The sequence below is a fragment of the Podarcis cretensis genome (assembly GCF_951804945.1).
Source record: "Podarcis cretensis genome assembly, chromosome: 11".
Lineage (NCBI taxonomy): Eukaryota > Metazoa > Chordata > Lepidosauria > Squamata > Lacertidae > Podarcis > Podarcis cretensis.
In genome coordinates, this window is record NC_137180.1 from 11,975,980 (window position 1) to 12,247,868 (window position 271,889).

At 42.6% G+C, this 271,889-nt stretch overlaps 2 protein-coding genes and 2 long non-coding RNA genes across 7 annotated transcripts; 2 read left to right on the forward strand and 2 right to left on the reverse strand.

Annotated features, from left to right (window-relative positions):
* Window positions 1–72,300: 72,300 nt before the first annotated feature.
* On the reverse strand, window positions 72,301–78,049 carry LOC307226477. Its single transcript, XR_013843459.1, has 3 exons — window positions 77,968–78,049; window positions 77,015–77,436; window positions 72,301–72,410 (listed from the first exon to the last, which is right to left on the reverse strand). It is a non-coding gene; the product is annotated as an uncharacterized lncRNA (long non-coding RNA).
* Window positions 78,050–104,464: 26,415 nt separating this feature from the next.
* MFSD14B (major facilitator superfamily domain containing 14B) lies at window positions 104,465–142,238 on the reverse strand. Of its 2 annotated transcripts, XR_013843540.1 has the most exons (13): window positions 141,812–142,238; window positions 134,880–134,972; window positions 131,493–131,555; window positions 127,734–127,861; window positions 127,363–127,477; window positions 122,348–122,557; window positions 120,108–120,221; window positions 118,240–118,311; window positions 115,310–115,422; window positions 113,469–113,566; window positions 110,924–111,081; window positions 107,322–107,928; window positions 106,955–107,092 (listed from the first exon to the last, which is right to left on the reverse strand). XR_013843540.1 is itself a non-coding variant. In XM_079995619.1 (12 exons), exons 1-12 carry the CDS (start codon window positions 142,010–142,012, stop codon window positions 105,798–105,800), a joined length of 1,569 nt encoding a protein of 522 aa, XP_079851745.1. In that variant the 5' UTR covers window positions 142,013–142,234; the 3' UTR covers window positions 104,465–105,797. The 2 variants fall into 2 exon arrangements, 1 of the variants encoding a protein (XP_079851745.1); XM_079995619.1 differs by lacking the exons at window positions 106,955–107,092; window positions 107,322–107,928 and adding an exon at window positions 104,465–106,001 and having other exon boundaries at window positions 141,812–142,234.
* On the forward strand, window positions 106,008–106,645 carry LOC307226889. The gene is made up of 2 exons (XR_013843660.1): window positions 106,008–106,145; window positions 106,351–106,645. It is a non-coding gene; the product is annotated as an uncharacterized lncRNA (long non-coding RNA).
* Window positions 142,239–152,092: 9,854 nt separating the features above from the next.
* LOC307226702 (kelch domain-containing protein 3-like) lies at window positions 152,093–231,323 on the forward strand. 3 transcript variants are annotated; one of them, XM_079995626.1, is made up of 19 exons: window positions 152,093–152,273; window positions 154,210–154,281; window positions 155,780–155,852; window positions 156,228–156,270; window positions 158,469–158,547; window positions 169,395–169,483; window positions 174,413–174,559; window positions 175,572–175,623; window positions 184,700–184,800; window positions 186,957–187,042; window positions 189,220–189,301; window positions 196,163–196,248; window positions 201,571–201,655; window positions 206,942–206,990; window positions 211,404–211,494; window positions 219,079–219,179; window positions 223,887–223,971; window positions 226,647–226,751; window positions 230,676–231,323. In XM_079995626.1, the coding sequence occupies exons 2-19, from the start codon at window positions 154,220–154,222 to the stop codon at window positions 230,778–230,780; spliced, it is 1,521 nt and encodes a 506-aa protein (XP_079851752.1). In that variant the 5' UTR covers window positions 152,093–152,273; window positions 154,210–154,219; the 3' UTR covers window positions 230,781–231,323. The 3 variants fall into 3 exon arrangements, with proteins under 3 accessions (XP_079851752.1, XP_079851753.1, XP_079851754.1); XM_079995627.1 differs by having other exon boundaries at window positions 152,130–152,273; window positions 154,213–154,281; XM_079995628.1 differs by lacking the exon at window positions 226,647–226,751 and having other exon boundaries at window positions 152,130–152,273.
* The last annotated feature ends 40,566 nt before the right edge of the window (window positions 231,324–271,889 follow it).

Below are 271,889 nucleotides of genomic sequence, written 5' to 3' on the forward strand. Positions count from 1 at the left end.
TAGCGGTCGAAACAGAAGGCTTTTTATCACAGGACAAGAAATCTGCCCTCGAAAACTTAACCGGCGGAAAAAGATATTATTGAAAAAATCCCAAAGCCCCGGGGTCACAATTTCAGCAAAAATCTGACTTTTTCCAATTCATTCAAAAATGCTGCCAAACGGTTGCAAATGCTCCCCTGAGAGGTTTGGCGGTCGAAACAGAAGGCTTTTTATCATAGGACAAAAAATCAGCCCTCAACAACATAACCAGCGGAAAAAGATTTTTTTGGAAAAATCCCTAAGCCCCGTGGTCACAATTTCAGCAAAAATCTGACTTTTTCCCATTCATTCAAAAATGGTGCCAAAAGGTTGCAAATGCTCCCCTGAGAGGTTTGGCGGTCAAAACAGATTGCTTTTTATCACAGGACAAGAAATCTGCCCTCGAAAACTTAAGCGGCGGAAAAAGATTTTTTTGAAAAAATCCCTAAGCCCCTTGGTCACAATTTCAGCAAAAATCTGACTTTTTCCCATTCATTCAAAAATGGTGCCAAACGGTTGCACATGCTCCCCTGAGAAATTTAGCGGTCGAAACAGAAGGCTTTTTATCACAGGACAAGAAATCTGCCCTCGAAAACTTAACCGGCGGAAAAAGATATTATTGAAAAAATCCCTAAGCCCCGGGGTCACAATTTCAGCAAAAATCTGACTTTTCCCCATTCATTCAAAAATGGTGCCAAACGGTTGCAAATGCTCCCCTGAGAAGTTTAGCGGTCGAAACAGAAGGCTTTTTATCACAGGACAAGAAATATGCCCTCGAAAACTTAACCAGCGTAAAAAGATTTTTTTGAAAAAATCCCTAAGCCCCGGGGTCACAATTTCAGCAAAAATCTGACTTTTCCCCATTCATTCAAAAATGGTGCCAAACGGTTGCAAATGCTCCCCTGAGAGGTTTGGCGGTCGAAACAGAAGGCTTTTTATCACAGGACAAGAAATCAGCCCTCAACAACATAACAAGCGGAAAAAGATTTTTTTGAAAAAATCCCTAAGCCCCGGGGTCACAATTTCAGCAAAAATCTGACTTTTTCCAATTCATTCAAAAATGGTGCCAAACGGTTGCAAATGCTCCCCTGAGAGGTTCGGCGGTCGAAACAGATGGCTTTTTATCATAGGACAAAAAATCAGCCCTCAACAACATAACCAGCGGAAAAAGATTTTTTTGGAAAAATCCCTAAGCCCCGTGGACACAATTTCAGCAAAAATCTGACTTTTTCCCATTCATTCAAAAATGGTGCCAAAAGGTTGCAAATGCTCCCCTGAGAGGTTTGGCGGTCGAAACAGAAGGCTTTTTATCACAGGACAAGAAATCTGCCCTCGAAAACTTAAGCGGCGGAAAAAGATTTTATTGAAAAAATCCCTAAGCACCGGGGTCACAATTTCAGCAAAAATCTGACTTTTGGCAATACACTCCAAAATGGTGCCAAACGGTTGCAAATGCTCCCCTGAGAGGTTTGGCGGTCTAAACAGAAGGCTTTTTATCACAGGACAAGAAATCTGCCCTCGAAAACTTAACCGGCGGAAAAAGATTTTTTTGAAAAAATCCCTAAGCCCCGGGGTCACAATTGCAGCAAAAATCTGACTTTTGGCAATACTCTCCAAAATGGTGCTAAACGGTTGCAAATGCTCCCCTGAGAGGTTTGGCGGTCGAAACAGAAGGCTTTTTATCACAGGACAAAAAATCAGCCCTCAGCAATTTAACCGGCAGAAAAAGATTTTTTGAAAAAATCCCTTACTCCCGGGGTCTCAATTTCAGCAAAAATCTGACTTTTCCCCATTCATTCAAAAATGGTGCCAAACGGTTGCAAATGCTCCGCTGAGAGGTTTGACGGTAGAAAGAGAAGGCTTTTTATCACAGAACAAGAAATCAGCCCTCAACAACATAACCGGCAGAGAAAGATTTTTTTGAAAAAATCCCGAAGCCCCGGGGTCACAATTTCAGCAAAAATCTGACTTTTTCCAATTCATTCAAAAATGGTGCCAAACGGTTGCAAATGCTCCCCTGAGAGGTTCGGCGGTCGAAACAGAAGGCTTTTTATCATAGGACAAAAAATCAGCCCTCAACAACATAACCAGCGGAAAAAGATTTTTTTGGAAAAATCCCTAAGCCCCGGGGTCACAATTTCAGCAAAAATCTGACTTTTTCCCATTCATTCAAAAATGGTGCCAAAAGGTTGCAAATGCTCCCCTGAGAGGTTTGGCGGTCAAAACAGATTGCTTTTTATCACAGGACAAGAAATCTGCCCTCGAAAACTTAAGCGGCGGAAAAAGATTTTTTTGAAAAAATCCCTAAGCCCCGTGGTCACAATTTCAGCAAAAATCTGACTTTTTCCCATTCATTCAAAAATGGTGCCAAACGGTTGCACATGCTCCCCTGAGAAATTTAGCGGTCGAAACAGAAGGCTTTTTATCACAGGACAAGAAATCTGCCCTCGAAAACTTAACCGGCGGAAAAAGATTTTATTGAAAAAATCCCTAAGCCCCGGGGTCACAATTTCAGCAAAAATCTGACTTTTGGCAATACACTCCAAAATGGTGCCAAACGGTTGCAAATGCTCCCCTGAGAGGTTTGGCGGTCTAAACAGAAGGCTTTTTATCACAGGACAAGAAATCTGCCCTCGAAAACTTAACCAGCGGAAAAAGATTTTTTTGAAAAAATCCCTAAGACCCGTGGTCACAATTTCATCAAAAATCTGACTTTTCCCCATTCATTCAAAAATGGTGCCAAACGGTTGCAAATGCTCCCCTGAGAAGTTTAGCGGTCGAAACAGAAGGCTTTTTATCACAGGACAAGAAATATGCCCTCGAAAACTTAACCAGCGTAAAAAGATTTTTTTGAAAAAATCCCTAAGCCCCGGGGTCACAATTTCAGCAAAAATCTGACTTTTCCCCATTCATTCAAAAATGGTGCCAAACGGTTGCAAATGCTCCCCTGAGAGGTTTGGCGGTCGAAACAGAAGGCTTTTTATCACAGGACAAGAAATCTGCCCTCGAAAACTTAACCGGCGGAAAAAGATTTTTTTGAAAAAATCCCTAAGCCCCGGGGTCACAATTGCAGCAAAAATCTGACTTTTGGCAATACACTCCAAAATGGTGCCAAACGGTTGCAAATGCTCCCCTGAGAGGTTTGGCGGTCGAAACAGAAGGCTTTTTATCACAGGACAAAAAATCAGCCCTCAGCAATTTAACCGGCAGAAAAAGATTTTTTGAAAAAATCCCTTACCCCCGGGGTCTCAATTTCAGCAAAAATCTGACTTTTCCCCATTCATTCAAAAATGGTGCCAAACGGTTGCAAATGCTCCGCTGAGAGGTTTGACGGTCAAAAGAGAAGGCTTTTTATCACAGGACAAGAAATCAGCCCTCAACAACATAACCGGCAGAGAAAGATTTTTTTGAAAAAATCCCAAAGCCCCGGGGTCACAATTTCAGCAAAAATCTGACTTTTTCCAATTCATTCAAAAATGGTGCCAAACGGTTGCAAATGCTCCCCTGAGAGGTTTGGCGGTCGAAACAGAAGGCTTTTTATCATAGGACAAAAAATCAGCCCTCAACAACATAACCAGCGGAAAAAGATTTTTTTGGAAAAATCCCTAAGCCCCGTGGTCACAATTTCAGCAAAAATCTGACTTTTTCCCATTCATTCAAAAATGGTGCCAAAAGGTTGCAAATGCTCCCCTGAGAGGTTTGGCGGTCAAAACAGAAGGCTTTTTATCACAGGACAAGAAATCTGCCCTCGAAAACTTAACCGGCGGAAAAAGATTTTATTGAAAAAATCCCTAAGCCCCGGGGTCACAATTTCAGCAAAAATCTGACTTTTGGCAATACACTCCAAAATGGTGCCAAACGGTTGCAAATGCTCCCCTGAGAGGTTTGGCGGTCTAAACAGAAGGCTTTTTATCACAGGACAAGAAATCTGCCCTCGAAAACTTAACCGGCGGAAAAAGATTTTTTTGAAAAAATCCCTAAGACCCGTGGTCACAATTTCATCAAAAATCTGACTTTTCCCCATTCATTCAAAAATGGTGCCAAACGGTTGCAAATGCTCCCCTGAGAAGTTTAGCGGTCGAAACAGAAGGCTTTTTATCACAGGACAAGAAATATGCCCTCGAAAATTTAACCAGCGTAAAAAGATTTTTTTGAAAAAATCCCTAAGCCCCGGGGTCACAATTTCAGCAAAAATCTGACTTTTCCCCATTCATTCAAAAATGGTGCCAAACGGTTGCAAATGCTCCCCTGAGAGGTTTGGCGGTCGAAACAGAAGGCTTTTTATCACAGGACAAGAAATCTGCCCTTGAAAACTTAACCGGCGGAAAAAGATTTTTTTGAAAAAATCCCTAAGCCCCGGGGTCACAATTGCAGCAAAAATCTGACTTTTGGCAATACACTCCAAAATGGTGCCAAACGGTTGCAAATGCTCCCCTGAGAGGTTTGGCGGTCGAAACAGAAGGCTTTTTATCACAGGACAAAAAATCAGCCCTCAGCAATTTAACCGGCAGAAAAAGATTTTTTGAAAAAATCCCTTACCCCCGGGGTCTCAATTTCAGCAAAAATCTGACTTTTCCCCATTCATTCAAAAATGGTGCCAAACGGTTGCAAATGCTCCGCTGAGAGGTTTGACGGTCAAAAGAGAAGGCTTTTTATCACAGGACAAGAAATCAGCCCTCAACAACATAACCGGCAGAGAAAGATTTTTTTGAAAAAATCCCAAAGCCCCGGGGTCACAATTTCAGCAAAAATTTGACTTTTTCCAATTCATTCAAAAATGCTGCCAAACGGTTGCAAATGCTCCCCTGAGAGGTTTGGCGGTCGAAACAGAAGGCTTTTTATCATAGGACAAAAAATCAGCCCTCAACAACATAACCAGCGGAAAAAGATTTTTTTGGAAAAATCCCTAAGCCCCGTGGTCACAATTTCAGCAAAAATCTGACTTTTTCCCATTCATTCAAAAATGGTGCCAAAAGGTTGCAAATGCTCCCCTGAGAGGTTTGGCGGTCAAAACAGAAGGCTTTTTATCACAGGACAAGAAATCTGCCCTCGAAAACTTAACCGGCGGAAAAAGATTTTATTGAAAAAATCCCTAAGCCCCGGGGTCACAATTTCAGCAAAAATCTGACTTTTGGCAATACACTCCAAAATGGTGCCAAACGGTTGCAAATGCTCCCCTGAGAGGTTTGGCGGTCTAAACAGAAGGCTTTTTATCACAGGACAAGAAATCTGCCCTCGAAAACTTAACCGGCGGAAAAAGATTTTTTTGAAAAAATCCCTAAGACCCGTGGTCACAATTTCATCAAAAATCTGACTTTTCCCCATTCATTCAAAAATGGTGCCAAACGGTTGCAAATGCTCCCCTGAGAAGTTTAGCGGTCGAAACAGAAGGCTTTTTATCACAGGACAAGAAATATGCCCTCGAAAACTTAACCAGCGTAAAAAGATTTTTTTGAAAAAATCCCTAAGCCCCGGGGTCACAATTTCAGCAAAAATCTGACTTTTCCCCATTCATTCAAAAATGGTGCCAAACGGTTGCAAATGCTCCCCTGAGAGGTTTGGCGGTCGAAACAGAAGGCTTTTTATCACAGGACAAGAAATCTGCCCTTGAAAACTTAACCGGCGGAAAAAGATTTTTTTGAAAAAATCCCTAAGCCCCGGGGTCACAATTGCAGCAAAAATCTGACTTTTGGCAATACACTCCAAAATGGTGCCAAACGGTTGCAAATGCTCCCCTGAGAGGTTTGGCGGTCGAAACAGAAGGCTTTTTATCACAGGACAAAAAATCAGCCCTCAGCAATTTAACCGGCAGAAAAAGATTTTTTGAAAAAATCCCTTACCCCCGGGGTCTCAATTTCAGCAAAAATCTGACTTTTCCCCATTCATTCAAAAATGGTGCCAAACGGTTGCAAATGCTCCGCTGAGAGGTTTGACGGTCAAAAGAGAAGGCTTTTTATCACAGGACAAGAAATCAGCCCTCAACAACATAACCGGCAGAGAAAGATTTTTTTGAAAAAATCCCAAAGCCCCGGGGTCACAATTTCAGCAAAAATCTGACTTTTTCCAATTCATTCAAAAATGCTGCCAAACGGTTGCAAATGCTCCCCTGAGAGGTTTGGCGGTCGAAACAGAAGGCTTTTTATCATAGGACAAAAAATCAGCCCTCAACAACATAACCAGCGGAAAAAGATTTTTTTGGAAAAATCCCTAAGCCCCGTGGTCACAATTTCAGCAAAAATCTGACTTTTTCCCATTCATTCAAAAATGGTGCCAAAAGGTTGCAAATGCTCCCCTGAGAGGTTTGGCGGTCAAAACAGATTGCTTTTTATCACAGGACAAGAAATCTGCCCTCGAAAACTTAAGCGGCGGAAAAAGATTTTTTTGAAAAAATCCCTAAGCCCCTTGGTCACAATTTCAGCAAAAATCTGACTTTTTCCCATTCATTCAAAAATGGTGCCAAACGGTTGCACATGCTCCCCTGAGAAATTTAGCGGTCGAAACAGAAGGCTTTTTATCACAGGACAAGAAATCTGCCCTCGAAAACTTAACCGGCGGAAAAAGATATTATTGAAAAAATCCCTAAGCCCCGGGGTCACAATTTCAGCAAAAATCTGACTTTTCCCCATTCATTCAAAAATGGTGCCAAACGGTTGCAAATGCTCCCCTGAGAAGTTTAGCGGTCGAAACAGAAGGCTTTTTATCACAGGACAAGAAATATGCCCTCGAAAACTTAACCAGCGTAAAAAGATTTTTTTGAAAAAATCCCTAAGCCCCGGGGTCACAATTTCAGCAAAAATCTGACTTTTCCCCATTCATTCAAAAATGGTGCCAAACGGTTGCAAATGCTCCGCTGAGAGGTTTGACGGTCAAAAGAGAAGGCTTTTTATCACAGGACAAGAAATCAGCCCTCAACAACATAACCGGCAGAGAAAGATTTTTTTGAAAAAATCCCAAAGCCCCGGGGTCACAATTTCAGCAAAAATCTGACTTTTTCCAATTCATTCAAAAATGCTGCCAAACGGTTGCAAATGCTCCCCTGAGAGGTTTGGCGGTCGAAACAGAAGGCTTTTTATCATAGGACAAAAAATCAGCCCTCAACAACATAACCAGCGGAAAAAGATTTTTTTGGAAAAATCCCTAAGCCCCGTGGTCACAATTTCAGCAAAAATCTGACTTTTTCCAATTCATTCAAAAATGGTGCCAAAAGGTTGCAAATGCTCCCCTGAGAGGTTTGGCGGTCAAAACAGATTGCTTTTTATCACAGGACAAGAAATCTGCCCTCGAAAACTTAAGCGGCGGAAAAAGATTTTTTTGAAAAAATCCCTAAGCCCCTTGGTCACAATTTCAGCAAAAATCTGACTTTTTCCCATTCATTCAAAAATGGTGCCAAACGGTTGCACATGCTCCCCTGAGAAATTTAGCGGTCGAAACAGAAGGCTTTTTATCACAGGACAAGAAATCTGCCCTCGAAAACTTAACCGGCGGAAAAAGATATTATTGAAAAAATCCCTAAGCCCCGGGGTCACAATTTCAGCAAAAATCTGACTTTTCCCCATTCATTCAAAAATGGTGCCAAACGGTTGCAAATGCTCCCCTGAGAAGTTTAGCGGTCGAAACAGAAGGCTTTTTATCACAGGACAAGAAATATGCCCTCGAAAACTTAACCAGCGTAAAAAGATTTTTTTGAAAAAATCCCTAAGCCCCGGGGTCACAATTTCAGCAAAAATCTGACTTTTCCCCATTCATTCAAAAATGGTGCCAAACGGTTGCAAATGCTCCCCTGAGAGGTTTGGCGGTCGAAACAGAAGGCTTTTTATCACAGGACAAGAAATCAGCCCTCAACAACATAACAAGCGGAAAAAGATTTTTTTGAAAAAATCCCTAAGCCCCGGGGTCACAATTTCAGCAAAAATCTGACTTTTTCCAATTCATTCAAAAATGGTGCCAAACGGTTGCAAATGCTCCCCTGAGAGGTTCGGCGGTCGAAACAGATGGCTTTTTATCATAGGACAAAAAATCAGCCCTCAACAACATAACCAGCGGAAAAAGATTTTTTTGGAAAAATCCCTAAGCCCCGTGGACACAATTTCAGCAAAAATCTGACTTTTTCCCATTCATTCAAAAATGGTGCCAAAAGGTTGCAAATGCTCCCCTGAGAGGTTTGGCGGTCGAAACAGAAGGCTTTTTATCACAGGACAAGAAATCTGCCCTCGAAAACTTAAGCGGCGGAAAAAGATTTTATTGAAAAAATCCCTAAGCACCGGGGTCACAATTTCAGCAAAAATCTGACTTTTGGCAATACACTCCAAAATGGTGCCAAACGGTTGCAAATGCTCCCCTGAGAGGTTTGGCGGTCTAAACAGAAGGCTTTTTATCACAGGACAAGAAATCTGCCCTCGAAAACTTAACCGGCGGAAAAAGATTTTTTTGAAAAAATCCCTAAGCCCCGGGGTCACAATTTCAGCAAAAATCTGACTTTTCCCCATTCATTCAAAAATGGTGCCAAACGGTTGCAAATGCTCCCCTGAGAAGTTTAGCGGTCGAAACAGAAGGCTTTTTATCACAGGACAAGAAATCAGCCCTCAACAACATAACCAGCAGAAAAAGATTTTTTTGAAAAAATCCCTAAGCCCCGGGGTCACAATTTCAGCAAAAATCTGACTTTTGGCAATACTCTCCAAAATGGTGCCAAACGGTTACAAATGCTCCCCTGAGAGGCTTGGCGGTCAAAACAGATTGCTTTTTATCACAGGATAAGAAATCTGCCCTCGAAATCTTAACCGGCGGAAAAAGATTTTTTTGAAAAAATCCCTAAGCCCCGGGGTCACAATTTCAGCAAAAATCTGACTTTTTCCCATTCATTCAAAAATGGTGCCAAACGGTTGCACATGCTCCCCTGAGAAGTTTAGAGGTCGAAACAGTAGGCTTTTTATCACAGGACAAGAAATCAGCCCTCGAAAACTTAACCGGCGGAAAAAGATTTTTTTGAAAAAATCCCTAAGCCCCGGGGTCACAATTTCAGCAAAAATCTGACTTTTGGCAATACACTCCAAAATGGTGCCAAACGGTTGCAAATGCTCCCCTGAGAAATTTGGCGGTCGAAACAGAAGGCTTTTTATCACAGGACAAAAAATCAGCCCTCAGCAACTTAACCGGCAGAAAAAGATTTTTTGAAAAAATCCCTAAGCCCCGGGGTCACAATTTCAGCAAAAATCTGACTTTTCCCCATTCATTCAAAAATGGTGCCAAACGGTTGCAAATGCTCCCCTGAGAGGTTTGGCGGTCGAAACAGAAGGCTTTTTATCACAGGACAAGAAATCAGCCCTCAACAACATAACAAGCGGAAAAAGATTTTTTTGAAAAAATCCCTAAGCCCCGGGGTCACAATTTCATCAAAAATCTGACTTTTTCCCATTCATTCAAAAATGGTGCCAAACGGTTGCACATGCTCCCCTGAGAAATTTAGCGGTCGAAACAGAAGGCTTTTTATCACAGGACAAGAAATCAGCCATCGACAAGTTAACCGGCAGAAAAAGATTTTTTTGAAAAAATCCCTAAGCCCCGGGGTCACAATTTCAGCAAAAATCTGACTTTTGGCAATACACTCCGAAATGGTGCCAAACGGTTGCAAATGCTCCCCTGAGAGGTTTGGCGGTCTAAACAGAAGGCTTTTTATCACAGGACAAGAAATCAGCCCTCAACAACATAACAAGCGGAAAAAGATTTTTTTGAAAAAATCCCTAAGCCCCGGGGTCACAATTTCATCAAAAATCTGACTTTTGGCAATACTCTCCAAAATGGTGCCAAACGGTTGCAAATGCTCCCCTGAGAGGTTTGGCGGTCAAAACAGATTGCTTTTTATCACAGGATAAGAAATCTGCCCTCGAAATCTTAACCGGCGGAAAAAGATTTTTTTGAAAAAATCCCTAAGCCCCGGGGTCACAATTTCAGCAAAAATCTGACTTTTTCCCATTCATTCAAAAAGGGTGCCAAACGGTTGCACATGCTCCCCTGAGAAGTTTAGAGGTCGAAACAGTAGGCTTTTTATCACAGGACAAGAAATCAGCCCTCGAAAACTTAACCGGCGGAAAAAGATTTTTTTGAAAAAATCCCTAAGCCCCAGGGTCACAATTTCAGCAAAAATCTGACTTTTGGCAATACACTCCAAAATGGTGCCAAACGGTTGCAAATGCTCCCCTGAGAGGTTTGGCGGTCGAAACAGAAGGCTTTTTATCACAGGACAAAAAATCAGCCCTCAACAACATAACAAGCGGAAAAAGATTTTTTTGAAAAAATCCCTAAGCCCCGGGGTCACAATTTCATCAAAAATCTGACTTTTGGCAATACTCTCCAAAATGGTGCCAACGGTTGCAAATGCTCCCCTGAGAGGTTTGGCGGTCAAAACAGATTGCTTTTTATCACAGGACAAGAAATCTGCCCTCGAAAACTTAAGCGGTGGAAAAAGATTTTTTTGAAAAAATCCCTAAGCCCAGGGGTCACAATTTCAGCAAAAATCTGACTTTTTCCCATTCATTCAAAAATGGTGCCAAACGGTTGCAAATGCTCCCCTGAGAGGTTTGACGGTCAAAACAGACGGCTTTTTATCACAGGACAAGAAATCTGCCCTCGAAAACTTAACCGGCGGAAAAAGATTTTTTTGAAAAAATCCCTAAGCCCCGGGGTCACAATTTCAGCAAAAATCTGACTTTTGGCAATACACTCCAAAATGGTGCCAAACGGTTGCAAATGCTCCCCTGAGAGGTTTGGCGGTCTAAACAGAAGGCTTTTTATCACAGGACAAGAAATCAGCCCTCAACAACATAACAAGCAGAAAAAGATTTTTTTGAAAAAATCCCTAAGCCCCGGGGTCACAATTTCATCAAAAATCTGACTTTTCCCCATTCATTCAAAAATGATGCCAAACGGTTGCAAATGCTCCCCTGAGAAGTTTAGGTTCGAAACAGAAGGCTTTTTATCACAGGACAAGAAATCAGCCCTCAACAACATAACCAGCAGAAAAAGATTTTTTTGAAAAAATCCCTAAGCCCCGGGGTCACAATTTCAGCAAAAATCTGACTTTTTCCCATTCATTCAAAAATGGTGCCAAACGGTTGCAAATGCTCCCCTGAGAGGTTTGACGGTCAAAACAGAAGGCTTTTTATCACAGGACAAGAAATCTGCCCTCGAAAACTTAACCGGCGGAAAAAGATTTTTTTGAAAAAATCCCTAAGCCCCGGGGTGACAATTTCAGCAAAAATCTGACTTTTTCCCATTCATTCAAAAATGGTGCCAAACGGTTGCAAATGCTCCCCTGAGAGGTTTGACGGTCAAAACAGACGGCTTTTTATCACAGGACAAGAAATCTGCCCTCGAAAACTTAACCGGCGGAAAAAGATTTTTTTGAAAAAATCCCTAAGCCCCGGGGTCACAATTTCAGCAAAAATCTGACTTTTGGCAATACACTCCAAAATGGTGCCAAACGGTTGCAAATGCTCCCCTGAGAGGTTTGGCGGTCTAAACAGAAGGCTTTTTATCACAGGACAAGAAATCAGCCCTCAACAACATAACAAGCAGAAAAAGATTTTTTTGAAAAAATCCCTAAGCCCCGGGGTCACAATTTCATCAAAAATCTGACTTTTCCCCATTCATTCAAAAATGATGCCAAACGGTTGCAAATGCTCCCCTGAGAAGTTTAGGTTCGAAACAGAAGGCTTTTTATCACAGGACAAGAAATCAGCCCTCAACAACATAACCAGCAGAAAAAGATTTTTTTGAAAAAATCCCTAAGCCCCGGGGTGACAATTTCAGCAAAAATCTGACTTTTTCCCATTCATTCAAAAATGGTGCCAAACGGTTGCAAATGCTCCCCTGGGAAGTTTAGCGCTCAAAACAGAAGGCTTTTTATCACAGGACAAGAAATCAGCCCTCAACAACATAACCAGCGGAAAAGGATTTTATTGAAAAAACCCCTAAGCCCCGGGGTCACAATTTCAGCAAAATTCTAACTTTTTCCAATTCATTCAATAATGGTGCCAAACGGTTTCAAATGCTCCCCTGAGAGGTTTGGCGGTCGAAACAGAAGGCTTTTAATCACAGGACAAAAAATCAGCCCTCAACAACTTAACCGGCAGAAAAAGATTTTTTGAAAAAATCCCTAAGCCCCGGGGTCACAATTTCATCAAAAATCTGACTTTTCCCCATTCATTCAAAAATGGTGCCAAACGGTTGCAAATGCTCCCCTGATAAGTTTAGCGGTCGAAACAGAAGGCTTTTTATCACAGGACAAGAAATCAGCCCTCAACAACATAACCAGCAGAAAAAGATTTTTTTGAAAAAATCCCTAAGCCCCGGGGTCACAATTTCAGCAAAAATCTGACTTTTGGCAATACACTCCAAAATGGTGCCAAACGGTTGCAAATGCTCCCCTGAGAGGTTTGGCGGTCTAAACAGAAGGCTTTTTATCACAGGACAAGAAATCAGCCCTCAACAACATAACAAGCAGAAAAAGATTTTTTTGAAAAAATCCCTAAGCCCCGGGGTCACAATTTCATCAAAAATCTGACTTTTCCCCATTCATTCAAAAATGATGCCAAACGGTTGCAAATGCTCCCCTGAGAAGTTTAGGTTCGAAACAGAAGGCTTTTTATCACAGGACAAGAAATCAGCCTTCAACAACATAACCAGCAGAAAAAGATTTTTTTGAAAAAATCCCTAAGCCCCGGGGTCACAATTTCATCAAAAATCTGACTTTTCCCCATTCATTCAAAAATGGTGCCAAACGGTTGCAAATGCTCCCCTGAGAAGTTTAGCGGTCGAAACAGAAGGCTTTTTATCACAGGACAAGAAATCAGCCCTCAACAACATAACCAGCAGAAAAAGATTTTATTGCAAAAATCCCTAAGCCCCGGGGTCACAATTTCATCAAAAATCTGACTTTTTCCAATTCATTCAAAAATGGTGCCAAATGGTTGCAAATGCTCCCCTGAGAGGTTTGACGGTCAAAACAGAAGGCTTTTTATCACAGGACAAGATATCTGCCCTCGAAAACTTAACCGGCGGAAAAAGATTTTTTTGAAAAAATCCCTACGCCCCGGAGTCACAATCTCAGCAAAAGTCTGTCTTTTGGCAATTCATTCAAAAATGGTTCCAACCGGTTGCAAATGCTCCCCTGAGAGGTTTGGCGGTCTAAACAGGAGGCTTTTTATCACAGGACAAGAAATCAGCCATCGACAAGTTAACCAGCGGAAAAAGATTTTTTTGAAAAAATCCCTAAGCCCCGGGGTCACAATTTCAGCAAAAATCTGACTTTTGGCAATACACTCCAAAATGGTGCCAAACGGTTGCAAATGCTCCCGTGAGAGTTTTGGCGGTCTAAACAGAAGGCTTTTTATCACAGGACAAGAAATCAGCCCTCAACAACATAACAAGCGGAAAAAGATTTTTTTGAAAAAATCCCTAAGCCCCGGGGTCACAATTTCATCAAAAATCTGACTTTTCCCCATTCATTCAAAAATGGTGCCAAACGGTTGCAAATGCTCCCCTGAGAAGTTTAGTAGTCGAAACAGAAGGCTTTTTATCACAGGACAAGAAATCAGCCCTCAACAACATAACCAGCAGAAAAAGATTTTTTTGAAAAAATCCCTAAGCCCCGGGGTCACAATTTCAGCAAAAATCTGACTTTTTCCAATTCATTCAAAAATGGTGCCAAACGGTTGCAAATGCTCCCCTGAGAGGTTTGACGGTCAAAACAGAAGGCTTTTATCACAGGACAAGAAATCTGCCCTCGAAAACTTAACCGGCGGAAAAAGATTTTTTTGAAAAAATCCCTAAGCCCCGGGGTCACAATTTCAGCAAAAATCTGACTTTTCCCCATTCATTCAAAAATGGTGCCAAACGGTTGCAAATGCTCCCCTGAGAGGTTTGGCGGTCGAAACAGAAGGCTTTTTATCACAGGACAAGAAATCTGCCCTCGAAAACTTAACCGGCGGAAAAAGATTTTTTTGAAAAAATCCCTAAGCCCCGGGGTCACAATTTCAGCAAAAATCTGACTTTTGGCAATACTCTCCAAAATGGTGCCAAACGGTTGCAAATGCTCCCCTGAGAGGTTTGGCGGTCAAAACAGATTGCTTTTTATCACAGGATAAGAAATCTGCCCTCGAAATCTTAACCGGCGGAAAAAGATTTTTTTGAAAAAATCCCTAAGCCCCGGGGTCACAATTTCAGCAAAAATCTGACTTTTTCCCATTCATTCAAAAATGGTGCCAAACGGTTGCAAATGCTCCCCTGAGAGGTTTGGCGGTCGAAACAGAAGGCTTTTTATCACAGGACAAGAAATCTGCCCTCGAAAACTTAACCGGCGGAAAAAGATTTTTTTGAAAAAATCCCTAAGCCCCGGGGTCACAATTTCAGCAAAAATCTGAATTTTGGCAATACACTCCAAAATGGTGCCAAACGGTTGCAAATGCTCCCCTGAGAGGTTTGGCGGTCGAAACAGAAGGCTTTTTATCACAGGACAAAAAATCAGCCCTCAGCAACTTAACCGGCAGAAAAAGATTTTTTGAAAAAATCCCTAAGCCCCGGGGTCACAATTTCAGCAAAAATCTGACTTTTTGGCGGTCGAAACAGAAGGCTTTTTATCACAGGACAAGAAATCAGCCCTCAACAACAAAGATTTTTTTGAAAAAATCCCTAAGACCCGTGGTCACAATTTCAGCAAAAATCTGACTTTTGGCAATACTCTCCAAAATGGTGCCAAACGGTTGCAAATGCTCCCCTGAGAGATTTGGCGGTCAAAACAGATTGCTTTTTATCACAGGACAAGAAATCTGCCCTCGAAAACTTAACCAGCGTAAAAAGATTTTTTTGAAAAAATCCCTAAGCCCCGGGGTCACAATTTCAGCAAAAATCTGACTTTTCCCCATTCATTCAAAAATGGTGCCAAACGGTTGCAAATGCTCCCCTGAGAGGTTTGGCGGTCGAAACAGAAGGCTTTTTATCACAGGCCATGAAATCAGCCCTCAACAACATAACAAGCGGAAAAAGATTTTTTTGAAAAAATCCCTAAGCCCCGGGGTCACAATTTCATCAAAAATCTGACTTTTTCCCATTCATTCAAAAATGGTGCCAAACGGTTGCACATGCTCCCCTGAGAAATTTAGCGGTCGAAACAGAAGGCTTTTTATCACAGGACAAGAAATCAGCCATCGACAAGTTAACCGGCGGAAAAAGATTTTTTTGAAAAAATCCCTAAGCCCCGGGGTCACAATTTCAGCAAAAATCTGACTTTTCCCCATTCATTCAAAAATGGTGCCAAACGGTTGCAAATGCTCCCCTGAGAAGTTTGGCGGTCTAAACAGAAGGCTTTTTATCACAGGACAAGAAATCAGCCCTCAACAACATAACAAGCGGAAAAAGATTTTTTTGAAAAAATCCCTAAGCCCCGGGGTCACAATTTCATCAAAAATCTGACTTTTCCCCATTCATTCAAAAATGGTGCCAAACGGTTGCAAATGCTCCCCTGAGAAGTTTAGCGGTCGAAACAGAAGGCTTTTTATCACAGGACAAGAAATCAGCCCTCAACAACATAACCAGCAGAAAAAGATTTTTTTGAAAAAATCCCTAAGCCCCGGGGTCACAATTTCAGCAAAAATCTGACTTTTGGCAATACTCTCCAAAATGGTGCCAAACGGTTGCAAATGCTCCCCTGAGAGGTTTGACGGCAAAACAGAAGGCTTTTTATCACAGGACAAGAAATCTGCCCTCGAAAACTTAACCGGCGGAAGAAGATTTTTTTGAAAAAATCCCTAAGCCCCGGGGTCACAATTTCAGCAAAAATCTGACTTTTTCCCATTCATTCAAAAATGGTGCCAAACGGTTGCACATGCTCCCCTGAGAGGTTTGGCGGTCGAAACAGAAGGCTTTTTATCACAGGATAAAAAATCAGCCCTCAACAACAAAGATTTTTTTGAAAAAATCCCTAAGACCCGTGGTCACAATTTCAGCAAAAATCTGACTTAGGCAATACTCTCCAAAATGGTGCCAAACGGTTGCAAATGCTCCCCTGAGAGGTTTGGCGGTCTAAAAAGAAGGCTTTTTATCACAGGACAAGAAATCAGCCCTCAACAACTTAACCGGCGGAAAAAGATTTTATTGAAAAAATCGCTAAGCCCCGAAGTCACAATTTCAGAAAAATCTGACTTTTGGCAATTCATTCAAAAATGGTGCCAAACGGTTGCAAGTGATCCGCTGAGAAGTTTAGCGGTCGAAACAAAAGGCTTTTTATCACAGGACAAGAAATCAGCCCTCAACAACATAACAAGCGGAAAAAGATTTTTTTGAAAAAATCCCTAAGCCCCGGGGTCACAATTTCATCAAAAATCTGACTTTTCCCCATTCATTCAAAAATGGTGCCAAACGGTTGCAAATGCTCCCCTGAGAAGTTTAGTAGTCGAAACAGAAGGCTTTTTATCACAGGACAAGAAATCAGCCCTCAACAACATAACCAGCAGAAAAAGATTTTTTTGAAAAAATCCCTAAGCCCCGGGGTCACAATTTCAGCAAAAATCTGACTTTTTCCAATTCATTCAAAAATGGTGCCAAACGGTTGCAAATGCTCCCCTGAGAGGTTTGACGGTCAAAACAGAAGGCTTTTATCACAGGACAAGAAATCTGCCCTCGAAAACTTAACCGGCGGAAAAAGATTTTTTTGAAAAAATCCCTAAGCCCCGGGGTCACAATTTCAGCAAAAATCTGACTTTTCCCCATTCATTCAAAAATGGTGCCAAACGGTTGCAAATGCTCCCCTGAGAGGTTTGGCGGTCGAAACAGAAGGCTTTTTATCACAGGACAAGAAATCTGCCCTCGAAAACTTAACCGGCGGAAAAAGATTTTTTTGAAAAAATCCCTAAGCCCCGGGGTCACAATTTCAGCAAAAATCTGACTTTTGGCAATACTCTCCAAAATGGTGCCAAACGGTTGCAAATGCTCCCCTGAGAGGTTTGGCGGTCAAAACAGATTGCTTTTTATCACAGGATAAGAAATCTGCCCTCGAAATCTTAACCGGCGGAAAAAGATTTTATTGAAAAAATCCCTAAGCCCCGGGGTCACAATTTCAGCAAAAATCTGACTTTTTCCCATTCATTCAAAAATCGTGCCAAACGGTTGCACATGCTCCCCTGAGAAGTTTAGAGGTCGAAACAGTAGGCTTTTTATCACAGGACAAGAAATCAGCCCTCGAAAACTTAACCGGCGGAAAAAGATTTTTTTGAAAAAATCCCTAAGCCCCGGGGTCACAATTTCAGCAAAAATCTGAATTTTGGCAATACACTCCAAAATGGTGCCAAACGGTTGCAAATGCTCCCCTGAGAGGTTTGGCGGTCGAAACAGAAGGCTTTTTATCACAGGACAAAAAATCAGCCCTCAGCAACTTAACCGGCAGAAAAAGATTTTTTGAAAAAATCCCAAAGCCCCGGGGTCACAATTTCAGCAAAAATCTGACTTTTTGGCGGTCGAAACAGAAGGCTTTTTATCACAGGACAAGAAATCAGCCCTCAACAACAAAGATTTTTTTGAAAAAATCCCTAAGACCCGTGGTCACAATTTCAGCAAAAATCTGACTTTTGGCAATAATCTCCAAAATGGTGCCAAACGGTTGCAAATGCTCCCCTGAGAGATTTGGCGGTCAAAACAGATTGCTTTTTATCACAGGACAAGAAATCTGCCCTCGAAAACTTAACCAGCGTAAAAAGATTTTTTTGAAAAAATCCCTAAGCCCCGGGGTCACAATTTCAGCAAAAATCTGACTTTTCCCCATTCATTCAAAAATGGTGCCAAACGGTTGCAAATGCTCCCCTGAGAGGTTTGGCGGTCGAAACAGAAGGCTTTTTATCACAGGCCATGAAATCAGCCCTCAACAACATAACAAGCGGAAAAAGATTTTTTTGAAAAAATCCCTAAGCCCCGGGGTCACAATTTCATCAAAAATCTGACTTTTTCCCATTCATTCAAAAATGGTGCCAAACGGTTGCACATGCTCCCCTGAGAAATTTAGCGGTCGAAACAGAAGGCTTTTTATCACAGGACAAGAAATCAGCCATCGACAAGTTAACCGGCGGAAAAAGATTTTTTTGAAAAAATCCCTAAGCCCCGGGGTCACAATTTCAGCAAAAATCTGACTTTTGGCAATACACTCCAAAATGGTGCCAAACGGTTGCAAATGCTCCCCGGAGAGGTTTGGCGGTCTAAACAGAAGGCTTTTTATCACAGGACAAGAAATCAGCCCTCAACAACATAACAAGCGGAAAAAGATTTTTTTGAAAAAATCCCTAAGCCCCGGGGTCACAATTTCAGCAAAAATCTGACTTTTCCCCATTCATTCAAAAATGGTGCCAAACGGTTGCAAATGCTCCCCTGAGAAGTTTGGCGGTCTAAACAGAAGGCTTTTTATCACAGGACAAGAAATCAGCCCTCAACAACATAACAAGCGGAAAAAGATTTTTTTGAAAAAATCCCTAAGCCCCGGGGTCACAATTTCATCAAAAATCTGACTTTTCCCCATTCATTCAAAAATGGTGCCAAACGGTTGCAAATGCTCCCCTGAGAAGTTTAGCGGTCGAAACAGAAGGCTTTTTATCACAGGACAAGAAATCAGCCCTCAACAACATAACCAGCAGAAAAAGATTTTTTTGAAAAAATCCCTAAGCCCCGGGGTCACAATTTCAGCAAAAATCTGACTTTTGGCAATACTCTCCAAAATGGTGCCAAACGGTTGCAAATGCTCCCCTGAGAGGTTTGACGGCAAAACAGAAGGCTTTTTATCACAGGACAAGAAATCTGCCCTCGAAAACTTAACCGGCGGAATAAGATTTTTTTGAAAAAATCCCTAAGCCCCGGGGTCACAATTTCAGCAAAAATCTGACTTTTTCCCATTCATTCAAAAATGGTGCCAAACGGTTGCACATGCTCCCCTGAGAAGTTTAGAGGTCGAAACAGTAGGCTTTTTATCACAGGACAAGAAATCAGCCCTCGAAAACTTAACCGGCGGAAAAAGATTTTTTTGAAAAAATCCCTAAGCCCCGGGGTCACAATTTCAGCAAAAATCTGACTTTTGGCAATACACTCCAAAATGGTGCCAAACGGTTGCAAATGCTCCCCTGAGAGGTTTGGCGGTCGAAACAGAAGGCTTTTTATCACAGGATAAAAAATCAGCCCTCAACAACAAAGATTTTTTTGAAAAAATCCCTAAGACCCGTGGTCACAATTTCAGCAAAAATCTGACTTAGTCAATACTCTCCAAAATGGTGCCAAACGGTTGCAAATGCTCCCCTGAGAGGTTTGGCGGTCTAAACAGAAGGCTTTTTATCACAGGACAAGAAATCAGCCCTCAACAACTTAACCGGCGGAAAAAGATTTTATTGAAAAAATCCCAAAGGCCCGGGGTCACAATTTCAGAAAAATCTGACTTTTGGCAATTCATTCAAAAATGGTGCCAAACGGTTGCAAGTGATCCGCTGAGAAGTTTAGCGGTCGAAACAAAAGGCTTTTTATCACAGGACAAGAAATCAGCCCTCAACAACTTAACCGGCGGAAAAGGATTTTATTGAAAAAATCCCAAAGCCCCGGGGTCACAATTTCAGCAAAAATCTGACTTTTTGGCGGTCAAAACAGAAGGCTTTTTATCACAGGACAAGAAATCAGCCCTCAACAACAAAGATTTTTTTGAAAAAATCCCTAAGACCCGTGGTCACAATTTCAGCAAAAATCTGACTTTTGGCAATACTCTCCAAAATGGTGCCAAACGGTTGCCAATGCTCCCCTGAGAGATTTGGCGGTCAAAACAGATTGCTTTTTATCACAGGACAAGAAATCTGCCCTCGAAAACTTAACCAGCGTAAAAAGATTTTTTTGAAAAAATCCCTAAGCCCCGGGGTCACAATTTCAGCAAAAATCTGACTTTTCCCCATTCATTCAAAAATGGTGCCAAACGGTTGCAAATGCTCCCCTGAGAGGTTTGGCGGTCGAAACAGAAGGCTTTTTATCACAGGACAAGAAATCAGCCCTCAACAACATAACAAGCGGAAAAAGATTTTTTTGAAAAAAATCCCTAAGCCCCGGGGTCACAATTTCATCAAAAATCTGACTTTTTCCCATTCATTCAAAAATGGTGCCAAACGGTTGCACATGCTCCCCTGAGAAATTTAGCGGTCGAAACAGAAGGCTTTTTATCACAGGACAAGAAATCAGCCATCGACAAGTTAACCGGCGGAAAAAGATTTTTTTGAAAAAATCCCTAAGCCCCGGGGTCACAATTTCAGCAAAAATCTGACTTTTGGCAATACACTCCAAAATGGTGCCAAACGGTTGCAAATGCTCCCCGGAGAGGTTTGGCGGTCTAAACAGAAGGCTTTTTATCACAGGACAAGAAATCAGCCCTCAACAACATAACAAGCGGAAAAAGATTTTTTTGAAAAAATCCCTAAGCCCCGGGGTCACAATTTCAGCAAAAATCTGACTTTTCCCCATTCATTCAAAAATGGTGCCAAACGGTTGCAAATGCTCCCCTGAGAAGTTTGGCGGTCTAAACAGAAGGCTTTTTATCACAGGACAAGAAATCAGCCCTCAACAACATAACAAGCGGAAAAAGATTTTTTTGAAAAAATCCCTAAGCCCCGGGGTCACAATTTCATCAAAAATCTGACTTTTCCCCATTCATTCAAAAATGGTGCCAAACGGTTGCAAATGCTCCCCTGAGAAGTTTAGCGGTCGAAACAGAAGGCTTTTTATCACAGGACAAGAAATCAGCCCTCAACAACATAACCAGCAGAAAAAGATTTTTTTGAAAAAATCCCTAAGCCCCGGGGTCACAATTTCAGCAAAAATCTGACTTTTGGCAATACTCTCCAAAATGGTGCCAAACGGTTGCAAATGCTCCCCTGAGAGGTTTGACGGCAAAACAGAAGGCTTTTTATCACAGGACAAGAAATCTGCCCTCGAAAACTTAACCGGCGGAATAAGATTTTTTTGAAAAAATCCCTAAGCCCCGGGGTCACAATTTCAGCAAAAATCTGACTTTTTCCCATTCATTCAAAAATGGTGCCAAACGGTTGCACATGCTCCCCTGAGAAGTTTAGAGGTCGAAACAGTAGGCTTTTTATCACAGGACAAGAAATCAGCCCTCGAAAACTTAACCGGCGGAAAAAGATTTTTTTGAAAAAATCCCTAAGCCCCGGGGTCACAATTTCAGCAAAAATCTGACTTTTGGCAATACACTCCAAAATGGTGCCAAACGGTTGCAAATGCTCCCCTGAGAGGTTTGGCGGTCGAAACAGAAGGCTTTTTATCACAGGATAAAAAATCAGCCCTCAACAACAAAGATTTTTTTGAAAAAATCCCTAAGACCCGTGGTCACAATTTCAGCAAAAATCTGACTTAGTCAATACTCTCCAAAATGGTGCCAAACGGTTGCAAATGCTCCCCTGAGAGGTTTGGCGGTCTAAACAGAAGGCTTTTTATCACAGGACAAGAAATCAGCCCTCAACAACTTAACCGGCGGAAAAAGATTTTATTGAAAAAATCCCAAAGGCCCGGGGTCACAATTTCAGAAAAATCTGACTTTTGGCAATTCATTCAAAAATGGTGCCAAACGGTTGCAAGTGATCCGCTGAGAAGTTTAGCGGTCGAAACAAAAGGCTTTTTATCACAGGACAAGAAATCAGCCCTCAACAACTTAACCGGCGGAAAAGGATTTTATTGAAAAAATCCCAAAGCCCCGGGGTCACAATTTCAGCAAAAATCTGACTTTTTGGCGGTCAAAACAGAAGGCTTTTTATCACAGGACAAGAAATCAGCCCTCAACAACAAAGATTTTTTTGAAAAAATCCCTAAGACCCGTGGTCACAATTTCAGCAAAAATCTGACTTTTGGCAATACTCTCCAAAATGGTGCCAAACGGTTGCCAATGCTCCCCTGAGAGATTTGGCGGTCAAAACAGATTGCTTTTTATCACAGGACAAGAAATCTGCCCTCGAAAACTTAACCAGCGTAAAAAGATTTTTTTGAAAAAATCCCTAAGCCCCGGGGTCACAATTTCAGCAAAAATCTGACTTTCCCCCATTCATTCAAAAATGGTGCCAAACGGTTGCAAATGCTCCCCTGAGAGGTTTGGCGGTCGAAACAGAAGGCTTTTTATCACAGGACAAGAAATCAGCCCTCAACAACATAACAAGTGGAAAAAGATTTTTTTGAAAAAATCCCTAAGCCCCGGGGTCACAATTTCATCAAAAATCTGACTTTTTCCCATTCATTCAAAAATGGTGCCAAACGGTTGCACATGCTCCCCTGAGAAATTTAGCGGTCGAAACAGAAGGCTTTTTATCACAGGACAAGAAATCAGCCATCGACAAGTTAACCGGCGGAAAAAGATTTTTTTGAAAAAATCCCTAAGCCCCGGGGTCACAATTTCATCAAAAATCTGACTTTTCCCCATTCATTCAAAAATGGTGCCAAACGGTTGCAAATGCTCCCCTGAGAAGTTTAGGGTCGAAACAGAAGGCTTTTTATCACAGGACAAGAAATCAGCCCTCAACAACATAACCAGCAGAAAAAGATTTTTTTGAAAAAATCCCTAAGCCCCGGGGTCACAATTTCATCAAAAATCTGACTTTTCCCCATTCATTCAAAAATGGTGCCAAACGGTTGCAAATGCTCCCCTGAGAAGTTTAGCGGTGGAAACAGAAGGCTTTTTATCACAGGACAAGAAATAAGCCCTCAACAACATAACCAGCAGAAAAAGATTTTATTGCAAAAATCCCTAAGCCCCGGGGTCACAATTTCATCAAAAATCTGACTTTTTCCAATTCATTCAAAAATGGTGCCAAATGGTTGCAAATGCTCCCCTGAGAGGTTTGACGGTCAAAACAGAAGGCTTTTTATCACAGGACAAGATATCTGCCCTCGAAAACTTAACCGGCGGAAAAAGATTTTTTTGAAAAAATCCCTAAGCCCCGGAGTCACAATCTCAGCAAAAGTCTGTCTTTTGGCAATTCATTCAAAAATGGTTCCAACCGGTTGCAAATGCTCCCCTGAGAGGTTTGGCGGTCTAAACAGGAGGCTTTTTATCACAGGACAAGAAATCAGCCATCGACAAGTTAACCGGCGGAAAAAGATTTTATTGAAAAAATCCCTAAGCCCCGAAGTCACAATTTCAGAAAAATCTGACTTTTGGCAATTCATTCAAAAATGGTGCCAAACGGTTGCAAGTGATCCGCTGAGAAGTTTAGCAGTTGAAACAAAAGGCTTTTTATCACAGGACAAGAAATCAGCCCTCAACAACTTAACCGGCGGAAAAGGATTTTATTGAAAAAATCCCAAAGCCCCGGGGTCACAATTTCAGCAGAAATCTGACTTTTTGGCGGTCGAAACAGAACGATTTTTATCACAGGACAAGAAATCAGCCCTCAACAACAAAGATTTTTTTGAAAAAATCCCTAAGACCCGTGGTCACAATTTCAGCAAAAATCTGACTTTTGGCAATACTCTCCAAAATGGTGCCAAACGGTTGCAAATGCTCCCCTGAGAGATTTGGCGGTCAAAACAGATTGCTTTTTATCACAGGACAAGAAATCTGCCCTCGAAAACTTAACCAGCGTAAAAAGATTTTTTTGAAAAAATCCCTAAGTCCCGGGGTCACAATTTCAGCAAAAATCTGACTTTTCCCCATTCATTCAAAAATGGTGCCAAACGGTTGCAAATGCTCCCCTGAGAGGTTTGACGGTCAAAACAGAAGGCTTTTTATCACAGGACAAGAAATCAGCCCTCAACAACATAACAAGCGGAAAAAGATTTTTTTGAAAAAATCCCTAAGCCCCGGGGTCACAATTTCAGCAAAAATCTGACTTTTCCCCATTCATTCAAAAATGGTGCCAAACGGTTGCAAATGCTCCCCTGAGAAGTTTAGCGGTCGAAACAGAAGGCTTTTTATCACAGGACAAGAAATCAGCCCTCAACAACATAACTAGCAGAAAAAGATTTTTTTGAAAAAATCCCTAAGCCCCGGGGTCACAATTTCAGCAAACATCTGACTTTTTCCAATTCATTCAAAAATGGTGCCAAACGGTTGCAAATGCTCCCCTGAGAGGTTTGGCGGTCAAAACAGAAGGCTTTTTATCACAGGACAAGAAATCTGCCCTCGAAAACTTAACCGGTGGAAAAAGATTTTTTTGAAAAAATCCCTAAGCCCCGGGGTCACAATTTCAGCAAAAATCTGACTTTCCCCCATTCATTCAAAAATGGTGCCAAACTGTTGCAAATGCTCCCCTGAGAGGTTTGGCGGTCGAAACAGAAGGCTTTTTATCACAGGACAAGAAATTAGCCCTCGAAAACTTAACCGGCAGAAAATGATTTTTTTGAAAAAATCCCTAAGCCCCGGGATCACAATTTCAGCAAAAATCTGACTTTTTCCCATTCATTCAAAAATGGTGCCAAACGGTTCCAAATGCTCCCCTCAAAGGTTTGGCGGTCGAAACAGAAGGCTTTTAATCACATGACAAGAAATCAGCCCTCAACAACTTAACCAGCAGAAAAAGATTTTTTTGAAAAAATCCCTTACCCCCGGGGTCACAATTTCAGCAGAAATCTGACTTTTTCCAATTCATTCAAAAATGGTGCCAAATGGTTGCGAATGCTCCCCTGAGAGGTTTGACGGTCAAAACAGAAGGCTTTTTATCACAGGACAAGAAATCTGCCCTCGAAAACTTAACCGGCGGAAAAAGATTTTTTTAAAAAAATCCCTAAGCCCCGGAGTCACAATCTCAGCAAAAATCTGTCTTTTGGCAATTCATTCAAAAATGGTTCCAACCGGTTGCAAATGCTCCCCTGAGAGGTTTGGCGGTCTAAACAGAAGGCTTTTTATCACAGGACAAGAAAATAGCCATCGAAAACTTAACCAGCGTAAAAAGATTTTTTTGAAAAAATCCCTAAGCACCGGGGTCACAATTTCAGCAAAAATCTGACTTTTGGCAATACACTCCAAAATGGTGCCAAACGGTTGCAAATGCTCCCCTGAGAGGTTTGGCGGTCTAAACAGAAGGCTTTTTATCACAGGACAAGAAATCAGCCCTCAACAACTTAACCGGCGGAAAAAGATTTTATTGAAAAAATCCCTAAGCCCCGAAGTCACAATTTCAGAAAAATCTGACTTTTGGCAATTCATTCAAAAATGGTGCCAAACGGTTGCAAGTGATCCGCTGAGAAGTTTAGCAGTCGAAACAAAAGGCTTTTTATCACAGGACAAGAAATCAGCCCTCAACAACTTAACCGGCGGAAAAGGATTTTATTGAAAAAATCCCAAAGCCCCGGGGTCACAATTTCAGCAAAAATCTGACTTTTTGGCGGTCGAAACAGAACGATTTTTATCACAGGACAGGAAATCAGCTCTCAACAACAAAGATTTTTTTGAAAAAATCCCTAAGACCCGTGGTCACAATTTCAGCAAAAATCTGACTTTTGGCAATACTCTCCAAAATGGTGCCAAACGGTTGCAAATGCTCCCCTGAGAGATTTGGCGGTCAAAACAGATTGCTTTTTATCACAGGACAAGAAATCTGCCCTCGAAAACTTAACCGGCGGAAAAAGATTTTTTTGAAAAAATCCCTAAGCCCCGGGGTCACAATTTCAGCAAAAATCTGACTTTTCCCCATTCATTCAAAAATGGTGCCAACCGGTTGCAAATGCTCCCCTGAGAGGTTTGGCGGTCGAAACAGAACGATTTTTATCACAGGACAAGAAATCAGCCCTCAACAACAAAGATTTTTTTGAAAAAATCCCTAAGACCCGTGGTCACAATTTCAGCAAAAATCTGACTTTTGGCAATACTCTCCAAAATGGTGCCAAACGGTTGCAAATGCTCCCCTGAGAGATTTGGCGGTCAAAACAGATTGCTTTTTATCACAGGACAAGAAATCAGCCATCGACAAGTTAACCGGCGGAAAAAGATTTTTTTGAAAAAATCCCTAAGCCCCGGGGTCACAATTTCAGCAAAAATCTGACTTTTGGCAATACACTCCAAAATGGTGCCAAACGGTTGCAAATGCTCCCCTGAGAGGTTTGGCGGTCTAAACAGAAGGCTTTTTATCACAGGACAAGAAATCAGCCATCGACAAGTTAACCGGCGGAAAAAGATTTTTTTGAAAAAATCCCTAAGCCCCGGGGTCACAATTTCATCAAAAATCTGACTTTTCCCCATTCATTCAAAAATGGTGCCAAACGGTTGCAAATGCTCCCCTGAGAAGTTTAGGGTCGAAACAGAAGGCTTTTTATCACAGGACAAGAAATCAGCCCTCAACAACATAACCAGCAGAAAAAGATTTTTTTGAAAAAATCCCTAAGCCCCGGGGTCACAATTTCATCAAAAATCTGACTTTTCCCCATTCATTCAAAAATGGTGCCAAACGGTTGCAAATGCTCCCCTGAGAAGTTTAGCGGTGGAAACAGAAGGCTTTTTATCACAGGACAAGAAATAAGCCCTCAACAACATAACCAGCAGAAAAAGATTTTATTGCAAAAATCCCTAAGCCCCGGGGTCACAATTTCATCAAAAATCTGACTTTTTCCAATTCATTCAAAAATGGTGCCAAATGGTTGCAAATGCTCCCCTGAGAGGTTTGACGGTCAAAACAGAAGGCTTTTTATCACAGGACAAGATATCTGCCCTCGAAAACTTAACCGGCGGAAAAAGATTTTTTTGAAAAAATCCCTAAGCCCCGGAGTCACAATCTCAGCAAAAGTCTGTCTTTTGGCAATTCATTCAAAAATGGTTCCAACCGGTTGCAAATGCTCCCCTGAGAGGTTTGGCGGTCTAAACAGGAGGCTTTTTATCACAGGACAAGAAATCAGCCATCGACAAGTTAACCGGCGGAAAAAGATTTTATTGAAAAAATCCCTAAGCCCCGAAGTCACAATTTCAGAAAAATCTGACTTTTGGCAATTCATTCAAAAATGGTGCCAAACGGTTGCAAGTGATCCGCTGAGAAGTTTAGCAGTTGAAACAAAAGGCTTTTTATCACAGGACAAGAAATCAGCCCTCAACAACTTAACCGGCGGAAAAGGATTTTATTGAAAAAATCCCAAAGCCCCGGGGTCACAATTTCAGCAAAAATCTGACTTTTTGGCGGTCGAAACAGAACGATTTTTATCACAGGACAAGAAATCAGCCCTCAACAACAAAGATTTTTTTGAAAAAATCCCTAAGACCCGTGGTCACAATTTCAGCAAAAATCTGACTTTTGGCAATACTCTCCAAAATGGTGCCAAACGGTTGCAAATGCTCCCCTGAGAGATTTGGCGGTCAAAACAGATTGCTTTTTATCACAGGACAAGAAATCTGCCCTCGAAAACTTAACCAGCGTAAAAAGATTTTTTTGAAAAAATCCCTAAGTCCCGGGGTCACAATTTCAGCAAAAATCTGACTTTTCCCCATTCATTCAAAAATGGTGCCAAACGGTTGCAAATGCTCCCCTGAGAGGTTTGACGGTCAAAACAGAAGGCTTTTTATCACAGGACAAGAAATCAGCCCTCAACAACATAACAAGCGGAAAAAGATTTTTTTGAAAAAATCCCTAAGCCCCGGGGTCACAATTTCAGCAAACATCTGACTTTTTCCAATTCATTCAAAAATGGTGCCAAACGGTTGCAAATGCTCCCCTGAGAGGTTTGGCGGTCAAAACAGAAGGCTTTTTATCACAGGACAAGAAATCTGCCCTCGAAAACTTAACCGGTGGAAAAAGATTTTTTTGAAAAAATCCCTAAGCCCCGGGGTCACAATTTCAGCAAAAATCTGACTTTCCCCCATTCATTCAAAAATGGTGCCAAACTGTTGCAAATGCTCCCCTGAGAGGTTTGGCGGTCGAAACAGAAGGCTTTTTATCACAGGACAAGAAATTAGCCCTCGAAAACTTAACCGGCAGAAAATGATTTTTTTGAAAAAATCCCTAAGCCCCGGGATCACAATTTCAGCAAAAATCTGACTTTTTCCCATTCATTCAAAAATGGTGCCAAACGGTTCCAAATGCTCCCCTCAAAGGTTTGGCGGTCGAAACAGAAGGCTTTTAATCACATGACAAGAAATCAGCCCTCAACAACTTAACCAGCGTAAAAAGATTTTTTTGAAAAAATCCCTAAGCACCGGGGTCACAATTTCAGCAAAAATCTGACTTTTGGCAATACACTCCAAAATGGTGCCAAACGGTTGCAAATGCTCCCCTGAGAGGTTTGGTGGTCTAAACAGAAGGCTTTTTATCACAGGACAAGAAATCAGCCCTCAACAACTTAACCGGCGGAAAAAGATTTTATTGAAAAAATCCCTAAGCCCCGAAGTCACAATTTCAGAAAAATCTGACTTTTGGCAATTCATTCAAAAATGGTGCCAAACGGTTGCAAGTGATCCGCTGAGAAGTTTAGCAGTCGAAACAAAAGGCTTTTTATCACAGGACAAGAAATCAGCCCTCAACAACTTAACCGGCGGAAAAGGATTTTATTGAAAAAATCCCAAAGCCCCGGGGTCACAATTTCAGCAAAAATCTGACTTTTTGGCGGTCGAAACAGAACGATTTTTATCACAGGACAGGAAATCAGCTCTCAACAACAAAGATTTTTTTGAAAAAATCCCTAAGACCCGTGGTCACAATTTCAGCAAAAATCTGACTTTTGGCAATACTCTCCAAAATGGTGCCAAACGGTTGCAAATGCTCCCCTGAGAGATTTGGCGGTCAAAACAGATTGCTTTTTATCACAGGACAAGAAATCTGCCCTCGAAAACTTAACCGGCGGAAAAAGATTTTTTTGAAAAAATCCCTAAGCCCCGGGGTCACAATTTCAGCAAAAATCTGACTTTTGGCAATACACTCCAAAATGGTGCCAAACGGTTGCAAATGCTCCCCTGAGAGGTTTGGCGGTCTAAACAGAAGGCTTTTTATCACAGGACAAGAAATCAGCCATCGACAAGTTAACCGGCGGAAAAAGATTTTTTTGAAAAAATCCCTAAGCCCCGGGGTCACAATTTCATCAAAAATCTGACTTTTCCCCATTCATTCAAAAATGGTGCCAAACGGTTGCAAATGCTCCCCTGAGAAGTTTAGGGTCGAAACAGAAGGCTTTTTATCACAGGACAAGAAATCAGCCCTCAACAACATAACCAGCAGAAAAAGATTTTTTTGAAAAAATCCCTAAGCCCCGGGGTCACAATTTCATCAAAAATCTGACTTTTCCCCATTCATTCAAAAATGGTGCCAAACGGTTGCAAATGCTCCCCTGAGAAGTTTAGCGGTGGAAACAGAAGGCTTTTTATCACAGGACAAGAAATAAGCCCTCAACAACATAACCAGCAGAAAAAGATTTTATTGCAAAAATCCCTAAGCCCCGGGGTCACAATTTCATCAAAAATCTGACTTTTTCCAATTCATTCAAAAATGGTGCCAAATGGTTGCAAATGCTCCCCTGAGAGGTTTGACGGTCAAAACAGAAGGCTTTTTATCACAGGACAAGATATCTGCCCTCGAAAACTTAACCGGCGGAAAAAGATTTTTTTGAAAAAATCCCTAAGCCCCGGAGTCACAATCTCAGCAAAAGTCTGTCTTTTGGCAATTCATTCAAAAATGGTTCCAACCGGTTGCAAATGCTCCCCTGAGAGGTTTGGCGGTCTAAACAGGAGGCTTTTTATCACAGGACAAGAAATCAGCCATCGACAAGTTAACCGGCGGAAAAAGATTTTATTGAAAAAATCCCTAAGCCCCGAAGTCACAATTTCAGAAAAATCTGACTTTTGGCAATTCATTCAAAAATGGTGCCAAACGGTTGCAAGTGATCCGCTGAGAAGTTTAGCAGTTGAAACAAAAGGCTTTTTATCACAGGACAAGAAATCAGCCCTCAACAACTTAACCGGCGGAAAAGGATTTTATTGAAAAAATCCCAAAGCCCCGGGGTCACAATTTCAGCAAAAATCTGACTTTTTGGCGGTCGAAACAGAACGATTTTTATCACAGGACAAGAAATCAGCCCTCAACAACAAAGATTTTTTTGAAAAAATCCCTAAGACCCGTGGTCACAATTTCAGCAAAAATCTGACTTTTGGCAATACTCTCCAAAATGGTGCCAAACGGTTGCAAATGCTCCCCTGAGAGATTTGGCGGTCAAAACAGATTGCTTTTTATCACAGGACAAGAAATCTGCCCTCGAAAACTTAACCAGCGTAAAAAGATTTTTTTGAAAAAATCCCTAAGTCCCGGGGTCACAATTTCAGCAAAAATCTGACTTTTCCCCATTCATTCAAAAATGGTGCCAAACGGTTGCAAATGCTCCCCTGAGAGGTTTGACGGTCAAAACAGAAGGCTTTTTATCACAGGACAAGAAATCAGCCCTCAACAACATAACAAGCGGAAAAAGATTTTTTTGAAAAAATCCCTAAGCCCCGGGGTCACAATTTCAGCAAAAATCTGACTTTTCCCCATTCATTCAAAAATGGTGCCAAACGGTTGCAAATGCTCCCCTGAGAAGTTTAGCGGTCGAAACAGAAGGCTTTTTATCACAGGACAAGAAATCAGCCCTCAACAACATAACTAGCAGAAAAAGATTTTTTTGAAAAAATCCCTAAGCCCCGGGGTCACAATTTCAGCAAACATCTGACTTTTTCCAATTCATTCAAAAATGGTGCCAAACGGTTGCAAATGCTCCCCTGAGAGGTTTGGCGGTCAAAACAGAAGGCTTTTTATCACAGGACAAGAAATCTGCCCTCGAAAACTTAACCGGTGGAAAAAGATTTTTTTGAAAAAATCCCTAAGCCCCGGGGTCACAATTTCAGCAAAAATCTGACTTTCCCCCATTCATTCAAAAATGGTGCCAAACTGTTGCAAATGCTCCCCTGAGAGGTTTGGCGGTCGAAACAGAAGGCTTTTTATCACAGGACAAGAAATTAGCCCTCGAAAACTTAACCGGCAGAAAATGATTTTTTTGAAAAAATCCCTAAGCCCCGGGATCACAATTTCAGCAAAAATCTGACTTTTTCCCATTCATTCAAAAATGGTGCCAAACGGTTCCAAATGCTCCCCTCAAAGGTTTGGCGGTCGAAACAGAAGGCTTTTAATCACATGACAAGAAATCAGCCCTCAACAACTTAACCAGCAGAAAAAGATTTTTTTGAAAAAATCCCTTACCCCCGGGGTCACAATTTCAGCAGAAATCTGACTTTTTCCAATTCATTCAAAAATGGTGCCAAATGGTTGCGAATGCTCCCCTGAGAGGTTTGACGGTCAAAACAGAAGGCTTTTTATCACAGGACAAGAAATCTGCCCTCGAAAACTTAACCGGCGGAAAAAGATTTTTTTAAAAAAATCCCTAAGCCCCGGAGTCACAATCTCAGCAAAAATCTGTCTTTTGGCAATTCATTCAAAAATGGTTCCAACCGGTTGCAAATGCTCCCCTGAGAGGTTTGGCGGTCTAAACAGAAGGCTTTTTATCACAGGACAAGAAAATAGCCATCGAAAACTTAACCAGCGTAAAAAGATTTTTTTGAAAAAATCCCTAAGCACCGGGGTCACAATTTCAGCAAAAATCTGACTTTTGGCAATACACTCCAAAATGGTGCCAAACGGTTGCAAATGCTCCCCTGAGAGGTTTGGCGGTCTAAACAGAAGGCTTTTTATCACAGGACAAGAAATCAGCCCTCAACAACTTAACCGGCGGAAAAAGATTTTATTGAAAAAATCCCTAAGCCCCGAAGTCACAATTTCAGAAAAATCTGACTTTTGGCAATTCATTCAAAAATGGTGCCAAACGGTTGCAAGTGATCCGCTGAGAAGTTTAGCAGTCGAAACAAAAGGCTTTTTATCACAGGACAAGAAATCAGCCCTCAACAACTTAACCGGCGGAAAAGGATTTTATTGAAAAAATCCCAAAGCCCCGGGGTCACAATTTCAGCAAAAATCTGACTTTTTGGCGGTCGAAACAGAACGATTTTTATCACAGGACAGGAAATCAGCTCTCAACAACAAAGATTTTTTTGAAAAAATCCCTAAGACCCGTGGTCACAATTTCAGCAAAAATCTGACTTTTGGCAATACTCTCCAAAATGGTGCCAAACGGTTGCAAATGCTCCCCTGAGAGATTTGGCGGTCAAAACAGATTGCTTTTTATCACAGGACAAGAAATCTGCCCTCGAAAACTTAACCGGCGGAAAAAGATTTTTTTGAAAAAATCCCTAAGCCCCGGGGTCACAATTTCAGCAAAAATCTGACTTTTCCCCATTCATTCAAAAATGGTGCCAACCGGTTGCAAATGCTCCCCTGAGAGGTTTGGCGGTCGAAACAGAACGATTTTTATCACAGGACAAGAAATCAGCCCTCAACAACAAAGATTTTTTTGAAAAAATCCCTAAGACCCGTGGTCACAATTTCAGCAAAAATCTGACTTTTGGCAATACTCTCCAAAATGGTGCCAAACGGTTGCAAATGCTCCCCTGAGAGATTTGGCGGTCAAAACAGATTGCTTTTTATCACAGGACAAGAAATCAGCCATCGACAAGTTAACCGGCGGAAAAAGATTTTTTTGAAAAAATCCCTAAGCCCCGGGGTCACAATTTCAGCAAAAATCTGACTTTTGGCAATACACTCCAAAATGGTGCCAAACGGTTGCAAATGCTCCCCTGAGAGGTTTGGCGGTCTAAACAGAAGGCTTTTTATCACAGGACAAGAAATCAGCCCTCAACAACATAACAAGCGGAAAAAGATTTTTTTGAAAAAATCCCTAAGCCCCGGGGTCACAATTTCATCAAAAATCTGACTTTTCCCCATTCATTCAAAAATGGTGCCAAACGGTTGCAAATGCTCCCCTGAGAAGTTTAGGGTCGAAACAGAAGGCTTTTTATCACAGGACAAGAAATCAGCCCTCAACAACATAACCAGCAGAAAAAGATTTTTTTGAAAAAATCCCTAAGCCCCGGGGTCACAATTTCATCAAAAATCTGACTTTTCCCCATTCATTCAAAAATGGTGCCAAACGGTTGCAAATGCTCCCCTGAGAAGTTTAGCGGTCGAAACAGAAGGCTTTTTATCACAGGACAAGAAATCAGCCCTCAACAACATAACCAGCAGAAAAAGATTTTTTTGAAAAAATCCCTAAGCCCCGGGGTCACAATTTCATCAAAAATCTGACTTTTTCCAATTCATTCAAAAATGGTGCCAAATGGTTGCAAATGCTCCCCTGAGAGGTTTGACGGTCAAAACAGAAGGCTTTTTATCACAGGACAAGATATCTGCCCTCGAAAACTTAACCGGCGGAAAAAGATTTTTTTGAAAAAATCCCTAAGCCCCGGAGTCACAATCTCAGCAAAAATCTGTCTTTTGGCAATTCATTCAAAAATGGTTCCAACCGGTTGCAAATGCTCCCCTGAGAGGTTTGGCGGTCTAAACAGGAGGCTTTTTATCACAGGACAAGATATCTGCCCTCGAAAACTTAACCGGCGGAAAAAGATTTTATTGAAAAAATCCCTAAGCCCCGAAGTCACAATTTCAGAAAAATCTGACTTTTGGCAATTCATTCAAAAATGGTGCCAAACGGTTGCAAGTGATCCGCTGAGAAGTTTAGCAGTCGAAACAAAAGGCTTTTTATCACAGGACAAGAAATCAGCCCTCAACAACTTAACCGGCGGAAAAGGATTTTATTGAAAAAATCCCAAAGCCCCGGGGTCACAATTTCAGCAAAAATCTGACTTTTTGGCGGTCGAAACAGAACGATTTTTATCACAGGACAAGAAATCAGCCCTCAACAACAAAGATTTTTTTGAAAAAATCCCTAAGACCCGTGGTCACAATTTCAGCAAAAATCTGACTTTTGGCAATACTCTCCAAAATGGTGCCAAACGGTTGCAAATGCTCCCCTGAGAGATTTGGCGGTCAAAACAGATTGCTTTTTATCACAGGACAAGAAATCTGCCCTCGAAAACTTAACCAGCGTAAAAAGATTTTTTTGAAAAAATCCCTAAGCCCCGGGGTCACAATTTCAGCAAAAATCTAACTTTTCCCCATTTATTCAAAAATGGTGCCAAACGGTTGCAAATGCTCCCCTGAGAGGTTTGACGGTCAAAACAGAAGGCTTTTTATCACAGGACAAGAAATCAGCCCTCAACAACATAACAAGCGGAAAAAGATTTTTTTGAAAAAATCCCTAAGCCCCGGGGTCACAATTTCATCAAAAATCTGACTTTTCCCCATTCATTCAAAAATGGTTCCAAACGGTTGCAAATGCTCCCCTGAGAAGTTTAGCGGTCGAAACAGAAGGCTTTTTATCACAGGACAAGAAATCAGCCCTCAACAACATAACTAGCAGAAAAAGATTTTTTTGAAAACATCCCTAAGCCCCAGGGTCACAATTTCAGCAAACATCTGACTTTTTCCAATTCATTCAAAAATGGTGCCAAACGGTTGCAAATGCTCCCCTGAGAGGTTTGGCGGTCAAAACAGAAGGCTTTTTATCACAGGACAAGAAATCTGCCCTCGAAAACTTAACCGGTGGAAAAAGATTTTTTTTGAAAAAATCCCTAAGCCCCGGGGTCACAATTTCAGCAAAAATCTGACTTTTCCCCATTCATTCAAAAATGGTGCCAAACTGTTGCAAATGCTCCCCTGAGAGGTTTGGCGGTCGAAACAGAAGGCTTTTTATCACAGGACAAGAAATTAGCCCTCGAAAACTTAACCGGCAGAAAATGATTTTTTTGAAAAAATCCCTAAGCCCCGGGATCACAATTTCAGCAAAAATCTGACTTTTCCCCATTCATTCAAAAATGGTGCCAAACGGTTCCAAATGCTCCCCTCAAAGGTTTGGCGGTCGAAACAGAAGGCTTTTAATCACATGACAAGAAATCAGCCCTCAACAACTTAACCAGCAGAAAAAGATTTTATTGAAAAAACCCCTAAGCCCCGGGGTCACAATTTCAGCAAAAATCTGACTTTTTCCAATTCATTCAAAAATGGTGCCAAATGGTTGCGAATGCTCCCCTGAGAGGTTTGACGGTCAAAACAGAAGGCTTTTTATCACAGGACAAGAAATCTGCCCTCGAAAACTTAAACGGCGGAAAAAGATTTTTTTGAAAAAATCCCTAAGCCCCGGAGTCACAATCTCAGCAAAAATCTGTCTTTTGGCAATTCATTCAAAAATGGTTCCAACCGGTTGCAAATGCTCCCCTGAGAGGTTTGGCGGTCTAAACAGAAGGCTTTTTATCACAGGACAAGAAATCAGCCATCAAAAACTTAACCGGCGGAAAAAGACTTTATTGAAAAAATCCCTAAGCCCCGAAGTCACAATTTCATCAAAAATCTGACTTTTTCCAATTCATTCAAAAATGGTGCCAAATGGTTGCAAATGCTCCCCTGAGAGGTTTGACGGTCAAAACAGAAGGCTTTTTATCACAGGACAAGATATCTGCCCTCGAAAACTTAACCGGCGGAAAAAGATTTTTTTGAAAAAATCCCTAAGCCCCGGAGTCACAATCTCAGCAAAAGTCTGTCTTTTGGCAATTCATTCAAAAATGGTTCCAACCGGTTGCAAATGCTCCCCTGAGAGGTTTGGCGGTCTAAACAGGAGGCTTTTTATCACAGGACAAGAAATCAGCCATCGACAAGTTAACCGGCGGAAAAAGATTTTATTGAAAAAATCCCTAAGCCCCGAAGTCACAATTTCAGAAAAATCTGACTTTTGGCAATTCATTCAAAAATGGTGCCAAACGGTTGCAAGTGATCCGCTGAGAAGTTTAGCAGTCGAAACAAAAGGCTTTTTATCACAGGACAAGAAATCAGCCCTCAACAACTTAACCGGCGGAAAAGGATTTTATTGAAAAAATCCCAAAGCCCCGGGGTCACAATTTCAGCAAAAATCTGACTTTTTGGCGGTCGAAACAGAACGATTTTTATCACAGGACAAGAAATCAGCTCTCAACAACAAAGATTTTTTTGAAAAAATCCCTAAGACCCGTGGTCACAATTTCAGCAAAAATCTGACTTTTGGCAATACTCTCCAAAATGGTGCCAAACGGTTGCAAATGCTCCCCTGAGAGATTTGGCGGTCAAAACAGATTGCTTTTTATCACAGGACAAGAAATCTGCCCTCGAAAACTTAACCAGCGTAAAAAGATTTTTTTGAAAAAATCCCTAAGCCCCGGGGTCACAATTTCAGCAAACATCTGACTTTTTCCAATTCATTCAAAAATGGTGCCAAACGGTTGCAAATGCTCCCCTGAGAGGTTTGGCGGTCAAAACAGAAGGCTGTTTATCACAGGACAAGAAATCTGCCCTCGAAAACTTAACCGGTGGAAAAAGATTTTTTTGAAAAAATCCCTAAGCCCCGGGGTCACAATTTCATCAAAAATCTGACTTTTCCCCATTCATTCAAAAATGGTGCCAAACTGTTGCAAATGCTCCCCTGAGAGGTTTGGCGGTCGAAACAGAAGGCTTTTTATCACAGGACAAGAAATTAGCCCTCGAAAACTTAACCGGCAGAAAAAGATTTTATTGAAAAAATCCCTTACCCCCGGGGTCACAATTTCAGCAAAAATCTGACTTTTTCCAATTCATTCAAAAATGGTGCCAAATTTTGCGAATGCTCCCCTGAGAGGTTTGACGGTCAAAACAGAAGGCTTTTTATCACAGGACAAGAAATCTGCCCTCGAAAACTTAACCGGCGGAAAAAGATTTTTTTGAAAAAATCCCTAAGCCCCGGAGTCACAATCTCAGCAAAAATCTGTCTTTTGGCAATTCATTCAAAAATGGTTCCAATCGGTTGCAAATGCTCCCCTGAGAGGTTTGGCGGTCTAAACAGAAGGCTTTTTATCACAGGACAAGAAATCAGCCATCGAAAACTTAACCAGCGTAAAAAGATTTTTTTGAAAAAATCCCTAAGCCCCGAAGTCACAATTTCAGAAAAATCTGACTTTTGGCAATTCATTCAAAAATGGTGCCAAACGGTTGCAAGTGATCCGCTGAGAAGTTTAGCGGTCGAAACAAAAGGCTTTTTATCACAGGACAAGAAATCAGCCCTCAACAACTTAACCGGCGGAAAAGGATTTTATTGAAAAAATCTCAAAGCCCCGGGGTCACAATTTCAGCAAAAATCTGACTTTTTGGCGGTCGAAACAGAAGGCTTTTTATCACAGGACAAGAAATCAGCCCTCAACAACAAAGATTTTTGTGAAAAAATCCCTAAGCCCCGGGGTCACAATTTCATCAAAAATCTGACTTTTCCCCATTCATTCAAAAATGGTGCCAAACGGTTGCAAATGCTCCCCTGAGAAGTTTAGCGGTCGAAACAGAAGGCTTTTTATCACAGGACAAGAAATCAGCCCTCAACAACATAACCAGCAGAAAAAGATTTTTTTGAAAAAATCCCTAAGCCCCGGGCTCACAATTTCAGCAAAAATCTTACTTTTTCCAATTCATTCAAAAATGGTGCCAAACGGTTGCAAATGCTCCCCTGAGAGGTTTGACGGCAAAACAGAAGGCTTTTTATCACAGGACAAGAAATCTGCCCTCGAAAACTTAACCGGCGGAATAAGATTTTTTTGAAAAAATCCCTAAGCCACGGGGTCACAATTTCAGCAAAAATCTGACTTTTTCCCATTCATTCAAAAATGGTGCCAAACAGTTGCACATGCTCCCCTGAGAAGTTTAGAGGTCGAAACAGTAGGCTTTTTATCACAGGACAAGAAATCAGCCCTCGAAAACTTAACCGTCGGAAAAAGATTTTTTTGAAAAAATCCCTAAGCCCCGGGGTCACAATTTCAGCAAAAATCTGACTTTTTCCAATTCATTCAAAAATGGTGCCAAACGGTTGCAAATGCTCCCCTGAGAGGTTTGACGGTCAAAACAGAAGGCTTTTTATCACAGGACAAGAAATCTGCCCTCGAAAACTTAACCGGCGGAAAAAGATTTTTTTGAAAAAATCCCTAAGCCCCGGGGTCACAATTTCAGCAAAAATCTGACTTTTCCCCATTCATTCAAAAATGGTGCCAAACGGTTGCAAATGCTCCCCTGAGAGGTTTGGCGGTCGAAACAGAAGGGTTTTTATCACAGGACAAGAAATCAGCCCTCAACAGCATAACCGGCAGAGAAAGATTTTTTTGAAAAAATCCCTAAGCCCCAGGGTCACAATTTCAGCAAAAATCTGACTTTTTCCAATTCATTCAAAAATGGTGCCAAACGGTTGCAAATGCTCCCCTGAGAGGTTCGGCGGTCGAAACAGAAGGCTTTTTATCATAGGACAAAAAATTAGCCCTCAACAACATAACCAGCGGAAAAAGATTTTTTTGGAAAAATCCCTAAGCCCCGGGGTCACAATTTCAGCAAAAATCTGACTTTTTCCCATTCATTCAAAAATCGTGCCAAAAGGTTGCAAATGCTCCCCTGAGAAGTTTAGCGGTCGAAACAGAAGGCTTTTTATCACAGGACAAGAAATCTGCCCTCGAAAACTTAAGCGGCGGAAAAAGATTTTTTTGAAAAAATCCCTAAGCCCCGGGGTCACAATTTCAGCAAAAATCTGACTTTTTCCCATTCATTCAAAAATGGTGCCAAACGGTTGCACATGCTCCCCTGAGAAATTTAGCGGTCGAAACAGAAGGCTTTTTATCACAGGACAAGAAATCAGCCATCGACAAGTTAACCGGCGGAAAAAGATTTTATTGAAAAAATCCCTAAGCCCCGAAGTCACAATTTCAGAAAAATCTGACTTTTGGCAATTCATTCAAAAATGGTGCCAAACGGCTGCAAGTGATCCGCTGAGAAGTTTAGCGGTCGAAACAAAAGGCTTTTTATCACAGGACAAGAAATCAGCCCTCAACAACTTAACCGGCGGAAAAAGATTTTATTGAAAAAATCCCTAAGCCCCGGGGTCACAATTTCAGCAAAAAACTGACTTTTTCCCATTCATTCAAAAATGGTGCCAAACTGTTGCAAATACTCCCCTGAGAGGTTTGGCGGTCGAAACAGAAGGCTTTTTATCACAGGACAAGAAATCAGCCCTCAACAACTTAACCGGCGGAAAAAGATTTTATTGAAAAAATCCCTAAGCCCCGAAGTCACAATTTCAGAAAAATCTTACTTTTGGCAATTCATTCAAAAATGGTGCCAAACGGTTGCAAATGCTCCGCTGAGAGGTTTGGCGGTCGAAACAGAAGGCTTTTTATCACAGGACAAGAAATCAGACCTCGAGAAGATAACCGGTGGAAAAAGTATTTTTTCGAAACATCCATAATCCCCGGGGTCACAATTTCAGCTAAAATCTGACTTTTGGCAATCCACTCCAAAATGGTGCCAAACAGTTGCAAATGCTCCGCTGAGAGGTTTGGCGGTTGAAACAGAAGGCTTTTTATCACAGGACAAGAAATCAGCCCTGAACAACATAACCGGCGGGGAAATATTTTATTGAAAAAATCCCTAAGCCCCGGAGTCACAATTTCATCAAAAATCTGACTTTTCCCCATTCATTCAAAAATGGTGCCAAACGGTTGCAAATGCTCCCCTGAGAGGTTTGGCAGTTGAAACAGAAGGCTTTTTATCACAGGACAAAAAATCAGCCCTCAACAACTTAACCGGCGGGGAAATATTTTATTGAAAAAATCCCTAAGCCCCAGAGTCACAATTTCAGCAAAAATCTGTCTTTTGGCAATTCATTCAAAAATGGTTCCAAACGGTTGCAAATGCTCCCTTGAAAGGTTTGGCGGTCGAAGCAGAAGGCTTTTTATCACAGGACAAGAAATCAGCCATTGACAAGTTAACCGGCGGAAAAAGATTTTATTGAAAAAATCCCTAAGCCCCAGAGTCACAATTTCAGCAAAAATCTGACTTTTGGCAATACACTCCAAAATGGTGCCAAACGGTTGCAAATGCTCCCCTGAGAGGTTTGGCGGTCTAAACAGATTGCTTTTTATCACAGGACAAGAAATCTGCCCTCGAAAACTTAACCAGCGTAAAAAGATTTTTTTGAAAAAATCCCTAAGCCCCGGGGTCACAATTTCATCAAAAATCTGACTTTTCCCCATTCATTCAAAAATGGTGCCAAACGGTTGCAAATGCTCCCCTGAGAGGTTTGACGGTCAAAACAGAAGGCTTTTTATCACAGGACAAGAAATCAGCCCTCAACAACATAACAAGCGGAAAAAGATTTTTTTGAAAAAATCCCTAAGCCCCGGGGTCACAATTTCATCAAAAATCTGACTTTTCCCCATTCATTCAAAAATGGTGCCAAACGGTTGCAAATGCTCCCCTGAGAAGTTTAGCGGTCGAAACAGAAGGCTTTTTATCACAGGACAAGAAATCAGCCCTCAACAACATAACTAGCAGAAAAAGATTTTTTTGAAAAAATCCCTAAGCCCCGGGGTCACAATTTCAGCAAACATCTGACTTTTTCCAATTCATTCAAAAATGGTGCCAAACGGTTGCAAATGCTCCCCTGAGAGGTTTGGCGGTCAAAACAGAAGGCTTTTTATCACAGGACAAGAAATCTGCCCTCGAAAACTTAACCGGTGGAAAAAGATTTTTTTGAAAAAATCCCTAAGCCCCGGGGTCACAATTTCAGCAAAAATCTGACTTTTCCCCATTCATTCAAAAATGGTGCCAAACTGTTGCAAATGCTCCCCTGAGAGGTTTGGCGGTCGAAACAGAAGGCTTTTTATCACAGGACAAGAAATTAGCCCTCGAAAACTTAACCGGCAGAAAAAGATTTTATTGAAAAAATCCCTTACCCCCGGGGTCACAATTTCAGCAAAAATCTGACTTTTTCCAATTCATTCAAAAATGTTGCCAAATGGTTGCGAATGCTCCCCTGAGAGGTTTGACGGTCAAAACAGAAGGCTTTTTATCACAGGACAAGAAATCTGCCCTCGAAAACTTAACCGGCGGAAAAAGATTTTTTTGAAAAAATCCCTAAGCCCCGGAGTCACAATCTCAGCAAAAATCTGTCTTTTGGCAATTCATTCAAAAATGGTTCCAACCGGTTGCAAATGCTCCCCTGAGAGGTTTGGCGGTCTAAACAGAAGGCTTTTTATCACAGGACAAGAAATCAGCCATCGAAAACTTAACCAGCGTAAAAAGATTTTTTTGAAAAAATCCCTAAGCACCGGGGTCACAATTTCAGCAAAAATCTGACTTTTGGCAATACACTCCAAAATGGTGCCAAACGGTTGCAAATGCTCCCCTGAGAGGTTTGGCGGTCTAAACAGAAGGCTTTTTATCACAGGACAAGAAATCAGCCCTCAACAACTTAACCGGCGGAAAAAGATTTTATTGAAAAAATCCCTAAGCCCCGAAGTCACAATTTCAGAAAAATCTGACTTTTGGCAATTCATTCAAAAATGGTGCCAAACGGTTGCAAGTGATCCGCTGAGAAGTTTAGCGGTCGAAACAAAAGGCTTTTTATCACAGGACAAGAAATCAGCCCTCAACAACTTAACCGGCGGAAAAGGATTTTATTGAAAAAATCTCAAAGCCCCGGGGTCACAATTTCAGCAAAAATCTGACTTTTTGGCGGTCGAAACAGAAGGCTTTTTATCACAGGACAAGAAATCAGCCCTCAACAACAAAGATTTTTGTGAAAAAATCCCTAAGCCCCGGGGTCACAATTTCATCAAAAATCTGACTTTTCCCCATTCATTCAAAAATGGTGCCAAACGGTTGCAAATGCTCCCCTGAGAAGTTTAGCGGTCGAAACAGAAGGCTTTTTATCACAGGACAAGAAATCAGCCCTCAACAACATAACCAGCAGAAAAAGATTTTTTTGAAAAAATCCCTAAGCCCCGGGCTCACAATTTCAGCAAAAATCTTACTTTTTCCAATTCATTCAAAAATGGTGCCAAACGGTTGCAAATGCTCCCCTGAGAGGTTTGACGGCAAAACAGAAGGCTTTTTATCACAGGACAAGAAATCTGCCCTCGAAAACTTAACCGGCGGAATAAGATTTTTTTGAAAAAATCCCTAAGCCCCGGGGTCACAATTTCAGCAAAAATCTGACTTTTTCCCATTCATTCAAAAATGGTGCCAAACAGTTGCACATGCTCCCCTGAGAAGTTTAGAGGTCGAAACAGTAGGCTTTTTATCACAGGACAAGAAATCAGCCCTCGAAAACTTAACCGTCGGAAAAAGATTTTTTTGAAAAAATCCCTAAGCCCCGGGGTCACAATTTCAGCAAAAATCTGACTTTTTGCAATACACTCCAAAATGGTGCCAAACGGTTGCAAATGCTCCCCTGAGAGGTTTGGCGGTCGAAACAGAAGGCTTTTTATCACAGGACAAAAAATCAGCCCTCAACAACTTAACCGGCAGAAAAAGATTTTTTTAAAAAATCCCTAAGCCCCGGGGTCACAATTTCAGCAAAAATCTGACTTTTTCCAATTCATTCAAAAATGGTGCCAAACGGTTGCAAATGCTCCCCTGAGAGGTTTGACGGTCAAAACAGAAGGCTTTTTATCACAGGACAAGAAATCTGCCCTCGAAAACTTAACCGGCGGAAAAAGATTTTTTTGAAAAAATCCCTAAGCCCCGGGGTCACAATTTCAGCAAAAATCTGACTTTTCCCCATTCATTCAAAAATGGTGCCAAACGGTTGCAAATGCTCCCCTGAGAGGTTTGGCGGTCGAAACAGAAGGGTTTTTATCACAGGACAAGAAATCAGCCCTCAACAGCATAACCGGCAGAGAAAGATTTTTTTGAAAAAATCCCTAAGCCCCAGGGTCACAATTTCAGCAAAAATCTGACTTTTTCCAATTCATTCAAAAATGGTGCCAAACGGTTGCAAATGCTCCCCTGAGAGGTTCGGCGGTCGAAACAGAAGGCTTTTTATCATAGGACAAAAAATTAGCCCTCAACAACATAACCAGCGGAAAAAGATTTTTTTGGAAAAATCCCTAAGCCCCGGGGTCACAATTTCAGCAAAAATCTGACTTTTTCCCATTCATTCAAAAATCGTGCCAAAAGGTTGCAAATGCTCCCCTGAGAAGTTTAGCGGTCGAAACAGAAGGCTTTCTATCACAGGACAAGAAATCTGCCCTCGAAAACTTAAGCGGCGGAAAAAGATTTTTTTGAAAAAATCCCTAAGCCCCGGGGTCACAATTTCAGCAAAAATCTGACTTTTTCCCATTCATTCAAAAATGGTGCCAAACGGTTGCACATGCTCCCCTGAGAAATTTAGCGGTCGAAACAGAAGGCTTTTTATCACAGGACAAGAAATCAGCCATCGACAAGTTAACCGGCGGAAAAAGATTTTATTGAAAAAATCCCTAAGCCCCGAAGTCACAATTTCAGAAAAATCTGACTTTTGGCAATTCATTCAAAAATGGTGCCAAACGGCTGCAAGTGATCCGCTGAGAAGTTTAGCGGTCGAAACAAAAGGCTTTTTATCACAGGACAAGAAATCAGCCCTCAACAACTTAACCGGCGGAAAAAGATTTTATTGAAAAAATCCCTAAGCCCCGGGGTCACAATTTCAGCAAAAATCTGACTTTTTCCCATTCATTCAAAAATGGTGCCAAACTGTTGCAAATACTCCCCTGAGAGGTTTGGCGGTCGAAACAGAAGGCTTTTTATCACAGGACAAGAAATCAGCCCTCAACAACTTAACCGGCGGAAAAAGATTTTATTGAAAAAATCCCTAAGCCCCGAAGTCACAATTTCAGAAAAATCTTACTTTTGGCAATTCATTCAAAAATGGTGCCAAACGGTTGCAAATGCTCCGCTGAGAGGTTTGGCGGTCGAAACAGAAGGCTTTTTATCACAGGACAAGAAATCAGACCTCGAGAAGATAACCGGTGGAAAAAGTATTTTTTGGAAACATCCATAATCCCCGGGGTCACAATTTCAGCTAAAATCTGACTTTTGGCAATCCACTCCAAAATGGTGCCAAACAGTTGCAAATGCTCCGCTGAGAGGTTTGGCGGTTGAAACAGAAGGCTTTTTATCACAGGACAAGAAATCAGCCCTGAACAACATAACCGGCGGGGAAATATTTTATTGAAAAAATCCCTAAGCCCCGGAGTCATAATTTCATCAAAAATCTGACTTTTCCCCATTCATTCAAAAATGGTGCCAAACGGTTGCAAATGCTCCCCTGAGAGGTTTGGCAGTTGAAACAGAAGGCTTTTTATCACAGGACAAAAAATCAGCCCTCAACAACTTAACCGGCGGGGAAATATTTTATTGAAAAAATCCCTAAGCCCCAGAGTCACAATTTCAGCAAAAATCTGTCTTTTGGCAATTCATTCAAAAATGGTTCCAAACGGTTGCAAATGCTCCCTTGAAAGGTTTGGCGGTCGAAGCAGAAGGCTTTTTATCACAGGACAAGAAATCAGCCATTGACAAGTTAACCGGCGGAAAAAGATTTTATTGAAAAAATCCCTAAGCCCCAGAGTCACAATTTCAGCAAAAATCTGACTTTTGGCAATACACTCCAAAATGGTGCCAAACGGTTGCAAATGCTCCCCTGAGAGGTTTGGCGGTCTAAACAGAAGGCTTTTTATCACAGGACAAGAAATCAGCCCTCAACAACTTAACCGGCGGAAAAAGGTTTTATTGAAAAAATCCCTAAGCCCCGAAGTCACAATTTCAGAAAAATCTGACTTTTGGCAATTCATTCAAAAATGGTGCCAAATGGTTGTAAATGCTCCGCTGAGAGGTTTGGCGGTCGAAACAGAAGGCTTTTTATCACAGGACAAGAAATCAGACCTCGAGAAGATAACCGGTGGAAAAAGTATTTTTGGGGTCACAATTTCAGCAAAAATCTGACTTTTTCCAATTCATTCAAAAATGGTGCCAAACGGTTGCAAATGCTCCCCTGAGAGGTTTGGCGGTCTAAACAGGAGGCTTTTTATCACAGGACAAGAAATCAGCCATCGACAAGTTAACCGGCGGAAAAAGATTTTATTGAAAAAATCCCTAAGCCCCGAAGTCACAATTTCAGAAAAATCTGACTTTTGGCAATTCATTCAAAAATGGTGCCAAACGGTTGCAAGTGCTCCCCTGAGAAGTTTAGCAGTCGAAACAAAAGGCTTTTTATCACAGGACAAGAAATCAGCCCTCAACAACTTAACCGGCGGAAAAGGATTTTATTGAAAAAATCCCAAAGCCCCGGGGTCACAATTTCAGCAAAAATCTGACTTTTTGGCGGTCGAAACAGAACGAATTTTATCACAGGACAAGAAATCAGCTCTCAACAACAAAGATTTTTTTGAAAAAATCCCTAAGACCCGTGGTCACAATTTCAGCAAAAATCTGACTTTTGGCAATACTCTCCAAAATGGTGCCAAACGGTTGCAAATGCTCCCCTGAGAGATTTGGCGGTCAAAACAGATTGCTTTTTATCACAGGACAAGAAATCTGCCCTCGAAAACTTAACCGGCGGAATAAGATTTTTTTGAAAAAATCCCTAAGCCCCGGGGTCACAATTTCAGCAAAAATCTGACTTTTTCCCATTCATTCAAAAATGGTGCCAAACAGTTGCACATGCTCCCCTGAGAAGTTTAGAGGTCGAAACGGTAGGCTTTTTATCACAGGACAAGAAATCAGCCCTCGAAAACTTAACCGTCGGAAAAAGATTTTTTTGAAAAAATCCCTAAGCCCCGGGGTCACAATTTCAGCAAAAATCTGACTTTTTGCAATACACTCCAAAATGGTGCCAAACGGTTGCAAATGCTCCCCTGAGAGGTTTGGCGGTCGAAACAGAAGGCTTTTTATCACAGGACAAAAAATCAGCCCTCAACAACTTAACCGGCAGAAAAAGATTTTTTTAAAAAATCCCTAAGCCCCGGGGTCACAATTTCAGCAAAAATCTGACTTTTTCCAATTCATTCAAAAATGGTGCCAAACGGTTGCAAATGCTCCCCTGAGAGGTTTGACGGTCAAAACAGAAGGCTTTTTATCACAGGACAAGAAATCTGCCCTCGAAAACTTAACCGGCGGAAAAAGATTTTTTTGAAAAAATCCCTAAGCCCCGGGGTCACAATTTCAGCAAAAATCTGACTTTTCCCCATTCATTCAAAAATGGTGCCAAACGGTTGCAAATGCTCCCCTGAGAGGTTTGGCGGTCGAAACAGAAGGGTTTTTATCACAGGACAAGAAATCAGCCCTCAACAGCATAACCGGCAGAGAAAGATTTTTTTGAAAAAATCCCTAAGCCCCAGGGTCACAATTTCAGCAAAAATCTGACTTTTTCCAATTCATTCAAAAATGGTGCCAAACGGTTGCAAATGCTCCCCTGAGAGGTTCGGCGGTCGAAACAGAAGGCTTTTTATCATAGGACAAAAAATTAGCCCTCAACAACATAACCAGCGGAAAAAGATTTTTTTGGAAAAATCCCTAAGCCCCGGGGTCACAATTTCAGCAAAAATCTGACTTTTTCCCATTCATTCAAAAATCGTGCCAAAAGGTTGCAAATGCTCCCCTGAGAAGTTTAGCGGTCGAAACAGAAGGCTTTTTATCACAGGACAAGAAATCTGCCCTCGAAAACTTAAGCGGCGGAAAAAGATTTTTTTGAAAAAATCCCTAAGCCCCGGGGTCACAATTTCAGCAAAAATCTGACTTTTTCCCATTCATTCAAAAATGGTGCCAAACGGTTGCACATGCTCCCCTGAGAAATTTAGCGGTCGAAACAGAAGGCTTTTTATCACAGGACAAGAAATCAGCCATCGACAAGTTAACCGGCGGAAAAAGATTTTATTGAAAAAATCCCTAAGCCCCGAAGTCACAATTTCAGAAAAATCTGACTTTTGGCAATTCATTCAAAAATGGTGCCAAACGGCTGCAAGTGATCCGCTGAGAAGTTTAGCGGTCGAAACAAAAGGCTTTTTATCACAGGACAAGAAATCAGCCCTCAACAACTTAACCGGCGGAAAAAGATTTTATTGAAAAAATCCCTAAGCCCCGGGGTCACAATTTCAGCAAAAATCTGACTTTTTCCCATTCATTCAAAAATGGTGCCAAACTGTTGCAAATACTCCCCTGAGAGGTTTGGCGGTCGAAACAGAAGGCTTTTTATCACAGGACAAGAAATCTGCCCTCGAAAACTTAAGCGGCGGAAAAAGATTTTTTTGAAAAAATCCCTAAGCCCCGGGGTCACAATTTCAGCAAAAATCTGACTTTTTCCCATTCATTCAAAAATGGTGCCAAACGGTTGCACATGCTCCCCTGAGAAATTTAGCGGTCGAAACAGAAGGCTTTTTATCACAGGACAAGAAATCAGCCATCGACAAGTTAACCGGCGGAAAAAGATTTTATTGAAAAAATCCCTAAGCCCCGAAGTCACAATTTCAGAAAAATCTGACTTTTGGCAATTCATTCAAAAATGGTGCCAAACGGCTGCAAGTGATCCGCTGAGAAGTTTAGCGGTCGAAACAAAAGGCTTTTTATCACAGGACAAGAAATCAGCCCTCAACAACTTAACCGGCGGAAAAAGATTTTATTGAAAAAATCCCTAAGCCCCGGGGTCACAATTTCAGCAAAAATCTGACTTTTTCCCATTCATTCAAAAATGGTGCCAAACTGTTGCAAATACTCCCCTGAGAGGTTTGGCGGTCGAAACAGAAGGCTTTTTATCACAGGACAAGAAATCAGCCCTCAACAACTTAACCGGCGGAAAAAGATTTTATTGAAAAAATCCCTAAGCCCCGAAGTCACAATTTCAGAAAAATCTTACTTTTGGCAATTCATTCAAAAATGGTGCCAAACGGTTGCAAATGCTCCGCTGAGAGGTTTGGCGGTCGAAACAGAAGGCTTTTTATCACAGGACAAGAAATCAGACCTCGAGAAGATAACCGGTGGAAAAAGTATTTTTTGGAAACATCCATAATCCCCGGGGTCACAATTTCAGCTAAAATCTGACTTTTGGCAATCCACTCCAAAATGGTGCCAAACAGTTGCAAATGCTCCGCTGAGAGGTTTGGCGGTTGAAACAGAAGGCTTTTTATCACAGGACAAGAAATCAGCCCTGAACAACATAACCGGCGGGGAAATATTTTATTGAAAAAATCCCTAAGCCCCGGAGTCACAATTTCATCAAAAATCTGACTTTTCCCCATTCATTCAAAAATGGTGCCAAACGGTTGCAAATGCTCCCCTGAGAGGTTTGGCAGTTGAAACAGAAGGCTTTTTATCACAGGACAAAAAATCAGCCCTCAACAACTTAACCGGCGGGGAAATATTTTATTGAAAAAATCCCTAAGCCCCAGAGTCACAATTTCAGCAAAAATCTGTCTTTTGGCAATTCATTCAAAAATGGTTCCAAACGGTTGCAAATGCTCCCTTGAAAGGTTTGGCGGTCGAAGCAGAAGGCTTTTTATCACAGGACAAGAAATCAGCCATTGACAAGTTAACCGGCGGAAAAAGATTTTATTGAAAAAATCCCTAAGCCCCAGAGTCACAATTTCAGCAAAAATCTGACTTTTGGCAATACACTCCAAAATGGTGCCAAACGGTTGCAAATGCTCCCCTGAGAGGTTTGGCGGTCGAAACAGAAGGCTTTTTATCACAGGACAAGAAATCAGCCCTCAACAACTTAACCGGCGGAAAAAGGTTTTATTGAAAAAATCCCTAAGCCCCGAAGTCACAATTTCAGAAAAATCTGACTTTTGGCAATTCATTCAAAAATGGTGCCAAATGGTTGTAAATGCTCCGCTGAGAGGTTTGGCGGTCGAAACAGAAGGCTTTTTATCACAGGACAAGAAATCAGACCTCGAGAAGATAACCGGTGGAAAAAGTATTTTTGGGGTCACAATTTCAGCAAAAATCTGACTTTTTCCAATTCATTCAAAAATGGTGCCAAACGGTTGCAAATGCTCCCCTGAGAGGTTTGGCGGTCTAAACAGGAGGCTTTTTATCACAGGACAAGAAATCAGCCATCGACAAGTTAACCGGCGGAAAAAGATTTTATTGAAAAAATCCCTAAGCCCCGAAGTCACAATTTCAGAAAAATCTGACTTTTGGCAATTCATTCAAAAATGGTGCCAAACGGTTGCAAGTGCTCCGCTGAGAAGTTTAGCAGTCGAAACAAAAGGCTTTTTATCACAGGACAAGAAATCAGCCCTCAACAACTTAACCGGCGGAAAAGGATTTTATTGAAAAAATCCCAAAGCCCCGGGGTCACAATTTCAGCAAAAATCTGACTTTTTGGCGGTCGAAACAGAACGATTTTTATCACAGGACAAGAAATCAGCTCTCAACAACAAAGATTTTTTTGAAAAAATCCCTAAGACCCGTGGTCACAATTTCAGCAAAAATCTGACTTTTGGCAATACTCTCCAAAATGGTGCCAAACGGTTGCAAATGCTCCCCTGAGAGGTTTGGCGGTCTAAACAGAAGGCTTTTTATCACAGGACAAGAAATCAGCCCTCAACAACTTAACCGGCGGAAAAAGATTTTATTGAAAAAATCCCTAAGCCCCGAAGTCACAATTTCAGAAAAATCTGACTTTTGGCAATTCATTCAAAAATGGTGCCAAACGGTTGCAAGTGATCCGCTGAGAAGTTTAGCGGTCGAAACAAAAGGCTTTTTATCACAGGACAAGAAATCAGCCCTCAACAACTTAACCGGCGGAAAAGGATTTTATTGAAAAAATCTCAAAGCCCCGGGGTCACAATTTCAGCAAAAATCTGACTTTTTGGCGGTCGAAACAGAAGGCTTTTTATCACAGGACAAGAAATCAGCCCTCAACAACAAAGATTTTTGTGAAAAAATCCCAAAGCCCCGGGGTCACAATTTCATCAAAAATCTGACTTTTCCCCATTCATTCAAAAATGGTGCCAAACGGTTGCAAATGCTCCCCTGAGAAGTTTAGCGGTCGAAACAGAAGGCTTTTTATCACAGGACAAGAAATCAGCCCTCAACAACATAACCAGCAGAAAAAGATTTTTTTGAAAAAATCCCTAAGCCCCGGGCTCACAATTTCAGCAAAAATCTTACTTTTTCCAATTCATTCAAAAATGGTGCCAAACGGTTGCAAATGCTCCCCTGAGAGGTTTGACGGCAAAACAGAAGGCTTTTTATCACAGGACAAGAAATCTGCCCTCGAAAACTTAACCGGCGGAATAAGATTTTTTTGAAAAAATCCCTAAGCCCCGGGGTCACAATTTCAGCAAAAATCTGACTTTTTCCCATTCATTCAAAAATGGTGCCAAACAGTTGCACATGCTCCCCTGAGAAGTTTAGAGGTCGAAACAGTAGGCTTTTTATCACAGGACAAGAAATCAGCCCTCGAAAACTTAACCGGCGGAAAAAGATTTTTTTGAAAAAATCCCTAAGCCCCGGGGTCACAATTTCAGCAAAAATCTGACTTTTTGCAATACACTCCAAAATGGTGCCAAACGGTTGCAAATGCTCCCCTGAGAGGTTTGGCGGTCGAAACAGAAGGCTTTTTATCACAGGACAAAAAATCAGCCCTCAACAACTTAACCGGCAGAAAAAGATTTTTTTAAAAAATCCCTAAGCCCCGGGGTCACAATTTCAGCAAAAATCTGACTTTTTCCAATTCATTCAAAAATGGTGCCAAACGGTTGCAAATGCTCCCCTGAGAGGTTTGACGGTCAAAACAGAAGGCTTTTTATCACAGGACAAGAAATCTGCCCTCGAAAACTTAACCGGCGGAAAAAGATTTTTTTGAAAAAATCCCTAAGCCCCGGGGTCACAATTTCAGCAAAAATCTGACTTTCCCCCATTCATTCAAAAATGGTGCCAAACGGTTGCAAATGCTCCCCTGAGAGGTTTGGCGGTCGAAACAGAAGGCTTTTTATCACAGGACAAGAAATCAGCCCTCAACAACTTAACCGGCAGAGAAAGATTTTTTTGAAAAAATCCCTAAGCCCCAGGGTCACAATTTCAGCAAAAATCTGACTTTTTCCAATTCATTCAAAAATGGTGCCAAACGGTTGCAAATGCTCCCCTGAGAGGTTCGGCGGTCGAAACAGAAGGCTTTTTATCATAGGACAAAAAATCAGCCCTCAACAACATAACCAGCGGAAAAAGATTTTTTTGGAAAAATCCCTAAGCCCCGGGGTCACAATTTCAGCAAAAATCTGACTTTTTCCCATTCATTCAAAAATCGTGCCAAAAGGTTGCAAATGCTCCCCTGAGAAGTTTAGCGGTCGAAACAGAAGGCTTTTTATCACAGGACAAGAAATCTGCCCTCGAAAACTTAAGCGGCGGAAAAAGATTTTTTTGAAAAAATCCCTAAGCCCCAGGGTCACAATTTCAGCAAAAATCTGACTTTTTCCCATTCATTCAAAAATGGTGCCAAACGGTTGCACATGCTCCCCTGAGAAATTTAGCGGTCGAAACAGAAGGCTTTTTATCACAGGACAAGAAATCAGCCATCGACAAGTTAACCGGCGGAAAAAGATTTTATTGAAAAAATCCCTAAGCCCCGAAGTCACAATTTCAGAAAAATCTGACTTTTGGCAATTCATTCAAAAATGGTGCCAAACGGCTGCAAGTGATCCGCTGAGAAGTTTAGCGGTCGAAACAAAAGGCTTTTTATCACAGGACAAGAAATCAGCCCTCAACAACTTAACCGGCGGAAAAAGATTTTATTGAAAAAATCCCTAAGCCCCGGGGTCACAATTTCAGCAAAAATCTGACTTTTTCCCATTCATTCAAAAATGGTGCCAAACTGTTGCAAATACTCCCCTGAGAGGTTTGGCGGTCGAAACAGAAGGCTTTTTATCACAGGACAAGAAATCAGCCCTCAACAACTTAACCGGCGGAAAAAGATTTTATTGAAAAAATCCCTAAGCCCCGAAGTCACAATTTCAGAAAAATCTTACTTTTGGCAATTCATTCAAAAATGGTGCCAAACGGTTGCAAATGCTCCGCTGAGAGGTTTGGCGGTCGAAACAGAAGGCTTTTTATCACAGGACAAGAAATCAGACCTCGAGAAGATAACCGGTGGAAAAAGTATTTTTTGGAAACATCCATAATCCCCGGGGTCACAATTTCAGCTAAAATCTGACTTTTGGCAATCCACTCCAAAATGGTGCCAAACAGTTGCAAATGCTCCGCTGAGAGGTTTGGCGGTTGAAACAGAAGGCTTTTTATCACAGGACAAGAAATCAGCCCTGAACAACATAACCGGCGGGGAAATATTTTATTGAAAAAATCCCTAAGCCCCGGAGTCACAATTTCATCAAAAATCTGACTTTTCCCCATTCATTCAAAAATGGTGCCAAACGGTTGCAAATGCTCCCCTGAGAGGTTTGGCAGTTGAAACAGAAGGCTTTTTATCACAGGACAAAAAATCAGCCCTCAACAACTTAACCGGCGGGGAAATATTTTATTGAAAAAATCCCTAAGCCCCAGAGTCACAATTTCAGCAAAAATCTGTCTTTTGGCAATTCATTCAAAAATGGTTCCAAACGGTTGCAAATGCTCCCTTGAAAGGTTTGGCGGTCGAAGCAGAAGGCTTTTTATCACAGGACAAGAAATCAGCCATTGACAAGTTAACCGGCGGAAAAAGATTTTATTGAAAAAATCCCTAAGCCCCAGAGTCACAATTTCAGCAAAAATCTGACTTTTGGCAATACACTCCAAAATGGTGCCAAACGGTTGCAAATGCTCCCCTGAGAGGTTTGGCGGTCTAAACAGAAGGCTTTTTATCACAGGACAAGAAATCAGCCCTCAACAACTTAACCGGCGGAAAAAGGTTTTATTGAAAAAATCCCTAAGCCCCGAAGTCACAATTTCAGAAAAATCTGACTTTTGGCAATTCATTCAAAAATGGTGCCAAATGGTTGTAAATGCTCCGCTGAGAGGTTTGGCGGTCGAAACAGAAGGCTTTTTATCACAGGACAAGAAATCAGACCTCGAGAAGATAACCGGTGGAAAAAGTATTTTTGGGGTCACAATTTCAGCAAAAATCTGACTTTTTCCAATTCATTCAAAAATGGTGCCAAACGTTTGCAAATGCTCCCCTGAGATGTTTGGCGGTTGAAACAGAAGCCTTTTTATCACAGGAGAAGAAAATTCATTTTGTGTTATCAGAATTTTTTTCACACTTTTGTGTGATGAACGGGCTCCATACCTTTAAACCAGGGCGGGTCATAAGGTAGGACTGTGGGTGAATCAACATAGATGAGGTTTCTGACGGCCAATAGCAGCAACAAAATGACATCTTTTAACCTACGGTAAATTAGTCTGCTGGAATGGAGAAAGCTAATCAAGAGTGACCTTTTGTGTGAAAGCCTTTGCATTCAGTGCAGTTCTCGTATTGAAAGCAACCTTCTAGGCTCAGAATTTGCTCTAAAGCACCTCTCAAATACTGCATGCATGCCTCTTAAACCTGGTTCTGACTAACAGATCTTGGACTTCTAATTAAGAAAAGCAAAGTGGATTCAACATGCCTGGTCTGCCCAGAACTGTCCTAAAATCCTTAAAGGATGACAATATGGAGCAACTTCACATCAAAAATGACTATGGAAGTTGGCCCTTCATTCTTAATAATAATAATAATAATAATAATAATAATAATATGTTGCCCATCTGACAGGGTTGCCCCAGTCACTCTGGGCAGCTCCCAACAAAAAACAGTAAAAACACAATACAACTTCAAGCACTAAAAACTTCCCTGAAATTCCCTTCAGATGTATTTTTAAAAATCCCATAGCTGTTTATCTGTTAGACATCTGCTGGGAGGGTGGGCGCAACTACTGAAAATCTAAATTAAGCAAGCCAGTTTGCTTTCCACCCTCTACCCACCTTCCTACAAACAGTACTATCCAAGTTCAACACCAACTCTACTTTGTTCATTTGCTTGCCAACTAATTTTCCATGTGATACTGCTCTTTTCCAAACCAATTTTAATCAACGACTCATATAAGATGGAGAGTTGTGTCAAATGCTTCATCTGGTAATTCTACGGTTTGCTCAAACAAAGTCAATTTGGCTGGCTTAATTTGTGGGATTTAAAAATAAAATAAAAACCACAAGCACAAAAATCAATGGGTCTATTACCCTGTACTTGTTTAAAAGAGCCTGTTCATATTTGTCGCATTTTATATGAAAGGAAGAAAATAGGCTTGCTGGTTGCTAATAGCTAGAGGTGTCCGTATTTCTTTCTCTGGAATAGATCAATACCAGACCACGTGTACAGTTTTCCAGGCCTTTGGTCTTCCTGACACTTCAGACATTATGTCCTCTCAATGATCTGAATATATGTGACTATTCCAAGGGGTCAGCATTCACATTAAGCCACTTGTTCATGAGAAAATGTGCTCTCAAGGCGCATGAGCTTAATCATGACTTGGATGTGAATACATGAATGCTTCCCACTTCTAAATGTAGTTAGCATGCATGTGTGACTTCACTAATCTTTGGCTGCGTGCACCAGAGATGGCTCAGCCATTAGGCAGGGTGAGACCTCTGCTTCAGGAGGCAGAAGCCCCCCACGCAGCATGCCCACGGGGGTCCAGCATGCGCCACTGCCTCCATCAGCAGCAGAGAAGCATCACCACCCTCTGCACCAATTTTGGGCAGGATTGCGTCCATTTTGGGCAAGATCTTTGGGTCCATTTTGGGCAAGACTTTGCCCCAAAATCACACAAAATCTCATCCTAAATCAGTGCGTTCCCTGCCAATTCTACACTTCTAGGATTCTATATGTGATACTCAGCATAGCAAAATTGCGTATTTCTAATGTCTTGTACTCTGTATTTTTATTAGAACCGGAAGATGTACATGGTTTCCCAAGTACAAATCAAGTTGGGCAAGAGGAAAATGTTCCAATATAGGCTATTGTCCTGTAAGTTTTTTCTCCCCTCGAAATATTTTCCTACACATCCTTAAACTAGTGGAAGATGCTAAAGGACCACTTTCTCCCACATGAATCCATTCTCTAAGATCGCCATCTGAGGCCCTGTTCCAGCACCAGCACATTCACTAGGTGAGTGGCACCTGGAGAAAACACATATTTTGTGGTGGCAACTCATCTCTGGAACATCCCAGGAATGTTCATCGCAACACCTTCTCATTTCTCATTTGCATTTCTTTGGCCTTTGGTTAGTGATGTCATGATGCTTTGCATGATTCCATCTGCTGAGTTGTAAAACGTCTTTGCTGATTTCATGTCATTTGGAATCGATGTGTTTAAATTGCTGTTTTAATGAAGGTTAAGCCATAGTGAAGGGGGTGGTGCTGTGGGTTAAACCACAGAGCCTAGGACTTGCCGATCAGAAGGTCGGCGGTTCGAATCGCCACAACGGGGTGAGCTCCCGTTGTTCGGTCCCTGCTCCTGCCAACCTAGCAGTTCGAAAGCACGTCAAAGCGCAAGTAGATAAATAGGTACTGCTCCGGCAGGAAGGTAAATGGCGTTTCCGTGCACTGCTCTGGTTCGCGAGAAGCGGCTTAGTAACCCTAGAGTCGGTCACGACTGGACCTAATGGTCAGGGGTCCCTTTACCTTTACCTTTAAGCCATAGTGGGTATAAACTTGAGGAAAGGCAGGACAAATAATTTCTAAAATAATTAACTAAGTCTACAAACTACTGTGAGCATTTAAATAAATAAATGTTGCTGTGAACTATTTCTTCTCTATTTTGCAAAAACCATGGTTTTAACTGAGCCGAGCCATGGAAAAACACGATATTCCTGTTCCTCTCATTGTATTCATTTTCAAGTCACACTAATATCATCACTCGAGCAAGAAGAAATAATGTTTGATGCCTGATCTCATCCTCACCTTTGCCTGTCTTTCCCCCTTTCTCTGTCCTTCATTGCACACTTAGAGAAAGATAACTGGGATACCACACCATTTTAAGTAGTTATTCTCGCTCTCTCACTCCGAAAATTCAGTAGGCAGCATGCCAACAACCTGTGTGTGTGTGTATTCCAATTTCATTCTCTTCTGTATCACAGAACCCATGAAACCAGGCAAGCACCACTCTGCATGTCTGGAAAAATAACATCTGAACTGGATTTCTTCAGAATACAGGTACCAAAAGAAAGTGTACAGATGATTGGCATTCATTCTGAAAGGCAAAGTGTGGGGCAAGCTCAGCGAGCCCTGTGGTAATTAGGGAATTTGGTAAAAAGAGGGAGAGTGAAGAGAAAAACAGAGCAACAAATGGAAAGATGAGGGGGGCAGCCCTACTACATTAGGAACCATTACATTAAAGGTAAAAGGTAAAGGGCCCCTGGATGCTTAAGTCCAGTCAAACTTGACTATGGGATACGGCGCTCATCTCACTTTCAGGCCGAAGGAGCCAGCATTTGTCCACAGACAGCTTTCCGGGTCACATGACCAGCATGACTAAACCACTTCTGGTGCAATGGGATGCCATGACGGAAACCAGAGCAGCACACAGAAACGCTATTTATCTTCCCGCTGCAGCAGTACCTATTTATCTACTTGCACTGGCTTGCTTTCGACATGCTAGGTTGGCAGGAGCTGGGACAGAGCAACGGGAGCTCACTCCATCACGGGGATTCGAATCGCCAACCTTCTGATCTGCAAGCCCAAGAGGCTCAGTGGTTTAGACCACAACACCACCCGTTCCCTACCATTACATCACACCGATGGCAATATGTGACCCTACACCTTCCATCAATGAGGGCCGAAAACTAGGATATAAGTGTGTGGTGATCATTATCATGATATACCACGTATATGGCAAATGGCTTCTAAGAGATTTACAGCTATAAAATCAATCCATAATTAAAATGCACAATAATATTAAAATATCCTCAGTGGAAATATACACTAAACAGTTTTAAAAAACACAGTTAAAACAGTTGACAAAATCACAAGTTCAGTTCAGGGGAATGCTTGGCTAAACAGGTGTATCTTCAAGAGCTGGCAGAACATCAACACTGATGCAGCCTTCCATATTTCAGCAAAGAATGGCATACCACAACACCGGGGCCACCAGTGAAAAAGCCGAACTCCATGTTACCACAAGCTGACCACCATCAGGCCATGGCAAAACTGAATGCAAGAAAATAAATTGCTAAAGCAGTCAGGCTCTTTGAAGACAGACATCTCAGCCACCTTTGCCAGATGTACAGATGACTTTCCCCACAGAATCCTGGGAACTGCAGTTTGCTGAGGGTGCTGGAAATTGTGGCTCTGTGAGGGGTAAACTGCAGTTTCTCTGGATTCTCTGGGGGAAAGCCTGTGCATGAAATGTGGGTGTGTATGCAGCCTCAGAGAGCACCACTCTAACCCTTGCCTTTTGCCCATCGAACACCCACATCTCTTTGTCAAGGGAAGCAGGAGAGGACTCACCTGACTATTATTGGTTAGCCTGTCTGATGCCACTGCTTCCGCCCTCCAGGGTCACACTTAGGAATCCCAGTGTCCTCTGGTGTTGTTTTCCCCTTGCCTCGGCTTCTCTCTTGGTTTCCTCCAACCACTCATTTGTTCAGAAGTACCTTCTGGAAATGAGTGCTGTTGGCTGACTCCCTCAGCAAGTGTCAGTGAGGCCAAAGTCAACGGGTAGAGGTGCCTTGACTTCACTTCTACTGAATTTTCACTGCAACTCTCCAAAATAAGCCCAACTTCCCTCAAGCACGTTTCCAACTTTTCCAACTTGCACGTGTTTGGACCTCCTGGCCCCCGGAGACCCCTCCTTCCTACTTTGATTTCACAAAAATCAATTTAATAGAAATGCAAAATGCAGCACTTGGGTCAATTTGCATTTAAAGGTGAATTTTAAATGACCTTCCCTTCATCAAAAGAAGGCATCAGGTTTTTCTCTGACTAAAAGAGAGCCCAATCAAGAATTAGCCACTACAGTACTAAATTCAATGACTCACAGCTTAAGGCTTGAATGAAATTTCTGATTCAACTAGGTCTTTTCTCCTTTTTTTCTTCCCCCCCCCTTTTTTTTTTTTAGAAAACATAAAATTACAGCTGTTCAGACATGACCTTTTCGTTCACCTTTGCCAAGAAGGGGAGATTGGACAGAGGCGATAATTAATAAGCTTCTCCCCTCCCCACGAACGAAAGCTTTTTAGGAAAGGCATAATAGCCACTTTGTTGAGCTGATGAGAAGCACTCTTGCTGCAGAAGACAGTTCTAATTGCCATAATAGAAGGTGTAGAAGGACTACTTTGGGTGAAAATGAAAAACAAGGAGTCAGCCACATGGGAATTGTGCAAAACTAGGCAGCTCCCAGGAATAATGAAATCAGCTCGTTGTAGCTACCTCTTCAGTAAATATCGAACTACTGGTATATTGTGCATCTGCTCAAAGAAACTGGCAGCACCTTAACTTTGCACTCTCACATATTGTGATATTGTCATCACTGACCTCTTAGAGAAAAGAGCATTCCCAGGCATAATGGGTAACCAAATTTTCCTGTTTTGAGGTATGTGCTTCAGTGAGCTCTGGGTTCTCTGCTTCGCGGTCTCCATCTCTGTTCATTTACACAGCTACCTCACAGAAGAACATGCCAGCTTCCCTGGTTACTATGCAACAACTCTGGCAGCTTGGCAAGTCGACTTACTGACAACAGAATTAACCCCTCAGTTCCACACTGAGGGTGCGCAATCCAACCCCAATATCTGCCGAGATGAGTGAAGTTTGAAACAGGTGGATCTGCAGCTGAGGGCTACACAAGCTGAAGTCTCTCATCCCAGCTTGGTGGCAGATGCGGCAATATTAAGTCCTCAATCACAGCTCAGCTCGAGATCAGTCTGCTGAGCTGAAGATGGCTAAACCAAAGCCAGGGTAAGTCCCTGAAAGGGGGATATCACGTGGTAGTGGAGGAGAAGGGTAGGGGAGACATACCCTTATTCCAAACTCTGTTCAGCTTGGGCACATGATCTAACATAAAGGCTTGTTTTCCCTCTTCTGGGCTTGGTTTTGCTTGGCCAGCAATAGTCCCGGCTCCTGAACTAAGTTTGAAACAGGGGTCAATTACAGGGGCATAATTTACCATGGTGCAAATTATGCTGGCTCCCTATATAGTGGTACCTTGGGTTAAGAACTTAATTCATTCTGGAGGTCTGTTCTTAACCTGAAACTGTTCTTAACCTGAAACTGTTCTTAACCTGAAGCACCACTTTAGCTAATGGGGCCTCCTGCTGCTGCCGCTCTGCCGGAGCACGGTTTCTGTTCTCATCCTGAAGCAAAGTGCTTAACCTGAAGCACTATTTCTGGGTTAACAGAGTCTGCAACCTGAAGCGTATGTAACCCGAAGTACTACTGTAGTTTGAACTGCTCCACCAATTATCTTTGCTGTTGTGCTGGATTTACCTATAAGCTGGGGGGCCGCTAGGGGGCGCCTTGGAAGATGGCGGATATTAACATCTATCCAGCTCGCACGAGGTAATTAGAGGCTGATTATGGGGAGTATATCAGTCTCCCTTCATTTCTCCAGGGGGGAGAGATGCCGTTTTCCCCCGCTGTTGCCATAAATCACCCCCGAGTTCGGAAGAAGGAGGGGGTGAGGCACTGGGTGCATAACCCTCGGCGGGCCTCGGAACTCCTCCGAAGCTGCTTCCAGGAGCGAAACTAGTTGCGTTACTTAAAAGGAAAAAAATTGGGAAAGATAACGCACATGCTTCAAGAGAGGCAGGAGGTTTTTACCGTATTTTTTGCTCTATAAGACTCACTTTTTCCCTCCTAAAAAGTAAGGGGAAATGTGTGTGCGTCTTATGGAGCGAATGCAGGATGCGCAGCTATCCCAGAAGCCAGAACAGCAAGAGGGATTGCTGCTTTCACTGTGCAGCGATCCCTCTTGCTGTTCTGGCTTCTGAGATTCAGAATATTTTTTTTCTTGATTTCCTCCTCCAAAAACTAGGTGCGTCTTGTGGTCTGGTGTGTCTTATAGAGCGAAAAATATGGTATCTGCTAACAATTTTACCACTGAAAGGAAGAAGTTTGAGACGGACTGAGAAGGAAGATTACATCAAAGTACTACAAATATGGTATGTGGATTGGAATGCCGGAACTAAGGGGGGGGGGGAATGACTTTTTATTTCTTTTGCTCTGTGTGATTATTAATAACCCTCCCTCTGAAGATCTGTCACAGAAATAAATTGCAAATGGGACTAAAAATGTATTGTGTGGGAATAATTATGAACTTAAAGGTTTTACTCTGTGAAGGATTTGGAAAGAAGAAGGGCTCTCTCTTGTGACGCAGTAAGAATGGAAACTTGATAAGAGACCTCTGTTGATGGAGTTGGTCTTGGGGAGGGCGAGCCGAAGATATATTATTTTTGTTTTTTTTTATAAATATTTATTGAGATTTTTTTAAAATACAAAATGCAAAAATAATAAACAATATAACATAAATCATAACACATTTTTCAGAACTTCTTTGGACTCCCTCACGTCTCCCACTCCCACTTACATCGTTATAAATTTTTCCCAGCAATTTATCATCTTGTTTATATTCTTAAATTTTGTTCAGTTAATTTAATCTATTCTCCACAAATTTTATATTTCCCTCAATCTCACTTATCGTCAATTTCAAATCTAATTCAGTGGTAGGCAATTATTTATGATCTAGCATCCTTCTTAGCCTTCAACCAAATTACAATACTTTTGTAGATAAATCTTGAATTTCTTCCAGTCTTCTTCAACCCTCTCTTCTCCCAGGTCTCGAATTCTGCCAGTCATCTCGGCCAGTTGCATATAGTCCATCAGCTGCATCTGCCACTCTTCCAGTGTGGGTAGATCTTGAGTTTTCCAACTCTTGGCAATGAGTATCCTTGCTGCCGTTGTTGCATACATAAAAAATGTTCGGTCCTTCTTTAACACCTTCTGGCCGACAATGCCCAGAAGGAAGGCCTCTGGTTTCTTAGTAAAGGTATACTTAAATACCTTTTTCAACTCATTATAAATCATTTCCCAGAAGGCCTTCACTCTAGGGCAAGTCCACCAGAGGTGAAAGAATGTTCCTTCGTGTTCTTTACATTTCCAACATTTATTATCAGACAAATGGTATATTTTGGCAAGTTTAACTGGGGTCATGTACCATCTATATATCATTTTCATTACATTTTCCTTCAAAGCACTACATGCAGTGAAGTTCAGCCCGGTGGTCCACAACCTTTCCCAGTCCTCGAACATAATATTATGCCCAATATCCTGAGCCCACTTTATCATAACCGATTTAACCATTTCGTCTTGTGTATTCCATTTCAGCAGCAAGTTATACATTCTTGATAATACCTTAGTTTTTGGTTCTAGCAATTCTGTTTCCAACTTCGATTTCTCCACCTGGAACCCTACCTTTTTGTCATTTTTAAAAACTTCTTTAATCTGAGCGTAATGTAACCAGTCTCGCACTTTATCCTTCATTTTCTCCAAACTCTGCAATTTCCAATTGTCTCCGTCTTTTTCTAATATTTCCCAATATTTTGGCCAGTTGGCCTCCATATTGGGTCTTTTTCGGGCCTTAGCTTCCAGAGGTGAAAGCCACCTCGGAGTTTTATTTTCCAGTAAGTCTTTGTATTTTGTCCAGACTTTAAAAACTGCTTTCCTGACAATATGGTTCTTAAAGACCTTATTAATCTTAACCTTATCGTACCATAGATATGCATGCCAACCAAAGGCATTGTTAAACCCTTCCAAATCCAATACGTCAGTGTCTTCGAGAAGTAGCCAGTCTTTTAGCCAGCAAAAGGCTGCGGCTTCATAATACAACTTTAGGTCTGGCAGGGCAAAGCCCCCTCTTTCTTTCGCATCAGTTAGTATCTTAAACTTAATTCTGGGCTTTTTGCCCTGCCAGACAAATCTAGATATATCTCTCTGCCACTTCCGAAGATATATTATTTTTGAGGAGATTGCGAACTGGAAGAGGCAGCCCTCCTGCAAAAAGACTAATTTACGATGCAACAGGTCGGAAAAGCTAAAGAGCGAGTTTCTGGACTGTATTTCATCGGAACGACAAAAATGGCGATTACTCGCTCGAGCGGAAAGGACTGTTGGAGGAGAGTGATTTACGAGAGAGCAGCACAAAGCCCACACAGAAATACAAATAAGACTGTCTTTTTCAACCCACTTGCGGAGCATATCGGAGGGAAATGGAAAGGAAAGTGAGTAATGACAAGTATTGAGAAGAGGAGACTGGAAACATCATTCTTAATATGGAAGCAGAACAAATATTCGAGGATTGGACTCCTGCCAATAAAGAAGCTTGGGTACCCCCCACAAAAATTTACAATTTGGAAAACAATTGGATTATATGATATGTATTGTTATAATTTGGACTAATTGATTTGATGTGTTTAATTTGGAAATATGAAATTTAATAAAAATTATTTATTTAAAAAAAAGGATTTACCTATAAGCTAAACAAGCTATAGCTTAGGGCCCCACTCTCGGTGGGTGGGGGGCAAAAAAAATAAAGGGGAAAAGCCCCTGGATGTATTATATTAATTGTATTTCAGTTCAACAATTACTTTGATAAAATACATATTTTGTTATGTGCAAATGACTTTAGATACCTATTAGGTCCATAAATTACCATATAACATATATTCAACACAAAAAACAGCAACAATTTGTTGTTGACAAAGGACAGGTGGACATATAAAGGGCCTCATTACCTTCAGTAGCTTAGGGCCTCATCAAACCTAAATCTGGCTCTGCTTCCAACTATAAAGTATACTACAGAGCTAGGAAGACACAAGAGCTTATTAGAGAGTTGAAGGTAGAAGAGTCTTTTCTTCCCAGCGTAAACATGCCTCTCTTTTGTTGCATTGTGACATCTGGTCAACAGGTTTTTCATGCTGGACTGAATAAAAGGTAAATGAATGTGCACATTCCTCTTTCAAACTGCCTTCAACTCTGCAAAATCCATTGCCATTCTCCAGTCTAGGAGTCAACAAGGGCCAATTATCACTTGATGTGCTATACATACCTGAATACCAAATGCATAAAATATGAAGAATGCATGTGTGTATTCTAATAAAAATAAAAATAAAGAATATGTGTAAAAATAAAGATAACATACATACCTTCTACGGACATCAGATATTTCATACCTGGGATATGCCTACTAAATAATGGAAAGTTAAATGAAAACCAGCCCTGAATTTCTACAATGTTAGAAATTGAAGGCCTGTCCATTGTCCAAAGAGGGAGTTTTGTAGATTAACAACTCAGAAGGCCTTGGGTGGGTTTCCTTTGGGAGAGTGTCTACAATATTGAAGCACCTTCTTCAAGACTTCTATCACAGCTGCACCCGCCACATAGATGGTTCCTGGACTGTTAGGGCTGCTGTGACACATCAACCTCTCTCTTACTGAGCCCCACTCCATTCATGTTGTACTTATGTATATTTTTTTTAATTAATTTTTTCTGTTTAAATTTAAATTAATTTTTTCATTTAAACGACCTTGAAATATCAATGACTTCCCTTCATCTCTTTCCATGGTTCATTTTTCATACCATAAATCCCTGCGTATTTTACATAAACTATACCATTTAGTATTCCATTATTACATCCATCCAAACTTATTTACACTGTTGAATTTATCTTAAGGCTGCCAACGTTTTCAAGTGCACACAATTTCCCCCCATATATTCCATAAACATTTCCCAATCTTCTTTAAACGTATGTTCTTCTTGTTCTCTTATTCTATACGTTAAGTCTGCAAGCTGTGCATATTCCATCAGTTTACATTGCCATTCTTCTTCGGTTGGGACCTCACTCGTTTTTCGTATTGGGGCTAACAAAAAATGGGCTGCAGTAGTAGCATAAATAAATAACCTTTTTTGACACCTGGGAATTTCCACCTGAATTATCACCAACAGAAAGGGTTGTGTTGTTGTTTTTTTGAAAAGTGCTTTTAAACATTTTTTTCAATTCATTATAAATTATTTCCCAATACTCATTTACCCTTTCACAAGTCCACAACATATGATAGAACATACCCTCAACCTTATTGCGTCTCCAGCACTTATCTGATTCAGTCTTATACATCTTAGCAAGTCTACTCTTAGTTAAATACCATCTGTAAATCATTTTTAAGTAGTTCTCCTTCAAGGAATAACATGCTGTAAACTTCAGATCGCTCTTCCAAAGTTTTTCCCAGAGATTCAAATCTATATTATGTCCTATATGTATCAACCATTGTGTCATAGAAGCTTTGACAAGAAAAAGATAGAGATACTGATTATGAGTTTGAAATGTAATGGGGAAAATAAGAAATGCATACTAAGAGATTAGATTGGAAAATTTTCAAACAGGACTGATGGAAGTCAAAAAAATTGAATAAGATATAAAATTATGTTCAATTACTGTTGAAAATGATATGTTAAAAAACTAATTATATATATAGTGAGAGATTTTACTTTCTTGGGCTCCATGATCACTGCAGATGGTGACAGCAGTCACGAAATTAAAAGACGCCTGCTCCTTGGGAGAAAGGCGATGGCAAACCTAGACAGCATCTTAAAAAGCAGAGACATCACCTTGTCAACTAAGGTCCGTATACAGTGGTGCCTCGCAAGACGAAATTAATCCGTTCCGTGAGGCTCTTCGTATAGCGGGTTTTTTGTCTTGCGAAGCAAGCCCATTGACATCTTAGTGGATTAGCGCTATTAACGGTTTAGCGGCTTTTAGCGATCAGCTGTTAAGCGGCTTATCAGCGGATCAGCTGATAAGTGGCTTAGCGGCTTAGGAAAAGGGGGAAAAAGGGGGGGGACCCGCAGGAACTCGCAAGACATTTTCGTCTTGCGAAGCAAGCCCATAGGGAAATTCATTTTGCGAAGCACCTCCAAAACGGAAAACCCTTTCATCTAGCGGGTTTTCCGTCTTGTGAGGCGTTCGTCTTGCGGGGCACCACTGTAGTTAAAGCCATGGTTTTCCCAGTAGCGATGTATGGAAGTGACAGCTGGACCATAAAGAAGGCTGATCGCTGAAGAACTGATGCTTTTGAATTATGGTGCTGTAGGAGACTCTTGAGAGTCCCATGGACTGCAAGAAGATCAAACCTATCCATTCTTAAGGAAATCAGCCTTGAATTCTCACTGGAAGGACAGATCCTGAAGCTGAGGCTCCAATACTTTGACCACCTCATGAGAAGAGAAGACTCCCTGGAAAAGACCCTGATGTTGAGAAAGATGGAGGGCACAAGGAGAAGGGGGTGACAGAGGACGAGATGGTTGGACAGTGTTCTCGAAGCTACCAGCATGAGTTTGACCAAACTGTGGGAGGCAGTGGAAGACAGGAGTGCCTGGCGTGCTCTGGTCCATGGGGTCACAAAGAGTCGGACACGACTAAACAACTAAACAACAACAAATATATATATATATGGAGCCTGCTGGAACAGGCCAGTGACCCATCTAGTTCAACCTGCTGCTCTCACAGTGGCCAAACAGTGGAGGAATGATCATTTTAAAAATAAAATTGGAGGACCAAGTGTCTGCTTTCACGCCATCTGAAAGTATTCTGAAGTGCCAAGCTTAAAACACTTGCAACACAGCATATTTTTTCATGGGAAAATATTACAGTGGAAATTATGAAAAACTGGCACACATGCAAAAATAGCCACTGACTTAGTCAGCAATGGCATTTTTTGACAGTGTGCTGACATCCATCCAAGGTGGAAGGCTGGGGGAGACATCTGTTCACACAAAACGATCTAAGATTCCGCTATTTATGAGTTGTATGCCTTTTCAAAAGTATCTAAGTATATGGTGAGTGGATTTGAAAGAAACAATTGGAAGGAGTCAGTCCTTTTCTGAACTTTGTGTATAACACTGGAGCCAATCACAGGGAAAGGAGGCGTCGTCCCTGAGAAGACTCTTGTCAGTGGCTGACACAAGGCTCCCCTTTCATGAAGATTGGCTCCTGGGGATGTCTGTTGTTAGAGGGAAACAACACACAGGGATGGAGGGCAAGTCAGGATGATGTTCAGCACAGAGGAGGGGAAGAACAGTGTACAGTTATGAAGAAGAGAATTTGGGGAGAGAGGGGTTTGGAGCAGGCAGAGATGAGGGACAGTGAACAAGAAGGTAGGAAAGGGGAGAACATGGATTGAAGGTTGGGCTCATTCAGTAGAAAACAGAAGAATGTCACATGCTGGTGAAATATGAGGAGCAATACTGGGAGGATTAAGGATTGAAACCAGACAACTGGTTATCTTTTATAGATAAGTTGAGAGCCTGGCACACACTTTGAATTCAAAGTCATGAGCAGCTGCCTGCCATCTACTGTAGTACTCCTTTTTCTTCCAGAAATGTAGAAGGAATGCCAGGGCCAGGAACATACAAATCACTTGTGTACGGTGAATATACCAACCAGCCTTGTCAGCATAGTCAGGGAGCCAGGCAATGGAAGGAAAGACAAGGGTGAACACCCTGAAAAACCCAGGTGAGAAACTCAGAGGCAAGACCCAGAGCTGATGGAAATGCTGCGGTGCATCGTGTCTGCTGCTGTCCAAGAGTCTGAACCACTAAAGGGATGTGGGCAGTTGGGTTGTGCCTGGTAGCCTTATGCTAAGCTTAAGTTTGGGGTAATGTGCTATTTCATGCCTTGATGGACTTTATAAAAACCAGTTTTTGGAACTGGGCTTTCTGCAGGCTAACTTTGCCTGGCATCCCACAAGAATGAATTGAACACACTGGAGGGACCAGCACAGTGCAGCTGGAGTGCTTAGCTTTGCCCACTTAGTCTTAATGTTCCTTTATGAAGGTATATCTGTTACTAGACTAAGATACTTAGGCTGCATTTAGGCTTAGTGTGCAATGTGTTATTTAATATGCTGTATGCATGTTGGTAAAAGGGACGTGGGTGGTGCTGTGGTCTAAACCACAGAGCTTGCTGATCAGAAGGTCGGTGGTTCAAATCCCCACAGCAGGGTGAGCTCCCGTTGCTCGTGCCCAGCTCGTGCCCCACCTAGCAGTTCAAAAGCATGTCAAGTGAAAGTAAATAAATAGGTACCACTCTGGTGGGAAGGTAAACGGCATTTCCGTGTGCTGCTCTGGTTAGCTTAGTCATGTTGGCCACATGACCCAGAAGCTGTCTGTGGACAAATGCCAGCTCCCTCGGCCTACAGAGCAAGATGAGCGTACAACCCCAGAGTCATCCGCGACTGGACCTAAAGGTCAGATGTACCTTTACCTTTACCTTTACCTTTACCTTTATGCATGTTGGTCCTACACATTATGCGTTCTGTAGACTAGCTGTGGGAGTTGTTTTCCTTCATTCTTGTGCATGAATAAAATGTGTGGTCTCCAAACCATAGCTACCCTTTGGTAGTGCAAGAGAGGAACCTGGTGCCGAAAGTATGGTTGACACACACACAAAAAGCATTGGAGGAAGAGTCAGTGGAAGAATCTGCTCCTTATGGTCACTGCATCTTTGAGTGTTTTCTCTTCTGAAGATCCAATACAGAACTTCTATACAGTGGTACCTTGGTTTACAACCATAATCTGTTCCAGAGGTCCGTTTATAAACCAAAACAGGTTGTAACCCAAGGCACGCTTTTGCCAATGGGGCCTCCCCAAAAAATATTTTCGTAATCCAAAAAAATGGGTTGTAATCCAATAAAAGGTTGAAAACCGAGACATGCACTTCCGGGTTTGACGTGTTTGTAATCCAAAAGGTATGCAAACCAAGACGTATGCAAATCAAGGTACCACTGTACTTTAGTAAAAAGCAGCCCCTTCAGAGATTACACAATTTGCAGTACAAGCCTATGCAGCTCTACTCAAAGGAATACAATAGAAAGGAGTTTGGAACAGGGGTTAAGTTACACTAGCAGAATTTACCCTGCTACATATTATGCTGTTTTCTGATATTTTGGCTTGCTCGGTCCCAGCTCCTGCCAACCTACCAATTTGAAAACATGCCCTAAAAAAGTGCAAGTAGATAAATAGGTACCACTCTGGTGGGAAGGTAAATGGTGTTTCCATGCACTGCTCTGGCTTCACCAGAAGCGGCATAATCATGCTGGCCATATGACCCATATGACCCAGAAAAACGTCGGCTCCCTCGGCCTGTAAAGCAAGATGAGTGCCGCAACCCCAAAGTCATCTGTAACTAGACTTAACTGTAAGGGGTCCTTTACCTTTACCTTTACCTTTACCTTTTTAAAAATTATGCTGCTTTCTGATAATTTGGCTTGCTCAATCTGATAACATTGCAGCTGAGGTGGGGGAAGAGTGTTTGGGGTTTCCCCCCTCTCAGTTACTTATTCCTTGAGGATGTAAAATGCTACAGTTGTTAAAGCTTAAACAACTCTTTTCAGTCGGCAAATACACCCCACCACACACGTATAAAACTTGTGTGCATTTATAAGCCTGAAATCCAATAACACTCTATTATATTTGTCAGAAGTTGCCTTTGCTGAAGCCAACTGAGTTTCCTCCTTTGACTCGTGTGACATCAGAATTGGATGCCACCCTTTCCTTCTCAGTTAATATATTCCGCCGCAGTGCATAGTTCCTTTTCTTAAACAATATGTTGTGCTGGTGTATAAAACTATACAGCATGAAATTCTGTGGCATGACTGCCGTGCAATCACCTTTTTGAGGAGGGAATGTATATATTCCTTTCAATACAAGTAAAAACTGCCAGCTCAGATCTTTCCAGTGATCTCCTAAAAAACTTGAGAGAAACTTTGTAAAATGAGACCTTCAGTGTGGAAACTTGAAGTGCGACCATTCATGCAGAAAAGCCATTAGCTGCGATTTCACCTCTTTCCACCCAGATCTCTGCAGCTTATCGTTCACAATGGGCCAAAAACACAGGGGTGTAAACAGGGTGGGGGGAGGGGGGTCCTGTTGTTTTTACGAAATGATTGAGTTGGAATGATTGGAATTTTAGAGTCACGGGGTTATTGGGCAGTAAAAAATTATTTGGAGGGCTGTAGCCTTTCAAAGTTGAAAAGACTCAGTATTTACGAAGTAAAAAAGATAAAGAACCCCTGAATGGTTAAGTCCAGTCAAAGGTGACTATAGGCTTGTGGTGCTCATCTTGCGAGCTGGCATTTGTCCACAGACAGCTTTCCAGGTCATGTGGCCAGCAGGACTAAACCGCTTCTGGCACAACGGGACACCATGACGGAAACCAGAGCACACAGAAACGCCAATGACTACTGGGAAGTAGGTAAAAGGTAAAGGACCCCTGGACGGTTAAGTCAAGTCAAAGGTGACTATTGGGTTGATCCGCTCATCTCGCTTTCATGCTGAGGGAGCCACCATTTGTCCACAGACAGCTTTCTGGGTCACGTGGCCAGCAGGACTAAACTGCTTCTGATGCAATGGAACACTGTGATGGAAACCAGAGCACATGGAAACACCGTTTACCTTCCCGCCACAGTGGTACCTATTTATCTACTTGCACTGGTGTGCTTTCGAACTGCTATGTTGGCAGGAGGTGGGACAGAGCAACGGGAGCTCATCATGTCATGGGGATTCAAACTGCCAACTTTCTGATCAGCAAGCCCAAGAGGCTCAGTGCTTTAGACCACAGCACCACCCGCGTCCCTATTTACGAAGTAAATCTCTACAAGAAGGCCAAATGCATCCCATCATAAGCACCACTTCTAAAACATGCTTTGGCCTCTTCAAGACTCCACTGCAAGAAATTTCTGCCATGAGCAAAATTTCTTCTATTTTTCAATCAGTGATTCTCCGGCTGTGTCATAGTGAGACTTTCAAAGCACAGAAAGGTTCCCAAGGACCACTTACTCCCATATGGTTGTGCCCCTGGAGATGGATAATTTTATGAGATCCTCTTCTAGATTCCCTCACGTGCTGCGGCTAGGTGGATCATGACTAGGGGACAGGCCTTTTCTGTGATGGCAACCCAATTTCAGACACATTCCCTGTTCTGTACACCTGGCACTCATGGCAATGTCTTCTTTATGTCTGGTGAAAACATTTATTTTCACCCAAACACTTGATGATGATGATGATGGTGATGAATATTTAATTTTATCTATGAGTCACTCAAATCTGTAAGTGGTTTCAATAAGAACAGAACATTAAAAAACTTCCCTAAGCAGGGCTGCCTTCAGGTGTCTTCTAAAGGTTGTATAGTTACTAATCTCCTTAGCTCAGGGGTCGCATAATTCCAAACCTTCCAACATTAATCTGATGAAAATAGGGACTTCCTATGGGAAAGCAGAACATTCTGGGATCAAATCAGAAACTGGGACGGCTTCTGTAAATCTGGGACAGTCCCTGGGAAATAGGGACACTTGGAGGGTCTGGTAGGCTAATATACCTGAAGGAGCGTCTCCACCCCCATCATTCAGTCTGGACACTGAGGTCCAGCTCTGAGCGTCGTCTTGTGGTTCCCTCACTGTGAGAAGTGAGGTTACAAGGAACCAGGCAGAGGGCATTCTTGGTAGTGGCACCTGCCCTGTGGAATACCCTCCCATCAGATACCAAGGAGATAAACAACTATCTGACTTTTAGAAGACATCTGAAAGCAGCCCTGTTTAGGGAAGTTTTTAACGTTTGATGTTTTATTGTGTTTTTAATATTCTGTTGGGAGTCACCCAGAGTGGCTGGGGAAACCCAGCCAGATGGGTGGGGTATTATCTATCTATCTATCTATCTATCTATCTATCTATCCATTTATTTCTATTAATATTTTTATCTGAATTAAAGTGACTGCCCAAAGTGAGTGTAGATTAAAGTGTAGAGTGCCTAAAAGTGTAGATTAAATTTCTTGCAAATTGGGGTGTTATCAATTGTGATTTTAAGTTTTGCTGATTTCTCTGGTACATATGCATAAACAACTAAGACCAGCTTTAATTGTTGGTATCTGATAAATCACCAGCCTTTAGTATTTGATAAATAACCATTATTGTGACCACTTTCTTAGCTGCATGTCTCTATAAGCGCCTGTGCATAAGAGCTTTCGTGTTAATAAATCCTGATTGTCACAGCAGCCCGTGAATAGAAGCCCACTTCATTTGTTCTAATCCTGGGAAGTGATGAGGCCCTGCAGCCACAGCCAGGCATGTCCACACAAGGACGATTGATTCAATTACATCAGGCAATTTAACACTTCACACAAATTACTTTACTATTACCAAGTGAAGACCAGAGGGATAATGTAAACAACATATGTTCACGGATTATGATCATTCTGGCTGTAAAAACAATGCTACACCCCATTAAATGTTATTTTAAATCTTAGCTAAATGAACTTTAAAGAAACTGGAATGAATTATCAAATAGATTGTTCCTTTGAGCAACAAAACCTTTCCCTTTGCAGGCCATGTTGGAATTAGGTTGTGAATTTATCTAATTATACACATTTCTGCAAAACAATGTTCTCTAATAAAGTGCATTTTAAAATGTTATTTTCTCTGTGTTCATTGCTCATCCAGAGAAACTGCATTGCAAAATTATGAGAACCGCAAATTTCAAAGGACGACAGTGTTTTGGTTCACATCTTGTTACTAAAAGTGCAAAATGGGTAGGTTTGCCTTTAAGTATGAACTGAAACAATTTCCTCCCATTGCTACCTTTGTTGTCAACAATTACAGGGAGAAGGTCAGGTGGTCCCAAACTTAGAATGATTTTAGGCTTGCAAGAGATGTATGTATGTATGTACCGTATTTTTCGCTCTATAAGACGCACTTTTTGCCTCCTAAAAAGTAAGGGGAAATGTGTGTGCATCTTATGGAGCTAATGCTGGCTGTGCAGCTATCGCTGAAGCCAGAACAGCAAGAGGCATTGCTGTGCAGCCTCTTCAACAACATTTGATTCAGATTTTTTCCCCCCTTGTTTTCCTCCTCTAAAAACTAGATGTATCTTATGGTCGGGTGCGTCTTATAGAGCGAAAAATACAGTGTGTATGTACCAGGGTATGTATGTATGTATGTATGAATGAATGAATGAATGAATGAATGTTTCTTTGGCTATGCTTGAAGCAAGAGGGAGAACAAGCAAATAGTAGGTCCTCTGCACAGAGAATATTTTAACTGGGGAGAAATGCAAATGGGGGACAGGGAAAACTGCTCAAGACCAACTTTGAACTCAGCTACATTGGCAAAGAAAAAGCGCTTTATATGCATTATAACACTGTGGCACCTAATGGCTCTGTGGAGTTCCATTTTTGCCAATCCAATTTCTCATACAAAGTTTGCAGCGTGTTTTCCTGAGACGCTTCTTTGAAGTGTCTAGATCCAGCCTTTGCCTAGGTCTTCACCCAAAAGAAAAGCAGTGCCCAACCTGACGATAACAGAATAAATGATGCAAGAAGGGAGCTGAGGTGGTAAGGGAACACCTTGCTACTTTCAATAAATTCACATCTCCAGGACCTGATGAGCTGCACCCAGAAGTTGTAAAGGAGCTTGCAAATGTAATATCAGAGCCTCTGCGTATAATCTTTGAGAATTCTTGGAGAACAGGTGAGGTCCCTGTGGAGTGGAGGCACAATTCTATGATTCTATCATTTTGGGTTTATGGACCGCAATAAAGCTCTCTCTCTCTGTGTGTGTGTGTGTGTGTGTGTGTGTGTGTGTGAGAGAGAGAGAGAGAGAGAGAGAGAGAGAGAGAGAGATTCTATGTATGGCAAACACATCATTTGAATGTTATTCAAACTTTTTCTTGGCAAACACAAGATCTCTTGGGGAGTAGGAGGAGTTTCTCCAAATAGGCACATTTTTCAAATAAACATATATTTTGATACAAAGATTTCTCCCTCAGTGGACTAAAAGTCAGTTGTTTCTGATAACATAACATTGCTTTGGTCTTCCTTTAAGTTTTAGCCACAAATTGTTCAGTAAACACAGGCATCAAGCAGCCACTTCTTCAGGTAGTTAATCCAGCTTTGACCATACGGTGGGTCTTGTGGATTCCAGCTATGCAGGCCATGTTGAATTGCAACCTTTTGCATTAGCAGTCATAAATGAATCAGTCCCCGCTGCAAGATTTCTCCTACATTTCAATGAGTAAAAAGCTGAGGTGGCTGCATTGAAAATTTCCTGGCACGTGTTGATTTACTAGAATACCTTAATGTAATTGTTTTCAGATATATATGTGGTATTTAACACATCCACATTTACATAAAGATTTTTGTTTAATCTGTGGAAAGTCTTTAGCACCCTCTAATGGTAAAAACCTGTTATCCAAAACCATACAATCAAGAGAACTTCACTGTGTTCCGTTACATTTGTGGCCGAATACACAAACTAATTGACCTTCAATGTGTGTACAGAATTAGCAGACGGGGTGCAATTTATAAAATGCCTAAATGTGAGATTCAGTTGTTCAAAAGCTAGTACCATTGAAACAAAGGAGGTTTGTGGATAATTTCAAATAAATCATCAATAGATCTGGGGCAATGGGCTGTAAGAGAGAGATGGCCATGTGTCATCTCCTCTTTCTGAACAAAGTCCCGGAAAGTATGCTCTCCCTCTCTTTTCAGAGCTTTTGTGAACATGGTCTGAACTCTCTGTCCTCTCCATTGTTTTTTGTAGAAGTCGATCTTGTGTGTTTACAGCTGAGATGCAGTAAATAAAGTTGTGCAAACTGCAAAATGAACACACGCAAAGAAACACTTCATATATCAAAAGGCTACCTGTCACGGGTGACGGCTGGGTCACCAACTGTCATCAAACAAACTAAGCACACGAACTGCCGAAGACAATGCCAGCTTGAAAATCTTTAAAAATACACAGCTGTTGCCCTTTGCTGTGCTGGCCAGGGTGTTGCACAGCATTATTACAAGACAGACAAAGACATTTCTAGCCTAGCATATCTCTGTGTGATATTATGAACGGGGCACATGCCCATTTACAAGATGCACACAGCAAATGTTTTGTGCTAAGTTTACTGAAGCCGTGGCAAACAGAATGCTCGGCTGTCTCAATTGCTCGACTACAGAGAATTTGCCAGCCATCTAAATTACTTCTGAAAGACTGGACGCATTTAGGAAGATAATCGAAAAGAGCAGCCAGGTAACAGCTATCACCCCGTAACAAGAGATCAAGGCCGTTTATGATCAGCCCAGCAACTATTAAACTTCTTTATTTCCTTTTTCTTTTCCTCAGTAGCCATTCAAACTTGAGTTGCAAGAAAGCATAGCAAGATGTGCTTTCTATCTGTCTTGAGAGAGAATGGTATAATACAGAATTACCTTCCAGAACATTTTAAACATTAATAAACATGTGAAATTCTTTCAGTGCTCAGGAAAACTACTATTTTTTGTTTGTATAACAAGCCCCCATGTATAAGATGCCCCCTATTTTGGGGGATTCAAAATTAAGAAAATGGGGGGAAATTGCCCAGAGTTGCTGAGCTTTTTTGGGGAGTGGCCCAGAGTTGTTATTCTTTTGCTGATCACCCGCCCAATTGCCATAGCGACAGCCAATCAACACCAGCCCTTGCCGCAGCCACTAATAACACGCCTAATAGCCACTGACAATCTCCGGCTTTGGGAAACAACCAATCCCACGTCTCCCCTATGCACTATCCATGTATAAGACGAGCCCCAATTTTTAACATAATTTTTTAATAAAAAAAGCCTTGTCTTGTACACGGAAAAGTACAGTATATAGAAGTCTATATTTTGTAAAAATAGGAACCAGGTATCTGATTTTAAAGGCCAATCAACACACCCAACTTAGGACCAAACTAGACATGACAGGCCAGCCAAACATATTTTTGTCTACCGCCCCCATTCACTCTTCACAGGAAAGGAAGCATGCAGAGCAACTGAATGAGACCTCTCTTATCCCCTGCCTTGCCTTGTTGCACTCTGTGGCTTTAAGCAATTTTCTCCCAGCATGCATGGTGAGAGAAGCAGTATCTCAGCACAAGCTGTGCTCCCAACTCATGTATGTCTGTTTGAGCATCAGGTCATTTTGGGCATATAAGCAAAGCACAGGCTTTGAGAGCAGAGTCTGCCCTCAACAATGTCAAAAAGAGCAACAACCCCACAACAACAACCCTACTGTTAGGATTCTTGCCCCGTGTTGCAGTCATGGGATCGGTTTTATCACATGACGGTGTATGTTTTCATTCCACATTGTGGGAAGTGACAGAGACAGGATGTTTTTATTACTGTGTTTCCATGATGCAGGAATGTTGTCCTTTGTTCTCTCTCTCTTTGCTATCTGATGCTGAAGAGGAAGGAGCTGAGTTATGATGCTCCGAGTGTGTATATGCAAATAAACGTAGTTTAGCCAAAATGCTGCGCTACTGAGTCTGTCACTCGAACTGCCAACACTCTGAAGAAGAAGAAGAGAAGAAGAGTTTGGATTTGATATCCTGCTTTATCACTACCCGAAGGAGTCTCAAAGCGGCTAACAATCTCCTTTCCCTTCCTCCCCCACAACAAACACTCTGTGTGGCGAGTGAGTCTGAGAGACTTCAGAGAAGTGTGACTAGCCCAAGGTCACCCAGCAACTGCATGTGGATGAGCGGGGAAGCGAACCTGGTTCACCAGATTATGAGTCCACTACTCTGAACCACTACACCACACTGGCTACTAGTCCTACTAGTCCTAAAGTGTGCTGGTGCCTCTTGGTATCAGTTGCTGTGATGTTCAGGCTGGAGAAAGACTTTGAGTCTCCCAAACGACTGACCAGGAGGGAGAGAACATGCTAGCCGGGCATGTGTCTCTGCTGGGTGCCTACTTGCATGTAGGACGCTCCTGACACCTACATCTTCACCGTACCACAGCTGAATATCTGTAAGGGGGATGGGGAGAGAGCAACTGAACTTAAAGGCCAATCACTGCTGTGACAGAGTCGGGAAACTCTGTGATTTACAATGGCTGATCCTCAAGTCTTCCCAGGGGCTGAGATGTCCCTATGATGTACAAACTACTCACAGAGGATATAGATGAGCATTATGAGAGGCAGGAGTAACCTGATGTGGTAATGGGCATATCTAACACGAAGGAGATTTAATTCCAAGGTAAAGAACTCAGTTTTGAGGGAGCGTTCAACCCTCTGTATAAAATCCTGGATTCTTGGATTAACCACATTGACTCAGGAGTGGAGAATGAAAATGGTACGGCCTGCTACAAGTAATTTCATTTATGCCTAGCCACTCAGTTGCACATTTTTTAGTTGATACAAATTTCTCCCACTGAAGATCATCTCGGGTATGCCAAATTAGGTGCAACATAGCGCATGAGAAAGCCCGCTAGAATTCCAGCAATTAAAAGTAAATGTAACTTCACATTGATTATAATCCTTCCCCGAGATCACCCAAATTGCATACAGTTTCTTTCTAAATTAGTCTTAATTAGCATCCAATCCAAATTTAATAAGGGGAGTTATTTCATGTATATAATTGTTCATAGGCAAAACATTGTGCAATAATCATCATTAGGATGGAACACATTTGTGTTGCTCAGGATTATTTAGCAGTCTCCAGTGTGGAACTGATTGTCAGAACATCAGAAATTGCATGTCACTTGAAGAAAAATGGAGGGGGGGGTGCCTGCAGATTTCTTGAAGGAGAGTTTGACCTCCAAACAACACAACTTTCACAGGCCCAGCCTCTGCCCAGTCACCTTCCTGTCCTTGTTGCCCAACCTTTCCCTGTTCACTTTCCTCTTTTCAACAGGAGAGGTAAATGTTGACACTCAAGGCAGTGCCCCCAGGCTGGCTTTGGAACTGCACTTTCAGGGACAGCATGTGAGAATTCAGCTTCTGCACCACCCCATCACGTCACAGTCAAAGACATAATTTCACAAAATAATAACCAGTCAGATCATTGAGTAAGCCTTCTGTGTGTCTGGCGTTCAGCCTGACCAGTCTTTGTTGCAAAGCCAGATCCTTCTTGGGGTGCTTTTGGATGGGGCTGGGGGGGGGGGACTTAATTTGTGAATGGGTTATTATACTGCATGCAGGTCACTGTAAACAGGTTTGTTCATTTGTGTGCTTACTGGGTTTCCCCCAGAAAGGGTTGCTCTAGCTTAAATTGGAGCATTTTGATGCCAATAACATCCTGTAGCTGCCACAAAAAGCCCAGGTGTGTGAGGAGCACTGTTCCATCATGAACACCTGTTTGGAAGCATCCCTGCTCTTTTGTTCTTTGATCTAAGTAACCGAGGAGATAGGACTTACTAGAGTTTCCTGCCAAGCTTCACCTTGCTTCTTGGGTCCTCTGCTGTTCAGTTGGATCTCAGGAGCACATCTTTCAGAAGATTGCAATTATGATTCTAAGAAGATTGGATAAGACCCATTGCACTGCAAATAGAACAACTGGAACACCAGGAAAAATTCTGTTCCAGTTCCATCTTTGACAGATGCCATGTAATCTTATCTCAAGCATTACATGGTGCCATTTTTGAAGCAGCATATCGCCATCTTGAGCAATGTTCTTGAGCACTTCATTCCAGTTTTCCAGCAGCCAAACCTAGCCCGTCATGCTGCTTTTTGAAATACTATGTAAAATAGGATATTACAAGAGGAGTGCCATTGTTTCAGCCCTTCAGTATTTATGAGTTGCTTCCTTGTAGATGAACAGTTTCCTTTGCTTTGTCATCCTGCAAACATATTTTATGGAATGTTTTTACTACTGCTTTGAAGTTGGCGAATCTCCCAGAGAGATACACAACTGGGCGTTATCTGGAAATAAACATGAAATAAAGCGAGCACCCACCTCTGTTCAGCTTTATAGCCCACAAAACGCCTTACGTTTGACAAGCAGAAATGTGCAGGCCACTAAAGTAATAACAATGGATCTTCTCTTGCAAAGTTTAGAATTCTGCTATGCTAATGTTAAGCCAACATTTATATCTTGGCTTAACAATATGAATGAGTTTCATGGTCCTACACATAGCTGATTTGATCCTCCCTTCATGCAAGCTAGGATGCATGTTGGGAAGTCTTTGGTTAGATATAATTATTTATTTCGTGTGTTTATCATGATTATATATTTCTCCTGCCTTTAAGGATACAGAAACCCATCTAAGGCTGCTCACAAATAAATTCAAAGCACCTTAATAAAACTCGCAAGGGAAAAAATGCTAAAACATTACAAGTCACACACACGGAACATTGTACTAAGCTTTCACCTGGGTGAGACTCATCTCACAGTCTTTGTGAGCATTGGCTCTGCAGCCTTCAAGCAAGCAGACTTGCCTTATTATCACTCCCTAGCATCCCACTGCCAGAGGATTGGCTCCTTCCATTCACCAGTTTGCCTCCTCCAAGTGGAAGAAACCTGGGCAGTACTGAATGTCACATCCATTGCCAGGTGTGTCCTTCTGGAAACAGAAGAGGGCTTTCCCCTTGGCCTGCCTTTATATCCACTCAGTTGCCAAGCACTTTTGTGACATCACAAGAAACCCACAGCCAATGACAACAGCTGGGGAGGCAACATTTTCTTTGCTTTGAGCTTCACAATGTGCTTGTTTATTCAGGACATGGGTGGTGTTGTGGTCTAAACCACCAAGCCTCTTGGGCTTCCCAGTCAGAAGATTGGCAGTTCAAATCCCCACAATGGAGTGCCCTCCTGTTCCTCTATCCCAGCTCCTGCCAAACTAGCAGTTCAAAAGCACAGCAGGGCAACTAGATAAATAGGTACCACTGTGGCGGGAAGGTAAACGGTGTTTCCATGTGCTCTGGTTTCCATCACAGTGTTCCATTGCATCAGAAGCAGTTTAGTCCTGCTGGCCACGTGACCCAGAAAGCTGTCTGTGGACAAATGGTGGCTCCCTCAGCATGAAAGCGAGATGAGCGGATCAACCCAATAGTCACCTTTGACTAGACTTAACCGTCCAGGGGTCCTTTACCTTTTACCTACTTCCCAGTAGTCATTGGACATCCTCATCTACTTTGACAGCCCATTTCCTGTCTGTTTTTGGGTCTTTGAGGATTGCAAGAGAATGCATAGAGGTTCTTCAGTTCACTGACTGCAAGGGTCATAGCTATGAGGTGTAGCCCTTCTCATGCCCAGTAACAATGTGAGCAATGCTAAAAGTCTTGTAGGGAATAAGCAGTGGACAGCCAGTTGGCATCAGAGACAGCTTCTGTACAACAACAAGAGCTTGGGGAACAATCCATCAAATGTGGATCTAGAGGAGCATGGCCAGTTTGGTCACACCAGGCATAGCAGGCACCCAAACTTTGACATCTAGCAGAAGGCGAGAGGTGGGTGGGTGCCAGATTTTTGCATCACACAGAGCACCGCTGAAATCTGAGGTGTCAAAATCTGCTACTGAATCCGTATCTCCTTCTCAACACAAGCCAAAGTATCTTCATAGATCTAAGGCAGAAAAATGCAGGATGCTCTCTCACTACAAAGCCCCTAAAGCATGGGTAGGCAAACTAAGGCCTGAGGGCCAGATCCGGCCCAATCACTTTCTAAATCCGGCCTGCGGACGGTCCAGGAATCAATGTGTTTTTTCATGAGTAGAATGTGTCCTTTTATTTAAAATACATTTCCCGGTGTTATTTGTAGGGCCTGCCTGGTGTTTTTACATGAGTAGAATGTGTGCTTTTATTGAAAATGCATCTCTGGGTTATCTGTGGGGCATAGGAATTTGGTCATTTTTTTTTTCCAAAATACAATCCGGCCCCCCACAAGGTCTGAGGGACAGGGCACCGGCCCCCTGCTGAAAAAGTTTGCTGACCCCTGCCCTAAACTATTGGTCAATGGCTTTTGAACAAACCAGGATATTAAGCCAACTTTAAACTTTGGCTTCATATCCCAGCTTCTTCAGTAGCCTTTCAACCATAGTTTTCCAGTTTGGACATAATGAGAAACTATAGTCAACTGAACATTTCCTGGCGTGTTCATTTTCTCCCGCAAGGAGAGGGATGAAGGGGCTGCATGCAGAGCCAAGAAGCTCCTTCCTATTTTGGCTTATTAAACTGAGATTATCATTATCCCAATGTAGCCAGTGTGCTGAAACCACACATTGCTGCAGTGTGTGCTTGAATTAATTGCATTATTGAATGCAATGAATCTATCTGGATAGGCAAAAAGAAAGTATTGTTCCTAGGATATTGTGGTATCGCTGCTTGATGCATATTAGAATAATTTCCATCTCTAACAGCAGCAAACCAGATGCAAGACCATTGTTTACACTGATTTTCCCAATTTTCTCTCCCAACAGCACCTCCCATCCTATATCTTCCCCTTGAGGGTCCTTTTCTGACCTTGTGCTCGGGCTCCTTCACCATCTCCCTGCACTGGATACAACACAGTCAATAAATTACTGAGCTATTGCATTATAATAGGGAAGAAACAGCACGACTTCATTTGAAGTTTGATTCCGCCTGCATTGAAGATGTGAAACATTCTGAAAGCGTGGCAGAGAAAATTACTTGAACTCAATTGGAGATGCCACCCGCTGGTACCATGATAAAGGATGGCAGGCTGAGAGGAAACAGAAAGCCAACAGCTTCGCTCCTCAAAGCACGCTGCACCTGGAAGGGTGGGGATGGTGACAACTACATTCCCAACACTGGCTTGGTGCCAGATTGAGGCACGCTTAGAGAATATTGAAATCAATGCATGACTCTAGCTGGACTCAATTGCACAAAGACATGAAGGGTTAAACCAGAGGTGGGGACAGAGGTGCACATGAAAGCCACAGTCCCGACAGCCCTGGGTGTATTATTATTATTATTATTATTGTTGTTATTATTATTATTATTATTACAGTGGTACCTCGAGTTACAGATGCTTCAGGTTACAGACGCTTCAGACTCTGGTAACCCAGAAATAGTACCTCGGGTTAAGAACTTTGCTTCAGGATGAGAACAGAAAACGTGCAGCAGCGGCACGGCAACAGCGGGAGGCCCCATTAGCTAAAGTGGTACTTCAGGTTAAGAACAGTTTCAGGTTACGTACAGACCTCCGGAACGAATTAAGTTCTTAACCCGAGGTACCACTGTATTATTATTATTATTATTATTATTATTATTATTATTATTATTATTCCCACCTTTTTTCCTGACAGGAACTCACTGTCTCCTTCCCTCCTTGAAGACACACGCCACCTATACCCGTAAAGTTCAGTTTTGATCCTAGGTGCAGGAAATATGCCTCCACCTTCTTGGGCATGGGGACAAACCCTCACTGTCTTGCCACCCCCAAATGGCAACCCCACCGATGGCTGACTGCCCCCACAGCAGCCTGGTATAATGAGCACGCACACTTTATATGTGCACAGGAAAGTATAAAGACAAGGGAAAGTTTCTTACAGTCCTTTTTTATTTCAAACTTTACAGAGAGAGGCTATAGAACCCAGCCTCTTGGAAAATGGTGTTGTCCCAAGTGAACCTCCACACACACACACACACACACACACACACACACACACACACACACCATCTCTCCCACTTCCTCATTTGTCATTTCTACGGGTGCTGCTACATGCCCTCTGTCTTTGAGCTCTTTGCTCTCCTACTTTTAAGGCTTGATGGGTTCTGGGAGAGGAAGGGTCTAGAATACTTTCTAATAACAACGTGTCGGCCAGGTGTTGTTCTGGTTCTCCCATGATTTCCCAACTTTCTCCCTCATCTGCCTTTGAGCTGTGACCTCCCTCAAACCCCTGTTGTAAATCTATACTGTCTTCCTCCATCCCCCCTCTGCCCAGTCCCTGAAAAATACCTAGAAATCACAGGTCTGGGTGGTTTTCTGCTTGTCCTGCAACTTTCCCCACAAAAATCCACTCTTTGGTGTTGAATGAAGCAAATGCCAATCCACAGAACACCCAATTGATGTCTGCTAAAGAGCAGGCTTTCCAGGGGGTGGGGAAGTGGTGGGACAAGTGGAAGTCTGGATGAGCCCCTTGTCATGGCTGAGGAAGGGTCTCTCACCACCTCATTTAAGAATGTGGTGATGCTTGGCCTAGACGGTCTAAGGCCTTCATCCTGACATTCTAAAAGAGGTTAGCTTATTCACAAAGTCTCTGGCACATTCATTTTGGAGAAAACTGTGACAGGCACGTCCATAACTCATTCCTGTTCCTGCGGAGAGCTCGAGAGGAAAGCAATGATAAAAACAAAGCTGAAATTGAAAGCAAAGGGGCAAATATTGCACTCGTCATTGTGTCAAATGTTGCGGTTTGGTCAAATTCAAGCGTTTTGCTCTGCCAGGATATCATATTGGATGTGCTCCCATTACAGAAGAAAATGAAACTACTGACAGTCTGTTTGCTTTCATAGCTTCGGTATTTGTTGTTGTGAAATGATTGCTCTGTGTATCATCCTGAGAAGTTTCGACCCAGCAACTGTTTTCCACAGCATGATCTCAGGAGGAACTAATAGATAGATACACAAAAGTTTCCTAAAACTAATCTTCATTTCCAAAAGGTGGCCTTTCTTGTGGGTAGCCAGAGAATGGTGGGATGGAGAAAACGTTTGGGTTTTGGCACAAAGGACTGAAAAGATCTCCATCCACAGATAGGGGAATCGTCCTTCTGCCCATGTCAGCTTCCAAATAAGGATTGTGGTAAACTGGTATCTTACCAAGGAATGGGTGACAGATGGCATAACGTCTCTGTCCCATTCCATGTCTGGCTTGAGCCTGGTAAAGGTTACATGAGCTTCAGCTGGCTACTTGCACAATACACTTCTGGAAAGTGGCTGTGAGCCCAGTCCAGAGACATGGGTAGTTTTATATATACCTTTAAAAGACACCTGCTTGTAGATGAATGCATCAGCTCACAGTGAACTCCCAGATGATGCAAAATTCAGTCTCTTAAATCAGAAAGGAAAAAAGAAAAAGAAAGGGCAACTTGGCTTTGCTTCTTTGTGATTATTACTTTTGCTGGCCAACCCTTCCCCCCCCCCCACACACACCCATAAAAATATGTGCAGATGCTCTTCTATTCTGGTGCCATCACAGAGTAAAAGACACAACAGTATTTTCTACCAATATTTTCAAGATGCAACAAAGCTGGCATTGGTGGTCCGGTATAAAGAATGTAATCAAGAGCAACATTCTTGATTCTATCCGAAAAGCACCCATAATGACATCCACGAATCTCATGGCATAGATCACTACAGACGTGCCTTATGTTGTCCTCATAGATTGTGGAAGAAGAAGCAGGGTGGTGTGACCACAGCAGATGAACAAGAGGACCACGATCCAGGAAACCTGTTGGCTGCATTCACAGCCATGTGTGTGTTAGTCGATATTCCAGAGTTCAGATTAAGAAAGTGGCTGCTGCCTTTATTTACTAGGCCAGTGGGACACAGTTTATGGACCAGATTCAACTAGCCCATCCTGTTAGCAGAAGGCAGCGGAAGGACTCCAGTTAGGGCAGCAGGGTCAACTCCTCCTCTCCTCCTCTGGAGAGCCTCTCTCCAAGGAGAGCTTTTATAATAAAGTCTGGCAGGCATTTGAACACCATCACGTTGGCTGTTCTGACCAGGTCATGTTGACTTCTGGGTGCCAGGCGGCATGGCTTCTGAAAAGCACAAGGCTCCCAAAGTAGGGGTACATCTCAACTTAGAAGAAAATGGCAGACATATATGCTCTCCCAGGTTCTTTCGTCAAGATGTAAGAGTGTGTTCACACTGCGGTCTTAAAGTGTGTTGAAGATGTTTCTCCCTGTGTGTTTCACAGCTCACTGGGTGCTATGTACTGAAGTTCTCACCCTGGGCCAGCAGGGAGATACTGTAGATAGTTTTCACTCAGGTCCACATATGCAAATAAGGGATTGAAAGTGACGTTCAGTGATTGGATAGTTACAGAAAGTAGCTACTGTTGCGTTCTAGTGGAGCTCTATCTAAGCAGGCTGGCTGAACCCTTCAGTTCAGTTCTGTTCTGGCCTGTGAATAAACAAGAGCTGCTTGAAGAATCGCTGTGTCGTCTGATATGTTCACCCACAACTTAACACTGGGCTTCACTTCATTCTGTTTGGGTACACATTCTGTTTGGGTACACACCAGAGGACATTTACAGGCTGGGAGTGTCTTTACCCAAAGCCAAGATGCTCACAGCTTGGCTACAGATAAATTAGGAGCAGCTTAAGGGTTCCAACAACACATAAAACGGTAGTATCTTATGACAAAGCACAGGACGCGTATGCATTTTGGACAACGGTTGTGTGAACGCAGATTTAAAACCCAGCACTGGAAACACAGTGAGTTCACAGAAAAATGGGAGTGAGAAAACTGCCACAGTAAGGAAGGCCTCCAGACACAGGGCAAGTGAATTTGAAACAGTTTTCAGCACTTTAAAAGCCGGTGGTGTCTGAAAAGGCTACACTCGAATCCGCCTCAGCGATACACTTTTACTCTTCTTGAAAATGTCTTATCAATACCTTGACAAAAGATCTTTCTGTACAAGAGGCCTCTCGAATACTCTTTTCACTACAAAAAGGAAGGTCACAAAACCAGATCTCTAAGGAAGGGAGACACGCTTGTATGACAGGCTTATCTTTAAAACTATGAGTCAGACCGGAACATAATTCATTCTGAACTTCAGCACCCGACTAACTGTGCACGCAAACTAAGCAACTATCGGGAGGGTAGAATCCCAGAAGCATCTGCCTAGCCTGCCTATGAAAATGCCTACCAGTTGGAGAGTGGTTGTTGCTTGCAAATATGGAGGTGATGCAGGTAAGGAAAAAGGTGCAGCGCTCATCACATGACCCAGAAAGCTGTATGTGGACAAATGCCGGCTCCCTCAGTCTGAAAGCAAGATGAGTGCCGCAACCCCATAATCGCCTTTGACTGGACTTAACCATCCAGGGATCCTTTACCTTTACGTTTTTTACCTATATCCTAAAGACACCACTGGGACGTGGGTGGCACTGTGGTCTAAACCACTGAGCCTAGGGCTTGCCAATCGGAAGGTCGGCGGTTCGAATCCCCACGATGGGGTGAGCTCCCGTTGCTCGGTCCCAGCTCCTGCCAACCTAGCAGTTCGAAAGCACGTCAAAGTGCAAGTAGATAAATAGGTACCACTCCGGCACCATAGGTACCATTTCCGTGTGCTGCTCTGGTTTGCCAGAGGCGGCGTAGGCATGGTGGCCACACGACCCAGAAGCTGTACGCCGGCTCCCTCGGCCAGTAAAGCGAGATGGACGCCGCAACCCCCAGAATCGTTCATGACTGGACTTAACTGTCAGGGGTCCTTTACCTTTTTAAAGACACCTCAGGCCCCGCTTACCTTTGCTCCAAAGAAACAAGACTCTAAGTAAGCACTGGGACCCCTATCGCTCAGAGATTGGGGTGCATGCAACCATATAAACAGAACACAGGAGTATGCAACAGATGGAGACATTGCCCTTCCAACATAACCATTCTGCAGATCTTAAGTCACAAGCTCTCAGCTTTATTTTCTTCCTCTTTTCTGCTTTCTGCTTAGTAAGCGAAGTTTTTATTGTTTTTAAATTAACACAGGCCTTGGCACCAGCTTCCTCTGCCCTGCCTCTCTCCCTCAACTGGCCTCTTGAGCTCAATATCAAAGGCGAGGAAGAAATAAGTGATTTAGAAATGCCACATCGAAAGCCAACCCTTTTAATCTTTGCAATAAATATTCTGTCCAATATCAAGCCCTTCATAAACGTTCAAGGATTTAATGGACCTTTATCTCTTTGCCCCCACCCCCCCACCCCTGCCAGCCTTTTGTATGTCAGTAGAGAGTGGGTGTTCTTTATAGTTTCATAAAAGTTGGGAAATATATTTATTTTCAAATCAACACGGATGTAAATCTGGAGTGAGCTGGATTTTATTGGTGGAATTAAAATGGTTTCAAGTTTCCACTTATCTGACAAACTTTTTAGTCTGAAATCTCAGCATCAAAATTGAAAAATAGGCAGAGACAGTATGCGGGCCCCTTCATACAGCCTTCTTATTGTACATTCATACTGTGGCAGTCCTGTGGCAGTCACACATGAGCCAAATTTCAACACTGTATGGGGTTTTGGGGTAGTCACACTGCTTCATTTCCAGTTAATGCAAATCCTTTTTATATGTTTGTGGGGAGCGGGGTATTTTATTCTGTACATGACAGATAGATGATTGATTGACTGATTGATTGAGATATAGAGATAATATAAACAGAACATTTTTTCCCCTTTTCTGATCTTTTCTCCTCAAGTAATATTCCATTTTTAAAATGATTATTCCTCCCCCCTGCGTACAGAATTAGATCATTTGCAGCTTCTGAATGCGAAACTCAAAGAGCATGTCACTGAACTCTACAGATGTCATGCAAGTAAACACGGCACATCTCCGTAAGAAATTGGAACTGAGAGTTCATTATTCAAATGCAAATATACCGAAGTGCTATTTAATATTTCAAAGTCCCATTAAGAATGGAAAGGGCACCAACTGGAAGGCAGGAAGATATTTCAATTACTCTGATGGAACCAGGGACCACTGTGCCTCCTTATTTTAAAAATGCATACCCCACTTTTCAAACAAGTTTCAAAGCTGATCACTTAAAATACATATGTTTTGAGTATCAAAACGCAAAGTCAGCAAAACAGAAAACTCAGCTCAGCAGTCAAAGGCTTTTAAAAAAGAAGATTCCCCACACCCTCCAAGCAGCCTCTTTCTCACAGTGGTCAAGCAGAAGGCAAAGGAAAGCCGACACGCTGGACATGATGAGCCAATATGCTTCTTGTCTTATTATTCTACACTAAAATCCTGATTATCTTGGGGGGGGGGGGAGGTTCCAATGGAGCCACAATCATGTCTCCAAAACAAATGAGGTCTCCAAGGGTATGAGAAAAAAAGCAGACAAATTCACAGGAATCCCCAAAACCAACAAAAATGGCAGAAAAAGTTACAGTATTTATAAGGTTTTTATTTTATTTATGATTTTCAGTTTTTTACATTTCAATAATTTTACAATCCTTTTAACATTTCAATACTCACCTTCCTTCCCCCTCTTTCTATGGTTCCTTAAATTTATTTTCAATATCTTCTGCATATCCAAATTATCTTAATTTGCTCATTTATTCATCTGCTTTAAATATATACTCTTCTAGAACTGCAGGTTATTACAATAATCCTGCCAACGTTCCTATCTGTTTACAGTTTATCTGTGAATATTCCATAAACCATTTCCATTCTTTTGTAAAAAAAAATTGTCATCTTGATTTCTTATTCATCCAGTAAGTCTCGCCATTTCTGCATATTCCATAAGTTTTGGTATCCATTCTTCCTTTCTTGGGACTTCTGCTTCTTTCCATTTTTTGTCAAGTCACATTCTTGCCACTGTAGTCGCATACGTGAATAAATTTCTATATAGTTTGGGTACCGTATTTATCGCTCCATAAGGCGCACAGGACCATAAGGCACACCTAGTTTTTAGAGGGGGAAATCAATTTTAAAAAATCTGCACAGGTTCCCCTGCAACAAACACCAGCTGGGCCGATTCAGGGGCCTGAGCCTGCCCTGGCTCCAGGTACGGGGATTACCTTGTTGCCTTCAGCCAGGCAATCACATGCAGCGGCTCCACTACCGGTTGGGTCAGGGGAGGCTGAGGCAGCCCCTGGGTCTAGTAACTCACTGACGTATCCTGAGCTGCAGAGACTAAGGACTGAGAGAAGGCAAGACCTGAGTACTCGCAGGAGGAGTGCTCGCCTTCGGGCAAGGCAGGGAGGTGAGTCACCGGGGGATCAGGGCCGGCTTTTACCCTGGCAGAGATAAAAGGCTGCCGGACCCCGCCCCAGGTTGCGGGAGAAACATTGCTGCTTGCTGGAACCTGCCTGAGACCCTGTGCCTGACCTAGCCTGATTTCCTGCCTTGGCCCTGTTGGACTGATTTCTTGCAGAATCCTTGGTTTTGGGACCGGACCCGGACTGCGTAGCTTGGGTTAACCCCCGGGCCCAGCACAGTACCCTTGGCCAGGATCTTCAGAGCATCACTTATCTTCTCCCCCTGCTCTTTCTCACGGCCCTGTTCAATGCGGCTTCACCCACCACAGTGCCACCAGCCGTGACAGCACTGTTCTGGCTGCCTACTACCCACAGCCGCCGCTGCCTTCTCCGCAAGCCCAACAGCTGGGGTGTGCTTCTCTCATCAAACCTCACTGCTGCTCCTGAGTTTGAATCTTAACTAATAGCTTCGTTTAAACTCAAATCCCCCCCATCTAATATCCCTAGTGCTGCAAGGTTGTCACAAGAGCGCCTGGACTCAAATTGCCTATCAAAAACGTCACTCATGTGGTTTATCACCACAACAGCTACTCACTTTGGGGTTTGGAAAGCAAACAGCTTAATTTGTCAGCGCCTAAATTAAATTGAGCGTCAGAAAAACTTGGCCACAATAAGGAAATTTTGCCCACGGTATGACTATTGTCCACCATCCCATTTCAATTCTCTGGCACCCTATCTGCCTAAACTAGCAATTCCAAAATACAGACGCATTTTTACTCTCGCAAGATTGAATGTATTGCCCTCAGCTGTACTTGAGGAACGATTCCAACAGATTCCATATGAATAACGCTTATGTCCCTGTGGAGATGGCAGTACCAAATCGGTGGCGCTTGCCCTTCTGGCTTGCACTCTTTATAAAAACTTGAGGAATGAGATTATCACCCCTCTTTGATTGTCTATTCCAGGTCACCCAACCACTGCCCAGTGGCGTAGCGTGGGGGGTGCAGGGGGGCCGGCTGCACCAGGCGCAACATCTGGGGGTTAGGGTTAGGGGGCGCAAATCCACGCGTTAAGGGGCGCAAATCCACGGGTTAGGGGGCGCAAATCCATGGGTTAGGGGGCGCAAATTACTTGCCTTGCCCCGGGTGCTGACAACCCACGCTACGCCACTGCCACTGCCACAGTGTCCTTTCTCTTGGCAGACCAAGATGAGCAGGTGACAGCAAAGGTGGCAAGGTTTTTAGCTGGGGCAATCAGAATAAGATCCACTATTTGACTATTGATTCAAGACCCTAAAATGTATTTTACATACTTGACTTTTTATTTCTATTCTTTGTATGTCGTATTGTTGTTTTATTGATATGACTGATGGCTGACGCAAATAAAGATTCATTCATTCACTCAATCAGGCAGCTGGCAATGGCAACCCCAGCAAAAGCCTGGATCCTGTCCCAGCAGGGCTCCCATAGGTACCAGGCACTTGTTCCCGCAGTGCTGGGGTGGCACTGAGTGCCTGAGATGTGCCACCACTGTAGCCTCGGGGGAAGAGGAGGAGGAGCCTAAGTGCAACCCAGGCTGGATCTACGCATGTGGGGGGAAACGCTATACATACATCATAAATTATACATACATCATTATAACAAAAGGAGGGGGGAAACTATGTAAAAATTGCATAGACAAAGTTTTGTGCTCTACAGCACCATCTGGTGTCGCAAGTTTGTAACGCAATTAAAACAATATAATGAACTGCGTGTAGCTGAGTCCCCAGGGAGGCTCATCTGCCAAGTCTTGTCTGGAGTTTGAGTCCTTTCTAGTGTGATTTTTGCCGCTCACCCTGAGCATGCACCCCTGGCAGGGAATCCCTGCAATAGGGTGAGCTCCTGTTGCTCTGTCCCAGTTTCTGTCAACCTAGCAGTTCAAAATCATACCAGTGCAAGTAGATAAATAGGTACTGCTGTGGCGGGAAGGTAAATGGTGTTTCCGTGTACTCTGGCTTACATCACGGTGTTCTGTTGCACCAGAAGCATTTTAGTCATGCTGGCCACGAGCCGGGAAGCTGTCTGTGGACAAACGCCGGTTCCCTCGGCCTGAAAGCGAGATGAGCAGACCAGGGAGAAGAGACGGTGGAAGAAGATTGGAAAAAGTTTAAAGTTTATTTATAGAAATATGGTAAAATTAATGAGTGCTAGAAAAATGTTGGAATGAAATTATATGGCTTTAGTAGAAGTGTTATAAGGAGTTAAGCATAAATAAGTATTATAGTATTAATGGAAAATAAGGTTAAAATAAGTTAAGATATTAATATGACAGAAAATAGTGAAAGATGGAAAGGAATTGCTGAAACAATTAATAGAAGTGGAATACAAAAAGGGAGGTGAGAGGAAGTCGATGAAACAAGGGAATGAAAGATAAGGCATTGAAATGGTATGATGTATGTTTTTTTAAACTGTTTTTGTTCTGTTTTGTTTAGTTTAATGTGTTAATGTTGTGTAGTGTATTGTTTATATATTGTATTGTATTGTTTTTTCTTTCTTCTGTTTTTTCTTCTTTTTTCTTCTTTTCTTTTTCTTCTTGTTTGTAAGATTTAAAAGCAATAAATATTATTTAAAAAAAAAAAAAGTGAGATGAGCGCCGCAACTCCATAGACTGGACTTAACCTTCCAGGGGTCCTTTACCTTTACCTTTCATCTGCTTGCTGCAGTCTGAGATGAGCTCTCCAGATAATGTTTTCACCAACATCCGCCAGCTTCTCTCAGGTCCATCATGAGACGTCCGCCAGCTTCCAACCACAAATACCAGCAGCCTTCAAGCAAGCAAACTTGCCTTATTATCGCTCCATAGCATCCCACTGCCAAAAGATTGCCTCCTTCCATTCACCAGTTTGCCACCTCCAAGTGGAAGAAACCTGGGCAGTGCTGAATGTCACATCCATTGTCAGGTGTGTCCTGCTGGAAACAGAAAAGGGCTTTCCCCTGGGCCTGCCTTTATGTCCACTCAGTTGCCAAGTGCTTTTGTGACATCACAAGAAACCCACAGCCAATGGGAGGCACAGCTGGGGAGGCATCAACTTCATCACTTTGAGCCTCACAATGGCAGGTGGACCTATCAGTGATTGTGTGCTTGTTTATTTGGCAAATAAATGGTTAGAAAGCAAGCAATGGGTTTCTCAAGTGTCTATGTGGGCTAAAGGTTAGTTTTGGGTCTGCAATGGTTAAACGACAGAGTGCACCTTCACCACCACAAGCAAAAACAATAGGTGGTCCCTGAAACTGTAATTTTTTGCTTAAAAAGAAAAAGGTAAAGGACCCCGTCCAGTTGCAGACGACTCTGGGGTTGCAGCGTTCATCTCGCCTTACAGGCCGAGGGAGCTGGCGTTTGTCCACAGTTTTTCTGGGTCACGGGGTCAGCATGACTAAGCTGTGTCTGGTGCAATGGAACACTGAAACCAGAGCAGTGCACAGAAACGCTGTTTACCTTCCCGCCGGAGCGGTACCTATTTATCTACTTGTACTTTTTTGGCGTGCTTTCGAACTGCTGGGTTGGCAGGAGCTGGGACTGAGCAACGGGAGCTCACCCCATCGCAGGGATTTGAACCGCTGACCTTCTGATCAGCAAGCCCAAGAGGCTCAGTGGTTTAGACCACAGCGCCACCCACATCCTTATGGCAGATCTAAAGTGGTGCAAGATACTGATCCGTAATAGGTTTACGCAGCTAAACAATTATGATATCAAGAGAAATCCAACCTCAGGGGTTCTATCAACTCATTCCAAGAGGTTAAAAGATAATGTGATCTACACTCTCATTTCAAAACCCCTTGGCTTATAGGCATTCCAGGGTTGATTTATCCCGAAGCTGTCCATGGACCTCAAAATAAAGAATTAAAGGCTTCCCCGTTGCCCTAGTCTGTTGCCTGGTCCAAAGCTTGCCATCCCTGCTGTGACATCTGAGCAGCTGAATCAACAGCAGTCGGCTGCAATACTAGCATCCCTATTTGAAAATCTTAAATTGGAGATAGCCTTGTTAAGTGCAGCAGAAGCAGATAACTGCCTCATATGAGGACCAAAGGTCACTGCAACATCAAAGCGACTTAGCTAATGGCATTAAGAGACAGGGAAAGGAGGAGGTGGAAGCTGAGATAGCTGTACTTAATTGCCTTTATTTTGCCCTAGCCAAATCTGAAGCTTTGTGAATTTTTATGGTTTAGCTTGGTATGATGAAGACAGGCAGGCACAGAAGTATAATACGTATTTGGAGAAGCAAAGCCTTTTGAACCCAGGACAGAAGAAGAGGCACTCAAAATGCTCTGTGATTGCTTTGCAAATGAATTTTTTTTAAAAAAAAAAAAAAATCTGTGCTGTCCTCCACTCATAACCTTTCTATGTACTGTGACAAAATTCAACATTTTGAATTGATTGTGATAGATTAAATACATGGTGAAAAACAATTTGAATATATGGCAGAAAACAAGAGGAATCCACTAAAAATGACTTTTAATGTGTAATGTTTTTAGATGCACAAACCACTTTACAGGCATCTAATCTGTGTATTTATTTCAAGAATTTATAAACTACCCTCAATTCAAACAAAATGAAAATACAAAACACACACACAAGCTGTAATCCTTCCAACAATTCTGTAAAATAAATCCGTATTATTATCTCTATGTTAGAGATGGGGAGGAGCTTGCCTAAGACCTCCTAATGAGTTTGTGAAAGAGCAGAATTTGAACCAGGGTGTACTGAGTTGAATAGGATCCAAAATGCAGCAGTCTGATTGGTCCTAGAACAATGGAGCAGTATGATTGGTCTGCAGGAGCCACCCAATCCAGCTCCAGATGGAAGTGAATCCACAACCTGATTGGCCTACAGGAGAATTCCAGAATTAGCCAATCACGTAGGGCCCATTGTGTAAATAATGTATATAAAGCAGATACTTTGGGGAAACTTTCATTCCTCCTCACCACTAGGAGCTGAATAAAGAGCATGAAATCCACTCGCGACTCTATTTCACAGGGTCTTCCCAATGCATTGCTCAGGCTGCAGCGCTATACTGACTTACCTGAGAGTAAGGCAAACCCCATTAAACTCAGTGGCACCTGCTTTCAAGTTGGGACATCCGATTGTGCTGTCAATCATTTAGCCACTATGCTGCACCAACTTTCTGTCTTTCGAAACAGGGTCTATTTTCCTTTTAGTTAAGCCAGCTGAGAATTCACCAGCGAAATACTAAAAAAAAAAAAAAAAAAAAACCCACTCCCAGATGCACAGAAATCCAATATCTTTTCCCACCTTTTAAAATAAAAACACACACATATCCTTCATAAGTTATGATGTGATGCATCAGTGGTAAAAGCTGTATAACAATGCCAGCTAGTGGACAGTCGGCTGCAAGACACAGTAATTCAGAGGAAGCTGTTTCAAAAGCTTTTCCTGCAGCAGTAAGAAATACCGTATTTTTTGCTCTATGACTCACTTTTTCCCTCCTAAAATGTAAGGGGAATGTGTGTGCGTCTTATGGAGCGAATGCAGGCTACGCAGCTATCCCAGAAGCCAGAACAGCAAGAGGGATTGCTGCTTTCACTGCGCAGAGATCCCTCTTGCTGTTCTGGCTTCTGAGATTCAGAATGTTGTTTTTTTTCTTGTTTTCCTCCTCCAAAAATTAGGTGCGTCTTGTGGTCTGGTGCGTCTTATAGAGCGAAAAATACGGTAATCCCATTCTTAAACTCCAATGTAAAGCAGCCATTTCAGATGCACATGCTAATATTTAGATACATTTAATGCACTTGAACAGGGACGAGGGTGGCGCTGTGGGTAAAACCTCAGCGCCTAGGACTTGCCGATCGCATGGTCGGCGGTTCGAATCCCCGCGGCGGGGTGCGCTCCCGTCGTTCGGTCCCAGCGCCTGCCAACCTAGCAGTTCGAAAGCACCCCCGGGTGCAAGCAGATAAATAGGGACCGCTTACCAGCGGGAAGGTAAACGGCGTTCCGTGTGCTGGCCACGTGACCCGGAAGTGTCTCCGGACAGCGCTGGCTCCCGGCCTCTAGAGTGAGATGAGCGCACAACCCTAGAGTCTGGCAAGACTGGCCCGTACGGGTAGGGGTACCTTTACCTTTACCTAATGCACTTGAGTTTAGTTTTTCATTTCAAGTACACTAGTATATCACAAACCATAAAAGTCACCTAACTGGCAGGAAGTAGGAGATTTTATTACCCTTGGATCAGCATTAGCCCCATTCTTCAACAGTAAATATAGTCTGGAATGTCAAGATTACTACTGCTAGTTCTCCTGCAAGGGAGGGGGGATAGTGCATGCCATCATTTTAATAACCTCAGCAAAGGCATTACAATGGTACCTTGGCTCTCAAACGTCTTGGTTCTCAAACACCTTGGTTCTCAAACGCCAAAAACCCGGAAGTAAGTGTTCCGGTTTTCAAATGATTTTTGGAAGCCAAACGTCCAGTATGGTGGTTGGCTATTGTTTCCAGGGCACCTGCACCAATCAGAATCTGCACCTTGGTTTTCGAACATTTCGGAAGTCAAATGGGCTTCTGGAACGGATTAAGTTTGGTGCTTTTGTTTTTGCTACTTCTTTTGCATTTTTGTTTTTGAGGCTTTTTCGGTTAATTTGATTTTGTGACTGTGTGGAATCCAGTTCAGCTACTGATTGATTGACTGATTGTGTGACTGTGGAAATGGATAAAACCCCCCCATCCAAACAGTGACTGTCATCAGTACAGCTAAGAAAAAATAATATTTTTTATTTTTATCATCTACAATACTGTCTGATTTATTTTATAGTACAGTACATTGATTATTGATTTCATTTTATGGATCAATGGTCTCGTTAGATAGTAAAATTCATGTTAAATTGCTGTTTTAGAGGTTGTTTTTAAAAGTCTGGAATGGATTAATCCTTTTTGTATTACTTTCTATGGGAAAGCGCACCTTGGTTTTGGAATGCTTTGGTTTTGGACTGGACTTCTGGAATGGATTAAGTTTGAGAACCAAGGTATCACTGTATACATGTTTTGCATGCAGAAGGGCATTGGCATCTTCAGCTAAAGCAGAAGTGGCAGACCTGTGGCCTTGCAGAGGTTGTTAGCCGACAACTCCCATTCATGATACAAGTTAGGGACAGCCAGGGACAGCCGAAGACGTTTTGGCACCTGAGGTGAACCCCAAAACGCCACTCCCCGCCTCTGGGCAAGAAGAGTTGATTGAGGATCTACATCAGGAGCAAGCGGGGTGTTAGAAGTGGGCCTTGAGACCCTCAAAATAAAATCTGGACAAAATTGGTGAAGAAGCAAAGAGTTTCTTGATTACAAAATGTTCTTGCAAGAGTGGGTGTCCAAGATAGGCACACCCAAAATTGACAAAAGCACAAGTTTATATTTCCTCAACCCAGCCACATGGTTCCTCCCTCTTTTCTCCACTGGCTGGATACTCAGAAGTTTACAGCCTATCCTGAACACTTAATTATCTTATTCGTTATTTGATCTATGTTCCTATCAATTTAGATACTGACGCAGGCGACAGAGTCACATCCTGTCCACTAGTTGTCCCGGTTACAGGTGTAAGCGAGTTCTATACCTGCTGAAACCTACGAATAAACCATATTCCAGCAGCAAGCTGTCCTATTTTATGAGCATCCTAACCACAAGCTGTTCTAACTATGAGTGTAAGCACGTCTGGGCTATATGAGGTTGTCTAGCAGTTGCAGGATGGGGAAAATAAAGATCTACCTCAGAATCTGCTGATCCTGTGGGTCTTGCTATCTGAGGCAGTCGCCTCACCTTGCCTCATGGAAGGGCCGGCCCTGGGCCCAGCACTGAGATAGCAGGTGGAAAAAGATGGATGAAAAAGACCCTGAAGAGTGGACAATACTGAGGCTGAATACCTGTTAAAAGCACATTGCCTTCTTCAAAGAATACTCCCTTCACAGAGAGAGCTACAGTTCCCAGCATAAATTACAGTTTCCAGGATTTGGGCAGGGAGACTTGCGTGTTTTAAATATGCTTTAAATATGAGATAGCTATTAATGATAAATTAAGATGGGGAATATGCAGAAATGATTTTGAGGAGATAGGGAAGGTGTTTGTAGAATTTGTACTGTCAAAACAGAAAGGCGTCAAACCATCGTAAGAGGTGTTGACATTTTGGGAGGTTGGATAGTTACAATGGAATGGTCTCAAGAGGTTGGGTGCACATTTTTATTCTTATTTATTTATTCTTATTTCTTTGTCAAAATAAAAAATAAAATAAAATTTTATTTTTTAAAAAACGTTATAAATGTGTGGTATGCAAGCAGTCTGGGTGTGAACATTCTTCATGAATTCAGGACAAGTTATGAAAGCAACTCTATTTATGCTAAGGTCTACCAGAATCTTACCTGATCAGATCTAGCATGTGGAAGGACTGACCTCAGAAGTAAAATTATGGAAGGGGAAGGACGGAACCAACCTAGCGTTCTGGCTTGGTTTTCATCAGCACAGTAATTTCTTCTTATGCAACAGAATGTACTCGCCCTCTCCTCCCCCTGTATTTTATCTCTTCGGAGGATTCCCTCAACCCTCTGGAACAAATTTGCGGATGGCGCCAGCAGGTTTGGCAGGGAGAGGAGGCAGGAAATTGCCTTGCACTTAGTGCTACTCCCTAACGGTAAAGGTAAAGGGACCCCTGACCATTAGGTCCAGCCGTATCCGACTCTGGGGGTTGTGGTGCTCATCTCGCTTTATTGACCGAGGGAGCTGGCCTACAGCTTCCGGGTCATGTGGCCAGCATGACTAAGCTGCTTCTGGTGAACCAGAGCAGCACACGGAAATGTCATTTACCTTCCCACCGGTGCGGTACCTATTTATCTACTTGCACTTTGACGTGCTTTCAAACTGCTAGGCTGGCAGGAGCAGGGACCGAGCAACGGGAGCTCACCCCGTCGCGGGGATTCAAACCACCAACCTTCCGATTGGCAAGTCCTAGGCTCTGTGGTTTAACCCACAGCGCCACCCACATCCCAGTGCTACTCCCTACACCAGCACAAAAAGTTAGCTGAATCATGCCCAGTAAGTTTTTACCTCAGAAAGTGGCTGAGGAAAAATTCCTTCTAGCTGTGGGTGCCAAAATAAAATCAAAAGTAGACAGGCACATAAACTTGCTTATTGTTTACTCCCACTCTCAATATTACAGCGCAGTTGGTTCAATTAGCATTGTATATATTTGGTAGTATCCCAGTTGGAAAGCATTTGGTCCCAACAAGACTTACAGAGATCCTGATTTATTGATTTTTTAGCTTTAAAAGCCGGAAGCAATGTGATTAGGATTTCAGACCGGCATGCAAGACTTACGTTTAGTTCCTTTGAGCAGAATTACGCAAAGTTAATAAATGAATAATGTTTATGAGGCCCGTAAATCCATTTTTTCTTGACAGCATTTTCGGGTTTATTTGCCAGATTTTCGCCCTCCTCTGTGGAATACAGGAAAACATGAGGCTGTACATAACTGAAATACAGTATTCAGAAGGAGAATGCATGGTAGATCGATGGAGATTATGGCTAACACCAAACCCACAGCAGCTGTAAAGGGAGACCTGGATAAATTCAAACAAATACAGAACACAGTCAAGCAGCACTCGGTCGAAAATAGCACAAGCTATTGTCACCTTTATTGATCATCAACTAGGACCCTAGATGATAACATCCTTTACTTCCGTCAAGTGCCCATCACAATACACTATATTATGTGTTATGGCTCTCCGCTTTAGCTGCTAGAATGGTTTGGTCCACATCCATATATACAGGCATGTTTTTGCAGGCACAGGAGTCATGGCCGTATCTTGTATCAATGGAAACAATGTACCATGCAACCCATCAATGGACAGGTCTCAAATGAGACATCTTCTGAAGTCTGATGTGCATTTTGAAGCCACAGATTCCAGCCGAGATTGTGAGCTACCGTCTCATCTTACGTTTCTCACACAAACCCAGGAATTCTTGCGGCATATGCAAAACCTGGCTCTCGGCCCAAAGATTACAGCAGAAATAATTAAGGGCCTTTAGATCCAAGCAATTAGACAAAGCACAACAGAGAACACATTCCGGCCTTTGGTTATATATGGCTACCCATTCGTCATCGTTTAAGAGTAGGCGTTGTGAGTGCAAGCCAAGATAGCGCAACACAAAATTAATCTTCATGAAATTCAAGCAGGAAAAGGGATGTGTATATGAATAAGGAGGAGGAGGCAAGCTAGAAAAATATGAATTCAATGATGTAGGTCAAGCTATCAGTGCATCATGAATCGCAATCAACACACATTTGAAGCTTAACTTTCTCTTTGTAATTTTCCCTTCCCACTCCTTACACCTACTTTCTTTGTATGGGGCTTTTTCATAACAAAACAGTCTTGGGGGAATTGGCCTTCAGTGTTGAAACATAAGCCATTGTTATGCAGATAAACAGATACGCTGCCTTAAGTGTGTGCGTTTCTTCAAAGAAATAAGGAAGTCTCAGATGCTAATGCTCACAGCTCATGTTTTAACTTAATACTTGAAGGTCAGCGCCTGAGGCAAAGTCAGACTTAACAACATGTTAGGTATTGTAGATTGATGTATGACTTCACTTCGGATTTTCTCCTATGACTACTTCTCCGTAATAACAGAAATGTTACAATCCTTTACAGAGACACTGACAACCTAACACACCCCTGAGATTTTGCTGTGAGCATTTCAACGAAGAGGATGCAACAGTCTGGATTTTCGGATATTTTAACCCCTAAAGCAAGCTTCCTGCAAAGCTGCACCTAGTATGGGAGTCGGTTCTGACATTCATTAAGCCTGCAGTCTTCTTCAAACCCCAATCACTTGAGCCTTTGGCAGCACAAAAGCTTGAAAAATAAAAGGGCCCTGCAACCTTGTACACTTGTTTTTGACTTCGTATCTCCACCCAGAATGTAACTGCAGGGCACGGCTTCACATTTTAACATGCCTTTCTTGGAAATATTAGCTGGTTTTGATAAGTCACAGAGGAAATACTTCTAGCAACAGGAAACCACCACTGACGTACCTAGGCATCCATTTATCGAATTGCTAAATGCTAAACATGCAGCTGTTTACTGAAATCTTCACCAAGAGTATTTTACACACACACACCAGGTAACAACCCTAATTAAAATTGCTCAGAGACACTTGATAGACACTTAGTCTATCAAAGTAGGGAAACTAAAAGGGAAGTCATTTTAGGAGCAACCCTTTATGAAAAAATCATCTGTCAGGTTAAAACAAAATTAACCAGTTTTGCTTTCTTGAGAGAAAATTTATCCATCAAAGCAGAAGGAACGTGGTGCGTCATGTCAACAGTTTATGAGAAAAATATGTGAGATCAGATCCTAATTTATCTTAAGAAGGTTCACAGAATGAAAGATTATTGTTTCCTGCTTTCAGCAGACAACACTCATATCCCCAAATACTTCTCTGGAGAGTTGGGAGTGGGGCTCCTGCCAATGTAGAATGGGGGACAAGGGAAGAGGGAAATTGTTCCAAATCAAGCTACACTGAAAAATGAGCAGAGCCCCGTCACCCCCCCCCCATGCTTTTTAATATCTATATGAAGCTTCTGGGATAGATCCTCAGGGGGTTTGGGCTGGGTGTTCATCAGTATGCAGATGATACCCAGCTCTACCTCTCTTTTAAATCAGAACCAGTGAAGGCAGTGAAGGTCCTGTGTGAGTGTCTGGAGGCAGTTGGAGGATGGATGGCTGCTAACAGATTGAAGTTGAACCCTGACAAGACAGAAGGACTGTTCTTGGGGGACAGGGGGCGGGCAGGGGTGGGGGAACTCCCTGGTCCTGAATGGGGTAACTGTGCCCCTAAAGGACCAGGTGTGCAGCCTGGGAGTCATTTTGGACTCACAGCTGTCCATGGAGGCGCAGATCAATTCTGTGTCCAAAGCATCTGTCTACCAAGACTTCCGGGTCGGCGCCATCGCCGAATGGCGGACTCCCTCCGAGCTCCGGAGGGAGTCGGCTGGGTAGGGGTCGGGTCCTGCCGTGCCGGCGACGCGGGGACCCTCAAAAACCATGGGCGGAGATGCCCATGGACTTGGTGACTCGGCGGGCACCGTTTGCGCCCCCCCGACCCGCGAAGGAGCCTTTTTAAAGGCTGCGGAGCGGGTGACGGGGGTGTGTGTGGTGCTGTGAGTCCAATGCTTCCCCTGCCCAGCGAAGCCGCATGCCATTCGACGGAGAGCAACGACTTCATCTTTGAAAATTTCGGATTTGGACTAAAAGGAACAACCCGTGAGTAAATTGATTGGACTTAAAAGGGAAATTTGATCTTTGAATTTGGAGCGAGCGGGGGGAGTGCAAAAAGGAAGTCCGCCCCCCCCTGTTGTAGATGGCTCAACACAAGGATTTGACAACTAAGATCGAGAGATGAACTTGTTTACCTGAAAAAAATTTTTAACTTCACGAAGGGAAATTACAATAATTGTGCTGGAGGAGAAGACTGATTTGTGGGAACTAAAATGCAACCCCCCCGGGAACCGGGAACGATCCGCTATGAGAGACTGGTGAAGAGACACAGAAACTTTGACAGCTGTCAAAGTAGCTGTCAAAGCAGGAAAATAAAAGAGAACTTTGTTACGATGGCTTTGCTGGTTAGATTTGTTACAATTTGGACATAAATTATTGGAAATAAAGGCAACAAGTTATTTGACTTTTGGGTCTGATTTTGAAAGAAATTAAGTTACCATATTCCCTCTAGAGGGAGGCTGGGACATTGCAACAGTAGCAGCAAGTGGAAAAATACTATGAATTTGAGCAGGATCTGTTATCTCTTGGGAAAGCTGCAAAAACGAAGCATTATTTTGTCTACAGAGGTTTCTATACTAAAGGAGACAATGGATTTATCTATTGAAGAAAGGAAGGGACTTGACGCAAGTTATGTTCCTGAATAACAAAAGCCTCTGTGGAGAACAAGAAGTTTCTGAATTAGAAGGTTTCTGCAGCAGAACAGGAAAAAGCAACCTGAGGAATAAGAGCTGGACCAAATTTGAAGCCGGAGTATTTGGAACATCCAGACTTTAAAAGGACCAAGAAATAGAATTTAAGTTAGACTCTTAAACATAGAGGTCTGGATGGAAGAACAATGACTTTTTTTGAGAGTTTTTTCGAGATTGGACTTTCTGAAATTAAAAGCTATCAAAAGACGGCAAAGTGGTGTTGAGATATAGACGTGGATACACCAGGCTGGCAGTAGACAATGGATGAACTTTGGGGATTGGAACCGGGGAATGGGGGGGGAGAGATTTGGAATCCAAAGGCTGTAAAATTATATATTATTTCTTTCATTTCTTTTTTCATGTTTGTTATTTGAAAATAGGGGAATTCGTGGAAGGGAAATGGGGTCGATCTTAGGGAATTATATAAAATATAAGGAGAAATGGTTCATTAAGATAAATAAGATAAATTAATTTGGAATAAATGGGTTATTTAAAATTACAAATAAGGTTTTAAAATTTGGGGTAAGAATCTGTGGAATCAATTTAAGGGAAATGGAATACAAGAGGGGGAGGAGGGGAAGTCCGGGAAAGATGCCACTGAAACCAAGTGTAAATCATATTTGTTTTTTCTTTCTTTCTTGCTATCTTTCCTTCTTATTCTGGAAAATTTTTAATAAGTATTTAAAAAAAACAAAAAAAAAAGCATCTGTCTACCAGCTCCATCTGGTACGCAGGCTGAGACCCTATCTGCCCACAGATTGTCTCGCCAGAGTGGTGCATGCTCTTGTTATCTCCCGTTTGGACTACTGCAACATGCTCTACGTGGGGCTACCTTTGAAGGTGACCCAGAAACTACAACTAAACCAGAATGCAGATGCTACGTTTCCAAGCACAGTTCGAAGTGTTGGTGTTGACCTTTAAATCCATAAACAGCCTCAGCCCAAGATACTGAAGGAGCATCTCCACCCCCATCGGTCCAGTGCTGAGAGACTTCTGGCGGTTCCCTCCCTGTGAAAAGTGAAGTTACAGGGAACCAGGCAGAGGGCCTTCTCGGTAGTGGCGCCTGCCCGCGGAATGCCCTCCCAGCAGATGTCAAAGAGAAAAACAACTACCAGACTTTTAGAAGACATCTGAAGACAGCCCTGTTAGGGAAGACTTTAATGTTTGATGTTTTATTATGTTTTTAATATTCTGTTGGGAGTCACCCGGAGTGGCTGGGGAAACCCCAGTAATAAATATATTACTACTACTACTACTACTACTACTACTATATACCCAAACCAAAATCAAATCAATGTATGATGTTAAAAATACTGTTTGGCATTAACTTAACAGCAGTAGAATTGTGAGTATTTGAAAATAAGCCTTTAATGCAGATATTGATAGTTGTTGTCAGTTTGGTGTCAGTATCTTATGTGTCTATTGTTTTTGAAAAATCATTAAACACATCGTTAAGAAAAATAAAGTAAAATTAATTCTAAAGCTTTTCGAACGTTTAATCATAAGAGTAAAATGAATCCATAGGAAAAAGAATCCAACTAAATCTACTCTGTATTGGATAAAGGTAAAATGGTAAAGGACACCTGGACGGTTAAGTCCAATCAAAGGGGTTGCGGCACTCATCTCGCTTTCAGGCCGAGGGAGCTGGTGTTTGTCCACAGGCAGCTTTCTGTGTCATGTGGACAGCATGAATAAACCGCTTCTGGCACAAGGGAACACCATGACAGAAACCAGAGCGCACAGAAACACCGTTTACCTTCCCACCGCAGTGGTACCTATTTATCTTCTTGTACTGGCATGCTTTCAAACTGCTGGGTTGGCAGGAGCTGGGACAGAGCAATGGGAGCTCACCTTGTTGCGGGGATTCGAACCACCGACCCAAGAGGCTCAGTGGTTTAGACCACAGCGCCACCCACGTCCCATTTACCTCTATATTAGTTCCCTACTGAAGCACTTAGCAATCTTCATTTCTCTCAGCATAAAGCATCTCCTGTTTTTGGAGTGTGGCTCCAGGATAGCCTTCCAGCTTCTTTCTCCAGATTTCAACTGTCTTTCTTTAGCAAACCCATTACAAGCTTTTGTTTTTGCTTGGCACAGGAAGCTGGGATGTGCTCTGCAGCAGATCAAGATGATGAGCTTGTTTTTTGAGAAAAATCTCTTTCGCTCATCTCTAAATACCTTGTCACCAGGTGAAGGTTTTTGTTTTTCAAGGCTTTTAAACTCTTAGTTGCCTGTAGAATTGTTGTAACTGTTTTTTTTATTCTATTAATTGTTGTATTTACTTCTTATGCGGTTTAATTTTTGGAAATGTATTTTGAATTGAAAGACTGGATATAAGCTCAGAGTAAAGCAAAGCTACTATGACAATCATACAGCTTCTTTGGATTAGTCATACTGGTAAAGGACCCCATGACAGTTAAATCCAGTCAAAGGGGACTATGGGGTTGCGGTGCTCGTCTCGATTTCAGGCCGAGGGAGCCAGCGTTTGTCCACAGACAGCTTTCCGGGTCATGTGGCCAGCATGACTAAACTGCTTCTGGCACAACAGAACACCGTGACAAGTGCCAGAGTGCATGGAAACACCGATTACCTTCCCATCTCAGCGGTACCTATTGATCTACTCATACTGGTGTGCTTTTGAACTGCTAAGTTGGCAGGAGCAGGGACCGAGCAATGGGAGCTCACCCCGTCGCAGGGATTCGAACCGCCGACCTTCTGATCAGCAAACCCAAGAGGCTCAGTGGTTCAGACCACAGCGCCACCCTCATCTCTAATCATGCTGGTAATTTTATTGAATGCTCTCACTCCAGCCTCAAAGCACTTTACTATACCTTATGTAGAGGAGGCACTTCTCCAAAAGGCACCGTTATTCAGCAGAAAAGCTTAGAGCAAGTTTTCATCTTGCAACTGTAGGCCGTCTTGTGTGCCCTGTACCAGGGAAACACAGTATCTGGGTCTAAGGCAGGGATTGGCAAGGTTTACCGGCCATGGGCCGGATCACTCCCACAGAGATTATCTGTGGGCTGGGCTGGTGCAGAATGACGCCGGAAATCGCTTTTGCAATGTCCGCAGCGCCGGAAATCTCTTTTGCGGATGCCCAGACGCCGGAAATTGCACCTGTGCAGAAGCGCTTTCCCGCGTCTGTACATGAGCTGACGTGATTTCCTGTATCTGCGCATGCGCAATTTCTGGCACTACTTGGCGAGTCCCCGCACTGCGCTGGTTTAGCACAGCGTGCGGGGGACTCGCCGAGCTGGCAGCTTGGTTCGTGGCAGCTTGCGGGCCGCTAAAACGGTCTTCGTGGGCTGCATCTGGCCCATGGGCCCCACATTGCCAACCCCTGGTCTAAGGTATCAACAGTGAAAATAATGGACACAGGGATTTCTGGCCTCATACATATTGAGAATTGCCAACTGAGATTTCTGAGCTGTAGACATGGAGAATCATCAGCGCTGGGATGCATATCACCAAATGAACTCTGAGCTAGTTTAGCCACAAGATAACCAAAGCGAGAGGAAGAATGCTTGTGAAATGCAGAAGCACGGTAACTTGTCTTCTCTACTTCTTCACTTTGCAACTAGGGCCAGGGAAACAGTGAGCCGTTCCAGGCACACGGGGGTACTTCTTCTTAGACCTCACTTATGCTGAGAGACCTACACAATCTTGTTTTCATCTTGCGAAAGCTCACTGACAGCTCTGAGATCCCCTGTTTACCTGATACTAGTTATGCTGAACAAAAGTGTGAAGGGAAGGGAACAATTGTTGACTGGCTCATCCTTACAGATGTATCAGTGCCATCATAGGGGTGTAGGGAGAAAAGAAGTTCAGGGTTAAGATGATAAATTACTGTTATTGTTATTATTATTAATTACTTATACCCCACCCATCTGGCTGGGTATCCCCAGACTGATATGCAGTAACGCATTAGCCAAGAATGTGCTACAAATAATTCAAACTCAGCTTCAGTATTGGAAGAAAATATATGGAATAAAAATAAAACCACGCTTGTAGTAGATATATAGCATAGGTTGCAAATTTATTATGCATTAGGAAGCTTTTTAACTTAAAAACCAAACTGCATAGTACAAAAGGTTTGTTATCTCTGCTTAAGGCGGAACAAGTTTCAAAATATATATATATATTTATTTTGTTCAGTCATTACACAATCCTTTATAAAAGCTGTATATCCATCACCATCATTACATTTATAAATACAAGATTTACACAGTACCTTATCTGGAAAAAGTAAAACTTCTTACAAATATCTACATATATTCAATACATATAAAACATTCTTAAGAGTACTTGGTTAGTTTTTGTGTGTGTAATGGTCCATTTCCACTGCCGCAAAATACATAGAAATCTGTGCAATTTAATAAAATGTCTCTAAAAATTATAACATGATACTCTGTACAAACTAAACCATCTTTAGGGCCTCTTTGGGAGAGGCATTTCATAATTATAACCCATGAAATTCTTCCGAAGTTTGATATGAAGGCTAAATAAGAGTTGGTAACAAATGCACACTAAGTAGCAGTTAAGGCAGGAGTGAAATTAACAGGAGGGGGAGTGCTTCATACGGCAGATAAAAAGTGATAGATGATGCAATAAATACACACAAGTAAATGTAAATTGCCTCAGCATCCAGTTAATTAGCCTCTATGTCAAAACTGGCTACATTGGTAGTGCTACCTAATTCAGTGAGCATTACTAACCATCAATGAAAGCACATGTGCCCTTTTAAGGTTTCCAAAGGAGCTCCTGACATACAGGTTAAGAGTCCTTGGGAATGAGGGTTGAAGTCTTCCAAAAAACCAAAACCTGAATCTATATTCAACAGCTGAAATTCTCTTAACACTTCTAACACAATATTCAATTTACCAGGCAGCCTATTAATTAGAAATGTAGGAACATAATGGCGAAGGGTTTTTGTTATCTTTATCCGTCAGTAGAAGTAACTTTTCTCTAATTGGTGGGGGCTGTGGTCTGCTCACAGTGAATCTGTGTACTCAGTAAGTTCCACTTTGTTTGAAGGTTTTCCAAGATACTGTGTGTATTCCATATTCCGTCCGGTGCGGGGCTTGATAGCATTTCCAAATCAGATACAGAAAAATAACTGCGTTGAATTCTTATTTTTTTTTTTTTAAAAAAAAAGAAAAGTGGTTAAATCAGTCCCGATGGGACATCCATGGACACCAACATAGCAAACCTTAGGTGAGTGAAATGTGCAAAGCTTCTGACAAATCAAAAGCTCACTCCAGTCCTGCTCTGGATTCAGAGCTCAGTGCGTGGGTTTCGCTTGCTTGCAGACTACATGAACATTCGGAAAATCTAGCTCTCACACGCTGCTGTCCTGCAGCAATGGCTCAATGTCCTCGTCGCTGCCTCGGTCGGGGTTGGTGCTCTGTATGCTGCTGATGCTGTTGGTGTGCTTTCTGGTACTGCTGGCTTTACTGTGCTCGGGGATGAATAAGGCAACCAGAAAAGCGAGGAGGACTGCACATGCTCCAAACAGGAATGGCGGGCCAGGAATAATCGAACTCTGCAGAGAGAGAGAAAGGAACCACAATGAACAGGCTTATGGGGAATAACTCAGGCTGTGCAAAGCTGGGTCCAAGCATTCCTATTTGCCTACAGATACCAGTTTTTAGTCAGATTGCTGAACTGATTTACCAATGAAGCTGAAGTAGAAAACCAGAGTAATGTAGGGCTCATAGCTGCAGACAATGCAGAGGAAATCCAGCCTCAAGGACACAAGGATGCTCGGGTGGGAAAGGAATAAAGCTTGGGTGACACCTGTTTGCAGTACACCTTGGTAAGGCTAGGAAAACCATTCCTACTATTGCGGAATTGGAGGCGAAAATGATGGATTACGCAATGGATGGAGTCAGTCAAACTGACCGGCAGGATTCGGGATCAGGACGACCAGAAATTCCAGGATAATTGGAGTAAATTTATTATATACTTAAAGGATAACTGTAAAAACTTAAAAGACATTAGCAGGATTGAAGTAATTCCTACAATGTAGATAAGATGTAAAAAGTTAAAATACGCAATTGGATTTGATAAGGGCGCTGAAGGGAAGGAGGGAAGTCGTAAGCTCGGCAGATCAAAAAGGTTTATATGTTGAATAATGTATTGTAAGAATGACTGTGTAAAGAAAATAATAAAAATTTATTGGGGGGGGGGGAAGAGAGTGCTAAATAAATATATTGATATACGATATCTTTATTGTCATTGTCCCATGCAGAACAATGAAATTGAAAAACTACATAAAACTACTACAAAACTACTACAAAACTACGTAAAACTACATAAAAACTACATAAAACTACTACAAAACTACGTAAAACATTCAAAAACCCCTAAAAGCTCTGAAACCCCATTTTAAAATACACTATACTATAGAGACCCCTTATGCTGCATTTAGAACCAGAATTGCATTAGCATAGAAACTGTTTCTCAGGTGGCTAGTTCTGGCCTTTATAACCCTATACCTTCTTCCAGAAGGCAGAAGCTGAAAGAGATCATTTCCAGGGTGCGTACTATCCTGTGCTATCTCTGCCGCTTTCTTATGGCACCTGGCAGCATAGATTTGATCTAAGGTGGGAAGAGTGCACCCAATTATTCTCTCTGCAGTCTTTACAACCCTAGATAGCATTGTTTTTTCCCTGGCCGTGCAGCTCCCAAAACACACACACAGACCATAAGTTAATACACTCTCCACAGTACAATGGTAAAATGCCATCAACAGGCATTTGAGAGATTGTTTTTCCGGAGGATTCTCAGAAAATATAACCTCTGCTGTGCTCTCTTCACCAGGTCTTTGCTGTTTTCTCCCCAGGTTAGGTCGTCTCTCAACTCCATTCCCAGAAATCGAAAACACTGAGACCTGTTCCACGCACTTCCCCTCAATAATAAGTGGTTGAATATTCAATTTACATTTCCTAAAGTCCACAATGATCTCTTTTGTTTTCTTTAAGTTAAGGAGTAACTTAATATTGGAATATATATTGGCAAAAAAAAAAAAAAAAAAATTAAGGCTAGGAGACCAGAGATTTCGGCTGGCCTCGGCATCTACTCAAATATTTGTGGCTTCCGCTGCCCTGCATCCTCCCTGACCCAGAAGAGGGCTGAGATCTCTTGTCTGATGTCATGTACAGTGGAGGCAGCACTTGGAAGTGGGGTTTCAAATACCATCCAAGTTAATCAGAAAACAACCCACATTTGTGTCTCACCTTGGCTTGCAGGAGGCTGAGAAGAGCATGCTCAAAGAGGAAGCTGAAACATGCAAGATTGCCTGTCCAGAACCTGCAAGGGAGAAGCTGGTCCACAAGTGAGAGTGGCTGTCTGAACCACGGGATTAAACTCAAGCATGCCAGCCTACCCAGCTGCTCAACTTGATCAGACTTACTTTTGAGTAGACATGCCCAGTGCTGCAGTGTAAAAGGATTACACCCGTATCAGCACTGATGAAGAATATGAAACTCGGGCACTTGTAAAATGTTTCACTCGAGAGCCTTTGTCGCAGGCTTCAGCAGTGCATACAGCACAAAACGCAAATTATCGAAAATACAGGACTATCAACGGAGGTGCTGAATCGGCCATAACCTTGTGGAAATTCTGACAACCCTGTTACAAAGCACCCCAAGGACACAAGCAAAGAGTAAACTACATAAATATAGATTAACTGTGGTGATGAGGTTGGGTGGGCGGGTACAATGAAATGCCCATTAAACACAGTCGACAAACACAAATGGGAAAAGAAATCTTCAGTCTCGATATTCTATTTCTCAAAAGCTTTCACACTTAGTTCTTAAAGGATATGGGCATTATCTAAAGAACCTTTTCTTTTTCATGGAACTGAATGAAATCTCAGAAGAGGCAGTTTTGGAGTACAGTGGTACCTCGAGTTACAAACGCCTCAAGTTACAAACGCTTCATGTTACAAACTCTGCTAACCTGGAAGAGGTACCTCAAGTTGAGAACCTTGCCCCAGGATGAGAACGGAAATTGTGTGTTGGCGGCGCAACTGCAGCAGCAAGAGACCTCATTAGTGAAAGCACACCTCTAGTTCAGAACAGTTTCAGGTTAAGAATGGACCTCCGGAACGAATTAAGTTCGTAACTAGAGGTACCACTGTAAGTGAAAGCATTCCATGTACATACTTACTATGCCAAAACTTTATTAGGCATTACAAATATGGGCCATCATAAAACATACATATATAAAATTTGAAAATATATACAAAAACAGTCATGTAATAAATGCAATAGTGAGGATTTTCATTGGAGTTTCTTCCCGCTAAATAGTGCCATTCACCACTCTAAGAGATACTATTCACAAAAACTCAGCCACCGTTGCTGTTAATTCCATGTACATAAGGAAGTTCTAATATCCTTACAGGCATTTTTTTCAAAAAGCAAGGCAACCTTCACAATAATTTCAGGAGTGACTGGACAAAATAGAGCAACGCCAGAGCAAATTTTTGCAGGGTGGAGATGTTGTTCTGTGCATGCAATGGTTTCACTGTGTACAATTCATGGGGAATAATCATTTAACTCAGTGTTTTTCAACCACTCTTCCGCGGCACACTAGTGTGCCGCGAGATGTTGCCTGGTGTGTCGTGGGAAAAATTTAAAAATCCGAAAGATTTTTATTTTTAAAAAAAGTCAAATTTTCGCCCACTAGGCAGGCACCGGACTGTGTCCTGGATATGGGGTGTGTGTGTGGGGGGGGGGGTTGACCCCACCCTCGGCCAGCAGGGGCGCCGATTGGCGCTCCTCAGGGGGACACCTGCCACTTTTCTGATGTCCGGGCTGTGATTGGTCCAGACTCCAGCCTGGACCTATCACAGTAGGACATCATCTTCCGACTTCCTTCCCGCCCGAGCACAGTGTGCGCAGCAGCGGAGAGAAGAAGACGTCGTGACTCGACAAAGAGCTACGTGTGTGTCTTTCTTCGATTCCAGCCAGAATATCAGCTTTGTGTTCAGCCAAACAGGCCCAGGTTGCGCACTGAATAAAGTATTTTATAATTTTTCATATTTCTGTTTACTTACTATTTCATAATAAAGTAATTATAAAATACTTTATTTGTGTTTATTTGATTCCTATTCAAGAGAATTACTTTATATATAGTCAATATAGGCACAGAGTTAAATTTTTTAACATTTTCTAATGGTGGTGTGCCTCGTGACTTTTTTCATGAAACAAGTGTGCCTTTGCCCAAAAAAGGTTGAAAAACACTGATTTAACTGGTTCCAGTAGTTTGTTCTTCAAGGTGGTGTTGTGTATTTTAAGCAGAGGGTCTCATTTACAATTGTAAAAACCAAGCATTTACAACCTGAATGGACTGTATGCTCAACTGGCATTATTTTAAAGAGATTTCAAAAAATAGGTTTTTAAATAGAAGCGGTTGGTACAGAATTGCTCTGTTAAGTGGTGAAAGAGGAGAAATTTGTGGTGTGTAACTTGCCACAGCTGTAAAACACTGCAAGGAAATCATATCCAACTACTGGCAGACCCATCTAGTGATATTCCAGTTGTAGATTTACTCCACGTTTCACCCTCTAAGCAGCCATGAAGCCTAGAAATTGCTATCTTGTATATAGCTGGAAGCCAGAAGATTTCATTACGTGAAATGTTACGTAGACTTTTACTCGGTACCTAAATACAGCAAGAAAAGCATATATAACATGAGGTTCACCTATGGGGAGGGCGGGTTGCTTTGCTTACTTGTTATGTATGTGTTTCTGTGTGGATGTATCAATGTTGTAACGTATTTTAAAATGTTTAAAATACAGTGGTGCCCCGCAAGACGAATGCCTCGCTAAACGAAAAACCCGCAAGACGAAAGGGTTTTCCGATTTTTAGCGGCTTCGCAACACGAATTTCCCTATGGGCTTGCTTCGCAAGACGAAAGCCCTTCTCCCCCGCCAGCCTTCAGAAGAGTTCCCCGCAGGGCTCTCCAAGCTGCGGATAGCAGCCTGCTGCCCCTACCCGCAGCTTGGAGAGCCCTGCGGGGAAGTCCTGCAGGGCTCCCCAAGCTGCGAATGTCTGCCCCGCACGAGGGGCGCTCTGCTTCTGAAGGCTGGCGGCGGGAGAAGGGCTTTTCTTCCCCCTGCCAGCCTTCAGAAGAGGTCCGGGGACAGAGTGTCCCCAGACCTGATCTGACGGCGGTCTCCCTAGGAACGCATGAATTGATTTTCAATGCATTCCTATGGGAAACCGTGCTTCGCAAGACGAAAAACTCGCAAGAAGAAAAAACTTGCGGAACGAATTAATTTCGTCTTGCGAGGCACCACTGTAGGTTCTAAGTCGCTTGACAACTTTGTTTAACAAGTGACTAACAAGTCTAATAGTAGTATGAGCAGCATGGGTGATTACCAGGAAATTTAACTGCATAAATAAGTGGGGTGCCTTGATCAAGCACTATTAAAAGTTATGATTTACAATAATTTACCTCATCGCTTGGATCCTGCATTGCTTTTTTATCAGGATCTGGGACAGGCGCCAACTCGGTGAGCTCCACATGGAACAGAAAGAATATGAAGCCAAAGAGAGCAGGACCAAGACCATTGCAAAGGCCTCTGATTCCAGTTATTATCCCCTGGACAACACCTGTAAAAGAGCAAGAGAACAGGAGAAATAATTTCCATGAGCTTGACTCCAGTTCTAAAATGATGCAAAAACTGGGAAGCTTGCCGTTTAATTACTGTACTTTCAGGCTATCGTGCAGTTAACAGGCTGGCCTTATTTCAAACTGATCAGTTTCAATAAAATAGTTTAAGGAGGATAAACTGAACTTCAAAATAACAGCACAAACTAGAACTTTCCTTGTTCCAAAATGACTGTATTAGTCTACTTGTTTCAATGAAGGAAGAGGAAAGTTCTGAACCAGGGGTTCTCGGATTTTCTGGCCCCCAGGGCCCACTTAAGGTAACTGAAAATTACTGAAGCCCACCAATCACAAAATGGCAGTGCAAGGGAGGAATGAACCGCAAAATGGTGGTCGATGGATGTGGAGTTTGGCATAATCAGCTGGCTGGCATCACTTTCTATTGCCCACATTTAATCTTTGGAAAACATAAAATTCTTTGCCATAGCATTTTCCTTGTGGCAATGTCCTCCATACCTCGGACTAAAGTTTCCCTCAGGCTAAATACAGACACTTGCTCGGTCAGTCTTGTCACTTAGCTGCCTCATTTTAGGCAGAATTTGCTGATGCAGAGGCTTTCCCCTTTCTATCTCTACATGCTGCTCAAAAATATTCACACCCATCTCTTGTCATACCTTCTCCCAGTCTCCTTTAACATTCCCACCCCCAGTTGCAGCCCAAGACCTCACCATTCCTTGTGTCCCTCCTCTCTGGGTCCTTTTACGATCACTTCTTCCACCTATTACTGCTTTTGTTTCTTGTCCCTTTCATTTCTATTCCCGGTTTATTTCTGAATAATTATAATAAAGATTTATCTTTTATCTGTATCTTATTTCCTTCAACACCTCCTCCAGCCATCGCTGCTCAAGACAGACCTTCCTTCCATCCCCCTTCCCTAAACTTCTCTCTGTCTCCCAACCACCTTTACTTAGCATGAAATGAGTCAGAACTGGTCTGATTAAAAGGCTGTGTGGCATAGTGAGCAGATGGGGCAGGCAAGTGTGGATGCACTGAGCAAACTGTGGCACAGAGGCCCACCAAAAAGTGGCCTAAGGCGCTCTGATGGGTCCTGATCCACTGTTTGAGAAATGCTAACCTGTCACATGTTCAAAACACCACTAGAGGGTGTTAACATCAACTTCCTAACTGCTAAAAATACTTCAAAGGATTCTTAATTGAAAAAAGAGGAAGAACTTTGGGATTTCTTCGGCTGTGACTTGCACTTACCCACTCAAATTACTTTTAAAGGGTCATGTTTTCTCATGTTAATGCCAACAAATATAGCCCCATTCTGGGCAAATCAGCAAAAACTGTAGATATCCTACACAGGAAAGGGAACCAAATCTGTATGTCCTGTTCAGATAATCTCTCACACAGAGCCTGCAACTGGGCCAGGAAAGAGGCTGGAATAACCAACTGCAAGATTCTCACTTTCCTGCTGGCCCTGTGAGACCAAATTTGCAAGGAGTATATTTTAATTAGTCATCACTAATACTGAACAGTTCTGGAAACAAGTCTCAGCTACGGTCAAAGTACTTTTGGAAGAGAAAAATAATCTACCACAATCAATCTTCCATGGAAATTGTACCAAAGTCTGCGTACTATTATACTTGTTATTATTATTACCTGTCCTTCAGCGGCAGCTCCTCAGAGCAGATTATAAAATTATAAACAGTTAAAACGAATTAGTTACAGGAATTAAGACGGTCCTGTAAACATGTATTCTCAGGTGTCAAAGACCAGGGTAAAATTGTGTGTCTTCAGCATAAAAAAAGAATCATAATTTGTGAAGAACAATAATACCACCACTTACTTTGCCTAGAGTACTGTGAACATCCAAAAGCAAATTGTTTTCTGAAGCACAGGTAAATGTTTGAATGCTGGTGTTGGAAAGAAAATAGCTCTATGGAAGATGCTTCACAGAACTTGGTTTCCTAGAACGTAAGAGCGTGGGGCTGATAACGCCAAGGTTGCTGGTTTGATCCCCTTATGGGACCACTACATATTTCTGCATTCCAGGGGGTTGGACTAGATCAGGGGTAGGCAACCTAAGGCCCGGGGGCCGGATGCGGCCCAATCGCCTTCTCAATCTGGCCCGTGGATGGTCTGGGAATCAGTATGTTTTTACATGAGTAGAACGCGTCCTTTTATTGAAAATGCATCTCTGGGTTATTTGTGGGGCATAGGAATTCATTCATTATTTTTTCAAACTATAGTCCGGCCGACCACAAGGTCTGAGGGACAGTGGACCGGTCCTCTGCTGAAAAATGTTGCTGACCCCTGGACTAGATGACCCATGGGGTCCCTTCCGACTCTACAATTCTATGAAAAACAAAATCACTGTACTCACCTTGTTGGTCTGAGTCTGCATTTCGTGACACAAGAGCACTGATTGCTGGGAACGTAATACTTGACATGGATGCTACAGCTCCAGCTGCCCACATCATCCTGAGAGCAAGACACAAAGCAAAGCCATTACGTCATTCGTAATGAAGGAGCTATGCAGAAACAGAAACTAGCTCTCCAGCTTTTGGGGTACCATGTTGGAAGCGTTAGAATTGTAGTCAGACTACATGGTACAGTTGCCATGAGGCTTTGCTACATTCCAGGGGAAGTTTATTATCCCACTAGCTGTGATTATTAGCAGCCCTGAAATGGATCAGGACCATCAGTTAGCATGTTTCCCCACACCAGTAGCGGCTGCTAGCGGAGTCCATAGTACTCAGAAGGTGGTCTCATTTTGCACAATAACTGTGGCCAAGTACCGTATTTCTCCGTGAATAAGACATGGGGTTTTTTTTACCAAAAAATTTGGTTTGAAATTCGGGTTCGTCTTATACACAGGTAGTGATGAGGGGTGTTTTCTTAATTTGGAATTTCCCAAAATAGGGAGCGTCTTATACATGGGGCGTCTTCTACACGAAAAAATACAGTAAATAATTGCTACAGCCAGTGAGTATAACATACTCTACAGGAATGTCAATGCCTGTATAAAGAATCTTATCATTACAAGCAAGAGCTTTTGGGTAAAAATACAGCATAGCAAGGCAAAACTGGACAGTAGTTGTGCATTATCCGAAGTTAAAAAGCAGACATGAATCACACCAGTATGAAACACTCACAAAGAAGTGTGGTAACAAAGTGAACTTGCAAATTAGGTGGAAATCAGTAGAATGGCTAAAGGAACGGAAATATTTATCCATTAGTCTTAACACAATGCTTTTCATTGTGTGGCTTGCGACCCCACTAATTGCAGCCAGACCAAAAGAGGGCCACAAGAGTTCTGTCCTGATTAAATATTTGGGCAATTTGATGATATTGTAACCATGTGGTGCAGTATTGGGTCACCTCTTCGTATGGTCTTAATTTTAATTGGCCCTGCTCCTGCTTTAGGAGCTGCTGGTATGTCGCCAATCTTCCTGTCGTGTTTTTCTTCCAATGGTAAAACCCACCACGGGGTTTTCGGTTCTAACAACCTTCTATGTCTCACCCAGACCTTATATAACGAATATCTAATTACATGACTTAGAAATTCTTTATGCACCGCCACTTTATTGTAAATTAGATAGGCATGCCAGCCATATCTGTTGTTCCATCTCTCCAAGTCTAGAATGTCATTATTATCTAATGTAATCCAATCTCTGATCCAACTAAAACTAAAGAGCTCTACCACCATACAAATATAGGGGATGGTATCCAGTGAAGTAGATCAGTTAGTATCGCTCCCTGCATATCCACTAAATCTGTTCTGGGTTTTCCTCCAACCCTCCAGAGCAGATCTGGGGAGGGAGTGGAAGAAATCTAGGAAAAGGACAGGAGAGGAAGAGGAAGTTCCACTGTAGGGCCAAAAGTTATTGAGCTAATGGAATTACTTTATGGGATACTGCCCTATGAAAAGATTTAAGATGTAGGTCGACAAATGCACACGGGGACTAAGGATTTTCAGATATGAAAAGGCTGAGGAATACTGGTTTAGAAAGTTCAGATCAGCACTTGGGGAAAAACCCCATTTTTTTTATTAATCAAAGTATTTCTACATTGCCATTACTGATCCCACTGCCAGCCGAAACAGGCACCCAAGGTGACTTGCAGCAATTTGAAAGATAAAAGTACACCCAAGAGTAAAAGAATTAGAAAGAGCACTGAGGCAAGCAGGCAGAGACATGGCTATTCTGCCATTACTGCACTTACCAAGGTTGGGAACCAAATCCATACCAAGCCAGCTGGAACATCTGAAAGCCAAGGCCAAGGAGCACAGTATTTTTGTTTCCTATAGACCTCATTAGGATACTGAGAAAAACAGTCTACAAAAAAAGATAATAAATAATGTAGGAAAAAGCTTTAAAATTGGAAAGTTCTCTGTATATTTATAATAAAAAACATTTAATTACCAATACAGTGGTACCTCGGGTTAAGTACTTAATTCGTTCCGGAGGTCTGTTCTTAACCTGAAACTGTTCTTAACCTGAAGCACCACTTTAGCTAATGGGGCCTCCTGCTGCCGCTGCCACACAATTTCTGTTCTCATCCTGAAGCAAAGTTCTTAACGTGAGGTACTATTTCTGGGTTAGCGGAGTCTGTAACCTGAAGTGTATGTAGCCCGAGGTACACTGTACATACATTTTTTAAACAAGAAACTATTAGAAGCACAAAGCTTCAAATTAATCACTTACAGCGCAGTCGTATGAATATCTACTCAAAAGAATTAAGGGCTTTAATTCCACCCAGTGAAACCACAGCCGAGGCAAAATTTGAACTGGGGATTTCCTACTCAAAATTGCATGTTCTTAACTGTCACCAAAGCTCAGAGGTGCCCTGCAGGCCAATCGTGACTTGCCAGGGGTCAGCAAACTTTTTCAACAGGGGGCCAGTCCACTATCCCTCAGACTTTGTGGGGGCTGGACTATATTGGGGGGGGCGCGGTTAGAATGAATTCCTATGCCCTACAAATAACCCAGAGATGCATTTTAAATAAAAGGATGCACTCTACTCATGTAAAAACACGCTGATTCCTGGACCGTCCGCAGGCCGGATTTGGAAGTCGACTGGGTCGGATCCAGCCTCTGGGCCTTAAGTTTGCCTACCCTTGAGCTAATGGATCCAATTTGGGCTGTGGATCCATTTTCCCCAAAACATGCCCACCCATTCACTAATCAGCTGACATGACTGGTGACATAAGCTGATTAGCAGGAAGACAGGGTTAAATCCAACACTGGCTGCATATCCTGCTCTCAGTAAAGGATAGATAGTAAGATTCTCTCATTAGCCGATGAGTAGCAGTTAAAACCTGCATAGTTCTTTGCAACAGACCACAAGGGTTGTCTGAAAGCATCCACAAACAGGAGGTGATGGGGTGGAGGGATGGCTGGAAAAACCCTTTGCCTTTAAAATCACTCGCTTGTTGCGACTTTTGGGACTTCAAAGCACATCACCTGACATCATAGTGATATCAAGGGATTGACAGGTGGCTGGCCCTGAGCTCCTATCAAATTTGGCCCAATGGGAAGATCCGGGACCTACTGGCAGCAAAATGTTGCCCGCCCCTTCCCTAGCGCTTCCTTCAACAGTTAATCGGAAAAATGATTTCATCAGTATTCATGCGCATCCTTCCTTCCTGGCACTCCCAATCACTGCAATTTCAGCCCCCATCCTGTTTTTATGTCCGCATTCTCTTCCGTTCTGGACTGCTAATCCCTAACTATGCAGGGGATCTAGGGGAGGGCAGGTTCTTAAGGCAGCCTCACATCAAACAGATGTCAAATTGTGTGTGCAGCTCTCGGCCCTAAATGAGTCTTACTACCCAAGGCAGGCATTTCGTCCGCTTTGCAACTCAAATGAAAAGGAGAGGGAGAGGACTTCTGAGTAGCAGAACTCCAGCTTAAAAATGTTCTTCAGGAAACCAGTCAGATACCTTTCCCGCACCAGGCCAAACACCATGTTATTGTCCCAGGATTGTTAACACTTTTAAACTTTTTAATATGGACCCGAAGTGTATCAATGTTGTTCAGACCTGGAGTAAAAAATGTTCTCCCTGTCTACATCAAACTTTAAACAAGCACACCATTCTATTGTAGCTAGAAGTTCTTGCATTTTGAAAAGGTGCTGGAAATGTAACAACCTTAACAGAAACCAGGCAGGAACACCTTTATGCATAATAAGATCCCTCTTTTCTTTTCTTTTCTTTTTTTTAAAGGAATATAGCATTAGGCAGCAAACCATACATCGCATCTAGGTTCATTGTATCTTACATATTAAAAAGTTACAGGCTTGGTTGAATGTTCAAGAACTGTACAGGTGAAACTCAAAAAATTTGAATATCGTGGAAAAGTTCATTTATTTCAGTAATTCAACTTAAAAGGTGAAACTAATATATGAGATAGACTCATGACATGCAAAGCGAGATATGTCAAGCCTTTATTTGTTATAATTGTGATGATTATGACATACAGCTGATGAAAACCCCAAATTAACAATCTCAGAAAATTAGAAAATGTTTCATGGATGAAGTTTTGTTCCTCCCAAAGAATGTCAAGACTGTTTTTAATCACCTGTGGTCTGCAAGAAGGCCACAAGAATTCAGTCACAATTTGCGCACCTCTATCTCAGCCTTCCCACAAAACACATTATGTACTTAATGTGCAAATTGGGTGGCGCTGTGGGTTAAACCACAGAGCCTAGGACTTGCTGATCAGAAGGTCGGCGGTTCAAATCCCCGCGACGGGGTGAGCTCCCATTGTTCCGTCCCTGCTCCTGCCAACCTAGCAGTTCGAAAGCACGTCAAAGTGCAAGTAGATAAATAGGTACCGCTCCGGCGGGAAGGTAAATGGCGTTTCCGTGTGCTGCTCTGGTTCGCCAGAAGCAGCTTAGTCATGCTGGCCACATGACCCGGAAGCTGTCTGCGGACAAACGCCGGCTCCCTCGGCCTACAGAGCGAGATGAGCACGCAACCCCAGAGTCGGTCACGACTAGACCTATTGGTCAGGGGTCCCTTTACCTTTTTATCTCAGCCTTCCCACAAAACACATTATGTACTTAATATGCAAATCACTTATCACCCTGATCATTAATATTTGCCTTTTATTATGAGCTGTCACCTAAGACATAGGATTGTAAATGCTTACCTGCGCAACGATAGACAGAATCCCTATCACAGCTATGAATGCTGCAATGCTGGCATACTCGAATTTTATCACCTGCAGATAACACAAAAACAACGCGTGTAAAGTTCAAAGAAACAGTAAGTGAAGAGCAATTACATTTATGGGCAGCTTACAAAACTAAAGCAACCCAGTACAGTAGATTTTCATACAGTAAGGACAAATTTGGAAGACGGGAAGGTAAAGTGATTTCAGAGGTGGAAATAAGAGTTGGGGTGGGGAAAGGAAGACTGCAGTCAAGACTAGGTAAAAATATAGTATCAACATCCAGTCAAATATAGGTCATGACATTAAGGTTATATTTAGTATAAGACTATATACTGAACTCTCTTACAGGAAATAAAAAGAACCACCAACCTATGTATTATGCTTCCATATTTAAGTCATGCATTTTCCTTCGTACTCACTGAACTACACCTGGGGATGGTGTTTGCATTATCAGGAATGCCCAGGTGTATACAAGATCACAGCCTTACAGCAAACATGCAGGAAAACAAACTGCCATGGGCCAATTCTAATTTGACAAAAGGCAATCTAACTTTTCCATTGGTGTACTTTTTATTTTCTACCCAGTTACATGAGCTAATTCCCTGTATCCTGAACAAGCTAATGGATATGTCTATCAGCAGTTGCTGCTTAGGTCTACTTTTTAACCTGCAATCAAACATTATGTCTACATATGCAACCTAAGATGCTATGTGTATCTCCCATCCTCTTGGTGTGCCTTTATCATTTTCTGGTCCTTAATTTTATTATACTAATAAAATATGCCCCCACGGATCTGCTAGTTTGGAGCAAACACATCAACATGAAGTTAAATGCATCGTTGTCACATATGCAATTCTCTGCATTTGGATCATTATTCATGCATATTAAGCTTTTTCTTCTATCTAAAAGAGGAGCAGAGAGGGATTTTATTTATTTTTATGCAAACAACTTATATACTGCTTAATTAAAATCTTCTCTTAAGTGATGTTCAAGGAAGATGTGAGGGTTCTGTTCATTTGCTTCGCCTACCAGGAACAGAAAGCCTTGGGCCTTTATTTTTGCCTAACAATAATATTGGAGATTATTCCAAGCTTGTTTTGTTTTACAAATGCAGAAACATGCCAATTCAGAGCAGGTTCCGGGTGTTTTCAAATAGTTAAGAAAAAACCCAAACGGCTTGGATCCTAACTCTTTGCTCTGTCAACAGGAGAGCCATGCTCATGGAAGGGATCCTTTCATAAGAAAAACAAAATGCTGGGATCCATCCCATATAAGTTTCAGAACAAAACCCATATAATATGGTATATGTCAATAATGCCTATGACCACATCCCGAAAACCCCTTGTTATCTCAAGGCCCAGCTTGAAACTTTCTTTTGAGTAGAAGTTCCCAATATGGAATCAGAAATTACCTTTGAACTTCTTGACCTACTTTTAAAAAGGGGTGGGTGGGGATCTACTGCGATAATACAATTATTAGTCATGCAATCTGGATTTTTGGCACTGTGCTATTTAAACAGCTTTGCATTTTTACCAATGACTGGCATTTTGAATAAACTCTAGATTACACTGTTAAATTTCATTAACTGCTGTAACTGTATGGCACAACTGATTTATAGTTTTACGAATTTGCTTTCATTGTATTTTTAGCGATTTTACTACTGTGTAAACTTCTTTGCTATTTTCTTCAGAAAAAAAATGTTATATATTTTTAATAAATGCAGCAGCTACGTTCTATGTACATGTCTGATACTTTCAAGGCTTCATTTGTTCCCTGCATGTATTCTTAATTTATCTATCAAGAACAACTTGTACAATATTCAAAAAATACCTTAAATTACTTACTTGTCTCAAATATAGGAAAAAGCTAGAATATTGGCCAGCCTCAGGCAGGTAAGAAAGAAAGACAGTGATGCAAGTCAGCAAAATTGTAGTATCTTTTCCAACTCTTCTCAAAGACTGTCAAAAAAGTAAAGCAAGTCAAAATGAACCATCTGAAAAGGATTATTACATTCTGAGCAGGTGATATTTTTCACTAATGAGTGCATTTGTCAGAATATATTCCATCTGTGGTTTGCTTTAAAAAAAAGTATGAACAGATTTTATTCCAGGACCATTGTTTCTCCTGTTTTTGAGTTTCCATGATAATTTCCTAATGCTGAATTCAGATGGACCTCTATCCAAATTCATAAAAGTACCGTATTTTTCGCTCTATAAGACGCACCAGATCACAAGATGCACCTAGTTTTTGGAGGAGGAAAGCAAGGAAAAAAATATTCTGAATCTCAGAAGCCAGAACAGCAAGAGGGATCGCTGTGCAGTGAAAGCAGCAATCCCTCTTGCTGTTCTGACTTCTGTGATAGCTGCGCAGCCTGCATTCACTCCATAAGACGCACACACGTTTCCCCTTACTTTTTAGGAGGGAAAAAGTGAGTCTGATAGAGCAAAAGATACGGTAATTCTTTTGTTGACTAAACAAATGAATAGCTTGATTGTTCCAAAAGCCTGATTCTATTCTGCTCAGTAACAAAGGCCTCAGGCTCCTAAGTCGGTGAAGTTCGGCTATAGCAACCACTGATAATGTTGTTTCCTATTCACTTCTTCCTATATAACAGGCATGTCCAACAGGTAGATTGTGATCTACCGGTAGATCACTGGACATCTGCGGTAGATCACTGGCAGATCATTGGCTCCTCCCAAAGAAGCTGAACAACTGTGGCTCCCCTAAAAAAAGCTGAAAATTTTACCTCCTCCCTGAAAAAACTCAACAACTTTCACCTGAACCCCCCAAAAGGGGGTAGATCACTGCCTGTTTTTAACTCTGTGAGTAGATCGCAGTCTCTTAGGAGTTGGCCACCCCTGCTATATACATAAAAATGCAATGCTGTTGACATGCTGCAGTTCAGGTGGCTGCCAACAGGTAGCCACACCAACTCCAGCATGGTGACAGAGCAGAAAGCAGTGGGGAAAGCAAGCAAAATTGTAAGGGGGGCAGGTAGGCAGCCTAACTGAGCTGTTTAACAGAGGGGAAAGTGCTTCAGAGAGCAGTTTGCCAACCCATTCTCAGAAGTGCCTCCTCCCTTTGCTGAACACAGCTGCAAGGTTTAACAAAGGGAAGGAGGTGCTTCAGATAATGGTTTGGCAAACTAAACTCTGCAGCGCCTCCCACTCACCTTAAAAGCTCATAGGGCAAGCTGTGCAGGGAAGGTAAAAGAAGGGAGGTTTGGCAGGGTAGCAGCCCTAAGATAGCACTGGAGCTGCTAGAATGATTCTTAAAATTTGTGGTACTCAGTTTGGGTGTGGTACTCAGGTCAGGGCACAAGGGTCTGAGATCTCAGGTATATTACCTGGTGAGTACCTTCTCTTCAGAAGGGAGATTGGCTTGTCTAGTTCCCACATTCCTACAGTTGCATTATTTAGGAATAGAACAAACCTGTACTAGTAAGTACAAGGTTCCATCAGAGTTAAGATTGTACCACCATGATTAACTGGTCTATCATTATAATTAGGAAAGTGTGGCAAGTCAGGGTTGTTCCTAGACATGGGTGAGGGTTCAAAGAGCTACTATAGGCATATATAATCAGATTCTGATTTAGGAAATGAATGAAAAACTTTGCTGAAGATGCATGCGGCCATGAAGCATCTTCAACTCACCAAAAGTATTATAATTATAGTAATTGGACGGGCCTTTGGAGATCCATGTAGTTCAACCCCTGTAATGATGCTGGTTATGCAATGTGAGATACAGCTTCCACTAGCCTCAAATACCCCTAGCAAGGGAGATCCCACTGCTTCCTGAGGCAGTCTGAACAGATCTTACCATTAGGAAGTGTCTCCTAATGTTTAGCTGCAACTTCCTTCTCTGCAATTTCTACCGCTTGGGGCAAGTCTTGGTGCCTGGTGCAACAGAGAAAAGGTCTCCTATATCTTCTCCTGATGAGGCCTAACTAGATCATAATGGAGCAGAACTATTACTTCCTATAATCAGGACACTATGCTTCTGATTCTGGAGACTGCATTAGATTTAGCACCATTATCACACTGATGACTAATAAAGGAGAAGGAACAAAAAAAGAGTAACTTACTGCAAATGGGTCTGCTTGTTCCCATGATATATGGGAAGGTGGCCTCATTTTTTCAGGTAGAGATTCTGGTACAGCGAGTAGAATGAAACATATATCTACAACAGCCACCACTGTAGCAATTAATACAACCAAGTTATCTCCATATAAAGTAGACAGGTGTGCTCCAATGGCAGGACTAGTTACCAAACTGGCTGCGAATGTTGCAGATACCTAAAAAGAAGACATTGGATTTTACTGCTTAGTTATGACCCCATGCACAACCTAACATTCCTCACCAACTGAAACCTGAACTATCTCAAATGGACTATCTCCCAAATCCCGATTCCTGCAACAGAGTACCAGAAGAGTGGTATTCAATGAAGCAGTTTTGTTAGCACAAAGGTTTCTGTATGCTCAATGGAACATTCCCCACTCTGCTCCAGCATGGCCTTCTCCGGAGGGCTAGAGGAACACCCAGAAGAGATTTATGGGGGAGGAGAGGGGATGGAGAGGGAGGGATGTTCCGTTGTGCAGCCAAAGTCTTTGTGCTTAGAGAACTACATTTTGTGTACTGCCCACGGCCTTTTCTGTCACCATGAATTTTGACAGAAATATCTACCTACTAAGGTGAGCTGCTGAAATTATGACGTTAACAATAGCTACACTGAAGACTCTTGAGCAGTGTTTCTCAAACTTGGCTCGCCATCTGTTTTTTTGGACTACAATTCCCATCATTCCTGACGACTGGTCCTCCAAGCTAGGGATGATGGGAGTTGTAGTCCTAAAAACAGCTGGAGATCCAAGTTTGGGAAACCCTGATCTTGAGGATAGGCATGAAGCTTTGCCAGGCTTGATGCTCTACAGAAGCATTAAGAAGCACCATCACAACGTCTACATCTTAGGTGCCAAGGACCATACCAAACATTTCTTTCCATGGGATACATGAGTGCAGCACAGCTAAACTGAGCTGGAAAACTGAGCTGGGGGGGAGGGGTACATGTCTCTTAGATTCCACTTTGCCTTTAAGACCTATTGGCAATTGGAGGAAGACAGAAAATTGTATCCCAGAAGCCTAAAGCATTAAAACTTTTCAATTATACTACTTACACATTGGGGGTGCGATTTTCAAGCTGCTTTATAACCATGCTCATTTTTATTTTAAACTGTTTGGGGGTAGTTGCAAATAGTGTTTTCCACTCTAACCTCAGCTCTTTGGCTTTCTCTGAATAGCTAGGGGATTAAGTAGAAAGGCAGGGGACTAGTTTTAAAAATACATAATAAATCTAGCAGCCCTAAGCAACTAGACTGCAACATCTCAGAGCATTTATAGAACAATTTATCCCCCTTCTGTCTCTTGGTAGTATCACTATTTCTTATTCGCAAGTGTGTTTAAGATTGTTAAGCCACTGACAAATGCTTGTATTTTATTCTTTATACCGTGCTCAGTAGAGTTTTATGCCCTTAATAATAATGATGGTAATAACTTAGGTGTCAAATCTGATCCATCTTTTTCAGATTCAACCCTCTACCCAAGAGTTGGCACTTTTCATTCTTTTATATTTTTGAAATCCTCACTATGGCTTCATCATTCCTAAATTGGATTATTGCAATGCTCATCTTTATGGCCCTTTCAGCTGTTTTAAGGTATCTTCTATTCATAATTCTGCCACCTGCCTCATTTGCTCTGCACACAGCTTCAATCACATCTTCCACTTTTCTGTTTTATATTGGATTAGTCTTTCATTTCACATTTACTATGAACTTCTTGCCTTTAAATGTCTCTACTCTTGTACTCAGCTCTGTATTTTTTCCCTAGTCTCTTTCCCTCACTCCCTTTATGTCTTTAGCTTAAATTTTGTCAGGACTAGAATTTATCCATTCTCCTCAACACCATCCCTTTCGCCCAACTGTACGATGCTGCTATGAACTGTTATTTCCTACAGTGGTTTATCTGAACACAGCTATGCAGGGATGTAAACAGCATTTTCTGGGCCCAATACGCTGCATGCTGTTTGGGCACCCTTCACCACACCTAGTCAGCACTTGGACTGAAGATAACTCGGAACCCAATTTTATTGCATATTGAGTTTCAGGATAATCATATACATAATAAATTAGTTTAAAATCTCTGCATGTTTTCACACAAAAAATTCATTATACAGATCAGCCCTCCCATACCTGGTATGCACCAAATGTTTTAGACAACTCATATAAGCCCCAGTCAGCACAGCCGATGCTCAGAGATGGTGGGAGTTTAAGCATATGACCTTGAAATCCTACAAGTCTACCAATATGTTACATTGGCATCACTGAGTTCAATGGGATATATTCCCACCTAGATAAGTGTGCACAGGCTTGCAACCTAATCAAACCATTTCTATTTTATCTAATTTTTATACTAAAGAGGCTACACAATATTGCACCAGTTTCAAAAGGAAGACTTAAATAAGCAAGGCTAGGATTAAATTAATTTTATCTTGTGATTCATCCTTGTACTTTATTCTTCCCACCCCAATTTCCTCCCATCCTTCCTTCCATTATCTAACCCATTCCCCTTCCCACACTCACACACACCCTTTCTGTCTGATCCACGGGCAGCAGTGTTCGAATCCAAAACAAGCTAGTACACACATTTGCACAGTGCAGCAAATGTGCTTTCATTATGTTCGTGAAACCCCTCCTGCCTCGTATCTATCTTCTGTATGCACACACTGTCTTGTTCATCCCCCGCTATGCAGCTGACTGGTAGACCATGCCTCACTCCAGGTATTCCACATCAATATCTGCCACTTGGTGGCCATGTTTTAAATTTAGAGGGAAGTTGGCAATGAGATCAAATTGCATTTGAACTACAACTATTTCTATTTCCTTGAACTGTTGAGACAGTAGCTTTTAACACTAGTGGAGGTTGGGGGGGAAAGAGGTGTACATTTATCCCACGGTTTCCCAAACTTGGGTATCCAGCTTTTGTTGGACTACAACTCCCATAATCCCTCACTAGTAGGACCAGCTGTCAGGGATGATGGGAATTGTAGTCCAAAAACAGCTGGAGACCCAAGCTTGGGAAACCCTGGTTTAGCCAGTGTGACCCAACTTTATCTCCTAAAACGCAGAGACTCTGATAGTTAATGACTGGGAGGAAGCTGGCACCCGAGGCTAAAAGAATGGCTTGGTAAACCGAGAAATGTCAGACAACTACCCTGAGAACGTACCTTAACAGTACGCATCCTTATTTTAAAAGAAATCTAGAACTACTTTTATGCCACAAAACATGTCTGTTCAACAACAGTGAATCTGTCAGTCAAAGCTTACATAGTAAATAAATTAGTAAGTTTAGAATATTCTATTTGTATTTGAAACCATCACTAAATGGTTCCAGGGTGGGTTTCAAACACATCCCAATTAGGCTCAGTGTATAATTAAAATAATATAATAAAACCACAAAACCCATCAATATAAGAAACTGCAAGGCAGCAGGTCTAAAAGTCACAAAAAGAAATTGTCTAACAGATGCCTTCCTCCTTCATCACCACTTCAGCTTAACACTTCAAAAATGTTTTTAGCAAGGTGCAAGATATGCAAGCACTCTATTTTTCAGAGGTTGCCATGGTACTTCTTTACTAATGAAGCAGCAGAGGAAATGACTTCATAGAAGACCGCATCCAAAGAGTATTACAGTATCTTGGCAATTCAGGGTTGTATCTAACACAATCACAAGGGGACTTCCTCTCTGTCTCCTTACCACCCCATCCCAATTTGTTCTAGGGGTTCAACCAGCACACCAGAGAGAGGATGCACATGATGAGAGGACATCCTGCTGCTCAGGTGGAAGTCCTTGCGCTTTTTGGATGGCTTCACTGGATGCAACGAAGACTGTCCACTATGAAACTGCCATCCCATAGTAATTCACCTATCACTATTCAGTACATACTGCAAGGGGGAAGCTGGGAAGTGGTAATACCTGTGTTGCTGTTATGAGAAACTATGGAAATTCACCTACTATTCCTTTTATTATTATTATTATTCAGAGAGACATACATTCTAAAAATCACGCTTTCACTCAGTGCGTGTAAAAAGGAATACAAGCACAAGCGCTGAATTAGAAGGAATAGCCCAGTTTTAACCCTTGGTAGCCCCTGCAAGTATAGCATATCAGGGAAGGAAACACCAAGTCACCTGCTGGGCTGAGACTGGAGATTCTCAGTAGAGGGAATTCTGACTTAAGTCAACTGCCATTAATATTCCACTATTGGTTCAGATCTTTTTAAATGTTCAGATGCGCCTTTATCATTACTCAAAGCCATTCCTGCATTGTGGGGGGTTGGGCAAGAGATATTCGGGATCCCTTCCAAGTCTACAATTCTGTGATTCTATGATTCTGGGATTAGATGCTTATTAGGGGTCAATTGCTGCCTATCCCAGCTAGGCAGGAAAATAAGAAGCCTCCCTTTGTTAATGAAAACCTACACTGACAACCTTATTGGAGGCACAACCTAAGGAAGAGATGACCGCCCATACTGCCTTTACATCCAGGAAGAAACCAGAATACTGAAAGGTACTTTCAAAGAAATGTTACCTAGCATGTCAGATTAACAAGCTGTCTTAATGTCATCCTCCCTTCCTAAGCTGCCATGCTGAGCAACAGACTCAGCAATTAGTAATAAACTAAACTCCTGCTATGCCTTACCAAGAGAATCAGAGCTCAAACAATCCATTAAGTAACCTGGTCCAGCTACGTCTTTTGATACAGGATACCTACAATTAACACAGATGACTGCTCAACCTTCCACCTGTGCAGGATACGGTTTCTCGGCTGAGTGTCTAGGAATAAAGAAATCTAAGACTCTGTTCTCCCCCCTCCAACACATCATCTTTTCTTGACTTTGTCACCGCTGCAAGATAAGCCTATCTTCTCAACCCCAAAAATAACCGGATGTGCCTTATTTAAACACAGTGAGTGTAGTATCTTTAAAATGAGGGACTACCAATATATATGACTGCCGAAGCATCAGAAATATATTCAGAAATCGTCTTACCAGTCCGTATGCAGTGCTCCTTTCATGCTCTTGTGTTATGTCAGCTACGTAAGCAAATATCACAGAGAACGTAACAGCAAAAATCCCAGAAACCGAAATCATAGCAAAATACCACCTGCAAAGGAGAAAGGTGTAATGTAACTATGCAAAGATTATTTGATAGTTGTAAAACTGTGTGAGTATCATCACTCTACAACCTTTAATTAAGCATTCCATTTTGAAGAACCCAATTAAAAGAACAGACTTGACACACTTGGACCCTGCAGGAGTAATTGAACCCTAACTTGAGATAATTGACTAGAGAAAAGTGATTTATCTCTTCTAGTTTCCTTCATACACCAAAAACACCTACTGTCATTTGTACCACTTACCATGGACTTATCTTCATTAACGGAATTGGGACACAAGTGAAGAAAACTGTAACAAGGAGGAAAGACTTTCTTCCCCAGACATCAGACAAAGCACCAATCAGTGGAGCACTCAGGAAGGATAAAAACCCCTAAGAATGAAATAGAAGTGCTTTTAGTGCATTTTTGGTCCTTTTATCTTTAATCTACAATTTATTCAGAGGAACACGGTAATAAGCAAATTAGCTATACATGCTGGGTTGTGTCTTCTTATATAGCATAATTTAAAAGAGAAAGAGAACAATCAGAAACATAGGTAGAATTTTTTCTTTTTTGGGGGGGGGGAAGCACATGCATGGTAGGCATGCCAACAATATTGCACTAAACACTTGTGCAATCTCACAGTACTCTGGAAGAGTAAGATAAGTCTGTTTCAAAGGCAAAGGTGAAGATGCTAAGCAAGTGCTGATTTAGTGAACATATGTACTGATCCTGAATGAGAAATGCAATTTCTTCCCAACTAGAAATTGCATTTTAGAGTTTCATAAAGGTCACAATAGCCACAGATTGCTACATGCATAAAGCAAAATTCACATTATACGAAGGACAAAAAGGCTGCCAAAAATGAGGATAAATTGTAACTGGAGATGGGAGACCCCCTTCTGATTTGCAAATAATCAATTAAAAACTCATGGGTGCCAACCACAAGTTCCAAATTTAAAAGTATGTGCAGGGATTAGATTTTCATAGCCCCATTCCAGCCAAGAATTTACTGTAAAATCACTTAATATATTAGTTCTACTATATTAAAACACTTAAATTTAACACTAATAATGGGTCAACTCCAAATCTACCTTTATCCCTTAACATTTTCCAAATTTCTTCTCAAACCATCCTATCAAAAAATGGCAGCTACAGCTGCTGGGCTGCATTTTTTGTTTGAAGACAAAGAGTGAACCATTTCCCTTTAGTGCAAATCTGATGAATGTCAATATGAAAAATATATTCAGCACAGAACAACAACATAAATTATCCCGGGAGACAAAGCAGCTATTCATCTGCTTACATTCTGGAGCACAAAGTAGCATGAGAGAAATTGTCAGACTTCTAAAGCATAAAGTCTGCCAAATCCATTCCACATTGCTGCAATACCAGATTATTGTTAATTGTCTGGCAGGAAATCCACACAAGCCTTAGTTAAGTAGCATACCAGTCTCAAGGTTCCACTAAGTCAACCTTCCCCAACTGGTACCTTCCAGATGTTTTAGACTCCCAATTCCCAATTGTTTCTGCTCTCTAACCACTTTCTATACAGTGTCTGAACTCTGAACCATTTCCCAAAGTTTGAATTTTCTCCATGCAAAAGACCCCTCACAATAAATGCTTTTTCCATAGGCAAAGATTATTGAACTAGGTAATCATGCTGTCAACAATTAACATATACCCACAATATTTACAAATTGGCACTTCCAGTAGTCAACTTTCATCCATGCTGAAAATTTTACAATTGCACACAGCAGCCGCCATTCTACATAACTTCATCATAATTTAATTTGTATTTCGCCTTTCCATAGTTAAAACCGTGCTCAAGGCAGCTTACAGCATGAAAAGATTACAAACATTACCTAATTGCAAACATAGCAAAAGTAGTCATAAAGAATAAATAAAACACATCAAAAAGTACACAACCAAAAATGAACAATTCCAACTATTCCCATATAAACCACTGTAAGATCTAAAAATAAATATACAAAACAATAATGTCAACAGCAGCAACAAAAAACCCCAACAATACCCCCTAAACAATATCTCAGCCCAAGAGTCTGCTATGCTAAATGTGACAATTTGCCAAAAGAAAGTGCACACGCCTTCTGCAAACTGCTTTCTCTGGTATTATCCCTTTTATATATTTAGAACAATATTTGAAATACAGAAAAGATACAGGTAAGTCATTCAGTTTTTAATACATTCAATGCTCCCAAAGGACATCTTTGCAGAGATTTTTATGTTACATCACTGAAGCAAATGTCTCAAGACTGAAGGTTATGATTTTATCCGTAATAGCATGAGGTTGCAAGGTGCACTAGAAATTTGCACAGGTTTATTCACTGTGGTTCTTTAGTTACAGATATTTGTGACACCTTAAGTACCCACTGGGATACAATAATAAAACAAAATATGCAGCATCCTTAATCAATGGGGGAGGGTCACATTGTATTATCTTCTTAGCACCATAAACAGCAATAGAGAAAATCATCCCCTGAACTTACAATGAAACAATAATACAGTGGTGCCCCGCAAGACGAACGCCTCGCAAGACGGAAAACCCGCTAGACGAAAGGGTTTTCCGTTTTGGAGGCGCTTCGAAAAAAAGAATTTCAATATGGGCTTGCTTTGCAAGACGAAAATGTCTTGCGAGTTCCTGCGGGTTTCCCCTCCCCCTTTTTCTAAGCCGCTAAGCCGCTTATCAGCTGATCCGCTAAGCCGTTAATAGCGCTAATCCGCTAAGCCGTCAATGGGCTTGCTTCGCAAGACGAAAAAACCGTTAGACGAAGAGACTCGCGGAACGGATTAATTTCGTCTTGCGAGGCACCACTGTATACCTTATCATGATAGACAAGATTTCATATGCACTGCTGCTGCACTGACATCCCCCAAATTCTGTCCCTTTAGTGTAATATTAATTATTCCATCTCATAACATGCCGAAAAGTCTTAACCAAAGTCTCAATGTTCAATTATGATGTACCCCATGTAATTACCAGTTTGAATTGATCTGGTTCCAACATATCACAAATTTGACATTAGTCAGTTGTCCAAGACTGAATGTGTTCTTACACCTCCATTTGTTTCCACATCAGTGCAATTATATAAATGTCTACTCAGAAGGCAGCCCAAATTAGGATTAATTTGACTTAATGTCAACTAAATTGCAGCCTCATGGTGGTAATCCAATGTGTTAGTTCTGTTAGCACAACTTCTGGCTGTACAACGGAACTTCCTCTTTCTGTGCACCCTGATAGGAAGTTTTGCTTCTGCACATGACTCTGGCAAACCGCTCTAAGGTGAAGCGTTCCTTCCTCACCCACCCTAGAATGTTTAGTTCACATTGAGTTCATGAAACATCATACCCTGACCTGTTCTCGATGAATGGTTAACCACATCTACGGAATGCGATAGTTATGTTCTTTTAATTCTTGCTACATCAATCACTAGTAATAGTTTAATAAGGAGGTTTTCATACTTATCCAATTCTGTGTTCCCTTTCCCAACCTTTAATCTATTGATGATTAATGCCTATATGCAACCCTCGCATTGTATTTGTGTTAACCAATCAGCAACAAGCACATATGTGGCAATGCTGTAATATTCAATAAAAGGGACTCCCCGAGACATGCTCGAGAGATGCCTCCCAAATGACACTTGTCATTCGTCTGTCGTTTATTTCAACCCAACAGCACCCCATGTTCTGGGGGATCCCCAGCCCTCCAAAGCATATATTGGCAGGAAAGGAGAGGGAGGGGAAGTTCTATTATGCAGCAGGAAGTGCTTGTGCTGGTGGAACTACTTTGTTGGACACTACTCAACAAGCAGCTAAACAGTTTTGTGACTTTTTAAATTCTGAAAATGAGCTTTTCATTCTCATAGCTGCATCAATGCTGTTTGTCTCATACAAATGATAAGTCCCGCAATACCAATGTATCAGAAACATTGTGCTATTATTAGGCTTACAAAAATTAACAGTTCAAGAATGCTTATGATTAACCGACTTTTTTTTAATTACCTTAACTCCTTGAATGAGGCCATTCATTAAAAATGTATGCTGAGGAAATGTTTCACGTAAGACCTAAAGAGAAGAAATTGTTATTCAAAGTAACCTTCCATTAAAGAAGATATATTAAACTACTTTAAAACATAAATACTTAGCCATTACTGACCCATCTAGAATGCCATGACTTCCGTTTCAGAACTCATCACAGTCAAATATATTTCAGTCTTCCCTTCTTATCCAAAGCCATACAGCAGTGTAGTTTTAACAGCTGCCGAACCTGGCTTTTAGTATTTTTAACAGATCTGTCACTCCCCCAGTCAATAAGCACACACGGGAGCTATATGGATTTTTTCGTCCCACATTCCCCTTCTCTAGAAACAGAACTGTAATGATACCACGATGAACACAATCTTAACAAGCAGCTGGCTGGCTCTCATTAAAAAAATTAAGAATAAGTTAATCAACAGAACCTAGAAGCTGTTTATGTGTTTTTAAAAAGTTGAAATGTGTCTGCATGTTCAAGCTTTAACACACTACCCCAGTTATACTTCCAACTATTTAAATCTACTAAAAACAATTGGGGAGGGGGCCCGGCAGTATTAATATTATGGTATATGTGTTTAACTACTTTGAGTACTATACCTCTAAACATCACACCGCAGGATCTAAAACATCAAACTGCGGACTTACATGCACCCAGCATACTTCTATTCTGACAATAGTTCTGCATACCATCTGATAAAATTCTAACACCCAGCTGACAGTTCAAAACAAACCAATATCCAAATAGGAAATCTGAATGTACAGCAAGTTCTTTGAGGTTCTCTTAGCCTCAATTGTGAACACATCACACCTGTACTTCAAATATTACAATTTATCAGCAAACAAGCATCTGAGTCAAAGTGCCTAGAAAGCAAAAATATACTAAGCTAAAGCAATGGCAAAGTGTATGTACTGTTGCCTTTTTAAAAAAAAAGTTCTATTCAATGGCACATTTAGGTTGCAATGTTCCACATGTATACCTGAGAGCAAGTACCACTGAACTCAATGAGGTCTAATTTTGAGTAGGAATTCTATTGATTTCTCCATTATATGTATATGTTTGTACTATAGCAAATGTTTCTTAAGCTTAGGAGGTTGCAAGTCGCCTTCTATTGTACCAGAAGTTGCACTTAACTGACATAACAACATTGCACATATATGCCCATATGGAGATGCTAAGTTCAAGACTTGCAAGGGAGACTGGAACAGCAAAGATGTCTTCCAATTTAGCAAGAATTCAAGAAGTATGAAAATCAGGATTTGTGTGTGTGTGTGTGTGTGTGTGTGTGTCTATATGCATGAGCTCTAGGGAAGGGTAGGGAACCCCTGGCCTGCAGGCCAATCTGATCAGTGGGAGGAAGGGAGGCAGGGCTATTATTATTATTATTATTAGCATTTATATACCGCCCTATACCCAGAGGTCTCAGGGCTGCAATGGGAGACTCCCACCTGCTTACAGGAGAAGAACAAAGCACCATTTCAAACAGCCTCCCCTCCCCGTAAGTAGTGGGACGTTGCTTCAAATGGCACTTTGCAATTTTTAGACAGTCCCCGCGTTCCTATCAGAAGCAAAGAGGCTGCCCTAAAAGCACTTGGCATAGTTGCTTTTTTCATGCATGGTGTGCCTGCAATACACTGCAAAAAAGGGGGGATTTTTAACAACTACTCTTCCATCAAGGGCCAGGAATTTAAGCTCAGAGGCCTTTGCAAGTCTCCCCGCTTTTGTATGATCTGACTTCAGAGGCCCTGCCCACCTGACAAATTTGGTACGTGAGACAGATCCTGATAAAGGATCTGGTCCGTGAAGCCAAAAAGGTCCCCTAGCCCTGCTCTAGATCAATTAAACAAAAACAGAATATAGTGTACACTTCTGAAATATGCTTGCTAGATTCATATTTAAAACACGAGGAATGCAATTCATTTTTTCCACCAAGAGAGAGGTACAATTGGTGTTTGAGATTAAAATGGTTGTGCCCAGTGAAGTAGAAAGGTGCAGCGCTGTACAAGGGATTTGGCATGGCAAGGGAGCCTGCCAATCTTTTAGCATTCGACCTGATTGCCATCAGAAAATTTAGCAAAATGTGCATTGGGCTCTATTTTAAAGTCAATGCTTTATTGATTTTCACTGTGAATAGCTAATTTAATCCCCTGAAAAGTGGAAGCCTGAAAAGGGTGGGTCAAAAAGAGCACTGAGCAACACTGTTCAAAGCCATATATATTGTAGTTCAAGCTGATTGATGAATTTTACTCTGCTACTTGAGCGGGGAGGCAACTCAAAACGTTCCCTACATTCTTGCCAATCATATCAATTTACTCCTGATTTGCTATATTTATGCAACATGTTTCTGCACTCAAGGTGGTTCATAATTTAAAATGATGGCTTACAAATTAATCAATAAAAGGCAAAAGACAGGAAAGAGAAATTAAGCAGATTCAGATAACAGCTCTTACATAATGACTAAGTCATGGGTAGGCAAACAGCTTCTAGGCTTTTGCAGATACTGATATATACATACAGTCGTACCTCGTTTTGCAGCCCCGGCCGCTAGTCGAAAAAGACGCAGGGCAAAGTGCCACATCTGCGCACAGAGCAGTTTGTGTTTCTGCGCATAGTGTGATTTAGCGCTTCTGCGCATGCGGGAGCACCAAACCCGCAAGTAACCCGTTCCAGTATTGCCACAGATTTTTGCCGGAATGGATGCTAGACGAGGCGGACGTTCGCAGAGGTATTACTGTACAAATATGAAGTATCTCCATTGCTCTAAATAAGTTCAGCAATTCAAAACGTAACACTGAACAAGTAATTGTTAGTAATTAACTAACAGACAGACACTACCAACTGCAGACTCACAGAATGACACATTAATGACAGATATTGTCATGGCACTGGGCTGTTACCAAAGAAACTGGCTTGGTTAACCTTGCACCTGTGATTAGCTCATCCATGGGGTGATTTACACTCATGAAGGAAATGAAACCCTTATGGTGTCCAGTTACCCCAACACAGATGTTGCTGAACCTAAACTCCCAGTAGCCCCAGCCAGCACAGTCAACAGCCAGGGATGGTGGAAGTTCTAGTTCACCAACATCTGCAGGGCCACACATTAGCCACCTTTAGCCTGTGCCAACTTAATGGAGAGGGCCTGCTGGTGTAATGGCAGCTGAAGGAGGCAACTATGGAAGAAGATGAGCCCAGTAACAGCAGGACTCTAACCTCCAAGTATAGTACCAGAAATTAGAAATAAAAACCATTGTTTAATGTAGACCATTATTATTACAGGCAAACACATATAATTCTGAAAGTACTTATTAATACTACACAGCTCTGAGCAAAAACACCCAGGTTAGGAAACTTACTGTGAGCATGGGAGTTGTAAGCAGTCCCCAAGCAAAGAATTCCAGGAAGATGACAATAACTGCATGGTACACACTTGGTCGACCAATACCTTGCTGTTAAAGGGGGAAAAAATGTGATATTAATACAGCACAACTCTTAGAAACTTGCTTCTGACAACATTTTAAATGGTACAAGGCATTCTATTTTAATTTAAACATACGGCCAGTGGGGGTTTTGCCAAATCAATTGGAGTTAAGAGCTCGCATTAAACTAGAATACTGCTGTGGGGTACATGCCAATTAATGAAGCAGTAGTACATCAATTCTATGTTTCTCCTGAAATTATTTCTAATTAAGCCTATCCTGAGAGTTCAAGGCAGGTTAACAATTTTTAAACATGGGTTAGACAAATCCTTAAAAGATATAAAAGCTTACTTACTAAACTAGGGTATTAAAATCCAACTGAAATAAAAGCTGTGTGCTGTCTGAAAACGGCCAGAATGACAAATCCACAGGGAAAGAGGAAGAACGTGAAAAGAAAGGGTTTCCGTTTTGCAGAGGGTTTGCTCCCACACCTTGTCTGTGTAAACTGGGAGATTATTTTAAAATATGCAGGCTGTAATACTTGACACAGTTACTGGAGTTCCACTGAACTGTTCCCTTCATCCCAGAGTATGCAGTTTAATCAAGCGAGTTCTTAATTTAACTGGGAGCTAGAGTTCTGAAGCAGGTAAAAGTGGTAAACAAGGAGCTTGGAGACTCAGGTTTAAATCCCCATCTGCCATGAACATCACCAGGTGACCCCAGGGTCCCTTGACCTACCCAACCTCACAGTGTACTGCAGTAATAAAATGGAGAGGCTGGGTGGGGGGTGGGGGAGAGAGAGAGCGCCTCTTTGAAATCTTTGGAGAAAAGGTGGACTATATATGTAACAAATAACAGAAAATAAATTAATGGATACTTATACATTTACTATGTACAACTCTACTCTTCGAAATAGCACCAACTAAATTTCTCCCCCTAATCACCTACAAAACAGGAATATAGATTTGCTTATGAACTTCAACAGTTTCCACAATGTTTCCTTTCATTCGTAACGTTTCCTGCTACTCAACAATATTAAATGGAATTGTTTTAATAATCTCCTGTGAGTGCACAGAATGCTGGAGTCAGCAAAAATGACAAAAAGCTATGCTGTGGACTTACTAACCACCTATATCTTTTTACAAAATTAAATGGTTCAGCTTATATAACTCATTAAAACTTATGCCATTAAGAGATTTTTTTTTTGTATGTGTGCCAATGGCAGACATTTTTATGTTCAATTATGTTCAATGTTTTATGTTCAATTGTTCAATCAATTCAATTAACTAAGCTTTCAGTTTATTTAAGCTGGTACTGAAACACCAGAGTGGTGACAGAAAAAGAAATTTCTGCCAATTACAGTGGTACCTCGGGTTAAGAACTTAATTCTTTCTGGAGGTCTGTTCTTAACCTGAAACTGCTCTTAACCTGAAGCACCACTTTAGCTAATGGGGCCTCCCACTGCTGCCGTGCGATTTCTGTTCTCATCCTGAAGCAAAGTTCTTAACCCAGGGTACTATTTCTAGGTTAGCGGAGTCTGTAACCTGAGGCGTATGTAACCTGAAGCATATGTAACCTGAGGTACCACTGTATAAAGGAAACAAATTCCTTTCTACTAACACTTCCTTGTCCCTTTCACTCCCCTTTCCCTCATACATTTTGCTCAAATCCCCCCTCCTAATACTGAATGGTGAAAAAGAAATGCACCCAAGACTAGACTCTAAATAGTCAGTCAAAAGAAGTTTCTGCCAAAAGATGACAAATCCCTTTCCTCTCTAAAATCAAGCCTTATGAGGAATGGTTGAAGGATCTGGGAACGTTTAACCTGGAAAAGAAGAGACTGAGAGGAGATGTGATAGCCATCTTCAAATATCTTAAGGGCTGCCACATGTAAGAGGGAACATGCTTGTTTTCTCCTGCTCTAGAGGGTAGGAATTGAACCAATGGCTTCATGTTACAAGAAAGGAAATTCTGATTAAACATCTTGAAAAAAATGTGACAGTAAGAGCTGTTCAGCAGTGGAACGGTCTCCCACAAGAGGTGGTGGACTCTCCGTCCTTGGATGTTTTAAAGCGGATGTTGGGTGGCCATCTGTCTTGGATGCTATACCTGAGATTCCTGCACTGTAGGAGTTGGGACTAGCTGAACCTTGAGTACCTTCCAACTCTAAGATTCTATGAATTCTATATAGAAAGTGGATGGGAGAGAAGAAAAGGGGTCCAATTTCAGCTGCCTGATGTTTGTCTTGCTGGTTTCTTTTCAATTAACCTGTCACACTCCCTATGTCACTTAAAAATAGTCATTAGATACTGTTAGTTAAGAAATAAGAACTCTATAGTTAGATTTCACATGGACATTCATTGGGGAAATGACAGGATGAGATTTTGCACTTTGTGCCTCCGATGGATATAAGGTGCAAATAGAAGGTTGTGATCTAATGTCAGACATTTTTTATACCAGTGGGGACAGACTGCTCTAGAATACTTATTAGTGTAGCCAATAAAAACTATTTCCCCCCCAGTTTGCCTGAAACATAGAAGTTGCATGTTCCTCACCTACTAGTTTATTTCCTCATGCATTACATTTTCAATTCCACACTCTCTACTGATTGTCTTTTTTATTACATTAAAAACAACATCGAAATATTTAAGAAAAACCACTCTGGACATTCTTTTCAATGTTAGTAAACACTCTGGAGCTGAATCCTTTGATGTCCCAAGCTTGTAGCTCATTTGTGCTTATGGATAACATTTTCTCATCATAATTCGGGTGAATGAAACAATGTTGTAAGAACAGGTGTGCTGGATACTTTGTATCAGAACAAAATTTTGCCTGTCCCTTAATTATGCTAGCCAGTGCTTAAGAGGGCCACTGGTCCACAAAATCCTGCCCTAAAACTCCTATTGAAGAACACAAGGGAAGCATTCCCCTAGAACGTTTAAAAAATATTGCTTAGAGGTTTTCACCCTGAATTTGAGGTCAGGAAATTTGACTGCCACTGTCTAAAACAGTGGTACCTCAGGTTACATAGGCTTCAGGTTACATACGCTTCAGGTTACAGACTCCGCTAACCCAGAAATAGTGCTTCAGGTTAAGAACTTTGCTTCAGGATGAGAACAGAAATCGGGCTCCAGCGGTGCGGCAACAGCAGGAGGCCCCATTAGCTAAAGTGGTGCTTCAGGTTAAGAACAGTTTCAGGTTAAGTACGGACCTCCGGAACGAATTAAGTACTTAACCTGAGGTACCACTGTACATAAAACAAGGTTTGCACAACTGTTTTACTAGAAAGATCACAAGCTGGTTTAATTTATATACTTGGGAACTCTGTGTACCTAAACTACTTTGAAAGTAACCATTCCAACCAAGGAACAATTCATTCTACATGAGCAGGTTGCAAGACTCAAACAGGGAACCTGGTACAACTTTAAAGGGCTGTGAGGTACCCTGTACGACTTATTTCACTCCAATAAACCATGTCCAAAGTACATCCACTCTAACTGAAATATTAAACTAGTTATACTGATTTGGCTGCTGTCACAAACCTTACTTGAACATGGTGAGTGATGGGAAATATTTATGTACTGCCATACAGGATGTGGTGGAATATGGTGTGTTTATAGCTAGAGGCAGCCGCATCACACAGATGATCACCATGACTGGGTTAGCTTGCTGTCACTGAGGCAAGTCTGGTCCTGGGTTAATCAACAGCCGGTACAGCAAATGCAACTTCCTCTTCTTCAGTTTTTGAGTATCTTATGTTTGTCTGTAGCCCATTTAATGAGTTTGGTGCAAAATGTATTCCTATTATACAACATTAAGTCTGCATGCATAGATCTGATCAAAGTCATTTGCATTCATACTATGTGATAAAAAGGCACCAATTGCTACAAGTTTTCCCATAAATAAGAAAGACTAACTAATGCTAATTCTATACAGTGGTACCTCTGGTTACGAACAGAATCTGTTCCGGAGGTCCATTTGTAATTGAAGCCTGCTATGAGATATGCACAGCACTAGAATGAAGACATGCCAAATCTTTGTACCAAGTCTTGCAGTATATCCAAACACAAGCATCATGTCACACTGCATATAAGAGGTTAGGCACACACTATTTTTGTGCACTCTACACTACACAAGTGATACTTGAATTAGCTCCAGTAGGCACGTCATTCAATGTTTACTAGCAATGTGTGCAGGGAGACAGCTCAACTCCTACATTTCAAATGAATTTTTGCATGCCCACTCCTAGATAACGTCAATGTGTTATCTTCGGAAGATACGAACAGCATCTAGCATATAACTGAGAACACAAAATATGTTAGGCACATTCTGCATTCTCAATTTTTTTTAAAGTGCCATTGCTCAAATAAATAAATGAAAAAACTACAGATTGGACAAACTGTGAAAGAGTGGGAGACTCTAGCATAATTTGCAAGCTGTAGCAGTGGATTATCCATGGGCTGAGACTTAAAAGGTGTAATCCAGCAGGCTCCAAAGCACAGCATTTTTAAAGCAGCAAATAGTAGTGAATCATATAAGAGTTGCAAAAACTGAAAAAAGGCCTTTTCTCACGCCTGCCTGAAAGACTTCAGCAGGTACCCAACCCCTATAGTGTAAACACAAGAACTCACTTAGCCTGTATCAAGGGTGAGGCCTGAAGAGCCCAAGCCAAGCACACATTGAAAGAAAGAAAGAAAAACACCATGCAGAGATCAACAATATTTTAGAGCGCAAAAAGGAGCATTAAGGAGTCTTGTGGTATGAGTTTTAAAGGGGAAATGATATATAACAAAATGAAAAATATGTTTAAAATAATGTTGGGGGGACAGGGACCAGAAGCTTTTATTTTGGAAATTATAGGGACAGAACTAGCTAAACTGTATAGAAACTTATTCATATACAGTATGCAACTACCAGTGGCAAGAATGTTACTCGCCATCAAATTGGAAAGAAGCAGAAGTCATAGTAAAGGAATAATGGGTACAAAAACTTGTGCAATATGCAAAAATGGGAGAAACTTACTGGATGACAATTACAAGATGACAATTGTTATTTTTTTTGCAAAAGAATGGAAATGATTTATTCAATATTTACAAATAAATTGTAAACAAATAAGAAGATTGGCAGGATTATTGTAATAACCTGCAGTTATTTAAAGTAGATGAATAAATGAGCAAATTAAGTTAATTTGGATATGCAGAAGATATTAAAAATAAATTTAAGGAACTGCAGAAAGAGGGGGAAGGAAGTCAATTTTTGAAATGTTAAAATGATTGTAAAATTAGTGAAATGTATAAAGCTGAAAGGTATTTTGGTTTTTTTTGGGCGCATTTCATCCCTTGCATCCAAGCCAGAGAAACCCATACCCTTTTAAAATGTGACTCTGGGCGGGGGGTTGGATTATTGGGGTTTTTTATTTTTACTTTATATATTGTGATCTTTTCTGTGAACTGCCCTGAGACCTCCGGGTATAGGGCAGCATATAAATTCAAGAAATAAAAATAATAAACCATTTTCAAAGAAGTTCAGTCAAAGTGAGCCTTAAGAAAGAACATGGGAGTGACAGGGAGAAGTCAAAGCAGGGGGTTTGAAGGAAGAAAGTGAGTGAAGAAGGGAGTGGGGATGAAAGTGGGCTGAGCCTACCCCCAACATATAATGGCTTTTGAATTACAAGAAATGTGGCTCTTTTGGGGGGGAGAGGGTGTTATTGGGTTATTGATTTTATTTTGAGTTTATATATTGTGATCTTTTCTGTGAACCGCCCTGAGACCTCTGGGTATTGGGCGGTATATAAATTCAATCAATCAATCAATCAATCAAAACAACTCCCCCGTGTTTCCCTAATAATGACTCCTATTAATAATAACTACCCCGTGTTTCCCGAATAATAATAACTCCTACTAATAATAATAACTCCCCCGTGTTTCCCCAATAATAAAAATAACAACAACTAATCCCTAATAATAACTCCCCCGTGTTTTTCTGGCCCGACCTTTATCAATCAAAACAACTCCCCCGTGTTTCCCTAATAATAATAATAATAATGACTCCTATTAATAATAACTCCCCCGTGTTTCCCGAATAATAATAATAACTCCTACTAATAATAATAACTCCCCCGTGTTTTCCCAATAATAAAAATAACAACAACTAATCCCTAATAATAATAATAACTCCCCCGTGTTTTTCTGGCCCGACCTTTATCAATCAAAACAACTCCCCCGTGTTTCCCTAATAATAATAATAATAATAATAATGACTCCTATTAATAATAACTACCCCGTGTTTCCCGAATAATAATAATAACTCCTACTAATGATAATAACTTCCCCGTGTTTCCCCAATAATAAAAATAACAACAACTAATCCCTAATAATAATAATAACTCCCCCGTGTTTTTCTGGCCCGACCTTTATCAATCAAAACAACTCCCCCGTGTTTCCCTAATAATAATAATAATAATGACTCCTATTAATAACTACCCCGTGTTTCCCGAATAATAATAGTAACTCCTACTAATAATAATAATAACTCCCCCGTGTTTCCCCAATAATAAAAATAACAACAACTAATCCCTAATAATAATAACAACAACAACTCCCCCGTGTTTTTCTGCCCCGACCTTTACCACAGAGCCCACCGAGGCCCAACAGATCGGGGAGCAAAAAACAAACAAACCACAAATACGGAGGAGCGAGGAGGCGACCTCCACCCCGCGGACTGCGAAGGAAGATGCCTCGAGCCTCTCCCGGCGCCTAAGGGGCCCACAGCGCGTCCGCTTCCCGGGGCCGGGACCCCCGAGGATGCTCCGGGGGAGGGCCACGAGGCGCGAAGGGGAGGCGAGGGGCCCTGTTCCCCGGGCCACTCACCGCGGCGGCGCCTCCGCCCGGCTTGAGGCCGATCCTCCTCACCAGCATGATGCGGCTGCCCCACTGCTTCCCTCCGCCGGCTCCGGCCGCCGCCGCTTCTCCGTCCACCACGGCCGCCACAGTCAAGGCCACCACCTCCGCTTCCCGGGCCGGAGGAGGAGGAGGAGGCGGCGGCGGCGGCGGCTCCGGCTCGGGGCTCATTCCGCTCCCATCTTGCCGCCCCGGGGGAGGAGGCGGGGGCGGCGAGGCAGGGGCTCCGGGAGGCCTCCCGCCGGCTCCCTCATCTGCTGCCACCGTCGCGAGGGGCCAGGCAGGGAGGGACGGAAGCCGGGAGGGACGGAACGCGCGCCGGGAAATAGCCTCGAGCCGCTGCCGCCGCTTTCCGTCTTCGCTCCGCCTCGCTTCTCCCCTCACAGAACCCTCCCCACGTGACCCGGCCTCCCTCCCTCCCTCCTTCCCAGGGACCTCCCACCGGAAATTGCGTCACACACGGAGGCGGGGGCATGTGGTGAGTGGGCGGGGCATCTGCGCTGCGTTTTCTTCACGCACTTTCTGGCGCAGTTCACGCCGCAGTTCGAGCGTCCGGGATCACGTGATTCGGAGCGGGCGTTAGGGCCGTTGCTATGGTTTCCCTCCTCCGAAGGGGATGCTCGTGGCGGGGGATGTTGTTGTTGTTGTTTAGTCGTTTAGTCGTGTCCGACTCTTCGTGACCCCATGGACCAGAGAACGCCAGGCACTCCTGTCCTCCACTGCCCCCCGCAGCTTGGTCAGACTCATGCTGGTAACCTCGAAAACACTATCCAACCATCTCGTCCTCTGTCGCCCCCTTCTCCTTGTGCCCTCCATCTTTCCCAACATCAGGGTCTTCTCCAGGGAGTCTTCTCTTCTCATGAGGTGGCCAAAGTACTGGAGCCTCAGCTTCACAATCTGTCCTTCCAGTGAGCACTCAGGGCTGATTTCCTTCAGAATGGAGAGGTTTGATCTTCTTGCAGTCCATGGGACTCTCAAGAGTCTCCTCCAGCACCATGATTCAAAAGCATCAATTCTTCGGCGATCAGCCTTCTTTATGGTCCAGCTCTCACTTCCATACATCACTACTGGGAAAACCATAGCTTTAACTATACGGACCTTTGTTGGCAAGGTGATGTCTCTACTTCTCAAGATGCTGTCTAGGCCTGTCATTGCCCTTCTCCCAAGAAGCAGGCGTCTTTTAATTTCGTGGCTGCTGTCACCATCTGCAGTGATCATGGAGCCCAAGAAAGTAAAATCTCTCACTGCCTCCATTTCTTCCCCTTCTATTTGCCAGGAGGTGATGGGACCAGTAGCCATGATCTTCGTTTTTTTGATGTTGAGCTTCAGACCATATTTTGCACTCTCCTCTTTCACCCTCAATAAAAGGTTCTTTAATTCCTCCTCACTTTCTGCCATCAAGGTTGTGTCATCTGCATATCTGAGGTTGTTGATATTTCTTCCGGCAATCTTAATTCCGGCTAGGGATTCATCCAGCCCAGCCTTTCGCATGATGATCCCCTTCATGGATCACTGCCTTGCCGTGGCGAAGGGGCTTGAAGAACTCAGAGAAGCTATGAACTATGCCGAGCAGGGCACCCAAGATGAACAGGTCATAGTGGAGAGTTTTGACCAAACGTGATCCACCTGGAGGAGGAACCGGCAAGCCACTCCAGTATCCCTGCCAAGAAAACTCCATGGACAAAGACAACAGGCGGGGGATGGAAGGCCTTAAATTACCAGGGCCTTTGCTTCGGATCATTTTTATCTATTTTTAAAATCCATTTTTATCCGGGTTTTGTTTGTTTATTTAAGCCAAGAAAGGCCTTCCATTTCTTGCACCCTTTTTCTTTCAATAGGCCCAAGAACCCAGTGCTGGAGTTTAATAATTTGTTAAAATTGCTGGTTGTAATATTCCTATCTTCGCTAGCGGTATTTGTGAAAAAAGGAGCACCGATATTAAGTTAGGCATTGCATTTGAAAAGGAACCCAAAGATGGAAAGAAGATAAAGTCCCAACCAGAGAAGAATAGCAGATGGAAGTTGAGGGATTATGCCAAAATGGCTAAAATGACTGGAAGAATCAGAAATTGGGAAGATTTTAATAAGGAATGGGGGGGATTACAGTGGTTTTTAAGATGAATTATAAACGAAACTAAAATTGTTAGTAGGATTGGAGTAACACTTGTAGTATAATGGTGAATTTTGGACATAATGGAGATGTAAAAGATTTGGATTATCATAAAAGACGCAGGAGGAAATGATTAACAGTAGGACCCACAAAGGTGAGGAGGAAAGTCCAGGAGATTCTTTGGCATCTTGGTTTTTATGTTGTATGTCGGATATATTGGTTGTAAAACTTTAATCTGAAAAACCAAATAAATAAATTTATAAATGGAAATGATCAACTGTCTTCCTGGAAACATCAAATCTGGAGTCCAGAGACGTTCTGAGATCTAAGCCTCTGCTGACTCAGAAAGCGGGAGAAGATAAACAGAATGGCATTGTCTAGTTAACACGCAAAAGGTTTTCATGTGACTGTCATCTTCCAAGGTCAACAAAGGTCAAGAGCTAGAGCAACAAGGTTCTCGTGGAGAGATGGACCCATTGAATCTGTCCCATGATTGAAAATGAGAATTCTGGATCTGAATGGTCACATTTTGAAAACCTAGTAACTTGACTGAGGGTGCAGTGCATAACACATGCAGGTCCTGCTCTCTGCCCTCTCATTAAGATTCTGTGGATTTTGTTATTTAATAGGCAAATGTTTAGATTTCAATATAATTTGATGAAGCTTTCTTAATTTCTAAGAATAGTGATGATTCTTGGGACAGGGTATATGAAGTCAGAGACAATTCTTATGATCATATATTGTTTGCATCAGATTCTTCATCCTATCCAGTCCCTATAACAATTTCTCATTAGAAAAAAAGAAAACTAAATTTAAAAAAATTTAAAGTCCCTATAATAATTTTACTGCATTTCTTTTCTTTCAGAGTCTAACTTCCTCATACACAAAAACAATTTATGCTGGTGATGAGACTCAATCTTATCATTCAAAAAGATTCAGTATTAAATCATTCAGTGTGAAATCGTTAAAAAGCATAATGACGTCAGATGCAACAGGGCCTTTGACAAAAGCAGAACCAAAATCTTCCGCTGGGACATTGGATAGTGACTCACAAGAATAGGTTGAAAGAAAAACAGATTTGATTCCAATGCAAGAGCTAAGCACGCCAGTAACATCATTTAAAAGTGAAAGTGGATTTATAAAACATCCAGAATACATCCAGAAAAAGAAGATATGTTGGCTTTTCGAAACACATATGAGGCTGATGATGAAGAGAAATTTGTAAGTGAAATTGATTTGAGGCCAAAAAAGGAACTAACCATGTCAGATTCAGAAACTTTTGAATTTACAAAACAGAACGCATTCCCCATAAAAGAGAAGATGTAGTGGCTTTCGTCAATGAATATGATGGTGAAGAAGAAGAGAAACCTGATACCACAAAAGAGTTGAAGCTGAAGCTGATATGGGTGCTGCCCATATCAGATTCAGAAATGTCAGGAGAGCGCAAAGTGGCTTTTGCAGATGACCATTATGGTGACGAACATGTGCACTTTGGTAGTGTAACTAACTTGAGGCCAGTGCAGGTGCTAACCAGATCAGATGCAGAAACTCCAGAATCTACAAAACCAGCCGAGCGCAGAGTGGCTTCCGCAGATGACCAACCTGAAGATAAAGGAGAGCATCTTGAGGGCAGAGCTGATATGAGGCCAGTGCAGGAGATACCAGTATCAGATGCGGGAACTTTGGGATCATTCAAACAAGCAGAGCGCAGAGTGGCTTTTGCAGATGACTATGATGATGCTGAAGGTGTACATACTGGGAGCTTAGCTGACTTGAGGCCAAGGCAAGTGCTATCCATATCGGATGCAGAAACTTTGGGATCTTTCAGACCAACAGAGCAGAGAGTGTCTTTTGCAGATGATCAACCTGAGGGTAAAGGAGAGCATCCTGAGAGCAGAGCTGATGGGAGGCCAGTGCAGCTGCTAACGGATGCCAAGAGTTCAGGATCTACAAATCCGACAGCATACCCTCCCCTCCCAGTAATGGCTAATGATTAAGGATAATGTGAGAGGTAGTTGTTTATTCCTCCCTGTGGCTTTCGTACGGAGCCCCCCCCCCCCCCCCCGGTCGTCTCACGGACTATTGACCCATACACCACTAATCCGCTGCCACCAACCAGGTCCTCCCCAGTAAAATCACTTCAGCCTCAGTCAGGTTCTCAATTAATAGAGAAGAGTGTATTTTATTTCAGTCACAAACTTTTATGGCATTCCAAACATTGTTACTCTTTACTTTCTTAGTCTTATTTTCCTCTCTCTATCTCTTCTACCTCCCCTCACGCAAGAACCCACTGCCCTAACTGTCTCTCTATTACCAACTGCCTACCAACTGCTTCTCCAACTGCCTCTCCCAACCAGCCAACCCACTAAAACCAACTAACTACCCACCACCACCAACAACAACAACTAATTCAAACCTCGGCTAAGCCCTTTTATACACAGGTAGGCTCTGCCTCTGGCTTTCCTATTGGTCTATATTTTTAACCCTATCTTTCCCACCTGTTCAAACATTTTCTAAATGAATGGGCAAATGCCACACTCCCTTAAATATATAATCTGCATTTAACAACAAAGAGCCCTACTGTATCAGGCCACAAGCCTGTTGGGTCCAGGATCCTGTTCCCACAGTGGCAAATGAGATACCTATGGGAAATAGGCTGAATGAAACAGCATCCTCCCCCCTTGTGATTCCCAGTAACTGATATTCAGAGGCATACTGCCTCCCAACAGTGAAACTAGAACTCCTTCTTTGGTGATCACTCGTAGCTGAGTAAGATTGTCTTCCATGAACACAGTCTTAACAGTGAGTCTGTAAGTGACTGTGGAGGCCATTTCTGGATCCACATGTCCTTCCACAGTGGGGAATTATGTTTGCAATTATGCAGATTGAAGCCAGTCAGAAGTTAAGCAGTGTCATAACAGAATTGACAACATTCTGAACGACAAGCTTGCCAGCCCATGTTCTCTGCTAGAATAGATGGCGTGAGGGAGTGTTGAGCCTCGTACAGGAAGCTTTTTTGGGTCATAGTTTGAGACAGACATGTGTGCCATTCTATGTACCTTGCTCTCTCCAGAACAAAGAAATTCTGTCCCTGCCCTAATTTTGGTCATTCTCCATTCCCACTACAGTACATCCTCTCCTCTGCTATATTCCAGGCCTTTCCTATGGAGCATGGATTTCCCCCGTCTCAGAATGTACATTTAAGAACCAAACAGATGAAGACCAAATGTTTTTACCAAAAGCTTTCCTTACCTAAACCAGAGCTTGCCGAAATGTGAGTTTAAGGGAATCCATTGTCCTTTCAGGAAGAATCAACCATCGCAGATTATTCCGATTTGTATGTTGAGATTGCAATGCCATGTGACAAGGATGAAGTCAGAAACTTTACGAAAGCCTTTCTTCCCATTGCTTACTCCCTGATCTGTGTCCTGGGGATCGTGGGAAATATGTTTGTAGTGATGACATTTGTTTTATGTAAGAGGTCTGATTCTATAACTGATGTCTGCCTCTGCAATATGGCTATTGTGGACATATTGTTTGTTCTCACTCTTCCTTTCTGGGCAGTAAACTACGCTCTGGACAACTGGATTTTGGGGGATTTCCTCTGCAAGCTCACCAAAGGTACCGTATTTTTTCGCTCTATAGGACGCACCAGACTTATCACAGTTTTGGGGGGAGGAAAACAAGAAAAAAAATATTCTGAATCCCAGAAGCCAGAACAGCAAGAGGAATCTGGCTTCTGGGATAGCCTCTTGCTGTTCTGGCTTCTGGGATAGCCGCTGAAGCCTCTCCCGGGCAGCGGGATGAAGGCTCCCCCTGCCCGGAAGAGGCTGCGCGTGGGTAAGCTGCCCTCTGTCCCTCCCCCACCTCCCACAAGAGCTGCTCACTCTTTAAAGGGAGCGCGGCTCTTGGGGGCTTATCTGGGAGATGGGTGGAGGGACAGCCCCGTGCTCTGTCCCTTCCCCCATCTGCCGCAAAAGCCGCGTGAATCTTCAACCCACTGCCCTGAGGAGGCTTTGGGGGGCTATCCCAAAGCCAGAACAGCGAGAGGGAGCGCTGCGTAGTGCTCCCTCTCACTTTTTTGGCTTCTGGCATAGCCGCGCAACCTACACTCCATAAGACGCACACACATTTCCCCTTACTTTTTAGGAGGGGAAAAGTGCGTTTTACAGAGCGAAAAATACGGTACCTTGTTTGAATCTCTATGATTCAGGCCATCACATAAAACACAAATGTGCTGCTTCCCTAATATACAGCAGTCTTTTAGATCATGAAACAGGGGGTGCCAGAGGCCTTTGAATTATATGGGAATCAGATTTAGGCCACATAATTGAATATCACAAATGGGAGGGCATCTGGACCTCTCCCACCCTCCTCAAAACGATCTCTGCTGTGTTATAGGAGGCATTACTCAAAGTCATTCTCCGATCACAGTGGACACTGGCAAAAATTAATCTCTCCCTTTCCCCTTTATGTTGGAAGGGCTATGGAAGGCTTAGTTCATTTAGCCATGTTTGGTGGGAATGCCCCTGTTAAGTTGTGGGTGAATATATCAGATGACACAGCGATTCTTCAAACAGCTCTTGTTTATTCACAGGCCAGAACAGAACTGAACTGAAGGGTTCAGTCAGCCTGCTTATATAGAGCTCCAGAACAACGTAACTGTAACAATTTTCTAAAACTATCCAATCACTGAACGTCACTTTTGATCCCTTATTTGCATAACTATCTACAGTATCCCCCTGCTGGCCCAGGGTGAGAACTTGAGTACATTACAGCCCCCATGTTAAACTTTTAGTAGAGCCTTCTCCATTATATCCGCAATTACAGGCCAACCCCTTTTTCTCCAATTCTTAGCCCTACTATCTTTGGATATAGACTTGGGCTCCACCCTGCACCACAGAGGATTCGTACTGACGGCAGCACGATTAGCAGTAGCTCAGCAACAGAAGAACCAGACTGAAATACCCCTCCACATATGGGGAAATAAGATCTGGGATACAGCAATATCTGAGTGTTTTACCAGACACATGAGGGCAAATAAGGGCATAACAATTAGAGACACTGTCCAAGAAACATGGACCCCTTTCTTTAACTATGTTAATGACCCAACTCAAGACCTTGTTATACCAACCGCTCAATATTTCAGTGAAGGGTTTACATTAAGTATTATGTTTGAATATTGAATGTGCAAGTGTATGTCTAGAGACAATGGATAAAACAAAGACAATTAATACTGCTGGCTGTACTGCTGGCTAAGTATTCTGTGGTATTAATATTTGTTTACAAGCCAATAAAAATGGCTTGTTATAAAGTGCTATTAGAATGGAATACTAAAGATGAGGAGGTGAAAAGTGTAAAGATAAGATGGGCACAAGACCTGGGACATAATATTGATTTTGAAAGATGGGAAGTAATGTGGAATAAAACAACTAAATTCACAGCATGTGTGGCTCTCCAAGAGAACTTAAAGAAAATGATGTACCGTTGGTACATCACTCCGGGTAAGCTTGCAAAAATGTACAGATGCCAAGTCAAATTATGCTGAAAATGCAGGGCAAAGGAAGGAAACTTCCTACATATGTGGTGGACTTGCACTAAGATTAAGGCTTTCTGGGATATTATCTATAATGAATTAAAAAAGATACTAAAATACAATTTTGATAAAAAAAAACCAGAGGCATTTTTATTAGGAATAATTAGTGAAGAAATTCATAAAAAAAGATATAAATTTATTTATGTATGCCACAACGGCAGCGAGAATTCTCCTGGCACAAAGATGGAAACAGCAGGAACTCCCTACATTGGAGGATTGGAGAACTAAGATGGTAGAATTTGTGGAGTTGGCGAAGCTGACGGGGAGAATTAGGAACTGACCCGAAGAAAAATACCAAAAGGACTGGAGCAAATTTATTTATTACCTGAAATAAAATTGTACTTATATGAAAACATTTGTAGCATTAATGTGATATGTTTTGTAATGAGGAATTATGATTGATTTATAAATAAGAATGTGATTTCTTAATGTTATTATATGATAAAGAAGTGACCATGAGAATGCAATAGATATGTCAAATGCTATAGGGATGCCAGAAAGAAAGACGGAAGGAAGTCAAAGCTCAATATGAGCAAACAATATGTTGTGAATATGTGTATGGAATTATGATGAAATACAGAAAAAAATCAATAAAAATTATGTTTTTAAAAACGGCTTCTTTTTTTAAAAAAAAGAATGGTTCTTTGTAAAGAGGGTGCAAGAGGCCTGATAGAATAAGTAGTTAAATGGGTCACTTTGAGATACGCAAGTAGAGGAGTGGGTCTTTAGGAAGCCAGCATGGTTGATCTAGTAACTACAGTTTTGGGAGGTGTAGCCGGCTTGGCAGTGGCCACAATTGCTGCACTGGGAGCAGCAGGTTTCACTGGACCTGGAATTGCAGCTGGCTCTGGCTGCAAAAATGATGTCAGCAGTGGCCATCGCCGATGGTGAAGGAGTAGCTGCTGGGAAAGCTGTTGCCATGCTTCAGTCAGTCGGTGCTGTTGGGCTGTCCGTTGCTACCAAAGCTGCAGTGGCAGCTGGTGGAGCAGTGCTGTCTGCCGCCTTACGTTAAGAAGAAGACACACATCTTCTTGGAAGAGCAGTACTTGGAAAATTATGCTTTGCCGTCAACAGCATAACTCAATTGACTTAACTTAAGCAAAATGTGATTTTAATCAATGCTTTTATTCCTGGGACACGGGTGGCGCTGTGGGTTAAACCACAGAGCCTAGGACTTGCTGATCAGAAGGTCGGCAGTTCGAATCCCCACGATGGGGTGAGCTCCCGTTTCTCGGTCCCTGCTCCTGCCAACCTAGCAGTTCAAAAGCACGTCAAAGTGAAAGCAGATAAAGAGGTACCGTTCCGGCAGGAAGGTGAACGGCATTTCCGTGTGCTGCTCTGGTTCACCAGAAGCGGCTTAGTCATGCTGGCCACATGACCCGGAAGCTGTACACCGGCTCCCTCGGTCAATAAAGCGAGATGAGCGCCGCAACCCCAGCGTCAGCCACGACTGGACCTAATGGTCAGGGGTCCCTTTACCTTTACCTATGTTATTCCTACTGGCCAAAATGTGCAAAAACAAATAAAGCTTAGAGAATTAAACAACAACAACAACTAATAATAATAATAATAGTCACTTTGATGGAGATTATGTCCCAACTCATATGCACAGGGCTTGACTTTTCACAATTCAATCAATGTGATGGAAAAAATAATTGCAATAGTCAGGAGAGCAGCCCATTGTTCCAATCTAGAGCTAATCAGACTAGCTGAAGAGTGATGTTAACACCACCTGTCTCCACAAAAAGGAAACCACATCCTGGCCCGTCAGGAAATGCATTGCTTCAGTAAGAGAGAAGTACATTGTTCGTACTTAGATCTAATCAAACTAGCTGGAAAGTGAATATGACAACCTGTCTCCACAAAAGAACATCCCATCTTCCTGACCCCACAACTCCCACTCGGCCATCTCTTTCATCACCCCCCTTGATCCCATCAATTCTGAATTTTCCTTTGCGGCCTTTGTCCAGAAGGGTATAAAAACTGGACTCCTAGACCCATTTCCTGTTCTGATTCTCCAGATCTGCACTACAGTGGTACCTCGGGTTACAGACGCTTTAGGTTACAGACGCTTCAGATTACAGACTCCGCTAACCCAGAAATAGTACCTCGGGTTAAGAACTTTGCTTCAGGATGAGAACAAAAATCGTGCTCTGGTGGCACGGTGGCGGCGGGAGGCCCCATTAGCTAAAGTGGTACCTCAGATTAAGAACAGTTTCAGGTTAAGAATGGACCTCCAGAACGAATTAACCTGTTCTTAACCTGAGGTACCTCTGTATATATTTAAAGCTTGTTCCATGCACATTGAAACCACATGACTTCCCTCAAAGAATCCTGGGAATTGGAGTTCCTACCTCGCAGAGGTATCATTTCCAGCACCTTTAGCAAAGTACTGTGGCTTTTATGGCAGCCTGCCATGCAGAGATGTAACAGGTGGTTCCTGTCCTGGAGATAAAATGACATGAGTTTTTTACACTGTGGCTGGAATATACAGTATGGGAAGGCTCTGTTTAAGTTGCCATGGCTCCAGGTAACCCGGAAATAATGTGGAGTCAGGTGTGTGTTTCTTTCTGTGTACCACAGTGTCATAGCAACTGATGTCAAGCGAGGCAGAGAGCTAGAAAAAGCTGGTGAATAAAGCAGACTAGAAATTAATATCTGGCGGCATACATAGAGCTTGCAGATACCTATTTCTGGTGCTCCTGATGAAAGATTAAGGAACCACAGGTGAGTGGAACATGGGGAGAAGAAAGGAAGTCAGTTCTTATTCATGCTTTGTAATGACTCCCCCCCCCCAAGCAACAGCCAATTAGCAGAACTATTAGGCTCTTTACAGATTGAAATCCAGAGGGACTTCTGCAAATGCAACTGAGTGTTACCCAGATTCCCTTTCTCTAAAAGCTTCTCCATGCAACCTGTGTATTCATCCTGATCTGCTTGCACAAAGTTAACATGTATAGTGCACTGTATACAGACAGTCTTTACTGAGTCTTCATTCTGATTTGCTTGCAGGACAGTTATAGGACATTGAGCATCCTTCCTGCGTCCTTTCTGAGTTGCTTTCAGAGTGTTTAAACTAGGGTTACCAGACGTCCCCGTTTCCCGGGGACAGTCCCCGGATTTGCGAATAAGTCCTCAGACAAATTCCATCCCCGGATTCATCTAATGTCCCCGGGAAATGCAGCAGCGGCAATCTCAGCAGCCCGGAGCAGTTGGTTCTGGCTGGCTTCAGGAGCTGCTTGGAAGTCCCCATATGATGGTGGGGCAGGGGCTCAAAGATGCAGCTTCCGGGCTGCCTCCACCTTCCCCGACCCCAACAACTGAGCTGTGAAGGGAGGCTTCATGCTGCCTATCAGAGCAACCTCCCAACTCCTATTTGCATGCAAGCAGGAGCGGGACGCAGGTGGCGCTGTGGGTTAAAGCCTCAGCGCCTAGGGCTTGCCGATCGAAAGGTCGGCGGTTCGAATCCCTGCGGCGGGGTGCGCTCCCGCTGCTCGGTCCCAGCGCCTGCCAACCTAGCAGTTCGAAAGCACCTCCGGGTGCAAGTAGATAAATAGGGACCGCTTACCAGCGGGAAGGTAAACGGCGTTTCCGTGTGCGGCTCTGGCTCTGGCTCTGGCCAGAGCAGCGATGTCACGCTGGCCACGTGACCCGGAAGTGTCTCCGGACAGCGCTGGCCCCTGGCCTCTTAAGTGAGATGGGCGCACAACCCCAGAGTCTGTCAAGACTGGCCCGTACGGGCAGGGGTACCTTTACCTTTACCTTTAGGAGCGGGGCGGGGATCTCTCAGCTGTGCAGGGAGGCTTCACGCTGCCTATCAGAGCTTGTGTGCAAGCAGGACAGGGCAGGGATCTCTCAGTTAGGCAACAGGAAGCCTCCCTTCCCAGCTGAGGGATCCCCGCCCCCTCCTGCTTTCACACAAGTAGGAATGGGATTGGGGCTGCTCCGATGGGAAGGGAAGCATTGCGCTGCCCAAGCCTCGCCGCCGCCACTACCACTGCTGCTCTCGGCCTTCCTTCTCCGCCTTCCATGCCTGATCCACCGTGCACTGCTTCCCCCCCCACACACACACACACTGAAGAACCAGCAACTCAGGGGCTGCCCAGGCTCATGGAGAAAGGAGATAGAAGCCTAAGAGGAAGGGGAAATGTGGCGATTGAGGTCAAGGCGGCGGCCTCCCCTCTGCCACCGCCATCGCTGCAGCATCAATGTCCCGAACATGTAGTATGTCTTTAATTAATTATTTAATTAATTAAAGTGTCCCCAGATTCATTGAAAAAAATCGGGTAACCTTAGTTTAACCTCTTCCTGTTAGTCTTTTGTCCATCCCACAGTTTTCAATGCATTTCCCAGTCACTTTCCAAACTACAATAAGTCTGATTGTGTGTGTGTGTTTTAAGTGGATTTGTTGCGCTAGATTGACAGAGTTCTTTAATTCACTTTAAGTACGCAAACTTAAAATTCCAGTTTGCACATGAATCCTGCAAAATAGTGGCAGGCTGGAGGCACCCCTAAAAATTGGGGTGGAGGGACAGCTCTAGAGTAGATTTCCACTTGTACTGTTGCATCCCATAATAAATATCTACCTGTAAACTTTTTGTTTTAAACCTACAATACTCTCAAGACAATTCATGCCTCTTTTTCTGAACACAGTTTTTTTCAGTAGTTCCAAGATGGCATTAGCAAGTGGACACTGGATTACAAAAGAAGTGATTGGGGACGCTCCAAGTCCTAGGTATGGGATAATGGTAAAACTGGTAAAACAATGAAACATAATTGTTGCAGATTGTTGCATATTTTTTTGTCTAAAGAACATCAGTTATTATTTACATTTATTGTGTTGAATTGGCTTGTGATACCACTTAACATTAAATAGTAATAGGATACGTTCTAGATGAGATATGTACTGAAGTTCTGAGTATTTATTATGAATATAGTTAAACTTTTGAGATAGTAAACAGTGATGTCTAGATTTTCTCGGTCAGTTTTACCATTTTCTTCTTTTGTTTTTTAATCGCATCAAATATTTGCCGAACATTGTTTTAAAAAGCACACCATGAAAGGCAGCAGCTGCCATGCATAGTATGACCAGAAGAATCAGAAACCAGGAAGACCAAACTTTGAATAAGGAATGGGGGAAATATATAATTTACCTTAAAAATCACTGCAAACAATTAAAATTATTAGTAGGGTTGGAATGATACTTGCAGCATAACGTAGAACTATGGTTGTAATGGAGATTTAATAGATTTGGATTAATAGAGAAGTTGCAGGAAGAAAAAAGTTAACATAAGGACCCACAAAGGGGTGGCAGGAAGTCCAGGGGAATCTACGAAATTCTGTTTTTATTTTGCTTGTTTGACAATTGTTCGTAAATTTCAAAATTTGAAAAACTAAATAACTGTGTGTGTGTGTGTGTAGGGATTGCATCACTGAAGCAGTCATCATCCCTGTTGCAATAATGACATCAAAGTGGAAAACTACAGATAATAATAATAATAATAATATAATAATAATAATAATAATAATAATAATAATAATAATAATTTATTATTTATACCCCGCCCATCTGGCTGGGCCTCCCCAGCCACTCTGGGCGGCTTCCATAGAAACCAAAAATACAGTAAAATATCACACGTTAAAAACTTCCCTGAACAGGGCTGCCTTAAGATGTCTTCTGAATGTCAGGTAGTTCTTTATCACTTTGACATCTGCTGGAAGGGCGGGCGCCACTACCGAGAAGGCCCTCTGCCTGGTTTCCTGTAGCTTTGCTTCTCGCAATGAGGGAACCGCCAGAAGGCCCTCAGCGCTGGACCTCAGCGTCCGGGCAGAATGATGGGGGTGGAGACGCTCCTTCAGGTATACTGGACCGAGGCCGTTTAGGGCTTTAAAGGTCAGCACCAACACTTTGAATTGTGCTCGGAAACGTACTCTACATATTTCACAGAACTGGTTTCTTTTTCTTTTTCCACCCTTTTCTTTTTTAAGTGAAGGGGTTGTTCTCTGACAGATTTTGTGGATAAGCTTAGTTTGTCCCAGGCTGCGTCAGCTTCAGGTCATGAGAAACTGCTAGCTTGCTCTCTCATATTAATACCCATATTATTCTCTAAGTAAGGAGCTGTATAAATAGGCTCCCACAGTAAGGCTGGCCTCTCCTCTGAGCAAGGGGGGGAAAGATTCACTGTTATTGCTGCATCCAAATTCATTTACCATTATTTCATGTTGCTCTGTAGGCACGGACATGCATTGGCAATCACAGGAAATATAGCATTTATATTTGGAGGCTGTTCCTTTAATGATACGTCTGTAAGTACCACAAGTTGATGTTTGCTGTCCTTTGTTAATTTCATTACCGTTTGACATTTTGCTGTTGTTGGGAGTATAATAAATGGCACGCCTCATGTGCTCTTGCTGTTTGCTTTAAATCTTCTCTATTTCCCACTATACACAAGTACTTACTGAAGAATCACTGCATTCCAGTCATTGTCTACTAATGTGCATTGTGGAGACATGCCTGCAGATTCTCTCCGGGTAACTGTTTAGCTATTATTTCTACTGGTAGTCACTTGAGATAGCTTAAACCTGAATGTAATTTTAAAAGCGTTCCTTATCTAGATGACAATATTGATGCCCTGTAAATAAAGATATCAGCTTCAATCTCTCTTTCTCTTTCTCTCCTAGGATGATCAGCCAACATATTTCAATGACTTCTACATGTTGACAAGTGAGATACTATTAATCTTTTCTAGCAGGCAGCTTTTTCCATGGGTTTATTCCTCCCTTTGGAGTGGCACATATTTCACTATAATAGACCAGTCATTTGTAATGCAAAAAAAGGCTTATCACTATAAAATTGTGGAAGTGTTGCAAACAATGAGACTAGAATGGATTAAGGTTAGAAGGTTTTTTCTCTCCTCCCAGGCTAGTTTGAACAGGTGCATTCCCCTGGTATGAATGCACCTACTGTGGTCCAGTTTTTTTGGTCAATAAGGCATAGGCAGAACTGTTGGGTGCAAGTGTGATCACGCACTCGCAGGTTTTGTGATTTTCTTAAACATACCTTTTTATTTATTGAGCCACATACCGTATTTTTCGCCCTATAGGACGCACCATCCCATAAGGCACACCTAGTTTTTTGGGGGGGAAATAAAGGGGGGGTTATTTTTTCCCCAGGTGCGGGGCTGGGGTGGGGGAAGCCCGAGCTTCCCCCGACCCCAGCCCCCAGAACAGGCAACTCTCTGCAAGCCGCAGGAGCCCAGCACAGGGCTCCTGCGCCTTGTGGAGAGCTGTGCAAAGCCTGGAGAGCAAGAGGGGTCGGTGCGCACCGACCCCTCTCACTCTCCAGGCTTCAGCGAAAGCCTGCATTCGCCCCATAGGATGCACACACATTTCCCCTTCATTTTTGGAGGGGAAAAAGTGCGTCCTATGGGGCAAAAAATACGGTATGTACTCTACATATTTGTAGTATTTCCTATAGAAATAGTCATTCTGCTGGCCTTATATCTCATCTCCAAGTTTAGCTTTAAGCAATTCAGTGAGGCTTTTTGCTTAAAAGACAGTTAAGAGACAATGTAAGAAATGCATTAAACAAGGCATAGGCAAACTCCGGCCCTCCAGATGTTTTGAGACGACAGTTCCCATCATCCCTGACCACTGGTCCTGTTAGCTAGGGATGATGGGAATTGTAGTTCCAAAACGTCTGGAGGGCCGCAGTTTGCCTATGCCTGGATCAGACATCTTGAATATTTGAATCATCATACTGAAAAGCAAGCTGTTCCGATTTTTTTGGATGCAGAAAAGGCCTTTGACAACCTGAACTGGGATTTTTTATTTATTTATTTATTGAAGTTTTGCAAGAAATGAACTTGGAAATAATGTTATTAAACGGGTGAAATCAATTTATACATCACAGACAGCACATATAGTGGTTAGTGGAGATTTGACTTGATCCTGTGATATACAGAAGAGGACATGGCAAGGATGCCCATTCTCCTGTTACTTTTCATCCTGGTCTTAGAAGTCTTGCTTAGAGGTATTAGACAATATGAGAGAATTATGGGAATAAAGATTTTAAAAGAGACGTATAAACTTGAGAGCAATTGCTGACGTTTTGATGTTAACTTTAGAAAACTTGCTGCAGGGAGTAGTTCTAATGGATAACATCCAAGTTTAGCTTTAAGCAATTCAAGGCACTGCCATCAGATGCAGTGTTGCTACCTGGGGTAAAGGTAAAGGTAAAGGGACCCCTGACCATTAGGTCCAGTCGTGACCGACTCTGGGGTTGCAGCACTCATCTCGCTTTATTGGCCAAGGGAGCCGGTGTACAGCTTCCGGGTCATGTGGCCAGCATGACTAAGCTGCTTCTGGCAAACCAGAGCAGTGCACAGAAATGCCATTTACCTATTTGTCTACTTGCACTTTGACATGCTTTCGAAGTGCTAGGTTGGCAGGAGCAGGGACCGAGCAACGGGAGCTCACCCCATCGCAGGAATTTGAACCACTGACCTTCTGATCGGCAAGTCCTAGGTTCTCTGGTTTAACCCACAGCGCCACCCGCGTCCCCCTACCTGGGGTAACCTGTCCCATTTCACCACCTGAGGCAAAATGGGAATGGTCTCCTCTTGTTGTCATCTCTGCCACCGCCACGACAATACCCCCGAAATAATGGCAGGAATAACTAAAATTGACTGCACATTAAAATAGATGCTTGTAGAATCATAGAATTGTAGAGGTCGGATTTGGAATCCTGACCACAGTCATCCCTGGGCGAACTCGAACCACCAACCTTCTGGTTAACAGCTTTAGCCAGTATGTTTAGCTTTAGCCAGTATGTTTTGAAACCAAAATACTGTATGGATGTATAGATATATGTTTGTGTATGTGTGTAAACGTACCAATCATCTCAAGTTCATTCATTTTCAGTTACTTCCACTGATTTGACATGGGAAAGGATACCACAAGATGGGCACATTCCTTGTCCAAGAGAAGGTCATTCACTTTGGTAAGCAAACAATTCAGCAAAATAAACGCTGGTTATTTCTAGTACTTTTATGTCAATCACTGCAATGACAAGAAGGTGGGCCTATTCTCTGACCTAAGCGCACGTATGTGGAAGGAAATATATTGGAATTAAGTGCCTGCCATCCATGTAAACTTACATCTGACTGAGATGCAAATAGTTACAGTGATTAATCACTCTGCACAGCCATAAGAAAACCCAACTACCACCAAGCATATATTATTATTAATTTGAGCGCGTCTGAGAATTGACAAATCTGAGAGAAAACTAATGACCAAAATCCAGAGCTTTGTGTTTAGCAGTTATGAAGATGAAAATGCTCAATTAGTGTTAGCCGTGCACTTCATGTAATATTGAGGCATCTAATCATAAGCCTGCATTTTTATCAAAGCTTATATTTTTGATCAGGGCCTGTATATTAAGATGAGCTTAAAGATTTTCAAATGTTTCATGCCAGGCAGAAGACCAGCTGCCTAAGAACCTTGGCAATGCTTATTCTCCTGGACAAGGGGGCCCCCTGATTTATAGCAGAAAACAATTCTCAAAGTCGTAAAAAGGGAATTACAGGCTGAGAGCGAGGACACTGACCTTGCATGTTGCAAAGTACAATTAAGCTGTAAGAGTGGTTAAATTAAGAGTTGGTAAATAGTAAAATAAAACCATGTGCCTCCCATTAAACTTGAGCCATATTTTCCTAAGGTTGAAAGGTCAAGAGCAGTGAAAAAGGCAACTGGCTTGGCTGGAGAAGATAGGTTTCTTCCTATCTTACTTTGAGGCTGGAAACTGTTCCTTCCTTTTTTACTTTGAGAAGGTTTATTCTTTTAAAAGGTTATTTATGTTATGTATTAAATATATTGGCTTAAATGTAATTATGCAAAGGATTTAGAAACTAAGAAATGTTAAATCCTTATGCTAGATTCTTATTTCATATAGTTGGAAGAGATCACAGGGACCATCAGCCACCAGCCTAGCCCCCCCTGCCAAGCAGGAAACATCATTTAGAGCACACATATGGTTGTCAGGCCTTTGTTTAAAAGACCTTCAAGAGAAGGAGATCTTTCAATGATGATGTAAATTCAAGATCCTTGACATCTGTTTAAGATAAAAATTTAAGATTAACCATTTGTTTTGGAGGGCAATAGGGCAAGGAGGGCAAGAGGTGAGCTGGTAATTAAGGTTCCTTGTTGAGACACATGTAAGATATATTACTACTTATTTGTCATTTATAGATAGAAGAATATATAGCTTTTTGTTTCCCATAAAAGGGCAAAAGGAAATGGGTGTATCTTTTGTGATTGGTTCTAGCAAACAGCCAATAGGAATTTCAACCAGGCTGATTGGACAGAGGCAGCCACAGGAGGAGCAAGGGGGCTGGATTAAGGAAATATAAGTGCTGGCCAGATTGGCAGGAGGCCAGGCCAGAGCTTGGTAACCATATACCACTGTGCCTCTCATTTATTTGTCTGACAAATAAATTATTATTTTAATTTCTCTATTGCTGCGTTGAATATTTCATTCCAGCTAAGCGTTAACCACAAGCAGGGTGCTACAATATCATATCATATCCAGCTTGCACACAGTCAACCAGTCCAATAAAATTGGTAACATTAACATGGTGCTCATGTTTTTGTTTTAACTTTATAACAAAAGAAAGACTATAGCTACGTTTTTGGTAGTGAGAAATGTATTTAGAGAGCACATTTACAGGCGTGATGCCAGTCTTCTCTGGTCCGATTTTTGCTGTTTGCTTTACTCCTCACTTGGTTTCCTGATTTCCATTTTCTAGTAGCCCTAGAGGTGCTATTTCTTTCACCTGTATCCTGTTTCAGATAAGCTTGGCGGTGATTGCTTTAATCCTCTCAGTCCCTTTGCTGTGCTTCCCTAGTGGATGCCTTTGGGGTATTATTAAATGCACTCCAGCTATGTCCTCACTGTCTGTGGCATTAATACAGATGTGGCTCACTGTTTCCATGTTCGGGTTTGTGCTCTCACACAAGCAGTTTCAATGCAGGGGCCTGCAGAAACTATGCAGATGTTTTCCATCCACACTGGTGGGCAGTGCTTGGTGGAATGTATTCACACAGTTTATTGTTTGCTGCTCTGTTCAGTTAGTACCTTCCTATCTTCCTACCTACCTTTTGCCGCTTCCTGCCAACCTAGCAGTTCGAAAGCACATCAAAGTGCAAGTAGATAAATAGGTACCACTCTGGCGGGAAGGTAAACGGCGTTTCTGTGCGCTGCTCTAGTTTGCCAGAAGTGGCTTAGTCATGCTGGCCACATGACCCAGAAGCTGTACACCGGCTCCCTTGGCCAATAAAGCAAGATGAGCGCCGCAACCCCAGAGTCGGTCACAACTGGACCTAATGGTCAGGGGTCTTTTACTACCTTCCATAAGTTCTGGAAGCCTGAAACACCTCAAGGACATTTGCAGGTATTTGTTTGCCTGTGCCTGCCTGCCTTTTTTTTTAATTGCACAGCAGCAAACCTATCCCAAAGCAAATTTTCATAAATGCCTTTTTAAAAACTCCTGAGTCGTCGTTCTCTAATTTGGACAAAATGGCAGGTTAAGAAAATAAAAAAGTGTGTTGAAGGCTGTGTTGCACCCCATCACAGCAAGGAATGTGAAGGTCCAGATAAACCACACTGTAGGATGATGGGGACAAATTTCATGTTGGTTAATACTGCTATTAGGTATTTCCATTCCAGACAATCATAGGCTTTGAGGATGTCCAGGGACATGATCATCAGTGGGAGTTTGGTTGTTTTGCTGTGTTCAATCAGATCCAGCAGTTTCCTAATGGAGTCTGTTATGTTGCGACCAGGGACAGAGCCTTCAAGGTGTTTCAGGCTTACAGAACTCATGGAAGGAATGAAAAGTCAGGCCAGCCTGCTCTAGCCATTCCCTTCTCTGTGGTCTTCCACTCTAGGAATCATCTTCAATGCTTTAACCCTTCCCTTTACAAATAGCATTGCTTTAATTTTTTTCTTCTTCTCAAACTCTCCCAAACAAGTGAGTGGGCAACTTCAGCCACAAACATGATTGTAACAAGGGAGGATGTGATAGCCATGAAAATGGTCCCCCCAAATTTCAGTCTGGGGAAAGGGGGAATCCTTGCCCTGGCCCTTTGTCTTCCAGAGGTCTAGCAGCAGAGCTGCTATTCTGTTTTGAAATGGTCAAAAACTGTAACTTAATAGATATTTGGAGGTTAAGACACCCGTTGGAAAAACAGTTTACATATTATTCAGAACCAAATCAGTCAATGTCCAGAATCGACCAAATTTGGATGTCAAATGAATTAACTCCAAGAATTCTTCAAGTGGAAATTCAACCGAGAGTTATCTCAGATCATAGTCCCATTAAATTAGAACTTAAAGGCTTTGAAGAAAGAACATTTAGATGGAGAATGAATGACTATCTACTAGATGACCAAAAAACTGTGCAAGAGGCACAGAAGAAATTGAAAGAATATTTTGAAGATAATTGTAACAAAGGAACGAAGATGAGTACAGTTTGGGATGCAAGCAAGGCGGTGATGAGAGGGTTTTTTATACAACAGAATTCGATCAAAAAGAAAAACAGAGAGAAAGAAAAGAAAGAAATTTTAAAACAAATTATGGAAAATGAACAAAAATTAATCAAGAAACCAAATAACGTAAGAATCAAACAAAGTATTAAGGTTTTACAAACTCAATTTGCAATGATAATAAACAAGGAAGTGGAATGGAACATTAAAAAATTGAGACAAAAGAACTTCGAATTCGCAAATAAATCAGGAAAGTGGCTTGCTTGGCAGATCAAGAAAAGAAAGGAGCAAAACACAATAAATAAAATTGAAATGGGAGGAGAAGAGATAACTAATCCCAAAGATATTAGAAAAGGATTCTTGGACTTTTATAGACAATTGTATAAACGAAAAGAAAAGAACAACATGAGAAAAATAGAAAGATATTTAAAAGAGAAAGAGGTGCAAAAGATCCCGACAGAAGCACAAGAAAGGCTGAACACCCCAATTGATACAGAGGAGATGAAGGCGGCGATAAAAAAATTGAAGAATGGAAAAGCCCCAGGACCAGATGGCTTTACAGCAAGGTACTATAAAGAATTGGGGACAACCCTAACGTTACCACTGAGAGAAGTAATGAATAACATATTAAAGGAGAGAGAAATTCCAGAGACGTGGAAAGAAGCATTTATAACCTTTATTCCAAAAGAAGATGCGGACTTAACTCAAGTAAAGAACTACAGACCAATCTCTCTTTTAAACACGGATTACAAAATTTTTGCAGGAATAATTGCAGAGAGATTAAAAAAGGTTTTACAAGAAATCATTCATGAAGATCAAGCGGGTTTCCTTACTGGCAGACAGATGAGAGACAATGTGAGGAATGTCATAAACATTTTAGAGTATCTGACGGCCAGGAATGAGAAACAAGCAATGTTGATGTTTGTGGATGCCGAAAAGGCATTTGATAACGTATCATGGGACTTTATGTTGAAAAATATTGAACAGAGGGAAATGGGGAATGATTTCTTTAATGGAATAAAGGCAATATATACGGAGCAAAAAGCGAAGTTGATAGTGAACAATATGATAACAGAAGAAATTAAAATCTCTAAAGGTACCAGACAGGGTTGCCCGCTATCACCATTATTATTCATAATGGTCCTTGAGGTCTTTTTAGATTCAATAAGGAGAAATGAAAGTATAAAGGGGGTGACAATAGGCCAAAACCAATATAAAGTTAAAGCCTTTGCTGACGACTTAGTTTTGATGGTGGAAGAACCGATGGGGACTGCAGCCGAGATACTGGAGGAAATTGAAAAATTTGGAGAGGTGGCAGGTTTTATAATAAACAGGAAGAAAACCAAAATTATAGCCAAAAATATGGAAAAAACAACGATGGAAGTATTGCAACAGCAAACGGGTATTGAAATTGCCAAAAAGGTGAAATATTTGGGAATATGGTTAACTCCAAAAAATATCGATCTGTTCCAAAACAACTACGTCCCGGTGTGGAATGGAATTAAGAAGGACCTGGAAGTATGGAGAAGACTAAAACTATCCCTTTGGGGTAGAATCTCAATGATTAAGATGCTAGTGCTACCAAAGATGTTATTTTTATTTCAGATGATACCAATACTAAAAGGAGCGGCGATCTTTAAAGATTGGCAAAGGATGATTTCAAGATATGTCTGGCAGGGCAAAAAGCCGAGAATTAAATATAAATTACTAACAGATGCAAAAGAAAGAGGAGGCTTTGCCCTGCCAGATTTGAAGTTATATTATGAAGCATCATGTCTTTGCTGGTTAAAAGAATGGATTAAACTTAAAAATACAAAGCTCCTGGATTTGGAAGGATTCGATAACAGATTTGGATGGCACGCGCACCTTTGGAAAGAAAAGAAAAAGGGTTATAAATCATTTGAAAATCATATCTTCCGGAGATCGTTATTGGAAGTTTGGGACAGATACAAAAATATACTAGAAATGGGGGTCCCACATTGGTTATCCCCATTAGAGGTTATAGGTGTCAAAAAAATTAATATGAGAAGTGACTGGATCACCTATGGAGACTTGGTAGTGAAGGAAGGGGGGAAGTGGAGATTAAAACCATACGAACAAGTAAAAGAACATGTTTATGATTGGTTGCACTACTATCAAATAAGTGAAATGTTTAAAAAGGATGTGAAAGAAAAAGGGTACAAAGAAAATGATTCAAAATTTCAAACAGAAATTGTTAATAATGATTGCAAGATAATTTCTAAAATGTATAAAATTATGTTGGAATGGCATACAATGGATGAGGAAGTAAAAGTGGTTATGATTCAATGGGCCAAAGATTTAGGACATAACATAGAAATAGATGATTGGCAAAGAATATGGAATGAAAATCTGAAGTTTACAGCATGTATCACATTGAAAGAAAATGTTATGAAGATGGTATACAGGTGGTATATGACACCAGTAAAATTAGCAAAAATGTACAAAACTTGTAATAAATGTTGGAGATGCAAGGAGAAAGAAGGTACATTCATGCATATGTGGTGGGATTGTAAGAAAGTAAGGGGGTTCTGGGAGATGATACATAATGAATTAAAGAAAATGCTAAAATATAGCTTTGTTAAGAAACCAGAAACCTTTTTGCTGGGAATAACAAGAATGGACATAAATAGGAGAGACAGTAAACTTTTTCAGTATGCAATCACCGCAGCAAGAATACTGTTGGCCCAAAAATGGAAACAAGAAGAAGTACCGACTTTGGAAGAATGGAGGACAAAACTAACAGACTATGCAGAACTGGATAAATTAACTGGGAAAATCAGATTTCAAAAGGATCACAGGTTCTTTGAGGACTGGGGGAAATTTACGGAGTATTTGAAAACTGTTTGTGAGGACTGTACAACGCTAGTGTGCTTTAAAGAAGCTTTGTGAAAATACAAGGAATATTGCTAGTAAGCAAATAAGGTCAGAAATATAGTGTTTAATGGCAATATTAAAATTAAGGAATGTGAAGATAGGATTTGAATTACGAATGATTGTCAGAGAAGTTGAGGGAGGTCCAATAAGCTAAAATATGTGATGTGTAATTTGATATGACTGGAGTTTTTCATGAAAAATTTTATAATAAAAAATTTAAAAACGAAAATAATTTCCATTAAAATGGACAACAGGCCTAGTAAGCAAGAATAAGATCAGGCTGCATGTCTTTGCATTCACTATTGGCCCAGGAAAGTAAAACAAAGCCGAGCAATTTTCCAAACCCAGAAGAAGGGGCTCAGGAGCTATTTTAAGCAGCCAATATCTGCTCATTGAGCTCCCCTTACATTTAACTGTTCCCATATGTTAATCATTTGGATTCTCCGCATGCTTTTTTTTTTTTTTTTTTTTTACTTTGCCTCTGATTTATGCTACTACTTTTGCTGCCTTTTGCACAGGCATGGCCCATATGGAAACCATATTGCCTGTAACAGGTTTCAAAATGCTGGAGGAAAGTTGGGGGAGGAAAGTTTAAGAGAAGAACTACATGGGTTTCAGTAGTGAAGATTGTAGCACCTCAGTCCTGGAGCTTGGCCCACTTGAGAGTGGAGAAAAATGGCAGCTCAGCTTTGCTGCTTTTAGGACCCAAGATGGTGGCAGCGGCCAAGGAAGCAGCTGCTTCCAGTCATGTCCCAGCACTAGGGCAAGGATCTTGTGATAGGAATTTTGAGGTCTTAGATATATGTTAAACGTTCATAAGTGTACCAACCAAGCACGTACATAGATCAGTACAGGAAGACCAACCTGAAACCATTTTGATTCCCAAACTGAGCAAATGTTTTCTCTGCAAGGTCACAGGAAAATGGAAATGCCTCCCCATTGCCATTTCCTTCACAAATCCTATTTTAGGGACACATTTAAGATATGAATAGGGCGTGAGCTGTGACCTGGCTCAGGAACTACAGTCATACCTCGGGTTGAATGCGCTTCGGGTTGAGCGCGTTCGAGTTGCGCTCCGCGGCAACCCGGAAGTAACGGAGAGCATTACTTCCAGGTTTTGCCGCTTGCGGATGCGCAGACGCTCAAAAATGGCGTCATGCGCAGAAGTGGCGAAAAGCGGTGCGTGCGCGCACAGGTGTGCCATCGCTAGTTACATTTGCTTCTAGATGCGAACGGGAATCCAAAACGGATCCCGTTTGTATCTAGAGGTACCACTGAAGTATTTATCATTACAAAAGACTGGCCAGGCTCCCCTGGCAATCCAATCAAGTGACCATTAAACAGGTAACCTAGCAGACAGGAGGTAAACAGACCACTCAGATTTCTGCTTTAGACCGCCTTTTCTGTAATGTAGGTATGATGTATCGGGGGGCGGGGTAGTCTTAGGTTACACCCCTTCTGTAATGTATGTATGATGTATGGAGGAGTGGTCTTGAGCTCCAGGGCAGGGAATTTAAAATGTCTATAAAAGGCCTTGCAAGCCATTGTTCTGGGTTCCTCCTCCCTCCTGCGTGTGGTGAGCGAGGACCCTGTTGCAACAGATCAATAAAGATCAGGCTTACTAGCTGCTTTGCTTCTCAATATTCTCTGGTTGGCCTCTGTTATTTTCTCCTACCAATAGGGAACCTACGTAGGACTCTATATGGGCTCTTGAATACCTCATAAGGGAAAAGGGCAGATTCTCGTTTACAACAATCTCAATGTCAGACAATGTGAGGCAAAGGATTCCTGCACTGCAGGGGGTTGGCCTAAATGCCCTTTGTGATCCCTTCCAACTCTACTGTTATGTACTGAGTCGAATAGGATCCAAACTGCAGCAGTCTGATTGGTCCTAGAACAATAGGATCCAAAAGGCAGCAGCCTGATTGGTCCTAGAACAATAGGATTCAGAATGCAGCAGTCTGATTGGTCCTAGAACAATGCAGCAGTATGATTGGTTGGCAGGATCACCCAATCATGCTCCAGATAGAAGTGAATCCACAACCTGATTGGCTTACAGTAGAATTCAGGAATTAGCCAATCATGTGCAGCCCATTGTGTAAATAATGTATATAAAGCAGATACTTTGAGGGGACATTCATTCATTCCTCCTCACCACCATGAGCTGAATAAAGAGCATGAAATCACTTTGCGACTCTGAGTATATTTCATCTACAATTCTATGATTCTATGACTCCCTCTTGTGAAAGGCAACTGCTACACCATCTAAATTGGAATCCTCCTAAAGCCAGCACTGGGACAACTTTCTCTAAATAACAATGAAACTATTTTCCTCCCTCAAATGTCTACTACGGACAGATGCCAACACAATTTATATTTTTTAAAAGTCTTTTATAGCGGGGGGGTGTGTGTGTGTGGCCTGGAAAACATTTCACCAGTGCTTTTTTCTGGGGGTACACGGGGGTATGCATACCCCTAAACATTTTGTGAATCTAAGTTTGGCCTCATTGAGGGGTAGTCTTCCAGTACGAGTAGGAAAATGAGAGTACCCCTAAATATTTTTTAGAAGGAAAAAAACGCACTGCATTTCACTTTTGGAATAGTGTGCAATTATTTTCCCTTGTTTTTTTTAAGCTACTCTTTTGAGGGTTTTTTTTTTTAATGTTCACAAATAAAATGCATATCTCTACCAACTTGAGCATGACACTAGCAAAAATGTGCAAAAGGTCTACAAACATTTGTGAGCCAACAGCTGTCAAAGCTACTTGGGGCATTTCACTCCTCCTCCCCCCACAAATATGTCAGCTAGCTTGGAAAAACAGTGGATTTTTCTTTAAAGAAATGTCTGGATTTGTATTTCTAACCAGATAGTTTATTTGAATATATATATCACTATGTCCAATATGCACAAAAGGGCTTAGAGGGAGCTCCTTTTGGATCACACATCTGCGTGTGTGTTTATGAGTGTGTGTGTGAGAGTTTTGTAGTGTGTGTTTTGCTTGTTTACAAAGCTATTGTACTACCAACTTTACTGTACACTTGTGAAACATGGGCCACTTATAAACACCATTTCCAGCTCCTCGAAAGATTCTATCAATGGTGTCTCTGAAAAAAATTACACATCACTTGGGAAGACAGGTGAACTAATGTCAGTGTACTGGAAGAAGTAAAGATCACCAGTGTCGTAGCAATGATTCTTCAACATCAACTTCATTGAACTGGTCATGTTGGGATGCCTGACTATCGTCTTCCAAAGGAGCTACTCTATTCCCAACTTAAGAATGGTAAGCATAATACCAGTGGACAACAAAAGAGGTTTAAAGATGTTCTCAAGGCAAATGTAAAAAAAAGTAATATAAGCACTGGCAACTGGGAATCACTGGCCTGCAAGTGCTCCAATTGAATAATAGCCTGTACCAAAGACATCATGGAATTTGAAGAAGCAAAAACTCAGGACAAAAGGGAGAAACGTGCTAAGAGAAAAGCACATTTGGCAAATCCTCACCGTGATCAACTCCCACCCAGAAACCTATGTCCCCACTGTGGAAGGACGTGTGGATCCAGAATTGGCCTCCACAGTCACTTATGGACTCACTGTTAAAACCATGTTCATGGAAGACAATCTTACTCGGCTATGACTGATCGCCAGAGAAGAAGCATGTATGTGTGTCTTGCCCTTCCTGCTTTGGGCTTTGTGTCTATGTGCCTCTGGCATGGAGCCCTCAACAACATTCCCTTGAGAAAATGCCCAAATGGTTTTGTGCAGTGCCACATTGTTTAATGTACAATTGAAATCCTTTCCCTATCCCGCTGCAATAAATGGATCCTCTGCTATTTCAACCTACCATAAATTCTTGCGGGTGTGAGTTCTTGGACCCTGAGCTGTTTAGGTGCATTCTCTGGGCAGTACATGACCGACTGACCTCCCAAAAGCTTATTCTACCTCACAAGCATGTTTAAGGGTCTTAGAGACATATGGAACACCCCCTCTCCATACCACCAATACTTTTTTCCTCATCCAAGGTAGTATTCACAGAGCATGCCAGTTTGTCCACCAACAGCCCAGCCACTTCATTAGTTAGGTAGTGCTATATTCTGCCACTTACATCTTTCCTCGCTGGAATTGCTCACCTTTTGGTTTCCTGTAACTGTTTCCCACAGAGCAATCTGTTTACTAATGTCAACCCATTGCCAAAAGTGAAATAAGGAGCTGTACAGCTACAGGTTATGAGCCAGTCAAAAGTAAATTCTGCCCAGAATGTAGATTGTAGATACAACTGTGCTGCCAAAGGATAAAAGAGCTTGGTAACGTCCACTGTGACCATAAGTGTATATTTTCCATACAAAATTCTAGCCATGGGGGAGGTGGTTTATGGCCGACTGTAAAAATTTCTCAACTTTGCTTTACAGTGTAGTAAAAGGCAAGATATATTTATTTGGAGGTTGTTCAAGCACGAATGCTGAGCGTTGCCTTCCAGGAGTCTACACCTTTGATCTTGGTGAGTAAAAACATGGAATTAGATTGCCAGGGATTTATAGTTCATTTAGTTAATGGCAAGTCAAAGAGCCTTTTGCTCTTGTAGAATAAAAAGCATTTATTAATTTATTATTGTTTGGGGGCAACCGTGGCAGCATGGAACTACGAATTTTGATGATCCCACCCTTTCCCTCAAACTTGTCTTTCTGATGTAACTTGGTCATGATGGTGGGACTGGGGAGGAACAAACCAGCTTTGCTGAAAAAGCTAATCATTTTAAAATTGCAAGCTTTGAAAGATAGAAACAAAAACTCGACTGGGTGTCCCGGCTCCTTGTTCCTAACTTATTATTTCCCTCCAGTAAGTTTATTTATTATTTCTATTCATGGCAAACCGGAGCTCATTTTGCACAAATATATCTCATAGTGGTTGAACAAATGAAAGATGAATGCCATTCAATTAGGTCTATTGCCATGGAGCTCTGAAGCTGCCTTTCCCAGGGCACCTAGAGAACGGAAAGGAATGTAGCTCATTTCAAGCTCCTTTTAAGATATATCTTCAGTGAAGGTGATTTGGCTCTTAGGTTAGGTTCCCTGCTGAGAATGTTCCAAATCAAAGGCTCCCTCATTACTGAATGCCAGTTCATAATGTACCATATTTTAAATCCCACTTTAGACTGATTAGTTCCAGAAGGGGAAATACTGTAAGACGCTGGGTGTTTTAGCCTGGGGAGTTTAGCCTGGAGCAAACAACCCAACCCCAATTTTGGCTGGAATTTTTAAAGAAATTGCAATGAAAACAAACGCTGACTGCTTTCTGGAAAGCAAAAATGTACGTTTTCCCAGATCTGCTGCACAAGGTTGCATGAATGGATGGTTCAGAGTGCAGTTTTGGCACTCCCGGTCGGCAGCAGCTCATGCAGTTTTTCACTGGAGAGTCTTACCAACTTCACTTCCACTGAGCGTCTCTGCATGGGCGAACAAAACTGGCACCTTTACAACAGAGCAGGGTGGTGCAACATGCGGCCCTCAATGCCTTTTTGGGTGGCCCTTAACAACATTTGAGGGCCCCCCTTGCAGCCCCCACTTTGCCTTCCCAAATCTTGGTAAGCAAGGTACTCAGCTTTGGGAAGGAGGCATGAGGGTTCTGGCAGGGTCCTAGAGTCCTCCCCAAAGCCTAGTTCAGTTTGGAAAGGAGGTAGGAGGTCTCTGGGACCCTGCCAGAGCTTCGTGCCTCTTTCCCAAAGCCCGGTATCTCGCTTAGCTGGCTTTGGGAAGGCAGCATGAGAACTGGGGGGCATGACAAATTCTGGCCTCACTCCCCACTCCTACAATGTGCTCTGCATGGGGCTAACCTTTGAAGGTGACCTGGAAACTACAACTAAAAGATGTGATAGCTAGAATGGTGACTGGGAGTGGCCGCCGAGACCATACAACACCGGTCCTGAAAGACTCCCATTACGTTTCCAAGCACAATTCAAAGTGTTGGTGCTGACCTTTAAAGCCCTAAACGGCCTCAGCCCAGTAGACCTGAAGGAGCGTCTCCACCCCCATCGTTCTGCCCAGACACTGAGGTCCAGCTCTGAGGGCCTCCTGGCGGTTCCCTCGCTGGGAGAAGTGAGGTTACAGGGAACCAGGCAGAGGGCCTTCTCGGTGGTGACGCCCTCCCTGTGGAACACTCTCCCATCAGATGTCAAGGAAATAAACAACTATCTTACTTTTAGAAGACATCTGAAGGCAGCCCTGTTTAGGGAATTTTTAATGTTTGGTGTTTTATCATGTTTTTTTTTTTTTAAATAATTTTTATTCATTTTTCAGATAGATAACAAAAACAATACAAAACAGTATAATTTCAATCTCATCATTTCATACCCTTCTTTCTTTTGACTTCCCCATACCTCCCCATCCCTGCATCCTTGTTTAATAGTTCTTTAGCAACCCTTAGGTCCATTATCTTAATTCCCTTTCATAAAGATTCCTTTAGTTTTTTTTGATTACTGCTGCAATTCTTTACCTCTTACCCCCTGACATCTTAACATTCCTCAATTTTACAATTATTTTTAAGATATATTTTAAATTTCTTCCAGTCCTCTTCCACTGTCTCTTTCCCCTGGTCACGGATTCTGCCCGTCATCTCGGCCAGTCCCATAAAGTCAATCACCTTTGTTTGCCATTCTTCCAGAGTAGGTAGTTCTTGCGTCTTCCAATACTTTGCCAGTAGAATTCTTGCTGCTGTAGTGGCATACATAAAGAAAATCCTGTCCTTTCTTAACACCACTTGGCCAACCATGCCCAAGAGGAGTTTTATCATGTTTTTAATATTCTGTTGGGAGCCGTCCAGAGTGGCTGGGGAAACCCAGCCAGATGGGCGGGGTATAAATATATTATTATTATAGTCACACGTTGGGTTACAGCCACTTCCGGTTGCGGTTTTTTGGGTTGTAGACCGCCGAAACCCGGAAATACCAGAACAGGTTACTTTCGGGTTTCGGCAGTTGTGCATGCACAGAAGCGCTAAATTGCGCTTTGCACATGCGCAGAAGCACCGAATCGCAACCCGTGTGTAAGCAGACGCGGGTTGCGAACGCTGCAGGTTGCGAACCTGCATCCCGCACGGATCATGTTCGCAACCTGAGTGTCCACTGCAGCATTATTATTATTATTATTATTATTATTATTATTATTATTTTCTTTTCTTTTACACGACAAGGCCCGCACATTCCATGTCAAAGTACTCTTGTGGCCTGCTTAGTACAATAACTTGGAATGCCCTGCTATAGAGTGTTTCAAAGTAGCAGAGCATGCTGTGGGGTTCATTAACTCAGCGCTGTGAGAGAAAATAGCAGCTGAGTGGGGGGAAGTACACAGAGTGTTTGGCCCCACCATAGTCAAGTATCTTCATGGTGCTATGCTCGGAGATGCCATCCTTCCTCCAGTGCCTGATAAGGGTGCCAGGTCCCCTTCTTCTCTCCGGTGGTGCTCCGTGGCAGATTCTGGTAGTCTCATTATCAGCCACCATTGCTCCTGATTTCTGGTCCATGCTCTGCAGATATTTCAGGCTATAAGGACATGAGTAGCACTGTGGTCTAAACCACTGAGCCTCTTTGGCCTGCCGATCAGAAGGTCGGCAGTTCGAATCCCCACGACGGAGTGAGCTCCTGTTGCTCTGTCCTAGCTCCTGTCAACCTAGCAGTTCGAAAGCACACCAGTGCAAGTAGATAAATAGGTACTGCTCCAGCAGGAAGGTATAATGCCATTTCCATGCACTCTGGTTTGCGTCATGGTGTTCTGTTGCGCCAGAAGCAGTCTAGTCATGCTGGCCACATGACCCAGAAAGCTGTCTGCGGACAGACGCTGGCTCCCTCGGCCTGAAAGCGAGACGAGCGTCACAACCCCAGAGTCACCTTTGACTGGACTTAACCGTCCAGGGGTCCTTTACCTTTTTTACCTATTTCAGGCTATGCTACTCTCCACTACTCCACAAAACCAGGGCAAAGATACCTGCCTACCCATGACAGGTGGCATCCTGTCTCATTCATTGGCATTCTGTCTGAAAAGGACCAGTTTTGTAAATGTAGTAAAATCCTGAGCAAACACACATCTTTTTGGGTGTCTTCCTTATCTTTTTTAAGATAATAATAATATCAATAAGAATAAAAATTTATTTATTTATACTTTTCAAATTTATACATTTCACTAATTTTATACATTTCACTAATTTTATACATTTCACTAATTTTACAATCATTTTGACTTTTCAGAACTTGACTTCCTTCCCCCCTCTTTCTGCAGTTCCTTCAATTTATTTTTTTAATATATCCAAATGAAATTAATTTACTCATTTATTCATCTTCTTTAAGTAGATACTATTATAAAGCTGCAGGTTATTACAATAATCCTGCCAATGTACTGTTTATAATTTATCTGTAAATATTCATAAACCATTTCCATTCTTCTGTAAAAAAAATTGTTAGCTTGATTTCTTATTCTTCTAGTAAGGTTTGCCAATTCTGCATATTCCATAAGTTTTTGTATCCATTCTTCCTTTGCTGGGACTTCTGCTTCTTTCCATTTTGGAGCGAGTAACATTCTTGCCACTGTAGTAGCATAAATAAATAATTTCTATGCATTTTCGATAGTTCTGTCCCTATAATTCTCAAAAGAAAAGCTTCTGGTGTGTTTTTTTACAAAGGTTATTTTAAACATCCTTTTTATTTCATTATATATCATTTCCCAGTAAGCTTTAACCTGACTACAAGACCACCACATACTACAACACACACCTTTTTGCATCTGATTGCACATCTGAGTACAGTGGTACCTCGGGTTACATACGCTTCAGGTTACATATGCTTCAGGTTACAGACTCTGCTAACCCAGAAACAGTACCTCAGGTTAAGAACTTTGCTTCAGGATGAGAACAGAAATCGTGTTCCAGCGGTGGGGGGCCCCATTAGTTAAAGTGGTGCTTCAGGTTAAGAACAGTTTCAGGTTAAGAACGGACCTCTGGAACGAATTAAGTACTTAACCCAAGGTACCACTGTATATGTTGTACGGTACTGAAAGCTAATACACAGTTTGTAAGCTATTTTGCTGAAATATGCATGAGAGGAGTAGTGGAATAGATGTCATATTTTCATGGCAAAACAGATAGTATATTATCAATGACTTAGCACAATACAGAAACAGTAAAAACTATTTTTTTTAAATGCAAAGAGACAGGTTGTTTTTTTTAAAAAAAGAAACAATTCAGATAAAATAGCCATTTAAAAACCGAAAGCCTTTCTGAAAAGGCAAGATTTTCGCCAACTTTTGAAATTGCCCACACCGCTAGCCTCTTTTAGCTAGGTTTCAGTATTTTGTAGAACAAGCAGAATGAGAGAGTGAATTCCTTCCTCCCCCAGCCCACTCTACGATAAGAGACTAATTTACTGTTATTTCCTTATCTTAAGGTTCCTTAATGTGGCAGAAAGTTGCAGCCACTGGCATCGCACCTCAGACTCTCAATCACAGTTCAGCTGCAGTTGGAGAAAACATCTACGTATATGGGGGTACACTATGCGGAAAAGCTGTTGATGACCTGCACGTGTTCAACACGGGTGAGTAGAATTAAATCTCCTTTAAGAAATTTGGTTTCGTATGTGATCAATCAATCCACAATCATGCAATAGTCCAGACTATAACAGTAAGTTCAAATAGAACTTGTTTCCAGGGTTCTTTCTTGCTCTTCAGCATAAAGCCCTAGGTCAGGTTAAAATAATATAAAGATATATTTCTAAAGATCAGTTAAGATAATTTACATCAGAAAATTAGGGAGGGTCCTAAAAATTTAAATATCTCTGGTGTCAAAGGTCAGGGTGAAGAGGTGTATTGTCGGTATAATATATAGAAGTTCTCCTTGATTTCTCTTTGTTGTTATTTGCTACATCATTTCCTCCATCTTTTATGATGATCCAAATCTTTTACCATTGTAAAATTCACCCTTAAACTACAAGTGATATTCCAATCTTACTAGCGATTTTAACTGTTTACAATGGTCTTTAAGATAAGTTATAAATTTTCCCCATTCCTTATTAACATTTTGGTCTTCCCAATTTTTTATTCTCCCGGTTATTTTAGCCTTTTCAGCATAGTCCATCAACTTGATCTGCCATTTTTCTCTGGAAGGAACTTTATCTTCTTTCCATCTCTGGGCCAATAACATCCGTGCAGCTGTGGTTGCATACATAAATAGTCTTTTCTGCTCCCTTGGGATTTCGGCACGCAGAGAAGGCACTCTTTTTGAGGACACACACCTTTTTATGTCGGTAACTGTGGATTAAAAAGTACATAGACTCACCTTCACTCATATGGGTCCCTGTTTTGATAGGAAAAAAATAATATTAAACTGCAGAGGTAGCCAGTGTGTTTGGGTTCCAATTTCCATTAGCCCCAGACAGCAAGGCCAATGACCAGGAATGATGCGAACTGGAGTCCAGAATACCTAAGGGCCACTACTTTTGCCTCCCACCCACTGTTATATGGAATGCCATTCTGCCACTTTTGTTGCATTTTTTGTCATAACGTTCTGAAGTACCTTTTGCTATTGTGACAGTTTATGTTGTCTTTCAGTGTCCCAAAGCTGGACCCCAGTCAAAACCTCTGGTTCAGCCCCTGGTGCCAGGTTAGTTGCTGGGTTTTTTTATATATTTTTAATTTTTAGGTTAGTTGCTTGTTAACACTAGAGTTGAACTGGAATAAGAAAAGCACAAGTAAAAGATAGTTTAGTCATGTTATCCGCCAGAGAAACTGCTGATGAAGGTGGAATAATATTTGAAGTGTAAGGACCATCCCTCCACCGTTCGTGTGACCTTGCCATTCATATATACAGAAGAAGAGTAAAGGAAGGTCTTGCATTAATAGTACAAAGGGAATATTCCGTGCTATGTTGGAGGGGATGCCAGGAAATAGGAAATTATGTTCACATGTGGTGGGGGTGTAAATCTGTACATTTTTTTTGGCAAAGGGTGTTTAAGGAGATAACAGAAATCACTGGATTAAAGCTGACTGAAAGTCCAGAGGTACAGTAGCAATTTTATCAATTTACGATGGGGTAGAAGGTTCACAGGGAATGAAGGACTTCCTCACAAATTTATTGGCAGCTGCACGCATTATTATAGCAAGGAATTGGAAGGGGCAAGCAGAATATAAAATGGAAGAATGGTATAAAGCAATGGCGGAGGAAGCCTCTCTGGCACCTGGTGCAGGGTGCCAAAGAGCGGGGCGAACTGCCTGGTGGCACATGCGCAGCGCCCATACAGACTGTGCATGCGCAGCGCACATGCGGACGGCGCACGTGTGGCAGACCGTACAGACGCTGCGCGCACCCTCAGCTGCTCTACAGCTGGGGGAAGGCAGCAGGCCATCTTGTCACCCTCCCCCAGGGTAGCACTCGGGGTGGACCGCCCCCCCTCCATATGCCCCTGATATAAAGAGGTTGGGATATAACTGTTAATGATAAATGAACATGTGTCATTAAGGTTAGATGGGGAATATGCAGGAGAAATTATTCTGAGGAGATATGGACGGTGTTTGTAGAATTTGTACTGTTGAAACAGAAGGGGGTCAAACTATCTCAAGAGGTGTTGAAATTTTGGGAGGTTTGGATAGTTACAATGGAATGGTCTTGGTGGTGGGGTGCATATTTTTATTCTTACTTATTTATGATTATTATTTTGTCAAAATAATAATAAAAATATAAATAAATTAATTCTGCCCTTGCATCTTACTTAGCATGAGGATTGAGGCCATAAAAATGAGTGGGGTGGTGTACAGAAGGATAAGACCCACTTATTGTCTGAACCAAAGATTGTTTTGGGAAGCCATGAGTTTCTTCTATGCATAGGCAAAAGGCCCTAGGAGCTGAAAAGATGCTGGCCAAACATTCTTGAATACAGTGGTCATTCTTCTTATCATAAAAAGTTGATCCCTATATATTCTTTTCCTGACAAAGGGGAGAGCTCTGTTAATGGTGGCACCAAATGGATTCTTAGAAAATGCCCTCCTTTGCCATTCCAAATAAACAAGGAAACAAGAGAATATAATTATCTCTGTGACCCATTGAAGCTTGAGCTGGAACAGCGCATAATTTTTGTTTAATTGGGAGTGAAATATTCAACCATACCGGTAATGGTATCTGAATGCTGCCTTTATGACCTAGTCAACACTCTGTGCCATGTCATGAATGGATGTGACTTTTATTGCCTGGCTAAATATTGCCGAGTCTTCCTTTGAAGGAGAGGAGAAATAGCTTAAAAGGAAAACGGGGACACTTGACGGGTCTTCAACTAGTTCTGCAGGGAGTTTGATACAATTGTGAGGGTTTGACTTTGGGGAAGGCTAATAGTATATAATTTCCTTTGATTCCTGGCCATCTATGCATCTATACTCCTTCTGGGCTTAAAATGGGAAGGGGAAGAAACCAAATATACCAATTTGAGGTCCTTGGAGGAAACTTGGGTTAAAAATGTAATAATAAGTAAATAATAAACTGTGAAACCTCCGGGTATAGGGCGGTATATAAATTCAATAAATAAATAAAAATGAAATGAAATGAAATGAAATGGCATATTTTGCTCCTCAAGTGCTTGGCCGAGAATAATTGCTGCTCACCTCAGATGTTTGCTTAACTATATTAAAGGAGTCTTGTTCCCAATATGTTTTTTTTCCTTCGCTGGATCCATTTTCTCTTCCACTAGTACCACCATAACTGGAATAGCTAAGACCAGCTTATGAAAAATTATTCTTTGCTCACTCAGAGCGCAGTGAGGAACGCTTTGTTCATTAATAACGCTCTGGAGAATGCCCAGGAACCTGAACGTGACAAATTGCCACCAACCTAAAATCATTAGGCAACACAATGCACTAGCGCAAAACACAAGCATGACAAATTAGTGGTGATTTTTCCTCAGCCTCCACGAATTCTGATACTCATGCCAGGCAGGCAAAAGGAAGTAAGCCCCATTGAACTTCACAGGGCTCACTTCTGAGTAGATAAGACTAGCAGGGTTGGGGAACCCTTTTCAGACCCCGGCTTCTTCCACCCTGGGCAACATCGAGGGCGCCAAATTCCTGTGGTGGGTGGGACCAGAAGGAAAAGTAGGAGGAGCAAATAATGTACATATCAACTTTGTGCAGTAGGTGAGCTTCTACACGCACAAAGAACCACAGAAGTACTGTTTTGGGGGGACAGGGGGCGGGTAGGTATGGAGGACTCCCTGGTCCTGAATGGGGTAACTGTGCCTCTGAAGGACCAGGTGCACAGCCTGGGAGTCATTTTGGACTCACAGCAGTCCATGGAGGCACAGGTCAACCCTGTGTCCAGGGCAGCTGTTTACCAGCTCCATTTGGTACGCAGGCTGAGACCCTACCTGCCCGCAGACTGTCTCGCCAGAGTGGTGCATGCTCTGGTTATCTCCCGCTTGGACTACTGCCATGCGCTCTACGTGGGGCTACCTTTGAGGGTTACCCGGAAACTACAACTAATCCAGAATGCAGCAGCTACACTGGTGACTGGGAGTGGCTGCCGAGACCATATAACACGAGTCCTGAAAGACCTACATTGGCTCCCAGTACGTTTCTGGGCACAATTCAAAGTGTTGGTGCCCTAAATGGCTTTGGCCCAGTATAGCTGAAGGAGTGTCTCCACCCCCATCGTTCAGCCCGGACACTGAGGTCCAGCGCCGAGGGCCTTCTGGCAGTTCCCTCCCTGTGAGAAGCGGAGTTACAGGGCCTTCTCAGTAGTAGTGCCTGCCCTATGGAATGCCCTCCCACTAGATGTCAAAGAAATAAACAACTATCTGACTTTTAGAAGACATCTGAATGCAACCCTGTTTAGGGAAACTTTTAATATTTGATGAATTATTGTATTTTAATATTTTGCTGGAAGCTACCCAGAGTGACTGGGGAAACCCAACCAGATGGGTGGGGTATAAATAAATTATCATCATCATCATCTTTGTCCTGCAGCCAGACAAGCAAAAGGCATTATCAGAGTCTGAGGGACGCATTCCAGCCAGCCAAAACACGCAAGGAGGATGCAAAGCACTGGGGATGTGGTATAGAGTTTGGGGGCCAGGTAGAGTGACTTGGAGGGCCACATTTACCCTCCCCAGCAGGCCTGAGATTCTCTGGCCCTGGTGTACAGCATTGAGCTGTAATACCTTTGAACGAAATTCCAGTTAAATTTGGGCGTAGGTAGCCCACACAAGAGTTCAAGCTAACCGTCATAGTGTTACTTTGTCTATCAGCGAGTGACAAAGTCTCGTCACTGTCACGATTCATGAAGTTGGGCTATTGATACAAATGCAGATGCGTCAGATTTCAGACACTAAAACTCATGCTAGATATTGATATGATTGCTACCAGAATGCTTCACAGCAGAAATCTTTGGGCTGAGTTTATAAATAAATGACAATTAAGTAGTTTTGGATTAAATTCTGCCTTGGCATAAGCTTGCGCAAACACATTATTATGCCTTGCCTTTGCCAAGATTGATTTTGTGTTTTTTTTTTCTGTTACTAAACTACTGTAATAAACATAATAAGTTTAAGGAATCGACAAATGTAGTTCCCAGCATAAAAATAATGGGTATTGTTCCAGTTGTATAATCACATTCCTTATGAGCTGGGCAACGAAACAGTTATTGTGATGGAACAAATTATTCAGTATATTTGTATTTACTACAAGGAAAGCAATAATTTGATCATGGGAGGAAGTGGTGCATTTTGCTTAAACAAGATTCCTCCCCTCTCCTCACACACATACATTTTTACCAATTCCCGGTTCCTACTTCAACTCACCCCACATCCCATCCCATCCTAACTGAGAAGGGAGTAGACTGAGAAGGGAGTAGACTGAGAAGGGAGGCAGTTCAGGAACAGGAATGCAGGGAACCCATCACCGGAAAAGAGGACAGAAGAAGGCACCGATTTGCACAAAATCCTGCTTCGGTTTTGATGCATAGAGGCAGATTTAGAAATCATTCTGACTTAGTGAATGGGGAGGATGACCAGTAAGAAACAGAAGAGGAGACATGGCTGAGGGTAAGCCAGTGTGACGCATGGCTACTGTTATGTACTGAAGTTCTCACCCTGGGCCAGCAGGGGGATACTGTAGATAGTTTTCACTCAGGTCCACATATGCAAATAAGGGATTGAAAGTGACGTTCAGTGATTGGATGGTTACAGAAAATGGTTACTGTTGCGTTCTAGTGGAGCTCTATATAAGCAGGCTGACTGAACCCTTCAGTTCAGTTCTGTCCTGGCCTGTGAATAAACAAGAGCTGTTTGAAGAATCGCTGTGTCATCTGATATGTTCACCCACAACTTAACAGCTACCTTAGTAAGGAAACAAGGGCCTACTGACAGTCCACATAAACTCCTGGTCTTCTCGCACAACTCCTTAGCAGGTACTTGATATAGTTGCTGTGCACTTGAAACCCCTTAGAGTTAATTCAGAGGGTCTGGATGGTAGAGAGCAGAAGGGATCAGCAAATGGTAGGAAAGAGAGCACTTGACCTCTGCAGACCTGCCGCCAGAGAAGATGACAGTGGTGCGTTTTGATAGCAGTTATTTCATGAAAAGCACACTTGCTGCTGTATAGACGCAACTCTCAGGGCTTCCTAGAGTGCAGGTCTAGAGGAGTGGCTAAGTGACTGAGCGGCATGCTTCAGGAAGAACGACAGGAGAGCACTGTTGCTCTTGTATTCTGCTGCTTGGCTTCCCAGAGGCATCTAGCTTAGGGTTACCAGACATCCCTGGTTCTACAAATATGTCCCCAGACAAATTCTGTCCCCGGAATGTCCCCAGATTTGCAAATCTGTCCCCAGGAAATGTGGCAGCGGCAGCCTCAGCAGCCCGGAGCCAGGCTGTTAGCGCAGTTGGCTCTGGCTGGCTTCAGGAGCTGCTTGCCGCTCGCTGCTCGCTGCCGGAAGTCCCCATATGATGTGTTTTGCACCAGACACATCATATGGGGACTTCCGGGGGGCAAACTGGCGGGCGCCACAGCAGCGAGCAGCAAGCAGCTCCTGAAGCCTGCCAGAGCCAACTGCGCTACCAGGCTGGCTCCGGGTTGCTGACTGCCGCTGTTGCTGCCACTGCCAAAGGGGAACCGGGGACATCCGGCGGTACAGATCTCCTACCCCCTGCCCCCTTTCTTTTGACTGATCGGTGGAGGCTTGGGAGTTGTTAGTGAGTGGCCATTGCCCAATTTTTAAAAAACTCTGCGCATTTATGTTTCACAGGGTGCGAAAGAAGGGCTTTGCACCTTTATACAATATGCATGTGTGCCTGAGCCCAGGATCTTTTGCCTCACCATCCCAACTACTGACTCCCTGTTGCTACTCAGCTTCAAAAAACAAAAAAAGGGGGGGTCCCCGGATTCATTAAAAAAAATCTGGTAACCATAATGTAGCTGGGCACTGCGTTCTCTCTGTCTCTGTCTCTGTCTCTTTCTGCTTTCCCAGGGTGTGAGGAGATTCAGAACTTACAGGGTTAAACAGTTCTGTGTGACGTCTCACATTCTGAGGCGTGGTTATGTTCACATACGGGAATCTTTCTTTGTGTGTGAGTTCTCTTTCGGTTTTGACTGAGAGGCGAAAGGATGTGCACTCTTTCGCCGGGCTAATTTACGATGTTTTTCTACGCATTAAAAGACTGTTGGAGATAAGAGAGAAGCCTGCATTCAGTCTGATTTATTATCCACACACGGCAACAGTTTCTCCCGCTGCTGAACTCTGCTAGGACTATGCTAAGAGGGCTAAGGGAAGTTTTCGATCGGCACAGACGGCCAGTGGCGCAGCAGAAGTGTGCCCGACGCCATCTTTACTCACACCGGGTTTAGCTTTTTTTCCGGCTTCTAGCTCACATAACTCAACTCTCAACGCTTACCTTGTCTCTTTTGAACTGACAGGTAGCTGGGGAAGGGAAGCCTACCCATTTGACATCTGGCACAGAACCACTCCCTTTGTTCCCTTAATGACCCATTTTTAGTGGGCTATTACCAGGCTGGGGACGCAGGTGGCGCTGTGGGTTAAAGCCTCAGCGCCTAGGGCTTGCCGATCGAAAGGTCGGCGGTTCGAATCCCTGCGACGGGGTGCGCTCCCGTTGCTCGGTCCCAGCGCCTGCCAACCTAGCAGTTCGAAAGCACCCCCGGGTGCAAGTAGATAAATAGGGACTGCTTACTGGCGGGAAGGTAAACGGCGTTTCCGTGTGCGGCTCTGGCTCGCCAGAGCAGCGATGTCACGCTGGCCACGTGACCCGGAAGTGTCTCCGGACAGCGCTGGCCCCCGGCCTCTTGAGTGAGATGGGCGCACAACCCCAGAGTCTGTCAAGACTGGCCCGTACGGGCAGGGGTACCTTTACCTTTTACCTTATTACCAGGCTGGCCTGGCTATTCCAGCAATTCAATCCATGCTGGATCCATGAATTAGAAGGGAGTAGGGCTCAAGCATACAGCTTACCACCACCCCCACAAAAAAAACCCTCATGACAGTATGTATCACTTCTTCTTCTTTCAAAGGGGAGGAACATTCACACTGCTTGAGTTTATGTTTATTTCCTAATGTTTACCACATTGCTTATTTGGGTTCCTTCAGACATCCTCCTTATTGTGCAATGATATTATTTGTGCTCTTACTGCCTCAGGGCCAGATTTAGGTTTGATGAGGCCCTAAGCTACTGAAGTTAATGGGGCCATTTATATGTCCAGCTGTCCTTTGTCAACAACAAATTGTCGCTGTTTTTGTGTGTGTGTTGAATATATGCTATATGGTAATTTATGGACCTAATAGGTATCTAAAGCCATTTGCACATGTTGCCATGCAACCAGTCCATGCAGAATGTAGGCACCCTCTATATAAAGGTAAAGGTACCCCTGACCATTAGGTCCAGTCGCAGACGACTCTGGGGTTGTGATGCTCATCTCGCTCTATAGGCCGAAGGAGCCGGCGTTTTTCCGCAGACAGTGTTTCCGGGTCATGTGGCCAGCATGACTAAGCTGCTTCTGGAGAACCAGAGCAGTGCACAGAAACGCCATTTACCTTCCCGCCAGAACGGTACCTATTTATCTACTTGTGCTTGATGTGCTTTCGAACTGCTAGGTTGGCAGGAGCAGGGACCGAACAACTGGAGCTCACCCCGTTGCAGGGATTCAAACCGCCAACCTTCTGATCAGCAAGCCCTAGGCTCAGTGGTTTAGACCACAGCGACACCTGTGTCCTGTACCCTACATATAGAAATGAGCAAACCAGTGATATTTGAGGGAGCAGGCTAGCAAGCGGGGCCCATTACTTACATCATAGGAGCCCTACACAACACAAAACACTGTTGCTGTATGTACGTTTTATTTTATTTGTTTTTTTATCTTATATTTTGGAAATGTACATCCAGGTTTTTTTCCTTTAAATATTTTTGGATGCCCCCAAGAGAGTGGGGCCCTAAGCTATAGCTTGACTAGCTTATACGTAAATCTGGCACTGCATGATCCCGGTTTCAATACCGTTCGCACCTGCAAAGGTTTTCAAGTCTCATATACTGCTTCAGTTCCAGTCAGTGCAACCCTTGTCACGTCATGCTGAAATCCTATAACTTTTCATACAACGAATGTTCCAGTTTGTTTTCTGTCGTGCTACAGCAGGTGGCAACGATGTGGCAGCATTAGGGAAGCATCACGGAACAACTAATAATGATCCAGTGTACATCTACCACTAATGCACTGTAATGGCAGTGATATAAGTAAAAAAAACCTGCTCCTTTTCCCTTATGGCGTACCCAAGAGCCCTTTTGTAGGTTCTCTGTCAGTAGGAGAAAATAACAGAGGCCAACCAGAGAATATTGAGAAGCAAAGCAGCTCGTAAGCCTGATCTTTATTAACTGTTGCAACAGGGTGCTCCCCTCACATGCGGGAAAGGAGGAGGACCCAGAACAATGGTGCGCAAGGCCTTATATAGACATTTTAAATTGTCCTCCCTGAAGTCCAAGACCACCACCCCCAGAAACATCATACATACATCACAGAAAAGGCAGTCTACCACAGAAATCTGAGTGCGTTGTTTATCTCCTGTCTGGCAAGTTACCTGATTGCCTTATCCGGGTTTTGCCCACTCTTTTATTATTATAACTACAGTCATACCTCGGGTTACAGATGCGCCAAAACCCGGAAGTACCAGAACGGGTTACTTACGAGTTTTGGTGGTTGCGCATGCGCAGAAGTGCTGAATCGAAGCTGGGGGTTGCGAACACTGCAGGTTGCAAACGTGCATTCCGCACGGATCACGTTCGCAACCCGAGCATCCACTGTACTTAATTCCTGAATCTAGGTCACACGTCACAGGCTCACACCCTGTTCAAATCTTGAATGTGCCCTTAAGACAGGATTTGTGAGGAAAGAGACAATGGGGAGGTTTCCCACTTTGACCTTGCAGAGAAATATTTGACGACAATTTGTTCAAGACCTTTTCTGTGGGGTTTCAGACATGTGGTTTATATATACAGTTATGAACATTTAATTTTTTATATATATGACCTTAAATTCTTATAACAGCAGCAATGGCATCTTGCAGAATACACCTGCCCCCCCCAAAGAGAACAGTCAGGAGGGGGGGCAACCTTATATACTTTTGATTTCCATGGCATTTCTAATTCTGTCTGAGTGAGCTGCGAGGCACACTGTTAAATACAAATGATGTTTTAACTTTTCAGATCAGGCCATGCCTTTGCAACGATCGGAGAAATCATCTATATGTTTGGAGGTTGTTCCGACAAAGATGAATATTGCACTGATCTGTTTGCACTGGACACAGGTGTCTTTCATTATTACAGATCATTTCCCTCACTGTATGAATAACTGGGGTGTGTTTTTTTTTGGGGGGGGGGTACAAATAGATGAAAGCCAATGCAACAACACTGTACCACTTTTGCTTGTACCTCAGAGCCAGACTTCAGATGGATCTTTACTAATGATAATCAGCTTTGAACACACTATAAACCAGGGGAAAAACACACAATTTATGGAGATATAAGTAAAAACATGCATTCTGTATCATTATTCAGTAAGAAGTTTGCCTGCTCCCAGTTTCCACTTTTCTGCAAAGACACTTGGATAACTGATAAGCACTGGGGCATTTGACACTTAATTCAGAATTGTATTATACAATTAATGCAATTAAACTGTATTAAAAATTTAGTGAATCCAGGCCAAATTAATTACACTTCTGTAAAAAGTTACTTACGGCTAGCCTGTCCTATTGATTATAATGGGAACTAAGTATTATTAACTTGGTTTCGATCCCTTAAGAACTCAAGAGTTCTTAAAGAGTTCCCTTATGTATAACTGTACACCATTTCCTGTTGGCTCACTGGCCATCTCCCCAAAAAAGCCATGTTGGGTCCTCGGCTTCCACAGAGCTCAGTTCTTCATGATGTCAAATGCTGTGAAATTCTTCATTGCATTTTATACCACCCTAACCCTCACCGACTGATGTTGTCAGGACACTGGCTTTTTCAATGCTTTGCTTTCAAAGATGGTACCGTGTTGCCAGGAAACATTCCAAAAACTCGTCCTTTCTCAGATTGCCTAAAAATAGCTCTGAAATCTTCTCCCTTAATAATGTCAGCCATTACTAGGCTGACGGTTGCTTCACAAGCCTGCAGTCTCTAATCAAATGCTCCAAAATTTGTGGGCGTAAAATTAGATAATGCAACTTAAGAGTACAATGAGAGATGCAGTGAGACTGAGGGTACGTTCTGTCATATGTGGTGGAGCTGTAAAAGGGTAAAAGAGTATTGGGAAATAATTCGTAATGAATTGAAAAAGATGTTTAAAAGTACTTTCCCCAAAAAGCCAGAGTCCTTATTGATGGGGATAATTCAGATGGAAAGTCCCAGGTGTCAAAAAAGGTTATTTATGTAGGCCACTACTGTGGCTCATGTTTGGTTAGTCCAAAAATGGAAAATGAGTGAGGTCCCAACTAAAGAAGAATAGCAACTTAAGTTGACAGAATATGCACAGGTTGCAGATTTAACATATAGAACAAGAAGAACCTACATTTAAAGAAGATTGGAAAATGTTTATTGAATATATGGGGGGGAATTGTGTATATTTGAAAACGAGGGCAGCATTAAGACAGATTCAACAGCGTAAATATGTTTTGATGGATGTAATAATAGAATACTGAATGGTTCATGTAATGGTTCTAGGGGTTGCTCGTGCGTAAACCGGCGCCACACCTGGCTGGGTTGCCTGAGTGAACCTTTTCTGTCCGGACAGCCACTCGCCCGTGGCTGTCTCAATCGCTGGCAGAATCCGTCAGTGGGCGTTTCTTGAACTTCTTCCACCAAAGAAGCTCTTTGACGCCTAGTCTCCGCCTACTCTCCCTGTGCGGAAGCCTTCTGCGCAAGGAGGGTGTGGGCAGCGGAGGACCCTTACTCTCCCCGCTGGTCCCCGGCGAGGAGTCATGGGACCGCCTTGCCGATTCCCCCATCTGCCGATTCCCCCCATCTCCACTGGTGCCTCTCCCCATCCCGGGATGCTCTCTGGAATCCCTCTGGAGCCCGCTCTCTCCCTCTGGCCCTGATGGCAGTTCCCTGACAGTTCAGTTTATATAAAATATGCAGGGATTTATGTTATGCAGAATGAATCGTGGAAAGAGTAGAAGGGAGGGCATTGATATTTTAAGGTTGTTTAAATGAATATTCTAAAATGTAAAACATAAAATGTAATAAAAATTATACCAAAAAAAGTGCTGTTAGGAATGCTTAGAATTCCCTACACTATTTAGTTATTTGGCTGCCCAATAAGTTCCAGTCTGGGACGATGGGAGGTTAGCTCTGTTTTTATAAGAATAAATGGATGGAAATATCGAAGGCCATGAACTGCATTCCCTGATGCAAAAAAAACAACAACCCCAGGATGCAATGCAGGTTCTATTTGCTCGTTTTCTTCTCTCCTCTTCCTAAGTATTGTTAACGTGGCAGAAGTGTGATGTCAAGGGAGAAAAGCCCATCGGAAGGACGCAGCACACATTTACAGCTCACCATGATAAGGTAAAAGCCTGTCAGTTTCAATCTTCTGTTTCAAATGATGCTGCATGTTGAGGTCCAAAGCCACCCCCTAAATAAATCACAATTCACACAAAATTTTTGTTTAAGGTTTTTGGCATAATTTGGGCCACAACTTTATTAAAATGCCCAGGGACAGAACTGACTTCCAGATTCCAGCGAAAACCAGTAAGGGGTTTGCCGTGTTTTAGTCCGTATCCCCGGCAAGGGGCTAGGGCCGTGCATGCCCCTGGGAGGATGTGGGGAGGGGTGACGGTATGGTGCCCAGCCCCATTCACTCCCCTCTGAATAATAATTTTCTTATTTATACCACGCCCATCTGGCTGGGTTTCCCCAGCCACACTGGGTGGCTTACAGCACATAAAAAATTGTAAAATGTACATAGTTGTCATACACAGGTGACTGCAATTATTTATCTGTGTATATATATATATATATATATATATATATATATATATATACACACACACACACACAGTGGTACCTCAGGTTACAAACACCTCGGGTTACAAACACTTTGGGTTACAGACTCCACTAACCCGGAAGTAGTACCTCAGGTTAAGAACTTTACCTCAGGATGAGAACTGCTCTTTGGTGCTCAATCAGAACTAACAGGAATTTGGGTTTACCCTAGATTGCCATTTGTTCTGATATACCATGAAAGAGCAGGTTTTCCCTTGGAAAGGAATGGGGCAAGGGGGAAAACTCCTTGGACCCATGCTTAGAAAGCGTGGGTCAAGCAGGAAACTGCCAGGACTGTGCTTTCTAGGCACAGCACATGCGGAAGTGTGGATGAGCCCTGTATTTATATTTACAGTGGTACCTCTGGTTACGAACTTAATTTGTTCCAGAGGTCTGTTCTCAACCTGAAACAGTTCTTAACCTGAGGTACCACTTTAGCTAATGGGGCCTCGTGCTGCCGCCGCAGCACAATTTCTGTTGTTGTTGTTTTCTTCCATCCCCATCCTTCCTCATTGCACTTCAAATTTCAACGGTGCTAAGTTATGCGGAATATCGCCATGTCTATGCAGAAAAGCCTCCCTATTGGTTTGCCAGGCCACACCTGTCATTGGGAGTCCTCTGAAATGCAAGGCGAGGCGAGTTGGCCGCAGTCCAATCAATCCCAGAGTGTTTTAGCAGATTGTTAATTAGCAGAAGCCGGCCATTTCCAAGGCAACCAGCAGTATTGGTCCGCATGTGTCCTCAGATGTTTCATTGAGGTGTGTAGGGTGAGACAAAGGATTACAGCAGATGTCCAGACATCAACAATGAGAAGGGATCAAGGGATCCCCTGAGTCTACTTTGTAGGATGGAAGTTGTTCATAGCCATCTGCGTTTTCTAACGGTAACTCAGATTAGCAGATAGCTGCTTCTCTGCCCCTAGCAAAAGTGGGCAAATGTATGTGTTTGGGAATTATAGGGACAGAACTACCTAAATTGTATAGAAATTTATTTATGTATGCTACTACAGCAGCGAGAATGCTACTTGCCCAAAAGTGGAAAGAATCAGAAGTCCCACCAAAGGAGGAATAGATCCAAAAATTATGGAATATGCAGAAATGGCGAAATTTGCCAGAAGAATAAGAAATCAAGATAACAAACTTTTTATAAAAGAATGGAAATGGTTTATGGAATATTTACAGATAAATTGCAAACCAATAAAAGCATTGGCAGAATTATCGTAATAACCTGCAGTTTCATAAAAGTATATATTTAAAGTAGATAATTAAATGAGCAAATTAAATGAATTTGGATATGCAGAAGATATTTTATAAAAATATATATATTAGGAAACTGCAGAAAGAGGGGGAAGGAAGTCAAACTTCGAAATGTTAAATTGATTGTGAAACTAATGAAATGTATAAACTTGAAAAGTATAAATAAAAACTTTTTAAAAAAGTGGACAAATAACGTTACCAATAAAGTTCAGCATAGGTATTAATGTCAAGCCTCTGCAAGACATTTGGCAGGAACAGTTTACTGTTACAAAAAAATTGACTTTCTGACTGTTCATCGAAAGAAGGCCTTTAATGAGACATGGAAAAAACCCCAACTCCAGTAACTATATTTTTGTGTGGATGTTGCCGTAGAGAAGGACAAAGCAAAGATAAAGCTGAGTTATTTATTACTTTTGCTACAGTTTCTTTTGTTCTTCCTTTCAGGACATTTATTTGTTTGGAGGAACTTCCAAGTCTGAAGATGGGAGTCAAATACCAAGGAATGATATTATGAAATTAAGTTTAGGTGAGATGGGGGAGCAGTGGAAGAACGGGTGGATTAGATAACGTTGTCCATCGTTGCCTGTTTGAAAGTTACTGATTTCTGAGGTGCATTTTTGCTATGCTATTTGAATACTGCCTTTATCTCTACACTTCAAAACACACCGACTTCTTTCCATTTCGGCTGATCCATTTGTCTGTTGGTTATCCCTTATAATGTTTTTTTCTTTGAATCTGCGCTTCTTTGTCCCCACTTCTGGGGGGGGGGGGGAATGTAGCAACCAAAAATAGTTCCTCCAGCAAAATTTGCTGTGCATTTATAACTTCAGGGTAGTTTCTGATTATTGTTCTTAATTTATCATGTCGCAGGGAAGAGGGGGGAACAATTCAAGAGTCTTGTGGCACCTTAAAGACTAACATACCGTATTTTTCGCTCTATAGGATGCACCAGACGATAGGACGCACCTAGTTTGGGGAGGAGGAAACAAAACAAAAAAAAAAAAATTCTGAATCCCAGAAGCCAGAACAGCATGAAGTATCTGACTTCTGGAATAGCCTCTTGCTGTTCTGGCTTCTGGGATAGCCACTGGGATAGCTGGTCTAGCTTTGCACGAAGCCTCCACAGGGCATGGGGAGCCTTCAGCCCTGTGCCCTGTGGAGGCTTTGTGGAGCTGTCCAAAAGCCAGAAAGCGCTCCCTCTGTGCTCTGGAGGCTTCGTGTTTCTTTTGCTGAAGCCACAGAGCCTGCATTCTCTCCATAGGACGCGCAAACATTTCCCCTTAATTTTTGGAGGGGGAAAAGTGTGCCCTATAGAGTGAAAAATACGGTATTTGTTGTGACAGAAGCCTTTCTGGACAGAAAGTGCTTAGCAAGTGCTTACATGTTACTGCGGAAAATTGTGTGTGGGAGAGTGAGTGAGTGAGTGAGAGAGAGAGAGAGAGAGAGAGAGAGAGAGAGAGAGACCTGGTTCACATAATCAGAGCCAGTCTTAGTATTATGCAGAATGAGGCAGCCACCTGTGACAGCTATGTCTAAAGGTAAAGGTAAAGGTACCCCTGCCCGTACGGGCCAGTCTTGACAGACTCTGGGGTTGTGCGCCCATCTCACTTAAGAGGCCAGGGGCCAGCGCTGTCCGGAGACACTTCCGGGTCACGTGGCCAGCGTGACATCGCTGCTCTGGCCAGAGCCAGAGCCAGAGCCAGAGCCAGAGCCAGAGCCGCACACGGAAACGCCGTTTACCTTCCTGCTGGTAAGCGGTCCCTATTTATCTACTTGCACCCGGAGGTGCTTTCGAACTGCTAGGTTGGCAGGCGCTGGGACCGAGCAGCGGGAGCGCACCCCGCCGCAGGGATTCGAACCGCCGACCTTTCGATCGGCAAGCCCTAGGCGCTGAGGCTTTAACCCACAGCGCCACCTGCGTCCCTATTTGTATTTGTTGTGACAGAAGCCTTTCTGGACAGAAAGTGCTTAGCAAGTGCTTACATGTTACTGCAGAAAATTGTGTGTGGGAGAGTGAGTGAGTGAGAGAGAGAGAGAGAGAGAGACCTGGTTCACATAATCAGAGCCAGTCTTAGTATTATGCAGAATGAGGCAGCCACCTGTGACAGCTATGTCTAGAAGTTATTTAATCCACTATTGTTGCATTATTATTTTTACTGCCAGAGAGCGTTTATGGGAGTTACTGCCTTTGGCACCAGAGTAACTTGGGAAAAGAAAGATCGACACAAGAACAAGAGAGAAAACAGTTGTTTCTCTCAAAAAGTGCCAAATTCATTTATTGGTACCAGATGCTTTTCGGAAACAATTTTTCCCTTCTTCAGGGGCTGATCTAAGAACTATGATGCATATGCTTTACAGGTTGTGTCATTAACCTGCCACTTCAAAAATGACTGGAGAACAAAGAATGCAAATTCTCAAACATATCTTTTTGAAGATAATTGTTTCATCCACGTTTGAACTCCGAACATCCGTTTCACACATCAGAATGAAAAGATTTTTTGCCGTCGAAACCACATACTCCAGCAAAAAGGCTCCGAGGAGTCTAAACCACAAGAACCTCTCTAGTTTAAAAGGAAAAAAAAGACTTCTTCACTTAGGAACTCCTTGTGTCAACACTAGAACATATTCCCAAACCTTCATTATGTTGTAAACAAAATCTGCCCTTTTCCCCTTATGGGGTATCCAAGAGCCCGTATAGAGTCCTTATGTGGGTTCCCTATTGGTAGGAGAAAATAACAGAGACCAACCAGAGAATATTGAGAAGCAAAGCAGCCAGTAAGACTGATCTTTATTGATCTGTTGTAACAGGGTGCTCCCCTCACACGCAGGAAAGGAGGAGGACCCAGAACAAAGGTGTGCCTGCACTTATATAGACATTTTAAATTCCCTGCCCTGGAACTCAAGACTACCCCCTCCATACATCACACATACATCACAGAAAGGGTGTACCCTAAAACCACCCCCCACAAACATCATACCTACATCACAGAAAAGGTGGTCTACAACAGAAATTTGAATGTTGTTGTTTTTCCTGTCTGCCAAGTTATCTGATAATGCCTTATCTGATTGCCTTTCCTGGTAGTCTTTTCTTGGTAGTCTGCCACCCTTTGAAATGGTGATTACTAAATTCCTGTAACAAGGAAGGTTTTTTCACCTCCTCCCTCCTTGCAGAGAAACATTTGGTCAGCTTGAGAGTCAAAATGGTTTCAGGACTGTTTTCCTGTGCTGCTTCAGACATGTGGTTTATATATATATTTATGTATGTGTTTGCTTGGTACATTTATGAACATTTAATATATATCTAAGACCTTAAAATTCTTATTACACTTGTATTTGTATTTGCATGAACAAGACACAAGGGTAAACAGAAGGGGAGCAAATTACTGGCTGGCCAGCCTGGACAGCTCAGTTGTTTGCCAAGGTTGCAGGTTTGATTCCAGTATGGGGCAGCTGCATAGTCCTGGATAGCAGGGGGTTGGTCTAAATCAGGCACACCCAACTCTCTAGAGACTGCAATCTATTCCCAGTAAGGTACCCCTGACCATTAGGTCCAGTCGTGGCCGACTCTGGGGTTGCAGCGCTCATCTTGCTTAATTGGCCGAGGGAGCCGGCATACAGCTTCCGGGTCATGTGACCAGCATGACTAAGCTGCTTCTGGTGAACCAGAAACACAGTTTACCTATATATTTACTTGCACTTTGACGTGCTTTCGAACTGCTAGGTTGGCAGGAGCAGGGACCGAGCAACGGGAGCTCACCCCGTAACGGGGATTCGAACCGCCAACCTTCTGATCGGCAAGTTCTAGGCTCTGTGGTTTAACCCACAGTGCCACCCGCATCCCTTACAGTATAATAAAACTGGCAGTGATCTACCCATTGTCATTGCCCATACTTGTCGAGCTTTTTTTAGGAATGATTGAGCTGCTCGCCCAACAGTCCGCTGACCTCCCCCCACTCTGTTGCAGATACAGGGAATAAAACCCTTCACAACAGCGCCAGCGGCAGCAATGGGACGTAGTGCTGCCGGGGACGGGGCATGTCATAATCACTCAAGAACAACTGGGCGATCACTGCTTTAACTACCGCAATCAACCAGGAGCACCATGGTGATCTACCTCTCGATCGCGGTCGACCAGTTGGACATTGTTGGACTAGATGATCCTCAGGGTCTCTTCCAACTCTACAGTTCTGTGATTCTAGGTCTCACATACTCCTTCCTGGTGGATGGACTTGGCTAGATGGCTTCCAAAGCTGGTGGAAACCATGCTTCCTACTTTGAGCACCTTGGAGGAAAGATAGAAATGAAATAAAGTGGGTTCTCCTTCATGGAGAGCATGTGTTGCGGTGGGGGAAACCATGACATTCCCAGTTGCTGGGCGGGTTAGTATGGATGACCACGAATTTGATTGGGCACCTCCAATTGTTGCTGGGGAGAATTTAATGTTGCAAAATGGTTTGATTGATGGAGGTGCTATTTATTCCCTGTGTGCAGCGTTGAGCTGCCTCTTTTCACTGTGCACATCGGATCACCTGCCCACCTTCCCTATATTTAGGGTTTGTTGGTGCTGACCTTGCTATACCTGTCATGAGGCCATCTGCTTTGGGGCAGGGGCCTGGTAAGAATTTTTACCATTTGGCTGATTGGCCGGTGCCATTTGGTTTTTTGCCTAAAAGGTAAAGGGACCCCTGACCATTAGGTTCAGTCGTGACCGACTCTGGGATTGCGGTGCTCATCTCGCTTTATTGGCCGAGGGAGCCGGCGTACAGCTTCCAGGTCATGTGGCCAGCATGACTAAGCCGCTTCTGGTGAACTAGAGCAGCACACGGAAACACCGTTTACCTTCCCACCGGAGCGGTACCTATTTATCAACTTGCACTTTGACGTGCTTTCAAACTGCTAGGTTGGCAGGAGCAGGGACCGAGCAACGGGAGCTCACCCGGTCGTGGGGATTTGAGCTGCCAACCTTCTGATCGGCAAGTCCTTGGCTCTGTGGTTTAACCCACAGCGCCACCCAGTTTTTGGCCTACTGCATAGCAAATTGTCACAACTTGTAAGGTTGCGGTTAGGCATTGGTTAATTTTGATTGGTGGAGGGGATGTGTTTGGCTGTGGCTGCCCCTCCAATGCTGCTGCAGCAACGGTATTCAGTTAAAGGAATCCAGTTGCTCGCCATGCTCTTGTCCGAACCCCTGTCAAGGGGCTAGGGCCACGCAAGAGCCCCTGGGAGCATTTGGGGAGATGTGAGAGCCTGGCGCCCAGCTCTATTCTCTCCCCAAAAATGTTTACCCTTACTGACTTCCGCAGGCTTGCAGTTGTCAGTTCTGTTCCTACCTCTATGTGGGAACAGATCATCGCGAACCAATGCCTAAGTAACCACTCACATACTGTAATTCAATAAAGTTGTGGCCAAAATTATGCCAAAAACCAAAACAAAATGTTGTGTGAACTGTGTCTTTATTCGGGGGTTTCCTGGGGGGCCTTGACACGCAACTAGCTAAATAAATGTGAAAGACAATATAAAGTCTTGGAAGGGAATGCTGGTCTGGGTTTCTCTCCTAAGAATCCATCACAATTAGGAGGTCCCACCTCCCAATAAAGGTTTTTTTTAAAAAAAACAAAACAAAAACAGAATACCTTGTGATCCAGCCGTAAAGTCATAAGTGATTAAGCAGTCTCTATTTCTCATATCTGGGCACTGTACATACCATATATTTAAAGCAGACGACATTCACCAGATAAACTTGGGAACTGTAATTTGTTAAGGGCGCTGGAAATTACAGCTCTGTGAAGGATAAGCTACAGTTTCCAGCATTCTTGGGGTGACTTTGTGTGCTTTCGGTGTGTATCATGTATCTCGGGGCAAGCCAAGTTTTAGACATTTTCAACAAAATAAAAGATTGCCCAGGATTTTAACTGGTTTTATATCTATTGTTGGTGGGGCTTTTTGTTTGTTTCTTTGTTTCTTTGTTTGTTTACTGTTGCTATGATAATTGCTTTTGTTTCTGATGTTTTTGATCTGTTTTATATTTGTTTTATGGTTCTCTTTTGTAGGCTATCTTGAAAATCTAGATTAATAATAAAAAAAATTAAGTGTACCGTGTGTATGCAGCCCTGTTCTAAATGATCAATGACTTAGATCAAGGGGTCAAAATAATGTACTATGTGCTCCTTGTTCACAGCACTCGTAAAGCATTTTGAGAGAACTGACAAATGCAAGATAGTTTATACAGGTGGCAGGTTTATTGTGGTTCGAGGACCCGACCCCCGCGAAGTAAAATGAAGACACGGGGACACGTGATATAAGGTTAATGGGCTGGAAAAGGCCACAACTTTATTGATTACAGCAATGAAAAGGTATTGGCTTAGGCATTGGATCGCGAAACAAGTGGGTTTATTCACCAGGGGTTCATCACCTGTTGATGCTAATCCAACTATAGGCTCACCCCTGATGTCACCGAGGGTCGTGCCATGGCCTCCCGCCAAGCAGGCTTCGGACGGAATACACGACCGCCAGATTCCATTAACGGAATACCCCTAGAAATTGAAGGCATAGGCGATGGCCACACCTAGCACTTCGACACACCACAACACATTATTCCAATGCCTAACCTACCCACCAATACCACCAAAAAGTTGTGACGATTGCTACGAGGTAGGCAAAAAAACCAAAAAGCCTAATGCCAAATGGAAAAACTCCTACCAGGCCCCCCGGGCAACCGGGGCGACCAACCTAAGGTCCATAGCAAGGCCAATGACCTAAGCCCTAACTCAAAGGGAGTGGAGGGTGGGTGACTCGCCCAGGACGACAAAGAGAAATGAGGCCGGGGGGGAGGCTGGCACTGCAGCATAAAGGCTGCTGGACACGCCCCCCCCCATGGCACCTGGTTGGACAGCCACCGGGGGGGGGGCGTGAGTGCCAGCCAGGTGAGCTGGAGGCAGGGGGCAACGCCCCCTGCTAGGAGCGGTGCTCGGGCTCCCGTCCACAACCACTCCCCTCTCTTTCAGGGAGGAGAGTCCTTGCAGTACAGTTCGCTTTCCCCTTCTGTTCCTGAATCTAGCCTATTTAGATTGAAGTTGTGGCTGGCTTTAGTAATTTTAAATTCAGTAACTGCACTCTAAAAAAAGAGAGGCAATAATCTCTCTCCAATGATCTTTCTTTTTCTTTTTCCACTACCCAAGCACAAATGGAGGATTAACTCATTTTTGTTACAGATCCCTTGTAGCTTTTCTTACAACAATTATACAAAGCTCAGGCATTCAGAGGTTTCTCAGTACTATATTTATAGCACTGAGAGCACCTTCAGCATAATCCACGGGAAAGAATCATTGTTTAGATTATTGTCAGCGAGTTTGCTTTCATTATTATTATTTTCTTTTGTGCCGTTCAGCGCGGATGAAATGGAAGATGCCACTCTACGTAGGAATCCCCCCTGCTTGCAGACGGAACCATGTGGCGTTTATTCTTCATAGCCATGTAAGTGAAAATCATTTTGAAGCCAGGAGCCTGCTATTCTTCGAATTTTACTGCATTTCAGCCTCTCTCAGTGGATGGATCCATAGAGCTTTTCCATGTTTCGAAAGAATGTAGAATACAAGAGAGCACTTAATAATATGCTGAGCTTTGAAATGGAAACAGGTAACGGGGACAACTAGATCACTCTCAGAAAGTGAGACTGGGTGTATCATATGGGTTTGGTGATTAAGGCTGCAACCCAAATCTCACCTACCTGGGAGTAAGCCCCATTGAATTCAATACTCCTGTCATCTTTTCTCTTTTCAGAGAATCAGCTGTGGGGGATGGGAGCAATCAAGATCAGGACCATGGGGGGGGGGGGGATGAGGGAAGTTGACTTGTGCCCAGGGCCAGATTGAGGTTTGATGAGGCCCTAAGCTACTGAAGGTAATGGGGCCCTTTATACGTCCAGCTGTCCTTTGTCAACAACAAATTGTCGCTGTTTTTTGTGTTGAATATATGCTATATGGTAATGTATGGACCTAATAGGTAGCTAAAGCCATTTGCACATGCAGAATGTAGGCACCCTATATATAGAAATGAGCAAACCAGTGATATTTTAGGGTTTGGGCTAGCAAGTGGGGCCCATTACTTCCATTATAGGAGAGTACACAACACAAAACACTGTTGCTATATGTAGGTTTTATTTTATATGTTTTTTACCTTATATTTTGGAAATGTACATCCAGGTGTTTTTTTCTTTGATTTTTTTGGGGGCCCCCAAGAGAGTGGGGCCCTAAGCTATAGCTTGTTTAGCTTGTAAGTAAATCCGGCACTGCACGTGCCCTGGGTGGCAGGTTAAAAAAGGACCCCTGACAGTTAAGTCCAGTCGCGAATGACTCTGGGGTTGCGGCACTCCCCTTGCTTTACAGGCTGTGGGAGCTGGTGTTTGTTCACAGACAGTTTTTCCAGGTCATGTGGCCAGCATGACTGAGCCACTTCTGGCATAACCAGAGCAGTGCATGGAAACACCATTTACCTTCCCACCAGAGTAGTACCTATTTATCTACTTGCATTTTTGGTGTGCTTTTGTTTTGTTTTTTTAAATAATATTTATTACTTTTTAAAAAGGAAAAAGAGACAAGAGAGGAAAAAAAGGGACAAGAAGATCAAGAAAAAATAATACAATACAATACAATATATAAACCATACAAAACACAACCTTAACACATTTCTAACACAATGAACTAAACAAAACAAAACAAACGCAATTTAAAAACATACATCATACCTTTTCCATATTCTAACTTTCATTTCCTTATATCATAGACCTCCTCTCACCTCCCTCTTTGTATTCCACTTCCATTAATTGTTTCAGTAATTCCTTTCCATCTTTCTCCTTTTTCTATCATATAAATATCTCATTTTTGGCGTGCTTTTGAACGGCTAGGTTGGCAGGAGCAGGGACAGAGCAACGCGAGCTCACCCCATCGCGGGGATTCAAACTGCCTACCTTCTGATCGGCAAGCCCAAGAAACTCAGTGGTTTAGACCACAGCACCACCCGCGTCCCTCTGGGTGGCAGGTTAGGAGGGTGAAAATGGGTGTAACGTGGAAGAGAGAATAGAAAAGAAATTAATGGGACAGAGTTCCTAATTCGCCCTAACCTTCCCCTGTATTGCAGTCCTGATCTGACTTCCACCCCCATTCTGTTTAAAACAAAATGATACTAGGAATTCCAATAATGTCACCCAATTATTGGATGTTAGCTATATTTTTATATGTGTTCTGATCATTTTGGAATATTTAGCTAGGTGCTTTCACTGTTCGTCGTTTCCTGTCATCCTATCTGCTTTGGGAGAGTCAAAGGCAAGGTCTGTTGGTTACTGGGATGGCAGAGGGATTTCCTGATATCGAGAACTGAATACAGTGGTGCCCCGCAAGACGAATGCCTCGCAAGACGGAAAACCCGCTAGATGAAAGAGTTTTCCGTTTTGGAGGCGCTTCGCAAAACGAATTTCCCTATGGGCTTGCTTCGCAAGATGAAAATGTCTTGCGAGTTCCTGCAGGTTTTTTTTTCCTCCCCCCCTTTTTCTAAGCCGCTAAGCCGCTTATCTGCTTATCCGCTAAGCCGATAAGCCGCTAAAAGCCGCTAAAAGACGCTAATAGCGCTAATCCGCTAAGCCGTCAATGGGCTTGCTTCGCAAGACGAAAAAACCGCTAGACGAAGAGACTCGCGGAACGGATTCTTTTCGTCTTGCGTGGCACCACTGTATTGGGAGCGTGAGGGATGCCTGGATCCTGGCCAGATCCATTAAAGCCAGATCCATTAAAAAGGCACCAGTGACTGAGAGAGGAAGATATACAGTGGAACAGAGGAGAGGGCAAAGGTGGAAGTCCCAGCTGTATTGACAACAGAGCTCTCAGAAGGTTCAAGGGCCAAATATTGATGCCCAACGTTGGGTACGGTAGCAGTAAGAAGACAAAGCACATGTTGCCTTAAGCATTCTGAATGTTCCTTGTCTACAACGTCAAAGAGCTGGAGGTGCAGCTGCTGTGCAACAAGTCCTGTTGTGCAGAGATTGCTCACAATGTTTCATCCAAGAATCGGAAGATAATTGTGGAAAGAGCAGCTCAGCTCTCTGTCAAAGTCACCCATCCAAATGCCAGGTTGTGCAGTGAGGAAAATGAATAAATAGTTGCTCTTGTACAACTGCGTTTAATAAAAAGTCAACAAGTGTTAAGGAGAGAGAAAAAACCAGCACCAGCGATTCAGATTGAAGAACAGGACACAATCTGCACAAGATCCCTGGTTTTAGGAATCTGGTTCCCATGCAATAATGCACTCTGTGCAAAAATAAATAAATTCCAGTGTTCTGCTTTTGAGCCAACTGGATTGGAAGACTGGCCTTGGCCAATGGGAGATCATTGGAAAAAAAGAACCTTGGAGAGGTGTGAATCAGGGAAGGAGACAGTTGACAGTTGAAGGACAGTGAGAGGAAGGCAGGAAAGGGTGAGGCAATACTGAGGGAGATGATATAAGGCCTCATCAGTCTTAGGGCAGCTGACTGGTCTGTTGGTCCTCAGCAATGAGACAGTTGGTAGGGCCTGCTGATGGGGCCCTCCCACAACTACAGGTTTACCTCATGGCGGCAACTGTGTGTGGGAAGCCGTGCTAAACTTCTCAAAAGACCGATATTGTGATTCTTCAATGAACAACATAAATTTGCACCCCTGCCTGTAGACCCTCCTGGGCCACTCCTTGAGGTCACTGATGCTGGCCTTGAGGAGCCTCAGAATCTGGCAACCCAGAGACACACAAGCAAACAGGGTGTTCTGTGTTTGGCCAGACTGCAACTGGAAGAGAGCTTCAATAAGAACACAAGAAGAGCCTGCAGGATGAGGCTGCTGGTCCATCTCGTCCGGCATTCTGTTCTCACAGTGGCCAACCAGGTGCCCATGGGAAACCAGGGAGCAGAACTTGAGCGCAAGTTCCCTTTCTCCTCCCATAGTTTCAAGCAATGGATATTCGGAAGTACTTCTGCCTCCAACCATGGAGGTGGACCATGGCCATCAAGCCTAGTCTCCATTTATAGTCCTCTCTTCCTGTTCAAACTTTCAGAGTGATTAGGCCTAGTATAAATCCTAGCCTGGCAGTCTTTTTAGAAGTGGAAGAATTACTTCAAGTGAGAGTGTGTGGGACTGTATTCTTAATCAGTTCTTAAGGCATCTAAGTGGATAAAACAGAATAAGGTATTTGTAGAAATACAAACAGGGTTGTTGATGGAACAGGTCAACATTCCCAGAGGTACAGAAGTGGCTGTGAAAGATATGGGGATCTTGCTCGACAAGGAAGTTATCTTCAGCAGAAGCTATTAAAATTGCTTCTCTCTCGTGAAATCCTCCAATCTGCTTGCATTTCTCGCTTTAGATTAGTTTTCAGGAGATTTACCTGGTAGTTTCTATCTTTGCTGCCCACTGTTATGATGTCCCAGGAAATGGGGAAGAGTTTTTGAACTGCTGGGGTGAACTGCTGCCCATTTCCACATTAAGCCATTGTTTTCTCATTCCAAGAGCCCCGACTTTCCTTCTGCCAAGTGTCAAGCATAAGTTTGCAACTTAGAAAAGGCATTTCCTGTTTGAAAGGATAATCGGACTGCTGTAACATGCATTTGTGCATAATACGTTGTTTGGGCTTGAGGGGCCAAGAACCCAACAGATCCTCAGCCCTTTTAAAATGTGGCTCTTTGGAAGAAATTCTTCCAATGTTTCTTCTTCTTTTCTCTTCTTCTTTTTTCTTTTCTTCTTTTTTTCCTCTTTTGTTCCTTTTTCATATATATGTGCTTATTTGAAATATGTATGTATGTATGTATGTATGTATGTATTTGCAATATTTTGCATATATTTTGTAACAATTATGTTAGATAAATTTAAAATTTAAAATAAAATGTGGCACTTTTGGGGGGGAGGTGTTATTGGGTTATTGTTTTTATTTTTATTATATATATTGTGGTTTTCAAGTTGATCTTTTCTGTGAACCGCCCTAAGACCTCCGGGCATAGGGGGGTATAAATAATAATAATAATAATAATAATAATAATAATAATAATTTTACACCAGCCTTCTCTAACCTGATTCCTTCCCCCGGGTATTTTAGACTAAAAGCGCAGAAGCCCCAACCAAGATGGCTAATGGGCAAGGATGATGGTCATTGCTTGTAACCCCAAATTTATGAAGGGTATTAACTTGAGGAAGACTGTCTTATCCTATCATATTTCTGAAAGGTTCAAGAGTTGCTGCTGCTGTTTTTGTTCTTCAGAAAGCAATAAGCAGGCACAGCACTTCCCCATTAGACAATGTCGGGATGGGGGGGGAGAGAAAATAACTTACAGGGCCCAAGCAAGGATAGCAAAATTTATAAGCTCCACGTGTTTTCAAGTGCTTGTTAGTCATACCTAACGGGCCCGGTTTGGGGGGAAAGACTGTTAATTTGCAATATGTCAAGCCTCTTCTGCTCTTGGATGAAGCACACTATGCAAGTATAGGGCAAATGACAGCAAAATTTGAACACTGTCCGCTCTAATTTCAAAGTGCAGATTTCAGAGTGGGAGTTTGCTTACAGTTTATTATCTGAGACCAGTGAAGATCCCTGGTCTTTGTGGGATAAACCCTCCACGATGGCAATTTCCAAAGAGACAACTGTGAAATTAAGAAATCGTGTTTGTGTTTGTTTGTGTGTGTGCTCCAGACCAAAAGCTTCCATAAATGTGATTTGTGTTACCATTGTTTGAATTCATATTCAGCTAATACGTTACTGCGCATTCTTACTTTTCTGTATTCACAGCTCTATATCCTTGGCGGCACAAATGAAAAAGAATTAAATGATCTCATGGGAATGAAACTGATAAATCCTTCTGACAGACAGCCTAGTAAGTTTCGTTAAGTTTTTGATGACGCGCCATTAAATTTGAACCTGTTCCCATCACTCAGTTCCGCACCACTCTCACCATTGTGAAGAGGCAACTAGAAAGTTCTAGGTTTCCAAAATCATTTATTCTTCACAGAACCAACTAATCATTGAACACACTTCTCTAACGTTAGTTTTGCGTGCTGGATATTCACGTAAAGTGTTGCTGTCCAGCTTTTTATTAAAAAAATTATATCAGACTCAAAGTGCATAACTTCCTCGCTCACCTGATTTCATTGCTGAATATGCTCTATTAGTTTGTCTCATGAATCAGTATCACAGAATGAGTTAAGCATCATAAAACTGATTTCACCAAAGGTAAATTTCTATACACTATAAGTCTTAGCTAACCATATTGGGTGGAATAATGTGATTTGATTACAGCTGCTGTGGAAGGCTGTAGCTCAATGGTAAAGCACTGCTTTGCATGCAGAAGGAACTAGATTCAGCCCCTGACATCTCCAGGTTGCGTTAGGAGAGGCTGCTGTGCGAAGTCATGGAAACCCACCACATTCCTGCATTACAGGGCATTGGACTCGATGACCTTTGAGGTCCCTTCCAGCTCAACAATTGTATGAATCGATGATCTATAGCCAGAGTAGACTGTAGCCATATTAGACTTTGCCGATTGGTGGGCTCTGCGTTGCTCCCTGACAGGAGGAAGGAAGTCAAATGACACCGAGGGTTGGTTCAGAGAAAGAGTTCTTTATTTCTGCTCTCCGGAACAGAAGAAAGGCACCTGCGTGGTGTGTCCACAGCAAGTCCAAAGAAATGAGAAATTTCATGCAGTATATATATCCTTCAGGCACCCTCTCCCCCTTCCCCAGGAATCCAACCTATACATCAGCCTATACACGCAGGTTGACATCACATATGTTCCTGCTCTGGTATTCTTAACCATAAAAGGGTATTCCTTCCTGTACTTCTGACCATAAAAGGCTATTCCTGTTCCTACTGTTATCTTGGAGCAAGAGGTCACCAACTCCAAGAACACACTCTTCCCAGACTAGGTCTGTGTGTCAGAGTGTGTCCAGGACGTAAGATAAGACCTAGACGTGTCATCCCTGTTCTACTGGAACAGTCAAGGCCATCCTTCCCATCATGAACGGATAAAGGAGAGGGCTCTGAGCACTTGTTTATTCAGCCAGATTTTTGTTTATACATTGACCCAGAGCTCAAGTTAATGGATTTTAGCTAAGGGAAAATAGGGATTTTGGTGCCTGTTTCAAACTGCCTGCACAGTCAGTTTTGGGTTTGGGAAACCCATTCCTTCAGACAGTGCAGAGCTAAATGGACTGACTCCGTAAAAGGCAGCTTCTCAAGTTCTTGTGTAATTAGGGTTACATTACAATCTGGATTGCCTTTTAGATATGGAATCCACCTTCCTGCAAATTTGTGCCGAAAAAGACTGAACTGTGGCAATAACTGAGCAAAATGTTTGAGGGAGACCTTCTGGGGCACCCTCTTCTACTGTTCTACAGTGGTACCTCGGGTTACATACGCTTCAGGTTACAGACTCCGCTAACCCAGAAATAGTTCCTCGGGTTAAGAACTTTGCTTCAGGATGAGAACCGAAATCTCGTGGCAGCAGCGGGAGGCCCCATTAGCTAAAGTGGTACCTCAGGTTAAGATCAGTTTCAGGTTAAGAACGGGCCTCCGGAATGAATTAAGTTTTTGACCCGAGGTACCACTGTACTATGTTTTTGCTGGGCTGATTATTATTTCCTTTTGGTGCCATTTCAATGCTATTGCCTGTTTTCATGGTTTTGTGTCAATTTGCAAGGACATCCCTGTATGGCAAAACTTCCCTTTCTCTCCCCCCACATGCCCCCCATATCTGGTCTGGAGAGTGGGGGGACCCTATACAGCAGCTCCTCAGGCTGCTTTCTGAAAAGCACTTGTTTGTTACATTTATATTCCACCTCCCCCCCCCCCATCTCAAGGCGTTGGACATGGTTCTCCTCTTCCCTATTTCATCCTCCCGACAGCCCTTTGAGGCAGGTTAGGCTAAGAGATGGTGACTGGCACAAGGTCACCCAGTGAGCTTCATGGCTGAGTGGGAATTCAAACCCTAGTCTCCCAGGTCCTAGTCCAATGCTCTAACCCAGGGGTCAGCAGACCTTTTCAGCAGGGGGCCGGTCCACTGTCCCTCAGACCTTGTGGGGGGCCAGACTATATTTTTTTTAAAAAAAAATTAACGAATTCCTATGCCCCACAAATAACCCAGAGATGCATTTTAAATAAAAGCACACCTTCTACTCATGTAAAAACACGCTGATTCCCAGATCTTCCACGGGCCGGATTTAGAAGGTGATTGGGCCAGATCCAGCCCCCGGGCCTTAGTTTGCCTACCCATGCTCTAACCATTACACCACACTTCTCTCTTGTGGCCTTATGCAGAATGGTGGAAATGGGGCTATAAGTGTTTGCTCCCTTCTTGAAGTGGTTTTAATTGCTGTGATTAAACGTTATTTAATGGTTGTTTGTGTTTTCTAGCTGTGGTTTGAGTGCTTCATTGTGTATTGTTATTATTAGGTTTATTACCCACTAGGGCAGGTTAGAGCAATATGAAATACAATGTTAAAACCATGTAAATCAATTACTGTTCTTGTCAAACTGTCTCTTTTCATTGTAACATTATCGGGCAATAGCCAACTAAGTTATACTCAGAGTAGATCCACTGAAATCAATAGACTTTAGTTTCTTTGCCCATTTTAATTTTATTTTAGGTTCTAATTTGTGAGAGACTACAATCATGTTTCTCTGTTAGAAGAATGGGCTTGGATATCACTTTGTTTTAATTTATTCATTAGCCACATTGAGCTCATTAAAGAAAGACAATATATAAATGCTTTAAATCAATTGATAATCCAAAAATATAAAAGGGTTTTAAACACAGGAGGAGAAAGGGAACAAATTATAGTTTATTGGACAACTTGCCATTTCTCCTTGACTGATAAATGATCACAGAATTATCACAGAAAGGGGATTGATAAGATTATTGCTGACTTATAATGATTGAAAAGCACTTTGAACATTAAAACTGCTGTAGAAATGATTGATATTTGAAATCCATTTCAGAGGTTCTTCCAAGTAGTTAACTACATTTTATGCATCAAAGGCTTGAGAGGTCCATATAAGCTACCAATTTTATTTTGCTTTGAGCATTGGAACATTATTTAAAAACAAGAAACAAATCCTCCTAGATCTCTCTCTGTAAATTAAAACAGTGAGCACCATAATGTTAGCATTGCGGATATAATGGAATTACTATACATTGACTTGACCCTTGCCATTGTGCAGAAGCAATGATAATTTGTGGCTTTATTGAAAGCCATTGAACACTCATATGTTCCTGAAGAATTAATGTCACTATTCCACCCTATAAAAGAGTAAGAAATTAGTGCCTGGATTACTGCATATCTGCACAGAGCTACTAAAGTAGACATTATACTAAATGTGCTGTTTCAGCCAAAGCTGTAGGGGCATATGTAGTTCTCTGTGCAGGGATGCGGGTGGCGCTGTGGTCTAAACCACTGAGCCTCTTGGGCTTGCTGATCAGAAGGTCAGCGGTTCAAATCCCTGCAACGGTGTGAGCTCTTATCACTCTGTCCCAGTTCCTGCCACCCTAGCAATTCAAAAGCACGCCAGTGCAGGTAGCTAAATAGGACCGCAGTGGCAGGAAGGTAAATGTCATTTCTGTGCTCTCTGGTTTCTATCACGGTGTTCCAGTTTGCCTCCTCCAAATGGAAGAAACCTGGGCAGTGCTGAATGACACTTCCATTGCCAGGTGTGTCCTGCTGGAAACAGAAAAAGGCTTTCCCCTTGGCCTGCCTGTATATCCACTCTGTTGCCAAGTGCTTTTGTGACATCACAAGAAACTCACAGCCAATGGCAACAGCTGGGGAGGCATCATCTTCATTGCTTTGAACCTCACAATGGTGGGTGGACCTGTCAGTGATTGTGTGCTTGTTTATTTGGGACACGGGTGGAGCTGTGGTCTAAACCACTGAGCCTCTTTGGCTTGCCCATCAGAAGGTCAGCAGTTCGAATCCGCACGACGGGGTGAGCTCCCGTTGCTCTGTCCCAGTTCCTGCCACCCTAGCAGTTCGAAAGCACACCAGTACAAGTAGATAAATAGGTACCGCTGTGGTGGGAAGGTGAATGGCGTTTCCGTGTTCTCTGGTTTCCGTCACAGTGTCCCATTGTGCCAGAAGCAGATTAGTCCTGCTGGCCGCATGACCCGGAAAGCTGTCTGCGGACAAACGCCGGCTCCCTCACCCTGAAAGTGAGAAGAGTGCAGCAACCCCATAGTCGCCTTTGACTGGACTTAACTGTCCAGGAGTCCTTTACCTTTTACCTTTGCACCTCCCGTTCCGCCACTTTGGGTAAAATGGGAAGTGCCGCATGGCAACCACCATCTAGGCTGCTCACCCCACCCCACCCCACCCCACCCCACCAACATCCGCATTGGTTTTGGGCTCTGCAAAATCTCACATGATTTCAGCATGATCTTGCCCCAAATCATCACGAATGCTGCCAGTAGGGCAAGCAAGGAGCTGACTGGGGCACCACCTGAGGCAGAGTGGACCTGCCTCACTCTGCCTAATACCTGGGCTGGCTCCATCTCTGTTACGTTTAGCAGAACATCACAACATTCTGCATTTCTCCTCCCACACTCCGCATCTTTGGCAGCCGCGTGGGATAGAGAGTTAAATGTGAAATTTCCGATATCATGAAACGTATTACGTTCTGTTCAGTTGTTACAAAGAGCGGGGTAGAATTTAAAACACACAGCTGTTGTTTTTAACAGCTGGATATTCAGCAACGTATCTGTTATTAGTGCTTAGACGCCACTCTCTCAGACTAAATTTTGTCAGCAAACAAATAGATAAAAAACGACTATACTTTTAGACTTATTTATGTATTGCATTATGTACAGCCTTTCTCCTGAGGCACCCAAGGTGGCTATAATATTGTAAAAATAAATATTGAAAGATATAAAGTGTTACGCTGCTGGTGTGAACATACCCTCAGTCTTGGAGGAAGAAAGCCATAGCATTTTTGCTCGGCTCATTTATCACCTGCAGAAGCTACCAAGCAAGCCCTGTATATGCATAATTGTAATTGCGTTGCCTTGGACAAAACAGACTTCACAGTTTTTTCTTAATGATCAAATGGTAAGCTGTTGATTTCTTTTTAACTGAAACCTAGTGCCGAGCCAATGGATGTTTCTGTCTCTTTTCAGTTATGAAGGAGATTCTTTCAGAACTGGGAATCCAGGGAGTAAGCAGCAGGTATTGTGTCTGTCATTCTTCTTTTCCTCTTATACATTCTCAGAGGGAAAGGGGCTGGAAACACCAATTATTCTTGTAATAATGGTAGTTTGTATGTAAGGAAATAGTAAGGAAAACCTCTCCCGTATATCTGTGTGTGTGTGTGTGTGTGTGTGTGTGTGTGTGTACACACACAAACACACACACACACATATATATATAGTTTTTCAAATTAAAGTTTTATAATCACATATCCAACATACAACATAAAAACAAGATTCCAAGGAATCTCCTGGATTTCCCTCCTCCCCTTTGTAGGTCCTATTGTTAGTCATTTCCTCCTGCATCTTTTTTGATAATCCAAATCTTTTACATCTCCACCGTGTCCAAAATTCACCAATTATTCCAAACCTACTAACAATTTTAACTGTTTACAATGGTTTTTAAGATAAATTATAAATTTTCCCCATTCCTTATTAACATCTTGGTCTTCCTGATTTCTGATCCTTCCGGTCATTTTTGCCCTTTCGTCATAATCCATCAACTTAATCTGCCATTCTTCTCTCCCATATATATCAACACAATGAGTTTGGGATTGTTCCCTCAGCTTTTAGGTTGCAACCTATATCCACTTCCCTGTGATTGAGCCCCATTGAACTCAGTGGGACTCAGTGGGAGCAGACATGTATAGAGTTGACTTGTTAGGCCGCATGCTTATACACCAGAGGTTAGGACTCCAACCACTAATGGCCCCAGCCAACAAGGCCACTGGTCAGGGATAATCAGAGTTGCAGCTCAGTCTGTATAACGTTTACTGCATGTGTAACTTGTTAAGATAGAGTTGTACATTTATCCACTCCATGTTTTCAGTATCTCCAGGTTTTGTCTTGCACATGGCACCTTAGTATGTTAGTAAATTTGGTTTTATACTTATAAGCCAGTTTGTGGTGTTGTTGTTTTGTTGTATTATTATTACTGTCACCACATTTGATACTTTGTGTGTATACTTACTAGTCACCATATATGCCATTTTTCAGTTTTAAAAAGCATTACAGTGGTACATACGCTTCAGGTTACATATGCTTCAGGTTACAGACTCCGCTAACCCAGAAATAATACCTCAGGTTAGGAACTTTGCTTCAGGATGAGAACAGAAATCGCTCGGCGGCGGCGCAGCGGCAGCAGGAGGCCCCATTAGCTAAAGTGGTGCTTCAGGTTAAGAACAGTTTCAGGTTAAGAACGGACCTCTGGAACAAATTAAGTACGTAACCAGAGGTACCACTGTATGGGACAGCGCACTGCATAAATCTAAAACGAGCTAACAAAAAGCGGAATAAAGGAAAATCCAACCATGAGAAAAACATGGTAAAAAAAGAAGCAAATCATCATACAGTAATGTTAAAAAGAAATATGGACTATGGAAACTTGATGATACAGAAAGGCAAACCATAAGCTATAAACACATCACTGCCTTAATGCAGTCTTATTCTTCATAGATTCTATTAAAACCTATGGCACATAAATTCAAGAAAATGAGCTTGAAATTGGCATGCCAGAATCCAGCGCTCAGATGTTGCTTTTTGCACGTGCAACAATAGAATTGTTACCACGGGCGAAGAAAATGTTGTCTTGTTTCTCAATGGTTCCATACGAACATGGTCAGGTTATCTGCACAGTTTCCAAATGATGTGAGATATCTGGTTGCTCACATACAACACCCCCCTGTGCCTATAAATATCTAGCTGACTTCCTTTTTACATAATGGGATGTTGATGAAATAAATTGCTTGAAGACGTCAAAGGAAGGGATGGGTCTCTGACTTTTTTCAAAGAGGCTTGCTGTGGATGGGGAGAGAAGAGGGAGTGATTAAGGATTCAAGGACAAGACCGACAAAAACCTCAATTCAGGTCCTGCCACTTTCAAAATGTTCGTCATTTCAGCTATTCCTAGTATATATTGTCACACACACACACACACACACACACACACACACACACCCAATCTCCAACGTGGGATCCCAGGGAGTTGGAGGCACTTACCCAGGGTCTGTGTTTCCTTTTGGGAAAGATGAGGCACAGCGGAGAGTGTGGTGTCTTTATGATATATGGTTTATTTACAAATCTATACAGCCTGAGCATTGGATGGCGATATCCACAGCAGTCACACTCCAAGAGGTTCTGCCCTCCCCCCCCCCCATAAGCTCAGCATTGGATTCATACAGCCCCCAGCCATAGCCATCTGAGTCTCTCTCTACTAGACCATGGATAGGCAAACTAAGACCCAGGGACTGGATCCGGCCCAATCGCCTTCTAAATCCAGCCCGCGGACGGTCCAGGAATCAGCATGTTTTTACATGAGTAGAATGTGTCCTTTTATTTAAAATGCATCTCTGGGTTATTTGTGGGGCATAGGAATTTGTTGATTTCCCCCCCTTCAAAATATAGTCTGGCCCCCCACAAGGTCTGAGGGACAGTGGACCAGCCCCCTGCTGAAAAAGTTTGCTGACCCCTGGTCTAGACCACTACTTCCTTCTCAGTTGCTTAACTCCTAACACTGACCTGTTCTAAACACATGGCTTCCCGTTATCTGTATCCCACCTATTCACAAGCTCACACACTGAATTCCATTCATGCTTTGTGTTCTAATGGCTCATTACCCTGCAGGCTGCCACTTCATGCAGTAGCACAGCCTGAGTAGGGTTGGCATATTTTGAAGCGCCAAAAAGGGGATGCTAGGACGACTCTCATTTTAAATACCCCTGCTATATGCAGGCTATAGAAGCTGAAATACCGTATTTTTCGCCCCATAGGGCGCACCTAGTTTGGGGGGGGGGGTAAAGGAAAAAAAAATACCGTATTTTTTGCTCTATAAGACTCACTTTTTCCTGCCTAAAAAGTAAGGGGAAATGTGTGTGCGTCTTATGGAGTGAATGTAGGCTGCGCAGCTATCCCAGAAGCCAGAACAGCAAGAGGGATGGCTGCTTTCACTGCGCAGCGATCCCTCTTGCTGTTCTGGCTTCTGGGATTCAGAATATTTTTTTTCTTGTTTTCCTCCTCCAAAAACTAGGTGCGTCTTGTCGACTGGTGCGTCTTATAGAGCGAAAAATACGGTATTTCTCCCCCCAGGTGCGGGGCTGGGGCAGGGGAAGTTCGAGCTTCCCCCAAACCCAGCCCCCAGAACAGACTGCTATCCGCTCAGCATGCCCCAGGCTTTGGGATGCAGGCAGCTCCCCGCAAGCCTAGGGAGCTCGGCGGGAACTCCCGCGGGCTCGCAAGGCTTGCGGATAGCTTCCTGAAGCCTGGAGAGCGAGAGGGGTCGCTGAAAGCCTGCATTCGCCCCATAGGACACACACACATTTCCCCTTCATTTTTGGAGGGGGAAAAGTGCGTCCTGTAGGGCGAAAAATACGGTATATTGCCAAAGGGGGCAGGAGAGGAGAAGAGCAAAGCAAGTCTTCAACCACAAGTTCTGTCTATGTCTCATCCAAAAAGTACAGCCAGAAACGTTTTGGCAATTTTTTTAAAAAATCCACCCAGCAGAATTTTTATCCCTGAAGAAGAGGACATGTCCTGGAAAAAGAGGACACATGGCAACTAAACCTGGCTTAGTTCTTAACACATTTTAATTTCCTAGGATTTGGAAGTGTCTCTTTTTTCTTATTCTTTTTTAGTGGTGAAAAGAAAAGAAAAAGAGAGAAGTGAATGAAAATGAGAAGAAAAGAAAAGAAAAATGCTCAATTACATCTCTATACATTAGTATACAGATGTATATAATTTTATTATCCTAGTAAAAATTTATTTATCAATAACCTATATTCTGTATAAAGTCATTCCAATTATCTTTATATTTATCCAAAGAAAGTCTGTGTTTATAAGCGGTCTGTTCACATGTTGCTACTATTGTCACATTGTCAAGTCATTCATTAAGGGGAATCATATCTCTGGTCTTCCAGTTCATCAGTATCCATCTCTTAGCCACCATTAGGGCATGTAAAATCCAGTTTTGCTGTCCCGTTATCACTTTCCATAAAATAGGTATATAGTTCAAAAGAATATTCACCTCTGAAAATCTTAATTTTTTTCATAGCATCTTATTTATATAGTATGTGTCTAATACATATCTTCATAAACAGGTCTAACAACCAGTTTTTAACACTCCAACCTTAATTAAATTCTAACACTAGCTTAATATGGAATTTAGGGTGTCTTGTATCCACAGATTCATAACAATATAGATGAGAGACACGTTCAGGAACAGCTTTAAATCCCTTAAGCAATTAGCTTTCCAAAACCTTATCTCCAATTACGTGCATATTTTATGTGCAAAGCAGGTGAAATACCCTCTCTCTGCCTCTCCCTGTCTCATTATGATCGTGTGAAATTAGTATAATCCTAAAATCAATCTTTAAAAAAACCCTCGTGTTTGAATGTGCAGGTTTACTCCCACCAAAATCCCCAAAGTGAAATACGAATTGACAGAATCTCCTTTGCTAACTGGATCTGTTTCTCCGCCGCCTCCTGTTCTGGTAAGTGCCTTATTTCCATTTTTCCTGATCAAGAAATATTTACAATTTGTCAGTGCTGGACATAGGAACATGTGAGAGGCTTCTTTGCCTTGCAGCTGAGCGCCTGTGGATTCGCAGGATATGTTTAACACTGTGACATTACACCTTAGGTGTGCTTCAAGTATCTGATGGGATCCTTATGTGTATCTGCCAGCTCACCCACCTCCCAGCGAAGAACGAGATCTTTTCCCAGAGCCGTCTTTCCCATACGGCTTAGTGGTGCGTTGCGCCAGGGCGCCGGCTTTTCAGGGGTGCCCCAACAAGTGGGGGAGCTGCGCGGCTTTGCCGACAGCCTCCCCTTTCCCTGCACACCCGCCAGCTGTGCCCTGTCAACCATATGGCGGGCGGGTGCGCAGCTTCCCTCCCAAGCCTCTGCGGGGATCACTCTCCTGCAGCGGCATGGGGGAGAGTTGCACCCACACACACACCCATGGCTGGCAGTGCGCAGCTTCACACACACCCCACTATCCATGCTAATTTTGGGGCGCTGAATGGATATTTGCACCCCAGCGCCGCATCTGCTAAAGACGGCCCTGCAAAAGGCACTGCTCTAAGTGTGCCCTGAATGAGGTCTGACCCAAGAACAAGCACACAAACCAAGTTTTGGAAAAGGAAAAGTTCATTTATTGAAACTGAAGAATAAAAGGAGTGTCTCCACCCACATCATTCAGCCCGGACACTGAGGTCCAGCTCCGAGGGCCTTCTGGAAGTTCCCTCACTGCGAGAAGTGAAGCTACAGGGAACCAGGCAGAGGGCCTTCTCAGTGGTGGCACCCGCCCTGTGGAATGCCCTCCCATCATATGTCAAGGAGATAAAGAACTATCTGACTTTTATAAGACATCTGAAGACAGCCCTGTTTAGGGAAGCTTTTAATGTTTGATCTTTTACAGTGGTACCTCGGTTTAAGAACAGCCCTGTTTACGAACGATTCGATTTACGAACTCCACAAAACCGGAAGTAGTGTCCCGCTTTGCGAACTTTACCTCAGTCTTAGAATGGAATCTGAATAGTGGAAGGGCACTGGCGGCAGGAGGCCTCATTAGGGAAAGCGTGCCTTGGTTTAAGAACGATTTTGGTATAAGAACAGACTTCTGGAATGGATTAAGTTCGCAAACCGAGATACTACTGTACTATGTTTTTATAGCCGCCCAGAGTGGCTGGGGCAGCCCAGCCAGATGGGCAGGGTATAAATAATAAAATTAATATTGTTGTTATCAAAAGCATATAAAGAACGGTGCAGCTTTAGGACTAATTTAAGTGTGGCAACACGGGCATCTACAGTGGTACCTCGGGTTACATACGCTTCAGGTTACAGACTCCGCTAACCCAGAAATAATACCTCAGTTAAGAACTTTGCTTCAGGATGAGATCAGAAACCGTGCTCTGGTGGCACGGCAGCAGCAGGAGGCCCCATTAGCTAAAGTGGTGCTTCAGGTTAAGAACAGTTTCAGGTTAAGAACGGACCTCCGGAACGAATTAAGTACGTAACCAGAGGTACCACTGTAATTGCAATTGTAGATGCATTTGATTATAGTCCTGACACATTGATAACTCTTAAGCAAAACAATTTAAGATATTCCATGCTAGGAGAAGAAAAATGGTGAGGGTTGGAACTATGGCGGACATTCATACAAATTTGTAGAAATCGGCTGGGATTGCCAAGTTAGACCTTTTTTCTGGCTCCAGCTGAGCCACTACTTGTCAGCAGAAGGATAAAAATGTCGGGGGGAAGCCTCTTAATCAGAATCAGGAGTGGGCTGCCTTAGGCCTGCAAGGTCTCTCGCTCTCGCTCTCCGCTCCGAACCTGAGGCATCAAAACCCTTCTGCAAAGCTTCATGGCCTAAAATGAAATGAAAGCTGTCTTTGCAAGGGCAGAGCGAAAGTGACACGGCGGAGCTAAAAAAGGCCAATGAACATTTTTTAAAAAAACAAAGCACAACTGCCTAAATGCGCTTTTCCCTCTCATAGTTGTATTATATGAGGGAGGGCTGTTAGTGAGATCCAAATCAAAGGTGACCCATAGTGAGAGTGTTTCCTTACTCTCCTCAGAAAATGCTAAGGGGGCATATCATATGTTTCTGACTCATCTTCCCTGCCACTGTCGCTGTAGCACCCTGCTTGTGGTTAACGCTTAGCTGGAATGAAATATTCAACGCAGCAATAGAGAAATTAAAATAATAATTTATTTGTCAGACAAATAAATGATAGGCACAGTGGTATATGTTTACCAAAGCTCTGCCCCCTCCAGCCCTGATGGCCAGCACTTATATTTCCTCAGCCCAGCCCCCTTGCTCCTCCTTTGGCTGCCTCTGTCCAATCAGCCTGGTTGAAATTCCTATTGGCTGTTTGCAAGAACCAATCATAAAAGATACACCCATTTCCTATTACCTTTTATGGGAGACAAAGAGCTATATTTCCTTCTATCCATAAATGGCAGATAAGTAGCCATATATCTTACATTTGCCTCGACAAGGCACCTTAATTACCAGATCACCTTTTGCCCCTGTTGCCCCTGCATTCCAAAACAAATGGCTAAAACAAATGGCTCGTGGTATTAAATTCTACCTAAACAGAGATCTTGGGTTCACATTCTCACACACCATCAATGAAATAAGAATCTAACATAAGAATCTAACATTTCTTACTTTCTAAATCCTTTGCCTAATTACATTAAGCCAACAAATCTCATACATAACATAGATAGCTTTTTAGAAGAAAAGGCCTTTGCAAAGTAAAAAGGAACTCAGTAAAAAACAGCTTCAAAAGAAGCCTCTTCAGTTTACACCCCCCTTTCCCAGCCAGCTGCTTTTCCCATTAGCTCTTCCCAAAATTTATTGCCCTTTAACTCTCTCAGTATACCTTAAACCTTAGGAAAATATGGCTAGAGTTCTGATGGGAGGCACATGGTATTATTTTCTGTTAAACAATAAATCTTACTATTTACCAACTCTTAATTAGTGTTTTTGCAGCTTGATTGTGAATATGCAGGGTCAGTGTAACATTTGCTCCCAGCCTGTAATTCCCTTTTACAACTTTGAGAAACTTGTCTCCTGCTACTGCTATAAATCAGGGGGGCCCTTGTTCAGGAGAGCAGAAAGATAAACAACTGCCAAAGTACTTAGCCAGCTGGTTTCTGCCTGGCATGAAACATACAAACATTTGCAAATATATCTTTAAGCTCATTTTAAAATACAGGCCTTGATCAGATGCCTCATCGCCACCCCAGGCAGTTGTGCAGCATGGCTTCAGCTTTTCTGAACACCTTTTTGATACATAACCCTTGAGCCTTGCCATATAAAATTTATAATTGGGAGAAAATCACTCCTAGCCAGGGGGAGCGATTTGCCCACAGGGCTAGATAAGAATTCTTCAAGACCCCCCAAGATTACTTCAATGAAAATAGGGGTGTATTATTATTATTATTATTATTATTATTATTATTCCCTACCCATCTGACTGCGTTGCCCCAGCCACTCTGGGTGGCCTCAAACACATATAAAAACAACATTAAAAATTTTAAAAACTTCCCTACACCTGGCTGCCTTCAGATGTCTTCTAAAGGTTATATAGTTACTTATCTCCTGGGCTCCAGGGTTGCTTAACTCCATACCCTCCAATATTTCTCCAATGAAAATGGAGACATCCTGAGAAAAAGCAGAATATTCCAGGATCAAAACAGAAACCGGGACTGTCCCTGGAAAATAGGGGCATCTGGAGGGTATGGACCTGTATTAAGGACTCATCCGATGGTTTCCCACTGTTGTTGCCTTGCTTTTCCCCTGCATTTAAAGCCAAGGTATCTCTGTCATGTCATGGGGTATTCTGTGGAGACAATTAGGTCAGAGCAGGAGAAAATGCAAAAGGGGAATATATATATATCGCTAGGTATGCCATGACTTATGCCAGGCCCCAGTCCACTGAGATGAACCAGGTTCTGGTGCCATAGGTCATCCTCGCAGGGGCATCGGTGAAAAATAAGACAAAGGTAAAGTGTGCTGAATGTCTTAAGCATTCTTCCTTTAGTGCCGTAAGCCTTACGTTAATTTAAAAAGAATGACTTCCTGCCAGATGGATTTGACATATGTGTCTAGGATTTCTGCTTGGTTGGTTTTTGGAAGTTTTTTTTTTTTCAAAAGGAAGGAAGGAAGGAAGGAAGGAAGGAAGGAAGAAGCAATGTTTTTCCTAGGGAGTAGTAAGGAAAGAATACTATTTCATACCCTCCAACACTTCTCCAATTAAAACAGGGACGTCCAATTCCACAATGATAATTTTACTATTTATACCCCACACATCTGACTGGGCTGCCCCAGCCACTCTGGGCGGCTTCCAACATATATAAAAACATAATAAAACATTGAACATTTTTTTAAGAAAACCAAGCACTTCCTTATACAGGGCTGTCTTCAGATGGCTCAGGGGTCAGATAACTCCATACCTGCCAACGTTTATCAGATGAAAATAGAGATGTCCGCGGGTGGCGCTTTGGGTTAAACCACAGAGCCTAGTGCTTGCTGATCAGAAGGTCGGCGGTTCGAATCTCCGTGACGGGGTGAACTCCCATTGCTCGGTCCCTGCTCATGCCAACCTAGCAGTTCGAAAGCACGTCAAAGTGCAAGTAGATAAATAGGTACCCCTCTGGCGGGAAGGAAAACGGCGTTTCTGTGTGCTGCTCTGGTTTGCCAGAAGTGGCTTAGTCATGCTGGCCACATGACCCGGAAGCTGTACGCCGGCTCCCTTGGCCAATAAAGAAAGATGAGCTCCATGACTGGACCTAATGGTCAGGGGTTCCTTTACCTTTACCTTTAAGGAAAAGTAAGACATTCCAGGTTCAAATCAGAAACCGGGATGGCTTCTGTAAATCTGGGACTGTCCCTGGTGGGTCTGCTATTTCCCCTACTGAGACAGGTAATATATCACAGGCTCGTGGTTACTGCATCACTTCTTGACCCCCTTGGCAACCTGTGCTATTGGGCACCAAGAGATTGTTAGGATATTTCCGTTCCACCTTAAAAGGGAGCAGGATGTTTGTGTCACAGCCTGCGTATTTCCTGTTCACAGGATGTTTCTGTTTTGATAGAGCTGTTGTCTCTCTCTCTCTCTGCGCCTGAACACGCAAGCAGGCAGTCATGTTTTTCTTTGTTCTGACCAACGCTGAATAAACTTCTAAATGATACTCTCCTGAGTTCAACTTTCGCTGTGCATTATCTGCTGATAGAGCGTGCACCAGTTCTGGAATGTGGAAAGGTATTTTCTGGAGCTTGTGTCGCTAATTGCTGATACTGCGTTTCTACGGAAGGTCGATGGACGTCCGGAGACCTCTTGGGAGCCATGGTGGACTTTGTCTCCCTGGCAGTATCCCAACAGAGATATCCTGCCTCAAGAAGTAGATTTTGGGGTACCATGAAAAATGATTATATTTTTACCCCACCTGATTTGGATTTGTGCCTCCGGACCAAAATAGCCCAGGCGGTCTCTGACCCACAGAGCCTCAACATGGTAATTTGTTGGCGATGTGGCTGATTCCTGGCATTGGGCAGCAACAGCAAGAAGAGACATAGCTTTCTTTCCCACAACACACCCGCAGCCCAGCTTCCCGCCCTTTGGATTAAATGCTAAATTTGGAAGTGTGGAAACTGCCCCTTGAAAAAGAAGCAAAGGTGGCAGTTTTATTAAGGGAGGAAAAACCCTCTAGAACCTCAGTACTAATCAAGATGTTACAAAAACACAGCAAGCTTTTAGGTTCTCTAGAACTTCACCAGGCAAAATGTTACACGGGGTAGTGTGCGAGGGGGAAACAATGCATTTTTCAAAAGCTAGGTTAGTGCTGTAGCCAAGAAATCGACTTGTAGACTTAATTCGATTTTCAAAATTGAAAAATTGAATTATCTTTTGCTCCTGTGAGCTCTCCACGTTAACATGGGGTGCATGATACAGGTGAAAGCCCATATCTAACTCAGGGTGGATCTACACACAGGAAGAAAATTCTATAAATAAGTCAGAATTTAAATCATTATGACAAAAGGGGGGGGGATGCTATGTAAAATGGCAAAAAAAATGTTAAGTTGTGGGCGAACATAGCAGACGACACAGCGATTTCTCCAGAGCAGCTCTTTACTTGCAAGCTGGACAGAACTGAACAGCAAACAGCTCAGCCGGCCTGCTTTTATAGGCAGCCGGCTGTCAACATTGTAGCAACAACAACCCAGAGTTTCCCGCCTAAAGTAACTGACGTGGACCTGAGTGAAAACTATCTACAGACCTGAGTGAAAACTATCTACAGTATCCCCCTGCTGGCCCAGGGTGAAACTTCACTACATAACAAAAAATAATTCTTTACTCTGCAGCACCATCTGGTGTTGCATGTTTATAACACATTCAGAGTGCTGTTTTTTGACTAGCTGAGTCCGAAATGTTATATTATTGTAAACTGTCCTGCAGTCAGTTTTGATTAAGAGTGGTGTTTGCAAATTTTAAACAAATGGATCCAAGGGCATAGTTGATTTCTTGCACACATATTGGGGTTTGAGATGCTTTGCCGCTGCTAAATTCTGCAGGCTGCTGTTGTGTAAGTACTGATTCCCATGCACAGGTGCAACTGGAGCAGTTTTGCCTACATCCTTCCCCCAGAGGACCAAACAGCAGGCTTAAAATTTAACAAATATAAATAAATGAACCCTTTTTCTATCGCAGCTGTGTTTGCCATTCTTGTTGTGTAAGGGAGCTCTTAGAAACCTTTCAGGTCTCCTTTTTGTACTTCTTCCAGCACTGCAAGAGAAAGTCTTTGCCTCTCTATGATCTACATATATTGTCTCCTGCAGATGTGATTTGAAAAGCATTGCTCAGATGCTATTTCAAATAAACTATTTGCTGGAGGGACCCATTTAAACGATCCTTGAATCATTTGCTTATATACATTTCCCGGCTTGCCCCATTATCACCATTGCTTAGCAGATTAATTACTCTGTACTTAATTTGCTTAGCAATTAAACCACCAATTAAATATTTGTCTACATAACATACTCCTTGGCAAATGAATTAATTAGTAGTGAACGTTGAGAAATGACTTGTTAAGCAGGAGGGCATTGTGTTTAAAAGAATAGGTTTGGTTACATTGTGCTACGACTTATTAATAATAGCTTTATTAATTAAATAAATGCCGAGGATTTGCACTAATCCCTTTAGGTGCTGGAACATAAGATAGGATAATCAAATACAAAATCAGAGTAAGATCTCCTAATACATTGCTGCAGAGGGGGTTCGACAGTAGGATGAATGAGAGAACAAGATTATGGACCACTTTAATTCTGGATCAATATTGTAACAACAATATTCATCTCTCCCTTTCCACTGCCACCAAGGAGGAAATAAGTGTGCCGAAAAGGGGACTGCGCTATGAGGGGGAGAAATGTGACTCTTAACACTGAAAGCCTGCTGTCTCTCATAGTAGAGAAGTTAATTTTTAGAAAAGAGGCGGCGGGGTGTGTGTGTGTTAATCCTTATTTATAGTAGCTCATATTAACTAATACTTAATGGCTTTCCACTCAGACACCTCAGCTGCAGGATTTACATTCAGTGCGTAACCAAGCAATGGACATGATTACAAAGGCCTTTACTTTGCTGGACTCCGAGTTTCAGAAGCTCAGCACGTAGGTATTGTTTGGCATCAATGGAAATGTTGTTTCTTCTTCTTCTTCTTCTTCTTCTGGATCCTTCATTCTCTTATTTTTTTATTCATTTTTGTCTTTAACAATTATCATCACAAATCCCCAGACTTCCCTCCACCCCTCAGTGGTTTCCCTCGTTATTCTTTTCCAACCATCGTCTATGGTTCTCCATATTTACTTAATACTCCAATCTCACCATAGTTCTCCTTACATTGCAAGTGTTTTTTTTAAAAAAATATATAATCCTACCATTGTTTTTAATTGTTTATAGTTTTCTTTTAAGTAACATATAAATTTTCCCCATTCTTTATTAAATTGATCATCTTCTTGATTTCTGATCTTCCCAGTTATTTTCGCCATTTCGGCATAGTCCATCATCTTTACCAGCCATTCTTCTCTTGTGGGTACTTTGTCTTCCTTCCATCTTTGGGCAAATAACATCCATGCAGCTGTCGTAGCATACATAAACAGTCTTTTCAGCTCCTTTTCTGTATTTCTGGACCTAGAATTCCTAGTAAAATAGCTTCTGGTTTTTTCACAAAAGTAATTTTAAACATTTTTTTAACGCATTATAAATCATTTCCCAATATGCTTTTGTCATTTGCATGTCCACCACATGTGGTAGAATGTGCCTTCTTTCTCTTTACACTTAATGGAAATGTTGTTGCATCTAATGCACGGTTTCCCAAACTTGGGTCTTCAGCTGTTTTTGGACTACAGTTCCCATCATCCTGGCCACTGGTCCTGCTAGCTTGGGACGATAGGAGTTGTAGTCCAAAAACAACTGGAGACCCAGGTTTGGTCTCCAGTGAAGGACAACAGTCAATGTCTTTAGATGATTGAAATCACCACACTACACCCTGTATACATTGGTGAGCTCCTTGTTGGTGGGACCGGGCGCGACACACATGTATTCCCTTGCCCCAGTTTTTAATCCACTGTTTCGTGGAAGTTTGGTATATCAGAAAGCTTGTATCTTAAATATTTTACAAAGTGATTGGCCTTGGCATAGGTCAGCAAAAAACCTGAGGACATGCCCACAGTGGATCTCAGGTTTTCAGATCTTGGGGAGAGTGGGGAAGTACTAATTGAGGAGAGGGAACAACACAGAGTGTGAATATATCCCATCAATACATCCCACTAGTGTGGAGAGGAAACACTGACAAGATTTCAGCTGAGAACTCAGGTGTTATAAGGGGGGGGGGGAACACTGCTCCTTTTCCCTTATGGGCTATCCAAGAGCCCATATAGAGTCCTTAGGTGGGTTCCCTATCGGTAGGAGAAAATAACAGAGGCCAACCACAGAATATTGAGAAGCAAAGCAGCTAGTAAGCCTGTTCTTTATTAAACTGTTGCAGCAGGGGCCTCACTCACCACACGCAGGAGGGAGGAGGAACCCCAAGCAATGGTCAACAAGCCCTTATATAGGCATTTGAAATTGCCTTATATAGACTTTTGAAATTGCTCAAGACCACCTCCCAAAACATCATACATGCATCACAGAAGGGGGCAGTCTAGAGCAGAAATACACCACAGGAGGTGGTCTACAGCAGAAATCCTGTTTGCCAGGATATCTGTTAATGGACACTGATTGCTTTATCTGGGCAGCCTGCCCACTCTTTTGTGATGGTAAATATGTTTGGTTCCTGAATCCAGGTCACAGGCTCACCCTATTCATACACAAATATGCCCTTAAGACAGGTAAGCAAAAGACAATGGAGAGCCTTTCCCATTTCCTTCCTCCTTGCAGAGAAATATTTAAGGTCAATTTGGGAGAGTCAAAATGGTTTGGGAGAGTCAAAATGGGTTCAGGATTGCTCTCCTGTACTATTTCAGACACGTGGTTTATATACTTATATATATCTTTGCCTTGTACATCATTTTATATTTGGGACCTTAGAATACTTGTAACACAAGTTTTGTCCAAAACTGAGTTCACCTCAGGTTTGGACAAAAGCGCACATAATAAAATTTGCACTCTGGTATGTACACAGCTTGAAGCGGGTGGCGCTGTGGGTTAAACCACAGAACCTAGGACTTTCCGATCAGAAGGTCAGCGGTTCGAATCCCCCCGACGGGGTAAGCTCCCGTTGCTCGGTCCCTGCTCCTGCCAACCTAGCAGTTCAAAAGCACGTCAAAGTGCAAGTAGATAAATAGGTACCACTTTGGCGGGAAGGTAAATGGCGTTTCCGTGCGCTGCTCTGGTTTGCCAGAAGCGGCTTAGTCATACTGGCCACATGACCCGGAAGCTGTACGCCGGCTCCCTCGGCCAGTAAAGCAAGATGAGCGCTGCAACCCCAGAGTCGGCCACAACTGGACCTAATGGTCAGGGGTTCCTTTACCTTTATGTACACAGCTTATGAGGCCTAGCCTGGAAGGAGTACACATTCCGCTTTCCTCTGCATCTAGCATGCTCCCACTGCTGGTTTGTGAAGCTGTATACTCAGACTTTAGCCGCAATCCACATCTGTTCCTGTAGTTTCTTGAAAAATACTGCGTTTTGATCTGTCCCCTGAAAAACCTCCAGATTGGATCTAATTTGAAAATTTAAATGGGCGTTGGGTTGTGCATTTGTTTGTTTGTTAAAATAAAAAATAAAATAAATGGGGGGGGGGAGAGGAAATGTAAGCCACATGACGACATCCATGCCCCCTTTGTGCCTCCTCATGTGGACAAATCGTGGTTGACTTGGAAACACATCAGGCTTTGCTGAAGTGTACAATGACATACAAATGGGATTTGATACACAGCAGGGGTGCTGGTGGAAATAGTTCCCTGGTTTCCAGCCCAAAGTCTCCTCTTAGCAAACAGACAGGCTTGCCAAAGGAAATGCAAAAAGCGCAGAGCCACTTTCCAGCTCTCCGAAACACCAAGCCAGCATGCCACCTGGGAAGGCGCAGTTGGAGGAAGGATAAAAATATCCACGGAGGAAAACCAAGGCAAGCTGAAAAGTTGTGTGAAAAAAACCAGGAGAGAAAAAGTCAGCCCCCAGCCAAACTAAGTTCCACTTCTTTATAAGCTTCCTTAATATAAAACCCATCTCATTTCAACTCATAGGCTACATTCTGGTTACACCCCTGAATAACTTTACTCCTCATTAAAAATTAAAGTAAAGGTAAAGGGACCCCTGACCATTAGGTCCAGTCGTGGCCGACTCTGGGGTTGCGGCGCTCATCTCACTTTATTGGCCGAGGGAGCCGGCGTACAGCTTCCGGGCCATGTGGCCAGCATGACTAAGCCGCTTCTGGTAAACCAGAGCAGCGCACAGAAACACCGTTTACCTTCTCGCTGGAACGGTATCTATTTATCTACTTGCACTTGACGTGCTTTTGAACTGCTAGGTTGGCAGGAGCAGGGACCGAGCAACAGGAGCTCACCCCATGGCGGGGATTCAAACCGCCGACCTTCTGATTGGCAAGTCCTAGGCTCTGTGGTTTAACCCACAGCGCCACCCGCGTCCCCACATTAAAAATTAGTCCTCTCTTAATTAAGGACTTATACCAAGATTCTAGGTCTTCTTCGTTCCCCTTCCTTTAATTCTGTCCCTGAATCTTGTCAAAACTACATCATACTTCCCACCCAAGCCAGAAAAAAAGAACATTGCAAGCATTTGTCTCTCTCTGAAAGAGAGACTTTACTCCATGACACACTTTTCTCAAACTAATTGCCCAGACCAAAAGCTTCTGTCTCTAAATGGGGGATGGGAGGAGTTGTCTGAGAGAAACACAATATTTCTTTTTAGCAAACAGGTGGTGCCAACCTCACTAAAATAATTCACAGATGAATGAAACTCAGCTTTCTACTCCCCCGTGCCCTGAAATTAAATCTTCTGAACCTATATTAGCGTAACATTTAACTATGATTTACTTAAAAGTGATCTATGGATTTCTACCTTTGGGTTTAACATAAAAGCACACATTTGAGTAATTACCAGTCAACAGGCAAAGTGATTGCTCACCTGCCTTGACATTGACGTGTCCAGTTCATATTTTTAGATCCCTGCCCTTTCATCCTATCTTCTGTATCACCTGCCCTGTGAAACGCCCTCCCACCAGATGTCAAAGGGAACAACAACTACCAGACTTTTAGAAGTCATCTGAAGGCAGCCCTGTTTAGGGAAGCTTTTAATGTTTGATGCATTACGGTATTTTAATATTTTGTTGGAAACCAGATGGGTAGCATATAAATAATATATTATTATTATTATTATTATTATTATTATTATTATTAGGGTACTCCATGAACTACTGCTTGCCAGTTTAACCAAACAGAAGCATAGGTAATTCTTAACCCTGAGCAGGAAACTTGTAAAATGGAAAGGTTCTCAAAAATATTTAAAGCATTAAGATATTTCATCACTAATTAAACAAAAAGTTCTGTGTTGTCCTGGCACAGGCCTGAATCAGTCACAGAGATTCTCTCTTTTTCACCTTGTTTTTAATTAAAATAGGGGGGGGGGACCAGGATTCACTTGTCTAGGGTTTCTTCAAGCTCAATCAACCATCAAGACTCATCTTCAAAGGAAGATGTAGAGACTACCACTGTTTTTATCTCAACATCTGTATGGTAGGAAGAATGATCCCTGTATTCAAGGAGGATCTTTTCTGCTCCTCCAGTCTTCATGATCCTTGTGGCTTCTTGAACCCAAACATTTAAACCTTTTATTTTCTCCTGTGATCGTCTTTTCAGTGCAAAAGCTGAACTGGTCCAGGAAACACTGACTTTTCAACGTGAAAAAGAGCAGTTCAACAAACATTTTAAAAATCAACAGAAGGTAAGTTTCTGTTCCTCCATGAAATTCTGGAACTAACATTCCTACATCATCTTAGGTAGCTTTCACATGTGACAATTGTTTGGTACACTGATGAGTAAATGGTCAAAACAGGTTGAAGAAAGAGGAAATCCAGTGATGACCATAGCAAACTTTTAGAATGGCTGGTATTGCTTAATGGGGTACATTTGACATGGAGAACATGGTTAGCAACCATCAACACATGACCTGCTCTGGAGAGATGTTTGAGGGTTGAGTCCCGCTAATTGTGATTAGTGGGAGCGGGTGGCGCTGTGGTCTAAACCACGGAGTCTCTTGGGCTTGCCGATTGGAAGGTCGGCGGTTTGAATCTGTGCAACGGAGTGCACTCCCATTGCTCTGTCCCAGCTCCTGCTAACCTAGCAGGTTCGAAAGCACACCAGTGCAAGTAGATAAATAGTTACCACTGTAGTGGGAAGGAAAACAGCATTTCCAGGTACTCTGGCACTCATCATGGTGTCCCGTTGCGCCACAAACGGTTTAGTCATGCTGGCCACAACTCAGAAAGCTGTCTGTGGACAAACGCCAGCTCCCTCAGCCTGAAAGTGAGAAGAGCGCCACAACCCCATAGTCACCTTTGACTGGACTTAACCATCCAGGGATCCCTTACCTTTTACCTTAATTGTGATTTAATGGTTTGATGCAGTGACGCTTCTGTTGCTAGATCGTTTTGAAATATTGTCCGCTTGCTTGGATTTTGTTGTTGTTACCTACGGAAGAATAATATTTAAAATAGTTGGAAGAATTATAGGCCAGGGATGGGTGGACTTTCAGTTTGTGGGAACTTTTTAAACTACAACCCCAAGATCCACCAATCGGAGGCTGGTGCAAAAAGATTTCCATTGAAAATTAAAGAATTCTGAGCCCATAAATATATCTAAGTATCGGAACTGAATGGAGCTCACAGCCCCCCTGCAGAGAAACCCACTCACGGTTATACCAGACTCCCTTCATTTCAGGCATATAATTTAGGGTTTGGCTGGGGCTGGGATTTTCTTGCTGCTATGGTTAAACATTTGGGAGTAAGGTCTCCTTGCTGATCCACTGCAAATCACACAAGAGTTATAAGAATCTATCTTTCCACCACCTGTGAGCATTTTAAATCAGATCTCTGGAGCTATTCTGAATGTCTCATTGATCTCTGTCACTGAGATCTTGTTATGGCCATTGGAACAACAGTCCCTTGCCAGCAGGGGCAGCCCTTTTCTTAACATAGTGCAAGAGTTGAATCCGATGGGTAGAGACCCCATTGGCAAGGCCCAGTGTTAATCTATCACAGGACAGTCCAACCTTGAGTCACCTGTGGGCCACAAGATCAGCATTCAAGAGAAAGCATCAAACATGAAGTGGTACTTCAGGTTAAGAACAGTTTCAGGTTAAGAACGGACCTCCGGAACGAATTAAGTACTTAACCCGAGGTACTATTGTATAAAGAAATACAGTCAAACCTCGGTTGTCAAACGTAATCCATTCCGGAAGACTGCTTGGCTTCCCAAACATTCGACAACTGAGGCGCGGCTTCCGATGGGTTGCAAGAGCTTCTTGCACTCACGTGGAAGCCGCGTTGGACTTCGGGTTCTGAAAACTGGAGCATTTACTTCCGGGTTTTTGGCATTCGGGAGCTGAAATGTTTGAAAAAGGAGCCATTCGAGAACCGAGGTTTGACTGCAAAGTGATACAAAGAAAAAAGAGGAAGAGAAAAATAAAAAGGCAAAAAATGTGTAGAGAGAAAAAAACAATATATGAATATATAAAAAATACCCTACTCTTTTATAGATTTGATATTATTATCCCAATACGCATATAAATATTAACAGCTTACTACATTTTGTATAAACTCATTCCAAATACTGTCATATTTATTCAAGCAAAATCTACGTCTGTAAGTAGTCCATAAGTTGTGAGTGTTATCATATTGTCGATCCATTAATTAAAGGGGATCATATCATTATTCTTCCAGTTCGTCAATGTGAGTCTCTTGGCTACCACTGAAGCACAGAGAATCCATCTTTGTTGTCCCCTTGTTATCTTCCAATATCATGCATTGTTAATGAAAGCGCACACATCTGTTTGTGTATTAAGTTTTTTTGAAAATTAAATTTATTAAATTTATTGTGTATTTAATTATATGTATTAATTGTGCATCTAAAATGATATTAAATAGTATGGAATACATTGCAAACACTTTAAATTATTCCTTCCAGTAGCACCTTAGAAGAAGTGTGCATGCACACGAAAGCTCGTACCAATAACAAACTTACTTGGTCTCTAAGGTGCTACTGGAAGGATTTTTTAAAAAAAATTTCGACTACGGCAGACCAACACGGCTACCTACCTGTAACTTTAAATTATGACATGGGAATTTAATTCAGTGTGTGGGTTCTGTGTCAAAGTTCTCTTGCGGCCCACTTCATACTGAAAGTCGGACCACCCTGATTTATCATATACTTTTTGGTCCTGTTCTGCTACTTCTGCTTTCACTCCTGGCTGTGCAATGAAAATAGCTTGTGGAGCTGTGCCAGCTCTTCCACGCCTTTCACTGTTATGTTGGATCTCATCCTATAACTTTAAATGTGTGCCTGAAAAACACTTAAAACCTTTACGACTGTGGATTTTATTTTACTTGCAAAAAAAAATAGGAGCTCCAAGAGATGCTGGAGAAGCACAAAGCTCAGAATGAAGCGTGGCTCCAAGCCAGAGCCGAAGAGAATGACAAAGAAAGAAAAGAGCTCTGCAAATTGAGGGTAAATATTACAAGTTAGGGCTTTTCCTAATGCCCTGTCCCTAAGGCTTGCTTTCCAGGCTATTCGCGGAACATTTACTTAGAACTGCACACTGCTGTTGCAAGAACTGTACTTCCAGCATTGAGGGGGTCCATCTTTAGTTCTGCCAGCCATAAAACTTGTTAGTTACCGGTAATCTGTTTCATACCTTATATTTAAGGCAGTCTTGTAGCACTTTAACATGCATGGCTTCCCTCAAATAACACTGGGAAACAAAATTTTTGTTGCATTGACACCTGCAACTGGAATTGGGAGTTCCTCAGAGTGCGAGATAGGTCTAAATGCTGAAGGAATACTGGGATAGGCGACAGAATGTCAGTTTTTCTTGCCGATACCCTTCGTATTGACCAGACAAAAATGGCATAACAAAAGGCATCAGGCTTGTTTACACATTTTTGTCAACTTGAAGAAGCCATGGTCCGATCTGAAAAATACAAATATTTAGGTTACAAAACTATAAAATAAAGAAAAATTAAGTTTGCAAAACAATAATTACCATGTGGGTAGGGTAGATCAACGTGTCAGTGTCCACTTATCCCCAGTGTAAATATGACATATCGGCAAAAATCGGAAATTGAAAGATAACTGTAGCATGTACACGAAAATCGCAGAAGAAGAGATGGGGCTACAAAATGGTGTGGGCATGCGCCCAATCAGTGGGGAAAAGGCTGTCGGAACCATGGGATAGAAAGCCAGCTGACTTGGCCCCAGCCAGAGCGACTTCCTTCTCAGCCTTGCTGCTGCAGAGATCCATCAGTCATCCTCCTCCGACGTTCATCCATGACTCATGCTGCTGTGCATGCAAGAGACACATTACTCAGCAGAGTAAACACACAACAGACCAGGCTCGAGGCGTGGATACTATACTAAACTATGCATTTATTACACATACCGTATTTTTCGCTCCATAAGACGCACTTTTTCCCTCCTAAAAAGCAAGGGGAAATGTGTGTGCATCTTATGGAGTGAATGCAGGGGGGAGGCAGGAAGGAAAAGCCCCCAAGAGCCGCACACAAGCTCTGTGCGGCTCTTGCGGGCTTTTCCCCAGGAGGGAGAAGGGACTGACTGGCAGCGTCAGTCCCTTCTCCCGCCTCGTAGAAAAGCGCGCAGGAGCTGCCCGCTCCTTAAAGGGTGCGCGGCTCCTGTGGGCTTTTGCGGGAGGTGGGGGAATTGCCATAGCCGCGCACAGCCTCTCCCAGCCGGAGAGGCTGCGCGCAGCTAAAGAAGCCAAGACAGCGAGCGGGGGAAATATTCCAATAATATTTTTTTCTTGATTTTCCCCCTCTAAAAACTAGGTGCGCCTTATGGAGCAAAAAATAAGGTAAATCAGGACAAAGAAATACATGGCCTCTCTCCTTGTCGTTCTTTTCAGAGACAGATTAAAAACAAAAGCAATGCAGAGCGGATGTTCCGCTCACAGGACTCCAGCAATCTGTGCTGGAATGTAAACAGATATGTGACATGTTACAATCCCACATGTTACAATCCCACTGAGGGCCTTCTGATGGTTCCCTCACTGCAAGAAGTGAGGTTACAGGGAACAAGGCACCTTCTTGGTAGTGGCGCCCGCCCTGTGGAACATCCTCCCACCAGATGTCAAGGAAATAAACAACTATCCGACTTTTAGAAGACATCTGAAGGCAGCCCTGTTTAGGGAAGCTTTTAACATTTGATGAATTATTGTATTTTAATATTTTGCTGGAAGCTGCCCACAGTGGCCAGGGAAACCTAGTCAGATGGGTGGGGTATAAATAATAAATTATTATTATATTATTATTATTAACTCATGTAACCCATGCTGCGGTACACCAGCACTGCAAACAAGGTGCACCTCTGCAAGATCATCTGGATTCAGGGTGCCTCTCTGCACATCACATGTCTTTGTGATGTTGAATTGAATCGCTGTTGGTGCCTCTGATGGCAGACTCACAGCTCTGTCTATGCATCTACTCAGAGGCTCCGTTGAATTCAGCTGGGCATATTCTTGTGGGTATCAGATTGCAGCTTAAAACAACTGCTCCATTGAAAGCCCACTTGAACCTGAGCTGAAAACGTTAGTTTAGGTAAAGCATAAGCCAGTTGGCCTATCTAAGGTCTCTATGAGTTTGGGTTTTTTATAATAATTTTTATTAGTTTTCAGTTACAAAAATCCAATAATAGCTTCATTATAACAATGCCAAATAATAATACAATTACTAATACCAATCCTTCAGGTGCCAAATTATGCAATTTAGTCGGCCTTCCATGTGCTAGATTTGATAGTCTGATTATTTACTTCATTTCTGCATTCAAAAATATTTTTAATTTCAACTACACTCCCTTATACAACAACTGCAATACTAGCGACTTCTATTCATATTGACACATTAAATGATTTATAAATCTACAGGTGAAGCATTCAAACTATATCCTTGTTCTCCCTGTGCGTGGCAATTATTCTGTCCACAATGTTTCTTCCTGTCCTTGTAAAATATTATGTCAACTGTTTCCCGGTTGTTGCTGTTCTCCATCATGCCTTGGGCGGAGCTAATATCCCACTGTTGTTTCAGAAGTTCTCCATTGCTCCGTCCCATGCCCCATTGTTTTGCAACTTTAGCAGCAGCTGCAAAAATCATACTGTCCAACTCCCAATAAATATCCTGTTTTCGCCATTTTTCTCTCAGCCTGCGAAGGAGAGTGATCTGTTGAGCTTCAAATACAGTCGTACTCAGACATTTTGGCTACCGAATGCCGCAACGCTGGAAATGAGTGTTCCAGTTTGCGAACATTCTTTGGAACCCAAATGTCCAACGGGGCTTCTGCAGCTTCTGATTGGCTGCAGGAGCTTCCTGCAGCCAACCAGTAGCTGCGCTTTGGTTTCCGAACATTTTGGAAGTCGAACCGACTTCCAACCAATTTTGTTCAGCTTCCAAGGTACAACTAGCAACTCAGTAATGAATAAACTCTCTATGAGTTGGCCCATTGAGAAACCAACAGAGCCTCATTTGGTCCACTCTGGAGTTGGATTTTGCCATCAAGTATTTTAATTCTTTTTGGATTCTTTCAACTCCACTTAATCCTCCATAGCATGAATTGGGAATCTGTGATTCCCCAGATGTCATGGGACTACAAGTCCTAGCATCCCTGAACATTGGCCCACTCCCCCCTCTGGTGTGTACTGCAATGTACCAATGCAACTAGAAGCACAGGAGAACGGTGGGATGACCTCACTGTGTTCTAAGCAGCTAATGTGTTCATGGCCTGAGACAGAGGGTTGTATCCAACTGTGCTGTTCTGCTTGTATAGCAGGCTTCCTGTTGCCCAACATAACTTCTCCCTTCTCTTCCCTGATGCCAACCATGCACCTCTCAAAATCTGCGCCAAGAGACCTTGTAGAGCAGATTTGGATGATGGGGAGGGGAGAGTAACAGGAAGTCTTGCTGCATAAGCAAGTGTTACACAGTGTTAACTACAACCCAGAGACTTATCTTTTAAAAAACAACAACAACCTGTTATTTTTTTTTGCAAGAAACATGGATAGGTTGCAAAACACATGCTCAAATTATAGCATTGCGGAGCAGGTCTAAAGGAAGATGTCCTATCTTGCAGAGCCAGTGTGGTGTAGTAGTTAAGAGCAGTAGACTCGTAATCTGGGGAACCGGGTTCGCTTCCCCGCTCCTCCACATGCAGCTGCTGGGTGACCTTGGGCCAGTCACACTTCTTTGAAGTCTCTCAGCCCCACTCACCTCACAGAGTGTTTGTTGTGGGGGAGGAAGGGAAAGGAGAATGTTAGCCGCTTTGAGACTCCTTCGGGTAGTGTTAAAGCGGGATATCAAATCCAAACTCTTCTTCATTCCCGTGGCTGGAAAAAATAATCTAAAACCCGGTTTTCTTGTTTTGTCGCAGGAAGAGATTCTCAATGACCAGGAAAGATTGAGAGACGAACAGCAAAGCGTTTATCAGCGCAATCAGCAGCTCCTTTCTATAATGCAGCAGTTCAAAGGAATGTGAACCGTTTGCTGAATAAAGCCTGGTCACATGCTCTAGATCATAGCAGCTACACAGCACCACTTGAACAACTGAGCTCTTATGTAACGAAGTTCCCGTTACCATACAAACTGAAGTTTGATCTCAATAACTTTCCATCCGGCCCCAGGACGATGGTTCAATTAAATCCCCACCCACTTTGGGAAATATTCTGAGTTTTTGATTCAGTATTTTATATGTATATATATATATATCTCAGGTGCTTGTATGTGCTGACATGGCATTTTAAAATGGACAGGAGGAATATAATACTATATTCATAACTTAGGAAATTTGTTCTTGTTAAGAAAGATTAATGGATTTGCAAAGCTAGGAAACAGGGAGAGAGATTATGATCAGAAAGCCGCTTTGATTCCCTCTCCCTTTTTCAGACTTTGGAATGGGATACACTAGGAGACCACGAATTCTGCTCCAATCCTGCTCCTGGTAGAAGTTACTATCAGAAATGACAGTACTGAGGACTACTGAGAACATATGACTTTAGGAGGAAAGGACTGGTGGAGGAAGGGTGAAATGTAAATTCATTTTTTTCTCCTTGTCAAAAATTTGGGCATGTTGGATCTGTGCACATTAACTCTTAACTTTTCATGAGCTTCATAGCTACAGTGTTCTGTGAGTCTGCAGTAAGAGGTAGGGTGTGTGTGTGTGTGTGTGTGTGTGTGTGTGTTAATGCATCTTGATTTGGGAGGATTGGTAGAACAATCATGCTGGAATCAAAGATAGGTCACTACTGTGCCAGTGGAAGAGTCTGAAAAACATACTGTACCATTGATGTGATTATTTGAAAATCACTTTCCTGCAGGTAGTTTGAGGATCAGAAAGCACCTTGTGCCATACAGTGAGAGAAAGAAAATGAGAGTTTTTAACTGAATAAAGTTTGTGTTCGTAATATTTGTTTATTTAGTGCCTTGAACATCACATTAATCATCAACTTAAGCATGGCAACACAGAAATTAAGTCCAGTAAAACTTTCCCTGGGAAGTTAAGCAGTCTTAATAGGCAAAGAATTATGGTGCTGGAGGAGACTCTTGAGAGTCCTATGGACTGCAAGAAGATCAAACCTCTCCATTCTTAAGGAAATCAGCCCTGAGTGCTCACTGGAAGGACAGATCCTGAAGCTGAGGCTCCAATACTTTGGCCACCTCATGAGAAGAGAAGACTCCCTGGAAAAGACCCTGATGTTGGGAAAGATTGAGGGCACAAGGGGAAAGGGACGACAGAGGACAAGATGGTTGGACAGTGTTCTCGAAGCAACCAGCATGATTTTGACCAAACTGCGGGAGGCAGTGGAAGACAGGAGTGCCTGGCGTGATCTGGTCCATGGGGCCACGAAGAGTCGGAGAACAACAAGCATTACAACTGGAGTCCGCAGTGCCTTGCATGTAGCTACTGTATGGTTTTCGGCCTTTCTGAGTCCACGGCTCCCTTAACCAACTGCATTATTTCTGCGGCACCCCTGTGGGGCTCAGGAGTCCAGTTATGTCACCCCTTGCCTGCAGAGCTGGCAGCCTCTCACCCTTTTATAAACACCCTCCCTTGTGGAGTGTTCCCTCCTCTTTTCTCTCTTCTCCCTTCTCCTTGGGAGTCCTCTGGGCAGCCGCTGCTGCTGCTGCTGCTGCCCCTGCCCCAAAGAGGAGGTGCCTCCTCACACTGCCCCACAGGAGCCTGGGAAGGACCCCTTGGCCAACCCCAGAGGCACCACATGCTTGGGAAGCTTGTAGCCAGGACTGTTGCAACAAACTTCGAGAGGCAGAGACGTGAGAGGAGGGAGGGGGAGGAAAGAGGGACAGAGGCCAGGCTTGTCCGTGGCACCCCTGACCATCATTCATTTTTTTTTATAATAGATTTTATTAAAATTTTGAAGGTTGCAGAAAGAAAAATAGAAAAAGTTAAACAAACAAAGCACAAAAAACCCACAAATCCAACCTTTACATAACTTTCTTTCCTTTGCTTATTTCCTTGACCTCCTCACACCTCCCTTTTTTGTATTCTAGTTCAATTAGATATTTCAGCAAGTCCTTTCCATCTTTGTTTTTATCCTAAAAATTTATCTTGATATACTATAATTTTACATTCTCCTCTTTCACTAATTACCAATCCATTTTTACTTAATCCTTTATAACATTTCTGCTAAAACCGCATAGCTTCATTCCAACATCCTTCCTTAATTTTACAATGTTTCTGTAGATAAACTTTGAATTTTTTCCAATCTTCTTCCACCGACTCTTCTCCCTGGTCTCAGAACCCCTGACCATCATTCAAGGCACCCCAGGGTGCCACGGCACACTGGTTGCAAACCACTGCCTTACGGACTTGTCTTCCTGCCTGAAAGCACTGCCCCACCATTCCTTGTCCCCTTTCCCATAAGGTGGCAAGAATAGTTATATCCACCCATCCTTCAAAAGTATAGGGAACGTTCTCTTTAAGCTCTGTGTGCCAAGCTGCCAATCAGCACCAAGCTGCCAATCAGAACCCTGGAAAGCATTGGAGGCTGAAAGAGAAAGTGGGAAGAACAATGCTCTTTCTCACTTGCTTGTTCAGTTCTGTGTTCTTCTCTAGGCTCATATCAGCAGCTGAACAGAAAGCAGGGTGGCCACTGCTGTAGAAGGGTAAAGATTGTAGGGAGGAGGAAAATTGAGTGAGCAAGGAGAGGTAGGGAGAGAGAATGGAGTGCCAGCATGCACACAAGCTAGAGCCACTAAAATGGGTTCTCTTGAAATGACATTTTTTGGTGGGTTTGCATCCCCCATGACCATCAAATCACACCTGTCTCCGTTAACTGAACCATAAAACCATGGATACTGTAGTTTCCATCACTGCCATAGTACAAAAAAAGGGCTCCAAGCCACAGATCCTTATGGATTCACATAATTTTTAGAAGAGATCTCAAAACTATAATAAGAAGTTACCTCTGTATGCATTCTGTGATTTGATGGTGATGTCATTCTGTTTTTGTTTTAAGAGGAAAATCAATGAGGACCCCTGCTTTGGATCATTGTCTTTGTGGTGCTGGCAAGTACTGGATATTTATTTATTTATTTATTTATTTATTTATTTATTTATTTATTTATTACTAGAGCTGTGCAGCTATTCCATCCAACTCCCAAATACTGAGGTGAAACAGACTTTTCAGCCCGGAGCTGAGGTCTTCCATGGGGAGCACCCTCCCCAAAAGTGATTCAAAGTGAATAGACACCTGATCCAAAGTGATGGGGGCGGATCTCACACAGCCCTAGTTTTTGCTAGGCAGCCTACCAATTTAAGATTTAATTTGATTGTGTTTTGGCAGGGCTGCATGCATAGTAACGCAAATTCAAGAGGATCCATTCCAGTTCAGATCCAACTCTCACCCAGACACCATGGGAAGACAAAGAGCCCATGTATGTGTGTGCGCACACATGTGCACAGGGAGGGACGCGGGTGGCGCTGTGATCTAAACCACTGAGCCTCTTGGGCTTGCCAGTCATAAGGTTGGCGGTTTGAATTCTCGTGATGGGGTGAGCTCCCATTGTTCTGTCCCAGCTCCTGCCAACCTAGCAGTTCAAAAGCATGCCAGTGGGTTTGAGCCCCACAATGGACAAAAGATCCCTGCATTGCAGGAGGTTGGGCTAGATGACCCTCATGGTCCCTCCCAAACTCGATTCCCTGATTCTCTGATTCCATGAAACCAATATCCCCTCTCCCCTGGGTTCCATCTATTCATAAATATCTACCTTTCACACATCACATTCGTGCACATGCAAACACCATTCAGCCTCAACCACATTTGAAACCTCCTATTTACTCACACAAACATATACCAGCCGACATCCAAAAACATGACATCCATTCACATTTGTGTCCTGGCTTCAATCTACAAATATCCACTGGCTTCTGTTGACTGGCTTCCAAAGGTGAACTTCCATCAGCCGACATCCAGAAACATCAGTCTGCTTTAGCCTTGCAGCCTCCACCAACTTCCAAATCCGAAAGCCACTGGCCTCCATCCACCAACATCTGCCAGCTTCTCTTAGGTCCATCATGAAACGTCCACCAGCTTCCAACCACAGATACCAGCAGCCTTCAATCAAGCAAACTTGCCTTATTATCGCTCCCTAGCATCCCACTGCCAGAGGATTGCCTCCTTCCATTCACCTGTTTGCTTCCTTTAAGTGGAAGAAACCTGGGCAGTGCTGAATATCACATCCATTGCCAGGTGTGTCCTGCTGGAATTAGAAAAGGGCTTTCCCCTTGGCCTGCCTTTATATCCACTCAGTTGTCAAGTGCTTTTGTGACATCACAAGAAACCCACAGCCAATGGCAAGAGCTGGGGAGACATCATCTTCATTGCTTTGAGTGGACCTATCAGCGATTGTGTGCTTGTTTATTCAGGAAGCGGGTGGCGCTGTGGTCTAAACCACCAATCCTCTTGGGCTTGCCAATCAGAAGTTCTGTGGTCCAAATCCCCATGACGGGGTGAGCTCCCATTGCTCTGTCCCAGCTCCTGCCAACCTAGCAGTTCGAAAGCACACCAGTACAAGTAGATAAATAGGTACCACTGTAGTCCCATTGTGCTAGAAATGGTTGAGTCATGACCCAGAAAGCTGTCTGTGGACAAACACCAGCTCCCTCGGCCTGGAAGTGAGATGAGCGCTGCAACCCCATAGTCGCCTTTGACTGGACTTAACCATCCAGGGGTCCTTTACCTTTTTTACCTTTTGCATGGGGAGGGAGTGGCCCCAAAGAGGAGAGAAAGGAACAACTAGAGAGGGTGGTGCACAAGGCACACTCTCAACCTTTGAAATGTGTCCTAGCATTAAATTTAACTACTCCCTGCCACACCACAACCAAACTTCATGCTGGGCACTTTGAGGACAGCTTTCCCATGTGCAAATGGTCATGGATGGTTTTTTTCTACAGAGACCACACTGATCTTGACATCTGCAGCTAGCTGGCAAACAGTTATGCAGTGATCCTCCAAAATGGCGGCCTTCACTTGCTGGATGGTGTCTTCAGCAATGGCAGACTGTGGTCGCCCAGGAATTGAAGCCGTTACACCGAACTCCTACCACACTTGAACTGACGATGCCAGTGCTTGACTACGTCATACGATGGTGCATCCTACCCATAAGTCCTTTTCATCTCACTGAATGACTCCCGTGGTGTGCACCCTTTCAAGTACAGGAACCTGATGACCAGTCTGCATTCAACTGGTTCCATTATCAGACGTAACTCCATGTTAGCACCCATAACAGAGAAACTGTTAGGAGTTCAGAGCTACAAATTACCACATTATCTATGGAGAGATGTATTATTATACATGTGCAATTTCATCCTCCTACGATAACCAGAAGTGGGTCTGGGGAAATTTTTAATGAGCGACCTTCGTACATGGGCCTTTGACTCAACTAAAGTTCTTATGTCATTCTATAGGTAGATGGCTTTAAAGTTACGTTCTGGGTGGTAGAGTAGACCATCCAGACTGAAACAATTTATGGCCAGGCCTAAAGAGGCTTTGCACAGTAGGACATTTGTTATCTAGAATTTATTGAGAACCATTTGCTCTGAAGATATCTTGCTAACTTTGGTAGAGCTACTCTAGATGGTTTTGAGGGTTGTTGCGTGTGCGCGCGCGCACACACACACACACACAATCACATCAAAATTGATAGTGAAAAAAAGGAAAAGCCTAGCTTTCTTAGTGGATGTTGCCTTTTTCCTTAGAAGCATTTTAAATATTAGAAAGTTGTAAGGGCATTTGACTCCAAGCAGATCATTCTTCAGGAATACAAGATCGATGACTTATTCTCCCATCCCCCAACATCAACAAGAAGACATTTCCAAGAATTTAGTATGTCATCTCATCGGTATTCTATGGTGAGCCCTTAAAGCTATATATCTTAAAGCACTTTCCTTGGATCTGTAAGAATACTAAAGTTCCAACTAGCATGAAAAATGGTTGCTATAGCGTTTAGCCCCCTCCCCCCCTCCCCAATCAAAGAGGCTTCTATTCAGCTTCAGTTAGCATCATGCTGTTCAAATCCTGGGAAATCTCAAAACAAAGTCTGCCAACTACATAGATAGTTATTGATACATTTTTGGTTTCTTGCAGGTGCAGCTACACTCTAGCAAGGCTGCTATTCAGTCTAAAATTGTAATGGTTGAAAAGTCTTGGCCTCTGTCTCGGGAGGCACTGAGCCTTCTCTCCCATGTTTCTAAACACACGTTTCAGTACAAAACTGAATTCATCATGTACTCTCATGGTTTTCCAGCCTTCCAGTTCTTTTCTGTGCTTGAAATGGCAACCAATGGATTAGGAGCTATCCCACTTCCCTTATTCAGTAGATTGGTTGGGCACTGCTTCTTCTTCTTTTTTTTTTAAAGATATTTATTACATTTTCAAATATTACACAAAAAGAAAACACATCGATAAAAAACAAAAAACAAACAACAAACAAGTATAATTTCAATCCCTTATTTTCATATACCTAACTTCCCCGACCTCCTCATACCTCCCCTTTCTGTATTCCAATTTCTGTATTATCAGTTCAACAAATCCTCTCCCTTATTCGCAAATTAATTTTCACTTTTCCTTTCTTTTTTCTTAATCAATACCGCTGAAAACCACTTAATTTCTGAACCCACGTCATTCTAGCACTCATTAATTTTACAGTGTTTCCTAAGATAGTCCTTAAATTTCTTCCATTCTTCTTCCGCCATCTCTTTTCCCTGGTCCCGGATTCTGCCAGTCATCTCTGCTAGTCCCATGTAGTCTATCATCTTCAACTGCCAGGTTGGGCACTGCTTCTTTGACCTCCATTGTTGAAAAACATACAGCATACATTTCCACAGGTTTTCAATAGATCTCATGCACCTATAGAGGGACACACTGCGCTCACTGCAGTCTAAGCCACTGAGCCTCTGGGGCTTGCCAATCAGGTCGGTGGTTCGAATCCCTGCGACGGAGTGAGCGCCTGTTGCTCTGTCCCAGCTCCTGCCAACCTAGCAGTTTGAAAGCACACCAGTGCAAGTAGATAAATAGTAGTGCTGAGGCAGGAAGGTAAACAGCGATTCTTTGTGCTCTGGTTTCCATCACGGTGTCCCATTGTGCCAGAAGCTACTGTTAGGTCCATCATGAGACGTCCACCAGCTTCCAACTACAGATACCAGCAGCCTTCAAACAAGCAAACTTGCAATATTATCGTTTCATAGCATCCCACTGCCAGAGGATTGCCTCCTTCCATTCACCAGTTTGTGTTCTGCAAGTGGCAAAAACTTGGGCAGTGCTGAATGTCACATCCATTGCCAGGTGTGTCCTGCTAGAAATAAAAAAGGGCTTTCCCCTTGGCCTGCCTTTATATCCACTCAGTTGCCAAGTGCTTTTGTGACATCACAAGAAACCCACAGCCAATGGCAACAGCTGGGGAAGCATCCTCTTCATTGCTTTGAGCCTCACAATAGCAGGTGGACCTATCAGTGATTGTGTGCTTGTTTATTCAGGACACAGGTGGAGCTGTAGTCTAAACCACTGAGCCTCTTGAGCTTCCCAATCAGAAGGGCAGCAGTTCGAATCCCTGAGAGGGGGTGAGCTCCCGTTGCTCTGTCCCAGCTCCTGCCAACCTAGCAGTTTGAAAGCACGCCAGTGCAAGTAGATAAATGGGTACTGCTGCAATGGGAAGGTAAACGACATTTCCATGCACTCTGGCTTCCATCACAATGTCCCGTTGTTCCAGAAGTGGTTTAGTCCTGCTGGCCACATGACCCAGAAAGCTGTCTGTGGACAAACGCTGGCTCCCACAGGCTGAAAGCAAGATGAGCGTCGCAACCCCATAGTCACCTTTGACTGGACTTAACTTCCAGGGGTCCTTTACCTTTTTTATGCACCTGTAGCTCTACATAGAATCTCAGGACAATTATAATCAACCTTGATTATGGTTCATCCTATTTGTGATCTTATTCCATTAAATGGAACCAATTTCACCCTACTGAACCCAGAGGGAAAAACTGATATAAATAAAATATTATAATTCACATTAGGGAGATATCTTTATTAGGGAAGCCAAAACATTACAAAATAGCACACAAGCTTTTGATTTCTTTGGGACTCTTAATCAAACAAGATGGTAAACAATACAAGTGTGGGAATTATAGACGGAAGGGAGGGAATCAGCTGCTGTTTGATCCATGGATAGGTCCTGCATTGAGTTACACCATTCAGAAGGAAAGTGTAAAGAGGTAGCCGATACTCATATGAGGCTCTCTTTCATGCTTTGCAGGTTTCAGGTTCCATGTAAGGCTGATGGGAAAAAGAAACATTCAATGCTTGAGCATTCTTTTGAAAATTCAAAATCCAGGTGTTTCCCACATCTGTCTCCTTCTCACAGGAGAAACACACAGGAAGACAATGAATGTGGAAAAACTAAGTGGTTTTTAAAAAAGGAATAAAGCTGGAGATTAATTTTAGGTAGCATGCTAGGTAAGAAAAGGCCATACTGACCTAGCAGTTTGTCAGCGATTGGCCTGAGGAGTGGGGGAATGTGTGGGCAGAGGAAGCAGATGGGGGGGAAGGAGGAGGAAGGGAAAGAGGAAATATCTTAGTTTACAGAAAGGTTGGCACACATAAATCATTTCGTTCAGGGCACTAAGCAGCCCCCAACATTTGTTTTTATTAATACAAATCAACTTATTTGAGAGGGACACGGGTGGCGCTGTGGGTTAAACCACAGAGCCTAGGACTTGCCGATCAGAAGGTCGCCGGTTCGAATCCCCGCGACGGGGTGAGCTCCCATTGCTCGGTCCCTGCTCCTGCCAACCTAGCAGTTCAAAAGCATGTCAAAGTGCAAGTAGATAAATAGGTACCGCTCCGGCGGGAAGGTAAACGGCGTTTCCGTGCGCTGCTCTGGTTCGCCAGAAGCAGCTTAGTCATGCTGGCCACATGTACGCTGGCTCCCTCGGCCAGTAAAGCGAGATGATCCCGGAGTCGGTCACGACTGGACCTAATGGTCAGGGGTCCCTTTACCTTTACTTACTTATTTGAGGAGCAAAGAAAAAGAGGGTTATGGCAATAGAGGCCACCCTTTTAAATGTCAACAAACATTCTGCAAAACCCCCCAAAGTGGTAAGGAGCTCTCACGCCAACATGGAGTGCAGATGTATAACAGATCAGCTTATTTTATTTTTCATGGTAAGGAAACATCCAGATGCAAGGAACACAAAATATAGGCTGGCATTATGAGCAGCACCAAGTATGTCCAAGTCACACCATACTCCCATTTGGTTTAGCATAGTCTACGTAGATTAGCAGCAGTTCTCTAGGGACTCAGACAGAAACCTGGACATAGCAAGGATTAAACTGGGGACCTTTGCATGCAAAATGTGTACTTCGACACTAAACATTGGTCCTTCCCAACTGAATTTGATTAAATGATAAAAGGATCAAGGGGGAAATATTTTGTGCTTCCAAGAGTTGAATTGGAGGGCATGTTTGCCTTCTGCCTTAAATCTTCATGTTGTTTGTGCAGGGAAAAGGAGACTCATGGTGTAGTTGTTTTAATGAGCTGTTGCCCCATTCCTCAGAGAGCCATATATCAGTCTCCTGTTTGTCGAAAAAACAACAGCAAAGTGAATCCTGCTGAACATGTGGGCTACCCATTCACCTGGGTATGTCAATTGCTATGTAAATCAATTTTCCATGAAAAATAAACACTTGAAACAGACTTGCAGAACTAATAAGGAGGCGGGGGGAATAAAACATGATTAACTACAATTTTAAAAAATTGTTATAGGATTGGTGGGTTGGTCTGGATATCATATTCAGGTTCCGCCCAAGGCTCCTCAAACTAGTCACTTTATTAACAAACTTAGGTAAAGCCATTAAGCTTCTCTTCACATGACTAAAGTGTACAGGGGAGCAATTGCCACAGAAACTAAGTCAGCAATGCTACAGGAAGGCAGGTCTTTCGCTCCACCCCTGGATGAAACCAGAGTCCTTTCTATTGAGGATAATTCAGACTGAAATTCCCAGGTGTAAAAAACCCCCAAGTCATTTATGTATACTACTACTGTGACCCGTGTTTTGTTAGTTCAAAAATGGAAAACGAGCGAGGCCCAGTCAAGGAAGCATGGCAACTTTAGTTGATGGAATATGCACAACTTGCAGACTTAACATATACAATAAGAGAACAAGAAGAACATACATTTAGAGAAGACTGGAAAACGTTTGTTGAATATATGGGAAATAATTTTGTACAGCTGAAAACGCTGGCAGCATTAAGATAGATTCAACAGTGTCAAAAAGTTTTGATGGATGTAATAATGGAATACTGAATGGTATAGCTATTGTAAAATATGCAGGGATTTGTGATATGTAAAATTAACCATGAAAAGGGAAGAAGGGAAATCACTGATATTTCAAGGATGTAAATATATATATATATATATATATATGTAATCAGGGTGTGTAAGATAGCAATAGACCAGGGGCTGATCTCAAGCAGAACTGAGAGCTGTGAAGACATTCTGAAGACTTTCTCTCTGTGCTGATCCAAATCGATAACTTGAAGAGCTCCTCTAGAAACCAAACCGGGCAGCAAGCTCTGTTGGAGTGTGAATGCTCTAAGCCACTGGTTCCCAATTGGTGGTCTTTGGACAAAACCCACCCAGGGGGGTTTGTGGCACCATCCACATAACGAAAACTACAATAGAGATGCCAAAAATTTCAAAAGTAGGGGGTCCATGGTTAGGGAACAGGGGTTCCGCAGCTAATTGGAAACCACTGCTCTAAGCCTTCCCAGTTTATTCTCAACTTCTATATATGTCTAAACAAAAACCATAAATAGTACAACTGTGTCTTGCATGAGGGCTGTGTTCCGGGGATGGCGCATGCATGCAAAAGCATATATACTTGAACCACACCCTTGGAACATAAGACGACCCGGATGGTCGCCAGATTCTGTGTACAGATCTGTAGGTGCAGAGCATCCCCCAACCCAAACTAGTTCGTTAAGAAAATCCCCAAACTCGGTTCCATGGGTGACTCTGGGTCATCTCTCTGTGGTAGCTCATCTTAAAGTTTACGTGTCTATACACTTATCACATTTATAAATTTTAAATTTATTGTTGTACTTTGTTTTAAATGTTTGTTTCCCTTCTGGGATGGTACCCCCAAGTGTGTTTTATAAGCTGGTATCCGACCGTAATAAATTATCTAATCTATTCACACCCTTGGAACAGCCCCTGTTTGAACATTCTTACTTTTCTGGACGCTGGTCCTTAACTTTTAAGGGAAGCGGGTGGTGCTGTGGGTTAAACCACGGAGCCTAGGACTTGCCAATCAGAAGGTCGGCGGTTCGAATCCCCGCGACCGGGTGAGCTCCCGTTTCTCGGTCCCTGCTCCTGCCCACCTAGCAGTTCGAAAGCACGTCAAAGTGCAAGTAGATAAATAGGTACCGCTCTGGCGGGAAGGTAAACGGCGTTTCCGTGTGCTGCTCTGGTTCACCAGAAGCGGCTTAGTCATGCTGGCCATATGACCCGGAAGCTGTCTGCAGACAAACGCCGGCTCCCTTGGCCAATAAAGCGAGATGAGCACTGCAACCCCAGAGTCGGCCACGACTGGACCTAATGGTCAGGGGTCCCTTTACCTTTACCTTACTTTTCAGGAGTCGTGCACTGAGTGGGCCTTGCCCAATGTATATATGAGAAATCTGCACTAAAATGTTGCTTGATTTCCGTGAGGACTCCCCCCCCCCCTTAAATCATGAAGGTGGCAAACTGAGCTTGATGTTGGGGGGGGGGGAGACTTGCAAAAAGATAGAGAAACTGAAAGTGATAGATTTGCCATTCCTGAGACTGAGATATGTTGCCTGATAGAGATCTCAGAAAGGGTGTTCCACTGTGTGGGAGCCACAGTGCAGAGGATCTGTCCCATATCCTAACAGATCTAATTTTTGTCACTCAGGGAGCCATCACGAGGCAACAGATCTAAAAGGATGAATGAGTTCCCGGAGTGAAAGATTCAAGAAAACATTTTCATATAGCACCATCAGACTACTTACTAGAGAATAAGAGACAAAATTTCCACGAAATTGAAATCTTTTGTTCCTTGTTTCACCAGCCATTTCTGCTTTTTCTTTCTACTCCTTGGCTGCCAAGAAATTCCCCTTTTATGCTACTTGGGGGTGTCCAAAAGTAGAACTGTGGTTTTATAACTCAGGAGGCAAAACCACAGGCTAGATCAGCAAACCTGACAATTACTGACTGACTGCTAAGAACGCTAAGAAGTCAAGCAGCCTTTCCCAGCAACACAGAAAACTCCATTTCATTTCCTTCCAGACTTCTAAAAAGTCTCTGCTCTGGTTTCTTTTATTTAAAAAATTACTTCCTTTTTTCTTGGTGTTCTTGACGGCGGCAGGAAAAGCAGTATAAGTAGATGATTTATCTTCAAACGTAGCCTTTTTAATGTACTGGAAACAAAACATGCATTAGTAACAAATATACTAAGAAAAGGGAGAATTATGTGGGAGATGGAGGCTGCCATGGCAATGGGGGGGGGGAGTAGTTTAATTTCTCAATAGCCGAATATCGTACTGTAGAAATGTGATGCAGCTGAATCACTTCTGAACATTCCCAGACACAATACCTCGACAACAATCTGAGAGAACTGGTTTTTGAACTCCGTCATCTCACGCCAGAGTGTAATATATATGAGACTACCTCAGAGCTGCGGGTGGTGCTGTGTTCTAAATCACTGAGCCTCTTGGGCTTGCCAATCAGAAAATCAGCAGTTCGAATCCCTGCCAGCTCCTGCCAACCTAGCAGTTTGAAAGCCCACCAGTGCAAGTAGATAAAAAGGTACTGCTGCGGTGGGAAGATAAATGGCGTTTCTGTGCGCTCTGCTTTCCATCACGGTGTTCCATTGCACCAGAAGCAATTTAGTCATTCTGGTCACATGACCCAGAAAGCTGTCTGTGGACAAATGCCGGCTCCCTTAGCCTGAAAGCGAGATGAGCACTGCACCCCATAGTCGCCTTTGACTGGACTTAACCGCCCAGGGGTCCTTTACCTTTACCTTTACCCTTCTTCTGCTTGCTGCAATCTGAGATGAGCTTTCCAGATAATGTTTTCACCAACATCTGCCAGCTTCTCTTAGGTCCATCATGAGACAACCACCAGCTTCTGCTCACAGATACCAGCAGCCTTCAAGCAAGCAAACTTGCCTTATTATTGCTCTCTAGCATCCCACTGCCAGAGGATTGCCTCCTTCCATTCACCAGTTTGCCTCCTCCAAGTGAAAGAAACCTGGGCAGTACTGAATGTCACATCCATTGCCAGGTGTGTCCTGCTGGAAACAGAAAAGGGCTTTCCCCTTGGCCTGCCTTCATACCCACTCAGCTGCAAGGGCTTTTGTGACGTCACAAGAAACCCACAGCCAATGGCAACAGCAGGGGAGGCATCATCTTCATTGCTTTGCGCCTCACAATGGTGGGTGGACCTATCAGTGATTGTGTGCTTGTTTATTCAGGAAGCGGGTGGAGCTGTGGTCTAAACCACCAAGCCTCTTGGGCTTGCCAATCGGAAGGTCAACAGTTCGAATCCCGGCGACGGAGTGAGCTCCTGTTGCTCTGTCCCAACTCCTGCCATCCTAGCAGTTAGAAAACAACCCAAAACTTGCCAAAAACGGGATGTCCAATTTATTTGGGGCAGTTGAAGGGTTTGATATGCTGGTAGCAGATAGGACCAGAAGATACATTTCAGAAATCCTGGAAAGCACCAGGAAAGGCCAAGTAGGGGTGTCACTTGTGGAGGGTCCCAAGGGCTGAATAGAAGGCCAGAGAAGCCGCATATTTTGCCTCAGCCCCCAGGCTCCCTTTGCAAAGATTTAATGTTATCTATTATCTACACAGGATAGAATTCCGTAACCTAAAACTTGAATTTAAGGATTTGACATGGGAAGATGCTGTCTTCTCCCATTTTCTGGAAACCACCTACATGTGTTTCAATGCAATTGTGTTGCATTATGAGAGTGAACTGCATACCAATGTTTTTGGGTTTCTTTTTAACTATTACAGCTGTGATAACTTACTATTATTTTGCTTTATTCAAGGAGAGCTGAACTCACTTTCAGTTTCTGGGTTACAAATGTTTATGCAAGTTGACCATAAAAATCTCAGCTGTTCCTCATCACACAACTTCCTTCATTTTTCACTGTTATTTTTTCATTCCAATTTTCCCAAACCTACAAAGGAAAAAAAGAAAGAAAGAACCAAGAATTTTCCTGTGGTGATACAAGTTGCAGACATCCGAGGTGTTGACTTTAAAGTGCTTCAGAACAAAATGCCAGTATTATGAATCATGGAAGGACTTCTCACCCTTTCAACAAGAAAACTCTTTCATGGAAGGAAAATGTATTTGGTTACATAACTCCAGCCCGCCTGCCCAACACACACCAAACTCAAGACTAATTCAAACCAAGTTTATTTGGGAAAGATGCAAACTGAAACTCCAAAAATAAAAGTCCTGCTTCAGTCTATTGCATTGGGGGAGGGGGAAGTCTACATAATTGCTACCAGGTTTTTATTAAACAGGTGAAGTAAATGAAGTATAGAATTACTACTACTACTTAGGGACAGGGCTGCATATAAATACTAAGTGACCTTTAAAGCCCTATGCGGCCTAGGACCCATGTACCTACGGGACCGCCTCTCCTGGTATGCCCCGTGGAGGTTCTTAAGATCCACAAATGACAACACCTTCGAGGTCCCAAGTCGCAAGGTTGTGGGCTAGAGGGGACAAATACGCTAACCAAGTATAAGTCAGTATAAGCCCCGTGTTCCACACTCTGCTGACACTTGTCTTTGAAAAATCTCAATTCAGTGATTAAAAAAACCTAGTTTGATCAGAGCTAAGGCCTTCTTGTGTTAGCTCAAGCTCCACAAAGCCAGGAAATTAAAAGTTAAGGTATTAACAGGCATGCCTCACCATCAGAAACAGTGTTGTCAAAGACACCAATTGCGCTTCTTTAGGTGTTGTGTGTATGCCCTGCAGAAAATCAAGTGGTTAAGCTTATGGTTAACATGCCATTTAGCAGAGTTGTCTTTACTAGACAGACACCAACGTACACCACTATGCATACACACAGATGTTACAAGTGGTCTTCTCTCTCTGAGCCCAGAGAGGGTTCTTCAAAGTCCTTTCTGGGTTAAAGTCCGCAGCTAAGTCCTTAGTTCCGTAGCTTTCAAGGTCCTGCAACTCTTCACAAAGTCTTCAGTCTTGTCCACAATTCCAGTTCTTCCTCTTCTTGCTCCACGCAGTCTCACAAAATTCTCCTACACCGAATGTTGTAACCTGTGCTCCTTATGTACACAGAGTTAGTGTTGCCATTTCCACCCAGCAACACTGATAAGACAGTCACAAGATGACTGAAACTGCATTATAGGGAATGAGTTATCTCTGCTAACTTATTCAGAATTAACCCTTTTATTTTTTACTTTCCTGAACAATCCTAGAAAGAGGCTGGAGGTGAAACAGACCCATTCTAGAAGGTATTGGACTTACTAGGTATTGTCTTATAGAAAAAAAAATCTTAAGTTCTCAATCACATCTGTAAAAGAAGTTTTGACTGAAACTAATTACACTATAAAACCACTAAGCTTTATCCTACATTGGATGCTTGCTAATTAAATTCCAGTTTTGTTTTCATCGTGCCTCCTCTTAAATTTATTCCCATTTCAAGGAATAAGTGGTCCCAGGAACCCCACAACAATAAGAGTCCTTGTAGAGGAATTATAAGAAATGCTACCACATACACAGAATCTCTGAATTCAAAGTTGTTTCTGACAGGGAGCATCAGAGGTTTAAGTTTAAATCAGCCAGACAATACTTCACTCCTATTTTTATTGAGGGAGTTTGCTACATGTTCCTCCCAGTGGGCCTCAGGAAGTCAAGAAGCTCCTCTGCTGAGGTATGTAACATCTCTCACATCCACAAATGAGTTGCTACCTTGATGTTTGAGCTTCAAGTTGTTTGCTAGGTTTCCAGTAAACCCTAATATCCGTAAATGAACAAACAGGTAAAAATATGAAACCCTTATAGCACGGGTCAGCAAACTTTTTCAGCAGGGGGCCGGTCCCCTTTCCCTCAGACATTGTGGGGGGCTGGACTATATTTTGAAAAAAATAATAATGGATTAATTCCTATGCCTCACAAATAACCCAGAGATGTGTTTTAAATAAACGCACATATACTAAAGGTAAAGGGACCACTTACCATTAGGTCCAGTTGTGGACGACTCTGGGGTTGCGGCGCTCATCTCATTTTACTGGCTGAGGGAGCTGGTATTTGTCCGCAGACAGTTTCCGGGTCATGTGGCCAGCATGACTAAGCTGCTTCTGGCGAACTAGAGCAGCGCACGGAAACGCCGTTTACCTTCCCGCCGGAGCGGTACCTATTTATCTACTTGTACTTCGACGTGCTTTTGAACTGCTAGGTTGACAGCAGCTGGGACTGAGCAATGAGAGCTCACCATGATGTGGCGATTCAAACAGCCAACCTTCTGATCAGCAAGCCCTAGGCTCTGTGGTTTAACCCACAGCGCCACCCACATCCCTAGCACACATTCTACTCATGTAAAAACACCAGGCGGGCCCCACAAATAACCCAGAGATGCATTTTAAATAAAAGGACACATTCTACTCATGTAAAAAGACGCTGATTCCCGGACCGTCCACAGGCTGGATTGAGAAGGTGGTTGGGCCGGATCTGGCCCCCGGGCCTTATAGTATGCAAAAAATCCATACAAACAATTTATTGAAATGAAGTCTGGTTATATATGTATTCCCATACAAGTAAAATACAACAGTCCATGGCGATAAACTCTGATTCCTTCAAACTTAGCGATGTCGGGGCATTTGCATTCTCTTCACAATGCAGCTCTGTCATTTTCTTCACAGTGCTCCATTGTTAAGAACAGGTGCTAGTCCACAAAAAAGCTTATGGAAGGAATGGGGAACCTCTCACCCTTCAGATGTTCCTCATGTTCCTCTATCGCTATTCACATGGACTGGATCAGGTAAGAGTTGTAGTCCAACACCATCTGGAGGGCCACCGGTTTCCTACTTCCAACTTACGCAGGGGCAGACTTTGGGCGTTCAAATTTCAGCAGTGCCCCCTGCCTCACACCCTTCGTTCTGCTCAATTCACTACGCCATAGTTGTGACGCACTGCAGTAGCCCCAAAGCTCCATGCCCAGTGTGGCAGAACTGGTCGCACTCCCCAAAATCCACCTCTGACTTATGTTTTTCCCTTTGCATAAAGCTGCCATATTGCAACTGACAAATCCTGTACAGTCATACAGTCATACAGTCTTGTTACATTTGCTTCATGATACATTTTTTCAGGTTGTGTCCCGCGACAACCCAGAAGTACCGGAAAGGGTCGCCACTCGCACATGCGCAGATGTGCAAAATGAGATCACACGCATGTGCAGAAGTGGCGAATCGCGAGCCAAGCGTGCGCAGATGCGGGTTGCGTTCCTTTCAGGTTGCGAATGGGGCTCCAGAATGGATCCCGTTCGCAACCAGAGGTACCACTGTATAAAATTTTAACAGTTCCAAAGCAATACACCTGCCGCTGGACTTCTAAAGGGTAAAAGAGTACAGCCGTACCTTGGTTTTCGAACAGCTTAGTTCTTGAACGTTTTGGCTCCCAAACACCACAAACCCAGAAGTGGCGGTTCTGGTTTGCAGACTATTTTTGGAAGTCGGACGGGGCTTCTGATTGGCTGCAGGAGCTTATGGACGTTTTGGAAGTCGAATGGACTTCCGGAACGTATTCCGTTTGACTTCCAAGGTACGACTGTATTGGGAAATGATTCATAATGAATTGAAAAAAATGTTTAAAAGTACTTTCCCCAAAAAACCAGAGTGCTTTCTGTTGGGGATAATTTAGACTGATTTCCCAGGTTTAGAAAAAAGGTTATTTATGTATGCCACTATTGCAGCTAGTGTTTTGTTAGCCAAAAAATGGAAAATGAGCGAGGTCCCAACCAAAGAAGAATGGCAACTTAAATTGACAGAATATGCACAGCTTGCAGACTTGACATATAGAATAAGAGAACAAGAAGAACATACAGTTAAAGAAGATTGGAAAACATTTATTGAATATATGGGAAATAATTGTGTACAGCTGAAAACGCTGGCAGCATTAAGATAAATTCAACAGTGTCAACAAGTTTTGATGAATGCAAGAATGGAATAATGAATGGTACTTTTTGTAAAATATACAGGGGTTTATGATATGTAAAATGAACCATGGAAAGAGAAGAAGGGAAGCCATTGGCATCTTAAGGATGTAAAATGAGTATTTTAAATTGTAAAACAGAAAATTTAAATAAAAATTATATATATAATTCCTTCACCAGCCCCCTGTCCACTCTCCTTCTTCACTTGGTATAGGATAAAACTGGGGTTTTGCTTGTAATATCAAGCTCAGAGGTGCCCAAGACATTATGTCTTCAGTTACAGAATTGTGCAGGTCTCTGTGGAATCTTTATACTGTGCTGAACGGCAGGCAGATTTGGCAACAGAACTAATCAGTCAAGAGTGGTGTCAGCACGAGTTCACCCTATTTCACTTCCACTTTTTTAAAGAGTGACTTCTGTCACAGTAAGAATGCAGCAGTGCAAACACTGCTTTGACTCTTTAAAATTCTTTCAAAATATTTGTGATCCTTAGAAAAACAGGAATCATTTTCTAAATTTGTCATACCTCCTGGCAGACCACGATTCCCCACGTTCAAGGGAAGGCTGGCGCATGTGATTGTCCGTGAGACTGTTTTCTTCGCCGTTTTTTTTTTTTTTTTTTTTTTGCCTGCCATGTTTAGTCCCCTTATTATAACCTTGAGCATACAGGTTCTCAAATGCTAATTCCATCTGCTCAAGCTGTCGAAAAAAGAGTTTCATAAAGGCACCTGCATTCTCCTTTAGTGGAATAAATCCCAAGAAATGTTTTCTTATGATAACCTCAGGCTCAGACATCTCATCTGTTTTTCCTTTAGATAAGCACAATTCCGCTTTTCCCCCAGTTGGTTTTCTAAATGGGTAGTATTCATCTCACGTAAAGACAAAATTGCTCCAATATTATCCTAGTCTTCTGAACATGTTTCTTGCAACTTTCTTATTTTTAAAGAAAACTTATTTTGAGGCTGAATATATCAACCATTGATTGCATACTTCTTCACCAATTGCCAGTCTCCTATTGTACTATATAGGGGAAAATCTTTTTGTGTGTGTGTGTCTTTGGGGAAAGCATGTGTAATATATATATATATATATATATATATATATATATATATAATATAAATGTTCATAAATGTACCAATGTCTGGAGCAGCACAGGAAGACCTTATTGACTCCCTGAAACCATTTTGACTCCCAAACTGACCAAATGTTTTCTCTGCAAGGAGATAGGGGGTGAGGGAACCTTCCCATTGTCTCAGGAATTAGGAAATCACCATCTCAAAGGAATGGCCAGACTACCAGGAAAGGCAATCAGATAAGGCATTATCAGATAACCTGACAGACAGGAAAAACAACAATATTCAAATTTCTGTTGTAGACCACCTTTTCTGTGATGTAGGTATAATGTTTGCGGGGGGTGGTCTTGGGTTACACCCCTTCTGTGATGTATGTGTGATGTATGGAGGGGTGGTCTTGAGCTCCAGGGCAGGGAATTTAAAATGTCTATATAAGGGCAGCCACACCTTTGTTCTGGGCCCTCCTCCTTTCTTGCGTGTGAGGGGAGCACCCTGTTGCAACAGATAAATAAAGATCAGGCTTACTAGCTGCTTTGCTCCTCAATATTCTCTGGTTGGCCTCTGTTATTTTCTCCTACCAATAGGGAACCAACATAAGGACTCTATACGGGCTCTTGGATATCCCATAAGGGAAAAAGGGCAGATTTTGTTTACAACACATGTGATACAACCTGCTGTGGTCCATGTTATATTATAAACTGTAAATTATCACTCCAATAGTTAGCAACTTCACTGTAATTCAAGTCAGGCACAATCTTTTGCAGTACTCTTACTTTTTCATGACATCTTTTTCCTCTGTGTGTTTTCTAGAGATATCTCCAATTTGTGAGACTTCTGCCTCAAAGTTTATATCATTTGTAGTAGGAGCACCACATTCAGTTTCCTCACTGCTACTTTCGACAAGATAAGAGCCTCGTCATATCCTTGTTGTTCAGTTGCTTGCTGTGTGCAAAGGTATTTCAGGAAAAGTCCCTCTTTGCTTTGTTTTCTGCCTTTCATTTGTGGAACTGGGCTCCAGGTGTTAATTTTTTACCAGCCATAGCTCACTGGAAAACTAAAGAAAGAATGGCAACTTAGACCAGTGTTTCCCAACCTTGGATCTCCAGCTGTTTTTTGGACTACAACTCCTATGATCCCTAGCTAGCAAGATCAATGGTCAGGGATGATGGGAATTGTAGTCTGAAAACAGCTGGAGACCAAAGGTTGGGAAACACTAACTTAGACTGATGGAATATGCGCAGTTTGCGGACCTAACTTTCAGAATAAGAGAACAAGAAGAACATATCTTTAGAGAAGATTGGAAAATGTTTATTGAATATATGGAGGAAAATTGTGTATATTTGAAAACACGGGTAGCATTAAGATAAATTCAACAGTGTAAATAAGTTTCGAAGGATGTAATAATGGAATACTGAATGGTTTATATAAAATATGCAGGGATTTATGTTATGCAAAATGAACCATGGAAAGAGAAGAATGGAAGTCGCTGATGTTGTAAGGATGTTTAAATGAGTATTTTAAATTGTAAACAGAAAATTTAATAAAAATTGTAGGGGAAAAAATGAAGCCATTTTCTAAATAAGATTTAGATGTGCCGGTACCTGTAAGATTTAAAATTAAGTGGATTTTCACCTTTTATGTGTGTATAGCAAAACCTCCAATCAACTCTACGGTCTATTTCGTATATACATTTTAAAAAAAAACAATTCCAATTTATGAATGGCTTTAGAACTATGAAAGTAAAACGTTATCAGAAATTTATAAAATATAACAAAAACTAATCTGTAGCATACTGCATTCCTCTGAGTAGAGCACTCTAGCTGGCCTAATGATAGCACTGGCCCTGAAAAAATAGTAAATGCAAATAAATGAGCCACTGCAGATTTTTCAAAGCCTTTGTTGCAGACTGATCTTATGTACGTTTACTCAGAAAAAAATCCTCAGCATCCCTTTAAGTAAGGTACAGAGGATCGCCTCCATTGTATCGCTTCAGCAAACATCCTAACTCTGTTGCAACTTGCTCCAGGAATGACCTTAATCAGTTTGTTACAGTGCCATGTAATGGCAAACTACCGAAAACAAACAATAGTGGGCATCTAATTGGTTTATTATCTCCTATATTTGAGTATCTGCTAAGAGCATCCCAGATTGGGCCTCCTTTGCACAGCTATTTTGTCAATGATTACAGAAGCACTGCCACAATGCCTTTGCTGTTATTCGCTCCTGTTAACAGAGTTTATATTTATAGCATGGCACGGTAAAAAAGATTAAGACCGGTTAAAACATCCACAAATAGGAAAGCAATGTGACAATAAAAGTTAAGTAAGAGTAGATAAAAACGTAATTAAAAGGATGAATGCATATTAAACCACAGAGCAGCAAACAAACAAAATAATAATAATAATAATAATAATAATAATAATAATATCTTTATTGTCATTGCCCCCTCTCAGGGACAACAAAATTTACTTGGCTGCTCCATCCACCCAGGTAGGGCACTCCACACAAAATCAGAACAACTATAAAAACACTAATTAAAACAATGCAATATAATACAGCAAGGAAGATTAGATGACTTTCAAAGTCCAGGTTTCCCATTCAGGGCCAAGATCGCTCTGGAGAAGAAGCTGTTCTTGAGACGGCTCGTTCTCGTCTTCATCGTCCTGTATCTCCGCCCCGACGGCAGGAGCTCGAAGAGACAGTGACAAGGATGCGATGGATCTTTTCCTAGCCCAGTAGATCAAACAACTATTTAAATAAACAGAGTTTTATCTGTTGGCAGAAGGCCATCAATGAAGTGGCTAGTTTGGCTTCTCTCTTCAGGGAATTCAAAAATCTGGGCACTAAGAACGCCTCTATTTCCATGTCAAGTGTTGGCAGGACAGAGAAAAGGGCATCTCTGGATGATCTCAGTTCAAGGCTCATATCATGGGAGAAAGCAATCTTTCAGGTAGTCTGGACTTTTATGGAGTTGGTGTATTCTCATCATAGGAACACAACTAAATTCCCAGAGCAATTTGTGGATGCAGGAGGCATCTGCAGCAAATATGAATGTGTGCATAAGAAACTCAGGTTAATCCCTGTTCAGCTACAAAGCTTAGCAACTTGCTTGCTGGACAGGCTGTTATCTCTCCATCTACAGTGGTACCTTGGTTCTCAAACTTAATCCGTTCCGGGGTCCGTTTGAAAACCAGAGCGTTCCAAAACCAAGGCGTGCTTTCCCATAGAAAGTAATGCAAAATGGATTAATCCATTCCAGATTTTTAAAAACAATCCCTAAAACAGCAGTTTAACATGAATTTTACAATCTAACGAGACCAGTGATCCATAAAATGGAAGCAATAAACAATGTACTCCAGTCGCACAGTGAATCCATCAGCAGCTAAACTGAGTTCCACACAGTCACAAAAACTGAAATATACCCAGAGTCGAGAGTGGATTTCATGCTCTTTATTCAGCTCATAGTGGTGAGGAGGGAATGAAAGTCCCCTCAAAGTATCTGCTTTATTATATACATTATTTACACAATGGGCTGCACGTGATTGGCTAATTCTGGAATTCTCCTGTAGGCCAATCAGGTTGTGGATTCACTTCTATCTGGAGCTGGATTGGGTGGCTCCTGCCGACCAATCATACTGCTGCATTGTTCTAGGATCAATCAGACCGCTGCATTCTGAATCCTATTGTTCTAGGACCAATCAGACTGCTGCATTTTGGATCCTATTGTTCTAGGACCAATCAGACTGCTGCAGTTTGTATCCTATTCAACTCAGTACATAACAAAAACAAAACAAAAAGAGCCGCAAAAACAAAAAAGCAAAATAAATAGCAAAAACAGACAGACCTCAGCATAACACTCAAAACGGAAGTGTGGCACTCAAAATGGAAGCGCGGCACTCAAATCAGAAGCGTAACACTCAAAACAGAGCACGTTCAGCTTCCAAAAAAAGTTCACAAACCAGAACACTTACTTCCGGGTTTGCAGTGTTTGGGTTCTAAGTTGTTTGAGTACCAAGGCATTTAAGAACCAAGGTACCACTGTACATTATTTTTGTGAAGCTAACAATGTTTCTTCAAGGGGTAAATAAATGTGACAAAAACAACAGATAGCAGCTGAACCTTAAGAATAAAATAAAAAAATGCATTGACCACCTGGCAAAAAGCAGAACTCTATAAAGATGCGCTACATTTCTCTGTAATTGCGTACTTGCATCCCAGATATAGTGCAAGATTCTGTGATACTCCAAAAGACTGCAATTATTTTGTTCACAGAGAGTAGAAAGGAAGTGCATCATCCTGGAGAAAGCAACAGAAAATGGATGGTTTAATAAGGGAAAGTGAGGTAGAACAAGCAGAGAGATCAGAGGCCCAGAAGGGTATTACAAAAATGAGTGGTTATTTAATTTTAAGTAATGGCCTTTAGGGTTGCTTTTAAATCTGAGAAGTGTAATACGAGGGGGTGGTGTTGACCACACTGTGGCATGAGATATTAAGGAGCGCTTAGCTTGTTCTTTATCAAGTCAGCCATTCTGGCAAAGATGGAATATATTCCCTCCTGGACGGCAATGAAAAACTTATGCAAAATGGTAGTTGAAATGAGTCTCTCAGGTAGCCTATCTTGTGCATGGGTACTCAGAAATCAGCACCACTTCATTCAGTAATGCTTACTTTTGAAGCAGGGATGGCAAACATGGAGTTCAGCCACATCTGGAGGACTGCAACTCATTATTATTTATATTATTATTATTATTATTATTATTATTATTATTATTATTAGTTATGTACTGAGTTGAATAGGATCCAAATGCAGCAGTCTGATTGCTCCGCAGGAGCCACCCAATCCAGCTCCAGGTGGAAGTGAATCCGCAACCTGATTGGGACTACAGGAGAATCCGGGAATTAGCCAATCACGTGGGGCCCATTGTGTAAAGAATGTATATACAGCAGATATTTTGGGAAAACTTTCATTCCTCACTACTATGAGCTGATTAAAGAGCGTGAAATCCACACTCGACTCCGAGTATATTTTATTATTATTAGAATTAGAATTTATATACCGCCCTATACCAGGAGGTCTCAGAGGGGTTCACAAAAAAGATCACAATATATAAAATCAAGATAAAAACAATAACCCAATGACACCCTCCAAAAAAGAGCCATGTTTTAAAAGGGTATAGGATATCAGTCAGGTCAACCAAAGGCCTGGTTAAAAAGGAACCTTTTTGCTTGTTATCGTATTTTTCGCTCTATAAGATCCACCAGACCACAAGATGCACCTAGTTTTTGGAGGAGGAAAACAAGAAAAAAAATATTCTGAATCTCAGAAGCCAGAATAGCAAGAGGGATCTGTGTGCAGTGAAAGCAGCAATCCCTCTTGCTGTTATGGCTTCTGGGATAGCTGCGCAGCTTGCATTCGCCCCATAAGATGCACACACACATTTCCCCTTACTTTTTAGGAGGGAAAAAGTGAGTCTTATAGAGCAAAAAATACGGTACTCACCTGCCTTCACCTGCTTGTTACTCACCTGCCTTCAAGATGAATCTCTGGACTCTTCATCTGCCAGATAGTGCCTCCTTTTATCGCTTGAGAGCCGTCAAAGGAAAGCAGGGCAGGGTCCAACAACTCACAATGCCCTGTTGGTGTGATGTGCAAGGCATTTTGTGCAGCGTACAGTGGAGGACCTGAAGTTGATCATTAGTAATAGCATATTGCCTTTATATCCCATCGTTCCTCAAAGTAGCATGCATGGTCCCTGTGATGGCCTGGGACTCGGGCTCGGGCTCAGAACCAGAGGAGACTCAGTCCGCACCAGATCCTTTGCCTCAGGCATCATCTGAACCCAGTCTGGGGCCTGATCCTGAAGAGTCCCAGTCTGCACAGGTTCCCCTGCAACAAGCACCAGCTGGGCCAAATCAGGGGCCTGAGCCTGCCCTGGCTCCAGATGTGGGGATTACCTCGTTGCCTCCAGCTGGGCCATCACTTACAGCTGCTCCACTACCGGTTGGGTCAGGGGAGGCTGAGGCGGCCCCTGGGTCTAGTAACCCACCGGCGTCTCCCGAGCTGCAGAGAATAAGGTATGAGAGAAGGAGAGACCTGAGTACTTGCAGGAGGAGTGCTCACCTTCGGGCGAAACAGGGAGGTGAGTTGCCGGGGGATCAGGACCGGCCACCACACTGACAAAGATAAAAGGCTGTCAGACGCCGCCCTGGGTTGTGGAAGCAACATTGCTGTATGCTAGATCCTTCCTGAGATCCTATACCTGTCTTTGCCTGGTTTCCTGCCTCGTGTCCTGCATTGGCCCTGTCAGACTGTCTCCCAGCAGAACCTTTGGATCCTGGACTGGACCTGGACAGCATTTCACGGGTTACCCCCAGGCCCAGCGCAGTCCCCATCTCCCCATTTTATCCACACAAAAACTGTGTGAGGTTGGTTAAGCTCAGGGAGACTGAGTGGCCCCCATGTCACACAGTGAGCTTCGTGGCTGAGTGGTGGCTTGAACCCTGATCTCACAGGTCCAACCCAACACTGTAACCACTACACCACACTGCCTGTCTGACATAGGAGCCAAGTCCCAGGGGTTGAGGTCCCTTTGGCTACCCCCCAAAAATATATTTGAGAGGGTTGGGCGCCCCAAAGTTGATGGGTATTGCCATTCAAATGGTGTGCATGCGCCACGTCTTGCGATTGATTAAGTAGAGCAGAGCTTACCTGTCCCATTCCCCACCACTGCTCTCAAATATTTTATTCCAGTTGGCACCCCTGCAGTCTCTGAGATGAATAGTAATATCTTCTAGGCTATTAACCAGCAGGTGCTAGCAATCAACCAAATGAACTTGGAAATGTGAGCCTGGATTAGACGAAGGAAGAGGTGCAGAATAAGAGTAGGCGCTTTGAGGCATGTAAGAGTCAGCCGTTTGGGTAAATTAGGCTATTGGTCGAGCCTCAGTCCCTCTGGTTGACCCTGCACTGACTCATGGGTGCCTATGGATGTGTTTTGGGTGGGGTCCTATTTTGGGCTGAAGACCATAGACAGGTGTTGAATTTGGCAGCACAACAGGTCCTGCTCTACAGGATTACACATTTCTCTCGCGCGAGTTGATGTTTTCATTGAACTAATCAATATGATGCAACATCTGTTTCTTGGTTAATCCCCCAACTTAGGCTTCATTAACATACTGTGAATGATTTTTGTGTGTGAACATGTGGCGTATTACACATCCTTTTGGAACTCTGTATAGTGTGCAGGGAGTTTCAACAAGCTGAAAGCAAAGATCGCCAGTGTCGAAGAATGATTCTTCAACATCACTTTCGTTGGACTGGTCATGTTGGGCAGATGCCTGATTATCGTCTTCCAAAGCAACTACTCTATTCTAAACTTAAAAATGGAAAGTGTAATGCTGGTGGTCAACAAAAGAGGTTTAAAGACTGTCTCAAAGCAAATTTTTAAAAATGTAGTATAAACACCAACAATTGGGAAACACTGGCCTGCGAGCGCTCCAACTGGAGAGCAGCCTTTACCAAAGGTGTCATGGGCTTTGAAGACTCAGGACACAAGGGAGAAACATGCAAAAAGAAAGGCATGCTTGGGTGATCAACTTCCGCCCAGAAACCAGTGTCCCCACTATGGAAGGGCGTGTGGATCCAGAATTGACCTCCACAGTCACTTACAGACTCATTGTTAAAACCATGTTTATGGAAGACAATCTTACTCGGCTACAAGTGATTGAAGAAGAAGAAGAAGAAGAAGAAGAAGAAGAAGAAGAAGAAGAATTGGTTGTTAGAATTTCTGAGAGATCCTACTATTTACTTGCCTGCGTTGCAAGATCTGCCTACTTACTATTACCTTCAGCTTCCTGTTCTTTAACCAGTTATTTATCTAATGGATGATGACGTCTTTAATCCAAAGAATGTCATGAAGCAGGACTTTCCCTTGCCGGATCATTCCAAGTCTTCCTTAGCAAAGCTTGCTCTCCTATATGCTTATAATTCTGTTCTCTATTTAATCATGTTTTCTACCAACTTTTCTACCAACCTGACTCATTTTCTCTTTGTATAAGAACAAACACGAAGGAGGTTTCCCAGCCTGCTCACAGGTCCTTATAATATCAGTGGAAATAGTTGGTCCTGGCGAGTATTAACTGCTTTCAATTTTAATCTGAGGATTGCTATTTGTCCAGTTTAATTTCAATTTATTTGAATTAATTTTAGGATTCATTTTAATCGTTTGATTGCTTGTTTTTATGTATATTGTATTATTTATATGATGTTAGCTGCTCTGAGCCCAGCTTCGGCAGGGGAGGGCAGGATATTATTATTATTATTATTATTATTATTGATTCCTTCCAATAAATACCTTCCTGCTAAAATACAAAATTGGATATGGAATTTTGAGGGACCTGTTTCAGTTGTGATTTTTAACAGTTTTAACAGCTTGATTCATCAAAACTGAGCAAACAGCTGCTACAACAGACTGTGATGCCAACTATATAAATTGAAAATCAAATATAAAAATTGGGGGGGACCCTCCATTTCCCTATATATTCAAGTAACTCCAGCACAGCAGGCAGCACCAGCAATATAGAAACTGAGGAAGGTGTATTTCAGTGTTCAGTATGTTTTGTAACAAACGAAAGACAGAGCTGTTATTTTAATCTGAATTACTATGATTGTCCTCAGAGTCAATAAAGACAGGGATTAACATAGCAAGTATAACCATAGACTGAAAGAAAGAAAAAGCTTTATTATTCTTTCACTACCTTGATTCTTTGAACAAGAGGCGCATACTAAAAACTAATCAAGAGGCATTCATAAGTAAAGTTGTGTATTCATATGGTAATTGCTGTTAAGACTTGATCATTAGAATTTACAAAACATAACTTCACAGGATGAGTCCTGAAAGTTGTCTTTGATCACCTTAGGCAATTATTCAAGGAAGGAAGCTAATTCTGGTGATGACTAGCTTTCCATAGGTTTTATGGTGAGCTTTCTGGTATGATTTCCACCTGCCCTAACATTGTGAAAAGAGCTTGACTATTTAATTGTGGCAGATTTGGTCAACTCATTATTATATCACTATGGCAAACTCCTTCTTCCACTCTCTCTGCCTCCTGCACAACTTCCCATGCGGGTTCTTCCAATCATGCCAGCCGATTCCTTCCCAACACAAATGTTCCAGAGGTACCGTGATGTGCTTCATCATGCTAGATTTCATGAGATGCTGTTATGGGTGTGTACCTGGACTCACCTGTGTGCAGCCAGCTGAGAGGTTTAGGATTTTTTTGTTGGAGTTATGACATGCACTTGCTAGGGATGTGTGTAGGGTTGCCATACGTCCAGAATTTTCCAGACATATTCGGAATACTGCAGCCTCAAGCAGTTTGTGGGCAGAAATCGGTGAAATGTCCGGGAGTGCCATTTTTGCCAATTTCCTTCAGAAATAGCTCAAAAACCATCCAATTTCCTTGTGATTCTGCAAAAAAAAAAGTTCAATGCCTTTGGCCAAAAAAATGCTCAACTCTTCTGTTCGGATTTTCACTTTTTGAAATATGGCAACCCTAGATGTGTGTTAGGGGTGTGGGTGGCGCTGTGGCTTAAACCACAGAGCCTAGGACTTGCCGATCAGAAGGTCAGCGGTTCGAATCCCCGTGACGGGGTGAGCTCCCATTGCTCGGTCCCTGCTCCTGCCAACCTAGCAGTTCGAAAGCATGTCAAAGTGCAAGTAGATAAATAGGTACCGCTCCGGCGGGAAGGTAAATGGCGTTTCCGTGCCCTGCTCTGGTTCGCCAAAAGCAGCTTAGTCATGCTGGCCACATGACCCGGAAGCTGTACACCGGCTCCCTTGGCCAATAAAATGAGATGAGCACCGCAACCCCAGAGTCGTCCATGACTGGACCTAAGGGTCAGGTGTCCCTTTACCTTTACCTTTACCTTAGATGTGTGTTAACTTTTAACTCAGTCCCTGAGTTAACTCTAACTCAGTTTACCTTAACCTTGACCCGAACTCAGTTAAAAGAGTTAGCTCAGTTGGCTGGAGCTTGGTGCTGAGAATACCAAGGTTGCAGGTTCGATTTCCTTATGGGGCAGCTGCAAATTCCTGCATCACAAGGGGTTACCTAGATGATCTTCATGGTCCCTTCCAACTCTTAAATTCTATGATTTTAACTCTCTTAACTCTTTAACCCGCAAGAAGTTCTCACACAAAGAAATAAAGAAAGCTTGGTTTATTATATAAAACAGGAGTGACAGAATATATATCATTCTTTTAATTTTTTTGTATGCCGCTTTTCCATAATTAAAACAATGCTCAAGGCGGCTTACAACATGACAAGATTTACATAATTACCAACATAACAAAAATCATAAACAATAAATAAAACGCCTGAAAAGGTACACAACCAAATGGAAAACAATTTCCACATAAAATGTTGCTTTAGACAACAATGTCACAGACTAATCAGGTAGCCAATACACACCTTAATTAAAGAGTAAAACATTCCCTAACTATTCTAAGAGGCCTACATGGGCATGACAATTTTGCCATAAACCCACACTAGAAGGAGAGAGAGGGAAGGAAAATATAAGTGTCATTAAAGTGAAGCTGTATAAGTTCTCTCCTGTTGGAATGATTTGAGCTAACTAACCTTTTAACTAACTAACCTTTTAGCTAACTAACCTTTTAGCTAACTAACCTAATACTTTTCTGCCAAGGCATGTCAGTGGAGAGGGGGCTGTAAATGAGTGATTCTTCAGTTTCCATAGTTCCTTCTGGAATTTCCTGCCAATGCCGGATTAAACCCTGTGGAGGCCCCCAGGCAGTCAAAATCTTGGAGTTGGGGGGGGGGCGCATTGCAAATTATCTCCCAATACATTTTTGTAATTTTCTTTCCAGATCAAATAAATATTATTTTGACCTGTTCTCGCGGGGAGCCATGGGCCAGTGCCTACTCTGCCTGTTCGATAATCTGGCACTGTTTCCTGACGAATCCTTTCCTCGCCCAGCTTAGTGAAAAACGGGTAAAGATGGACATCTTGTTTGCTTAACAAAAGGGTGACTTTTTTTTTTAAAAAAATAACTTTTTATTAAAGATTTTCTTGGTTTACAAAAGTACATGCCTTGTCTCTTTTTTCAAGTTGCACAGTCTTTTCTACAGATCAGTTACATTTGTTATGAGATATTAGTGTTGTGTACAGTATAAGGTTGGGGAAAAAGAGGAGGTGATGAGATATATATATATATATATATATATATATATATATATATATATATTGTTTTAAAATAGATACATTTATGTCAGGAAAGCAAACAAACCAACAAACATACATACAAACAAACTATAAATTGACAAACAGACAGTAGCAATATATGAAACAACACAATTCTTATAACTAACATCTTTTGTACTCCCAATGATGTGAACGATTGTAAAGCTTGTAAAACAAGAAATTAAAAATGACTTCCAATTAGTCTCGCTGTACTTTATCTGTTGATTATCTTATACCACACAGTTACATATTTATTATATAGTTTCTATGAACTTCCCTACAAACTTATATTTATACAATGCAAGGTTCAGTCTAATTCTGCCAAGAAGTTTCCTTTTATACCGTAATTTTTAAAGTATTCTTTAAAAATTCTCCAATCCTTATAGACTATTTGTTTTGTTTGGCCTCTTATCCTTCCTGTCGTCTTTGCTAGCTGCAGGTATTCTACCATTAGGATCTGCCAATCCGCTGTGTTAGGTAATTGCTGTATTTTTCCAATTTCTTGCTACTAAGATTACGGTATATTGTTTTACAGTGTACTTGTGGGGTTTTGTGTCAGCGTCAACTAGATTGGTTCTCTTTCTATTCGCTTGTTACATTTCCTCAGTAGCGAGAGAGGCTGGGGGCGCAGGGTGTGGTTGGTTGTCCATGGTTGACTGCAATGGGGTTTCCCATACAATTTGGTACCACTGCCCATGTTCACTCCTGCCATGTTCACTCCTCCAGTGTCTGGCTATGAGGCTTCTGGCTGCTGAGAGTAGGTGGGTTATAAACTCTGTATAATGTGAGTGGTCATTATGATCTTGGAAGATGTTCGAGAGGGCCAGTTCCGGGGTGACTTCTAATACATGTTTAGTTATTTTGCATATCTCTTGTAGGACTGCTATCCAGTGTAATAAGAATTTTAAGGTTTTCGATATATAGTGGTACCTCGGGTTACAGACGCTTCTGGTTACAGACGCTTCAGGTTATAGACGCTTCGGGTTACAGACTCCGCTAACCCAGAAATGGTACCTTGGGTTAAGAGCTTCAGGATGAGAACAGAAATCGCGTGGCGGTGGAAGCAGAAGGCCCCATTAGCTAAAGCGGTGCTTCAGGTAAAGAACAGTTTCAGGTTAAGAACGAACCTCCGGAACAAATTAAATACTTAACCCGAGGTACCACTGTATAATAAATGTTCATAAATGTACCAAGCAAGCACGTACATAAATATTTAAACCACATGTCTGAAGCAGCACAGGAAGACAGTCCTGAAACCATTTTGACTCTCAAGTTGACCAAATGTTTCTCTGCAAGGAGGGAGGAGGTGAAAAAACCTTCCTTGTTACAGGAATTTAGTAATTATCATCTCAAAGGTGGGGGTGACAGACTACCAGGAAAGGCAATCAGATAAGGCATTATCAGATAACCTGGCAGACAGAAAAAACAACAACATTCAAATTTCGGTTGTAGACCACCTTTTCTGTGATGTAGGTATGTTTGTGGCGGGTGGTTTTGGGTTACACCCCTTCTGTGATGTATGTATGATGTATGGAGGGGTGGTCTTGAGCTCCAGGGCAGGGAATTTAAAATGTCTATAGAAGGGCAGGCACACCTGGGTTCGGGGTCCTCCTCCTTTCCTGCATGTGAGGGGAGCACCCTGTTGCAACAGCTTTAATAAAGACCAGGCTTAATAGCTGCTTTGCTTCTCAATATTCTCTGGTTGGCCTCTGTTATTTTCTCCTACCAATAGGGAACCCACATAAGGACTCTATATGGGCTCTTGGATACCCCACAAGGGACAAAGGGCAGATTTTGTTTACAACACCAGAAGGGTTGGATTTTGTGACATTCCCACCACATGTGGAGGTATGTGCCTGTGGAGCTGCAGCCTCTCCAACATTTTGGTGAGCTTCCTGGGCATATCAGCACCAGTTTCCGTGGTGTTAAGTACCAGCTGTAGGTGAGTTTCAGAGTGAGTTCCCTTCTTTTGGCTGAGATGGATTTCAAGGGAGGTTTAGACCACATTCTAGTCAATTGGGTGGGGCTAATTTCATAGCTTATGTCCTGCTCCCATTGTTCTTTGATTGCATCAAAGGGGTTTGTGGGATTTTGGACCAATTACATGCCTAATAATAATAATAATAATTTATCATTTATACCGCGCCCATCTGGCTGGCTTTCCCCAGCCACTCTGGGTGGCTTCCAACAAAAGATTAAAAATACATTAAAACAATTCAGCAGTAAAATCAGCAGCCACTAGGCCCTTGACCACATTTGAAAACCTTCACCTGACAGCAGGAGGACATGGCAAAGGGATGGTATCCACAAAATATAAAGCGGTGAGAGACTTTTGATAGTAAGTCTTATCTGCACCTGGCCATTTCAGGTCTGTGATCTGCCTTCAAATCATCATATCATTGTGGGGATGGATCTCATTGAGGAGTTGAATATCCTTGATGACTACTTTTGCATGTGTTAACCTTTAATAATAATAATAATAATAATAATAATAATAATTTATTATTTATACCCCGCCCATCTGGCTGAGTTTCCCCAGCCACTCTGGGCGGCTCCCAATCAGTGTTAAAAACAGTACAGCATTACATATAAAAAACTTCCCTGAACAGGGCTGCCTTAAGATGTCTTCTGAATGTCAGGTAATTCTTTATCTCTTTGACATCTGATGGGAGGGCGTTCCACAGGGCGGGCGCCACTACCGAGAAGGCCCTCTGTCTGGTTCCCTGTAGCCTCACTTCTCGCAATGAGGGAACCGCCAGAAGGCCCTCGGCGCTGGATCTCAGTGTCCGGGCTGAACGATGGGGGTGGAGATGCTCCTTCAGGTATACAGGACCGAGGCCGTTTAGGGCTTTAAAGGTCAGCACCAACACTTTGAATCATGCTCAGAAACGTACTGGGAGCCAGTGCAGATCTCTCAGAACCGGTGTTATGTGGTCCCGGCGGCCACTCCCAGTCACCAGTCTAGCTGCCGCATTCTGGATTAATTGCAGTTTCCGGGTCACCTTCAAAGGTAGCCCCACGTAGAGCGCGTTGCAGTAGTCCAAGCGTGAGATAACCAGAGCATGCACCACTCTGGCAAGACAGTCCGCGGGGAGGTAGGGTCTTAGCCTGCGTACCAGGTGGAGCTGGTAGACAGCTGCCCTGGACACAGAGTTAACCTGCGCCTCCATGGACAGCTGTGAGTCCAAAATGACTCCCAGGCTGCGCACCTGGTCCTTCAGGGGCACAGTTACCCCATTCAGGACCAGGGAATCCTCCACACCTGCCTGCCTCCTGTCCCCCAAAAACAGTACTTCTGTCTTGTCAGGATTCAACCTCAATCTGTTAGCCGCCATCCAACCTCCAACCTCCTCCAGGCACTCACACAGGACCTTCACCGCCTTCACTGGTTCTGATTTAAAGGAGAGGTAGAGCTGGGTGTCATCTGCATACTGATGAACACCCAGTCCAAACCCCCTGATGATCTCTCCCAGCGGCTTCATATAGATGTTAAAAAGCATGGGGGAGAGGACGGAACCCTGAGGTACCCCACAAGTGAGGGCCCAAGGGTCTGAACACTCATCCCCCACCACCACTTTCTGAACACGGCCCAGGAGGAAGGAGCGAAACCACTGTATAACAGTGCCCCCAGCTCCCAGCCCCTCTAGACGGTCCAGAAGGATGTTATGGTCGATGGTGTCAAAGGCCGCTGAGAGATCCAGCAGAACTAGGAAACAGCTCTCACCTTTGTCCCTAGCCCGCCGGAGATCATCAACCAGCGCGACCAAGGCAGTTTCAGTCCCATGGTGAGGCCTGAATCCCGATTGGAAGGGATCCAAATGGTCCGTTTCCTCCAGGCGTGCTTGGAGTTGTTCAGCAACCACCCGCTCAATCACCTTGCCCAAGAATGGCAGATTTGAGACTGGGCGATAGTTGGCCAAATTGGCCGGGTCTAAAGATGTTTTTTTAAGAAGCGGTTTAATGACCGCCTCTTTCAGCGGGTCTGGGAAGGCTCCCTCACAGAGGGAAGCATTCACCACCCCGAAAAGCCCATCGCCCAGCCCTTCCCGGCTCGCTTTTATCAGCCAGGATGGGCAAGGATCAAGGAGACAGGTGGTTGGTTTCACTCGTCCAAGCAGCCTGTCCACATCCTCGGAGGTAACAGATTGGAATTGATCCCATATAACAGGACCAGACAGAACTCTAGCACTCACCCGCCCTGGCCCTGCTCCCACTGTGGAGTCTACCTCCTTCTGAATCTGAGCGATTTTATCTGCAAAAAACTTTGCAAAAGCATTGCAGGAGATCTTGGGGTCCCTACCAGGCCCCGGTGGTACAGGTGGTTCCGATAAACTGCGAACCACCTGAAAAAGTCTCCTGCTGCTGTTTTCTGCAGATGCAATGGAGGCGGCGAAGAAGGCCCTCTTCGCCGTCACCATTGCCACTTCGTAGGCTCGACGTTGAGCTCTAACCCGTGTCCGGTCTGATTCAGAATGAGTTTTCTGCCACCGGCGCTCTAGCCGTCTCAACGATTGTTTCATCATCCTCAGCTCCGGGGAAAACCACAGGGCTGTCCGGGCTCCATGCAATCGGAGAGGGCGCTTCGGAGCCAGACAGTCAATAGCCCTGGTTAACTCCGCATTCCAGCGTGCCACCAGGGAATCAGCTGAAAGGCCATCAACTTGGGATAAAGCATCCCCTACCACTCTCTGGAAGCCAATTGGATCCATTAAGTGGCGAGGGCGGACCATCCGAATCGGTCCCACCTCCCTGCGGAGGGGAAGGGTTGCGGAGAAGTCCAGTTGCACCAGGAAGTGATCTGACCATGGCACTTCTTTTGTTTCGTTTTTAGTTAATGTCAGATCACCAACATCCGTAGAGGTAAACACCAAGTCTAAGGCATGTCCGTGGCTATGAGTTGGGCCAGACTTATTCAGGGACAGCCCCATGGAGGCCATGCTTTCCACGAAGTCCCGAGCGGCCCCTTGTAAGGTCGTGTCGGCATGGATGTTAAAATCCCCCAGGACAACCAAGCTAGGTGTCTCCAGGAGCATATCCGCCACGACCTGAAGCAGCTCGGGCAGGGAATCCTTGGTGCAGCGGGGAGGTCGGTACACCAGTAGGAATCCTATTGCCCAACTTCCAGAACATGCACTCAGAAAACTGGGTCTTCCCAATAGGACGCCTGGTGCAGACTAATGACTTCCTAAAAATCACTGCAACCCCCCCTCTCCGCCCACATGACCTGGGTTGCTGTGCGTAAGAGAAACCTGGTGGGCAGGCAGCGGCAAGGACAGGCCCATCTGCCTCATCCAACCAGGTCTCTGTCACACATGCCAGGTCAAATCCTCCATCCACAATCAGGTCGTGGATGGCAGTGGTTTTATTCATCATTGACCTGGCATTGCACAGCAACACTTTCAGGTCATGTGGGTTTCCCTTGCTGATTACTGTATCCTTCCGGTCAGGACCAGACCTGGAGGCAGGGATAGTCCTCAAACAACGACTAAACCTGCCTCCTCGGTAATGACATGGTCTGGTCTTAGCATAACTCCTCCTCCTGCCCGTGATCACTGAGATCGGGTGTCCCAATACATCTCCCCCTGTGGAACCTGCCCCACCCAATCTATTGGCTGAGGCCCACTCCCAGGCAGCCATGACCCTTCCCCTTAAAAGGCAAAATACAAACTATATAATAATTTAACAGAATAATAATAATAATAATAAAACAGAACAGAACAAAACAAAACAAAGCAAGGAACAATAGTGCTGACTCAGTGCTTATCCCACCCCAAGCAAAAATAAAATAATGAAATAATATAATATAATATAATAATAAGATGCATGTGAATTCAGGATATTCCTGAATGCTTTTCAGCTGGAGGCTAGAATCAGGCTGGTTTCATGGTTACTGGAGTTCATTACAGAGGGCCTTGTGTAACATTATGTCAATCCCATACTTATGCCATAACCTATAGAGATAAACCATGTCATAATAGAATTATTATTATTATCATTACTATTAGTTCAGATCCACACACAATGCAACAGCCTGACCAAGAAAGTTATCATTCAGAAGGAGTTTACTGATGGTGTCAAGTCATTGTTATGTCATCATTACAGAAGCATATTTTATAAAATAATAATGAATTATCAAAATATTGTAAATACAATCAAAATGAAATATTACAATCCAATATTCACTAATTTACAATTTATTTCTAAATCACCCTATTTAAAAGTCTGTCTTTAATGCAGTATAGTACAAAGATACTGTATAATATTTTCTAAACATTTATAAATTTCTATAAATTAACAAAACTAATTATGACAGCAATAATTCCAAGCCTGTTCTTGGGCTATATGCTTAATAGTATGCTTAATAATTAATTCTTAAAATGCTCCTTTTTTTTACCTTTTCTTAAGCATACTGTTCCTGTTAATTTTGTAATTGTGGCAAGATACCAAATTTTCTTAAGTCATCCTCATTTGGTTTGAATCAGCAGAGCATGCCATTTAGCTGCTGTTAATATTTTGGCAGTCGTCTGCAAAACCCTGACTAGATTTCCGTGTTCTGGTCTTGCATCTTTTTTAGATATCCCAGAAGAATTATTAGTTCATCTGCATGTGATTTCCAGTTATTTCTTGTATATGCTCAATAACATCCCAAAAGTAATATAATAATTAATATAAAGTATATAAAGTATAAAGCAATATAATAAGCTTTTATTTTTCTCGGACATCCAGCAAATACAAGGATAATCTATAACTTTCTCTCACACACTTCCAACACGTCCACTAACCTCTTGATGTAGCTTTGCTGCATCTCATAGATGCTATCTTTTATATTCACACATGATATAGGATTTTGAAATCCCCAGGACCTCTGCCTCAGGCATCATCTGAACCCAGTCTGGGGCCTGATCCTGAAGAGTCCCAGTCTGCACAGATTCCCCTGCAACAAACACCAGCTGGGCCGAGTCAGGGGCCTGAGCCTGCCCTGGCTCCAGATGCGGGGATTACATTATTGCCTCCAGCTGGGCCATCACTTACAGCTGCTCCACTACCAGTTGGGTCAGGGGAGGCTGAGGCGGCCCCTGGGTCTAGTAACCCACCGGCGTCTCCCGAGCTGCAGAGAATAAGGTATGAGAGAAGGAGAGACCTGAGTACTCGCAGGAGGAGTGCTTGCCTTTGGGTGAAACATGGAGATGAGTCGCTGGGGGATCAGGACCGGCCGCTACCCCGACAAAGATAAAAGGCTGTCGGACCCTGTCCCAGGTTGCGGGAGCAACATTGTTGTATGCCTAGATCCTGCCTGAGATCCTGTACCTGTCCTTGCCTGGTTTCCTGCCTCGTGTCCTGCCTTGGCCCTGTCGGACTGACTCCTAGCGTAACTTTCGGATTCTGGACCGGTCCTGGACCACGTTTCATGCGTTACCCCTGGGCCCAGCACATATATAGTCTCAAATATTAAATAACAGCATAAGAACAGCTTAAAACGAAATACAGAACTGTTATTAATAAAAACAGTGACAGAAATTAAAATGCTCAGTGCCCCTCACACCCCCTCAAAAGCCTGGACAAAAAGGAGCATCTTTGCCTGTCGACAATGTCACATTTACTGTAGATGCACTGCATAGGCAGCAACCCACAGCCTCTCCCACCCTGTGGTCCAATGGGATACTGCCCCCTCTGCTTCCCAGGAAGAACATCATGGCAGGGGAAGACCAGACTGGCTCCATCAAAAAGCAGCAGCATGGCAGGGAAGCTGTTCTCCCTATGGTTTCGATGATACTCTGTTCATCATCATCATCATCATCATTTTATTATTTATACTCCGCCCATCTGGCTGGGTTTCCCCAGCCACTCTGGGTAGCTTACAGCACATATAAAACCATAGTAAAACATCAGACGTTAAAAACTTCCCAGTACAGTGGTACCTCGAGTTACAGACACTTCAGGTTACAGACCTCCACAACAAATTGAGATCTGTTCTTAACCTGAAACTGTTCTTAACCTGAGGTACCACTTTAGCTAATGGGGCCTCCTGCTGCCGCCATGCCGCCACCACACAATTTCTGTTCTCATCCTGAAGCAAATTTCTTAACCCAAAGTACTATTTCTGGGTTAGCGAAGTCTGTAACCTGAAGCGTCTGTAACCCGAGGTACCACTGTACAGGGCTGCCTTCAGATGTCTTCTAAAAGTTTGAGTTTGGATTTGATATCCCGCTTTATCACTACCTGAAGGAGTCTCAAAGCGGCTAACAATCTCCTTTCCCTTCCTCCCCCACAACAAGCACTCTGTGGGGTGAGTGAGGCTGAGAGACTTCAGAGAAGTGTGACTAGCCCAAGGTCACCCAGCAGCTGCATGTGGAGGAGCGGGGAATTGAACCTGGTTCACCAGATTACGAGTCCACTGCTCTTAACCACTACACCACACTGGCTCTTTGTTGTGTAGGTCTTTATCTCCTTGACATCTGAAGGGAGGGGAGGGACAACTGGGAAGCAGGACAGAAGGGAAGCTTGCTTGGGCCCATCCAGAGGTGGAGTTGTCTGGGGTGGAAGACCTGTTACTCTTTCTGCAGCAGGATTCCCATCTTCAGTGTCCTCGAGCTGCCCTATTAGCACGTCGAACGGGGATCCTTTTTTGCCACTGAGAAGTCTTCTCACCCTTTGGGTTGACTGGAGACGAGTCAGCCACACAGAACTGGCTGCTAGAGTCACTCTGGAGAAAGATGTAAAGGTAAAGGTAAAGGGACCCCTTACCATTAGGTCCAGTTGCGGACAACTCTGGGGTTGTGGCACTCATCTTGCTTTATTGGCCGAGGGAGCTGGCATACAGCTTCCAGGTCATGCGGCCAGCAGGACTAAGCCACTTCTGGCGAACCAGAGCAGTGCACGGAAACGCCGTTTACCTTCCCGCGGGAGTGGTACCTATTTATCTACTTGCACTTTGACATGCTTTCGAACTGCTAGGTGGGCAGGAGCAGGGACCAAGCACTGGGAGCTCACCCCGTCACGGGGATTCGAACCACCGACCTTCCGATCGGCAAGTCCTAGGCTCTGTGGTTTAACCCACAGCGCCACCCGTGTCCCTGGAGAAAGATGTACTATGCACCAAAGCTAAGCATTTAGGGACACTGAAAACACAAGCTGCTTTGGTTTCAAGGGAATTATGTACAAGTGGAACTTCAAGGAACACCCAACCTAAGTCACTCTTAAAGATGTTTGAGCACTCCAACTCCTTTGCCCATGCACACATACAGAAAATAACTCTGCAACACGAGATCTGCCTTGATTGCTGCAATACATACTCAATTATTATTATTGCATAATTGTTCAGATTCTTATATAATTTTAGATGGCATGGCTGCAGGTATCATGAACGGACCATGTTGCAGCACTTCTGGCCAGATATAGTTTTATTATTTATTATTATTTATTGAATTTATATAGCACCCTATATCCGGAGGTCTCAGGGCGGTTCACAGAAAAGATCAACATAAAAAACCCACAATATATATATATAATCAAAGGAAAAACAACAACCCATTACTGAGACCCATTGCCAAATGGTTCTGTTGAAAGGCCAGGTGTGAATGTTCAAATGAAATCCATGCATGGGTATCTATGCTTCGCCACGCATGGAGAAATATGTGTTCGATGGATGTAATAATGGAATACTGAATGGTTTAGTTTATATAAAATACGCAGGGGTTTATGTTATGCAAAATGAACCATGGAAAGGGAAGAAGGGAAGTTTTTGTTATTTTACAGTTGTTTAAATGAATATTCTAAATTGCAAAACAGAAAATTTAATAGAAATTATAAAAAAGTAAAACAACCGAAAAAGAAGAGAGAAATACATGTGCCAGCTTTGCAAGCTTTCACATGTCAGAAGGCACCTTTTATCGTATGTGGTGGATATGTAAAGTAGTAAAATAATTTTGGGAAATGATTTATAATGAGTTGAAAAAAAGTTTAAAATAAGTTTTTTCTAAAAACACCGAAGCTTTTATTTTAGGAATCCTAGGTGTCAAAATCTCAAGGAAGCAGAAGCGACCAAGGCTGTGCGGATGTTATTAGCCCAGAGATGGAAAGAAGATAAAGTCCCTACCAGAGAAGAATGGCAAATTAAATCGATGGATTGTGCCAAAATGGCAAAAATGACCGGAAGATAAGAAATCAGGAAGACCAACATTTTAATAAGGAATAGGGAAAATTTATAATTTATCTTAAAGACCATTGTAAATGGCTAAAACCGTTAGTAGGACTGGAATAACACTTGTAGTTTAATGCTGAATTTTGGACATAATGGAGATGTAAAAGATTTGGATCATCATAAAAGATGCAGGAGGAAATGATTAACAATAGGAACCACAACAGGGAGGAGGGAATTCCAGGAGATTCTTTGGAATCATGTTTTTATGTTGTTATGTTGAATATGTGATTGTAAAACCAAATAAACAAATAATAATAATAACAATAAACATTCACATGTCAAAAACGTGTAAATTTGTTTCTGCAGGTAAGATACGCTTCAG

Coding starts and splice junctions, on each gene's coding strand:
- MFSD14B (XM_079995619.1), bottom strand. CDS start 142,012: ATGAGCCCCGAGCCGGAGCCGCCGCCGCCGCCGCCTCCTCCTCCTCCT. Junction 113,567..115,309: donor GGATTTGGTTCCCAACCTTG/GTAAGTGCAGTA, acceptor TCTTGCTCTCAG/GATGATGTGGGCAGCTGGAG. Junction 111,082..113,468: donor TGCAGACTCAGACCAACAAG/GTGAGTACAGTG, acceptor GCTCTTTTACAG/GTGTTGTCCAGGGGATAATA.
- LOC307226702 (XM_079995626.1), top strand. CDS start 154,220: ATGGCATTAGCAAGTGGACACTGGATTACAAAAGAAGTGATTGGGGAC. Junction 169,484..174,412: donor AGTCTACACCTTTGATCTTG/GTGAGTAAAAAC, acceptor CCTTATCTTAAG/GTTCCTTAATGTGGCAGAAA. Junction 211,495..219,078: donor CTCCGCCGCCTCCTGTTCTG/GTAAGTGCCTTA, acceptor CTTTCCACTCAG/ACACCTCAGCTGCAGGATTT.